Here is a 258,988-nt window from a genome sequence, read left to right on the forward strand (position 1 = left end):
AGGGACTTTGTTTGCATCGTGATAACAAAATCTTCAAGAAAAATTAGACTCCACTAACAAGCTAGCCATCTGAGCACTAGTATGGGCAACCAATAGATTCAAACACTGGCTGTCAGTGCAAATTTTTACGATTGCTATGGATCATCAGGCCCTACTGTCCGCTTCAGGGACGAAAAGGGCCCACGAAGATTGCCTGTCAAGCTTGAATAGGTGGGCAGATCCTTTTTTTGCCTTTCCAGTTTAAAATCACACTTTTACCCGGAATAGATACAGGTATCATATATTACGTTTTTAGGACCCGTCAGGCGAACTTTTGGACAAAACAGACTTGACAAAAAATTGTAGTCGGATCGATTAGTTGGTTTTACGAAGCGCTAGCCCGGGTTGACCTCCATACACCGAAAATCCTTATCATAGAATTCCATACATCAAGTGTGTCGAAAAATGCTTGTCATACATTTTTCATACAATTTCTAAAAATGGTTGAAAACTGGTATAAACTTATTTCTGTGGCTGTTTGATTCTAATAAAAACAGTCTGGTGATAAAAAACTGAGGTTTTCGTTTTTTGAAAAAACTGCTTATCATACAATTCCCATATATGGAAATTGTATGACTGGCATTTTTTTGATGGCGTTACAAAAAATTTTTTCAAGTTATTTTGAAAATTTGGCCCAAAAAAATTTTCAACCGCAAATCGAATTTCGTACGCAAACAAACATTTTTCGAAAATTTTTTTTTGCATGCAAAATTAATATTTTGTGTGCATAACGTAGTCTTAGATACGATAAAATTGTCTTTTATTTTCTTTTAACTTGAATTTTTTTTTCAAAAACGCTGAAAATTCCTATTTCTTTTGTATGGGGTGTTAATGTATGCCTTGATTAATGTCTGATAGTTTGAAAATTCAAAAATTTAAAATAATCACCTTAAAAATTTTTGTCAAAAACTAAAATTTGTTGCTTTTTTATATCAATTGTGAAAGACAGCCGAACTCAGGTCGTTTTCTATGCATTATAAATGCAAAGACCGTCCAACCTTTGGTGCTTTGAGTAACCAAGGTCTTTGTCACTTGTGTTCGGCTGCAAACACAACGTAAAATTTTTCAGAAATAAATTTAGAAAGAAAAAATCAAACTTTTTGCTTAATGGAAAAACATCTATCATACAATTTTCATTTATGGAAAAATGTTTATTATAGAGATTTCATACAATGTTCTGTACGTATGGCATTGTATGGAATTGTATGACAAGAAGTTTCTCATACATGGGAATTGTATGATAAGGAGTTTCGGTCATCCCGGGAACTGAGCGAAGCTCAAAATACGGTCGCTGCTTGTTTTTCACTAATTACGAAATAATAAATGTTACAAAATGTTATCTCGTGCGAGTTAATGCTTTTTGTCATTTTTTGGTCTCCTTTTGATCATTTGTTGTTCCACACAGGAATCAATTGAGAATCAGTTTGTTTAGCGGAACGGCTCAATCCATTTCTCGACAAGGAATATGTCCCTGAAAAATTAAGTGCAAAATGTTTTTTCGGGAAGAAAAAAAATTAAAAAAAGACTCCTGTGGGGTTGATGTATTTTCATGCAAAAGAGCTGAACAAAATTTGGAGTCTGGTTTAGGGTTGCTGATGTTGTCTTTGGGGACTACAACATCGATATCAAAAAACCTATTTTTCTGGTATAATAAAGAACTCCACTCCGCTGGTATGAAGCATATGGGGCCTTAGCATGAAAGCATATCACAATCTTATCTTGTGAAATACTGTTGTGAATTCAAAATACTAAAGAATTTCGAATTGTTTGATTATCATTGTTACTCTACTTATTTGTTTTGACACAAAATGTAGAAGCTTGCGCATTGTTCTGCGAAGTAAACTTACCAATAATATTTTTGCAGTTTCCGTATAACTAAATAGATACAAGACTGCTCGTATCAGGGCGAAGCCCTGAATATTCCGACTGCCTTTTAAGTTTTATGGAACAGTAATAACTTTAAAAAATTAATTGAAATAAAATAAAATGAAAAAAATTTTTGAATTTGATTTTTTTAAATCATCCCCCCACACGCCATATAAAGTACAAAAGGATAGATTTCGCTCCTTGTAACAAATCAGTTATGGCAAATAAGCTTCTTTCAACCAATTTGGAACGATTTCTAAGGCGGATTAACTCTCCGCTTACGCGTTAATAACGCGAAATATATCCCGCGTTAATTGTCCCAAATTAGCCAAAATGGCAATCTTTAAACCCCCATAACTTTACGAAAAATAATCACAGGTGAAATATCTTTTCAAATTTGAGCTTAGAACAACAATACCTTTCGAAAGGTTAAAAAATTCCGTCAAAAAAGGCTAGTTAAAAAGTCGAAATTTGTCTGAAGAAAAAAAACCCACCCCGAGCACAAATACTCCGTTACTTTCGTATCGAAAGTCGAAACAATAAACTAAGCATCATAAATCGAAGTAAAATTATGCTGTATTAACTTGTGTGAAACCAATTGAATATCTCAAAAACTTAAGTTCGATCGTGGGAATTGTATATGGATCTAAATGGAACCCCTGAGCGAACTGCTCTGTTGATTTGAAAAAATTGAAAATCAAATAGGTACTTTTATATTTTATGGTCAATAATCAAGAGAGGATCAATAAACAAATGCTATTTATCTGTCCGTAATTCCCAGTTGAATTAGAATAGTGAACAAAAAAATGGAATTTGGTTCAAACTGTTTTTTCGCACTTATAAGTCTGTAATTCTCATCAAAAGAGTTGTCATCTCTGAGCGTAAGTGTTTTAATAAATTGTTTTTTCCCAGGACGCTCTAACAATGCTTATTGTTCCGACTTTTGATACGAAAGTAACGGAATATTTGTGCTCGGGGTGGGTTTTTTTTTCTTCAGACAAATTTCGACTTTTTAACTAGCCATTTTTGAAGGAATTTTTTATATCATTCAAAAGGTTTTGTTGTTCTGAGCTCATATTTGAAGAGATATTTCACCTGTGATTTTTTTTCGTAAAGTTATGGGGGTTTGAAATTGGCCAATTTGGGAGAATTAACGCGCGATATATTTCGCGCTATTAACGCGTAAGCGGAGAGTTAATCCGTCTTAAAATCGTTCCAAATTGGTTGAAAGAAGCTTATTTGCCATAATTGATTGGTTACAAGAAGCTAAATCTATCTTTTTGTACTTTAAATGGCGTGTGGGGGGATGATTTTTATCAAAAATTTCAAATTTCAAAATTTTTTTTAATTTTATTACATTTAATTTTTTAATGTTATTACTGCTACATAAAACCTTAAAAGGCAGTCGGAACATTTAGGGCTTCGCCCTGATACGAGCAATCTTGTTTTGTATGCTTCAGAGGGTCACGCGTTAAAGGCTGCTTGTTCGATGAGTCACCTAACCGACTTTTATCGGTCGGACACGGCTTGCTGATCCAATACCTTCAAAAAACATTGAATCTTGACTGTTTTTTTTTTCATCGTATACAGAGCGAGTTTGATTCCTAATTTTGCTGTAAGGTTTTAATCTAGTTCAATTTTAAAGTCTAGTTCACTTCACTTCTGAACACCCTGTCTATGCTGAGTTTTCATTCTATGATGGCACTCTTCAGGCGCGCTGCTTACTTGATGAGTCACGTCAGGAATGGTTTTTCAGTCTTAAGCCTTCATTAGTTTTTGTATTAGGCTGATGGTTAATCTGAAGCTGAAAAATAAGTGCTTGTTTTGTTCTTGTTCCTTTTAATTTGAAGTTAGTTATTAAAAAAGGTTTGTTCCTTTTTTTGGGCTGAGGGGACTTTTTTGGCTTTGCGCGTGCGATAAGTTGCCCAACTCGCTTTCTTCGGGCAAGCTTCGCCATTCGAGTGGTCTCACGAAACATTGAAACTCTTGTTTGTTTTTTTATCATATTTACGGTGCTGCATCTTAACGCTTCATAGTTTTTCCCTCTATTCAATTTATGCCTGCTCAATTGTTTTTAAACATGTGCTGACAACGAAAAATTGTGTGCATTCACACAATTTATTGGTGCAAAAGGACACACCTTTTTTTCTACCCATTTATATGATTTTTCATGTAGTTGTGCACGATTTGTATCGTATGTTTGACACGATAAAATATGTTTATTTTACACGACGGAGTTTTTTTTATATCATTCGAAAGGTATTGTTGTCCTGAGCTCAAATTTGAAAAGATATTTCACCTGTGATTATTTTTCGTAAAGTTATGGGGGTTTGAAGATTGCCATTTTGGCCAATTTGGGGCAATTAACGCGGGATATATTTCGCGCTTTTAACGCGTAAGCGGAGAGTTAATCCGCCTTAGAAATTGTTCCAAATTGGTTGAAAGAAGCTTATTTGCCATAATTGATTTGTTACAAGGAGCGAAATCTATTCTTTTGTACTTTATATGGCGTGTGGGGGGATAATTTTTATTTAAAAAATTCAAATTTTAGAAAAAAATTTTTTTCTTTTTTGTTTTATTTCAATAAATTTTTTATATTATTACTGCTCCATAAACCTTAAAAGGCAGTCGGAACATTCAGGGCTTCGCCCTGATACGAGCAGTCGTGTTAAACTTTCTAATCAAAGTTTCTCAAGATCTCAAAACCCTCACGCTCTGCAATCGATTCACTTATTGCCGATATTAATTTGATTTCATTCAGACGGCGGACACAAAATTAACTGTTCGAAGATATGTTCTTTCTTGTAATTTTTTTAAACACTGAATGCGGACAACACCCTTCCTTGTTGGAGTGTGCTTGGAACAACTGTGCAAAAATCTCTGCTTCCCTGTCGTGAGTATAATCGATAAAGAAGCTAGCGATTGCCTTTTTGGTTCCGCCGGTGATGACGGGTCGAGTTTTCTGAATCAAGTGTTATCATTGGACCAATCAATGCGGTAATTTGAAAGTTGACATCGAAGAAAACTGTGCATCTCGAATTTTGAGCAGTGTGGTGGATGCATTCTAAGACGATATTGACGAACTGCCGGTTGTTGGCCATGTAAAAGGTTTGGTGATCATTACTTAATGGGCGATACGGAAACGGGACAAGAAATCACGCTTTTTTCATCCGATTCTAGAACCGTGATTGCGGCAGGTGCCTTGACTGGAGGGGTTGGCTTGGTTATGGTTTCCATAGAAGTCACAGGAGCCGCAGAAGGATTTTTATGACGGAGTTTATTCTCTAGCTGACTCAAAATCAAACCACGGCTACATCGATGCAGTTAGTAATAAAGCTTTGTCTCTGAAACAGAAACTGAAGGATGCGTCCCCTTAAATGGGAGATGACAACAAAAACGACTGAAAAGAAAATGGTCATCCGAAGAAATGAACAGCACTTTGCAACATAATTATGAACTACACCCAGAGATAAAAAATAAACGGAGTTTATTACGTATTTCTTACCTTATATTTGAATGTGACAGTCTTCAAACGATTCATAGATAAATGCATGAAATTTTTGCAAAAATGAAGAATACATATTGATATCTCTTTTATAAAATAGAAGATGTTTTCTGAAAACAATGAAACTTTGTTTGAAACACTCAAAACCAGTAGGTTATTATGCGCTTTTCAAATAGAGAGAATCGAGAGCACAAACATGGGTCCAGTAAATCGAAACATAGGTCGAGCAGCGTCGAAACATACCCATTTTTGGTCGAAAAAAGTCAAAATATTTCTACGGGCGTCAAACAAATAACTTTTAAATAAATGAAAATTTAATTAACTAAAAAGCGGCAGAGGCTGATTATGGCGCACAGCAACTATATAGACAAGAAACTTTCGCTGCAAACTTTTGTGAACAGACAAAACGGATAAACTAAAACAAAAAAAATTAACATTTTCGTCTCATAAACAACTTCTGCACACACTTTCTCATCCGTCAAAAAAATGCGCAGCAAGCAACCATCAGCAATCAGTCCCTACTTGCCTCTGACTACTTACATTTTTTCGCTTGTTACTAAATGTCACCTTATACGAGTTGTCGCCTTTTTTGTATAAAGTCTCAATTGTCGATTTCGCCCATTTGTCGATTTCAATAAACTGATTTCAATAAACAAATGGTTTTGGACTTCACTCTGCCAATTAGCAAAGCAGCTGATTATTGGTCCGACTTTTGATTAAAAAGTAACGCATTATTTGTGCTCGGGTGAGTTTTTTTTCAGACTTTTTTCGAACTTTGAACGTGCCTTTTTGACGGAATTTTTTTAATATCATTTGAAAGATATTGTTGTCCTGAGCTTGAATTTGAAAAGATATTTCACCTGTGATCATTTTTTGTATAATTGTAGTGGTTTAAAGATGGCCATTTTGGCCAGTTTGGGATAATTAATGCGCGATATATTTCGCGCTATATTTCAAACAAATAAACTTTTAAATAAATGAAAACCTAATTAACTAAAAAGCTGCAGAGGCTGATTATGGCACACAGCAACTATATAGACAAGAAACTTTCGCTGCAAACTTTTGTGAACAGACAAAACGAATAAACTAAAACAAAAAAAAATAAACATTTCCGTCTCATAAACAACTTCTGCACACACTTTCTCATCCGTCAAAAAAATGCGCAGCAAGCATCGATCAGCAATCGGTCCCTACTTGCCTCTGACTACTTACATTTTTTTGCTTGTTACTAAATGTCACCTTATACGAGTTGTCGCTTTTTTTTGTATAAAGTCTCAATTGTCGATTTCAGCAATTTATGATAGCGCAAAAAGATGTGGCAGTCGACGGAGAAACTGGTTGATCAAAATTGTTTTTTGTATCATGAAAGTTATAATAAAATACGGACTTCACTCCGCCAATTAGCAAAGCAGCTGATTATTGGTCCGACTTTTGATTAAAAAGTACCGCATTATTTGTGCTCGGTTGAGTTTTTTTTCAGACTTTGTTCGAATTTTGAACGTGCTTTTTTGACAAAATTTTATAAAATCATTTGAAAGATATTGTTGTCCTGAGCTTAAATTTGAAAAGATATTTCACCTGTGATCATTTTTCGTTGTGGGGGTTTAAAGATGGCCATTTTGGCCAGTTTGGGATAAATAATGCGCGATATTTTTTGCGCTATAAACGCGTAAGCGGAGATTTTATCGGTGTTAGAAATCGTTTCAAATTGGTTGAAAGAAGCTTATTTGCCATAATTAATTTGTTATAAGAAGCAAAATCTATTTTTTTGTACTTTATATGGCGTGTGGGGGGATGATTTTCTTTAAAAAAAATTTCAAATGATTTTAGAAAAAAAATTCATTTATTTTATTACATTTAATTTTTTTATCTTATTACTGCTCCATAAACCTTAAAAGGCAGACGGAACATTCAGGTCTTCGCCCTGATACGAGCAGTCCTGTTTTATTTTGATAGAAAAAAAAACAGATCACGTGGTTTTTTTATAGAACTCCTTGTTTTCTAGAAACATGAAATAGAATGTAGGAAGACATAATAGGTAGGTCTTTGATGAGATCATTTTTGTTTCGTTTTTTTTTGGGTTGCAGGAGAAATCCACATTGTATTAAGTAACCCATCATTACAGGCGCCATAATTTCAGTGCGTGCGAATTGCTCAGCTGTTGTAATTTTGCTTCTCAAAAATAGCGAGCTTTATTAGTCCGGATATACCAAAAACAAAACGGTTGTAAGTGATCAATTTTAAAAGGACAGCTTTTTGGATTCGGTAGCAGATTCACAGCAATCAATCAGATTTAGCTAAAAACAATGATAATTTTTTTCTTAAACTATTTGAGTTTGCTTTTAGTAATTTTCACAGCTGTTGATTAATTCGCACACATCCATGGTTTTAAGTGTAATTTTTTGAAGAAATATTTGTTGTGAGAAGAGGCTTTTAAAAACGCATGATAAACGTGTTATACAGCGATTGATCTGGAGTTTTGCGTCGTCGTTCTTTGATCCATTGGTTTGGTTGCTCCTGACATATTTAAAAAAATGATCTTCAAAGACAAATAGCCAAAGATTGATCAAATTTGGAACCATCTTTTACCGAATGTTTCATCAAATGGTTGATGTCTTTAAAGGACTTTTATATGAAATTCAGACTGTTTTCAAGAGTACGATAATTAGAATCGTACTTTTAGCGAAATTATAATTAATTATAAGCGCTGTTTTTAGATTATTAAACTCTTCTAATTCATTATAATGATAACATTTTTGGTGACAGTTTATTAAATTATAATCAGTATAATTGATTAAAATTTTTCCGAAAATCTTTTATAATCTATTATATTATATTATAATCCCTTTTTCTATCAAAATATTATCTCACAAAAAATCAATTATGATGGTTTATAATTTAGCTAGTCTGCATGAAAACACAGTAAAAACCAAATTTTAAGTCAAATTTTAAAAATCAAATTTTGAAAATCAAAAATCTTAAGTTTAAGCTAAAGGCAGGGATGGATCTAGGATTTTCTCGAGGGGGGATTTTCAAATATTTTTCAAAAATTTTGTCGAACTTAATTTTAGATCGGCCAAGATACTGTTTTTGTCAAATTTTCTGCGCCGCAGGCAAAATTCTGAAAAAAAAACAGACAAAAAAGGCGTTTATAATAATAATTTTGACCAAGAAATTGCGTTTTTTTGGCGCGCGCTCCCCCCTCAAAATTAGTATATGTTGGCGCGAAAAGCGGCTATGGAAAATTTTTAGGCTCAGTCAACAAAAAAGGATATCTCAAGATAAGTCAAAGGGGGGAATCTTTGGGTCGGCAGGGGGTCAAATTCGGAAGAGAAAACGTCTGCAAAACCCCTCCCGCCCCACCCTAAATCGGCCCCTGGCATAAGTCCAAAATTACAGTTTCGTTTAGTTCGGTAACCAACTGAAAAGCACAAAAAACAAAAAAAACGAAATGAGGCGATGACGTTTGTTGAATAATAATGGATTAAATCCGTTATTGTTCCGACTTTCGAAACGAAAGTAACGGAATAATTGTGCTCGGGTGGGTTTTTTTCTCCAGACAAATTTCGACTTTTTAACTAGCCATTTTTGACGGAATTGTTTTTATATCATTCGAAAGCTATTGTTGTCTTGAGATCAAATTTGAAAAGATATTTCACCTGTGATCATTTTTCGTAAAGTTATGGGGGTTTAAAGATTGCCATTTTGTCCAATTTATTTCGCGCTATCAATTTAATATTGTTCCAAATTGGTTGAAAGAAGCTTATTTGCCATAAATGATTTGTTACAAGGAGCAAAATCTATCTTTTTGTACTTTGTATGGCGTGTGGGGGATGATTTTCATTAAAAAATTTCAAATTTTAGAAAAAAAAATTTTTAATTTTATTTCATTACATTTAATTTTTTGCTGTTATTACTGCTCCATAAAACCTTAATAGGCAGTCGGAACATTCAGGGCTTCGCCCTGATACGAGCAGTCTTGTAATGGTTTATAACTCAATAAAATTCACAAAATACTCGATTATAATCGATTGTAATCAATTAACATGATTTTTTGTTTTGAAAAATAGTAACATTATAATCCAGTTTTAATCAATTATAATCAATTTTTTTTGAAATTTATGGAGACTGACAATAAAAATCCATTATCTATTGTTTTCTCTTTTTACTGAGTGCGGTTTTTTTCCCAACTCTCGGCTCAATGACATTACCAAGTAACTATTTCACAAAATCCGTGAGCTTGATACATGTTGTGACAGTAGCATGAGGATTGTTGAGCAAATCGCGTGCACAACTTAACAGTTTTCACAAAACCGAAAACTGATTCATCGCTGACAAAGCTGGTGCTGCGTCGATAGAGACTCTCTCATTTCAACGCTCAATGTACTCTCCTTGTCCCATATCATGAAGATGAAAATGTAAAAACAGTTACCACACAGATACTTGACGTTTTATGTAGACTAATAAAACAGTTGACCAACAGTGGTTGAATTCGAATGACAAGCAGCCAGTCACTTAAATCAGCTTCAATTACAAAATTGACTGATACCGGCACGCATGACGTTTCTTCGGACGCTTCCCAAGTAAAGCAGCTGAGTTGAAGAATGATTGTTCCGACTTTTGAAACAAAAGTAACGGAACATATGTGCTTGGGTGGTTTTTTTTTCTTCAGACAGATTGCGACCTTTTAACTAGCCATTTTTGACGGATTTTTTTAATATCATTCAAACGGTATTGTTGACCTGAGCTTAAATTTGAAAAATTATTTCACCTGTGATCCTTTTTTGCAAAATTACTTGGTTTTAAAGAATGCCATTTCGGTCAATTTGGGGCAATTAACGCACGATATAGTTCGCTCCATAAACGCCGGATATTTTATCCGCCTTAGAAATCTTTCCAAGTTGGTTGAAAAAAACTTGATTGATTTTTTACTAGGAACTAATTCTGTCACTTTATACTATACATGGCGTGTGGTAGATGATAATCATAAAACAATTCAAAATAAAAAAAAAAACATTTTTTTTATTACAATTAACTTTTTCATGTTATTAATGCTCCATAGACATTAAAAGGCAGTCGGAATATTCAGGGATTTGCCCTGATACAGGCAGTCTTGTTTCTTTTCCTAATTGAAGGCTGCAAATGGGAGCGTCTCCTTATTTCCTGGATACTAGTGGTTGATCATTTAAATCAAACCAAGATTTGTTAGAAAATTAGCTTGAAGAGACCTTCTGGTGATGTTGGTACCCGCACCGAGCTCCCATGGATTCTAATCGATCGATTATAATGGATTCCCGAGAAAAAAATATTCCAATATAATCCATTACAGATGTATAATTCAAACCATGAAATTGATTATATTGCCATTATAATCGATTATAATCCATTATTTTTGGCACTTAATTCGATTATTTTTGCAGAAATTTTGCAAATTTTGCAGAAAAATTGCAAAATATATGCTATGTCTTTTACTAAATGCGAATGACTCAACATCACTCCCTCAAGGTTTTTATATCTCCCCCAACTAAAGCGGGGGGGATAAAATTAGGGGTGTCAATCATAAGCCCCTCCTGAAAGTCTACTAATAAATAAACCAACCCGTGTTCAATCATAAAGGGGGGGGGGGGACGGCGGTTGTGGTAAACTGGCATGGATGGAGGGGGTATATTGACATTTAAAAAATTTAGGATTATAACCGATTTTAATGGACTATAATCGATTATTTTATAATTTTATAGATACTGTTCATAATATGACAATATAAACGATTATGACCCATGGGCGTTCGGTGCGGGTAATTGCCTGGCGATTTTTTCCAGTTTCAAGATCGATATTTTATCTAAAAGCTCTCCAATTGTTGTTTCAAGGGGAGCCTTTTAGTTACTTCTAAAGGTTGAAGCACGCCGTTGCATTCAAGTTAAGACTAGTAACATCTCAAAAACAATTTGATTACAAATTTAGATATCACGGACCCGCATGAACTGAAAAATGCTGAGAGTTCCTTACGTTTGAAAATGCTCATTGCCAGCAATTCTATCTAATCTATTGAAAAGAAAGTTTCATAATCCACCTTCTTAGGTCTATCTGGCATCGTCTGTTCAATTGACAGCATCAGCCGCTTGGTTGAACCCGGTTTTTTTTAGGAGAAGCTTTCATTAGACAAGAAGCGATCAGTTGTATTTGGCGCTTACAATCCTTACGTGAGATGCACTTCGATTGCTTCATTATGAGTTGGACTACTTGCGTGTTCAGTGGCTAGTTCAAAGTATGCTGTGATTCAATTGCGATAGTTCTTGAGACTGCTTGAAGGCCAAATGCATTCAATTCAGGAAACGTTATTAAGGCAACAACGGTCATTTCGATGATGGCGGACTTACAAGTTAGGCGACTGGCTCAACAGCAAACAAAAGTAAACTTGATTTTCAAGTACCGGCGAGGATTATTTCAGTCCATTTAATGTATTATTTCGAATAAACACCGAAACACGATGGAGTTATTATATATCTGTCTCACCACATTGGCATTGCATATAAACCTCGTTCAGTTGCTGGACGCTTGACGTGTTCATGGGCGTCAATCAATTTATTTTTCTCTGCGGTACTCAGCAACCATCTGGTCGGACAACATAACTTATTCGTCGGTGCTGTTGTAGGTCTAATCCGAATCAATGACATTTCAGAAATCCATTTTTCTTTTTAATTTAAGTCGTGAAACTCACAAATAATTTTTTTTTTCACAAAATAAATCCGATTTGAAAGTAATTTTAAAATGATTACTTTTTGAACCAAGGATAAACAAAAAGAGAAAAAAAATTGCAGTCATAGGAAAAAGTCATAGTAAGTTTTTTCAACAAGTTCTGATCATTTTTATTATCAATTTCAAAGGTCATTCGAAACCATTTCTGGCTAATGCTAAATCAGAGGATTGAAAACCAAAGCTGATGAAGAAATAAAAAAAACATTTGAAGATTGTATTAAATTAAACATTTCTATTAAATTAAACAAGTTTGTATGTATGTTATAAGTGATTGATCAAAGCAAGCAATCTCATTTACCGATAAAAAATACTTAGATATTATACAAAGTTTGTAAAAATTTTTATTTTTGGTGAAGAGCTGTGAAGATTTCAATTACTTTTCTCGAAGTCTCGAATGCTGCTATATTCTTTAGTTTCTGTAATACCAACAAACTTGAATAAAAAAAATTCAAATCTCTTGTTATTAGTGATTTTTTTAATTGATAAATATCGCGTCCAGACAATTCTGCCAAAGACAATTCAGCCGATTTGAAATTTAGACAATTCAGCCAAAAGTATGCAGACAATTCAGCCAGAGACAATTTAGCCAACAAAAGTGACCGCCGCAGTCGCGTGAACGTGTTGCGAGCTTGCCAACAGAGGGTAGATCTCTACACAAAAATTAGAGCCGGTTATTGTCGCGAAACGGCGACGCACGCCTAGCGCGCTTACCAACGACCGTAAACCGAGAAATATCTCCAATTCCGATTTTTTCTTTTGAATCTAGCGTTTTGTAAAACTGGCTGAATCGTCTGTATACTTTTGACTGAATTGTCTGAATTTCAAATTGGCTGAATTGTCTCTGGCCGAGTCTTCTGTGCGCCATAAAAATATTCTATTCATTTCAACATTAATTATTTTTTTTTCAAACATCCTTATTCCTTTTCCTTCAACGTAGATTGTATTTGTTAAAACAACAGCGATTTTCAATTCCAAATTTTCATGATTGGAAAACAAATTGTCGTTTGCGCAAAACGCACCTGAATTTCAAAAAAAAAGATGTAATAATTTAGGCTTCTTGTTTTGGATAAAAAAGTTTATATCAAATTAAACTTCTATTGTTGATTATAAAAAAATGTATAGTTATTTGAAATTCAGTTGTTAAGCGATTTTTTTAACATTTAAAATTTTATCAAGGAACAAAACAACTGTCATTACAAATTTCAATTTTGACAGATAATCACATAGACTGTTGTAAATTAAAAAACGGCCATTTTAAAATGAAGTTTAATGTGAGTTTTTACGTTCTGTGGATAAACATTTCGATTAGTATGGCTAACGTAGTTAACAGATTTGGCCTTTTCCACAAAATTCTCAACGTTTTACCGTCGTCAGAGCTTATTTTTCTGCAGATAAAAGGAATCAGGGGAATCTGTTTTTGTTAACGGCCCAAAATGAAAACGTTCTTTATCTTTAACTGGACAAAATCAGATCAAACTAAGCCACAATCATTTCAATGAATCAGGGGCGGATTTAGGGGGGGGGGCCGGGGGCGGACGCCTTCCTCCTTAGGGATTCGACTTCTTGCCGACCCAAAGGGTCCCCCCTTTGGTACTTTTTAAGAAATCCATTTTTTGCCGGCCGACCTTCGGCGCCAATATATACTTACTTTGAGGGGGAGCGCGCGCTAAAAAAACGCGATTTTTTTGTCAACATTTTTCAAAAAGTGCCTAAAAGAGCTCGGAAAATCAATTTGGTCGACCTAAAAAAGTGCTTTAAAAGAGCTCGGAAAATCAATTTGGTCGACCTAAAAAAAAAGGTTGTCAAAATTTTCGGAAAATTTTTGAAAATCAGCCCCCCTCAAAAAAATCCTAGATCCGCCCCTGCAATGAATAATACGAGTTATTAGAATAAATTTTTCAAGAACAAAATTAGCTCTATAGCTAAATATAAAAAGTTTTTGGATGTTTTTTTTTCATTTTGGGCATCAACCAGGGAAGTAATTTGCCTCAAAAAATGCATGTTGGATCGAATGTGTATGAGTGTTACACATGAAAATGGTAAATGCGTTTTGTATACATCTGATCCCCGAACCCTGTTGAACTCAAGCTCAGTTATACAATCAACGAATAAGCGATTCCAATTCCGGGCAGTACGCGAGGAGATACAAGTGCCATTTTTTGTCGGACGGGTTGAAACCTTCTCGGAAACTGCTATTCAAAAGTGCGGAGTCGAGCAAAAAATCACAGGTTTGATCACAACATCTGGTCCATTACATTGTTTTTTTTTCAACTAACATGTTTTCAATCAATAACAAGATAATGGTATGTCTTTTTGCAATAATAAAACAATAAATACATTTCTAAAACCATTTTTTTTCACATCGTTACAATGAGCTTCAAGGGACAATTATATAGACTTTTTCAGTTTTTTTGTTAATGCATAAAAACTACTCAAATTATTGAATATTTTGATTACAATTATTGCTGAAAACTTCAATTTGGTTTTAAACTTGTTTTCAAGACGCTAATTCATTTTTTTAGTGATTTTGCTAAAGTGTTGCATTTCAATTTTCTTGTTGTTGGTGTGTTTTTCAATTGGCGAAATGTACAACTTATTTTTTTCTGACTCTCAATGTTCGGAGTGGTCGGAATGGGATTTTAAGTATGATTCACCCTGTGAAGACGACGCGAAGTTTTCCATGCAAAGAAATCATAGCAAAAATTGCACCATTCCACTTTTCGGAGGCATAGGGAATCAGTGTCAAATCGAACATCAGTTGAAGTACGCAAACATTTTAGAAATTGCCGAGACTTTTCAAGAGGCAGAGGGAAAATGCAATCAAGTCGGCCAGCAACTTTTCACTTGGTTATTCTGGTTTTACGGAGGCCTCATAAAATGGAGCTGTTCTCAGTTTCACTGGACTGGGTTCGAAGCACAAGCTTCTTCTGCAGAGTATTATGACCCGGAAAGGGGCCAATAGATTTTCAAGAATTGCAGGTATTACTTTCCGAGAGCGACGTTTTTTTAATGACATAAATTGTATTTTTCTTCAATGTTTATGTAATGTATATTTTAACATATTTTAACATATTTTACTTTTAATGCATAAAAAATACTCGAATTATAGAGTATTTTGATTACATTTTTTGTCACTAAGCCCATGGCAAAATGAAGGCCGCTCTGAACAACCATATCGTTTTTAAGCACTCTTTGGGACACAGACAAGCCGCAAAGCCCTCCAGTACCTTATGTGGTCGTGAACGGTGGAGGAGATTACGATGGTAAACACGACATTACAAGCATAACTGCTAAGATGGTCTGCGATGAGTGGAAAACAACTCAGATTATTTGCAGTAAGTGCAGGAAACTAAAGTCCAAAGCACCGCAAAACTATGACAGTCACAAAGAATTCAGTACTCATAAAATCATAAACATTTTTTAAAAAGTAATTGGTTGACCGCTCGATACATCGGCCACCAAAAAAGCCTCTAGTGGGTTTTTTACCTTCCCTTTTTTCCTTTTGCTGGAAAAAATATGATATAAAGAACATCAAAAAGCGATAAATTTCAAATAAAAAAGATTGCAACCAAAATTAATTCCAGTTTTTCTTGAAACTTTTTAACGTTATTAAGCTCAGGGGCGGAGCCAGGATTTTCGCGAATGAGGGGGGGGGATTTTCAAAAGTTTTCGAAAAGTTTTGTCGAACTTTTTTTTAGGTCGTCCAAATTGATTTTTACATCTCTCTCAAAGCGCTAAAAAGTCCTTGTTTTGGCCTAATTTTCAGCGCCGCAGGCAAAATTTTGAAAAAATAGCCCAAAAAGGCGTTTTAAAGCACTCCTCCCTCAAAACTAGTATACATTGGCGCCAAAGGCACCTTTAGAAAAATTTTAGGTTCCGTTAACAAAAATGGATATCTCAAAAATGTACAAAGGGGGACCCTTCGGGTCGGCAGGGGCTCGAATGCCTGAGGGGCAGCGTCCGCCCCGCCCCTCCTAAATCCGCATCTGATTAGGCTGGTTTTCTCCGAACATTGAAAAGTAAAAGATAAAAGATAAAATGTATTATGTAAATGATTAAGTGGTTTGAGAAAACTTCATCAGCAAGACACAGTTTTCATTTTTTTATTCTACCGCTCCCCCTTCCCCAACTGCGTGTTTATCTATTGCATCTAATTGTTGAGCAGCTTAACGTGCAAGTTGTAAAGGCATTTTAACCAAAACTTATCTTTATATATAACCTCGTAAAGTCAGTATTCAAACAACCAAAACTTGTCAACTTACTTTTGCTTCAACTCAAGCCTTTGAGATGTCAGGACGGCGGTGTTGAGTTTTGTCAACATCTTGTAATGGAATGCGAAGACACAGATGACCATTTCGAATGCACCAAATCTCAAGAAGGCGCCCACTTCTATGCAGATCAACAATTTAGATGCAGGAGTATGATAACTTCATTTTTCTTTTCGTTTCGCAAAACATTGAATTCTCAACCCGGGGCGCGGTTGAACCCAAAAGAGTTGAACCCGGTTGAACCTAAATAGCGGTTGAACCCAGAAGAGTTGAACCCGGTTGAACCTAAATTGCGGTTGAACCCAAAAGAGTTGAACCCGGTCGAACCTAAATTGCGGTTGAACCAGAAAGAGTTGAACCTGGTTGAACCCAAATTGAGGTTGAACCCTAAATAGTTCAATCACACATAACCCCTAGCTGAGTCATCTTAATTTGATTAAGCCCTTCAATTGGGACATAATTAAGATTAAGCTTCTAGTTGTCAGTTTTATACTTCTAGTTGTCAGAGTCTAGTTAAAAGAAGTGATTTGGTAAAATCATCAAAATCGCAACAAGGCTGCTCGCATATCAGGGCAAAACAGTGTAGTATTGTGCCATTCCTCCGGATTGGCATAGTCGAACCTGCTGCTGCACTAGAAAAATGACGATAAAGGCCTTAGTGATCAATTATTAGTAAAAAGGAGGGTCGGAATAATCTGGATTTTTTAATTTTCGAAAATTCGATTCTCAGCGGTCTATTTCTGAGAAATGCAGATACGGCTATATTTGGCAGAAAAGACGATTAAATTACACACAACCGGAGATACAGGACGAAAAACTGTCGATAGAAAAACACGAGAGTAACGAGACGTCTTATCGTGGTAACAAGACACGATAAGACACTTAGCAGAAAGAGATCTCACAAAAGGAGACTTCAGTGGAACATCCGGAGCGGAACAGTAACCTCCCGTGCCACGAAATTAAGGAGACAACGACGTTATTCCCAGGGAAGTACGAAATTGGAGGCCCGGTGCGCGGAGACTGATATATGCAGAGAGACTGTGATAAACGCATATTTGTAGCTGTTTTAATGCCCTGAACATTTGTTGTTTAGTATTTCGGAACCAATGTTGTTTAGTATTTCGGAGCATGAGTGGCTGAAAAGAAGAAAGGGTAAATCCGTTTCCAATGGATTTAGTATAAAATTGTCATTAAAAACATTGTAAAATAGGATATTCGAGACGTGTTTCTAATGGTAATCATGTAGTCTGGGGATCCGAGACCCAGCTAAGTGGTTATCTTTTCATGCAAACGAAAGCTGATCAAAAGTCTTTCGACTGATGGCCTAAAAATGGTTACTTTTATTTAGTCCTAAACAGACCAGAAAATCAAATGGCTAGGTCGAGACGGTGAAAAACGGGTAGAACTTAGGTAACCGACGCCGGTCAGTAGTCAATAGGTGCTTTTTCTACGCTCCGTCTTTATGTAGTATTATGACGAATGTTACGTATGGTGCCAATTGTATTCTGCAGTGAGTCGATGTGACGTGGACAAAAGTGATTTCATACATTTTGTAAACTCTGTTCGATAGCACTGTACCATTTTGATGAATACGGTCTGTCCGGGGAGTATGTGACATTCGACCAGAATTGCGCCAAAATGCATTGCGACTTCGAAATTTTTTTGTAACAGTAGACTTAGAAGATTGGCAGTTTTAGCTAATTAACTGTAGCAATCGAACAATTTAACGAAACGGGAATGGTCAATTTGGCTTGACATAAAAAAGTTTAAAAATTCGTTCTGAAATATAGACACGTCACCACCTTGAAAATTCGCTACAACTGAAAAAGAAAAAAAAATCGAAACGACGATTGTCGCAAATAGATAAAGATGGCGACTTTTTCGTGAAGACGCAGCAATATTGACGACTGAAGTTACAATAGAATCGGGAGGACTTTACCAGCCTTCCGGAAGGACAATAAAACCGCTCATCGACTGGATTCCAGAATCCGAAAGGGTCTCGGGGAGGAGACTGTATCTCTATTTTAATAACTTTTAGCTTCCTGGAATGTCCTGAGTTGAATTTAATTAACATTGAAATCATTTTGAGATTATGAGAAGCTAGGGAAAGGGTTGATCAACCTCCGATTGATATGATGATTTTATCTTCTGAACCAAAACAATAGTAATGTAATAAATAAGTAATAGGCCTCTTTTTAGGAGTGACCTCGTAGTCTGGGGATATTGAGACCCAGCCATGAGCTCATTATTTTTCCATGTCACTAAGTTAATCTGAGCGTTCTGGCCGATAGTCCAAAACAGTAACGATTTTGTCGACACGATGTTAGAAGGACCACACAAACAACTGGCTGTGGTAGAGATGGTTGAAAGCATGTAGAGCTGTGTTTAGACGCTAGCAAGTTGTTTTACAACCTAGCTTTGTTTTCCGTCGATATGTACTTCCGTGCGAATGTTACAGGCTTTGAAAGAAGAGGTCATCTCGAACCGTTTGCCTGCTACTATGAAAAACTTGGGTGATAGGAATATATGTGTAACATTCACCCGGAAGTACATATCGACGGAAATTATAGCTAGGTTCTAAAACGACTGGCTAGCGTCTAAACACAGCTCTACATGCTTTCACCGTCTCTTCCAAAGCCAGTTCTTTTGGTGGTCTTTCTAACATCGGGTCGACAAAACGTCACTACTTTCCGGCTTCGACCAGAACGCTCAATTTTCCTTAATTATATGCAAAAATAGTGAGCTCATGGCTGGGTTTCAGTATCCCCATACCACGAGGTCACTCCTAAAAACAGGGCTTACTTATTTTTTACATTAAGAATGTTTTTGTTTAGTAGATAAAAATCATCATCTCCATCGAAGATGGATCAACCTCTTCCCTCAACTTCTAGCTTCTCATGATCTGAAAATGAATTTAGATGTTAATTGAACTCAACTCAGGACATCTCCAGGAAGCTAAAAATTTATGTAATACACTTTGAGTTCTCCTCCCGAGACCCCTCCGGATTCTGGAATCCGGGGAAATAACATCCTTATTTCTTTCAGGAAGGCTGGACACGTCGTCTCAACACCCTTCCTTGTTCTCGGGATTCGCGTTGTAACGATTGTAGCGGCACAATCGTTACAACTCGGAATGGTCTTCGTAAAGTTTTCTTCGATCTCGATCACAATTTCTGTTCACTGCTTTTCTTCACGAGTTCTGTTGTTGTTCTGTCTGAAACTAACTGTTGTTTTGTGTTTTCACTGTTTCAGTTGGCGCGAAATCTCGACGTTGTCACGTGTCTTTCTTTTTGAACGAATTTTTAAAAATTAACATGAAAGTCCAAATGAACCCTTCCGTGTTCGTCAAAATGATCGATTAAGACCACTAATTCGTTAAAACCGTTAATTTTCCCACTCCGATGTCACAATAAAATTTCGAATTCCGACTTTGCATTTTTGTACATTCCGGTCGAATGTCACAGTGTATTTTAGACAAAACCCAAGCAAACCATATCTGAAATTACAGAAACTACAAATTGAGATACTGATTAACACCCGGGGCACGTAGTTTCTTTCAGCAGTGAAACTACCTCGCAATACAGGTTGGAAACGCTGGAAATGTACTCGGCACTATAAGTGATTAAACAATTTTTGAGATTTTTTTTTATTTGTAGAACCAAGGGATTGGAAGCTCATCCTAGTATAAGTATCTGATAGACGCGTTGACTCATATTAGGTTAATATTTGTGCCAGTCGGTCATATTTGGAAGTTTGGCTTTGAGAAATGCGAGAAAAATGATTTTGGGGTGAAATGGAATTTTTCAAAAATTCGAATTGAGCATGTCATGCTCAATTTCTCGCGACAACTGAAAATCTCAGAAATATAAGATCAGAACAACCAAACTACAATCGTGGGAAAGTGGTCGGAAAAAGCAGCGGGAAATTTCTATTCGCAATTTCCAGAGATAATATCACACTAGAGTAGAGCTGTTTTATCCTAAAACAGAAGGAAGAGCAATCGCGAACAAAAAAGAAACAAATTAGAAGTAGACCAGAGTGAACATTCGGTGGAAAGGTGGACAGCCGAAGTCTCCCAATGGTCCAGCCCCAAAAACCTAATTCTCACGTCAAAACTCATTTCTCAAGCTGGAACTAATTGATTTAAAACTTCTCGAGTCAAACTTAATTCTATTTATGCTAGAGTTGCTGGTTAATTTAGTTACTCGAATTCTAGAGTGTGCCGGTATGTAAGTACCCAATTTAATTTTCTTGAGTGTGTTTTATACTTGTCATCTTGAGGTAGGGAGAGTTTTAGGTTGATCTATCTGAAATGGATCAAAGTTCCACTGTCTAATAAAAAGTAACTGTACGGACTGTTCCGACCCTGTTTTTAACGGCGTTCGCGTGTTTTGGGTATTTTGAGACCTAAGTATGAGGACGTTCTTATTTTCTAGAGTGGGGGTGTATTTTGGTAGGGGCATTTAAGCTGTAACGAGGGTTTTAGTCTCATGTCGCAAGTGAACCGAATTGGCTCCGACCATTTGAGATAGAAAAACACAAGAGATAGTGTTCCTGACTCTTGAGCCAATGGTTATAGGGCCTATTTTTCTTTAACCTCATTTGTGACCTAAGTAGGCGACTGTTACATAGTGTTTTTATGGCGCTCCTGGGTGTTTTTACGACATCATGACTACGGAGTCGAACCCACTTGACACAGCTCCGGGCTACATGCCCATTCTAGAGTACCGGTGGTAGGTTCAGCGGGAACGTGTAAACCTTCCGGTTGTACCGTGATAGCTTTTTAAAGAAAACTCGAAAACTTTCGTGTTAAGCTCTCTGAACGAGGCCTAGCTAACCGAGTAGGGGGGGTAACTAGGCGGACAAAAAAAAGGAGCAAAAAGACAAAAAGCGAAACAAAAATCGAAAAAGAATAGAAAAAGGAACAAAAACATAAAAGAGAAAATAGAACGGTGGTTTGATAACAGATTAGTTGGATCAAACCTAATATTAATTAAAATAGTATACCCATTCGATTTTCATAAGACCGATCGTTTCGATCAAATCAGCAATTTTATACAGGTGCCTGTGTGTGGGGCGTTGTTAAGGGTTTTCAGATAGCTTGCAGCTTCACTGGACCACTAGGAGACTTGACTGGAAAAGATGACCAGCGAAGTAGGAAAGTCGTTCACAGGAAGGGGACCCGACAAGTACTGGACACGCCAAGGAGAGAACCAGCACGGAATCAGAACAAACAGAGTACGACACACAGGGGTGTTCTGTTTGGTCAATCGGGTATCGTTAAAATCCACATTACCTTATAGAGATAAGGGTAAAATTGGATAAGCGGAACCCCACTGTTTTGAGGAACGTTTTTACTTGAGCAGAGCTTGGAAACAGGTTCTACAGTTTTCTCTCAAGAGGTTTAGCACCCATCGCGCTTAAGGTAATTTTCGGCTTAAGAGGGGGGCTAAATAGGGGGGCGGATAGAAGGGGGCTGGTTAAATTAGAGGTTGGCGGTTGCAGATTGTAAAAAGGGGGACACATTATAGTAACTAATCAATCGATCTCGTCGATTTAGTTAAATTAGTAAGCCCAGAATCTGGGAAGATTCATCTTTAGACCCAGAACAAGAGTTGCAGCGCAAGGATATTCAAATTTAAGATCGAACTAAGATAGGTACCCTGGTCGGATCGGGTGGGGGGATCGGAAATGGACAGTTTTTGAAACCCGGAAGGAGAATACCCCATTAGAACGTTAATAAGGGCAAGGAAAACGCGTGACAATCAGTTACCAGACATTTTTTTTCACGAAAGGACGACATTGGTCACCTTTGAGTTTTAGATGGTTTCATCTTTCTGTTTTTTATCTTTTTCTTGCGTTTGCTGGAATAAATTTATCGGTTTTAGACAAATAGGTGACCACAAGACACCTGCTAACTAGTTGAGTTTCGACTTGCATCGGAGTAATAGAGGGAGGTAATTACAGGAGGGCAAGTAAAAAAAACTTTTGGTCAGTAAGGCTGGGTTTTGCGGAAATTTTTATTCCAGAGCTCAAGTGGTGGTACCGGGAATAGTGATCTAAGGGTCCCAATACCGAAGAAGAAGAGATCCGATTGTCCCAACACTAGGATAAAGAGGTCTTGGGACAGTGCGAAGTGTCCCAACACTTGAGTAGGGGGGTCTTGGGACAGTGCGAGGTGTCGCAGCACTTGAGTGGTAGGTCTTGGGACAGTGCGAGGAGGTCTTGGGACACTGCGAAGTGTCCCAACACTTGAGCGAGGAGGTCTTGGGACAGTGCGAAGTGACCCAACACTTGAGTGGGGGGCCTTGTGACAGTGCGAAAAGTCCCAACACTTGAGTGGTAGGTCTTGGGACGGTGCGAGGAGGTCTTGGGACAGTGCGAGAAGGTCTTGGGACAGCGCGAAGTGTCCCAACACTTGAGTGGTAGGTCTTGGGACAGTGCAAATTTTCCGAACACTTGAGTAGGAGGACTTGGGACAGTGCGAAGTGTCCCAACACTTGAGTGGTAGGTCTTGGGACAGTGCGAGAAGATCTTGGGACAGCGCGAAGTGTCCCAACACTTGAGTGGTAGGGCTTGGGACAGTGCGATGTGTCCCAACACTTGAGCAAGAGGTCTTGGGACAGTGCGAAGTGTCCAAACACTTGAGTAAGAGGTCTTGGGACATTGCGAAGTGTCCCAAAACTTGAGTCGAAGGCCTTGGGACAGTGTGAAGTGTCCCAACACTTGGTCGAAGGGTCTTGGGACAGTGCGAGGTGTCCCAACACTGGAGTGTGAGGTCTTGGGACAGTACCAGGTGTCCCAACACTAGGTCTTGGGACATTACGAAGTGTCCCAAGACTAGAAGAAAAGATCTTGGGACAGTGTGAAGTGTACCAACACTTGGTCGAAGGGTCTTGGGACAGTGCGAGGTGTCCCAACACTGGAGTGTGAGGTCTTGGGACAGTACCAGGTGTCCCAACACTAGCTCCTGGGACAGTACGACGTGTCCCATTACTAGCACGAAAGGTCTTGGGATAGTGTGAAGTGTCCCAACACTCGAGTTAAAGCACAAAGACTCAGTCAGAACAATCAAAAAAGCAGCCAAAATTCCACTCTATTGAGATTACGACTGGAATAATTTTTTTTCCTTAAAAGAGTTGGGACAGTGCGAGGAGGTCTTGGGACAGTGCGAAGTGTCCCAACACTTGAACGAGGAGGTCTTGGGACGGTGCGAAGTGTCCCAACACTTGAGTGGGGGGTCTTGTGCCAGTGCGAAGTGTCCCAACACTTGAGTAAGAGGTCTTGGGACAGTGCGAAGTGGTAGGTCTTGGGAAAGTGCGAGAAAACCTTGGGACAGCGTGAAGTGTCCCAACACTTGAGTGGTATGTCTTGGGACAGTGCGAGAAGGTCTTGGGACAGCGCGAAGTGTGCCAACACTTGAGTGGTAGGTCTTGGGACAGTGCGAAGTGTTCCAACACTTGAGTAAGAGGTCTTGGGACAGTGCGAAGTGTCCCAACACTTGAGTGGTAGGTCTTGGGACAGTCCGAGTAGATCATGGGACAGCGCGAAGTGTCCCAACACTTGAGTGGTAGGTCTTGGGACAGTGCGATGTGTCCCAACACTTGAGCAAGAGGTCTTGGGACAGTGCGAAGTGTCCCAACACTTGAGTAAGAGGTCTTGGGACATTGCGAAGTGTCCCAACACTTGAGTCGAAGGCCTTGGGACAGTGTGAAGTGTCCCAACACTTGGTCGAAGGGTCTTGGGATAGTGCGAGGTGTCCCAACACTGGAGTGTGAGGTCTTGGGAAAGTACCAGGTGTCCCAACACTAGGTCTTGGGACATTACGAAGTGTCCCAATACTAGGAGAAAAGATCTTGGGACAGTGTGAAGTGTACCAACACTTGGTCGAAGGGTCTTGGGACAGTGCGAGGTGTCCCAACACTGGAGTGTGAGGTCTTGGGACAGTACCAGGTGTCCCAACACTAGCTCCTGGGACAGTACGACGTGTCCCAACACTAGCACGAAAGGTCTTGGGATAGTGTGAAGTGTCCCAACACTCGAGTTAAAGCACAAAGACTCAGTCAGAACAATCAAAAAAGCAGCCAAAAGTCCACTCTATTAATATTACGACTGGAATAATTTTCTTTCCTTAAAAGAGTTGGGACAGTGCGAGGAGGTCTTGGGACAGTGCGAAGTGTCCCAACACTTGAACGAGGAGGTCTTGGGACGGTGCGAAGTGTCCCAACACTTGAGTGGGGGGTCTTGTGCCAGTGCGAAGTGTCCCAACACTTGAGTAAGAGGTCTTGGGACAGTGCGAAGTGTCCCAACACTTGAGTAAGAGGTCTTGGGACATTGCGAAGTGTCCCAACACTTGAGTCGAAGGCCTTGGGACAGTGTGAAGTGTCCCAACACTTGGTCGAAGGGTCTTGGGATAGTGCGAGGTGTCCCAACACTGGAGTGTGAGGTCTTGGGAAAGTACCAGGTGTCCCAACACTAGGTCTTGGGACATTACGAAGTGTCCCAATACTAGGAGAAAAGATCTTGGGACAGTGTGAAGTGTACCAACACTTGGTCGAAGGGTCTTGGGACAGTGCGAGGTGTCCCAACACTGGAGTGTGAGGTCTTGGGACAGTACCAGGTGTCCCAACACTAGCTCCTGGGACAGTACGACGTGTCCCAACACTAGCACGAAAGGTCTTGGGATAGTGTGAAGTGTCCCAACACTCGAGTTAAAGCACAAAGACTCAGTCAGAACAATCAAAAAAGCAGCCAAAAGTCCACTCTATTAATATTACGACTGGAATAATTTTTTTTCCTTAAAAGAGTTGGGACAGTGCGAGGAGGTCTTGGGACAGTGCGAAGTGTCCCAACACTTGAACGAGGAGGTCTTGGGACGGTGCGAAGTGTCCCAACACTTGAGTGGGGGGTCTTGTGCCAGTGCGAAGTGTCCCAACACTTGAGTAAGAGGTCTTGGGACAGTGCGAAGTGTCCCAACACTTGAGTAAGAGGTCTTGGGACAGTGCGAAGTGGTAGGTCTTGGGAAAGTGCGAGAAAGTCTTGGGACAGCGTGAAGTGTCCCAACACTTGAGTGGTATGTCTTGGGACAGTGCGAGAAGGTCTTGGGACAGCGCGAAGTGTGCCAACACTTGAGTGGTAGGTCTTGGGACAGTGCGAAGTGTTCCAACACTTGAGTAAGAGGTCTTGGGACAGTGCGAAGTGTCCCAACACTTGAGTGGTAGGTCTTGGAACAGTGCGAGTAGATCATGGGACAGCGCGAAGTGTCCCAACACTTGAGTGGTAGGTCTTGGGACAGTGCGATGTGTCCCAACACTTGAGCAAGAGGTCTTGGGACAGTGCGAAGTGTCCCAACACTTGAGTAAGAGGTCTTGTGACATTGCGAAGTGTCCCAACACTTGAGTCGAAGGCCTTGGGACAGTGTGAAGTGTCCCAACACTTGGTCGAAGGGTATTGGGATAGTGCGAGGTGTCCCAACACTGGAGTGTGAGGTCTTGGGAAAGTACCAGGTGTCCCAACACTAGGTCTTGGGACATTACGAAGTGTCCCAATACTAGGAGAAAAGATCTTGGGACAGTGTGAAGTGTACCAACACTTGGTCGAAGGGTCTTGGGACAGTGCGAGGTGTCCCAACACTGGAGTGTGAGGTCTTGGGACAGTACCACGTGTCCCAACACTAGCTCTTGGGACAGAACGACGTGTCCCAACACTAGGACGAAAGGTCTTGGGATAGTGTGAAGTGTCCCAACACTTGAGTTAAAGCACAAAAACTCAGTCAGAACAATCAAAAAAGCAGCCAAAAGTCCACTCTATTAAGATTACGACTGGAATAATTTTTTTTCTTTAAAGAGTTGGGACAGTGCGAGGAGGTCTTGGGACAGTGCGAAGTGTCCCAACACTTGAGCGAGGAGGTCTTGGGACGGTGCGAAGCGTCCCAACACTTGAGTGGGGGGTCTTGTGACAGTGCGAAGTGTCCCAACACTTGAGTAAGAGGTCTTGGGACAGTGCGAAGTGTCCCAACACTTGAGTAAGAGGTCTTGGGACAGTGCGAAGTGGTAGGTCTTGGGAAAGTGCGAGAAAGTCTTGGGACAGCGTGAAGTGTCCCAACACTTGAGTGGTATGTCTTGGGACAGTGCGAGAAGGTCTTGGGACAGCGCGAAGTGTGCCAACACTTGAGTAAGAGGTCTTGGGACAGTGCGAAGTGTTCCAACACTTGAGTAAGAGGTCTTGGGACAGTGCGAAGTGTCCCAACATTTGAGTAGGAGGTCTTGAGACAGTGCAAAGTGTCCCAACACTTAAGTGGTAGATCTTGGGACAGTGCGAGAAGGTCTTGGGACAGCGCGAAGTGTCCCAACACTTGAGTGGTAGGTCTTGGGACAGTACCAGGTGTCCCAACACTAGGTCTTGGGACATTACGAAGTGTCCCAAGACTAGAAGAAAAGATCTTGGGACAGTGTGAAGTGTCCCAACACTTGGTCGAAGGGTCTTGGGACAGTGCGAGGTGTCCCAACACTGTAGTGTGAGGTCTTGGGACAGTACCAGGTGTCCCAACACTATGTCTTGGGACATTACGAAGTGTCCCAACACTAGGAAGAAAGATCTTGGGACAATGTGAAGTGTCCCAAAACTTGGTCAAAGGGTCTTGGGACAGTGCGAGGTGTCCCAACACTGGAGTGTGAGGTCTTGGGACAGTACCAGGTGTCCCAACACTAGGTCTTGGGACATTACGAAGTGTCCCAATACTAGGAGAAAAGATCTTGGGACAAGGTGAAGTGTCCCAACACTTGGTCGAAGGGTCTTGGGACAGTGCGAGGTGTCCCAACACTGTAGTGTGAGGTCTTGGGACAGTACCAGGTGTCCCAACACTATGTCTTGGGACATTACGAAGTGTCCCAACACTAGGAAGAAAGATCTTGGGACAATGTGAAGTGTCCCAAAACTTGGTCAAAGGGTCTTGGGACAGTGCGAGGTGTCCCAACACTGGAGTGTGAGGTCTTGGGACAGTACCAGGTGTCCCAACACTAGGTCTTGGGACATTACGAAGTGTCCCAATACTAGGAGAAAAGATCTTGGGACAGTGTGAAGTGTACCAACACTAGGACGAAAGGTCTTGGGATAGTGTGAAGTGTCCCAACACTTGAGTTAAAGCACAAAGACTCAGTCCGAACAATCAAAAAAGCAGCCAAAAGTCCACTCTATTAAGATTACGACTGGAATACTTTTTTTTCTTAGGAGAGTTGGGACAGTGCGACGAGGTCTTGGGACAGTGCGAAGTGTCCCAACACTTGAGCGAGGAGGTCTTGGGACGGTGCGAAGCGTCCCAACACTTGAGTGGGGTGTCTTGTGACAGTGCGAAGTGTCCCAACACTTGAGTAAGAGGTATTGGGACAGTGCGAAGTGTCCCAACACTTGAGTAAGAGGTCTTGGGACAGTGCGAAGTGTCCCAACACTTGAGTAGGAGGTCTTGGGACAATGCAAAGTGTCCCAACACTTAAGTGGTAGATCTTGGGACAGTGCGAGAAGGTCTTGGGACAGCGCGAAGTGTCCCAACACTTGAGTGGTAGGTCTTGGGACAGTTCGAAGTGTTCCAACACTTGAGTAAGAGGTCTTGGGACAGTGTGAAGTGTCCCAACACTTGAATAAGAGGTCTTGGGACAGTGCGAAGTGTCCCAAAACTTGAGTCGTAGTTCTTGGGACAGTGTGAAGTGTCCCAACACTTGGTCGAAGGGTCTTGGGACAGTGCGAGGTATCCCAACACTGGAGTGTGAGGTCTTGGGACAGTACCAGGTGTCCCAACACTATGTCTTGGGACATTACGAAGTGTCCCAACACTAGGAGAAAGATCTTGGGACAATGTGAAGTGTCCCAACACTTGGTCAAAGGGTCTTGGGACAGTGCGAGGTGTCCCAAAACTGGAGTGCGAGGCCTTGGGACAGTACCAGGTGTCCCAACACCAGGTCTTGGGACAGTACGACGTGTCCCAACACTAGGACGAAAGGTCTTGGGATAGTGTGAAGTGTTCCAACACTTGATTTAAAGCACAAAGACTCATTCACAACAATCAAAAAAGCAGCCAAAAGTCCACTCTATTAAGATTACGACTCGAATGATTTTTTTTCTCGAGAGAGTTAGGAAAACTTTTAAGATTTTTTTCCTTAGAATATAAACTTGTAAATATTAAAATTGTAAATTAAGAAAATTGTAAATAAAGATCATGAGGCAAAGTAGGGTACCGATAGCAGACAAAAAGGTACTAGAGTCAAAGAAAAATCATAACCCGTCGCAAAGGGGAGCGACACTATCGGATCCGAAAGTAATGAGAAGAACTTTTCAGTGAGCATGGTCAACACAGGAAGCGCAAAGGAAAATAAGTCAAAAGTAAGCGCTACGGTACCTGCTATAGAAATCGATCTTGAGACACCAGATCAGAGTGTTGATGAGGTGGAAAGATAAACTACGGAATCAACACCAATGCCGAATGCAGAAGAACAAGAAAAGAAGACGATACTGTAGAGGATACAACAAGCAACACGCCGGAAACGATAAAAGATGATTCTCAAACAAAAGCAACGTTGTTCACAGAGAAGATTGCAATGATGGTCGGAATGAAACCAAAAGAGAAGGAGGAGGTAGTTACAACGACCGAGAAATGCAAAACATTTGGAACAGTTCTGCAACAACAACAGAGACCAATCAAAACGATGAGCAGATCGAACCTGGGGCAACAGCTAACCATGGGGCAACAGCTAACCATGAAAAGACAGTTTCACTTGAGCTGGGCGACTTGATGGCAAAGTTGGAGTTAATCGACAAAAAAATGAAGTGCAGTGAAGAGGATCGACAAATGCTAAAAAAGGAAATACGATATAACAAGAAGGAGAACCTAGACAATTGTTTCAACCTTGCGAGGGCGACGGAAGAAAAACTAGAGCAGATGTCAGACAAGGTAGATACTACCGACAAAGAGCGAGAGAAAAATATCAAAAAGGACATGCAAGAAATGAAGCAACGGTAGGACACTGTGAACACGAGAATAGACACAATGAGCAAAGACCAAGCTGAAAGTTCATGTGCCAAACTGGATGCTCTCTTGAGAAACTCTACAGCACAATACAAGCTGGTAACAGATCGAACGCAAGGCAACAGAGTCGATTTTATAGAACCACAACGGAACAAACGGGAGTCCACACCGTTACCCCGGAGAGCAGCGAGCATAGGGTCAGGGGGCCAAGACAATTATGAAGGGTGGAACCTCAAACTCGACAAAGGGGCCTTGGACTCCACAACGAGCACTAATGTAGGACCCGATGCCATGACGCGGGCTAACACCTGGGAAATGATGAATAGGACACTGGAAGCGTTCGCTACAAGGAACACTGACTCGAGTGAAAGAGGAGGTGGCAAATCCAGGAAAACCTTCAAGAAACCAAAAGAGTTTACAGATGACTCAGATGGATGAATCGACACATGGGTAGAAGTCATGAGGCTACACTTGGAGCAATACAACTTGAATGACGAAAGGCAGGCCTAACGGCAATACTGAGCAACCTAGAGGGCACAGCGTTAAAATTTAAAGTTGAAAAGAAGGAAGAGGAACGTGATACTGCGGACAAGATCCTCGAGATATTGTTGAACCGATTCGGATCAGGAATGAAGGGCCACCAAGCTATGATGATGTTTGAAAAAAGAAGACAGAGGGACGATGAATCGAACGATCGATTCCTGGATGATCTTGAGAGCATCGCCTCGAAATTCATCGATTGGTTAAAAAGTGACGACTTAAGAACAATATTGGCAACGTACTATAAATTTTCAAAGGATAATGCACCAACTCCGGAAGAGATGAGACAAAAGTCGAGGGAGTTCATATTGATGAAACCGAATATGTTCACGTACTCAGAGAACAGGAACATGCAAGGGGGAAGTCAACCACAAAGCTCGTCGTGGTAGAAGCCTAGAGATGATATGGACAAACGTAGGTCATGCGCATACTGCGGAACAGCGGATCATCATGTAGCGGATTGCACGACATACAAGAAAGGCATGCAGAGTCTGGGATATGCGCCGGATGAAGAGGATATGAACCACACGGAGGAGCATGAGTTCTATAGTGGCTTAATCATCAAGATAGGTGCGAGGTGCTTTTTCTGCAATCAAGAAGGCCATTTCAGGATGGACTGTCCGTTGTTTTGGGAGGCGGTGAAGAGCCAAAATTACCCCAAACACAAGCTAGCAGTGGCTGCGGTACAGAACACGAGGAATAGGCAAGCCAAATTTGACATGAAAAACACGGAGGCACCGAGTGCAGAACTATCGACAAAAACAGTGAAAGCTGTAACGCAAGTCAAAAAGGCCATAGAAGCTGAAGCCAGGAATTCTCTGGGAATAAACTATGAGAAAGCAGCTGCGGAGGCTATCAATAAAGTGAAACAAGACTTGGCGACGGAAGAGATCGAGCAACGACTGATGCAGGAAATTGAAAGGCAGAAGTTGAATGAGACATTATGCAGGACGGTTCCAGTGCCAGAGTCCAAAGAGGGCACGACAAGGAGTGGAAATTGCAATACTCTAAAAATGGTGACGGGAAAACCATTCGGCATAACAAAATTTGGAGCCAAATAATGTCGATAATTACAGTGGGAGGTCAAGAAGTAACGAGAAATTTGAGTGAACCGAGCAATCAGACGATAATGCACGTTGATGTGTACGAAGATTACTTAAGTACAATAAGTCCGCAGACAACTTCTAGAGCCCTGAGGGCACTACTCACAAGGGGTGGCAGCAAGTCAGTACGCGTCGAAAATAGGTACACGGCAGCCTATGGTCCACATGAGGTGATGTTAAACATAGACGGAATAAACTTCTACACAAAGACTATGATAACATGTGACGAAGACCTCGCCGGACAGATCTACGTGGGTAAAGAAGAACTGAAAATGAGATCGATTGGACACTGCGCCATGTTGGAAGAAGATGCAATGCAAATCGGAACGGAAGCAGAGGTATCAGCACACGTACTTGACATAAGCGGCAAGAAGACTCAATTGCGCGGGTTACTGGACACGGGAGCGGTCTTGAGCGTTATACCAATCAAAACTTGGAGTGAATGGGCTTCGACAAAGGCGATTTGATAGACTCGAGAATACGGCTGTCAGCTGCAAATAAAGGGGCACTGCGGGTACTTGGCAGGACACCAATACTAGCCCTAAACTTCGGGGAACGCAACCTGTGGATGAGCTTTCTTGTGGTAGAGAACCTAGATGAGTCCGACCAACTCATTTTAGGCAGAGACTTCATAAGAAGTTTCGAGGTAATAGTTGATCTAAACAATGCCATGTTCAGGGTTCGGAACCCGGAAAGGAAGTACATAATTAAACCGGTAAGTTTAATAAAGGCGAATGAGAATAAAGCACCGGTGTTCTTGAGTAGGAGGGTAAGGCTGAAAGCGAACGAAGCGGCAATTGTAAGCTTGCGGATGAAAAATTATAATGAACAAAGTGACAACAAGCAAGTTTGCATAATCCCAAATCCAAATAGTCAAAGTGCTGCTATTTTAGGAAGATCCTGCTCGATAACCAAGAGCGGCCTCTGCGTCAGTGTCTTGTTGAAAACTCTTGGTATACCCATCACAATCCATAGGGGAGGAAATTGGGATACGCTCTACCCGTGAAAACTCGATATGAATTGACTGAAAATGCAAAAGAGAATGAAGTTCTTGATTGTCCCAATCATAGGGAAAAGATTTGTATCTTTACCAGAAAAAGGGCACTTGAGGGGCAAGGTGACGGACAAACAGCTCGAAGCCATCAGGGACGTACTAGAGCGGAATGAGGACGTTTTTTCGAAACATAAGGCAGACATTGGATGTTGTAATTTTGTTGAACACGAGATAGAGCTTGAAGAGTCGGCGGTACCGCACAGGCAGGGGACGAGGCGTATGAGCCCTAACAAATCGGATGCATGTAGGAAAGAGATAGAAACTTTAGTAGAGTATGATATGATAGAACCATCCAAATCACCGTGGGCGTGTGGATTAGTGATGGCTACGAAGAAAGGCGACCAACCGAGGGTTTGTTGTGACTTTTGATATCTGAACTGCGTCACGGTGAAGGATGACTATCCCATACCTAGAATTGATGAGAGCCTCTCGAAGTTAGGGGACGCAAAATTCTTTACAACTCTTGATTTAGGATCAGCTTTTTGGCAGGTTCCACTGAGGAAGCAAGGTAGGGACAAAAGAGGGTTTGCTTGTGAGCTGGGGCTGTTTCAATGGAAAAAGATGCCCTATGGTCTTTGCAACGCCACGGCTACGTTTCAACGATTGGTGGCACACGCACTGGTAGGTGTAACGAAGAAATACGGCAACTTGCTGATGTGCTACGTGGACGACGTGGTAATAGCGACACCTACACTAGACGACCACATCGAGCGACTAGACTAGGTGTTGGCCTGCATGAAGAGATTGGGACTAAAATGCAAAACATCAACGTGCGAGATACTCAAGGACTCGATTAAATACCTGGGGAGGATGGTTGATAGACTTGGCATTAGACCAGACCCAGATGCAGTAGAAGCGGTTCTGACCTGGAAATCACCAAAAATGGAACATCAACTGATGAGGTTCTTGCGTTTTGCGAATTATTACAGGGAATTCATTAAGGGCTATGCGGACATAGTGTACCCGATGCAACAACTCATGAGTCACATAGGCAGGAAATTCACGTGGAACAAAATGCAGCAGAAAAGTCATTCCAAAGAATAAAGATGGAGTTGTGTGAAGCACCGGTGCTAGGTATGCCAACGGAAAAAGGAATGTACGTGCGGAACACGGATGCTTCGGTAGTAGCGATTTCTGGCATTCTCCATCAAGAGCAGGAATGGAACGGGTAGATAGTCTTGAGACCGATAGCATACGGGAGTAAAGTCTTGAGTGATACGGAGATGAAATACGGGCGCCTAAAGCTGAGATATTTGCGGTAGTTACCTTTGTCGAAAAATACAGGGCATACCTAGGTAGCGAGCCATTCAAATTACGGGTCGACAATAGAGCACTCAGCTGGCTGAAAACGTACTCAAGGGATCAGAGCTACATTGGGAGATGTATAGTTTGCCTGGATGGATACAACATGATAATTGAACACAGGACAAAGGAAAAACATCAAAATGCCGATAGCTTGAGTAAGAAGACGGAGTTCTACGAGAGACAGGAGCAGAAAGAGGCAGATAGGCCAGATATCAAAGATGGCGTCTCCTTCATGGATAAGTAAAAGTACGATAGCCTTCCACTCTCGAGGTGGCTCGACAAGTCTGGTAAACCTATAGAAGGTCATCCCGAGTTACCAGAGGAGCGTCCAGAGAAAACAATTTTGAAAAGAAACCGAAGGATGCCAATGGAGGTAATGACTCAAGTCGAAAATAGTGAGGGAAACACTCAAGGCAAAAGGCTATGATCTCAATCAAGTAGAAACTAGAAGAGCAGAGATAGGCGAAGACTTGAGGAAATTACTTGAGAAACTGGCAGACAATAAACCGGTAGTCCGGAAAAAAGACGAAGTTGAACCAGAAGTCACGATATTGGGAAGAAATGATGCAGATGTTAGTGAAGACTCCTTGAAAGAAAAACAACCTGGCGGAAAAGAAGTTGTGCAGTCATTAGTTGAAAAAATCCCTGAAGAGATACTAAAGTGGACTATGGTGAGAAAGAAAAAAATGGCATTTAGGGAGGAGGCTGAACACCTTGGATTGGGTCAAGAGTCCGGGGAGTGGTCCACTGCAGAAGAAGATGCTCAAGAGGAGAGATTTTCCGGGGAGTGCGAAGAATGGGATGAAGACTCAGAGCAGAGAAGAGCAACGATGACCAAGATAGTCTATGCATGAGCCAAGATAGTCTATGCAGAAGATGAGGCAACGCGACAGGGAGCTACAAACTGACCCATTGTCAGGAACGTACAATTTGGATCAGCAGCAGGTGTGCGGAGGTGAAGAACCTGAGAAAATTGCAGTAACAAGGAAACCATTCAGGGAGCTATCGTGCAATTCAAATGTCAGAACAAACCTGGTGCCAGAAGATGACAGGAAAATCTTGAGGAGGATAGTTTGCGTCAAGCTGAAAGACGACATCCACAGTCCCGGAGAATTGAAAGGTCAGATTATGGCATTGAAGGAACACATCAAGGCGAGATACAGGCTATCGGATCTGATACGAGCCCAGAAGAATGACAAGATGACGAGCAACCTCTCCAAATGGATCCGGACGGGAGTCAAAGAGAAAGAGGATCTGGAGGAAGACAGCTACAAGATCTTGAGCCAGTTCTGCAAGGAGAGAAAAAATTTAATCTATCACAGAGCTGATGGGGTGGTAGCATGCAAGAGAAAGGACGAGGAGAAGATACTACACAAGAATAACCTCATCATACTACCAGAGTTGTACCAGACTGAAGTGTTATTCAGATCGCACGATCAAATGGGACATCAGGGGACAGACAAGGTGCAACAGAGAATACTACACAGGTATGATTGGCCGGGGTTAATGAAGGCTTGCGAGAGATGGGTGAACGCATGCCTGGCATGCTTACAAGTGAAAGATCCAAGGAAGATGAAGTTCCCATCAAGTCCATAGAAAGCTCGGAGTTTAACGAGGTCGTGCAGATAGACCATCAGAAGATCTGCATGACAGAATGGGGATACAACCAAATATTGGTCACAATAGACCACTTTACGAAGTTGGCGGAAGCGGTGCCATGTCACACAGCCTCAGCGGAGGAGAATTGTGACCACTTCATAACACATTGGATATCACGATATGGTTGTCCGATGACATTCCAGTCGGACAACAGGAAAGCCTTCGTGGGTGACCTGACAAAAGAATTGATGAGGAGATCGCACATTGCTCAAGCACACTCAACGACTTACCAGCCTCAGACTAACGCGTTAGTGGAGAGACAGAACAGAACGTTGGTAAACATGCTGAGGGTGTATTGCTCCAGATACATGACAGACTGGGATAAATATCTGCCGCAAGAGGTAGGGGCGCACAACAGCACGCAACACTCAACAACAGGAATCAGGCTCTTCATGATGTTGACGGGCAGGGAGAGAGCAATGCCCCTAACAATCTTTTATCCGGAATACCAAGGGAAAAAAGCGTCGCCTCAGGCTTATGTGAAAGAAGCTGTCAAAAGACAACAGGAACTAAACGAGCTCTGCAGGAGGAATAAGGCGCAAGCACAAATGAGGCAGCAAAAAAGTACGAAGAGAAAATACATCAGGCGAAACCGTATAAGGTGGGACAATATGTGTGGGTGCTCCAGAACCTTTTACCTCCAAAGGGGACAAAGAAATTACTAACGAAATGGCGAGGACCGTTCATGATAACGGAAGTACACCAACAGGGACGGTTTTACCGCTTGAGTACGGGTGGCAGCGCATTATGAAAATCTGAAACCTCATGTCCCATATCCGGAAAACTGGTGCGTACCGCAGAATATGGAGGGACTCGAGTACCTATTGGTAGAGCCAGCATGCGAAGTGAACGAAAAAGGCACCAGATAAACGAATGATGGCAACGAAGGCTTGAGCATAGATGATAACGAAAAGATAGATGCAGACTCAAATGCGGAATACTTTCCAGAGGAAGACTGGAATGATCCAGTGCAGAACGAGGTGCCAAAGTGGACAGAACCAGACTTGCCGAGAACAGCAGGAACAGGGAGTGGCAATCGCAAGCGGACAGGCATGAGATACAACAGGTACGGGGATGACTTCTTGATTGACTAGATACAACCTGATGAGTTAGGCGAAGAGTTACTGAGCGTGGGCAAACTGGTAGCCGATGATGAATGGGAAATCATCAACGACAGCGAACAATACCCGCAAGAGGACTACTCCACACCACAACAAGAAAATGATCTGGAGCAGAGCGAGATAGAAAGGAGGGAAAACATAAACTTGAGGATACTGGAATGGATGCGTGACCTCAAGAACGAAGAAGATGAAGTGCAAAGCGTCCAGAAGTTCGACTTGTCAGTGGGAAAGCACTTGAAAATGAAAAACCCGCTCTCCGGCTGGACAGCAACTGACAGGCCGCTTGAGGTACCGCCAGAAATTTTAGACTCAGCATCATCCGTGGGGATGTCGATAAATATTTTTGTCTGGGAAATGTGGGTAGGACTTACCCACACCGAAAGTTTGATGATAAAGAAGCTCAGAGAGAAGTGAGAGAGGCCAACGGGCTGGAATTGGATAAGAAGGAGGCTGAGCCTACCATAGGGCAAAATTTAAAGACAAATCTGAAATACCCAATGAATATCCGGAGAACATCCTGATCACGGACAGCGACTTCATCTTGTCAGACAGGACAAGCGCGATCTGCATACTGGCGGACATGAGCTTCAAATCGAAACTAGAGGCCGACTTGAAGAGAGAATATCAGAATGTTGAGTTCCTATTTAGGCAGAGGCCAGGGTTGGTAGGAATGGCTGCGCCTACTCCCTCAGTTTCACAAGTTCCGGGCAAATATATGTGCTTCTTGGTAACAAGGGTCAATGAAAGGAACACGATAGACCCCGAAAACGTGATATTCGAGGCTGAGGGAATTCATGGTCGAAATAGGGATAATGGAGGTCTCAATGCCGGTCTATGACCCAAACAGGGGCAAGTTGAACCCTAGGGAATTATACGCCATCCTACACGTGGTCTTTGCAGAAACGGAGATAACGGTACATCTGCACAAGAAGTACTATTTGAGTATCGCCTGAGTTTCGGGCGGACATGGAGGTCTCGAACTGGGTCAAAGGGGCGCAAAGCAAGTATATGGATTTTAACGCATTTGGCATGACAATTAATTTTTAGAAGAATCAACGGTGTTAAAACATGAAATGAATCTGCATGCTAATTAGAATTTCTAATTGAAATATTTTAGTGAAGTAGTTGGTGGGATAATGTTTTAAACACAAAAAATGAGGGATGGCTTAGGTTAGGAACAGAACATCTTGGTCTAAAAATGGGTTTTATTTTCAGATTGATTTGTAAGATTGAACTGACACCCAAGCCACACTCACTCAACGAAAAGAAAGAGATCTTGAGCAAGTTCTCTATCAGCAGTCTCAGACGGTATTCAAGTTTAACTGACAAGGTATTCTCAAGTTTAACTGGTAAGGTTTTCTCAAGTTGGTGACGATGGCGGATCGCTTCTGGAAGTCCATGCCAGCAGCGCTCAAGAGGCCCACTTTCGACGAACTTCGTAAGCGCATGAGGGATCTCGACTACACCCAAGTCGATGAGAGGTTGGCTGGTAATGTTGAATGCCATCCTACAGTTAGAAGCGCAGGGTGAATGCAGGGAATCAGCAACGGAAGCAGTGTTGATGGTCCGCCACACCTCGGAGGGGATATCCAACCAGGAGCAGACTAGATGGCGATCCTGGAACGTGGATGGAGGTGTGAAGGGATTCGACTTGGCAAGAAATCCCGGATTGAACAATACTACAGAATATAGTGCGGGAGAGTTCCCACTTCCCACCAGACCGCCAGTGGGATTCGCAGCCCAATCCTCGAGCAGGCCATTGTCTATGATACGTCTCAGCAGACGGAGGAAGCATACTCGGACCTCAGTAACTTAAAAAGGGAACTTGAAAGGGCACAGAGGGAAAGAAACAAAGCGAATCTTGACAGGGATGGTGCGAAACTGGGGAGGGATCAGGCAAACCTGGAAAGAGATCAAGTGATCCTCGAGAGGGATCAAGCGAGGCGTGATCTCAACATGATTAGGGCAGAGTATCAACAAGAACAGAAGGTACGCGAGAACGAGGCGAACTGTGAGCAGCTGAAGTCAGAGATTGAAAAAATTGAGAGGAGAGAACGAGAGTTCGCGAGGCAGAAAGAAAAGGGAATGGGGACCGCGGAACAAGCAGCCATAGGTTCGAGACCAGAGTCGCGAGTGGAGGTGGATGAAGTTCCTAGGTCCAGTGGACGATTCAATTTGGACCGAGTGGCTCAGGAGCCCATGAACGAGGGACTGGAAGTCTGGATACCACCCGAGCCGGTTCCTTCCGTGTGCGGTCTGGAGGCGCAACCAATACGGCCATTGAACTCCGAGTTCAACCCCTAGCAGTAGCCAAATCAGTGGAAGTTCATCACGTCTTAAGGAGCTACACGATAGGTTACAGTTGAGAACCCGTGACGATTCGACACGAGAAGAGCGACCTCCCACCTGGAGGGACCACCCAGTCAGGAGTGTGATAATCGCGAGCTACAAGAAGAACACAGATGGTGCATATCACAGGCACAACCGCATGGACTGGACCACGGCGCAACGGGCGAGAGCGAGAAGGGATTGCTTCCATGACGCGTCTTGGGCTGAATATTACGCACAGCCAAGATTACCAGAGGGTGCGGTCCACTTAATCATAGGGGACAGCCTGATACGAGTGCTGACCCGAATCCAGTCGCATTGGCAGGTTGGAGTCTTGAGTTTCTCTAGAGCTGCAACACCTCAGATGATGGCGTCACTAGAGATGTTGGACATGGTGAAGATGTACACGGTCATTCTGATGACGAGGCTGCACGAGAAAATGAGCTGCATTCTTGAGGAGCTGAGGATTTATCTGGATCCCGCGATACTCACAATTTGCATGGTCCCATACAATATGAAAACCGACCAGCACGCGAGAGAAATGAATGAGAAGGTGCGCAACATCAATGAGATAATCAGACAGATACAACAGAGGACCGTGCTCCTTGTTAGACTGTTGGACGTGGCAGACATGATGGAGCGATCTTTTCAAGATGATGCGTCTTCGGATGGCATTCATTTTGATAGGCCCAAGGGCTTGGAGTGGCTGAATGGTGTCTTCCAGAGGCACATAAACATGCTAGAGTCGGACCTGCTGGAAACGGCCCAGTTCACCTTCGGTCCAAGCCCGATAACCCTTTCTTCGCCACTAGACCCCTATCTAGCCGCCTAGGAGCGAGAGTCGACTCGAGAGACAGCTCAAGGAGCAGCCGGACCAGATAACCGGGATCCACACCGATGGAAGCCGAAGAGGCAGAGTCATCCACACCCCAAAAATCGGTGGTATCTTCAATGGTGGTGGTGGACAACAAGAGGGTGGCTAGACCGGCAGAGACGAGCAGAGCGCGATATCTAGAGAGGGTAAAAGAGTTGGATCTCGAGGATCTGGAATGCAGGCAGGAATTGGCAGAGGTCCTGGGACTCAAGAACGTGTCACACGAGGACTTGAGTCGACATCAATGTGTGGATTAGTTGAAGGCCCACGAGACGCACTTCTCAAGAGCGAGGACAATGGAGACAGCAGACCTGACTGGGATCCCGCTGAAGTCGATAATGGGACTCAAGCAGTTGGGGAGTCCAGGACTCATAGTGGAACCTCCCAAAAATTGAACAAGCATAGCCCGATTCAGGGTGGCAATTCCCGCACAGTTTAGAGTGGTGGAAAAGCTGCTTGAACCGAAAGACATGGGGCTCCCAGATGCCGCATACGAGGGCTCAAAGCTAGTCGATGAGCCGAGATATGGGAAATCCTGCGGAAACTCCTAGTTGGCCAAGACGTTGGCAGTATATGATCGATCGAACCCAAGAGCTGCAAGGGTAATCATCGTCGCGGGTTCAGATTTAGAGGGGACGTCCCCAAAGCTATTTTGACCGGAAATCTTAGTGTATTTGCTGTCCGGTGCGGAGTTGAACCAGATGCTGACTCTGGTGGTGGCGATTAAGTCAGAGATGCCTTGCGAGCCGGAGCTGCTGCTATTTGCAGGAACGAACGACCACTTGCATGCGGCAGGGCTTCTGGAGCAACTGAAAGGCGACGCACCAACGCCCAAGGAGATCTGGGAAGCTATTCAGACATTTTTCGCTGCGATGAATGAGGTGCAAGAATCTGTGGTTTCTCGATTCGGATCCTAGACAAGAGTGGCAATCACAACGTCCCCGGGCTACGCGAGTATGTCGCCTGCTTTGCAGTTCGTGTACGCTATCTTGATCCTGATAGCGGAAGGGAACGCGTGGCGGGTACTGATGGCTGCTCCCAATCGCGGGCTGGAGCCGAAAAACTTGAGACTTCTTAAGTCGGAGTTGGCAGCGGCATGAGCGGATGTGTCTCATGCCTTGAGAGGGTTCTACGAGTTGGCAGACATTCTCATTGTATTGGATGAGGTCCTCTTACTCAAGTTTTCGAATCTCGCTCGGCAGTTGAAATTCAATCCGGAAATAAGGGTAAATCACCCGATAATAGGCCACTTGACAGCCAGCCTGCGGTTCCGAGGCATTGATTTGATGATCATGAGCTCCACCAGCAACGCGAGGTGACCGAGCAATGAAAGAAGAACGTGGCTGCGGCCGAAAAACAATTGGAATCGATGGGATATCGTCTGACGCAGGACAGAGGCAGTTGCCGTTCCTGACCCCAAGGCTTGAGAACGCCACGGATAAGACACGGGAGAGTGCTCCACCTCTCATCAAGCAGATATGGGAGTTTCTTGAGGGGTAGCTGGAAGTGGCAGAGAGCAAGGACATGACGGTAGAAAGATTCATCACAGCGGTAAATGAAGTCACCATTGGAGGATTCTCGAGGGGAAAATGCAAAGGACGAGCTGGGAACTAGGAAGAATCTCGAGATTTTGAGTTTCTTGAGCCCTTGTTGGGAAAAGAGGTACATAGCCAGAGTGTTCTATGCGAAGGACACCATCTTCGAAGCGTTCGTGCAGGAATTGTTGAATATGCCCATGAACCTCTTGCTAAGCCCTGTACTTTTCCGGCGTACATGTTCAGTAGGGGTGTGGAAACACTTCGAATTGACGGGTACTTAACGCTAGTACTCTTGACCCACGGGGAACTGGTGGCATTTCATCTACCCCTGTCGATGGGGAAGACTCACCCAAGTGTAGAAACTTACTCGTACAAGTGCACTGCCGGACCAAAGACGTTGCTGGTGGAGTATCACTTGATGCAAAATCGATACCTGACTGGCGAAGAAAAGAATCCTAAGACAAATGAAGAACTGAAGGAGGCGAATGCAGGCATGCCTCTATTGACTGACCTGTGTTTGGCCATGAGATCTGACCCACTAGGGATGATCAGGGCGCTGGGCGAGGTCGTGACCTGCATCTATGGGCCGGCGGTGACATACGCTTTTCCCAATCCGCTCGTGGCGGCATACCGGAACTCAGTGGTACATATGAGCTTGATAAATGTGCTAGACGGGACAGCGCTGAACTGGTGCAGGCAGGAGGAGCTGAGGGCACGGATGAGCGACACAGTACTCTTCGGGAAAATCAAGGATCCCGAGTAAGTAGTGTTCAATTTCCGGGAACAATTGCAGTGCAGAATGGGGGGTGGAACGTGAAGGTCCCATTGAGGCTTATCCCAAGTTCTGGAATTTGAATCCTTTAGCAGCGGACAAGCAAGAGATCTTGAGAATCCCGGCGTGGAAAGGGAGCTTTGAGCTGGAAAAAAAGAGTTGAAGCCCACCACTGTCCCTGAATTCCCGATTGTCAGAAGGATGACCCTGGGGATGAATAGCCCGCTGGTAGTCCCATCCCTGCACGCAAGAGCTACTGTGGAGAAACAGCAAAAGGAGTTCAAGGCCGATTGGGATCCCTTGTTTATCGGATACTCAGCAGCGGTTTATTTCCACACGTGTGATATCAAGATAAACTCATGGACGACGCAAGCGAAAAAGATGAGAGGTTCAATGCCTCCGAAGTTCGAGGTTCGGGATATCTTGAGGACGCTCGATCAAGCTGACCTGGAGAATATGAGGGAACAATGATCTTGCAGGAGGGACACATTGCTCTAAAAGACGAGATGAGGTTCGCCACGAGGAAGTACCGAGCGCCCTACGGACTGGATCAGCTACAGATGAAGCAAGAGGCAAAGGAGAAGGATGCAGCAGGCCCCTTATAGGTAGTCCTCAGCGAATACAAGAAGTTGGACACGGCGAAACCCTCGCCCTTATCAGTAGGCACCCCTGGAGACAGAAGAAGCAACCCCGTAGAGGATAGGTTCAAGGACGCACTTGAGAAAGGGTGGGCTGAGTCAGAGGTTGGAGAGAGTATGGATGAGACTCTCAGTGAAGCGGAAGAAGAAATGGAGGTGGGAAACACGCCAGACCAGGGTCCAGCTGAAAGGGACTTCACTACGCATGAACTGTTGCAAGACTTGAGTGGAGACGATAGGGCAAACACGGTCACACCACCCCTGGGATCCCCTCGTGAAGACTTGGAATTGCCCCTGACAAGCGAAACCTCCAATATGGGGATGATACTCTTGAGTGCCAAAGAAAGCAAGAGGAATGTTTTCGAGGGCAACAAATGGATGTTTCTGAACACTCTGGACGAGAAGACGTGGCGAGAATTCTTGAGTGAGTTTGACCAGAGAGTGAAGAGCGAGATTGCGCTGGAGGACTTCAAAGAAGAGTTGTGGAACACGGTGGTGAAAATCGGGGAACCTGTCTTGATGGGTACTCGACTGGACGAAGAGGCGAGAAAGGCGTTTCTGAGCAAGATGATCAAGCTGAGGGAAACAGAGCAGAAGACGCATGTAATGACAGCTCTACTCTGAACCAAAAAACTAATGATAAAATAATTAAGGTTGAAAAGGTTAAGACTAGTAAAATGATTAAAGATATTAATATCCTTAAGGCTCGAGAAGGGGGAAGGCAAGATTTGGAAAGGCCGGATCGGGACAAAGAAGTCGAATCAGTGATGATAGTGGCAACGCCCCCAAGTAGAGGTATAAGGTCTCGGAAGAGGAAAAGGGAGACAGAAGAGTTGAGTTGTCCCTCGGCGGACGCAGTCTCTGAAAAGGATCGGAAGGAGATGGCTCCCATGATTTTAGCGCGATGGAAGACAGCGGCCTACAAGGGCAGCTCCGCACCGAGGAAGCTGGCCGAGGTGATGAAGGAGATGGAGGTCTCGACGAGCTCGGTATCGGAAGAAGACTACAGACCTCAAAAAGGGGTTCAACGAGTGGACAAACGTGGGAGGTGGACGTTGGCAAAGAAAGGCTCTCGATCGAGCACCAGGCTACTGGGAAACAGGTGGCCAGTGATCCTCTTGAGAAAAACGCGACGAGGAATACCGCTCAACCTTGTTGGATGGCTCTGGAGACCATGAAGGAACTGGAAGACTGCCTAAAGAAACTCGACCGTGGAGTGTCCCGCAAGCGTCGCAATTGGGCCACCCAACAAAAAGCCGAGATTAGAGTTAGAAGTGGAGACCAGCTGAAACGAACTTGGCAAAACTTGCTGCGGGGATACTTCGAAGAGGCGATGAAAACACCCTCGTCAGCGTTGCCAATGATGGCAAATCCCTTCGTCAGAACAGCGGGACAGCTGATGTTTGCATGGAGCTTGGTGGGAATAGAGCTGGAGGTAGTGACCTCACACGATAAATTGAAGCTGGGCAACAAGAGTCTAGAGGTTTATCTTACGCTGGTGCAGCATATTGACAGGGATAATTCCTGTTTGAGCCTAGCGAGGAGAAAAGATGCCACTTGTTTCTTGAGGTGGATAATGTCCGTGATGACCAACAGTACCATCCAAGCGTGTCAACAGACGGTGATGGGAAGTAAAACTATGAAGAGAACGTGTACCAGAGCACTGGAATCGAGAAGGAAGAAGAATCAAGGCAGTCTCTAGAGAATCACGGGAAACTTGACGAAATACGAAGATTCCACAACAAGAAAATCGAAGAGGGACATGACGTGCATCGTAATTTAGCCTCGGCTGAAGATAACTCGAGATCCAACAAACGGGAAGAATATCACTATGTATCTTTCATGAGTTTTGGGGATAGCATACAACCCTTTCGTGGATTCAGAGGCCTGAAGCCCTCACAGGAATTATGAAGTGACGGAGCTGTTGAAGTTTTGGACAAAGAAGATTATCGAGTTTGATCCAGTGGAGAGGGAAAAACTGAGCCTAGGCTTGATACTTGAGAAGGTGCCAGAGGTGATTAGCGTTCTGCGCTCGAACAAGAGGGTAGAATTGAAAATAGGAAATGGAAACGGCATTCTGATCACGAACTTAGGAATGGTTTGGATGTTACTGAGGACTTCCTGGTGCCCACATTACCATGCAAGCTTGATTGGAGTACAAACGGAGCGAGTGAGACTGGCATCAACGAAGTAGTTGGCGGGATAATGTTTCAAACACAAGGATAAAACGAAAGGGGCTTGAGTGTGAACTCGGATGAAATCTGAAGTCACGGAAAAGAATTTTTAAAGAAAGTATTGTTATTAATATGCTATATATATTATATAAATCAAAATGCTGCATGACAATTTTCTGATTGGATAAGACAAAATTTTTTTTAATCATTAGCTTGCAAAGCGGAAATTTAGGGTGATGGTGTATGCAGATTTTGATTGCTGTTTAGCGATAGTGGGAAAATTTTACATGATTGTGAATTTTGGGGTGTAGATAAAGTTAAATCTGCTGCAAAATTCTGTAAATGACCACTGGCACTGTATCTTGAGCAACTTTCAACATTCTGGGGATTCATTGGAAGACGGCGTCACGCGATGAGGTCATCGATCTTGAGTCCGGGGAGTATGAGCCAGTCGGTCATATTTGGAAGTTTGACCTTGAACAATGCGACCAACAAGATTTTGGGGTGAGGTGGAATTTTTCAAAAATTCGAATTGAGCATGTCATGCGCAACTTTCTCGCGACAACTGAAAATCTCAGAAATATAAGATCAGAACAATCCAAATACAATCGCGGGAAAGTGGTCGAAAAAAGCAGCGGGAAATTGCTATTCGCAATTTCCAGATATAATATCACACTAGAGTAGAGCTGTCTTATCCTGAAATAGAAGGCAGAACGATTGCGAACAAAGAAGATATAAATTAGAAGTGGACCAGAGTGAACCTTCGGTGGAAAGGTGGACAGCCGAAGTCTCCCAAAGGTCCAGCCCGAAAAGTCGCTCCTCAAGTTAAAACTCATTCTCCCAAGCTGGAACTTATTAGTTTCAAACTTCTCGAGTTAAACTTAATTCCTTTTATGGCGTTCGTGTATTTTGGGTATTTTGAGACCTAAGTATGGGACGTTCTTATCTTCTAGAGTGGGGGGTATTTTGGTAGTGGCCTTTAGTCTCATGTCGCAAGTGAACCGAATTGGCTCCGACCGTTCGAGGTAGAAAAACACAAGAGATAGTGTCCCTGACTCTTGAGCAAATGTTTATAGGGCCTATTTTTCTTTAACCTCATATGTGACCTAAGTAGGCGACTGTTACAATTTGCGAGTTTCTTCAAACTCAGGTTTATTCTGTGCATTTGTTAGTTTTCTCAATATAACTGGCTAGATTCCCGTTCCTCTCACTCGTCACGACGTTTATTCACGGTAGACATAACTCCTTCCTAATTTATGAACCTAGGACCTATCAGGGTTACTTCAGTAGTCCTTCATCAACCACGCATTCAAAAAACCATTGCAATTTCAGTGAGGTATGATGAAGGACTACTGCAGGTGCCATGATTGTTTCTGACCTTCTGATTTATGTGCTCAGCTAGATTACGGGAGCGGATGTTTGGTCCCCCAGAGACTGTTATATGTTGAAGGACTGCAGTAAACTAACTTTTTAGCTACTCTGATGCCATAGAACTTTGAATTAACACCGGTATTATTTGATATTTTAGAATATGAGTAGCTAGGAAGAGGAAAGGGTCAATCCATCGCCAATGGATTTAATGTAGAACTGTCACCAGAAACATATTAAAGTAGGGTATTCGAGCCGTGTTTTTAATAGCAATCACGTAGTCTGAGGATCCGAGACTCAGCTATGTGGTTGTGTTTGCGTGTGAACGAAAGCTGATCAAAAGTCGTTTGACTGATGGCCTAAAAATAGTAACTTTTTACTTAGCCCTAAACAGACCAGAAAATCAACTGGCAAGGTCGAGACGGTGAAAAACGAGTAGGATTAAGGTAACTGGCGCCTGCCAGTCGTTAATAGGTACTTTTTCTACGCTCCGTCGCTGTGTAGTATTTGGGCGAATGTTACATAGACGTTTTTATGGCGCTCCTGGGTGGCCTGTCAAAGGCATAAGACCATCATGATCAGCAAGTGTTTCAGCGACGAACCCTCCGCTCCGGGCGTATGCCCAAGTTTGAGGCCTTAATGACCGTTATTGTACTAGAGGGAAGGTGCGTACCCTCCGCCTAGTACTATTTAGCTTTTTAACCTAGTTAACACCGAAAATTCCGGGGGCCGGTTTTTTAGGTGGGAAGTCATGAGCCCGCTTATCCCAAGGTCCCGGGACCAAAAACAATTAAAGAGAAAGCGTAAAACCAAACAAAAATAGTGTATAACTAAGAAAAAGCCAAAAACAAATTTATTTGAAAACAAAAAAGTACAAAAAACAGTAAAAAATCCGAAAAAGAGAAAAAAACAAAAAAAAACATAAAGTGACAGTTTATATGTTATTTCCGGACGAGATGTGATCTGACCTTCCCATTTGTTGTTGTTTCAGATTGATTTATATCATTTCTGATAGAAAGATTGTGTGTTTTGGTGACGGGTTGGGTACCCTCCCTTGAGTGTAATGTGAGTATTTAAGCACGTTAATGGTGATTTTGCCGGTGACCGGAGGGTAGAGTGGCAAGCTGACCGACGTGTTCCACACTCAACAGGGACATCAGGGACAACATACACAACGACTGTTGGGTATCGTTGAAACAATTTTAGTATCGTTCGGGTACTATTTCATTAAAACTTAAGTGGTGGGGGGCACGATTGGCGCTGTCCGATTGTACCCTCCGTCGATCACAAATTTCCGAGTTCTACCCTCCGTCGATTGTACCCTCCGTCGATTGGCGCGGTCGATTGTACCCTCCGTCGATCACAAATTTCACAAAAGGGTCTTAATTCGGGTATTTTGGTGCAAAGGAGGGTATAGTAATATTCATTAACGACTGCTAATAGATTATTGTCCTTACTATATATTACTTATCTCCTATTTAGACCCGAGAAACACCCAAATTTTGTCGTGAATTACTGATTTTCGACCAAACTATAGACCCCCAAAATTTTGGATATCCGCGCTTTTCTGAACAGCAAAAAGCTTTTGCACAGGGAGTTACTACGTAGTTCGATCCCTCTAACTAAAGAAACCCCACTGAAAAAGACTTAGTAGAAGTTAGCGAAAACAAAAATTTTTCGATCAAAATTTTGATAATTTTCTGAATTTTGTCAATCTGTTTCGGGGATCGAGTTTTTGAGTTTTTAGAGTTAGAGCAATAAAAATTTTTGTGTTAGCAGCGTGCTAGCATAACGTGCTCGGTTACTAGAGAAGTTTTTGAGTAACCCTCCGACTAGCTCCGTGGATAGAGCTAACGGCTTAGAGATTGGAAAAGGAAGGAATCGGAGGGTCCAAATTTGATAGTTATTGGCCAAATTTTTGTCTCCAAACCAATTTTGGTCCGGTTTTTTGCATTATTCCAGTGCCGTACAGGGCTACTACGCTCGTTTCAATAATTTTTAGGCACTTTCAATAGGAATTGCGGAAAAAGTTTCTCAGAACCTATATAGGTGGTGAAAAAAGGCCATTTGGACAAACACTTTTCGGCGATTTCTCAAAGACTAGCCAACCGATCGGGATAACTTTGGTACCATAAGTCGACGTTTTGGACCACTTTTGCGGACCCTAACCGTTTTTGGGTTTATAATTTCGGAAAAGAAAATTTTTTCTAGAATTTGTTGGTTCGGAGGGTCCAAATTAGAGGTAACCCTCCGAGCGGCAGAAAATATTATCAAAACACCTTTTTATCCTGCTGGGAAGGTTGACCGTGTCAACCAACCTGGTTTTAAGTAAGTTACACCGCATTCGGAGGCTTTATTGCGGTAAGTTAACCCTTTTTCCTGATTTTTGCGGAACCATCCGGAGTAACCCTCCGGAGTGACTTAAGCCCTTTAGCAACCCTCCTTAGTGGAGATTTTCCACGGGGCTCTCCGAAGAAGTTAAAACAATCCCCCAGAGGGCTTTTAGCTTGTTTTGACGCTTTTTGAAGCTAGTGGAAGACCCTTCTAAATGAGGTTAAAAAATTTTGAAAGTTTTGGAAGAACCCTCCGAGGTAACCCTCCGGAGCATATTAAGCCTCTAATATACCCTCCTTAGTGAGTTAAGGGGGACCCTCCGAAGTCTCTTGGGTAACTAAGGTACCCTCCTAAGTAACCCTCCGGAGTAGGCTAAGTGTCTTAACAACCCTCCGAAGTAACCCTCCGGAGTGACTTAAACCTCTTAACAACCCTCCTTGTTAGAAACTTGAGGAAACCTTCTGTGGCAATTTGGGAAACGGAAAATATCCATTTAATTAAGATCATATTAAGATATTAGGCGTGCTTATTAGGATCATAGGAGTCCATTTTGACCTGGAAATTCGTGATCAACTTTGGATTCTAGATCGGGTGTATCAGAAGTACCCGAACCAAAATTTTTTTATGATCAGATTTTCGGTGTAGGTGATTCCTACCCTCATGGTGATTGGATTTTTTTTATTGTGATTTTGGTTGTGTGGTTGCCTTGAGCTACCTAATAGGAAAGTTCGGGCAATCCGGGAACAAATAAAAGAAGACCTCGGTGAGTGTATTAGGCAGATACACACTCACTTGAGAAGAAAAGTTGTTCCCTGCTCTCGTGCACTTGGAGCGTTCCGGGTGTGGGGGAGCTTTTTCATAGACTTTAGAAATTTTCGATCAGAGGTTGCCTTGAGCTACTTAGTAGGACAGCTCGGGCAATCGCAGGGCACCTAAAAGAAGACCTCGGTGGGTGTATTAGGCAAATACACACTCACAGGGCTTCGTTCTTTCGGATCGTTCCGATTGAGGGAAGTCTTTTTCTTTAAGACTAAGTTTTATTGATCTGTTTCTGAATCATCACTGCTTTTTACCAAAGATTGTTTGATTTTAACGAAGCAGTGACCTGATAAGAGTGTGGCGGTAAAATGATACTGACGAAAGGTCACTGTCACCTGTAGGATATTCTTATCTGATTATTAATTGTGTTTTGTGTATTGATTAAATCTTGTGAAAATTTTGTGATACTGCTATAATATACAACGGGGTTGGTTTAGCACTGTAGCAATACCAAGTAGGCCCTAGGTGTAACTTTAGCTGAGTCACTAGTATTGTCATTAAGAAATCTAAGAGACATTTTGATACTAACGGAATTGAGTAGGCAGCGTTAGGTAATTTAACTTGATCCTGTTTTGTTTGCGGTACGTGCGCATCGCCATTAAATTATACGAATATTGTTATTTGTTACAAAGTATGCAGCGTAGGGACTCGTTAGGATCGACTACTAAGATTCCCAGGCTGAACAAGGGAAGTACGCGAAAATTTAAAACTAGGCGCAGCCAATCTTCGTTTAGCAGCGCTTCCGACGTGTTTGCTGAAACAGAATCGACTAAAGGTCAAGTTGATTTTTTAGTGAGCAAAATGAAACTAAGGAGCGAGAAAAACCTCGATGGCGATCAAGGGCGGAGCGCCGAGGCCGGGCCCGCGAGCGAAACGCTTGTGGGCCCCTTTGACGAAGGAGAACGGACGCTTATTCGACCCGACTTTGAGCCGAGCGAGGAACTCGAGCGGGAGGAAGTTGAGAGGACGGAGGAGACCTCGGAGCGTTCCGAGGTCGAGCCGCGAGAGGAAGTGTTATTCGGGGGAATGTCCAAATCGGAGACCAAGAGTCATAGGTGGAGAAGAGAATCTTCACATCCAGCTAATACCCACTCATCTCTGGCCAAGCAGAGCAACAACGCGATGATGTCGAGTATAAGCCCAACCGGGCCCAACCGAGTGAAGAACAACCGGGTTCCAAGGCCAAGAAAAGCTGGAAGTCTTTGTACGATGAGCGCATGGCGTCACTACGAATTGAAGGTTTGTCTTCCAGTTATGACCACCCGGAGATAACCCATCCGGATGTGAACTTCACACCGTGCCCAAGGAACGACATGAGCAGGAAGGCGTCGTCCGCCTCGCCGACCAGGCCCATGTCAGATGGTATAACGATGGGAGCGTCATCAACGTTCGACAGATTGATGACGTCGATGAGCAAGCAAAAAGGCGGTGCGTCATCAAGTACCAGGCTGCAGCCGCAGTTGACCTCATCTTCTCTGGGGCTAACCCCGCCATTGGGGGCAACTGGCGATATAAGTGACAAGTTTGCCGGCGTAATGAATGGTCTGGATGAACTGAGACGGGACATGACTAAGAGAATAGATCAAGTTGACGAGAGAGCTCACTAGGGTCGAGAGAATTTGAGAGACGAACTAACGCACGTGAAGTCGCAGGCGAGGGTTGATCAGGCTCAATTGATTCGCAACATCGATTAATGCCTGGCGGAGAGCCTGGCACAGGCAAACAGGCAAACAAGGAGTCAGAGGAAAGAGAGGCTAGGATGACAAGACAGATCGAGCGATTGTTGAATGATCATGATAATACCTACGCCCATACGATGTCTAGCCTGGAAAAAAAGGTTAGATGCCAAATCTGACTGAATGATGCGGAAGCTTGACGCGATCTTAAATGGGAGCAATTGGGAGGAGTGTTCCAACCCAAGGGAGCGCTCACGCCATGCGAGTGATGGAGATGGTACGGGCAGCTATGCCAGGGCCCAGCAAAGTTCGAGAACGAACTACGAACCTAGGAATAGGTAGCGGCCAAGGGCAGCCCCGTCGAGGCCTGGCTGGACGAATCCGGTCCCGCCGGAGGCAGATGCTACTCCGGAGACAAGGTTGCCAACTGTGCCACAAGTCAGTTCAGTGCCAGATCTGACTACAGTCTCACAGGACACGACGATGTATGCCTCGATGTTTGAGCCTCTGAATATATCTCTCGAGACATTCATCACTAAGCTCTCGAAGTCAACCGAGAGAGGAGAGAGGTCAAGAAGGACACTGAAAAGCCGAAGTCGCTGCATTGATACTTGGATAGAAGTCATGAAGCTGCACTTTGAGGAAGAGAGTCTCTCCAAGAAACAATAGTGCAGCGCGCTAACAAGCAACCTGGAGGGTACTGCACTAAATTGTGTAATGACGAAAAGAGCCAATGAGAGAGACAGCGCTCGCAAGATATTCGACATCTTGCTGAATCGTTTCGGCTCTGGAGTACAAGGGCACCAGGCTATGGTGAAGTTCGAAAAGAGGCGTCAAAGAGATGACGAATCCATAGACAAATTTTTGGACGACCTTGAATTGCTTAGGAGGAGAAACAATCCCGATGAGAAAATATCCGAGCGAAACTTGGCGATTGCTTCGAAGTTCATGGACGGAGTAAAGAGTGAGGAGTTGAAAACGATGTTGGCCACACACTTCACCCTGTCATTTGACCAGGTACCCACGCCCGATGATTTGCGCATGAAGTCACGCGAATATTTACTCATAAAACCGGGGGCGCAAAACCGTTACAGCAATTATGGTAACTACAGCGGGACAAACACTGGTGCGAACTCCAGTTGGTACAAACCTCGCGATGACATGGATAAGAGGAGGTCGTGTGCGAATTGTGGTTCGATGGACCATCACGTTTCCGCGTGTTCTGCATACAAACAGAACATGAAGGCAATAGGATACTTTCTCGACGACGTTGACGCGACCGACGAGGATCACGAAGAGTACGTCAGAGGGCTCAACATGAAATATAGTCCGAGGTGCTTCTTCTGTAATTTGGAAGGACACTTCAAGTCGGATTTTACTCAGTTTTGGGATGCAGTGGCGGACGCGAAACATCCCCGCCACGAAGAGGCGCTTTCGGGTGTCAAGGCCAGACACTGCCTGACGAGGTGGTAGCCTCGAACCTGGAGGCAGAGTCGGCTAGCCCGCTCAAGGTGGATTGCGGTCTGGCGGCAAGGACAGCGTTGCAAAATGTCAAACAGGAGCTAGCCACCAAAGAAGTGGAGCAATGGGTAAGGTCGGAACTGGAGAGCACAGATCTTCGGGAAAATTTTATTATTCTGGGTAAGACGACGGAAAAAGAAAACAAAGAGGAACCCAGGAAGCAGGGACTAAAACTGAACGTTATAACTAATAGAAGTTTCGGCATGACGAAGGAAGGGACGAAGATAATGTCCATTATCTCAGTCGCAGGACACCAGGTGGTCAAGAACTTGAGTGAACCATCCGAGATTACACTAGCCCACCTGGACATTTATGCAGGCTACCTGAGGGAGAAAGATCCCAAGCTGGACTCCAGGGCAGTGCGAGCGCTACTCGCGACAGGTGGTCCGAGGTTGATGAGAGTGGATGGACATTACATCGAGGTCCATGGCCCATATCCAATTCTGATGAATGTAGACGGCATCAACATTTACACGAAAGCTCACGTAACTGATGCGAAAAATCAGGTAGGCCGGATATACATTGGCCAAGAAGAGCTGAAGGTGCGACGAATCGGACACAATGCCATGCTTGAACAGGATGCGGCCCACATAGGTTGCGAAGCCGATCTGGCAGCACATGTGCTAGATGTGCAGGGCAGACAACTTTCAGTGAAAGGACTGTTAGACACGGGTGCAGTGGTCAGTGTCATGCCAGTCAAAACCTGGACTGACATGGGCTTTGACAGGTCGGATCTGATACCGACAAACATAAGACTGGCAGCTGCCAACCAGGGAGCGATCTATGTGACTGGACGAACCCCGATCATTTCACTGCAGCTTCGAGGAAGACATCTTTGGATGAGCTTCCTAGTAGTGGAGAATTTGGACGAATCCGATCAGTTCATCTTAGGGAGGGACTTTGTACGCAACTTTGATGTCACGATCGATCTCAATGACGGGTTGATTATGATCAAGGATCCTGAGAGAAAGTATGAAAAGAAACCCCTTAATAAGATCTTAATTAACCAGGCCAAGGTGCCAATTTTTCTGGATTGAAACCAAACCAAGCCGTAATAGCGACGTTTAGGATGAGAAACTTGAATGAACTCAGCAATGACAGACAGGTGTGTCTGGTACCAAATCCAAACAGTAAAAGCTCGGCTATTTTAGGAAGAAGCTTCTCACTCACTCAGAGTGGACTGTGTGTGAGTGTGTTGTTGAACACAGAAGCAACAACAGTGACAATACAGAGGGGAAAGAAACTTGGCTATGCTTTGCCTCTGAACACAGACTTTCAGAGTCTGGAGAACTTGAAAAAGTTTGATGTAACTAAATGTCCCTTGCATGCGAACCAAGAATGTATATCGAGGAGAGTAAATGAATTGAAATCTTCTAGGAAATTGTTTTCAATGAAGTCAGAAACAGATGATGTGTTGTCTAGTTGTTCCAACACTTCCGAGAGGCCGATAGAAACAGAGGTAGCAGCGAAAAAACCGGTCCTACCTGAGATAGAACATTTGAAGGGTAAAATATCAGACAAGGAACTAGATTCGCTCAGGGCGGTGCTAAGTCGGAACGCAGACGTTTGTTCGAAACATAAAGCCGACATAGGTTGCTGTAATTTTGTAGAACACGAGGTTGAGATAGAAGAGGGCTCGTTACCTCATAGGGAAGGGGCGAGAAGAATGACCCCTCACAAGTCAGAAGCGTGCAGGAAGGAAATCGAGATGTTAATGGAGTATGACATGATCGAGCCGTCGAAGTCTCCGTGGGCTTGTGGCGTGGTCATGGCGAAAAAGAAAGGGGCAACTCAGGTTTTGTTGTGATTTCCGTTATCTGAACGCAGTGACTATAAAGGACGCATACCCGATTCCCCGCATCGATGAGAGCCTATCCAAGCTGGGAGACGCGAAGTTCTTCACGACGTTAGATTTGGGCTCTGCGTTCTGGCAAGTGCCACTCCGAAAGCAAGATCGTGAAAAAACAGACTTCGCGTGCGAGCTGGAATTGTTCCAGTGGAAGAGGATGCCGTTCGGATTGTGCAGCGCGACGGCCACATTCCAGCGATTGATGGCCCAGGCACTCACGAGCGTGACTAAGAAATACGGGAATCTCATCATGTGTTATGTCGATGATGTCGTGATTGCAACACCAACCTTAGAGGACCACATAGAGAGGTTGGATGAGGTGTTTACTTGCATGAAGCAGGCGGGCCTGAAATGTAAACCCTCTAAGTGTGAAATCCTCAGAGACTCCATAAAGTATCTGGGCCGCCTGGTGGATAAGCATGGAGTGAGACCAGATCCTGAAGCGGTCGAAGCAGTATTGACCTGGAAGGCACCTAAAACAGATACACAAATAATGAGTTTTTTGGGATTTGCTAATTATTATCGAGAGTTCATCAAGGGGTATGCTGACAAAATATACCTCATGCTGAGGTTGATGAGAAACAAGGGCAAAAAGTTCACTTGGACTGATGAGGCACAAGTTTCATTTGAGAACATCAAACGTGAACTTTGCGAGGCACCGGTCCTCGGCATGCCAACAGAGAAGGGGATGTTCGTGCTGGACACGGATGCATCGGTGGTTGCGATATCGGGCATACTTCGCCAGGAGCAGGAGTGGAACGGGAGAACGGTTTTCCGTCCGATAGCCTACGGGAGTAAGGTCCTGAGTGATACTGAGATGAAGTACGGCGCACCAAAAGTGGAGATGTTCGCGGTGATCACTTTCGTGGAAAAACACAGGGCCTACTTGGGGAGTGCTCCCTTCAAGTTACGTGTGGATAATCGTGCCCTTGCCTGGCTGAAAACCTATTCGATGGACCAAAGTTATATTGGTCGTTGGATCGTGCGCCTAGATGGATACCACATGATCATAGAGCACCTTACCCGTGATAAGCACCAGAACGCAGATAGCCTCAGTAAAAAGACAGAATTCTATGAGCGCCTCGAGGAGAAGCAGGCTAACCAATCGGAAATCAAAGACGGGATTTCATTTCTGGACAAGGAAACCTACGATAACTGCCACTTATTAGGTGGTTAGACAAATCAGGGCATCCTATACCTGGACACCCTGACCTTCCAGTGGAGACGGCCGCGGCGATAAAGGTTTTAGCCAGGGGCGAGTCCGTTCCGCTGGATCTGCTAGTCCGATCCAATTTGGTACAGCAAGAACTTACCAGGCTGGGTATAAACAGCATAGCTCTATTGAACAGGACGGTGAACGTGGCAGGGAAGTGTATAGGCATGATCGTGAGTGGATGGAGACCATGCAGCGGTTGACTGTCACTGAGAGAACAGAGAAGAGGCCAGTGTCCATTCGCAGCCGAGGTGTTGAACGGGATTGCAGGTCGATAGTCAACCAGCTGGTGAGCTCAATGCCGAAGGAGGTCTTGTTGAGAACTTCGTTCACTGAACATGGGACACTGAATCAGACCCATGCCACTGAAGAAGTCAGGGTCAAGTCGAGATCTAGCTTCACGAGGAAAGTGCATTTCACGGATGCAAGAGAAGAATACGAGCCGAGCTCAGATTGTTCGTCCGGGGACGAGACAATGTCCGGGGAGTCTGATACCTTCGAGCCCGTCAAGGACGACTTGTCCGAGGAGTCTGACACCTTTGAGCCCGAACAGGACGACTTGTCCGAGGAGAGGTTGTATAGACAACTGAGGGATAGAATGTTGTCCGATGAGTCGGATTCGAGGCAACCGAGGGACACAGTTTTGTCCGGGGAGTCGAGAAACATCTCAGACAACTTGGAATATGATGTTGGGGAATCAGTCGGCTCAAGTGATGACTCGAGGCCCCAGTCCTGGGACAACACATCTGAAACAACTTCCAATTCCGATATATCGGAGATCGCGATCCACTCCTTGTTGGTAGACTGGAAGCAGCGCAGGCTGGACCGAGAAATGCATCAGGATCCAGACAGGGACAGGTACACCTCAGATGAAGAGGGCACTGTGATAGACAATGCCGCGGATGAGCTCGAGCTGATAGCAGTTTTCGAAACGCCCCACCAGATTACTACCACACGGTACAGTTGTCCATACTAATCTGGAGCCATCCGTTCAGGAAGCAACACCCTTGAAGAAGATATGGTGTGTTAAGTTGATGGACGATGCTCATGCTCCGGAAATAATGAGTGGGCAAATGAACGTGGTAAAGACGTATTTGAAAGCCAGGTAAAGGCTGTCGGATCTCCTAAGAGCTCAACGAAATGATAGAATGACGAGCAGTCTGAAGAGATCGATCGAGAATGGAGCACCTGACAAGGGAGACTTGGAAGAAGACAGCTACAAGATCTTGAAGGAATTCTACCTGAAGAGAAAAGACTTGTTGTACCTGAACAAGGACGGAATCGTAGCCTGTAAACGTAAAGAGGAGGACAAGGTCCTTTATAAATACAATTCGATAGTGTTACCACAGTTGTACCAGACCGAATTGCTCTTTCGTTCACATGATCAGATGGGCAATCAAGGCGTGGACAAAGTGTACAACAGGATACAGAAACGATTCGAATGACCGGGATTGAAAAAGGCTTGTGAGAAGTGGATCGCCCCATGCCTATCATGTCAACAGGCGAAGGATCCCAGGAAACTAAGGTTCCCCCTACAGTCAAGAGAGTCGTCGGGATTCAACGAAGTGGTGCAAATTGATCATCAGAAGATCTGCATGACAGCAACGGGCTATAATCAGGTGCTGGTAATGATCGACCATTTTACGAAATATGCGGAGGCAGCACTCTGCATGACAGCATCGGCGGAAGAGACATGCGATCATTTGATAAATGTGTGGATAGCGAGGCATGGCTGCCCCATCACATTCCAATCGCACAATGGCAAAGCATTCGTGGGTGATCTCACGAAGGAGTTAATGAAAAGGTCGCAGGTAGCGCAGGCCCACTCGACCACTTATCACCCGCAAACGAATGGCCTAGTCGAGAGGCAAAATCGCACACTGGTATCCATGCTGAGAGTCTATTGCTCACGCTACATGGATGACTGGGACAAGCACTTGCCGCAAGTGATGGGTGCTTACAACAGCACGGAGCATTCCACCACGGGAATAAGTCCGCACATGATGCTAACGGGTCACGAAAAAGCGCTTCCGTTGACGTTTTTCTACCCTGAATATGAGGGGAAGAGAACAGCACCGCAAACGTACGTGCGGGATCTCATTAGAAGACAACAGGACCTCAATGACTTATGCAGGAGGAACACGCAACAGGCGCAAATTAGACAAAAAAGGAGGTTTGATAAAAGGACAGCCGATGCAAAAGCCTTCTCAGTTGGCGACTACGTCTGGGTGTTCTAGGAAGTGGTTCCACCAAAAGGAACCAAGAAATTATTAAAGAAATGGCGTGGTCCATTTCAGATAACAGAGGTCACCAAGGAGGTCGTTTTTATCGATTGAGCACTGGAAGAGCAGCTCATTACGAAAACATCAAACCACACAATGCCTCGTCAGAGGACTGGTGCATCCCAGCGGACATGCAAGAGGGAGACTATTTGATAGTGGATCCTGCTTGTGAGGTGAATGAAAGGGTTACTCGCGAAAAAAACGACGGGAATGAGGTGGTGGACGATTGCGACCTACTACTGGATCTGGAGTTGACCGAGCGAGTAGAGGTGGACGATGAAACTCTACCTTATGCCGAGGAAGACTGGGACTGCCCGGAACAAATCGAAATTGACAAAGGAATACAGCCTGACTTTCCTCTCACCATGGAAACAAGCCAGAGCAAGAGAGGAAAAAACAAGAAGAAATACAATCCGTACGGTGAGGATTTCGTCGTAGACAGGATAGTTGTAAGTGATATGATGGACTCGCTGGTAGGACTGGACGAAGTGGCGGTGCTAGAAGAAATCGACTTGGTGAAAGACATGGATCAGGACTGGATCGACGATTGATCAGAACCGGAAGTGGAGTTCGAACCAGAAGCAAAACAGACTCATGAGCAAGAACTAACGAACTTGCGGGTGCTCGAATGGCTCCATGATCTGCCGACAGATTCAAAAGAGACAATCCTGACGATTCAGGACGTCGATAAAGACGGCATCAAATACGTCAGTCATGACAATACCGAGACCAACTGGGTCGCCCCAGATGGTCCTCTACGTATTCCACAATCCAACCTCAATCTGCTAGACTTTGGGCGATCGACGGGGACGTCGATGGATATTTTTGTCCGGGGAGTGGGGGTAGGACTCACCCACACCAAAAATCTGATCATAAAAAAATTGAAATCGGCAAGAGAAACCGGAGAACTAGAGACAGAGGGCGAGAACGCTAAAAAACCACCTTTTGGACGAATTTTTGAATCTCATTTTGACCTACCGAGCCATTATCCAAACAATATCGTCATAACGGACAGCGATTTTATACTCACGGAACGCACATGCGCTATAGCCATAACCGCGGACGTAAGCTCTAAAACAGCACTAGCGGCTGATTTCAAAAGAGAGTATAAGAACATCGAGTTTTTATGGAAACAGAGGCCGGGTGTGGGAGGGATGATAGCGCTGCCCCCTGTTGCATCACAGATACCAGGGAAATAATTGTGTTTCCTGGTTACCAAGGCCACTGATAGGCAACACGTAGATCCAGAGAGCTTGGTATTGGCCTTGACTCGACTTAGGGATTTTCTGGTTGAGAGAGGAGTGACCTCTCTCTCGTTACCAGTATATGATCCTAATAGGGAAAAACTACATCCGAGAGAGTTGTACGCCCTTGTACATGTGATATTTTCAGAAACTGACATAGAGGTTTACTTGCATAAAAAATACTATCTGAGCATATGCTAGGAACTGCATTCGGCGATAATTGGTTTTTATTAAATTCACTTGATAGGAATTAGGGATAAGTTTTATATTAGGAAGTTTAGGTTAGCTATTAGGGATTATGTTCGTATGTGTTAGTGTAGGTGTGTGATGTTTATGTGTTATGTTATTGTTATGATGTGTTTTATGTTTTGTGTCATAAAAGACCTAGAATACTCCAGTTAGTCAAGGTGACAGCGCTCATTTGTGCTGACTTGGCAAAGATGCAGGTGGACAATCCGCCTTGGTGCTAAGTTTTTAAATCAGAAATGAGAAGAGAATTTCAATGAAGAGTTTTAAAGATTGTTTTTTTAGCACTTGTTTTTTAGATCTTGATTGATCAGAAATTGTTTATTGAATTCATTGAATCAAACGAGCCGGAAGAAACTACACGACAACAAGAATCAACACGATAAGAAATGGGTGACACAAATGAACTAATGGAATTCCTCTCAGCGAGTCTAGGAGCGACTCTATACGAGATCTATTAGCGGCTGATTGATTGTGACTTTACACGAGAAGACCCGGGGCTGGCGATGTTTGTGGTCGCGCTCAATGCGTTAGGACGAGAGGGTCGAGGGAATCGCCCTACAGAAGTGGTGTTGATGTTGGCCTTCGGTGAGTCCGGGACCGCCGAGAGAGGTCGAAACCGACTGATGAGATGGCGGCGTGGAGAAATGTCTGGCCACGACCTGGCTCGTGAGCCAGGACTGGGTGAACAGAGGGACCACCGGCTAGGTGAGATGCCCTTGCCGATCCAACCTGCGCAGCCGCTCATCGGAGCGAAAAGACAACGTGATGGGCCAGGCCCGTCACATTCAGTCGACTCTCCAACAGCTGCTCCTCCTCCGAAGAGAGTGAGGGTGAGCGAAATAGAGATACAGACGTCGGAGACGATTGAGACGTTGGAGAAGAAAGAGAGAGATCAGAGCAAGCTGTGTGCCAAATTTCAGGAGTATAGGGCGATAGCTCGAGAAAGAGACGAATGGAAAAAGAAGTACGAGGATCTGTAGGTGGCCTACAAGGAGGATGAAATAAAGCACCTGAAGGAGCTGTATATGGCAAAGGTGAGCCAAGTGTCAAAGGAGGTTCTGGCGACGATGAAGTCCTCGGAGGGATCCAGGGACACACGCCCCAAGACAAGAGTACAGGAGCTGTGTGCACCGAGAGGGTCCGAGGCTCCTCAGCAGACACAAAAGTCTGCTCCCAATCAGAGGAACACAATACCAGACCCTTCTGACACCTATCTCGCTCCTCAGTTCCAAGAATCATTCAACCAAGTGGCCAGAGCAACAATGGATGAGATTAACAGAACCACTGGGCGGACATTGGGTAGGGTCGTCCCTTCCCAACGTGGTGATCATTCATCCAATAGTTCGGAGCGAGCACCCCGCACGGTAGCGTCCTCGGGGACTGCACATGGCGGAACCTCTCAAAATTCTCGCGTGGTAGACATTAGAAAGAATCTTATGGCACGTCACCAGTTCACGCAAGTGGCTGCGGAGCATCCTCGAGCCTGCCTGAATGACATGAGCTGGAACCCCGCTACGAGCGACCAGGTAATTCCCCCAGGGAATCGCCACTTGATCATAGGAGACAGTTTGGTGAGAGATCTGAATGAGATCTTCGTCCATGGTCAGACTACCGCTCTGTCCTTTGGAGGAGCCTCAGTGGCTCAGGTCATCAGGATGATGGATTTCCAGAGCGAAGATTACCTGGACACGCTGGTGATAATGCTGGGAACCAACGACGTCTCGAGAGCCCCAGTGACTCCGGAGAGTAAATGGGAGCCTCTATTGGTCTGCCTCCTGAACGAACTAAAGGAGAAGTACAGGCCTAGGCTTGTGGTGCTGTGCACGATACCACAGAACCCGATGGTGGGCACCTTAATGGCAGATTTTATGAATGGCCACGTGACCCGGTGGAACGAAATGACCCGCAGTCTGGTGAGAAACAACCCTGGCGAGCTGCGACTTCTGGATCTCGAGAACATGTTGTGCATGATTGATCACATCGCGCTCACCAGAGATGGGATACATTTCAACACTCAACAAGGGAGACACTAGATCAATGACGTATTTCAGACGCAGTTGAGGGAAGTTGAGCAGGAGTCGAGGGCGGCCAGTTCTCTGGCTTGGACCAGTTCGACCGGAGGAGGTAGAATAAGGGGAAGCGTGCCCGAATCCCTTGTCAACCGCCTAGGGCCCCTCGCAACGGAGACGGCTACAGCTGCACCCATCGCTCCGAGCTCAAACGTAAGAGAGAGGCTAGGGACTGCTCCTCCTCCCAGAACACAACCGCTGGAAAGCCGACTTGGGAGATCGGTTGATCAGAACAGGAAAAACTCCCAGACCGTGTCTAGGAGGAATGACCCGCCCGCTACGGCAAACCCTGCTTCAGCAGCAGGACCGTCGACAAGCGCCGTGCAGGTGGAGGGAGTTGAACCAAGCAGCGTGCTGCTTTGGAACCGTCCAGACCCTAGTCATTGGGGACAGTACAAGACGGACATGTCAACGAAGTTGAACATGAATACCTTGAAGTGTCGGGAGGACGCAAAGAGAATGATCGGCGGAGAAGGGCCCACAGTGTCGCGACTATATCGAATACCAGGCGTGGATTGGCTGCTAGCAGAGCAGGGGCAGTTCAGCTCCACGACTACGCTCCAGCACGCAGACCTGAATGGATTGCATCAGGACAATACCCTTGGACCTCTGAATAACCGATCTCTTACGGACGTCCGCCAGAGAGCCAGGGAACTGACGCCACCTGCTCGTAAGGGCAAGTTTCAGACAGATAGCAAGCCTAACAACAAACATCACAAGATGTACAGGCAGTTTGCTAAACCACCCGGTCAGACGCCTGGCGAATATTCAAGAGACTACCCCCGAGCGACCACGGTGGATGGGGATGACAGGAGATACGGGGAACTGAAGGCCCCAGTCGGAGACGGCCTGTTTGCCGCCTATGATCTCTTGGATATGAAAGCTGCCAAGTACCTGATAGTGGCGAGTTCGGACTATCTCTACACGCCCCGTTCTCTCTTTTGGCCCGACGCGATTTTCTTGACGGCGCCTAAATTGGACTGGGGACAGTCAATAGGCATGATGATAAGTGTGCGAAGGGTGGTCAGCATGGAGCCGCAGGTGATAGTGGTTGCAGGCTCGAATGATCATCTGCAAAGCAGGGGTTTGTTGTCCCATCTGACGGATGGGTCGATCCCGAGCAATGACGTCATAGGAGAGGCAATAATGACATTGCTCTCGGCGATGGCTGAGGTAGAAACAGCAGCAAAACAACGTTTCACTCAAAATGTAGTGAAGGTGGTCTTTGTGTTGTCACCAGGGTACGCTGCATTGCCAGAACCCCTTCAGTTTGTGTACACAATGGTCACAACGATAGCAGAGGGACGGTTCAACGTAATAATTCCTGCCCCGAACAGAGTGGTGGACCCCAACAATTATTACCCATCCCGATCTGAGCTTCCTGCCGTTTGGGCTGACATTTCCAATGCCATACAGGGACTCAAAGATTGTAGCACAACTCGGTTGGTGTTAGATGAGGTTCTGGGGTTCGAGCTGTCCAACTTCGCCAGGTTGCTGAAGTTAAGACAGGGTAGATGACGATCGTCTGTTAGTACAACAGATGGCTGACAATCGCTGGTTCAGACAGATGGATCACGCAGAGAATGAGCAGGGAAGGACAGTCAGGAAAAACATGACGTCAGCGGAAGAAGATCTCATGGCAATGGCTTTGCGCACGAAGCCGCACAACAACTTATGGTTGTACTTGTCACCAAGACTGTGTACCTTGGGAGAGGACGCGTTCGAGCATGCACCGGTAGTGATCAAAGAGATACACGCGTATCTGAAGAACTTGTTTGATGACCGGGAGTTAGCCGGGGGTATGATGTTGCAATTGATGCAGGATGTGAACACGATGTCGTTGGACAAGTTCCAAGCTGACGTACTGGCCACGAAGGCACAATATGAACAATCAGATGCTATCTTGGGTGGAATGGGAGTGGGATGGACGCCATCCTTCCTGTCGACGTGCTATCCGAGGGCATCTCGGAACTTGATCGCGAGCATCGTCAAGGATATCAGGAAGCTGCCGATTGGCCTGATATTAGCCCTGTACGTGACATTTGGCCATGAGAATTTCGTGAAGGGACCTGCGAATCTCTTCACCCAAGCGTTGGCAGATTTGAGATTGGATGGACTCCTGACTCTGATTGCCATGACCTATGGTCGGCTGGGTGATTTGCTTGTGCTGTTGCGTTACCCCGAACAACTCCAGGGAACAAGTCGTGAGTTCAACGCGCAGTTGGAAACCGCCTCGCTCAGGAAAATGAAAGACTGGAGGACTCTCCTGCTCCAATATCTCTTGCAACAGAACAGAAATGTCACGGGAGAAGATAAGGTGGTAGCGACGGATGCGGGTGAGTGCAAACAGTATTGTGGCATGCCCTTGCTGACAGATTTGGCGGTCATGATGCGGAACGATCCGTTGGCTCTGATTCACGGACTGTGGGAATTCGTCACGGTGGTGTATGGACCGGTGATGTCTTTCGCATTCCCGACGTGCAAGTCAAGGCATACAGGAGTTCTGTGTTGTATGTCAACCTGGTCTCAGTCGTAGATTGTTCCGTGCTGAATTGGGTAGAGCAGAGGGAGCTGAGAGGGCTGGCCAGCGACGATAGGCTATTCGGAAGAATAGCGGAGCCGGGTTGGGTGTTGGTGGATTTCAACAACAACTTCAAGTGCCGAATGGGCCGCGAAGACCTTTCCCATATACAGTTTAACCCGAAGCTTTGGAATCTGAGACCAGTAGTGAAAGATTCAGGAGCAGCAATGAGAGTCCCACTTTTGCCAGAGGCCTACGCACACGTGAAAGAGAACCAGCAAGCGTGGCTTTGCGGGTCCAGGCCGCTGCCGGACCAATGCCCCCCGATACCCACCGATAAGGAGGTTGTTGTTGGGAGTCACATCTCCCGTCATTGCCCCTCGCATCGGAGCAGCTCGTGATGCAGAGAGGAGAGTGCTGAAGTGGAGTGAAGGGATGGAGCCGCGCTTCATCATTTGGAACGTTGCAGCCGCGCACACACTTGACTTCACATTTTCTGATGCTTGGAGCAGGAAAAAGATCAAAGCACCACCTTCCAGGAGACCAGAGGTCTCGGCTGAGGTGTGGAATGAGGTGTATGCCCCCACAGATGACTTATCAAGACTGAGGTGGTCAGGAGAGGTGAAAGTAGTGATGCTGGAAGTAGCAAAAGAGTGCAGAGGAGGCTCATACATAACGATAGAGGACCTGGCACCACATGGCGAGGAGTCGGTAGAATTCCTGGTGAATGATGAGTTGTTCTATCACGCAGGAGACCTGACCGTACCGGCGCGGCCGGACTCGGGCATAGACACACGACAAGTCCTTCAGGACCTAAGCCGAAACCTGATGCGGATGACGATGAGTTGATGGATCAGGACGATGACGACATCGGGGGAAAGACAGAAAAGCCGGGTGAGACGGATCTAGGAGCGTTGGAGAGAGACTTGCTGGAGTACCGGTTTAGTGAAGACGACGACGGGGAAGTCGATGGGAGTCTGTTGCTGATGACGCCATCGTCTTTCGTGTCCCCTACAAAGGAGGCGTCGGCCGACTTATCCCCGATGGACCCAATAAGTCAGGCGAGAGAGTGCCGAAATAGGGATCCACAAAGATTGCTCCATGAGTCACCAAGGAGGAGAAAGATTGAAGAGTCAATGAGGGTATCCTTCCTGATTACGCTACCGGAAGAGGAATGTGAGAGATACCAAAGTGAACTAGAAAGCAAGACAGGGGCTATCTGGAACCGAGTGAACTTCATGGAAAGGTCATGGGACGTGATACGAAGATACGGGACGCAGTCCATAATGAAGGTGGGATTGAACCAACCCATTATGCGTGAGGTCCTGGAGAAAATAATGAACTCCATAGAGTCTGATGTTCTGACCAAGTCAGTTACAGAGGACAGTGCCGATGATCAGCAGGTCACGAAGAACTTACCCGTCAGACGAGCCAAAAAAGGGCTGAAGCGGCTGAGAGGGAAGACAGGAAGTCGAGCCGTGAACCAGAGAGTGGTGAAGTCAAAAGCCAGTGCAGTGGTGGCCTCTTTGACGAGCGCAGGTCGTTCAGGCGAGAGCGGGCAAGGAGATGGTGCGACGCTGACCGTGGGAGAAAAAGAGAACCTGATACCCCCTATGCTCTTGGCAGGTCTGACCACAACAGCCACGAAATCAAAGAAGACTGCACGAACCCTAGCAGACACTAAGCTAGAGATGGATATCATCAGTCAGTGTGGATCTGGAGGACTTGATGATTACAGGCCCTCGCGAACCAACATGGCCCGGATGAAACTGGAGGGACAACTCGACGTGGTCGAGTACAGTCGAGTCACTGTGCCGGAATCGGTCCACATGGGAGATCCAGCAGGGGGTTATGTGGACATGTTGAAGGCGAGGAACTCCGCGAGAGGGCACCTGAAGGCTTGGAGCGAGAAGCGAGCCATGCAGGAATATCTGAAAGGGCTTACGGAGAGTTCTAACCTACATCGGAAAGAATACGGCACGGTAATGTCCTCGGATGCGAACGAAATCGGGATGGAAAAACTACTGGAAATCTCTTGGAGGGCGGCCCTCCAAAGATACTTTGACGAGACGATGCATGCGCCTGCGACGGTGGCAGCATACCTGGCTCATCCGTGCACGAGAAGTGACCTGCAAGTACGGTTGGCTTGGTGCTTGATGGGCATCAAGAAGGCGGAATATGACGCCAATAATGATTTGAAATCAAAGGAACAGGAGCTGGAGCTGATGGAAGCCCTACGAGCGTTGATTTCAAAAGACGATTCTGCGATAGCCTGGGCTAAGCGTAAGGATGCCCTTTGCTTTGTAAGGTTCCTGTTTTGGGAGAATGCATAAAGATCATTCGGCAAAAGGGAGTTGATTGCGAAAGAAACTTCCTTAGGGCACTCCTGGAACTATATCAGGATATGCCGTTGGTTGTACCAAATAGGGAGTCGAACGACATGGAGAGCTATCGCAAGTTGGAAGAAGTGAGAAGGTGTTCCAACAAAGGATTGAAAGTGAGCCGGGAGTTGATTGAAACAGCCAGGGGACGGAAAGACTTTGCAACACTAGGGAAAATGAAGTCGTTCCAATATGTGTCTGGCATACCGGGGATGGCGTATAATCCCTTCGTGAATGAAGAAGCCAGGGAAGCGTACTTCGACTATGAGCAAGTCATAGTGCTCAATTTCTGGGTCGAACGGATTAAGGAAACTGGATTGCTGGTGGTGGAACAACCCAAGCTGGGAATTATTTTAGAAGAACGAGTGGTCGAACCCTCGGTTCCCGAGCTGAAGCGGCAAGTGAGTTTTGGTTGTGGTTCTTGGGACGGTCCCTTGAAAACCAGCTTAGTAACCATGTGGGAACTCATGAAGCCTTCTTGGTGTCCCCATCCTAACGCCGGTTTAATCTGGGACATGACGGCGGATATCACGTTAGACCTGGATGATGACGTGAGTCTACATGATCTGGCCATGATACACCATCTGCTGGCCATGAGGATGACGAAGCGGAAGAGCAACCCATCCACGGAGCCATCCGAGGAAAGTCCATCGAGCAATTATTTGAGGCAAGGCACCTGTTTAGCTCAACATAGTGGGATGGAAGGACATGTTTGCAACTTGGGACACTGCCTGATTACGCTGAGCGAGCAGCATCGACAACTGGCACTATTGTACGGAAGATTGAGCATGTCGGGTAAGAGTGGCATGGAGTTGGTCGCAGACTGTCATGGGGTGACGGATGTAAACTTGACCACTGCCTTGGGATTTTGTAGCATGACGAGCTCGATAGAATCGCTGGAGCGCCTGGAGCTTGCCCATGAGCTAGTGACGTCCTTCAGCGTGGAAATATTCCCTGGAGCACTGCAGACAGAGCAGAAGATTGGAGGCTGGCGAGAAGCTCTTGAAAATGAAATGAATCTGAAGGATAGTGAGGCCTATCATAGCCCTACTGGTTCAAAATATCTGGTGGGTTCAAGCTATCTGGTTCATTTCATTGGTTCAAGATATCTGGTGGGTTCATTGCAATAGTAGGTATCCTACACACATGATGGTGATGGATGCGAGGACGCAGCAGGTGTTGATTGACCAACTTTTCTCTGTGCCAAAGTGCGTGAGGTTGGCCAGAATGTCGGAGAGGTCATATGATTTGTTGGCGAAGATCTTTTGGGCAGTCCCGAAGAGATCTGAAAGACGTGGTGGGTGAAGAGTTCATGAGGTTGAACGAAGGTATTGTGAGCGAGTTCCAGAAGCAGAAAGCGAGTGGAGCGTTACCCACTGAATTCCCCACCATAGAAGAGAAAGACGATTTGCACAGAATTATGATGGAGGTGGAACCGTTGCTGGGAGCCTCAGGGTATCGGACCCGAAGGAACATATTGAGGACCCATGGGGAGTATCCTTGCCACTGCTTGGCGCAGACGTTATGGTACCCCAAACGCGGGAATCTGATGCTAGTATGGGACGTGGAGGAGTTGTACTCTACGGGGTTGCCCGATCAGAATCAACAGGTGTCAATCGTGGTGGTTAGTGCCATGCTGGCAGTGAGGTGGTTGGAGGCTAACGCGGACGCAAGTGAACAGGAGACGGCCGTGCCGACTCCTGAGCAGCTGAGCAACGTAAAGATGAGCCGCAAATTGGATCTTTTCAGAACCACCTGCAAGGTTCTGAGAATACCCAAAGCCATTGAAAGAATATGGTCAAGGCAAAGGTTAATGCCTTGGTTCCGTGCAGTGATGACGTCATGGATGTATGAACGCGCGAAGCGTCACATGTCGAGGAACACAGAAGCCTATCAATCTTTCCAGCTAGATATAGGACCGGGAGCCTATAAGAGAGCATTCCTGACGCACAGAAACGCGGTCACCACGGCGGTGAAGCGAGTAGCTGGAGCGCCTTGTGTAACTGAAGATGAGAAGAAAGAGGTCTTAAGAGCTGACCTTGAACGAAATGTGAGCCTGTGGCTTCACAACAGCTTTTGCAGGAACCGGGAGCAAAAGGTGAATGTGGACGTGCTACCTTGTTGCAAACCGAGGCTGTTAGAACAGGAGAGTTGGGGCACGGCCCAAAACTCCATGGACATGTTGGAAAAAGTCCTAGAGGACAGTGAAGCTGAAGATCAGGATGGAGAAGCAATGGAATGAAGATGATGGAACGAAGAGGATAAGTGAAGACGTGAACAAGAAAGGAAGAGAAGGAGAAAAAACTTGATTGTCTTTGTGTGTTAAAACTTGAACTACTCAACCAAGTTTGATTATTGAACTTGCTAAACTTTTTGTTTTGATCTAGTTTGGTCAGACCAAACTTTGAAAGTTGTTGCAAGTGTTAAAATTGTTGATTTTAGTTATGACTGTTTATATCTTATATGGAGAACATAGGTGAGTATATTTACCTATTTAAACACGACTGATGTTTTTAACCTGTCTAAGACACGTGATCACTGTGTGGCGACCTGGTAAGTTTGGGTAGACTCGCTCGGAAAGGGTGAGTAACTCAATAACTTTCCTAGCCACAGAGTTTCTTAGTTTTAATATCAAATAGGACCGCATAAATAACTGATTATACTTGGTGAGCGACGTTAAGTTAATTTTAACGGGTGCGTGACCCTGCCACGTCCGAAATTTTTAATCAGCAAGAGCGAAAAAAAGTTTTTATGGCAAGTGACGTAAGTAGTCAGAAAATAAATTTTATCTAGGACACTCCTCATGGTGCAAATTTTGTGAAAATGTTGGAAGGCAGTGAGATGTAGTACGATGCCCTTTGTGACACGTAGTGAGTTGAGGTGGAGTAGATAAATTTCATTTTCTTATGCGATTTGTAAGATTGATTATAGAGAACTGGAACACTACTTGACGATAACCCGGTGTTATGCGATCAATAGGGACATTGATGGGGACTTGTCCGGGGAGTATGTGCCATTCTGCCGGATTGGCATAGCGCAACCTTCCGGCGGGACAGAAAAAGACGACTAAAGGCCTTAGTAACAAAAAAGTGCTGCGAAGGAGGGTCGAAATATTCCGGAAGTTTAAATTTTTAAAATTTCGATTGACGGGCAAGTATTTCTCAGAAATACAAAAAGACGGGCATTTTGACGAAAAGGAACGAAAAAACAGAACAACGACAAATATAGTGAAAAACAGTCGCACGAGAAAACGAGAAAAACGAAGCCTCTTATCGTGGCAATCACACACGATAAGACCGATAGCAGAGAGAAACAGGGAGAAAGGAGGCTTCAGTGGGGAAGGAATATTCCGCGGAACCCTCCCGTGCCACAAATTGGGAGAAATAACAACGTTGTCTCGAGAAGATTACGGGATCGGAGGCTTGGTCCCCCAGAGACTGTTATATGTTGAAGGACTGAAGTAAACTAACTTTTTAGCTACTCTGATGCCATAGAACTTTGAATTAACACCGGTATTATTTGATATTTTAGAATATGAGTAGCTAGGAAGAGGAAAGGGTCAATCCATCTCCAATGGATTTAATGTAGATCTGTCACCAAAAACCAGGCATTTCGGGTTCGGGTTCGGGTTTTCGGGTATCGGGTCGGGTTTTCGGGTTTTGAGACAAATTTCGGGTTTCGGGTTCAACAAATTTTCGGGTTCGGGTTCGGGTTCGGGTATTCAATTATTCGGTTTCGACAAAAACTTTCCCAATTTTTCTTTTGTTTGAGGTTTTTTACTTTTTTAATTTTTATTTCTATTTCATTTCTGAACGCGATTGCATTGTACGATGAAGGAAGAGTGGCGGATATTTGAAACCAAAAATCCAAAGTTGAAAGACAAGTTTCTGTGCGGTTTCATTGACAAGAAGAAAACAGAAGCGCGGAAGTGCGTTCGTTGCAAAAGTGTATTTTCATGTAAAAAGAGCAATACGTCAGCTCTTGAAAGGCACATTAGCAGCTGCACTTCCACTGAGTCGGAAGATGTAAATCAAATTTCCATAAGAAAATTTCTGAACTCGAATACTGAAAAGTTTACTTTCCATTCCCAATTCGTATATCTTGACAATGTGTCAGTAACAAAAGTTAGCAGTTCCCCTCGCTTCAAGAAACTGTTTCAAAAGTCTGGCCTAGCTGTACCAACTTATGATGATCTCAATCGGACACTTAATGCCAAATACTTCGAGCGCATAGATCTCATTAAGAAATTACTAGAGGGGAAAGAGAAGTTAGTCTTGGCTCTAGACAAATGGACGAACAATCATCACGAAAAATTTATTGGTGTCTATGTGTATCAAAAAGGCAAGAGCATTTTTCTTGGATTAATTAATTACGATTTTTCATGTGGCGCAAAGGAGATGAAAAAATATACAAAAGATAGTGATTCAGAATGAAGATAGCAACAACGAGAACGACACCGACGAGGCCGATGAAGACTTTGACACATTGAGTACCCGTAGCATCGAACCGTTTGATTTTTCCAATTTTGTGAATGAAATACGACAAGCTGTAAAAGACATCCGCACACCCAACAATAATGCAACCTTCATGTTTATGCAAAAACAGTTCCAGAAATCAGAACTAGATGTTGTCCTTGACAACGAAACACGATGGAACTCCACTTATTTGATGCTAGAACGTTTTCTCAAACTTCGCGGGTCAGTGGAAAAGTTTTACCACGAACGACGTTTTGATTGGCAACATTTAGACTGTTTAGTTAAGGTGTTGAAACCATTTTACGAAGTAACACTAGAGCTGCAAAAGAAAGAAATACCGAAGGACTTTGACTTCTATCTCAAGACCGTTGAATATGTGCGAACATTTGTCGAACGTGAAAGTGGTTTGGAGATGGTCCGTGATGACATGTTACAACTACTTGACAAATGGTGTGGTTCCAAAAACGCAGTTGTCCAGGCGTTTAACAAACGCGGTAAATTATACAAGCGGTTGGCGAAAGAAATTGATGACAATATTGAAAACTTGCAACAGACCGAGCATACTTATGCAACGCCAACTTCTTTCAAAGACTTCTTACAACTTGAAAGGGCAGTTGGACCAAAAGAGGAACAAATGCGAAGAACATTGAGACAAATTCCCGCAACAAATTCTGACATTGAGAGAGCGTTCAGTTATGCAAAGTACTTGAAGAAGGATATTCAATCGCGACTTAAGACGGAGAATTTTACACGCAACGTGTTCTTGAAACTCACCGAGGAATGCGTTTAATACGTACTTGTACGTTCCCATTTCATAATAATACAGCTTTTTATTTCCGTTGAACTTTTTTGTTTTCTATATACATTCCCATTTTAATACACATTTATTGCATAAATATTGTTTTTACAGCTATTTTTATTGTTCACTGTAAGAGAAAGTTACACTCTAAAAACGCATCAAATTTATTGCGTCAACGTTCATACCATTTAATCTACCTGAAAATCGGGCATGTCGGGTATCGGGTCGGGTAATCGGGTTTTGAGATCTTTTTCGGGTTTCGGGTTTGAAATGAATGTCGGGTTCGGGTTCGGGTTTGAAGAAACCGTCGGGTTCGGGTTCGGGTTTTAGCTTATCGGGTAATCGGGTTTCGGGTTTGAAAAATGTCGGGTCCCGAAATGCCTGCCAAAAACATATTAAAATAGGGTATTCGAGCCGTGTTTTTAATAGCAATCACGTAGTCTGAGGATCCGAGACTCAGCTATGTGGTTGTGTTCGCATGGAAACGAAAGCTGATCAAAAGTCGTTTGACTGATGGCCTAAAAATAGTAACTTTTTAGTTAGCGCTAAACAGACCAGAAAATCAACTGGCAAGGTCGAGACGATGAAAAACGAGTAGGATTAAGGTTACTGACGCCTGCCAGTCGTTAATAGGTACTTATTCTACGCTCCGTCGCTGTGTAGTATTTTGGCGAATGTTACATTACCGTTCAGACCTTCTGATTTACAGTTCAAGTGGCCGCAAAACCTGTTTTGTAATCTGGATACTTTTTACAATCCTTTCTTCTCTTACAGCAGTATTGTTGAGCTGTCCAAAGCAAGCTTTTTTGTCTCATCTTTTGTCTTCTGAATTTTCAAGATTTTTTGACTGGCTAAAAAAGATTTTGATTGAAAAGGATTTCAACACTTGTCATCTTCTTTTATCATTATCACTTCCATATCTAGAAAATTCCAAGGATTTTGACTGGAATACGTGATGAAGGGACTCCTGACTGTAACCTCGGTTACTATGATACTTTTGACCTTCTGATTACTCTGAAAAAAAGGCTAAAATGAGGAACGTGAACAAGTGTAGTTGTTGCAATGCAAATGTAGAATAAAACAAGTATAGATGCATATAAAATAAGCTCAGTTGGCCGAGTGGCCTAAGCTACCATAACGCCGATTATATAGGTTAACAGTTGACGTAGGTTCGAGTCCCCCACCTGCCCATGTATTAATATACTAAAAACGGGGGTTACATCCTATTTTAACTGTTTTTGGTTCTAATTCGGTTCAGCCTTGATTAAGGTTGACCGTCAAAAAGAGCAATTTGTCTCAAGGACATTACCGACCGGTTCTTGTGGCTAGCTTGCGCCGATTTGTACCAAAAACTGACAGATGATAAAAATGTTATATGATGTTTTTGATCGATAGAGAATGCCGAAATTTATCTATTTGCCTGAGTTATTTACCGAAAAATATCTCTTATTAATGTAACGAATTTGGATCAGTTTTGGAGATTAGCGAGCATATTTTGGCGCCCCACGTTACCCAAGCAATTAAAACTAGTCGCGATTTGGTTTCCTTACTAAAATTGGGAGGATTTAATTTGACTAAATTTGTCAGTAATGCTGATGAAATCACTTCAGCAATGAACCCCGAGGAATCCGAAACCTCATCTTCACCCATCAAGGAAATATGTAACGGTGCCGAACAATCATCACACGTCTTAGGTCTTAAGTGGGACCATGTGAAAGACACATTGGTTGTTAGCAGAGGCGTGGATCGTCCTCTCGATAAAGCAATAACTCAACGAACCGTCTTGAGTTTCGTCTCTTCTGTGTTTGACCCTGTTGGGTTAGTAGCTCCATACACAGTTAGGGCCCGTCTTTTACTGAAAGATATTTGGAAAATCAGTGGTCAAAGTTGGGACGACGAATTGCCAGAAGACATAAGAGATAAGTTTCTCGAGTGGCACTCCGGTCTCCCTCTCTTAGGGCTATTGACTATTCCCCGTTGTTACTTCACAGAGCCTGTTGATCAAATTGAGCTCCACATGTTCGGTGATAGCTCGCAGGACGTTTTCTGTGCTGTTGGATTTTGTGGCGTTATGTACAAGGATTTCACATGGTCCCACTTAAGACCTAAGACTATTAGTTATAGTGGCGTTATGTACAAGGATGCACTGGCCACCTTGCAACGGAAGTTTGGGCAACCACATGCCATTGTTGGTGCGCATCTTGATAAGCTGAATACTTTTCCTCCACTTAAGATGCACAATTCGGAAAATGTCATTAGTTTCTCCTCTGCCATATCTGGCCTCGTAGCAGTTTTCAAATCATTGTCTTTCAACGATGATCTAAAGAGTGTTAACCTGTTAAACCAAGCTGTTAGTAAACTTCCGCCTAACCTCAAGGAGGCTTGGTCAATGCATACTGTTAGACATAATTGGCAGCGACCAACACTCTTAGACTTTAACAACTGGTTGAAAGAAAAGGCCGAGGGGCATGAAAGATTACGTTTACTCAACTCTAAGGCAAAAAACGAGGAACCGGTTAAACCAAAAACAACCAAAGTTTTTGCAGCCAATAGCCAGGTAACTAGTAAGGCTCAGGATAAGTCTAAGTTTCCGCCGTGCGTTTTGTGTAAGGGTAGTCATGCATTGTGGAATTGTGCTGTTTTTAAGGAAAAGAATGCTACTCAGCGAGCAAAATACGTAGCTGAACAGAAACTTTGCTTCGCTTGCCTCAATGGCAATCATAGTTTCCGGCAATGTTCTAGAGCAAAAAAGTGCCCGAAGCCAGAATGTGATAGCACACATAATGTCTTGCTCCATGGAGCCGAAAGAATATTTCCTCGGAAGGAAAATTCAAATGTCTCGAATAAGGCTGGAACAAACAAATCCAAGGAGAATACAAACACTTCCACCCATGCCGCTGTTAGTGATGTACATGACATTGAATCTTCTAAAGGGTTGTTGCCAATTGCAACACTTGTTGTATCCTCGGATGTAACCAGTCTCCTGACGTTGGTTCTTTGTGATAGTGCATCGACTCACTCCTGGGTATCTTCGTCACTCGTAAACCGTCTCGGCTTAGAAGGGGAGCCCGTTAACTTGTCAATTAGTGGTTTCAATTCGACCACCGTTGTTGAGACTCAGAGGGTCAAGTTTACAGTTTCCTCCGAGCCGAATAATAGTGATTTCGTATTTTCTCTCTGTGCCTATGTTAAAGACAGTATTCGGATTGGTTCCGAATTAATCAATATTGCTGATTTGCAGAATAAATATCCACAATTAGCACCTATTAAGCCCATTCAATATACTTATGAGGACGTTGAAGTTATTATCGGACAAGACTACTACCACGCCGTTAGACCCATTGAGTTCATCTTGGGAGATGATAAAAACTCACCGTGTTCCGTTCGCCTACCGATAGGTTGGGTCTTAAGTGGTCCGTTGCCGCCGTCCGGTAATTCTACTTCTTCGTGTTTCAAGTGTGTTGTTGAAGATTCTTCTCTGACCGACCAGATAAAATCCTGGTACGAGTTGGAATCGTATGGTGCTTTCAAACAAGTCGATGCCCGTTCCGCCGTGGATAAACATGCTTTATCCATCCTCAATTCTGAAACCGTTCACAATGGTGAAAGATACATTGTGCCTATGCTTTGGATTGATAGTAATGTCAGTCTACCAAACAATTATTACTCGTCACTCGCCCAATTTAATTCATTGGAGAGAAGGTTAAGTAAAGACCCTGAGCTGCGCGAAAGATACGCAGAAACAATTAGAGAGGACATTAGGAAAGGCTATGTCGTTACCGTCGAACCGCATGATCCACGTAAGCGTTCCGATCGCGAGTGGTATCTTCCGCACCATCCCGTCGTAAATCCGAATAAGCCGGGTAAGGTGCGCCGAGTCCTTAATGGGGCTTCTAAGTTTCACGGCACATCCTTAAATAAGTCCTTATTGGTGGGTCCTGACCTACTCCAAAATTTAATTTTCGTGCTTTTGCGATTCCGTCAACACAAGTACGCCGTCTCCGCGGATATAGAGGGTATGTTCCTCCAGGTAGGAGTCCTTGCCCGCGATCAAATTTCGCTCCGTTTTTTGTGGCGGGAGGATACCACTTCCGATGTGGTAGTTCATCAGTACACTCGCCATATATTCGGCGCACGGGATTCGCCTGCGTGCGCCAATTTCGCGTTGCGAAAAACAGCAACTGATAATATGTCCACATACCCTGAGGCCGCCTCAGTCGTAAATGAAAAATTTTACATGGACGATTACTTGGATTCGTTCGAGAACGTTACCCAAGCAATTAAAACTAGTCGCGATTTGGTTTCCTTACTAAAATTGGGAGGATTTAATTTGACTAAATTTGTCAGTAATGCTGATGAAATCACTTCAGCAATGAACCCCGAGGAATCCGAAACCTCATCTTCACCCATCAAGGAAATATGTAACGGTGCCGAACAATCATCACACGTCTTAGGTCTTAAGTGGGACCATGTGAAAGACACATTGGTTGTTAGCAGAGGCGTGGATCGTCCTCTCGATAAAGCAATAACTCAACGAACCGTCTTGAGTTTCGTCTCTTCTGTGTTTGACCCTGTTGGGTTAGTAGCTCCATACACAGTTAGGGCCCGTCTTTTACTGAAAGATATTTGGAAAATCAGTGGTCAAAGTTGGGACGACGAATTGCCAGAAGACTTAAGAGATAAGTTTCTCGAGTGGCACTCCGGTCTCCCTCTCTTAGGGCTATTGACTATTCCCCGTTGTTACTTCACAGAGCCTGTTGATCAAATTGAGCTCCACATGTTCGGTGATAGCTCGCAGGACGTTTTCTGTGCTGTTGGATTTTTGCGTGCGCGACTCGCGAGCTCGCATAAAACTCAAATATCCTTCATCTTTGGTAAAGCTCGCGTTGCGCCCATGAAAGCGCTATCGATACCGAAGCTAGAGCTTCAAGCTGCTCTGCTCGCCACACGACTAAAAGATGATATACTGACCGCCCTTACCGTCTCTATTAATCATGTCTTTATGTGGACAGATAGTACAACAGTTTTGCAGTGGCTAAACTCCACTGAAAAATTACCTGTATTCGTCGCTAATCGTGTCGGCGAAATCCTCGAGTCGACCACTATTGATGAGTGGCACCATGTTCTGAGCGGCGATAATCCAGCTGATACCGGTACGCGGGGGATTTCTTCGGAAGCCCTCAAGGATAGCAGCTGGGTTATTGGTCCGAGCATTCTCAGGACTACTGATTGGCCGTTTATACCCGACGAACGTGTAATCAATAAAATTCGTTTGAAGGGTCCTTCTTGTGATGTTGATAATTGCTTGGAGACATCATCTTCCTTCGTCACCGATGTCACATCAATCAAACATCCCGAACACGGGTTCAATTGGGAAAGGTTCAGTTCCTTTACAAGATATAAACGAGTAGTCGCTTTTATGTTGAGGGTGTTGCCTTCACATAAGCATTTTCGTGGTAAAGACTTACGAATCACCGACCCTACTGAACTTGATATTGCAGAAAGCAAACTGATTCATCTTGCTCAGATGGAATCCTTTCCCGTTGAGTTAAAAACACTCACCGCTGGCAAACCTATTAAGAATAGTAGTAAAATTGCCACATACTCGCCATTTATCGGTCCCGCTGGAATCATTCGTTCCACCGGACGGATTGTGCGCTTAGTGGATACCGAGTTTGATACTAAGCACCCAATAATACTCGACGCCCGACATACCTTAGTTCGTTTGTTGGCCCGCAGCCTCCACCATAAGCATTTTCATCAAGGATTAGATTACATGCGCTCCGTTTTAAATATGAAATATGCAATACTTGGGTTGCGTCGACTACTTCGGTCTATCGAAAATCAATGTGTGACATGCCGTAAGCGCAAAGCAAGCACCATCCAGCCAATTATGTCCGATTTACCTGTCGAACGTCTCGGATATAAGCAACCACCCTTCAATCATACGGGTGTGGATTACTTTGGACCGCTTTACGTTCCGGTTCGCAGAAGCACGGAAAAAAGATGGGGATTCCTTTTTACTTGCCTCACCACCAGGGCTGTACACCTTGAGATTGTACCATCTCTGGACACCAGTTCGTGTGTCATGGGCATTGAACGTTTCGTTGCGCGCCGTGGTACGCCAAGCACAATCTGGTCGGATAATGGCACGAACTTCGTTGGTGCGGAAAAGGAATTACTTGCCTGCATCAAGAGCTGGAATGGCATGGCTCCGACCATTTTTGCACACAAAGGTGTTACTTGGAAATTTAACCCGCCAGGCGCACCCCATCATGGCGGCTCCTGGGAACGCCTCGTCCGAAGCGTGAAGCGCGTGCTGTACGATATCCTAGGCAGTAGGCGAGTCACTGAAGAGGTGTTAGGAACAACACTCTGCTTAGTTGAACAGGCTTTGAATTCGAGGCCAATCACTCCCGTTAGTACCGATTCACGTGAGTTAGAAGCGTTAACCCCAAACCATTTTTTGCTTGGACAACATGCCACAAGCTTTCCTTCGCTTTTACCCGGGGAGCACTTCGATCACAAGAAAAGGTACGTGCGAGCGCAGTCATATGCTAACGCGATTTGGTCTCGTTGGCTTCGAGAATATGTTCCCTCGCTGAATAAGCGTGTCAAGTGGCACACTCATTCTGACTTCACTCTTAAAACAGGCGATCTCGTGTGGGTGATTGAGCCCGATAGTCCGCGTGGGTACTACCCTCTCGCCCGAATCGTCAAGCTAAACTACGGACAGGACGGTTGCGCCCGATCCGCCCTTGTCAGGACCGCAACCCGTGAAGTCACGCGGCCGACCGTTAAGCTCGCTCCGGTTCTTCCTTCTTCAGGGGGGGAGGATGTTGCAATGCAAATGTAGAATAAAACAAGTGTAGATGCATATAAAATAAGCTCAGTTGGCCGAGTGGCCTAAGCTACCATAACGCCGATTATATAGGTTAACAGTTGACGTAGGTTCGAGTCCCCCACCTGCCCATGTATTAATATACTAAAAACGGGGGTTACATCCTATTTTAACTGTTTTTGGTTCTAATTCGGTTCAGCCTTGATTAAGGTTGACCGTCAAAAAGAGCAATTTGTCTCAAGGACATTACCGACCGGTTCTTGTGGCTAGCTTGCGCCGATTTGTACCAAAAACTGACAGATGATAAAAATGTTATATGATGTTTTTGATCGATAGAGAATGCCGAAATTTATCTATTTGCCTGAGTTATTTACCGAAAAATATCTCTTATTAATTTAACGAATTTGGATCAGTTTTGGAGATTAGCGAGCATAGTAGTAACTTCGGTCGCCATATTAATTTTTGACCTTTTGATTTACTGGGATGATGAATTCCCATTTGTACCAACGTTCATTTGTACCAAAAGGAAAAGTCGGTCCCATTTGTACCGAAATTATTCAACTCGATTTCTGATTGGTCGAATTGTGAGCCAACGGTTTATTACATTAGTGTTCTGCTATTCAAATAGAAGAAAACTAAACAGCAGAATAGTGACCGCCGCAGTCGCGCCAACGTGTTGCGAGCTTGCCAACAGAGGGATGGACTCTATACAAAAGTTAGAGCCAGTTATTGCCGCGCCGCGGCGAAGCGCGCGTAGCACGCCCACCGGCGACCTTAAACCAAGAGCTCAAAATAGTCGGCTTAGTAGTCTTTGGCCAATTGAATTTTTTTTTGGTGATAACGCGATTGATTTTTTGTTTTGGTACAAATGGGACTGATTCATCATTTTGATACTTGTTAATACCCACGTACTGGGATATTTTTGATTAACTGTTATGTTGATTTGGTTTTTTGGGGCAACATGATGGTGTGATTTCAGATATTTGTGTCCTTGTTGCTTCAGTTATGGGAAAATCCTACGAAAATTATATGTCCAAAAAGGATTTCCATCCGACAAACTTGGATAATTTGAAACGAAAATGGATGGCTGAACAGCGACACGATGAATCGAAGCGAAAAGAAGAAGAAATGCGAAAGCAATACGAAAAAGAGCAAGAGATTTACAACAACAAGGTTTTAATGGGAAATGAAAAGGCAAAGCTGGGTTTGAATTTTATGTACGAGCCGCCTCCAGGGGCCAAAAAGGATGAAACAGAAATGGAAAAAGAGCAGGAGTTCAAGTTTGAATGGCAAAAGGTTGCGCCGCGTGAGAGCTATGTGAAAAATTCAGACTGGGTAAACGATCAACCTTTTGGTATTTGTGTACGCAACGTTAAATGCATGAAATGCAAACAATGGGGTCATATCAATACTGACAGAGAGTGCCCAATGTATCAGAAAAGTTTGGAAATGACACCTGAGGCAGTCAAAGGTTTGGATACTTCTCAACTGCAGACGTTAATGGCGGAGGAGGGTTATAGACTGAAACAATCGGCATCCGAAAAGGCACCTGATCGAAATTTTGTTATTGCCGATAAGAAGTCAGAGCAGGAAGAAATGAAGAGAATGCTGACCCAATTATCGAACAAGCAAAAATTGAAGCTACTGAAGAAACTGGGATTGTCAGATGGTTCATCAAGTGAAAAGAAAGAGAAGAAGTCCAAAAAAAGTAAAAAGTCAGAATCTTCGTCATCTAAGTCTGAGAGGAAGAAATCTCACAAAAGGGAAGAGAAGCTCAAAAGAAAGGAAAAAAGACAACGATCTAGAAGTAGATCTGAAGGGAAAATCAGAGATCGTAAAAAGCAGAGACATGACTCTTCAAGCTCTGAATGATGTTATTTAGGATATCGATTTTTTCGTTGAATTAGTTAGACTTAATTCAAAAACTTGTGGACCGATTTTTGCATATACATGTGCAATTGCATCTTTAGTCTTTAATGTAGCAGATGTTACGAAGTTTCTGAAAGTTTCTAACGACGACGTTCGACGAATTTTAAAATAAGTCATTCCGTTCCAAGAAAAAAATGAAAGAAAAAGAGAAAGAACACAGATCAAGCTTGAGCAATCCAGTATAATCATACCAGAGGACTAAAATAAATCAAGACAAGAAGGCAGTCAATTATTTTGTTGTCATCTTATGCTTTCCTTATAAATTTCAGTCAAAAGTTTCTCACCGTCATTATCTGCCCTTTGAATTGAATATCAGTTTCAACAGCAATAGATTTTTTGAGGCAAAAAAAGTTGTGCCTCGAGAAATTCTTCCATGACCTTATTTCACTTGCGAGAACAAATGTACCTGTAATGGAGAACTAGACTTTTTTTCTCGTAAACAACTTTTCTTAGAGCTCTGTAAAAAGTTGAACTTGCTTTATTATTGGACCTTAACAACTTTCAAGTTCTCAGGAAGAATGGGCGTAAAAATTTCGAGTTACAAATTTTATAGCTCAAATTTTTCTGACAAGACTCTGTTTTCGGCTCAGCTGACGCTCGGTAAATGATTCTGAATGCTCATTCATTGGCGGTAAATGTGTTTCTTGTCATGTTTTCCTCAAATTGATCATCATTCGAGTCAAATGCCTGGACTTTTTTGATTGTTTATTGTTCTTGGACTTTTTGATGGCAATAGCTTTCTAAATCAAGCTTATAGGTTTCTGAAAGTTTTAAGTATAAATAGTCAGGGCGGGTTAAGGAGGGTGGGGGGCTGGGTCGGTGGTGACTTTTTGCAGTGCATTTGGCAGAATATTTTGGAATTTCTGGAACTTTTGCAGTTCCAAATTGAAAAAGTTCTACTTTTGTCAAGAACTTTTCGATTATATCTAATAACAGCCACCACCCCGAACCGTGTTCAATGATATTACGATGAACTTAAGGTTACTTTCGCTTAAACTCTTGGTGAAGTTCCGGGTTTTTTTGAATGCTAGGATAATGATCACCTTAATTGATATTTCTCTTGAATCAGGATGTTTTTCTTTAAATTTTAGAGGCGATTAGCTAGCGTTGTCAAAAAAGTTTTCAGATACTTTTTAGAGAAACTACTTACTTCATATTATAGCGTGTTCTTGAGTGAATCACATGCAGCTGCTATTTATTACGGATTTCAATTTTGTGAACGAACTCAATTACTGGTTATTTTTTCCATCTTCTCATAAAATACATAGCATCCGAAACTTTAAGAAAGCGTTTTAATTATGTTTAGGACATAAAAAATTTGTTTTAACGCTTGCGATTAGCAAGCGTTATCAAATCGGAATGTAGACTTTTTTTCGGGTTAACAACTAGTTTAACAAAATGAGTTGAATCACTCATGTTGAATTACATTTGAGTCATAGCTGAATCGCTCAATTTCATGAAAAATCAAGTTTAATTTCTGGGTGGGTACTAGCTACTTCAGGGTAGTTTCAAGGAGGACTTGAAATTAAAAACAAATTTTAAATCAGTTTTTTTGTGGCTCAACTGGTGTCTGCTCAAAGATTGTCGGCCTTGTTTCCGCTTCGTACATTTTTTTCAGTTGCTAATTTGAATTTCAAATGTCTTTCTTGGCATGTTTCCTAGAATTCCTGTTTGATAAAAGAGGTATTCCGAAAGTTTATGGGATTTGGTTTTTCTTTTACTTTTTTGAGACTCTTTGGAGAGTTTTTTATTTTTTTGCAAAAAAAATTAGTTTATTTTTCAAAAACCTTTCTACCGATTTTCACAAAAGTTATCTGTAGAACGACCGCCTACCGTTTTATGTGCCTGTGTACTCCACTGGTCTTTTTTTTGCTTTAGCTTTTTATGGCACTCGGAAAAGTTGAAACTTTGATTTTTTTTGACCGTGTCGTGTGTGAAACTTTCGAGAACTACCCGGCCAAAACTTTTTTTTTGGGTTCAATTGAAATTACAAATTAGGCGAATACCTTCTGCATAAACTTCTACGCCCATTTTTTTTTAAACAAAAAGCTATGATTCTCGAAAATAACATTTTTCTTATTTGACCGTATTTTGGACTTTTCTCGATAACTATCCTGATGAATCTGATATGATAGGTTTAATCGACGGAACAGGCTGTTGAAAGCTTACCTTTTTTTACTGTACTCGAAAATTACCGTGCAATTCTCGGGTTAAGTGTTCAATCGAAACCCAATTTTTTGGAATAATCTGTTTTTTATTTGTCACGACCTGCTTTAAGCAGAAAAAGCTATGGATTTCGGAAAGTTAAGTTTTTGAAATTTGACGGTTTTTTAGAAATTTATCGATTTTTCTTAAAAACTACCTATCATATCTGAGATGAAAATTTGGATAGAGAGAAACGGTTGCGCGAATTTTTCTTGCAGAAGCGGTTACTCCTGATTTTTTTTATAAGGAGAAAGGTTAAATTTTACTGTTATCACATATTTTAGTAAAAAGAACACTACTTTTGGTTCATCTAGTTTATTTTTTCGAAAATTTTCATTTTTGTTCGACATGCTATTTTATGATTGTGTTGCATCGTAAGTGGTGCTAAGCTCAGCTTTGACTCTGTCAAAAATGCGCTGTTTGGAGCAAGACTTCAACAAATGTTTTTGTTAAAGTTTCGGACATGAAAAATTTGGTTTCGAAAATGCGCTGTTTGGAACGTTTTATGATAATCCTGTGTAATTTAAGTGTTGAACAGCGATTGAGGAAGTCCAGAGTTTGGAATCAGCCAGCTCAACGAAGAACTACAGTTTCAATTGCTGTTTTACTTAGTCCGGTTTTCGATTCGTTAGTAAAAGTTATGGCCTAGGTTGGTCTTTTTTACCGCCCGAATTTGTACATCAACGCACGCTCTCGAAGGCAAGTCGATTTTCATTTTGAAAAATCTCAGGATTTGGATTCCCAAAAGATATTACAAAAAAAGTATCGAAAAGGTTTTGTGTGACTTTATTTCTCTTTCGGGTTACTTTTTGTTAGCTAGATGGATGCGAGACTTTTAATTATTTAAGTTTAAAGGAATGTAGTAAAAGGAACTTAGCAAAGGAACTTGAGGTAGATTTATTGTCGTTTTTAAGAAAGTCCTAAAATTTGATCAAGTGATCAAATGTGACTTTTCTCAGTTTGACTTTCTCGTTGTAAGTTCAATTCAAATTACTTTGTGGAAAAAGGAAAATGTGTTATCCAATTATGAAACCGAAAATGGCGCAAAAAAAACGTGGATGTCCGCAAACGTGGTTTCAAATTGTGATTTTTATCCTTGCGATTAGCAAGGGTGTTGCAACTGGGCACCAGACTTTCCCGTCAATAACGTTGTTCACTGGATGGATGACTTCATTGGATGACTCAAATATCAAACTCATCTCCAATCCTGTGATTCCGTCAAGTAACACACATTTTGAGCATATCTGCATTTTAAATGTCTGTTCTATTCGAATTTAGGTTTTAAACTTGGTGTTTTTTCGTTCGTTTTCCTTTTTAGTCTTGAAAGTTTAGGCCTGTTTTGTTTCATGATCGATAAAACTCTGGATAATTTTTTTCTAGTTCTTTCAGTTGCTTTGTTGTTATTTCGTAACCAATTTTACAAACGCAGTTTTATACGGTTCGTGTATCGCAAGATTTCGAGGGACATACCTTTCTGAAAATATCGCATTAAAATATTAAATATCATTTTTCGTAAAGTTTTGAGCTTTAATTGTTGGCATTATGCACTGCTTTTCCCACTTACTATGATGCTCACCGCGTAAACCAGACTTAATTGAAGTGCTCAAATAATCATTCCAAATTAAATTGAGGCAAGTCAGTTGGTCCTAGTAATTTCCCTAGCAGAATTCAAAGTCCTTACGAATTTGCCAATAAAAGCTATAATACTGTTAAATTAACTTAATTCAAATATAGCGTGATTTCATAATACGGAAGTGGATTATTGTCCTCTTGCGATAAATTGGTCTGAAACGCAGAAAAATGCAGACCAAGTTTTTTGATGCAATCCTAATCTTTGCTGAAAGGGATGAATGAATTTACAGGATCTTATTTGAGACTTAATTGTCTTTTTAGCATTGAATTTCATGTGATTTATTAAGTATCTTCGATATGTTTATTATTTTTTTTCTGATAATTTTATTATTAATGTTTTTTCCCTTCGTAGTCTTGGGATTGTAGCAGCGAGGTCCATGTGACGATTTAAATTGTACTTCTCTCAATACCGATTAAATATCAATACTTCGAGATCAAGTTACGGTAGTTCTAGCTTTACTAGTTATCTCAGAAATCAGTTTGTTTATAAATAGATTAATTTTTGGTTAGTCTTTATCATATTTTTTGCGAAAATTAATGAGCCTGAAACGTCTACGCTACAAAAATGTTCAATACCATTTTACTGAATCTGAGTCATAATTTGGAATGCGGCTAAAACTCTTAGTTTGTTTCAGATTTTAACTTCGAATAATTTTAACCATGGATGACAAACTTGACCCGAACACATTTTCAAACTACTCTGCTTTTAATATTCGAAGTCTCCATTTGGATATTGAAGTATGTTTTGATTCTAAAATCTTGAAAATATCTACTGAAACCAAGTTTACTGTGAAACAAGTTGAACCAAAATTGCTCCTTGACACGGAAAAGTTGAATACCAGAACCGTCCACATAAAAGTGCCAGAATCTTCCGACGAGTATGTTGAGGCTGCTTTCGAGCTTCAAGCTGAAACGAGTGTGGGTCAAGCACTGTGCATCGATCTAAGTAAAGTCGGACCTCTTAAACTGGACCAAGAGTTGCTTGTGAAAATAGGTGATGTATTAGATAATGTATCATTTAGTAACTATCGCTTTGGGATTTCAATAGGCAACCTTCATTTTTTTCAAATGCCATTGAATGACAGTAAGCGTTATAATTTTAATTCACCTGTTCGGACAATAAGTTGCATTCGGATATCATTTTCTGTACCTCAATACTTTGTAACGTTGATTGGACCCACTTATATTATAAGCTGTAATACATGCATGTTGGAAAGGTTTCAAAATTTCTCACCCTTAAATGCAATTACGAAAAGGGTTCTAATACATTGCCTGTATTTAGTCTCTGAGACGACAGCTGACGTAACTGCTCTACAGTGGATGGAGAAGGAGGAAACGAGTGGGAAAGAGAAGCCCTATTTGTACACTCAGTGTCAGTCTAGATTCTGTCGATCGCTCTTTCCCTGTCAGGACACACCGGGAGTCAAGTTCCCATACACTGCAAATGTCACTGTGGAGAAAGGTTAGATTAAATTTGATTGTATCAAGTTTAAAAATAAGTACTTACTGGTACAGATTTCAAAATACTTCATTAAGAAATGTCAACAAGACTGCTCGTATAAGGGCGAAGCCCTGAATGTTCCGACCGCCTTTTAATGTTTATGGAGCAGTAATAACATTAAAAAAAATTAATTGAAAAAAAAATGAATTTTTTTTTAAAATTTGATTTTTTTTCAATGAAAATCATTCCCCTACACGCCATATTAAGTACACAAGAATAGATTTCGCTCCTTGTAAGAAATCAATTATGGCAAATAAGCTTCTTTCAACCAATTTGGAGCGATTTCTAAGACGGATTAACTCTCCGCTTACGCGTTAATAGCGCGAAATATATTGCGCGTTAATAGCGCGAAATATATTGCGCGTTCATTGTCCCAAAATGAAACTTTAAGAAAGCGTTTTAATTATGTTTAGGACATAAAAAATTTGTTTTAACGCTTGCGATTAGCAAGCGTTATCAAATCGGAATGTAGACTTTTTTTCGGGTTAACAACTAGTTTAACAAAATGAGTTGAATCACTCATGTTGAATTACATTTGAGTCATAGCTGAATCGCTCAATTTCATGAAAAATCAAGTTTAATTTCTGGGTGGGTACTAGCTACTTCAGGGTAGTTTCAAGGAGGACTTGAAATTAAAAACAAATTTTAAATCAGTTTTTTTGTGGCTCAACTGGTGTCTGCTCAAAGATTGTCGGCCTTGTTTCCGCATCGTACATTTTTTTCAGTTGCTAATTTGAATTTCAAATGTCTTTCTTGGCATGTTTCCTAGAATTCCTGTTTGATAAAAGAGGTATTCCGAAAGTTTATGGGATTTGGTTTTTCTTTTACTTTTTTGAGACTCTTTGGAGAGTTTTTTATTTTTTTGCAAAAAAAATTAGTATATTTTTCAAAAACCTTTCTACCGATTTTCACAAAAGTTATCTGTAGAACGACCGCCTACCGTTTTATGTGCCTGTGTACTCCACTGGTCTTTTTTTTGCTTTAGCTTTTTATGGCACTCGGAAAAGTTGAAACTTTGATTTTTTTTGACCGTGTCGTGGGTGAAACTTTCGAGAACTACCCGGCCAAAACTTTTTTTTTGGGTTCAATTGAAATTACAAATTAGGCGAATACCTTCTGCATAAACTTCTACGCCCATTTTTTTTAAAACAAAAAGCTATGATTCTCGAAAATAACATTTTTCTTATTTGACCGTATTTTGGACTTTTCTCGATAACTATCCTGATGAATCTGATATGATAGGTTTAATCGACGGAACAGGCTGTTGAAAGCTTACCTTTTTTTACTGTACTCGAAAATTACCGTGCAATTCTCGGGTTAAGTGTTCAATCGAAACCCAATTTTTTGGAATAATCTGTTTTTTATTTGTCACGACCTGCTTTAAGCAGAAAAAGCTATGGATTTCGGAAAGTTAAGTTTTTGAAATTTGACGGTTTTTTAGAAATTTATCGATTTTTCTTAAAAACTACCTATCATATCTGAGATGAAAATTTGGATAGAGAGAAACGGTTGCGCGAATTTTTCTTGCAGAAGCGGTTACTCCTGATTTTTTTTATAAGGAGAAAGGTTAAATTTTAAGGAATTTTCTAAATTCTTAAAAATTTTACTGTTATCCTATATTTTAGTAAAAAGAACACTACTTTTGGTTCATCTAGTTTATTTTTTCGAAAATTTTCATTTTTGTTCGACATGCTATTTTATGATTGTGTTGCATCGTAAGTGGTGCTAAGCTCAGCTTCGACTCTGTCAAAAATGCGCTGTTTGGAGCAAGACTTCAACAAATGTTTTTGTTAAAGTTTCGGACATGAAAAATTTGTTTTCGAAAATGCGCTGTTTGGAACGTTTTATGATAATCCTGTGTAATTTAAGTGTTGAACAGCGATTGAGGAAGTCCAGAGTTTGGAATCAGCCAGCTCAACGAAGAACTACAGTTTCAATTGCTGTTTTACTTAGTCCGGTTTTCGATTCGTTAGTAAAAGTTATGGCCTAGGTTGGTCTTTTTTACCGCCCGAATTTGTACATCAACGCACGCTCTCGAAGGCAAGTCGATTTTCATTTTGAAAAATCTCAGGATTTGGATTCCCAAAAGATATTACAAAAAAAGTATCGAAAAGGTTTTGTGTGACTTTATTTCTCTTTCGGGTTACTTTTTGTTAGCTAGATGGATGCGAGACTTTTAATTATTTAAGTTTAAAGGAATGTAGTAAAAGGAACTTAGCAAAGGAACTTGAGGTAGATTTATTGTCGTTTTTAAGAAAGTCCTAAAATTTGATCAAGTGATCAAATGTGACTTTTCTCAGTTTGACTTTCTCGTTGTAAGTTCAATTCAAATTACTTTGTGGAAAAAGGAAAATGTGTTATCCAATTATGAAACCGAAAATGGCGCAAAAAAAACGTGGATGTCCGCAAACGTGGTTTCAAATTGTGATTTTTATCCTTGCGATTAGCAAGGGTGTTGCAACTGGGCACCAGACTTTCCCGTCAATAACGTTGTTCACTGGATGGATGACTTCATTGGATGACTCAAATATCAAACTCATCTCCAATCCTGTGATTCCGTCAAGTAACACACATTTTGAGCATATCTGCATTTTAAATGTCTGTTCTATTCGTATTTAGGTTTTAAACTTGGTGTTTTTTCGTTCGTTTTCCTTTTTAGTCTTGAAAGTTTAGGCCTGTTTTGTTTCATGATCGATAAAACTCTGGATAATTTTTTTCTAGTTCTTTCAGTTGCTTTGTTGTTATTTCGTAACCAATTTTACAAACGCAGTTTTATACGGTTCGTGTATCGCAAGATTTCGAGGGACATACCTTTCTGAAAATATCGCATTAAAATATTAAATATCATTTTTCGTAAAGTTTTGAGCTTTAATTGTTGGCATTATGCACTGCTTTTCCCACTTACTATGATGCTCACCGCGTAAACCAGACTTAATTGAAGTGCTCAAATAATCATTCCAAATTAAATTGAGGCAAGTCAGTTGGTCCTAGTAATTTCCCTAGCAGAATTCAAAGTCCTTACGAATTTGCCAATAAAAGCTATAATACTGTTAAATTAACTTAATTCATATATAGCGTGATTTCATAATACGGAAGTGGATTATTGTCCTCTTGCGATAAATTGGTCTGAAACGCAGAAAAATGCAGACCAAGTTTTTTGATGCAATCCTAATCTTTGCTGAAAGGGATGAATGAATTTACAGGATCTTATTTGAGACTTAATTGTCTTTTTAGCATTGAATTTCATGTGATTTATTAAGTATCTTCGATATGTTTATTATTTTTTTTCTGATAATTTTATTATTAATGTTTTTTCCCTTCGTAGTCTTGGGATTGTAGCAGCGAGGTCCATGTGACGATTTAAATTGTACTTCTCTCAATACCGATTAAATATCAATACTTCGAGATCAAGTTACGGTAGTTCTAGCTTTACTAGTTATCTCAGAAATCAGTTTGTTTATAAATAGATTAATTTTTGGTTAGTCTTTATCATATTTTTTGCGAAAATTAATGAGCCTGAAACGTCTACGCTACAAAAATGTTCAATACCATTTTACTGAATCTGAGTCATAATTTGGAATGCGGCTAAAACTCTTAGTTTGTTTCAGATTTTAACTTCGAATAATTTTAACCATGGATGACAAACTTGACCCGAACACATTTTCAAACTACTCTGCTTTTAATATTCGAAGTCTCCATTTGGATATTGAAGTATGTTTTGATTCTAAAATCTTGAAAATATCTACTGAAACCAAGTTTACTGTGAAACAAGTTGAACCAAAATTGCTCCTTGACACGGAAAAGTTGAATACCAGAACCGTCCACATAAAAGTGCCAGAATCTTCCGACGAGTATGTTGAGGCTGCTTTCGAGCTTCAAGCTGAAACGAGTGTGGGTCAAGCACTGTGCATCGATCTAAGTAAAGTCGGACCTCTTAAAGTGGACCAAGAGTTGCTTGTGAAAATAGGTGATGTATTAGATAATGTATCATTTAGTAACTATCGCTTTGGGATTTCAATAGGCAACCTTCATTTTTTTCAAATGCCATTGAATGACAGTAAGCGTTATAATTTAATTCACCTGTTCGGACAATAAGTTGCATTCGGATATCATTTTCTGTACCTCAATACTTTGTAACGTTGATTGGACCCACTTATATTATAAGCTGTAATACATGCATGTTGGAAAGGTTTCAAAATTTCTCACCCTTAAATGCAATCACGAAAAGGGTTCTAATACATTGCCTGTATTTAGTCTCTGAGACGACAGCTGACGTAACTGCTCTGCAGTGGATGGAGAAGGAGGAAACGAGTGGGAAAGAGAAGCCCTATTTATACACTCAGTGTCAGTCTAGATTCTGTCGATCGCTCTTTCCCTGTCAGGACACACCGGGAGTCAAGTTCCCATACACCGCAAATGTCACTGTGGAGAAAGGTTAGATTAAGTTTGATCTCCAAATTTCAAATCCACACAGTTAAGCATTGGGCAAAAACATGGTTGAAATAATCTTATTTCCGCTTGCTTTGTTGACCCTTCTTAATGAAGTCTTTTTAAATCTGAACCAGTAAGTAATTATTTTAAAACTTGACACAAAATCAATTACTTACTGGTTCAGATTTCAAAAGACTTCATTAAGAAGGGTCAACAAAGCAAGCGGAAATAAGAATATTTCAATCATGCTTTTTCACAATGCTTAACAGTGTGGATTTGAAATTTGTTTTTTTTGGTCAAAACTGTATTTGTAGCCGGCATTAGCTTTTTCCACTTTCCCCTCATATTTCAAAGTTTCTATTTTCAGAGTTATTTTTACATGTAATTATGGCTAAATGCGTGACTTTACGATATAACCTATGAAGAATGGTAAATTTTACTGTCGTTCTAAGGAACGTCTCTTTCATCCAATAGTGGTATAATTCTTGGCCCCATTGTTGGTCAATTAGAATTAGTTTTGATGAATTTTTACCAGATATAAACATGCAGTTCAAAGAGTAAGGGTCCTAAAAAGTTTCTAATAATTTGAAAAGTTTTGTATCGAATGGTTCAAAAATTCGAAGCTAAGTTGTTTTCCCTTTTTGTTTAACAATTTTCCAGCTCTTTGGTGAGTGATGTCTTGCATTTGGAACTTCTTAAGTGAAAAAGTTGAACAAGAAGCTGTTTCGCAGGGCTGGCAGTGGTGATGTCGGCCATCATCGACGGAGAAGGAACTGCGACTGGAGAAAAAATGTGCTACAAGTTCTCCCAGAAGCAACCTATTCCTGCATATCTCTTTGCCATTGCTGTTGGAAATTTAGTCAAGCATGATTTCGGGTGAGTGGTCATATTTCTAATACAGTAAACAGAAAAAGGATACTGTCATGTACTGTCATTTACTATAGATAATTGTTAATAAAATAGAAGCCTTATGGTAGGGTTTTTTGTGGCGTGATTCAAGTATATCCGATGACAATGCCTTAACGCTACAATAAGTGTCAAAAGTAACTTCGGTTGTTATCTATCTATGGATAATCGATCAATAGACTAAATTTAAGTAACTTTTAAGAAGCTTTTTAGAGGCGAGTATTCTTGAGAGTTCCAGTTTTAGAAAATTCCTTTCGTTTTGCAGGCATCGATGCGCTGTATGGACTGAATCGGAAATTCTCGATAAATGTGCTTATGAATTTGCCGATGTCGAAAGTATCCTGCAAATTGCGGAAAGTATTTGCGGGCCATATCAGTGGACGAGATATGATTTCCTGGTGCTGCCTATGACATTTCCTTTTGGAGGAATGGAGAATCCTAATATGACCTTTTTGTCGCCTACTTTACTGGCAGGAGATAGATCTATGGTGTCTGTTTTGGCGCATGAAATTACTCATTCGTGGACTGGCAATCTGGTTACAACCGTCTCATGGGAGCATTTCTGGCTGAACGAAGGCTGGACCAGATTCATTGAGGATAAAATAAAAGCGGTGATGGAAAAAGATGAATCATATCGCAAGTTTCTGTTGAACAAGGAGCAAAAACACCTGAACGATAGTCTCGAAGAGTTTGAAAGGTTGCAGAAACCAGAATTGACAGCATTGGTTCCAAATTTGACCAATCGCGATCCAGAAGATGCTTTCTCAGCAGTGCCTTATGAAAAAGGATGCATGTTGCTAACCTATGTTGAAAGTTTAGTAGGCGGACCTGAAGCTTTTGCGCCGTATATCAAAAACTACGTGGAGACTTTCAAAGATACACCAATCAGGACCAAAGCGTGGCTGGAGCATCTTATAAAGTATTTTCCAGCTAAAGCTGATGTCTTAAAAGCACAACCCTGGGAACAGATTTTTACAAGTCCTGGAAGAAGTGTTGTTACAATTGATTTGGATAATCCGTTGACTGATAAATGCAAAGAAGTCGTTCAAAAATGGACAGAAGCCTCCACTGCTGAAGATTACGATAGAATCGTTGCCGAGTATCCAGACCTGAAAACGTGGAGTCAGGACTTGAAAATTGCAATTTTGGGCTCTTTGAGAGAACATGAATTGATTTGGCCGGAGGAGAAGTTTGAAAAATTGACCGGACAATTTGAACTGAGAGACACGAATAACATTGAACTGCGGACCCCTTGGATAAGGTATTCTAATGTGCATGTTTAACAAACAGCATTTAAGTTAGTGGTTCCAAGAGAATTTTTCTTTTGAGAAAAACTAGTTCGTTAAAATATAAATTCAGAATCGCTGTTGCGCTTCAGTTATACCGGTTATCAAGTTTTACGTTTTTTTTTTTCGAGGGTTTCCGGAAAATTTTTTGATGAAAGTATCGGAATTCCTTTTTTTGCACATTTAAAATTGATCTAACGAAGTGAAGGCGTGTCTGTCGATAGCTTAGTATAAATTACCATTTGTATCTGAAGTGGTTCAGCTGTAAAATTGAAAGAAAAGGTAATGCTCGAAGTAGGTGTGCGGCAGACTACTTATAATGAAGTTTACATGTAGCGAAAATGAGAAGTTGCTACGAAATTTCTCAGATATTTTTTTTCGGTAAAATTTTGCCGCACAAATCATGCGCAATTGATAAACTTTTCACGAAATTTAAGCAGGTCTCTTAAGTGCAACCGTTTCAACTAAATTACTGGAAAATGGTTTCTATTCATAGCATAGAAGTTCTTAATAATTTGAAATCTTCATTTTTTGAGTTGCTTTATGAAGAGATATTTGGTATTTTGAAGAGCTAATTAAATTCAAACCGTTGCAATCGATGTCTCTATATTTCGCTAAATTTAGCTTGGTTCAAACTTATCATTTCTAAAATTGCATCTGTGATCGGAACTTTCTGTTGAAATAACACAACCATATGCTTTTCTGGTAACCTCCTATGTTTTAGAATGGGCCTCAAAAGTGGGATCGATTCCTCCATCGAACCGGCACTAGAACTGGTGAAAACATGCGGGCGAATGAAGTTCCTCCGACCTGTGTACGTGTCGCTCTATGAAAACGAGAGTTCTCGACAGAGGGCGATCGACACTTTCCTGAGTATGCAACAGTACATGAACCCTATTTCCGCTAATAGGGTTGCGATTGACCTAAAACTGAAAAGTGAGCAGGCCTGAAATAAGTATGAGCTAACAACTGTCTTCAACTGAGAATTGATCTTGATTTCTGAACTGATTCGTCGTGTTATCATTACTTCAAGTAAATAGACATATTTTGTAATTGGAATTTTTTTTGCTAAAATTGCTATATGATTTTAATGGTGCTGTATTAATCCAGATCGTTTTTTGTACTTCCATAATTTTACCCCCTGCATTTTCCTGGGGCTATTTGCATTAATTTTTACCAAGCTTTGCTAATAAACTACGTGTTTTTATTCAAAAATCGCTTCGAGTAATCTGATGTCAAACAACTGGGGCGAAAAAATGACTTCAACCGAACAATTTAATAATTTTATTGACAATAAAATCTAATATTGGAAGTTTGTTGAATTTCGGTTGCAAATAAATTACATTCCATCATTGAGCCGAATGTTGTTTAATTGGAGTTAAGTGTTGTGTAGCATAAATTTATACAAACTTGCCCAACTAATAATTTTTGGAAACAAATTTTTCATTGACACTATTTAATGAGGTTCTGTCTACCTTAAAATGTCATTCCCTATCAATTATGAGCATATATGCGTCTTAGGCGCCTATTATTTTTAAAATTTACTTTTTAGTTGGTTGTAAACTTACCAGCTCTGATTTGGTATGATTTCAGTTTTTTATTTATTCTATGAAAGGAAGGCTTAGGAAGAGCAGATGTGTGAATTTAAGGCCCTGAAATGCACATTTCTCCTGTTTCCAAGCCTTCCCTATCTTTGTAGCGATAAGTTTGATTTGATAAAAAAGTTCGAGTGAGGACTTGTCGGCTTTGTTGCCGCTCTGTAAGTTTTTTCCGATTCGTACTGCATACCTTATGGTCTTGGCATGTTTTTTCAAGCTGAACTGTTTTCAAAGCATATCGAAACATGAGCAAATATTGGAATTCAATTTTTGTCGACTAATTCGCCATGTTTTTTTTCGTGCTGTGATTGAAAAAATCTCAATAAATAGTTTTGCTTAGAAATTTCGAAAACTTGTTTCGAAATTTCGTCAACCCGTGCAACAATAGACCGGTACATATTAACGAAAGGTTATCAAAACATGATTCGGGATTGAAAATTGAAGCTGAATCGAGAGGCATGATTGTTTCTACATGGAATTCTACTCCTTTTGTGAAAGTTAAAGATATCGGAGGAAATTTTAAAAGTGTCAAGGTACTATGGAGGAGTTGGAGGGCCTAAGCAACACTGCGGTTAGCAAAGTCAACACTATCAGGTCAGCTAAAACTAATTCGGAAATTTTGTATAGTAAGGTTTTGAAGGACAATATAACACCGGCTAAAAAGCGTTTTCGCTTTCAAGTTTTACCATCGCCAGCATCTATAACTAACGAAGAAATGCAAACTCTGAAAAGTGAATTGGTCAAGCATATGGATGATGATAATACTTTATTGGATTTCATTAAAGGATTCGTGGGCGGTACTATGCAGTCATATGAAACAGTAAACGATGAGTAAAGTACTTTCAACATACAACTTAACTTAACCTTAACTTAACCACTTAATTTATTGCCTTATTTGTTTGTTGGACTTGGGAAACTTAATGGAGGCAAATACTGGGGAAACTGAGAGCGTTTTCTTTCTTAACATAAGATCACTTAGATTACATCATGACCAGCTTTTTGTTTTGGTTGATTCACTCAAGAAAAAATATTTACTTATAGCTTTATGCGAAACATGGTTGACAGAAAATGATTGTTTGGAAATGTTCAGTTGGATGGTTATCAGAAAGGAGTTTTTACAAATAGGGAAAAAGGGGTGGTGGTGTAGCTTTTTTTTGTAAAAACTGTAGTTGAATTTGTTCTTCAAGATCTGAAATCAGATTTGGAATATCTAGCTATAACTATTTGCAGCAATTTAACTAAGTTTAATAATATTTACGTTGTCTACAGACCACCTGATCACACGTGTCTAAAATTTTTGGAAAGTCTGGATACTCTGTTGAATGAACTTCGATTTTTAAAAGGAACACCTATAATCGTGGGAGATTTCAATATTTACATATTTTCGAGTGATAAGAAATCAGAAGTTTACAGTTATAAATTGCTTCTGAAATCTTTTAACTTGGATGTTTTCTTGAGTGAACCAACCAGAGTCACTAAAAATAGTGCAACCTGCATTGATCATTGGATTTCAGGAGATTTTTTCCAGTAACAGTAGTTAAATCAACAATTAGTGACCACTATGCATTGTTTGGTGAATTGCCATTTACTATCGCTAAGGTTGCTAAAACTGTTTCTTATGCCAGAAATATTAAAGTACTGAATCGTGACGACAACGTAATTAAACTACTATTTCTGCTACATATCGAATTGGAAAAATTGATCGTAAATAATTCCGTGAATTTTAAAATTCCGTTTTTAATTCGGTCAACGATCAATGTTTTTGATAGGTTTTGCACTTCTTAATTAGTTGATATCAAAAAATATTGGAAAAAAACTTGGATAACCAAAAATGTTAAAAAACTGTGCAAAAACAGAGATACTGCGCATAAAAGAATGATTACTTTTCCCAATAATGAAACTAAAAGAAAGTTCAAACAATTGAGGAATGAAACCAAAAAAGAAATTGCGATAGAAAAGCGAAAGTTTTATGACAATGAGTTGGGTAACTCTAATGACTCAAAAAGAATGTTTCAAGTTTTTAATAAGTTTTGTGGAAAAAAGAAATTTAGTTCAAATAAGTTAGAGGTGAATGATTAATTTTTTTGTAGCCATTGGACCTCAACTTTCAAAAAAAAATTGGGGATTTCAAATATGTTGATAGAATCTCTCGCAATTGCGAGACTTTTGTTTTCTTACCCACTGACATTGACGAAATGGCAACAGTTATTAAGAATTTTAAAAACAAACATTCGACTGGTCATGAAGGGTTGAGTAATATGATGGTTAAACTTTGTGTACCAGTCATTATGAAGCTCATGGTTGTTTGCTTTAATGAAATGTTCATCGAAGAGACTTTTCCTGATATTTGCAAAATTGCGAACGTAATTGTTTTCTTCAAAAGTGGAAGTGACATTGATTTTAATAGTTACCGGACAATTAGCAAATTTTTTGAAAAACTTATTCACCGACGAATGATAAAATTTTTACAGAAATTCAAAATACTTTGTCCTGAACAATTTGGGTTCAGACCAAAGCACTCATGTGTACATGCAATTACACGGATAACTGAATATATGCGCATAGTTTTGGAGCAAAAAGATTATGGAATGACCTTCTTTCTGGATTTTAAAAAGGCATTTGACACTGTTGACCATGATATTTTAATCATTAATTTAGAAAAATATGGATTTCGTGGAAAAATTTTTAAATTTGCTACAAAACTATTTAACTAACAGGGTACAATATGTGACTGATGGTACCATAAATTCGTCTTTAGAAAAAATAATTTGTGGTGTGCCCCAGGGCTTAGTTTTGGGCCTTTAATGTTTTTGATATAAATCAATGATATTTCAATTTTGAATGAAGTAACTGAAATAAGTCTTTTTGCTGATGACACTGCAATTGTAGGTTCTGGAAAAATACCAATGTTTATAAAAGAAATCAGCAAAGATATCCAGAACTTTAATGACTGATGCAATGTCAACAAGCTATCGATTAATACGGACAAGAGTAAACTAATGGCTTTTGGAAAAGACCTATCGGATTCCAAAATTTCATTTGCTGGCCAGACTATGGAAAATATGGATAGTTTTAAATATTTGGGCATCGAAGTTGACAAAAAACTGAATTTTAATAATCAAACGGAAAAAATTGGCAAAAAAGATGTCGAAATTCACTGGTGTTTTGTACCGAGGAAGATCATGCTTCTCTAAACAGTCATTACTTAAGTTTTACTCGGCATACGTGATTCTGATAATTTCCTATGGCTTCATAGCGTACGGATGATGTACTTCGAAAACAAATTTTGATAAAATTTTCTTGATACAGAAAAAAATTATAAGAACCATTTTTTTCTTCGTAAGTATGATCATGCAGCAAAATGTGTATGAAATGTTCATCAGCCAATTGTTCTGAGGCAATGTTTCAGTTCTTAGATGTGTCCTTCTTGAACTTTTTAAATCTTCAATCAAGAAAAATGGGTAGACTCACGCGCACGGGGTAGTTTAGGATGTTTGTCACTACCTTTAAGAAAAACAAAGTTAGCTCAAAATTCGATGTTCTACAAAACTCTGAAATTTTTCAACTTTTTTGATGTCAAAAGATTTGTTACCCCTCAATCTTAATATTCTGACAAGCAAAAGAAAGATTTTTTCGTCAAACTTAAAAATATATACCTGAATGACAACCGATTGCTTGTTGACATGCTAATAGGATGATTATTTGTGGAATCCAAAGGTGCAACTTTAATAACTCTGTTTTTGCCGTCACTTATTTACCTAGGTTTCCCTCGGGTTACTGCCAGTTGGGCTGTACTGCCCGTACAGTATTTGATGCAGTTTATTAGTTCATTAATGTTCTCTAAACTGTATCGAAATTCAAATTCAAATGGTTAATAATTTTTGCCTAAAAGTTTCATGTGCATATTTAATGATTTAGTTGCGACAGTCTGAAGAAATAAGTAAGAATTGAATTTGTGTTAAGTGAAAAGCTGTAAAAAGTCATTATGATTGTAGTTAAAATATTGGGCACTGGTTGAACAGCAATCTGGGAATCTCCGTAGCGTTAGATGTTATTTGATCATATCTAAATGAACTACCAAACAAATAAATAGCGTGCCTTGTTGCTGAGCAAAAAACAAAAAGTTTCTCGACGACAGTTGTTTTTGTTTTGCATTTCTAAATCAACAGTGCAAAGGGCCTTCAAATAAAACTACACTCCGCAAAAGAAAAGAATGAATTAAGGAACCTGAATTCGCTGTGAAACCCCGTGCGTCAAAATTTCTCCCTATTCTGAGTTATGGGATCAAAGATTATGCGAGTAAAGGACTGAAAGTAAAGAACATTCAAGTTCTGCGTTGTCCAGGACTACTTCGCTGAAGGCAACATGATACGCCTTTAAAAAAAGTGAGAGAAAAAAGATAAAGGGTAGAGACAGTAATAGCTGAATGGCTGGATCTAACTGCTACGATGATTGAATCTTCCTTTTTACGCTTGCGATTAGTGAGCGTTATCAAATTTGAATACAGACTTTTTTCGGGTGAAAAATTGTTTAACAGAACCACTTGTGTCAGTTGGTATCTTGGTTCAGAATGAGTTCAAATTGCTTACATTTTACGGCATACTTGGTCTTGAGGTAACGAATACACGGCTGTTTTCAAGTTCCCCTTTTGATTTTTCTGAAATTCGTAATATAAAAGTCTACTTAAACTGACTTTTGATGTTTACACACCAATGCTTGTGTTATAGTATGAACTACATATTTTTTTCCAACCTAAGTCGCAAATATTGTAGCGACGCTAATTTTGTTGCGGCTAAATGTGTTCATTTTGAAAGTGTTCAGTTTGATCAATAACCAGCTATTAAGTACAGACAATGCTAAGGATATTAAAACAGACTATTTAATTACAAATTTCTGTTTGATAAAAAAAGGTATTATGACAATGTATGGGATCGGTTTTTTTAGACGCTTTGAAAAATTTTCGTTTTCTCAAAAACTGCTCTACCGAATTTCAAAAGAGTGGTACTAATGGCGAGTCCGGCCACTCCCCTGTTTGCCTGCATACTCACTTAGTCTCTTTCTACCCTACCCCACTTTCTGCAGCCTTCGAAAAAATGTTTGGTGGAATTTTTGAACCCATTTTTCTAGATTTTGTTTGTATTTTCACGAAAACGACACACAAAATCTAAGATATTGGGGTTAATGGATAGAACAAGTCAAGTGAACCTCCCCTGTATAAACGGCTGCGCCCAAATTTTGTTACACAAAATGTTATGGCCCTCAAAACATTCAGTTGTCTGAGATTTTAGTTTCAACGGAACGGATGGGTTTTGGAGAGCTCCCCTGCTTTAGTGGTTACGCTCAAAGTTTTTCTATTTCGATTTTTCTCTAAAACTACACTTTCAAATCTAAGTTTTGGTTTCAATGAGTAGAATTGGTTTTGGGAAGCTCCGCTGTATAAATGATTTTGCTTCAATTTTTTTAACACAAAGTTATGACCCTCCGAATAGTACTATTTTCGATTTTTTGACAGTTTTTTCAAAGTTGACTTCTCTCGAAAAGTACCCTCTCAATTCTTAGAATTTGGCTTCCATAAGTAGAAGGGGCTGTGAGAAGCTCTCCTGCAAAAGCGGTTACGACCAGGTTTTTTACACAAAAAGTTATGACCCTCGGACCTCGGAAAAGTCGAATTTTTGACTGTTTCTTAAACGTTTTTGTTTTTCTCAAAAACTACCCTCCCGAATCTGAGATCTTGCTTTCAATGAAGAGAGAAAGGGCTCTCTGTGTAAGCACTCACGTTCAATTTTCCTCACACAAAAAAGTTATGGGCTTTAGAAAAAACAATGTTTTGATTTCTTAACCGTTTTAAATTTTTGACTTCTCGAAAACAACTCAATCTGATATCAAATGTTAAATCAAGGCAACAGGTTGTAAGAAGCCTCCGTGCATAACTGCTTAAAATTTGAGCAAGAAACAGGTTTCTTGGACAAATTCAAAAATATCACACAGGCACCTTCAGCTTTAGCTGGGCCTCTGGTAGTTTTTTTTAGTTTTAAGGTATCAGGGATATGTAGTGTAAAGGTAGGGAAGGAGATCCGCCACAAAATAAGAAGGTGCGAACTTGGGCAGTGTCGGATGTTTTTATGAATTTTTTCGTATACTGGTTAAAATGCGTCCGCTCTATATATTGAGGCATGTTAGTTATTATTTTTTTTTTCAAACTGACGGGTTCTGCTAATGCGTCATAATTGGGTTGCGTCACTTAGCAATTATGTAGACTCATAATTGGCGTGCGTCACTTGAGAAATTTTGTTGACTCAAAGCTTTACTCATTCAGTTTTCAGGTTTTCCCAGTTGCTTTATCGGTGATGTTTTTGCTTGAGTATGAGAAATGCATCTTTGCCTCTGTGTAGTAACGTGTCCTTTTGTTTTCTTGCAGTAAAGAAGAAAAGAATAAATCCATAAGCTAAATTTTGCTTTCAATAATAGAAGTATAAATGGCGCAAAGAAACGTGAATTTCATCCAGTTTCGAAAAGAATCAATTTCATAGAATTTTCTAGAGAACTAGAAAATTTAATTATTGGACCAATTTCTACTGATTGGGTTAGTTGTATGAAAAATTTTTTATTATAGAGAAAATTAAAAGTTTTAAGCGTGATATAATTTTTTCTTGACAATCAAAAGCTGAAAATGATTGAAAATTTTTTTTTGCGATTATTGACTTTTTTAATATCTCACTTGGCTGTTCTTTTTTTTGTCTCATCTGTTATTTTTAAGTCCTTTGATCGTATGTCAATTTTCCCAGTTAAGCCGGACATTTTCGTTCAAAGTTTCGTGAATGACAAAGAGACGAGTCTGATCCAGACAGTGAGCTTAATAGGCAATTATGAAACAAAGTGAGGCAAACAAAGTAGAAGCAACGCACCCAATTAGTTGAAAATGGTTAGCCGAACAACTAACTGTGTCCCACCAGAACGTCTTCATTTTGTTTGTTTAGCTCGCTATTGAGGATACTATCTAGATCAGACCCGTCTCTTTGTCCTTCACCTAAAGTTTATCGCATACTTTGAGGAACATTTTTCTGTCAATTTGAGATATCAATTTCCTGCGCTTATGTGCAAAAGATATTCAATATGCGATGATTTTTGTAAATTTTTGAAGGTTAAGAAGTTGGAATTTGTGAATGTGCCGGGCTTAACCATGCGCAATTTTATTCACTTACGATGATGCTTACTGCGTAAGCCAGACTTATTTGAAAGTGCTCAAATAATCTTTCCAAAACGTATCGAGGCAGGTCAATTGGTCCTTGTTTTTCCCTAGTAGACTAAATATTGAAGGAAATTATTGTTTCATTTTCATGAGTGTCCATTTTTATACAACGGGTTTGCGTATTCTTCACTTGAAGTTTCTGTTGCATCTTGAGCTGATCTGTCACACGATGATCCAAATGAAGTCAAGTGTTCCGGGTGGGCATGAAGAAACACTATCACTCTAAATAACCCCAATTGCAGTATTTTTATTATGATTTGGTATAATGACACCTTACAGAAACTTCCGAAAGCAGACATCACGTGTCTAAAGATGATCTCCCAGACTGGGCTTTTTAGGATGATGCTTTCTAAAAAATTATCTATTTTTCAAACTGGTTCCAAACTGTTTTTTTTAAGATGATTTACAAAAAAAATATTTTGATAAATGTGGACCTATAATAGAAACTATTTATATGGATCAGTATTTATATGATTATTTGTGAATGGATATCCTGTAACATTAACCAATGCTTTAATTTTCGGTTTATTTGGGGAAAAGTTTTTGTCCAAACATCATACTACGAAATTGTGCAAGCAGATTGTTGCTTTGTTCTGGTGCATGACCATGGTGAACTTTCATTCACTCAAGATCATACAATATCAAGTGTGATATTATTTTAAAATCGTTTTAACGGCAATTAACAGAAAAACGTGCTTTAGAAAACTCTTCAAGCCTTCGATTTTTAGGCTTCAGAAACTGCTGCAAAGCTCTTTACGCTTGCGATTAGCAAGCGTCATCAAACCGGAAGATAGTCGTTTTTTCGCGTTAACAACTTTTTTTAACATAATCAATTGTATCTTGGCTTATAATGAATTCAAACTTCAATGCGTTCCCGGCCAACTTAACCTGGAGGTAAAGAACATGCAGGGAATGGCAAAGGTCCTGGGTTCATATCTGCCCAGGACCTTTTTTTTTTCAAACGAAAAATGTTCTGCTTCAAATAAAAATGTCGGTCAATTATTTCTCTGCTTATCTGCTGTGGGCTTAGTCTCAGAGTGGCTTCGTCTTTGCTGCGTGCTTTTTTAATACTGCTTTTAGTGTTTTATTAGTCTTATAGTTTGTAATTTTGTTTACCTTCACTTCGTATTTCCTTCTTTGTTTTTTTTGTTTCGCTTTAAAAAATTCTTGTTACAATCTTGTCTAAGTTGTCACATTTTGGAGTCGTTTTTTTTGCTGCTAGCTTTTTAAATATGGCTTTTAGTGTTTTATATATTCTTATAATTTGTATTTTGTTTACTTTGGTTTCGTATTTCCTTCTGTTTTTTTTTTTGTTTCGCTGAAAAAAATTCTTTGGCCCGAAACATTTCGGCCTATTTTTTATCGGCTTATTGACCTAAATTTGGGTAGTTGCAAGTAAAGTACAATTTTAACACTACTCATCGCATTTTTCAAGCTGGTTGTATGTTTACCAATCGGTCTGTTGATTTTTTTTCGTTAATGAAAATTACTTCCAAATTTAGTGGAAAAATTTTAGTTTTTGCTCAGAAACCTTTTTGAGTTTCAAAGAAAAGGTACCAATTGAAAGACCGCTTACTCATCTGTGAGCCTGCATACTCGCCTAGAGTTTCTTTTTACTTGACCCCTCTGTCTACAGCCTTCGAGAAAGTCTGTGGGGAAATATTTGAGACATATTTCAATTTTTCCGTTTTCTCAAATAACCCCTCTCAAATTTTAGTTTTTAGTTTGAATGAATAAAAAAGTTTTGAAAAGTTCTATACATGAGCCGTTACGCCTAATTCTTGTTTGCACATAAATTTATTGGCCCCGGAATCGTCAAATTTTTGAATTTTGACCGTTATGTGAATCTTTTGACTTCTAGAAAACTAACCTCTCAAATATGCTTTTGTCATTTTATTGGAAATAACGCCCCAGCTCCCCAGCTTCAGTGGCCGGTCACAAGATTTTTTACACAAAAAGTTATCGCCATTTTTTGATTTTTGGAGAGTTTTTTTTAACTGTTTGTATATTCTCGAGAACTACTCTGCCATATCTGAGATTTTTGGTTCAGGTCAAGTAACGGGTTATGGGGAAACTAATTTGTTTATGCGACTATGCCCAAATTTTTCTGACACTAAAACCTATGGCCTCCGAGAATTTTGAATTTATCCACCATGTTTTAAAAAAGTTTTGACTTTTATCGAGAAGTACCCTCCCGAATTTGAGATCTTGGGTTCAATTGAAACAACAGTTTGCGCAAATGTTTTTTGCATAAGCGATTACGCCTTTTTTCACGCAAAAAACTAAGATTCTCGAAAATTATTTTAATTTGTTAACCGTTTATTGGAATTTTCTCGCTAACTATTCTGCCAAATCTGATATCATTGATAAATCGAAACAACATGTAGTTGAAAGTCTACTTTTATAATTAGCTATGCCCAGTTTGTGTAAGAAAAATTTATGGCCCTCAAACAAGTCAAAAATTTGAAACTTCGGTAGTTTTTTGGAAACTTTTTTACTCTACGCGAAAACTACCTTGCCAATTGTCAGGTTGTGTTCAATCGAGAAACCCGGTTTTGGGAATCATATCTGCTTATGTTGGCACAACCTGCTTTTTGCAGAAAAATTGACGGATTTTGGAAGGTCGTTTCTTTGTTTTTTTTTTTTTAGAATTTTGACTGTTTTTTAGAACCTTACTGACTTTTTTTAAATTTACGCAATCAAATCTCTAATGAAAAAATCAATTGAAAGAACCGGTTGCAATAATTGTTCATGCAGAAGGGGCGACTCTTTATTTTTTGTAACCGAAATTGTTATCTTCTTATTTCTTTGTCAAATTGATTATCTCAAAACTTTTTCATTCTTTTCAATAATTTTACTAGAGAAACAACTAAGTTTTTTAGCAAAGTCCAATTTTTGAAATCAAATTTTTCGTGCCGCCTGAGTATAGCAATTTCATTCAATATCAAACACGTACATCAAGGTTTAACTGAGACCCTAGTTGTTTTGTATCGAGATAAAGGAAATTTTTTTCCACCTTTGTTTTTTGTTTATAATGTATCTTTTATAATGTATTTTTGTTTATAATGTATCGTTTATAATGTATCGTATAATGAGTGGTGCGAAACTCTGCTTCGTCTGTGTTCATAAGTTAATTGGTCCAACCAAAAAACAAAGGGCTAATTTTTTTAAAAGTGCGGACTGATTTCTTTTTTGAGCTCGGCTCTTTTCCTTCCATTATTTTGAATTCGATTTGGATTTTTATTGAGCATATCTATTTATTCACGTTCTGCTGAGTCCTTTAAAAAATCTTTTTCTAATTTACCTCTCTTCTGGGAAATCAGGTAGCTCAATTTTCGCACTCTCCTTGATCATATTAATCAGCAGAGATGAATTGTATTCAGAGAAGAGAATTGATTTGGACTGAGCTGTTATCTCCACCAGAAGAACTGGCTCCTGGTTTAGTTTGAGATTCATGTACACGCCAGAGTTCAAAGTTACCAAAACATGCTAAAACGAAAAAAAAACAGTTCTTCAATTACTATATTTATCGATTATTAATTAATTCTTCTTTTAAATCTAATGAGAGTTCCCTCATAAATTGCCCAATAAAAATTCCACCAATGAGATGAATTACTGTTGAGGTTCAGTTTTCGACAGCTAATTTTCTTAAAGTATGTTTTTGTATATTCATCAGCCCTATAGGTCCATAAAAACATGCAATATTTTTTCACCTCTTCTGGAATTTCGAACAACACCTGCAAAGCGTGAACAATCCGTTTGTTCGTCTCGTCTTGTTTATACTCCAGATGGTACGCTGGAATATTAGTTGTAATCTTCACTAATGCCATTAAAACTGATAGTGATTACAACTGTCAACAAACCTATAAACTAGATAATAATAATTTAGTATATCGTGAATCAGTCAATGGAACAAGTTGCTTTGTAAACGTTTTGGCGATATAATACAAACGTTTTTCAGATAAAAAAAGTCCGTTTAATGTTTTGAGCATTTTTTTGCATTTGAGTTATTATTCGAAGATACAATTTTCATTGAGTTAAAATTATATTTGTTGTAGGAATCTAATTGTGTGCAAGAAGTTTATGAATCGGAACCAATATATAGTAACATATGTGAACGGACGAACTCAACCATAGCCATGGTTTAAAAAAACATATAAAAATAGCAAATACGAAGCAGGATAGAACTGGTGGCAGAGATTTTTCTAAAATCACGACTGAATGTGCTCTAATCTGATATTCCTGTTTGATAAAACAGGTGTTATGAAAAGGTATGGGTTTGGTTTTGTAAGCGACATTTTTTAAGACGCTTTCGATGATTTTTTCAATTTTCGCAAAACTTTAAAAATTTTTTTGTCAAAATCTATAAACCGATGTTTTAAAAGAGTAATACAGAAAGAAAGACTAACTTCAACACTAAGTTCAAGCTTACTCCATTAGTATTTTTTTTTACCTCACTCCACTTTCTCCAGCTTTTGGGATTTTCAATGAAGAAAATGCTTGACCCTAATTTGAATAAAACTTTTAGGTTATCTTAAAAACTGCCATACTAAATTTGAGATTAAGTGTTCAATAAAAAAACAGGTAGTGATTTTCTCCACTGCATAAACTGCAACACCATATTATTTTAAGACAAAATGTTAAGACCCTAGAAGTTTTAGAGATTTTGATTGCTTTTGGGAACTCGTTTTTTTGAAAACTACTCTGCCAAAGGAGAGATTGCGGGTTCTTCTAAATAACAGGTGATAGGACTATTCCTTTGATGAACAACAATATTCTATTTTCGAAAGTTTGACCGAATTTGATTTTTTCTCTGAAACTGCGAAAATACCTGAGGTACAGTTTTCAACTAAGAGAGCAAGCTTTGCAAATCTTTTTTGCATTAAGCGCTAGGCTGAAATTATTGAAGGAAGAAAGTTTGCTTTGAAGCTCAGAAAGGGTCAGTTTTTTGACATTTTGATAGCTTTTTGGAAATTTTCTATTTTTTTTAAGAACCACTTCGATAAATTTGAGCTTAAAAGTTTGACCGAAACTACAGGTTGTGCGAACTTCACTATACAAGTGGCTATTCCCAGTTCTTGCGACATAGTTTTATTAGACATTAGTTCTTAATTATAGCCAGGAAAATGTCCCAAAATTTTTTTACTCTATTGAAAACCACCCTCCCGCAACTAAGATTAGATGTTCAACCGAAATAATAGGTATTATGAATGTTCTTTGCATAAGCTGCTAGTCCCTAATTATTGCAGAAAATAAAACACGAGCTTGGAAAAAGTCTTTTTTGTACAAATTTTATTGTTATTGTCTTCTCTTGAAAAGCTTCTCTTGAAAACTACTCTGCCAAATCTGAGATCAATGGTTTAATTGAAAAAACAGATTGTGCAAAAAGTCTCTGCGCAAGCGTCTACTTGCGTCTAGAAAATTAAAATGCAACTTCTATTTCCCGTCACTGTACAATGCCAAATCTCAGATGAAGGGTTCAATTAATCAACCAAGTTTGAATAGACAATTTTGGCGAGGATTGCACTAAAACCTTTTCAAATGGTCAAGATTAGACTCTTGGAACCATTTTTCAGACATCACAAACAACCATCTCATTTCTGAAAGTAAGCAAAAATTGAACAGAGATGTTTCAATCATCTCCCCTGTAAAAGTATTTTTTGTTTGTATTTTTGATAGGGAGTCAATCAAGGACGTAAAAGTCCATTTTAAAACGCTTTGAAGAAGTTTGAAAATTACGGATAACTTTTCGCATCAGTATATTTTCTTTGAGAAAATTATCAGACAAATAACTTAAGCTTTTAACGGGCCTAGTATCACTCGACCTATGCCAATGAATTTTTTGCAGTACCCGATTTTGAGGAGGAAAAAAACATTTAAAAAATAAAAAACATTCGAATCCATACTTCTTCACCAATTTCAGCGGTCGCATTTTATTTGCATTCAGGTTTTTTACATTTACAGTCATGAGAAAAATCAGTTTTTAGTTTCAACCAGCGTTTTATTCTATTTTCATTTAGTGGTGTGACGTTTTAACCATTTTAAGTCTTTCAAAAGAACCTAACTGGATCAATCCACAAGCGGAAGTATTTGTCCAATCAATTACAGCACATTGTACAATTGTTCTATTTGTTGTGAAAATATCCGGGAAAACTTAGACTGCCGTCAAAAAACAGCTGATTTAATATTGAGCATTTCCACGCTGATGATTAAAAATAGTCGAAAAAAACTCCATCAAAAAAGCCTACTTTTATAATTAGCTATGCCCAGTTTGTGTAAGAAAAATTTATGGCCCTCAAACAAGTCAAAAATTTGAAACTTCGGCAGTTTTTTGGAAACTTTTTTACTCTACGCGAAAACTACCTTGCCAATTGTCAGGTTGTGTTCAATCGAGAAACCCGGTTTTGGGAATCATATCTGCTTATGTTGGCACAACCTGCTTTTTGCAGAAAAATTGACGGATTTTGGAAGGTCGTTTCTTTGTTTTTTTTTTTTACAATTTTGACTGTTTTTTAGAACCTTACTGACTTTTTTAAATTTACGCAATCAAATCTCTAATGAAAAAATCAATTGAAAGAACCGGTTGCAATAATTGTTCATGCAGAAGGGGCGACTCTTTATTTTTTGTAACCGAAATTGTTATCTTCTTATTTCTTTGTAAAATTGATTATCTCAAAACTTTTTCATTCTTTTCAATAATTTTACTAGAGAAACAACTAAGTTTTTTTTAGCAAAGTCCAATTTTTGAAATCAAATTTTTCGTGCCGCCTGAGTATAGCAATTTCAATCAATATCAAACACGTACATCAAGGTTTAACTGAGACCCTAGTTGTTTTGTATCGAGATAAAGGAAATTTTTTTCCACCTTTGTTTTTTGTTTATAATGTATCTTTTATAATGTATTTTTGTTTATAATGTATCGTTTATAATGTATCGTATAATGAGTGGTGCAAAACTCTGCTTCGTCTGTGTTCATAAGTTAATTGGTCCAACCAAAAAACAAAGGGCTAATTTTTTTAAAAGTGCGGACTGATTTCTTTTTTGAGCTCGGCTCTTTTCCTTCCATTATTTTGAATTCGATTTGGATTTTTATTGAGCATATCTATTTATTCACGTTCTGCTGAGTCCTTTAAAAAATCTTTTTCTAATTTACCTCTCTTCTGGGAAATCAGGTAGCTCAATTTTCGCACTCTCCTTGATCATATTAATCAGCAGAGATGAATTGTATTCAGAGAAGAGAATTGATTTGGACTGAGCTGTTATCTCCACCAGAAGAACTGGCTCCTGGTTTAGTTTGAGATTCATGTACACGCCAGAGTTCAAAGTTACCAAAACATGCTAAAACGAAAAAAAAAACAGTTCTTCAATTACTATATTTATCGATTATTAATTAATTCTTCTTTTAAATCTAATGAGAGTTCCCTCATAAATTGCCCAATAAAAATTCCACCAATGAGATGAATTACTGTTGAGGTTCAGTTTTCGACAGCTAATTTTCTTAAAGTATGTTTTTGTATATTCATCAGCCCTATAGGTCCATAAAAACATGCAATATTTTTTCACCTCTTCTGGAATTTCGAACAACACCTGCAAAGCGTGAACAATCCGTTTGTTCGTCTCGTCTTGTTTATACTCCAGATGGTACGCTGGAATATTAGTTGTAATCTTCACTAATGCCATTAAAACTGATAGTGATTACAACTGTCAACAAACCTATAAACTAGATAATAATAATTTAGTATATCGTGAATCAGTCAATGGAACAAGTTGCTTTGTAAACGTTTTGGCGATATAATACAAACGTTTTTCAGATAAAAAAAGTCCGTTTAATGTTTTGAGCATTTTTTTTGCATTTGAGTTATTATTCGAAGATACAATTTTCATTGAGTTAAAATTATATTTGTTGTAGGAATCTAATTGTGTGCAAGAAGTTTATGAATCGGAACCAATATATAGTAACATATGTGAACGGACGAACTCAACCATAGCCATGGTTTTAAAAAACATATAAAAATAGCAAATACGAAGCAGGATAGAACTGGTGGCAGAGATTTTTCTAAAATCACGACTGAATGTGCTCTAATCTGATATTCCTGTTTGATAAAACAGGTGTTATGAAAAGGTATGGGTTTGGTTTTGTAAGCGACATTTTTTAAGACGCTTTCGATGATTTTTTCAATTTTCGCAAAACTTTAAATTTTTTTTTGTCAAAATCTATAAACCGATGTTTTAAAAGAGTAATACAGAAAGAAAGACTAACTTCAACACTAAGTTCAAGCTTACTCCATTAGTATTTTTTTTTACCTCACTCCACTTTCTCCAGCTTTTGGGATTTTCAATGAAGAAAATGCTTGACCCTAATTTGAATAAAACTTTTAGGTTATCTTAAAAACTGCCATACTAAATTTGAGATTAAGTGTTCAATAAAAAAACAGGTAGTGATTTTCTCCACTGCATAAACTGCAACACCATATTATTTTAAGACAAAATGTTAAGACCCTAGAAGTTTTAGAGATTTTGATTGCTTTTGGGAACTCGTTTTTTTGAAAACTACTCTGCCAAAGGAGAGATTGCGGGTTCTTCTAAATAACAGGTGATAGGACTATTCCTTTGATGAACAACAATATTCTATTTTCGAAAGTTTGACCGAATTTGATTTTTTCTCTGAAACTGCGAAAATACCTGAGGTGCAGTTTTTAACTAAGAGAGCAAGCTTTGCAAATCTTTTTTGCATTAAGCGCTAGGCTGAAATTATTGAAGGAAGAAAGTTTGCTTTGAAGCTCAGAAAGGGTCAGTTTTTTGACATTTTGATAGCTTTTTGGAAATTTTCTATTTTTTTAAGAACCACTTCGATAAATTTGAGGTTAAAAGTTTGACCGAAACTACAGGTTGTGCGAACTTCACTATACAAGTGGCTATTCCCAGTTCTTGCGACATAGTTTTATTAGACATTAGTTCTTAATTATAGCCAGGAAAATGTCCCAAAATTTTTTTTACTCTATTGAAAACCACCCTCCCGCAACTAAGATTAGATGTTCAACCGAAATAATAGGTATTATGAATGTTCTTTGCATAAGCTGCTAGTCCCTAATTATTGCAGAAAATAAAACACGAGCTTGGAAAAAGTCTTTTTTGTACAAATTTTATTGTTATTGTCTTCTCTTGAAAAGCTTCTCTTGAAAACTACTCTGCCAAATCTGAGATCAATGGTTTAATTGAAAAAACAGATTGTGCAAAAAGTCTCTGCGCAAGCGTCTACTTGCGTCTAGAAAATTAAAATGCAACTTCTATTTCCCGTCACTGTACAATGCCAAATCTCAGATGAAGGGTTCAATTAATCAACCAAGTTTGAATAGACAATTTTGGCGAGGATTGCACTAAAACCTTTTCAAATGGTCAAGATTAGACTCTTGGAACCATTTTTCAGACATCACAAACAACCATCTCATTTCTGAAAGTAAGCAAAAATTGAACAGAGATGTTTCAATCATCTCCCCTGTAAAAGTATTTTTTGTTTGTATTTTTGATAGGGAGTCAATCAAGGACGTAAAAGTCCATTTTAAAACGCTTTGAAGAAGTTTGAAAATTACGGATAACTTTTCGCATCAGTATATTTTCTTTGAGAAAATTATCAGACAAATAACTTAAGCTTTTAACGGGCCTAGTATCACTCGACCTATGCCAATGAATTTTTTGTAGTACCCGATTTTGAGGAGGAAAAAACATTTAAAAAATAAAAAACATTCGAATCCATACTTCTTCACCAATTTCAGCGGTCGCATTTTATTTGCATTCAGGTTTTTTACATTTACAGTCATGAGAAAAATCAGTTTTTAGTTTCAACCAGCGTTTTATTCTATTTTCATTTAGTGGTGTGACGTTTTAACCATTTTAAGTCTTTCAAAAGAACCTAACTGGATCAATCCACAAGCGGAAGTATTTGTCCAATCAATTACAGCACATTGTACAATTGTTCTATTTGTTGTGAAAATATCCGGGAAAACTTAGACTGCCGTCAACAGCTGATTTAATATTGAGCATTTCCACGCTGATGATTAAAAATAGTCGAAAAAAACTCCATCAAAAATTTGGTAACTATACACAATTATGATGAAAAAATTGATAACTGTACACAAGTCTGATAAAAAAATAAATATTAAGTTGCTGGTATACACGCCGAAGACAATCAAATGTCTCTTTAGTCAAAAACAGGAAAACAAGTTCTTTGAATCCGCGCCAAGTATCTTTTTCAGTCCTTTGTCCGCCTTTTTGCTGTTTTGAAAAAGTCAAGATCATTGTATTCCGAAGAAAAATTGGAATGAAAAAACTCAAAACTTTTTGTTCCTTCAACGACCGTGTTTGCACTACAAAAATTTTTATTAATTGGAACACGCTTGACCGGCCAAACTACACTGTCGTAGCAAATGTTTCTATTTTACAATCCAGTAAACCCGGATAAAAAAGTTCATGTTCTTTGTTTTTAAAACTGATCTCAGCATATCTTCCATTTCCGGAGACAGCATCAAAAACGCAAATAAATTCATCGTTCATTGCATGTGGAAAACAAAGTTCTTTTTCTTGTGACGATACTATTGGCCGTTTAAAATTCATAATTTTTAACGAAAAATGGTCACAGTATTTAAATTAATTTACGCAAAAGTTGTTGGGACAATTCAGATGTAGTAATTTAGATAGCTCTCTAAATCTTCAACGGGAACTAACATCATCTTTTGGAAATTTTGCTGCCTTTATTTTCTTCAGTTTCGGGCACATTTCATTGCAATGGAGATATAAAACAATTTTTTTTGAACAGTCGGGAAAAAAGATGTATTAAAATCAAATTAAAATCAATTTCGTTGAGAAATTCAAACAAGTAAGACCCTACTTGACTTATCTACTTGAGAATTATGGCAAAAGCTCGACAACAAGAACAAAGCAGAGTTTTTTTAACTTCAGTGAAGATTTTTTTTTCTCAAAAACAAACTAAAATAATTTTCCATTTTTTCAATCCTTTTTCTTCACTTTTTCATGTTGACATATTTTATTGCAGCTTAGAGCCTCGAAAGTAATTTTAAAAAGGTTGTCATAAATTGAATTTCATTGAAAAGTAGAGTGAGGGGAACTGAGAAGAGCCTGTTCGAGTTAACTACAAAATCATTGTTCAGCTGTTTCCACTAACTTCGTCAGCGTATAAATATTTAGCCGCCGATCTTATGGAACGTGAAAACAAGCAAAAAAACGACACAGGCAGTTCTGGTTGAATATTACAAGTACAAGTTTGGTAGTTTTCGGAATCGGCAGTGAGATCGCAAAATTTGGAGTCTCACGTTTTCCCATCTGCGCCACGGGCCATTGAAACTTTTCTAACACTAGACACAAATGAAGCAGCTAAGGTTGCTAACAAATTTGCTATGCAGAACACTGCCACCAAATGTAATGAACAATAGAGCTATTTGCGGCATTGCAACTCCGACCAGTAGCTAAGGAACCTCATAATCTTCCCTCTGTGCCATGGTCTATTTCTACAAAGCGTGATTACAGCAAATGAGCACTTTTATTTACGTGGTGGTATGGAAAAAAGTAGAGTCACATAACACACTTCTCGGGCTAGCGCGCTGGTAATGAACAACACTTTTTTCAAAACACGCCGAATGAGTAAAAATTGGATCAGTAAGTTATTAATCCAATGGGAAATCTAAAAATTAAAATCCACGTTTAATCTAAATGTCTTGAACACTTTCCATGTTCTTTATTAGATTAGGTTAATTGTCTCGATTAAGGATCATGAACTGAACTTTGAAACCAAAAGCGGCAAAAAGTCTTACTTATACTGATGCAATTTCAGACTTTACTGAAGCATGACTTTTTCTAAAGCATAGCTTAACCTCATTTGCCCTTTTTTATTGATGGCTTGAGGGGTCTTTATTAGATACTGCACTCGTCTAGTAGCAAAAAAGTGTATCCTCCCAAACAGATAATTTCTTTGTTGATGGTGGTAGCTATAAAGTAAAAAATTCGGATCAAATATTCATGAATGCTAGTTGCATCAAAAAGGTAATCAAATTCCTTGCCACTGAACAGGCCCTTTCAATGATCAAGCACTGCCAAAAATGTGGAGAAAAATGAACTCCAAGGCAGCGGGGAAAACGGTTTATCTGATGTTAACATCATCTCAATTAATAAGTATGCTAAGTTAAGTTATATTCGCAGACGTCGCTAAGCAGAACCGTTAACTTCGCATACTTATTAATTGAGATGATGTTAAGATCAGATAAACCGTTTTCCCCGCTGCCTTGGAGTACCATTTTCTCCTTAAATTTTTTCAAGCTTCCAAAAACAGCAAAAATTGACTGGTTCGATAGAAGTAATTATTACCTTTATCCAAACTCTCATAGTTTGCTGTTTTTGAAAGCTTAGAACTCATCATTTTTTAAAATTTCTCGGAAAAACAGCGAAATACAATGATGAATTGATGTATCAACATTTCGATGCATGGATTGACACTTACATAGCTTCATACAATAAACAGAACCCGCTGTATATAAAACAGTAATTTCACTCCTGACTTGCCAAAATCCATGTATTTAATTTAAATGACATTTAAAGCAGCAAAGTTTCGAGCATGGAGCATATAACTTATCACAACATAGCCAAAAAAAGTAGAATAATAATCATTTCATGCCGAAATCGATATAATCGGGTAATTTATTCGGGCATTTATGGCATCGCAATTATCATAAAACCTTTTTAAAACTAACTTCATTTAGATGACTCAATACTAATACATTTTATTTGTTCATCTTCCAGTGAAGCGTTAGTTTTAAAAGTAAGAATCAACAAGAAAATTGTACAAAATTAAAAATGAATCAAGCTTTGCAACATATAATAAATACTCTGCTAAACTAAGTATTTTTCACTGATTCTATTGAAAAAAAAACTTATTGCTGGGGTTGAAAATTTGCATAACTTATATCGGAAAATCTTGACATAACATTTCATTGCAAAAGTAGCTCGAGTTTTTGAAAGTTTCTTTTTATCGCTAAAACTTCTCGCTCCTTTGCTATTGGATCTTTGGAGCCTTTTTCTTTTTGTTGACAAAGTAGACTTTTGGCTTTTTAGTTTTTGTACCAGATTCTTCCGTAAAAAATTTCCGTTTTCCACAAGTTTCTCGATTCAAAAAATGTGTTTAAATTAGTCCATTTTTTCCAGATCGTGTCTTTTGTTTATTTGCACTGCTTCTTCATTCGATCTTCTCGACTGGTTTCGAGGCGAGTATTTGTGAGAATGCATTCTTGACTGCCGGGGGCATTTTGTCTAGGGTCGCCTGAATCTTGGGCTCTACTCCCGCGTAAGCGTCATTCATCGCCTGCTTCACTTTCTTCACCAATTCGCCCACCATTTGATCCACGAAGTGCTAGAAAAAAAGAAATTTGAAAAAAGTTGAATATATCACTAATAAGAAACCAAGTTGTTGTTAATGTTTTTAGCCCCACATTTATTTTTAGCTCCGGATAGCAGCTCTTAATTTGAAACTAGAAATTAAATTCTGAAATAAATCTTAATTATTACCACTATAATATCAAGAAAGAAAAAATTTGATTATAATTTACAAAACTAATTTAAAAAACCCTTCTTGAAAAAATAAACAAAAGGGCAATTAGCTGAATATCGGGTGCGCATAGAAAAGTTGAAATTGAAAAATATTTCGAAAAACAATTAATAGCAACAGTCAAAATTAATTTGCGCTTTTTAAGCATACCAATATACAGACGAAACCATGAAAAACCAAATTCTTCTTATATGCGATAATTACATCTCGCACCTTGTTTTTTCTCAAAGTGGATCTTTTGAATTGTTTACTTTTGATTGTTTATCGAACTTTTTTGCTTTTTGGTTACCTTCAACCCATCTGAAGTTACCATACAATACACGTACCTGATTCTTCTCATACAGGACTGGAACTGTGAACAGACCAACCCAGGCTGAAACAATTTAAGACAGTTCACACTTTCAGTTTCATGTACTATTACAAATCAATGTTTTTACAGAAGCCTTAAATGTGATCGATTTCATCTTCGCTACAAAATTGATAGTGAATGTTTTTAATACAAATGGTTCCATCTTTTTAACCCACTGTGACAATAAGAAACTTTAATGCTACAAGCTGGAAGTTGTGACAGTGCTTATTACGTGAACGATGTAAGCGAAGCGAAATATCAGATGAGGGATTTTTGATACGAGTGGCTCCCTAATCTAACAGCCATGATGACTGATTGGTTGGTTGGTTACTCACTGAGCATAACTAGACTGAGTGCATTGAAGCATGCTCCGATGTAAGTCAGCAGCCACATCATCACTCCGAACTGAAACAAAGAAACAGACAAACTAAATCAAAAACCATCTGTGGAAATTCAGGTTAAGTTTATTTACAAAAAGCTGGGCTGTTTTTACTTATCCCCCAAAATTAAATCCCTATAAATGACTAAGTCATCGTAATACGTAAATGGTCCACGTATTCTTAAGAGCATTTCAAGGTGATTTTTAAAAAGCTTAGAAATTCCATTCAGTTATACAATAAAGTGTCTACATACTTTAGCTGAGTCGAGTATGTTCTCGATGAGTATGATTGCCCTGGCCCTGATCACGAATCGATTGAAGGGATCACACAGAGGCTCCAGTAGAGAGGAGAGTCTAGCCGGCTTCACAGTCAAGTCCAGCTCCAACAGGGCCCTAAATTCACACAGACTGTACTACTTTTCAATTAGCGTTTGAGCGTTTCACCGTGCAGCTCCTTCTTTGACAGTTTTTTTTTGTTCTGCGCGTCTCAATTAAAAGGTTGGTGGTTCGGAGCCGAACATGATCCCAGATCATTAGTAGAGGGTGATTCAATTTACAGCTGAGAAAAATAAACAAAAACTTCATGTTTTTCCTCATCATGGTACAGCAGCGGATCGTCATCAGGATTTTCAATTCTTTAAAACGGTCTCCAAACTTATGTAGAAAGCATTTACATAACTTTAACATATAGAGGTTGGCTAATTCAACTTACCGCCGGAAAAACCATGGATATTAAATACGAAGCCAGAAAATCTGTGCCAGAAAATAAACGTCCTACAGTAATATAATATAGACAAGACTACTCATTATTTTTGGGTCACAAGAAATTCGTAATGACAGAATCATTCTTATTTATAGACATCGATGACCAATAATAGATGTAGCTGGTTGTATTACCCGAGCCTTTCATGTATTTTAACTCCTTAAAACGGTATCGATTCGCCTTCGGATTTAGTTCAGCATCAAACGTCGGAGTTCATCTAATTTTAACCTAATATCGATTTTAAACTCAAACACATGCCCACATCATGATACTATATTTAGAGGCTTTTACGCATCTTTTTTGCATTCAATTCTCCTCAGAACAAGTCACGTGATTTAATACCATTTCAGCACAACGTGCCGCCATTTTTACTCTATCCTCTTTTCTGATTGGCTTCCATTCACGCGGTTGATTCCTTAGACAGGCGGTCATGTGATTTTGAAGAAATAACCTGGCGGATGGTAAATGGAATTAGACTTTGCTTTGCAAGGTAAGGCAAAGTGGCTGCAAAGTTATTAATTCATTTTTCCATGAAAAAAGTGTGAAAATATCAGATAAGTTTCAATGCAGAAATAGATTTAACGACTTCATTTCCAAAATTGCATTTTTTCTCAAATGCAAATTTGGAAATGTTCACTTCAGAAATGTTCATTTCAGTTATGATCAAATTCATAAATGATTACCGAGGTTCAGAATTCTTTTCCCTGATTTTCCGACAAGCAAGAAAACTGAGAGAGAACGCAAACAACTTTAGGGTCAATTTCAAGCAGAAATTACCAAATGAAAACTGGTTACATTCCATTTAACTTAGAAAAAAAACATCAAACCCAGTCTGCTTTTATACCAATTGGCTCATTGCACTAAGCGCCTTATTTTCTATTACTCCCAAAATTGGGAGTCTTAAAAATCTGCTTCAATATTCTCTCTCGCTGAACAAATAACTAAAAGGTGTACATAATACATGAAAACATTATACCAATTCCATCACAGATGCAGGAAGAAATGTGAATTGTAAAACTGAAAGAGGAAATACGTGACCGATTGTTCACGGAGCTAAGGGCCAACAAGTGTCCCCTTTCTTATCATAAAACGGGAAGTTAAGCATGAAAAATGCAATGGAAAATAATAGGAAGTGAAGAAAAAAATTCTCATGTAGATAGAGCAAATTAGAAACATGGAGCGGGACAACAAAATTAATTGACGCATGGGATCAACCGTACAATTCCCCCCTAAGTGACCTACCGTGGAATGCCCTCCCCAAGCATGTATTAAATCTGAAAATTGATTTTGTATAAAATATGCATTTCAAAAATCGCGCATATAAAAATGGTTTCAACCTTTTTTGATGCGGGATTGAACTTGTATTGCTGGTAATTGCTTAGAATGATTTTTCAATCAAATCAATTTTTTGTTTTGTTTTTTGTAAGTTGCTGAATTTTTAATGAATATAGGCTATTCTCAAAGTTAGTCATGAAAAATCCATATTTTCCCCTGATTTGATTTGGCGGGGGGGGGGGGGGGGGGGGATTTACGGTTGATTTCTTGAAAAGACATTGGGGTTCAACCTTCTTGTCATTTTAGCTTTAAATTTCACAAAACAATGTTAAAAGGACGACTCTTGAAAATTGCCGAACTAATGGAAAGCTTCTGTTAAAATTAAAACAAAATTATTTTCATTAAATGAATATTTTTCGCAGTATGTTGCTGTAAATATGCCGTCTTGTCTAGTACCAAAGCCTAAGTTACTAAGCCTGGAAGGATTAATAACTCACCCAGTAGTATGCGTTTGAATCTTCTAAACACTAGCAAGCAATATACCGGATTGATAGAGCATGCTATCAAGCCATTGAGCAAAAATGAAAATTTCTAAACTTACAATTACAAAAATTTTAGAGTTTGATTTCATAAATTTGTTTCGTATGAAGCAATACAATCTCCGGCGTGAAATAAGTTTTCAAAAACATTAATCGAGCGGAAAATAAGGTGAAAAAACTTAAGTAACCTCCCGTTGAGCCGAATACAGATATGTCATGAAAAACTGAAGCGCTTGTCACAAAATTCTAAAATGTTCATCCTTTTGTTGTTAATTCCGAGGAATGGAGGTGCAAAAACTATGCTTCCCTTCAAACGACACACATATATGTCTGGAAGCCGAAACAACTTAGGCCGAACAAAGCTTTTAAACGAAAAAAATAAGAAGTCAGGGCTAGTAGTTTTAAATCATAACACTTGCAACTACAATAAAAATTGAATACAGTACAAAAATCTTGCGTTTGACATTTAGGCAACTGCGAGACAATTTGAATTTCTTATTAACTGATTCAAGTGATTCTGTTAACAAAATATTAACCTGAATAAAGCTTGTAATCACAAGCGTACAAAATGGTCAAAAACTAGATTTACCAATCTTTTCAAATATTTGTCTTAAAATATATTGAAAAAATCATTTCAGAAAAAGTGCCTATTATGAACGGAACAAATCATACGAAGCGGTAAAAAGGCAGTCTAGACTTGAAAATACACCCATGGAGCTTAATTTTTTGCTCATCAAACGACGCAATATGAGGCCACTAAGCCCATATATTATAACGCTTGCTGATCGCAAGCGCAATAAGACGAAACCGTTTATGCCGAACGAAAATAACATAAAACTAAATGATACAACATTGGAGCTGACTTTTCAATAACATAAACCTATCAAACAGACAATTAGAGGCCAGCTAAAGCTGGAAATACCTGTTGGATAACTTTTGAATTTTTTGTATTGATGCGGAAGGACAAGGGTAATTTCAAAAACAGACCTATAGCAAAGAAAAGTAAGTCCCAATTTAATGACTTCAAAACCTATTAATTTCATCAACTAATTAAGTTTTCTTATAAAAATTGAAGCGATACAAGATCTTGTTAGGTTGACAGATACTTGAAATGTTGCTCATTACACTTGGTTGGGAATTTTCGAGAGAAGTCAAGTTTCAAAATTGGACTTTTCCGAGGGTCATAACTTTGTGTAAAAAAAGTTGGACCTAACCGCTTTTACAGTGGAGCTCTCCAAACCTCGTTCTTCACACTGAAATCAATATCTCAGATTCGGGGAGGGGTAGTGTTTGAGAAAAAAAAGTTTCAAAAAAACAGTCAAAAGTCGACTTTTCCGAGGGTCATTTTTTTGGTGTAAAAATTAGGGTTTAGCCTCTAACGCAGGAAATCTTCTCACAACATGTCCCTTCGATTGAAACTAAAATCTCACATTTGGAAGAGTAGTTTGAGATAAATCAAAAAGTTTCAAAAAAACGGTAAAATCGAAATATTGACTTTTCTGAGGGCCATAAATTTTTTATATTTAAAAAAATTGGGCGTAACCGCTTGTGCACGGGAGCTTCCGACAACTTGTTCTATCCGTTGAACCCAAAATCTCAGATTTGGGAGCGCCGTTTTCGACAAAATATGAAAAAATTCAAAAACTTGGGTCAAAAATTCCCCCCCACACTTTTTCGAAGGCTGTTGAAAGCATTTAAGGTAAAAATAGACTAGAGGATTATGCAGGCACACAGTGGAGTGGGCGTACTTTCCATTGGTTTCAATTTTTTTGAAAATCGGCAGAGTAGTTTTCCAGAAAAACTAAACTTTAAAAAAAAGTGAAAAATTTTTCTAAAGCCTCTAAAAAAAATTTAAATAAAATATAAAAAAAATTAAAAAATTGTTCACATTCATTTTCATAAAACCTGAAAAAAAATAAAATCTGAAAAAAATCATAGCGACCGATATCAGAGTCTCCACTACGTTCATCGACTCTTAACAAGATCTGAAAAACTGCCATTTTTATTTTGGTAAAGGGTGACTGAATTAGGTAAAAAGCTTTAAAACATTAGAAGTAATAAGAGCTAAAATATCCTAGTCCAAAATTTCGTCCTATTTTTGTTAACCTTGCGCCGTGGGGTGTGAATTACGTTGTCACTGTGAGTTTAATTTCCCCAAATCCATCAATTTAGCTGACTGTGGCTAACTTGTCGCAAAATTTATTGTTAATCGCTAGCTTGCTCTTTGTACCCGATTCAGTTTGTAGAATTTTTTCTCTCCAAACTTGATATAATATATGCGAATATCTATTATACCTGAGAAGGTCAGACAAACTATTAGCTGTTGAACTGCATATGAGTCTTTAACCCCTATTAAAACTAACAAATGGTTCATTCAGCTACTTAAATTTTGCAGCTTCTCCTTAGAAACACTATGTCGCTGCTATATTATCATTGTTTCGTCACAACAACCACTACGTTCCTAAAAATGTACGCAAAAGCCAATTTTCAGACAAAATTCAAGTCTCAAGCTGGCCTGAATATTCGAAGTTGCAAGCAAAATGTGTTCAAAACCGGCAGTGTTCTTTTTTTATTAATTCAGTTTTTCCGAACTTTTTCCAACTTATTTTAATGCAAGTGATTATTAATAATACCTGAGAGGGTGTGAGTCTTTGCCGGCATTGGGATTGTTAGTGGCGGCTGTTGACTTGGATATGGATCCGTGTATGCGTCTGTAGACAGTGAATGCGGCCGAGAGAGCTAGGAGGAGGAGGGTGCTGTAGGCCACTATGCTGATTAGGGAGAAGGAGGCGAAGCAGACCAGGAGGGCGAACACTGACAGTGACAGCACTGCTGTCTTCTTGGGGCTCTCCCAGAACACCAGCTGCACAACTGCAAACAGACCAAATTGTGTTATTCGTGAGCTCTAAAGTGGGTTCTGTGAACTGCGCTCTAAAAGCCGTAAGCTGGAGAGCGTATTTAACGAATCAACCAATGTGAAAGGTTTATATTCTACCGTAACACCAGCTGCACAACTGGAAATGACAAAAACCATAAAATTTGAATTTTCAAAAACGAACATATTACAAATTTTTTCGTAGAAAAATTTTACAATTTCGTTTGAGGCGGTCAAAATGCACAAGGCAAGCCGAGTGATGCCTCAGTCTAACGTTCTTTCTAACATAGATTTTAACAACGTAATATAAGCTAAATCATAATCTAGTAATTTAAGAAACACCGGTATCTAAACGCCATGAGCTCAAGAGCGGAGTTAACGAGCCAACCATTGTTGAGGGAATTTATTTTATCGGAACACCAGCTGGTTAAAAGAACGAAACCAGACAAGCTAACCTTAACACACTAGGGCCGAGCTCATTTTTTTTATTCATTCAAATGAAACGCAAATATTATTAGACCCTTAAAAACACTCACAAACACACTTTAGCATCTTCAAGCCGTAGTCTTAATTACCTAGTTTCAAAATGAGTCATCTCCTAATTCTACCTTTAAACATCCTACAGCTTCCTTTAAGAAATTCAAAGCATGATATTTTAAATAGCAGTATACCAAGCTAGCACTACGCTCTACTTTGAATTAAATTACGACAAGATACGGATTATCTCTATTGATTTTTTCATCTCTTTGCCTTCTTTCTTTTCACTGCTCCGAAGAAAACCCATACAGTTAGTTGGTAAATGAATATATAATGCATGTAGTTAAAAATGAAGTTAACTAAAGCATTGCGCATTAAAAACCAAGAGCTCAAAAATCGTACGATTGAAAACAACCAATCTTTAAATACATGCTTAACTTATATGGCGCCAAGCAATTAAGCTACATAAATGCTTTTCAAGTACCAGAGCCCAAAATTAAAAAAAAAATGCCACAACTTAATGTATACTATGTGGCAGGCGCGGATCTAGAAATTTCTCGAGGAAGGGGGGAAATAAAATTTTGCCGACCTTTTTTTAGGTTGACTAAATTGATTTTTTGAGCTCTCCCCAACTACTATAAGGACCCTATTTTGATCAATTTTTCTGCGCCGCAGGCGAATTTCTGAAAAAAGGCCCAAATAGACGTTTTTAGGCACTTTTTGGAAAATTTCGACCAAAAAATCGCGTTATTTCGGCGCGCGCTCCCCCCTCAAAACTAGTACAGATTGGCGCCAAAGGTCAATCAGCCAAAAAATGGATATCTGAAAATAGTACAAAGGGGTATCTCTGAAAATAGTCCGCCCTCCTCCCAAATCCGCATCCGCTACTGCTATGTGGGTTTGAACATCCATTAACAAATTACCCATTTTTGAAATTTCATCAGTTATCACGATGCATAGATGAACTAAAAATTTCTAATGAACCCAATGCATTAAAAATATCCAAGCGACCGCCTAATATATCATCAGGGGATCACAATGACATTTTATTAGACCCATAATTTATCACTACTCTTTAAGCGAACTTCATTCGAGCGGTCACATTTTACTGCAAGAAACCCATCGCGATCCAATTCCCAGGTGATTTATGTTAGAAGGGTGGGCGGAATTTACAAGACATAACCGAGCACGCTTTAATGACAAAGGGGATACACTTCAAAATTAGCTATGCGGTTGATATTTTACGAGTAATTTTTCGTATTAAATAGGAAACTTATAAGCAAAACAACACATCATATACAAAGTAAAGAGGAAATACACATTTTGTATTTTTTCATTATATCGAAACTTGTCAGGGCAAAAAATTACCTCGTCTATAAGAATCTGCTGAACATTATATTTCTTTGCCCCCAAAAAATGCTAAATATTGTATACTTTCTTATTAACTCTAACAGCAACAGGAAAAGCCATCGAATTTCATTTGGAAAAAATTTCAATTTCTTTTGATCCACACAAAAAAAACCTAGAAAACAACTACCCAGGGGAAATAAAAACGGGTTATGTTTTTGAATGGATACGAATACAGGTATTGTTTTTATCGTTTTTAAGAGTGTAAAAGCCAATAATGATTAGCCCAGAGGGATCAAGCGGTCAGCGTTCGAATCTCAAAATGTCCAGCCATCTGGACTTTATTAAAATGTTCCATAAAATTCCCTTTGAAGGTCAGGCAAAAACATGTTCAGTATTATAACTAATAAAAAGAAAATTATTTTCATTTCAAATACTTCGTCGGAGAGAAAAAGTCCAGCTTTCAAGTTCGATCCAAGTTGCCAACAATTAGTTCTATATTATAATCCAACAAGGCTGCTTGTACCAATGCGAAGCCTTGAAGGTTCCGATTGACTTTTGAGATCTATGGAGCAGTTATTGCATGAAAAAATTTAATGAAATAATAATGAAAACAAAACTTGAGATTTTTTGTGAAAAATCATCCCCCCGCACGCCATTTAAAGTACTAAGTGATAGATTTAGCTCCTAGTAACAAATCAATTATGGCAAATAAACTACTTTCTTCAAGCAATTTGGAACGATTTCTAAGACGGATTAAATCTCCGCTTACGCGTTAGTAGCGCGAAATATATCGCGGGTTAATTGTCCCAAATTGGCCAAAATGGCAATTTTTAAACCCCCATAACTTTAACAAAATGATCACAGGTGAAATATCTTTTCAAATTTAAGCTTGGGACAACAGAAACTTTTGAATGATATTATTCGTCAAAAATTTTTTTTTCATTGTTTCTTCATTTTATCCCCCACACGCTATGTAAAAAAACTAAGGGTAAATTTAACGTCCCGTATTGAGATAATAGGATTAAATTGTTGGCCTCAATTAAATTTGGAACGCTTTAATTCGCTTCTTACGCGTGTTATAAGTAAGGAATATATCGCACTTTAATTATCCCAAATTGGCCAAATTAGCAATTTTCAAACGCCAGTAACTTTACGAAAGATCACAGGTGAAATATCTTTTTAATTTTGAGCTTAGGATAACAAAATCTCTCAGATGGTATAAAAAATTTGTCAAATACGCTTAGTTAACAAGTCGAAAATTGACTGCATAAAAAAAACAACACCAAACGTCAGTATTCCTCACTTTCTTCCAAAAATTCAAATGACATCAGGCGACAAAAATTGGCAAACGAGTCGTTTGGCTGTTTTTTTTTCTTAAAAAGAGTGACTTATCACAAAACCTGAACATTATAACTTATTCTCATATAAAAAGAAAATGTGCTAGAGAAATTGCCCTAATGCAAACTGCCCTAGAGGAAAACAAATTAAATTCTAGAATACTATATTTATCCAACCTCGCCAAAAGTAAGTAAGTCGACTATGGAGCAACTGAAACCAGAAATTTGGAATAAATTATCCTATTTTTTGAAATTTAAAACAAAACAGTTGTAGTTAAACTGCGATGACACATGCATGAAAGATAATTTTAAGTTCTTCCACCATAAAGCTAATTGCGTAAACAACAGAGAGTATGTAAGGTTTAATCAAATTCATATGACAAAAAAACAGTCTTTCAAATCTCAAGATAACATTGCTCACCACGCTTAAGACAACTCACTTCGGTGATGCAATTAAAAAATGACAACGGTTTTTGTTCTTACTGGTGATTCTGAAAACATTATTAACTCAAAATACGGAAAATAATTTAAGAAATGTTTCCAACTTTGCTTATTGAAAGGGTTAGAATCAGCTCCACTTCCCGAAGTTTGAATTTAAAGATTCCCAAATTATTTTTTTTAAATCAGCACGTTTTGCAAATTGTTAAAACTCAGGTCGCCTGAAGAAGAGAGACTAATTAAAAATCTGTATACTTACAATCAAGGCTGCATCCGTTGAACCAGTCTCGGGGACCTAAACATAAAGAAAAACAATATAATTCGAGTTAACCGAGGTAAGAAGCCGACATGAAATTGAGATGAAAGCTAGCAAAAAAACGTCCTTGATTTCGTTTTGAAAACCCACTGAAAATTTTGCACATGGTGCGATGAGAGAACTACACGGAAACGTAGAAAAAATATACTTTGGCAGATTTGACAACACTTGTCTTCAGGGCGCATTTAGGTTTTCCTTGTGGGGTCAGGTCAATTAAAAAAAAATTGAAAATTTTATCCTTTTATTTAGATTTTCCGAGCGCTCTCAGAACACTATAAAAAGCGTTTTTTGTAGACAAAAAATGCGCCGCAGATAAATTTGTGAGAAAAAGGTCAATAAGGCCGTTTTTAGGCATTTTTTGGAAACTTTCGGCCGCAAAATTGCGTTATTTCGGTCCGCGGGTCAAAGGCGCCTTTAGAGTAACTTACAAAATGGATGACAAATAAAAACACACAGGGTTACCCCCCCCCCCCTCAAAGCGCCCCTGTTTGTCTTCGAAAAAAAATCAATCGGGTAGCGTTAATTTACTATGAGTATTTTAGCACCTTTTTGGAATCAAACTTTCACAATTCAAAAGACCGCAAAAATTTTTTCTTCTTCATTTTTATAGAAAAATTGTTTTTCAATTAGCTTTTTTTTAGCATGGCTGTCGAATATACCGAATACCAAGTTTTGTGTTCAGCTACTTTTATTACACCAAGTCGAAAAAAATGACACTTATTTGGAAAAACTTATTTGTATTTTTTAAGACTATGGTCGGAACATTCTGTTCTACTTGCACAGTAACCGGCTATCCTTGTTTTGGTTTGTATCTGATCAGAGGTGGATCTAGGATTTTGCAGAGAGGGGTTTTTAGTTCGACCAAAGCGATTTGCCAAGGTCTCTGAAAACACTATAAGAGGCATATTTTGTGAAATTTAACAAAAAATGGACCAAAAAGGTCGTTTATAGATGTTTTGGGAACACTTTAACCAAAACATAGCCAATCTAAGATTGGAAAAGAGTAATGAACGCAAGTAAACATAAGGAAAACACTGACTTTCTCAAAAAATCCCAGCTGTCGAATTTCAAAGAAAAAACAGATGCCCTTTAAGCTCTTTGAATTTCTAGAATAATTTATGATTGGCGCTTTTTTGCTAACATGAACCCAACTTGAGAAAACTGGATCAATAAGTAAAGTTTTTATTCCGCTGGGAAATCTTAAAAATAAATTCCACTTTCGAAACTAGCAATAGTTCACGTTTTTCGCATTATTTCCACATTCGTATTTGGAGAGTGATTTTTAGGTCACTTTCAGCAGATGAATTTCAATTGAACTCAAAAAGCGCATTATACCAAAGTGCATCAATATTTTAAGACTTTTTCCTGAAAAAATCAGCAAGACTTATAAAACAGTCTTCACTGCGTTCATTACTTAAAAAGAGATGCGTTTCTTTAGCACGAGCTGTACCCACATCATCTGTAAACACGTTCATTTATACTGTAGAGATAAATGAGATCAAAACTTATGTGAGCCTGAATGTCCACACTTAAAACATACGTTTAGTCTATAACCTCGAAGACAGAAAACATAGAAAACGCAGAAACTTTAGCAATTAAATGTACCTTGAGAAACTAATATTTTGGTCTGCTGATTTCCATTCAACGCAACTTGTTCCATTGTTGCGATACCGCCAGTTAAGAAACTAATGAAGGTTATTGCTTAGATGATAATAAGGAAATTTTTTTAAAACACTTTACACGAGCTATAAAATAAGTAAAATAGAATAATTTTCAATGCCTTGTACAATCTTAAAGGTACAAGAATTTTATAAATAGAACTTCATTAACACAATTGTTAGTTAACTTCGAACAATTTTAATAACTGCAAAATCTGTTATAAACAAACTACACAGCCGGGGAACCTTATCAAATATCAAGCCAATATTCTGAGCTTAAGTTGTAATAAATAACTCTACCACTGGTTAAGTAGCTTGAACATTGGGAACTGTACCTAGTTTGGCCAAAAACAGGCTAAAATCGCCAGCTGGATTAGTCAATTTAGAGCTACGTTTAACGTCTGGCAGAGAAACTTCTATTATATTTGAAATCACTTTCAGGGCAGACGCCGAACATGTGCAAGATAATTTCATTGGGGTTGCTATCATAACGAAGAAACCGAAATACCGGCAATCGGAGCACAAAAAAGCGCAACAAACGTTTTTTCTTCTCAAACCAACTTTGAGCATAAAAATCTTCTAGTATCCCCTGAAGAGTTTCAGACTTCCAGTCGATCTTACAGAAGCATTCTGCACCGCTTCAAACTACTTTTTCGCTCTCTGGTTTTTATCGGCTAACTTACTTAAGTGACATTATTAAATCATTGCTTAATTCAGGAAAAGTAGTTCAAAACTGCAGGCTAGGCTAAGGAAACTGGTCCGATAAATCTCGAACACGGGGATTAAATATATACAAAGATCAGAAAGCGCGTGAACAACAAACAAGTTCAGAATGGTCTTAGTCTCTTCCAGTGGACATAACATAAGTCAAAGTGCAACATTCAAATATTGAACCTTTCGCGTCAAAGTTAATATTCTCAGAAACTCGCAACTAGCTGCAAATCTACTTGCACACTTTGGGGAAAGGGTACTCACAGAAAGAACAAAGCATTGATATTCACCAGCCGAAATAAATTTTATTCAAGAACTGAACCTGATAACATTCATTTTGTGAATTGAATGACAATTTTTTGATGGCACAACAAGAAAATTTGTATTGCTAGTTGCGTTATTTATGTTCAATATGGGTTGTTCATCTCACCAAGCAAAACGGTCGACAGAATTTACCTTACACCTGAAATCTTCTGATTGCGACTGCTTAGGTCTACTGAAAATCTAACCATACCCTGAAGGTACAAATGGGAGGGCTCAGACTTCATGTTGGCTTAGTACATTATCAAGTGGTCTAAATTAGATAATAACAAAAACAAGGCATTTTACCCGTCAGTTAAAACTAATAAATATTGGCTAAAGTATTAAGACACGTGACATTTCGATCGGACAACTTAATGGTCACAAATAATATACCCTTGTTTTGAACACTTAAATAATTATCGCTATTCATGTGTTTTTATTACAAGCAAAGAACGAGGATGAAGATGGGTCATTCGTAGCAGAAAATGAGAAAAGACATTCAAAAAGCAACTAGCGTGTAATATATCTTCGGTTCTTCGAATTTTTAACAACTCATAAAAAAACCTCATAGAAAACCTTCATCGAAAATAAGATCCTTATTGTAAATCCTGCATCCTTTGATTGTACCGTAGCAGCACATAATTACAAGGTTGGTAGTTTTGAATTTTGCAAAGTTTTTTATTCATAAAATGTTGTTAAGTTTTATATAAATTAGTTCTTTGAAAAAATTAAAACGAACCAAGAAACGTCACATTTCGGAAACTTAAAACATTTCGGAAACTTAAAACTCGCATTTTGAAGCAAGATTTGCAACTCATGAGAGTACTATCACAAAACCTAACTACAGGGTTACGAATTTCAAAATAAGAAACTTCAAACTTAAGTTTTCTAAAAAAAAACTTCGAAATCTATCTCAAAAAGCTTAGAGACTTGAGCAGTCATATTTGGAGGCAAGATTCGCAACTCTTGAGTACCCTCACAGTTTCCAACTACAGGATTGAGATCTTCAAATTTTTGATTTTTTTAAAATCTAAGTTTCATAAAAAACCGTCAAATCTCGAAACCTACAAGGATTTGAGAAGTGAAATTTGGACGAAAGATTCGCAACCCCTGAGAGGAGGGCTTTGAGAGCCCACTAAATAAAAAAAAATGGAACTTCAAATTTTGATTTTAAAAAAATCAAGTTTTTTTTAAATAGCATAAAACGTGATATCTGAAAAACTACAGCAATTTGAGCAGCCATATTTGGAGGCAAGATTCGCAAACCCTGAGAACACCCTGACAGCCCCCAAATACAGGGTTGAGAATTTCAAATTTTAGGAAGTTTTTAAAAATTAGTTTTCTAGAAATTTTTGAAAAATCTCGAAAATTGCCATATCTCGTAACCTAAAAGGATTTGGTTATTCATATATAGAGGCAAAAATCGCAACAGCCGGAGAAACCCTGACAGCATCCCACTATTGGGTTGCTAATTTCATGCAAAAATATTACGTTGAAAAAGCTTAACATGGCGAGATAGTGAAGCCCGCATTTAAGTATATAATAGATATAACGATTTCTGGAATAACAACAATTTCAAGTTTAAAAACCCTCAACTGCTATAAAAGCATACCAAGCAATAATAAGCATTTGGTGAAAAAAGGTCAATTCAGCCTAACCTTTTCTAGAAGGGTCGATTTTAATTAAATCCTCGGTTGCGCCAAAAAGCGAAGATTTGACGGTATTTTCTCCCTCTTCAACGTCACCGGATTCTTTAACAGGGGAAGCATTAACAGGCAAATCTTCGTTACTCTCTGTCATTTTGTTGACTAATTCGTAGCCATTGTCTTCTTCGCTCATATCAACTGAAAAAAAAAATTCCATGTCTTACCATCATTCAAGAATAGACGCACATCAGTCCTTTGGTCGACAAACCAGAAAAACTTAACATTGAAGGTACATTTAAGGAACTAAGATAATCTTCGCGCTGTTCAGGAGCGCTATCCTTTGTATACGGGTGTGCGGATCACTGTGTAAGACGCAATTCATAGAAATACTAGAAATGTGCCAGTCGGTCATATTCTGAAGTTTGACCTTGATTTTGGGGAAAGTCATTGTGAAAAATTCGAATCGACCATGTCATGCTCAAAAATATCGCGGCAACTGAAAAAAGAAATCAATAAAATCAGAAGACTCGAAAAATATTTGCGGGAAAACTGATCCAAAATAGTATTAGAGTAAAATTGCTCTTCGCAATTTTACTGAAATAACCAATTCGAGTACAGATAACGACGAGAATTGTGATTGCAAAACAACAACAAATTGCAGAAGTAGCATAGACCGTTCCGAGTTCCAACTATTTTGTCCCTACAATAGTTGCAAGGCCGTTGCGAACAACGGTGAAGGGTGGAAGACAGCCTTCCGGAAGGAAGATAAGGGTCTTATTTCCCCGGATTCGAGAATCCGGAGGGGTCTCGGGACTGGAACTTTTCTCATCTTACACAAACTTTTAGCTTACCTATTATGTCCTGACTTGAATTTGATTAACATCTGAATTCATTCTGCTAAGATGAGAAACTAGGAATTGGGGGGAAAGGGTTGATCCATCTTCGATGGAGATGATGATTTTTATCTACTGAACAAAAACAATAATAATTCAATAAATAGTAGTAGCTCTGTTTTTGGGAGTGGTCTTGTGGTCTGTGGGTTTTGGGACCCGGCCATGAGCTCGCTGTTTCTGCATGTAATCTAGTTAATTTGAGTGTTTTGACTGAAGCCGAAAGCAGTAACGTTTTTGTCGACCCGATGTTAGAAAGACCACCGAAAGTACTGGCTTGGTGGAGACGGTGAAAAGCATGTGGAGCTCTGTTTAGACGTTGGCCAGTCGTCTTAGAACCTAGCTTTAGTTTCCGTCGATATGTATCTTCCGGGCGAATGTTACATAGATGTTTTTATGGCGCTCCTGGGTGTTATTCTTTTTTAACATCATGACCGGCAGAACCGTTAACGAGCACTCCTCGCCGAGCGGATGCTCACATTAACGCCCTTAATAGGTCAAAACTGCCAGGGCGGAATGGTAGTTCGAAACGCGGAAGCCTTCCAAATTACCGTTAATAGCTTTTTAACATAGTTAAAACCAAAAATTCACGAACCAGGAAGGGTGGGGGGATCGGCCATTCCCTCGTTCCCTGAGAGTTTTGTGACCAAAAACATTTAAAGATATATATAAAACCAAACAAAAAGTAGTATAATACCCAAGAAAAACAAAAAACATCAAAAAATAACCGAAAAAACCAAAAACAGTAAAAAAAAAAGTAAGAAATCAGTAGAAATCATCCTCCCAGACATGATGTGATCCGCCCCTCCCGTTTGTTGTTGATGGATATATTGTTGTTACAGGCCTTTATATCAGTCAGGAATGTTACGATCAATTTTGTGACCCGTTTGTGAGGCTTGTACTGTAGGGTTATTTGAGCATTTATGCACGTTAATGATAAATTGCGCTCAATCCGGAAGGGTCAGCTGATTTGCGCTCAATTCGGAAGGGTCTTGGGAGAAGACTGATCCGGCAAGCAGTATAAGGAGCAACAAGAAGGGCTCAACGACAACAACAATCGACTCTTGGGTATCGTTAACAAGTTTTGTATCCCTTTTGGTACAAAAAATTAAGATAGTAATCTGTGGGGGGCTCGACAGTGCTGCACTGTAGTGACCCTTCATCGAACTGCGAATATCCGAGTTAATCACCTTAATTCGGATAATAAACAAACCCGGAGGGGTATAGTATTACTATTATTATTACTTATATAGCCTATATTAATACTCCTATACCGTTTTTCAGAGAGCAGACCGGTTTTTAGGGTCAAAATAGCGATATTTTGATCCCCCCACAAATCGCGATTTTTGAGCTATCGATATTTTTTTTGAAATGGAAAAAAGCGCTAAATTAGTGTGTTACATCGTAACTGCACTACTATAACAGATAGAATCGGTTAAGTTTAGTTCGGAAGTGGTTGGAACTATTTTGGAACCAAAAACCAAATTTTCGGGATTTTTGAGAAAACGGAACACTATAAATTCAGAAAATTTTTTGAAATTTTTGAATTAGGACAGTAAAAAAAGTTGTTCGGACAACGTCCACTAGCGAACCGACAAGTTTTAAAACCCGCTTCCCGAAAGCCTTCCGGGTTGCAGAGAAACCGAACTTAACGTGTTTGATTTGATGGATTCATCAATCCGGAGGGGTACAGGTAGCATAGTTTTTCGCAATTTTTTTTTCAACTAAAGTGTTTTAGATCGGGTCTTTTGCATTGAACTAGAAGATTATAGGCCTTCTGAGCTCGGATCAATATTTTTAGGTCGAAAAGAATAGAATTGCGGAAAAAGTTAGGCGGAACCTACAAGAGAGAGAAATTTTTTGACTTTAGAAAAAAGACGTTTTGGTTAATAACTTTGGAACTACTGGACAGATCCAGTTGATCTTGGTACCAATAGATCAGAAATTAGCTGAGCTTACTGATAGGGACAAAAGTTTTTCAAAAAAGTAAGCGTGAAAATTTTTTGAGATTGTTTTTAGCAAACTCACTAATTTGGGAGGGTAGACCCTTCACGTTTTATAAATTTTTTTTAGGAAAGCCCTTACTCCCCTACCAAAAGGTAATAACGGTTGAATGAAGTAATTTTAGGCTGTTCTAGATGAAAAGGGAAGGCTAAAGGCACAAGAAAACCTTAATCGAGCCGAAGTTAGGCTAGCGATAAGACCCTTCATTGTTAGCGTGAATTGTCAAATAAGAGGCTAAACTTCAATCCGGAAGGGTCTAGGAAAGCGTTACATACCCTTCCTAGTTAATTTAAAAAGTATAATAGCATCGGAGAATGTATCCGGAGGGGTATAGGTTGAAAAAAGGAAATCTCCGAAAAGCTACTTTTACAAAACCGGAGAGGGCTCCCAATCCGGAGGGGTCCAAAATTTCTTCAAATTCGGAGGGGTCCCAATTCGGAGGGGTCTTGTTTTCACAAAACCGGAGGGGTCCCAATCCGGAGGGGTCTTATATTTGCTAACTCAGAAGGGTCCCAATTCGGAGGAGTGTAAATTTTGCCAATCCGGAAGGGTCCTATTTTGCCAATCCGGAAGGGTCCTATTTTTGCCGATTCGGAGGGCTATTATTTTATTAAAGGACTTAGGTAAACAGAAGAAAGGTTACAGTGAGAGGTATTGGGTTATTAGCAGACAGGCTAGGAATCAGTGACTGCACTGGTAACTTGCCTTTCAATAAAAACCAGACCAAAACAAAACAGGTCCGAACTCGGATAATCGCGACACTAAGTCTAAAAAAAAAGAGCGTAATTCATTGGTGTGGATTGAAACCCAATACGTTTTTGTGAAAGTGACTGCCCTGAGGATTTAAGTAGGTCTAGCTCGGGCAGTCCGACGGTAGATAGGTAACACAGTACTCGGTGGGTGCAATAGACGCCCACTTGATAAAATAACTGCCTTCAAAGTTTTGTCTGTTTGGTGCAGCACCAAGCAGGGAAAGCTTTTTCTTTAAAAGACAAGTTCGACTATTGTACTGCGACCGACTAAAAGTACAATACACATACGTTTTTTTATAGAGGTATTCATATTCTGTCATTAAATATAATTTTTTGTTTTTGATGATAAAATCAACGTAATTTGTGCTTGATTGGATAGTGAGTACACTATCTTTCAAATTGACTGATATCATCATATTGTGCTTGTACTCAAATCTTACGAATAATCGGTTAGTGTGAACAATTTATATACGAGCTGTACTCTGATAATATACAGGGATTCGTGGTCACTATTTAATAGAATCTTGTGAAATTTATTGTGTTTTGTCATTATTTTTGATAGTCAAACTATAAGGTCACTAGCAATCGAATTGAGTGTTTAGGCATTAAGAATTGACAAATTGAGTATGAGTCTAGACAAGTCAAGGATACCTAAACGAGGTAATAGCTCTAGGAATTTCAAACCTAGAAAGCAAAGAAAAACAATGACCGACCCTTCTGTGGATCGGATCAAACGAGCCCAGACCGACAAAGGGGAGACGGTTTCAGGCAGAATGGTTGAAACGAGGAGTCAGAAGTACTCAGAAGAGCGAAAAGAAATGTTAGAAGTGGAGGTCAATACGGACCAGGCCATGAATGACAACCAGGAAGTACATGGATTGGAAGGGAGAGGCAGAAGACTGGCGAGTGAATCTACTCCGGTAGAACAAGGCCATGATTTTGCCACTTCCACCGGGACATTGGACCGAGAGGAGATGTCGGAACTGTCCGACATCTCAACTGAAATAGTGGGAACTAGAAGACCCCCAACAGACAACACTATGATGGCAGGCCGGACTGAGAAACAGACAACGTCCTCATCGTTCACCTTAGGAAACATCTTTCCATTCACCATGGGAGGGGGCACAGGAAATGAAGGACATAGCAAATAACTTGTCGCGAATGACAAGAGAAGCGGAACAGAGAGAGTTACGCATAAGAGACGACATGGAGAATTTAAGAATTCAGCAAGAGCAGTCTCTTGAGACTCTTGACACAAAGATAGACGCGATGACGGAGAGGCGAACTCAGGCTATCATGGATAGGTTGGACGGGCTACTAGGCAGCAAGAGGGGACAAAAAGAAGGGGAACCGAACTCGGGAGGTCCCAGCAGGGAGCCGAAAGTGAACTTCAATGACCATCAAAGGAGGAGGACATATGGATCCACTAGAGGTAGGGGCAGTTCATCAGGCTATGCCACAAGGGATCAAAGAACATGGGAGATGCTACGGCAATGGCCACAGCCTTTGAACCTCTAAACAGGTCTTTAGAGACATTCCTTACAAGGTTATCCAAAACCAATGAACGCAGTGAGAAGTCCAGAAGAGTCTTTAAGAAACCAAGATGCTACAAAGACGAATCTGATGGCTGTATTGATACCTGGATAGAGGTAATGAAACTGCATTTCGAGGAAGAGGACTTGTCGGAAAGACAAGAATGCAGTGCACTCACCAGTAACTTGGAAGGGACAGCCCTGAACTGTGTCATGGCCAAGAAGCAATATCAGCGTGACACAGCCGAGAAAATCTTCGAAATCTTGTTAAACCGTTTTGGATCAGGGGTGCAGGGGCACCAAGCAATGATGCGCTTCAAGAAACGGAGGCAACAAGAAGATGAAACGATAGACAAGTTTCTAGATGACTTGGAAATGCTGAGAAGACGCAGCCAAACGGATGAGTCGAACCGAAGGATGAACCTGGCAGTAGCCTCAAAATTCATCGGTGGTGTGAAGAATGATGAACTTCGAACAATGCTAGCAACACATTACACACCAATATCAACCAATGCGCCAACACCAGAGGAGTTGAGGCTCAAGTCAAAAGAATATCTTTTGTTGAAACCTCCTTCGAGATCTGGATACTATAAGAACAATTATGGCAATTTTAACAACGGACCAGCAAACCAAGGGAACAACTGGTACAAACCGAGGGATGATATAGACAAGAGACAACTGTGCCCATTGCAGTTCAACGGACCATCATGTTTCAGCATGCCCAACTTACAAACCAGGCATGAAAGCAATAGGCTTTAGCCTCGAGGACGAAGATGCGTCAGAAGTTGACCATGAGGATTTCATGAGAGGAGTAATTGCGAAGTTCGGCCCGAGGTGTTTCTTTTGCAACTTGGAAGGTCATTTTAAATCAGATTGTCCGCAATTCTGGGACGCAAGGGCAGACATCAAGCATACAAGGCATGAGGAGGCTTTATCAGGAGTGAAAGCCAGCAAGGCTCGCCTGTTGAGTGAAGCGGAGGCGCGCAGAAAAGACAAACCACAAGAGCTGGCGACGAAGAAAATGCAAGCGGTAACTGAAGAGACACGTGAACCGGAACCAGTGACTGCGGCCGATGACTTCAAGATTGATTATAAGGGCAGCCGCGAGGGATGCTCTAAATAGAGTGCAGCAGGAACTGGTGACGAAAGAGATCGAACAAAAAGTGAAACTCGAACTGGAGAATGAAAAACTGCAGGAGCAACTGAACACCTTCGAAGCAACGGAGGTCGAGGAGACTAAAGCACCAAGCAGTTTGAGAATGAAACTTAATGTGATCTCCGGTCAGAGGTTCGGCACGGTGCCACAAGGAAGCAAGATACAGTCGATAATTTCAATGGCTGGACACCAGGTAATCAGAAATCTGAGTGAACCATCCGAGTTCACTTTGATGCATTTGGACACATATGCAGACTATCTGAGGCAGGTGGAGCCACGCACTGAATCGAGAGCTGTGCGAGCACTACTAACAACGGGTGGCCCTCGCACAAAGAAACTTCATGGACGCTACCTGGAGGTCTATGGACCGTATCAAGTGATGCTGAACGTGGATGGAATCAGTATCTACACTAGGACTTATGTAACAACAGACAGTGACCAAATAGGGCAGATCTATTTGGGTGAGGAGGAACTCAAAGTCCACAGGATAGGCCATGACGCCATGATGGAACAAGATGCAGTACACATTGGGTATGAAGCAGATGTGACCGCACATCTGCTCGACACCAACGGAACGAAAATCGGAGTCACAGGGCTTCTGGACACAGGAGCGGTAGTGAGTGTGATGCCGATAAAAACTTGGGAAAGAATTGGCTTCACGAGGGAAGATCTAATTCCAACGAATCTCCGACTGGCCGCCGCCAATCGAGGAGCGATCTACGTAGCCGGAAGAACACCAATATTGGTCCTCCACATGGGAGGAGGGGATCTTTGGATGAGCTTCCTGGTGGTAGAAAATTTGGACGACGCCGAACAATTCATCTTGGGCAGAGATTTTGTCAGGAACTTCGACGTGATGATTGACTTGAACAACGGTCTGATACAGATTAGGAACCCGGACCGGAAGTATGTTAAGAAACCGATTAATAGAATAATCACAGACAAAAACATGGTGCCAACTTTTTTAGATAGAAAAGTGAAATTACAGCTAGGACAGGCTGTGGTGGCAATTTTTAGAATGAGAAAATTAAATTCGTTAAGCGATAGTAAACAGGTTTGTTTAGTACCGAATCCAAATAGTCAGAGTTCGGTGATTTTAGGCCGGAGCTTCTCGGTAACGCGAAACGGACTGTGTGTCAGTGTGTTATTGAACACACTGGACACCACGGTTCCAATCCAGCGTGGAAATAAGCTTGGTTACGCTTTGCCGATGAGGACCGACTATGAGGAGACACAAAACTTGAAAGAACATAGTGCGAAAGACTGTCCTTATCATGCCAATAAAGATAAAATTTTACAGAGGATTAGTGAATTAAAACCTATTCAAAAGTTGTTTTCAATAAAATCCGAAACGGACGACGGCTTATCGAGCTGCTCGAATTTTCCGGAACGCCCCTCGTCATATGAACTAGAATCTGACAAACCGGAATATTGCATCAGGAGCAAGAATGGATTGGAGGAACGGTTCTCCGTCCCATTGCATACGGCAGCAAAGTCTTAAGTGACACTGAGATGAAATATGACGCACCAAAAGCAGAAATGTTTGCAGTAGTCAAATTTGTAGAAAAATTCCGCGCATACTCGGGGAGCGCTCCCTTTAAGTTACGCGTAGACAACAGAGCGTTATCCTGGTTGAAGACCTACTCGATGGATCAGAGTTATATTGGTAGAGGGATAGTAAGATTGGATGGTTACCATATGATAATCGAACACAGGATGCGTGATAAACACCAGAATGCTGACAACCTCAGCAAAAAAACTGAGTTCTATGAAAGATTGGAGCAGAAGCAAGCCAATCAGGCAGAAATAAACGAAGGATTTTCGTTTCTGGACAAAGAAACTTATGAAGCGCTTCTTTTAACGAGATGGTTGGTTAAGTCTGGACATCCAATTCCAGGGCATCCTGAGTTACCTGTAAAGAAAGCAGCCGAGATAAAGATCCTATCCAAGGAGGACCCGGTCCCCTTGGATCTGTTGCTGCGCTCAAACCTGGTCCAGCAAGAACTCTCTCGCATGAACATAAACAGCCTCTCATTGTTGGATAAAACGGTGCAGGTCACACCGCAAGTGATGCGGATGCTGGGTGGATTGTTAGAAAGAGAAGTGACCAGAGATGACCCCGAGTGGACAGCAGCAGTGGCTTCACTAACAATCAGGGAGAAGGTGAAGATCATGCCGTCCAGACGACAACACGAAGAGAACGAGAGGGATTGTAGGACAATAGTTCAGCAACTAGTATCCTCAATACCACACGAGGTTTTAACCAGTACTTCTTACGGACGAAAAGAACAGGGAAGCAGTACGCGAAGGAAAACCGTTACCTTGGTGGACCAGGATAAAGAAGGTGAGAAGGTAGAACAAAACCTGCTGCAAGTTAGTTTGTACGGGGAGACGAAAGATGAGAAGAGCCAGCGAGTACAAGATCAACACCCGGAACAAGAAAATTTGTCCGGGGAGTCTGAGATAGATGAAAAAATTCCTGATGAGAAACAGGACCTGGAGAACAAGGTTTTGTCCGGGAAGTTCAGATGGATGCGAAGAAGGCACAGACATGATCTGGATTAGCGTGCAGACTCCATCACAACCTCTTCAACAGTTGACAATTCCCGAAACTCAGGAATTGACACCTATTCAGACAGGAACTCGAGCTCGGGATCAGAACTGTCAGAACTAGCGATCCGCACACTACTAGTGGAAACTCGTGCAAGGGATCTGGACAGAGAGGTGTACCAGGATTCTGACAGTGATCGCTACCTGATACCAAGCGAAAGAGTCCTTGACAACGCAGCGGATGATTTGGAGACAATAGCGGTATCGAAACGTTCGATAAGTCTGTTGCCACAAAAAGAGGTAGTCAGGACTGATCTTCAGCCGTTCAAGCAAGAAACATAGCCACTGGCGAAGATTTGGTGCGTTAAGATGGAAGAAGACACACACCAGCCCAACGAGCTGAATATTCAGATGAGGGTCATGAAGACGTACTTGAAGGCGAGATACAGACTCTCGGATCTTCTAAGGGCGCAGAGAAATGATCGCATGACAAGCAACCTGAAAAGGTGGATCGAGAATGGTTCTCCGGATGAAGGGGACCTCGAGGAAGACAGTTACCGTATCCTGAGACAGTACTTCATGCAGAAGGAGGGAAGGTTATATTTGAACAAGGACGGGATTGTGGCTTGCAAGAGAAGAGAAGAAGACAGAGTCCTATACAAGTATAACGCGATAGTGATGCCGCAACTCTATCAGACAGAACTATTATTCAGGTCGCAAGATCAGATGGGCCATCAGGGGATCGACAAAGTATATCAGAGGATCCTGAAGCGCTTCGAGTGGCCTGGAATGAAAAAGGCAAGCGAGAAGTGGGTAACAGCATGTCTGTCATGCCAACAGGTCAAGGATTCAAGGAAGTTGCGATTTCCTTTACAATCAATCGAGTCGTCTGAATTCAACCAGGTGGTGCAGATAGATCATCAAAAGATATGCATGACAGACAGTGGTTGTAATCAGGTGTTGGTCATGATAGATCATTTCACGAAGTATGCAGAGGCCGTGCCCTGCATAACTGCCTCGGCGGAAGAGACATGCGACCACCTGATCAATACGTGGATAGCGAGACATGGTTTTTTGATGACGTTTCAATCGGACAATGGAACAGCTTTCGTAGGAGAGCTTACAAAAGAGCTTATGAGACGCTCACAGGTTACTCAGGCTCACTCCACGGCATACCACCCCCAGACGAATGGCTTAGTGGAAAGACAGAATAGGACGTTAGTGTCGATGCTGATAGTACATTGTTCCAGGTACATGACCGACTGGGACAGATTTTTTCCACAGGTGATTGGAGCCTATAATAGCACGCAACACTCCACCACTGGAGTTAGTCTACACATGATGCTGACTGGACACGAGAAGTCTTTACCCTTAACCTTCTTCTACCCAGAGTATGAGGGGAAGAAAACGTCTCCACAGGTCTACGTGGGGGATGTGATCAGACGTCAACCGGAGTTGAACGATTTATGTAGACGAAATACTCAGCAAGCACAGGCAAGGCAGAGGAAAAAATTCTACAAGAAAGCAGCTGGTGCAAAAGCTTACAAGGTGGGAGATTACGTATGGGTATTTCAAAACGTTATACCACCGAAAGGAACGAAAAAGCTCCTAAAAAATTGGAAAGGGCCCTTCATGATTACGGAAGTGCATCAGAAGGGACGCTTTTACAGACTGAGTACTGGCCGAGCCGCTCATTACCAAAACATTAAGCCACACAATCCATCGACAGAAGACTGGTGTATACCTGCAGACATGGAAGAAGGGATTATCTAACGATGGATCCTGCTTGTGAGGTCAACGAGAAGGGCACCAGGGAGAAGAACGATGGAAACGAAGTCGTGGAGGAAGGAACGAATACACCGCTGGACCTGGATCCAAACGAGGTGATCGAAGCGGACGATGAAACCTTACCCTATGCAGAGGAGGATTGGCAGGTGGTGGTTCACGATGCAGACTCGTCAGAGTGACGGGACAAGACCCAGAAAGAAATATAACCCTTACGGTGACGACTTTGTAGTGGATAGGATAGATCTGAAGAAGATAGTGGAAGAAGTAGTGGGTCTAGAAGAAATAACTGTGTCACAAGACATTGACATAGTCGATGATCACGATGATGAGTGGGTCGACGACCGGTCGAAACCAGAGGTAGAATTCGACGACGAGCAACAGCAGTCACATGAACAAGACTTGACGAACCTGCGTGTCTTAGAATGGCTGAACGAAGTGACGTCGGACCCAGAGGAGACCAGTGTCACGATTCAAGTAGTAGATCGTGAAAGCATAAAATACTTGAAGACCGATCGCGATGATCCTTCCTGGGCTGCTCAGGAAGGGCGATCACTCGTTCCGGCCTCCAATGTTGATTTGATACCCGGTATGCGATCGACGGGGACGTCGATGGATATTTTTGTCCGGGGAGTGGGGGTAGGACTTACCCACACTGAAAACTTGATAATAAAAAAGTTAAGAGTAGCAAGAGCAACAGGAGACTTAGAAGCAGAAACAGGCGAAGAACCTAAGAAACCTGACATAGGGAGGGTAGTTGAGTCATATGTTAACTTACCGAATGAATATTCAAGTAACATAATACTAACAGACAGTGATTTTATACTCACAAAAAGAAAATGTGCGATAGCAATCACAGCAGACATGAGTTTTAGGACAGCGTTAGCGGCAGATTTTAAGAGAGAATATAAAAACATAGAGTTCCTATGGAAGCAAAGACTAGGGATAGGGGGCGTAGCGGCCTTACCTCCGGCGGCGTCACAGATACCGGGAAAATACCTATGCTTCTCGGTAACGAGGGCGACGGAGAAGCAGCACGTGGACCCAGAGAACCTAGTCTTGTCCTTGACGAGATTGAGGGACTTCCTCGTAGAAATGGACGTGAAGGAGCTTTCGCTTCCAGTGTACGACCCGAACAGAGGACGACTGCACCCTCGAGAACTGAACGCGCTGGTACACGTGATATTCTCTGATACTAATATACAAGTATATTTACATAAGAAGTATTACTTAAGTATAGGCTGAGTGACGGGCGTGAGGGTATTAAGCTAAAGACTAAGTTGTATGTAATGTGTGATCTGCGTGTTATGTTATGTTATGTGTTATGTTATTAAGATCTTGGGTAAGAAGGGGTTAGTGACGATGAACAACTGAATGACGATCTTAGGAATAGACCCAAAGTTTGGACTGTCCAATCTTAGGTCGATTTCCAAAATTTAAGAGACTGATTGATTTTATTAAATTTTAGTAGAAAAATCTTTTTACCTGACTGTTTTTAAGTAAATTTTAACGATATCCGTTAAGGTGAAACTGACAAGTGTGATATTCGTGACTTCTTTTCTAGATCCTGCTTGATTGTTTAATTGCTCACTTGAGTCAAAACTTTGAAATCAAATCAATTCAAATCGAATCTGAAGAACAGTATGGAGAATTTCAATTGGGATGAATTGATGGACCTGGCAAAGGCATATGTAGGACCGATGATAGATGCGATCTATCGTCGGCTAATGGATCGAGACTTCGCTCTGGAGGACCCAGAGGTAGTCATGTTGCTGACCGCCCTGATCAACATCTTGGGGCATGACAACCGTGGGGACCGCCCCACGGAAGTCCTATTGATTGCAGCATATGGAGAGAGGGGAGTACTAGACCGCCCGAACATGAGAGTGATGAGGTGGAGAAACGGGGCTCTCTCAGGGATTGACTTGGCGAATGAGCCTGGATTGGGAAGTTCTAGGTTTTACTAACCAGGAGAAATGCCTATGCCCTCCAAGCCCAAACCTGGGCTGACGAGAATGCATCAGGAGATGAACAGCGAGGCTGCCTCGTCTGGTTCACCACTGAGAGCAGCTGTGCCACCAAAGAGGGTGAAAGTAGAACAAAAGGTTCAGACGAATCAAACCATGCAAGATCTGGATGGGATAAAAGACGAACTGGAAAGGACGAAGAGGGAGCCGGACAAGATGACCAAAACTATGCTCAGTACGGAGGAAGATAGGGACATATGGAAGAGATTGTTCGAAGACTGCAACAAAAAGCAGGGTCAAGAAATTGAGCGCTTGAGGCAGGACTACAAGGAGCGATCGGAACGGATGGCGTTGACAACGGCCGTGGAGAAGGTGATACCTGCAAGGAGTATTCCTCGTGGGCAGTCCCCGATGCAGCTCTTGACGCCTCGAGAAATGAGTCAGACAACGGAGACACGGCTTCCGACAGCAACAGATCGAGTGACAACCCCGGACCCTAGTGACACTTTGGGTGACCCCGTCGTGGAACAAACGGTGAGGAAGCTGACAGAGACAGCTGGACGACTGGTCGCCAACAAGAATGCGCCAGGTTCCGGGGTGACTGCAACCTATGGGACGATCGACGACACGGGCAGAGTACGACTCTCCCAGACCGTGATCAGACAGGGAATAAGTGACGTGACGCCACTAATGGGGAGCTCGAAGGCCCTAGAGAGAAGAATACAGAAGATGCCAGCGAAGAAAGTGTCTCGTGTAATAGACGTACAAAAGAACAATCAATTGAGATATAACTTCACGGGAGTTCCGGAGACAGATCCGAGAGATTGCTTCAATCGAGCGACTTGGAATTCGGCAGTAAACCTGCAACAACCGCCACTGGGGACATCACATCTGATACTGGGAGACAGCTTGGTCAGAGTACTATCGAATTTGAGGACCTCTTGGGTCACCACGGTGATGGCCTTCGGAGGCGCGACTATAGTCCAGTTATATCGAATGGTGGAGCTAATGAATCAAGGTAGGATCCCCAATGTGATGATCCTGGTTGGGACGAATGACATCTCTAGAGGTTCGGATGAGCAGGAAGCACTATGGGTATCAATGATGGTGTGCTTATTTACTACTCTCTGGCAGAAATTCAACTGCGCGGTACTGACCGTTTGCACTGTGCCAATGAACACAAGGAGCTTGACAGCAGCAGGGAGAAGGCACAACGAAGAATTCGTCAGGTGGAATAACATCTTGAGGAATCTCGCAAGTCGGAACGCCGGATGAATAATCCTCATGGACATCGAACATGAGTTGAGAGCTATGGATCAGGCTAGACTGACCACGGACGACATCCACTTCGATAGTATAGAAGGACAGGCTTGGTTGAATCGAGTTTTCCAAGAGCGGTTGGATGAGTTAGAAGCAGAACTCTTTGACACAGGAGTGCTGAAGGAGGAAGGAACATCGAGTGACACGGTGATTACCACCTTTGTGCCTCCTAGCCTGGAAACTCGCTTGGGGACGGTCCCGGCTGTCACGAACTACAGACAACAGAGCTCCAGCGAACCAGGTCAAAGGACAGACGTTCAGGATTGATTGGGAGAAGCGCTGGTGAGGAGGACCATTCATCCTAGGAGAAGAATAGGGCCAGTCAACCCAATGGAAGAGGCAACTGGCACGTCCAGATCAGACACGAGATCGGAGACGACAAGTACCAGTCGAGAGGAGAGACGCCCGAATAGAGGCTCATTGATGTGGTCAAGACCCATACCGTCTCTCTGGCATATGTACAAGGATGAACTAATGAAGCTGGATCTCCAGAGGGTGAGCTTCATCGAGGACGCCAGGAGGATGCTGAATGGAGCGAGGCTATCCGTCAGTAGACTGTACTCGATAACAGGCGTAGACTGGTTAAAAGCCGCTGGCATAAATTTCAGCTCCACGACGGCCTTGAGGTTTGCTGACCTAGAGGGACTGCCCTCTAATAACACGATGGGACCAGTCAACGCAAGACCATTGCAGGACGTGAGGTTGAATCATGATGAAGGGAACCGAGAAGAGAGACCTGGAAGATTTTTGGTGACAAGGGCGCCGATCGGACAACATGTGAATATGTTCAGGCAGTTGAGCTCACCCGAAGGTCATGTGAAAGATAGAATATAACCAAAACAAGTCGGTCAAGATGGTGACGTCCAAAGGTACGGCGAATTGAAAGCGATAAAGAAAGATGAGACCATCTTTGCCGCGTACGACAAAGCAGAAATGAGGAAGGCCAATATTATGATAGCAGCGAATTCAGATTTCGTGTACCCTTCTAAGTCTCTGTTTTGGCCGGATGTCATAATGTTGGCAGCGGTCGACCTGGACCTACTGCAAGCCGTATCTCTGGCCATAGGGTTACGAAGACAGACGGACATGAACTCAGTCACGATCGTGTTTGCTGGCATCAGTGACCACTTAGACAGTAGAGGTTTTCTGAGCCGACTCAGAGATCCTGCAATGGCAGAAAATGCAGTGTGGCCAGCGATAAAGGATATCCTGGAGTCAATGGGTGAAGTGGTGGATGCGACGAAGGAGGGGTCGTTCAATAAGGTGACACCGAGAGTAGTATTCGCGCTATCTCCGGGGTATGCATGTCTCCCGAATGGATTGAAATTCGTGTATGCGATCGTGACCTTGCTTTCGAAAGAGAAATTTGATGCAATCATATCAGCCCCAAATCGCATGATAGAGATGGAGAACCTGAGACCACTCTGCGGTGTGTTCAGATATCTCGAACGCGATGAGAGGATTCAAGGACCATGCGCTGCACATGTTAGTGTTGGATGAGGTGCTGGGGTTGGATTTGTCCAACTTCAGTCGACAGCTCAAACTTAAACCGGGAATAGAAGACGACCATCGAGTAGTCACAGCGATGTCAAACGACTTATGGTTCCGAGCAATGGAAGTAACAGGTGAAAGCGCGAGAAGGAAGAATTCACAGGAGACTAGAGCTCATTTGGAGGCGATGGTTTTGAGAACCAAACCGGAAGCCAATCAATGGTTACATCTAAGTCCTCGAGTAGCGGCATTGGGTGCAGATGCTTTTGAGCAAGGCCCTATAACGATGAAGAAAATTCATGCCTTCTTGTTAAAGGAGGTAAACCTAGCGAAAATGCTGAAGAAAAGACGGCTGAGTTTGTGAACAGAATGTGCCAGATTACCTTGGAAACCTAAGTGAAGGGGGGAAGAAGGCTTTGAACGAACAGATAGCATGCTGGAAGGGCTGGGAGGCGGATGGACTGCGTCCTTCTTGGCGAAAGTTTACCCGAAAGTCTCTCATTACTTGATAAAGGAATTCCTCCAAGAGGTAGTGGAAATATCGACTGTGGAGCTACTAGCTTTGTCCGTGACGTTTATAGCTGAGAGTTTCGTGAAGGGACCGGCCGTACTGCTCACCGAAGGAATTCAGAACCTGCGGTTAGATGGACTTCTAACGTTGATTCCGATCACTCACGGAAACTTGGGAGGAGTAATAAAACTGACACGTTGTCCAGAGCAGATGAAGGAAAGGGTGAGAAAATTGGACATGAAGAAAGCCACGGACTCGTGGAATAAGATAAGAGACCTGAGACACACTCTTATCCAACATGCCCCTACTAACCGATCTGTGCTTGGGAATGAGGACTGATCCCTTAGCGTTGATCAGAGGAGCTACGGAGTTTGTGACAGTGATCTATGGACCAGCAGTCACATTTGCGTTCCCTGATGTCAAGGTGGAGGCGTACAGGAGGTCGGTGCTGCACCTGAACCTCATTTCAGCAGTGGACGGTAGTGCGCTGAACTGGTGTGAGCAGCACGTGTTGCGGGAGCTCATGGGCGAAGATCTGTTATTTGCGAAGATATCAGAGCCGGAAATGATGGTAATCAATTTTGACGATCACTTCCGTGATTGCATGGGAGAAGTAGAAAGAGGACACATCGAGGTGTTTCCGAAGCTTTTGAATCTGAGACCCTATGATAAAACGTATGGTGAGATAACCAGAGTGCCTCTCCTCACTGCAGCATATCACAAAGTGAGAGAAGAGACGAAGGATTGGGGTGATTACGAGAAGCTGCCGGAAAAAATCCCCGAATTCCCTCTGATAAGAAGGATGTTGCTCGGAGCAGTCACCGTGGTACAAAATCCTAGGTTGAGAGCATTTGAAACCAATGAAAGGAGAATAGGGAATTTCGTGGGAACGATGGATCCATACTTTGTGGGGAGAAATGCCGCCGTGTTACAATACACACGATTTGCCTATACGGATTAAGCGACGAGAAGGTGAATAAGCAACGCCGCGACTCCCAAGCCTGGAAGATTTGATGAGGAATGGGCGGGATTAGGCTTAGCGCCTATGAAGATGAGAGGCAGGACCGAACTGTCTGAGGCCTCCTTGATCCTGACTAGTGTGAAACCGGAATTGAAAGTAGGAGGAACATTGCAGGCGAGAACCTTCTTAGCACCCTTCGGCTGCGAGGAAATCAAAGTGGTCCATGGAGAAGAGGAAGATGGATCAGCTGGCACACTGATCATACCGAAATTTCCGAAAGGGGCCGACAATGAAAAGCAAGGGCCCTCAAGCTCGAAGAAGGATATGTCAGAAGGAGATGACGGACAGGGAGGAAGCCGCCGTCATGAGGAAGAACCCTTGCAGCAAGATGCAAGTCAAGCTGGTGGGTAAGACGACAGGGCATCGACAGGAGGAGTATCCAGCCTGGATTTCAATATCTTCAGTGATCTTGAGAAAGACGCGGATACGTTGGAGACGACTGAGCAAGCGGATGAATGCATTTAGGCACTGAAGCCTGCGTCAGCCTTAATGGAAATAAAACGGAATTTGCCGGAGAGCAGCTCTCCTGGCAATTCGAGAAATAACGAACAAAGAATCCTCATGGAATCACCTAGAAGAAGAAGAATAGAGGGCTCAGCCAGAGTACCTTTCTTGGGAACGTTGCCCGAAGAAGAGTGAGAAGTACATCATTGAGACCATGAAAGTAGGACGGGATGCAGATTGGACAGAGTGGCGTTCATGGAGGAAGTCTGAACAGTGGTTCAGAGCTATGGGACACAGTCCATTTTGAAAACAGGTCTCAACCGACAATTGATGCGGGAAGTCCTTGATAAACTTGATGAGTGTGAAGGGAGATTGAGTGAGTTGTTGATTGACTCAGCCACTGATGAAAGTGAAGCGAACTCTCCCATCAAGATGACACCGCAGGATGGTAAAGAAGAGGTGGTGTATCTGTCAAGAACCAGCAGGGGAACGATGCGATCGAAATTGGTGATTGATAAGATCAATGAGATGAAGATGAAGTTAGGCAGCAAGGTGATGCCGAGGAGAGTAGGAAAGACGAAGGTGGATTCGGAGATATCTATGAAAGCTGTCAATTCAGCGAAACGAAAACGAGTCAAAGAAGCCATGGACATGGGACAGGGTGATGACCGATTGCCTGGCACTGGCAGAATGTTGACTGACGTAGCGATGGTGCAACACATTCTCATGGCAGGATTAAAATCAGCCAAATACAAGACCAAGAGAAGTGACCGCACTCTGACTTGAGCAACGTTAGAAATGGAGATACTCGGCCAATGTGGAGAGAGTAACCCTACAAAATTTCAAACCGTCTCCCATGAACCATGGAAACGGAAGCGTCGCAGGACAGATATCCCAGTGGAATATAACCGACTCACAGTGTCGGAAACTGTATTGATTGATGAGCGCGCCGGAGATGATGTAATACAGAAACTCGGCCAGAGGACACTTAATTGCTCTGGAAAACTAAAGTGCTATAGAGGGTTATTTCGAGACAATGGCACGAACAGAATGTTAACCGATGTAGCGATGGTGCCACCCATTCTCATGGCAGGAATAAAGTCAACAGGTTACAAATCCAGAAGGAGTGACCGCACTCTGACTGGAGCAACCTTAGAAATGGAAATACTTAGCCAATGTGGAGAAAGCACGATGAAAGACTTTAAACCACCTCCCATGAACCACGGAAAAGGAAGTGTCGCAGGACAACTAGTACCAGTGGAATATAACCGACTGACAGTGTCGGAGACTGTGTCAATAGATGAACCTGCCGGTGGATACATGGAGATGTTACAATACCGAAACGCGGCTAGAGGGTATGTGAAGACGATATGGCCATGCAAGGTTATCTAAAGAAGATGTTGCGAGGCACCACCCTCAAGCAGAAGGCGTATGGAACTTTAGCGTCATCCGAGATGCAGGCGGAAACGATCGAGCAGTTAGTGAGCCTTCCATGGAAAGCAGTGGTGTTGAAGTACTTCGAAGAGGAAATGAGGACTGCGCCGAGAATACACGCTCTCATGGCAGTACCCTACGTAAGAACCGAATTACAACTGAGGTTCGCGTAGTGCATGATGGGATTAACTCGCGGGGAATATGACTCAGAAGAAAGGAAAAGGTCAAAAGAAGAGAAAGTTTTCCTTATGACGAGCCTGAGGGATCTGATAACCCAAGAGGGAGCAGCAGTAGCGTGCGCAAAGCGGAGAGATGCTCTCTGTTTCATTCGATTCCTGATAGAGCCGATTTCAGTACCAGCATTGAACACCTGTGTCAAGATGCTGAGGGAGGGCGATGAACGAGCAAAAGCCTTACTATTGCTAGCACTGCTGGAAATGCATCAAAGCAAGCCGATGAGGGTGAATATGAAAGAACCTGAGGAGTTAGAGCCCATGAGAAAGATAGACGAGATCAGGAGATTTTCAAACTAGGAGCTGAGACTCACTAAAGAATATATGGGGGCACTACCGAAATCCAGTGAGTACTGTGAACCGATCAAGAAGAAGTCATACAGCTGCGTGTCCGGAACCATAGGGATAGCGTACAACCCTTTCCTGAGTGAAGACATACGCGATTGCTTCTTCGATTACGAGCAGGCAGTGTTGCTAAGATTCTGCACGTCGAGAATTGTAAGAATTAGGAGCGCTAATAATCCACAGACCAAATTGGGACTGGTCTTGGAAGAAGAGGTGACTGCACCTTCCGTACCAAAATCCGACAGTAGAGTGGAGTTTGGGTTGGGATTCTCAGATGAACTACTGAGAACGAGCTTGATGGTAGTGTGGGAACTGATGAGACCATCATGGTGTCCTAGTCCCAATGCTGACTCGATATTACGGGCGACACAAGACGTGCAGGGGGAATTGAACGCAGATTGTAACCTGCGTGACCTGAATATCCTATATAATGTGATGATAACAGCCTCTAGGAGCAACGGGGAAGACAAAGTGGAGTTGCCGGACTGGGGACCAGAAGACTGGGTTAAACCTGGTAGCTGTCTGGCGGAAGTCTGTGGACTAGAAGGTCACGTGTGTGGAGGTCTGGATTGTGTGAAAACCCAAGATAGACAACACAAGCAATTGACGATATTGTTTGGGAATGTCGTGATGAAAGCAAGAACGGAAACGGAGCTGATCTCAGATTGCCATGGAGGAACCGAGGTGAATCTAGTTACTGCACTAGGATTCTACAGCATGTTTGGTTCTCTAGAGTCACTATTGAATCTAGAACAGAAACATGAGATGGTCACAGCCATCAGTGTAGAAGTGTTCCTAGGAGTTCTGCAAACTGAGCAAAAATACATAGGAAAATGGAGGGAAGCGATCGAGACGGAAATTAACATCAGACATAGTGAGTCTTTTTGTAGACCATCAGGAGCACGATATTTGGTGCGATCGACATTGGCTCCAATGTGCAAGAGCAGATACCCGGTACATTTCGTAGCTGTGGATGTAAAGAGTACACGAGAACGATCGTGGATCAAGCCTTCTCAGTGCCAAAGTGTGTGAGACTAACGAGAATGTCCAAAAATCTTACGAGTTGCTATGTAAAATGTTCTCAGCGGTTCCAGAGAGGACAAAAGAGGAGTTGGAATTGATACTGGGAAGGAAGTTCATGGGATATGTGAGTGGGAACTTCAGTGACTTTGAAAGACAGAAACAGAGAGGATCAACCGTTACAGATTACAATACAGTAGACGAGAATGATGAAGTCCACCGAGTGATGATGGAAGTGGAAGCATTACTGGAAGCTTCGGGAAAACGTAATTGGAGGAGCATCATGTTGACACATGACGAGTTTCCTTGCCACTGCTTGCTGCAGACCTGGTGGTATCACAAGCGTAGTAACCTGGTGTTGATCTGGGACTCTGGAGAGCTGCTCTCCATGGGTTTACCAGACTCATCACGGCCCATAACGATAGTGATAGTGGGAGTTATGATGGCGATACGATGGCTGGAGGCTCATGTGAGAGAGAACAATAGACAGGAGGCACCAACGAGAGAACAGTTGCAGATATTGGATTGTCTAAAAGATTTAGATCTTTTTGAGACGATGTGCAAGATTCTATACATTCCGATGGAAGTGAAAAAGATATGGGCGAGAAGACGATTGATGCCATGGTTCAGAGCTAACATGACTGCATGGTTGTACGAATATGCCAAAAAGCATATGTCAAAGCACGGCAGAGTGTACAGTGGATATCAGCTGGACATTTGAGCAGGAGCTTTCAAGCGAGCTTTCGTGACTCATCGGAATGCAGTGACCACCGCTGTAAAAAGAATTTCCAGGACGAGTGAAAGGAGAAGGAAGAGATCTAACGTGGATCCCCTACCTTGTTGCAAACAGAGGGTAGAAGAGCAAAACTGTTGGAGGACTGCTTCCAACAGCGTCAGGATAGCTAACGATGTATTGCAAGACACAGAAACTGAGAGTGCAGAGTCAGTGTCACAGGAGGAAGAGATGGAACATTGACAAACGGTCGAAAGAACAAGAGGCAAAAAAGAAGGAAAATTAGAAGAATTTAGAAGTTTTAGAACTTCTAAACGACGAAAGAAGAAGAAAAAAACGGAGTGACGAAGAAGAAGAAAACCAAAACTCGAATTGTTTTATGTGTGTGAAAGAACTCAAGTGAGAAGCTAAGCAACCATGTTGTAATTGAAAACTGAAACATTTAGATCAGATTTGAACATTAAAGAATTTGTTGCATTTATAAATTTGCATTTTGTTTTTAGTTTGTGGCTTTAGAGACACTTACTTACTATTTATTTAGAAAGGCTTGAGTAAAGAGTATATTTAAATATTCCAGCCTGCATGACTCTTTTTAATCAACTAGGAGAACTGATCACTTTGTGGTGATATGAAAGGCTTGGGTAGTCTTTCGAAGAGGGAGGTTGTTTCATTGTTCTTTCTAACCCCAGAGTTTCTTAGTTTTAATATTCAGGACAATAACAAGCAAGATTTCCGAAGGGAAGGAGCATAGTAGGATAGTTTTAGCTTGTTGGTTGGCAGGTCTGTCCAACAAAACCAACATATTTCAAAAATCTAGGAGAAAAAGTTTTAATCAGGGCATTGACAATGGAAGTCAGAAAAGATGTTTTTATCTTAGGTCATATCCTCAATGTGCAGATTAATGAAGAAATTTGAAGGCTATAGTGATGTAGTATGATGCCATTTATATTCTGCAGTGAGTCGATATGACGCGTATAAAAGTATTTACAAATTTACAAATTTACAACGCGTAGTTTACAAATTTCTTGCATTTTGTAAATTCCGTTCGATGACACTGTACCTATTTTACGAACATTGCGAGATTCAATGAGGACATTGGCCGGACTGTCCGGGGAGTATGTGACATTCGACCAGAATGGACCAAAATGCAGATTCAACAGATTCGAAATTTTAGCAGCTAATCTTCCGAATTGACGGTTTTAAGAGATTAACAACATTATTGGGACGATTAGTCAAACGGTGAAGATCAAGATAGTCTGGTATTTTGAAATTTTAAAAATTCGAATCATGACGTCATATTTCTGAGAAACGTCAGAAACGGCCATTTTGGCAGAAAACCGGAATAAAAACACAACAGCATTAGTTGCGATAGCGATAACGACGAGAATTGTGATTGGAAAACAACAACAGATTGCAGAAGTAGCAGAAACCGTTCCGAGTTGCAACTATTGTGTCGCTACAATAGTTGCAAGGCCGTTGCGAACAATGGTGAATGGTGGAAGACAGCCTTCCGGAAGGAAGATAAGGGTCTTATTTCCCCGGATTCGAGAAATCGGAGGGGTCTTGGGACTGGAACTTTTATCATCTTATACAAACTGTTAGCTTCCCTATTAAGTCCTGAATTGAATTTAATTAACATCTGAATTCAATCTGCTAAGATGAGAAGCTAGGAGTTGGGGGAAAGGGTTGATCCATCTTCGATGGAGATGGTGATTTTTATCTACTGAACAAAAACAATAATAATTCAATAAATAGTAGTAGCCCTGTTTTTGGGAGTGGCCTCGTGGTCTGGGGGTACTGGGACCCGGCCATGAGCTCGCTATTTCTGCATGTAATCTAGTTAATTTGAGTGTTTTGACTGAAGCCGAAAGCAGTAAAGTTTTTGTCGACCCGATGTTAGAAAGACCACCGAAAGTACTGGCTTGGTGGAGACGGTGAAAAGCATGTGGAGCTCTGTTTAGACGTTGGCCAGTCGTCTTAGAACCTAGCTTTACTTTCCGTCGATATGTATCTTCCGGGCGAATGTACTGAAATAACCAATTCGAGTACAGATGTCCTGTTCCCGACAGAGAACTGTAACAGTCGCCTACTTCGGTCACACATGAGGTTCAAGAAAAACAGGCCCAATAACCATTGGCTCAAGAGTCAGGGACACTATCTCTTGTGTTTTTCCACCTCGAACGGTCGGAGCCAATTCGGTTCGCTTGCGACATGAGACCAAAAACCCGTTACAGCTTAAAAGCCACTACCAAAATACCCCCACTCTAGAAAATAAGAACGTCCTCATACTTAGGTCTTAAAATACCCAAAATACACGAACGCCGTTAAAAACAGGGTCGGAACAATCCGCACAGTTACTTTTACTTTTTATTAGACAGTGGAACTTTGATCCATTTCAGATGGATCAACCTAAAACTCTCCTTACCTCAATATAACAATCATAAAACGTACTCAAGAAAACTAAATTGGGTACTTACATACCAGCACACTCAAGAATTGGAGTAACTAAATTAATCAGCAACTCTAGCATTAAAGGGAATTAAGTTCTAACTCAAGAAGTTTGTAATTAACGAATTCCAGCAAAGGAAATGAGTTTTGACTCGAGAATTGAGTTTTGGGATTGGACCATTGGGATACCCCAGCAGTCCACCTTTCCTCTGAGGTTTCACTCTGGTTCAACTCGAATAACTGTATTCTTCTTCTGTAATCTTTCCTTCTCCTATTTCAGGATACGACGGCTCTACTCGTGTTTGTTTTGTATCTGGAAATTGCGAATAGCAATTTCCAGCTGCTTTTTTCAAGTAATTTTCCGCGTTTTTTTATCGATTGCTCTGATCTTCTTTTTCTGAGATTTTTATTTTTCGCGAGAAAGTTGAGCAACAGGCTCAACTCGAATTTTTGAAAAATTAAATTTCCTCCCAAAATTACGTAGTTCGTATTCCTGAAGGTCAAACTTCCAAATATGACCGACTGGCACATACTCCCCGGACTCAAGATCGATGTCCTCATTGCGTGTTGCCGCCTGCCAGTGAGTCCCCAGAAAACCGAGTGTTGCTCAAGATACAGTGCCAGTGGTCATTTACAGAAGTTTGCAGCAGACTTAAGTTTATCTACTTCGCAAAAATCACCACTATATAAAATTGTCACACTATTGCTGAACAGCAATCAAAATTTTTATATACCTGCAACTTAAATATCCGCTTTTGAAGCTTGTGATTAAAATTTCTTTTGTCCCATCCAATCAGGAAATTGTCATGCAACATTTTGATTTATATAATAACTATTGTATATTAATAACAATACTTTGTTTCGTTAAAATTTCTTTTTCGTGACCTCGGATTTCATCCGAGTTCTCACTCGAGCCCCTTCCTTTCCCTCTCAAGACTCAAGAAACCCACATTGAGCTCACTGCTCACTTCGTATTCCTAGCCTTCGAAGTGCTAGGACCTGATGAATTTGAAACTGTGATCTGCTTTAGTAGCGCCTCCTCACTATCGGAGCTGATCACAATTTCTTCCCATGCTCTCAATTGTTCAAAGGATCGCATCCACTCCTTCTGCTCCTGCAACTTCGTTGCCTGATTCGGTAAACCTTTCGTTTTCAATTCTCTGTTCAAGCAAAAGAAATTGTGCAGGCTCAAGCTCACGTTCTTCGCCAAGTCTTTCTCCAGTATCGACTATCTTGCTTTGGTATTATCTATAGACACCCTACCGACTCTTTTCCAACCTGTTGTGATCGCATTTCGATGGGTCAGCAGAGGTCTCTTGAAGGCTTCCGGACCTATGTCCGCCAGGAACTGTCGATGTTCCTTTTGGTATTTCTGCATGTGATCCTTCGTCGCTATGTACAACCAAGATGTCAACGTCGCTCGAAATCACGGAAAAAACCTTATGCGGCTCCATACGTGCCTGACTTCCATTGGTATGGCGAATACCTTGCATACAATGTCAAACAACTCAAGTGTCCTGCTGTAATCTATAGCGTATATCGATTCCGCCGTTGGTGTCTTCGACTCCCTATACTTCGTTACATTTTCTTCGATCCATCGTAACGCCAACATCGTACTTACTACCAAGATGGTCACCTTCTGCTGATGATCGGGTAACCCGATTGACCAAATTTCTTCTACATCCCACACTAAACAAAGGTTTGTATGCTCCGGGTACCACACTGTCTGTGCCAAGCAGTGGCATGGGCATTCCCCATGTGTAATTTCTATGCTTCGGAGATTGCGTTCTCCCGAGGCTTCCAACAGAGCCTCCAGTTCCATCAATTTCTCTTGCATCATATCATCCTCCTCCGGCGCTGGGACACTATTCATCGGCTTACCCTTGGCATTCTGTCTCTCAAAATCACTCCTGTTTTCGTCTCCTAAGCTCAAGAGTTCTTCTCCCCAGATCTCACTCAAGTCATCTCTTTGTGCCCCTGGCACCGTTCCCAGGATCTTCCTCAACAGTCTGTGTGAATGATGCGACATTCGAGCCAGCCGTACGCACTTGGGTACCAGGAAGGCCTTATCCACTAGTATCCTTTGACTGGATACTTCCACCATTGCCATGTGCAATGGATAAGGGCTCCCAGACACGTTGGCCATTACTGATCCCACCAAGGACTTTGCATTTACAGGCAGGCCACCAGCTTCGCTCACTGGAAATCCCATCTCCGCCTCTAGACCAATTTTCCATCCTCTGATATGTTTCTGGGTAGTTTGCAACGCCTCTGGCCACGACTCCACGCTCAACACCGTCACCAAATGGTGTTCAGACTCCAGCATCTCCAGTGATTGCAGACTACACATTCTAGAGAAGAACCCCATCGCCGTTGCTATATTCACTGTAGCGTTCGTATAGCACTCAGCCATTATCTGCCCCTCGCTCTTCACTCTTTCTGTTATGTCACCAAACCAAGTGACTAGGTCTTTTCCCATAAAAGATTGTTTTCTGACACATGATCGTCCATCACAGGTGTGCCCTCCGCCTCCGCACGTCAAGTCAAGACAGCTACCAGGTTCCAACTTCTTTACTGATCCCAGCTTACTCGTTGCTTCGCCCGACTCTTCACTCTGTGGTAGGATCAATTTGTGAATCACGTCCAACGTTCCCAGATCCTCATCTTTTGTTGGTGTTAGCCTCACTTGTTCCGTGACATCTTCAATCAAGCTCGCATGGGGATTTTGACACCAGGAAGGTCTCAGCATTTTCCAAACCGTTCCCAAATTCGTAGTCATCCTGCCATTTCCATTCCCCATCCTCAATTCTACTCTTTTGCTCGAGCGCGGCACGCTTATCACCCTTGGTGTCGCCTCAAGTAGCAGGCCTAGATTCGGTTTCTCCCTTTCCATTGAATCGATTACGATTATCTTCTCCGTCCAAAATTTCAAGAGCTCCGCCACCTCGTGATTCCTGTAAGCGCTCGCGGCTTCTGAATTCAAGAAAGGAATGTACGCTTTTCCCATCACTCCAGACACGTATTGATACTCTCCCTTTTTATTGGGTCTCGCGTAACACTCAAACAAGGCTAAGTTGCGACGCACATCATGCCCCTCTTCAAACTTCTTGTTGTGGAATCTTCGTAACTCATCAAGTTTTCCATGACTCTCTAGGAATTGCCTCGAGTCATCGTCCTTCTCGATCCCCGTACTCTGGTACACGTTCAGTATGACGGTGGAGACTCTTCTCTCCATGGTTTTGCTCCCCATGGCCTTCTGATGACACGCTTGAACGGTGCTATTGGTCATTACGGACATTATCCACCTCAAGAAACAAGTGGCATCTTTTCTTCTCACCAGACTCAGACCGGAGTTGTCTCTCGCGACGTGTTGTACCAGCATCTGATAGACTTCTAATTTTTTATTGCCCAATTTCAATTTGTCACAAGAAGTCAAGACCTCCAATTCTATTCCCACTAGGCTCCACGCGAACATCAGTTGTCCCGCGGTTCTGACGAAGGGATTCGCCATCAGAGGCAATGCTGATGAAGGTGTTCTCATCGCCTCCTCAAAATAATCCCGCAACAGGCTCTGCCAAGTTCGCTTAAGCTGACTTCCCAGTTCCAACTTGTTGACTTCGGCTTTCTGTTGAGTAGCCCAATTGCGACGCTTGCGGGACACCCCTTGATCAAGCTTCTTCAGACAATCCTCCAATTCCTTCATCGTCTCTAGGGCCACCCACCAAGGTCGAGCCTTATTCCTTGTCGCATTCTTCTCAAGAGGGTCGTTGGACACTTGTTTGCCAATAGCTTGATGTTCGCTCGAGATCCATTCTCTGCCCACTTCCACTTCCCAGATTTGTCCATTCGTCGAACCATTTCTCGAGCCTGCCTTCTGAGGTTTGAAGTCTTCCTCCGTTACCAGACTTGTCGAGACCTCTATCTCTTTCACTATTTCGGCTAGCCTCCTTGGTTCGGAGCTCCTCTTGTAGGCTGCCGTCTTCCACCGAGCTAAGATCATGGTGGCAGTCTCCCTCAAGTTCTTCTCCGAGACAGCATCCACCGACGGGCTGCTCAACTCCTCCATCTCCCGCTTACGCTTTCGAGACTTCATACCTTTGCTTGGGGATGTCGTCACTATCATCAAAGATTCGATCTCTCCGTCCCGGTCTGACCCTTCCAACTCTTGCCTCCCCCTGCTCGACCCTTAAGGATATTGGTACTCTTAATCATATTTTTAGTCTTAATCTTATCCTCCCCTTCAACTTTAATTATTTTATCATCCGTCTTTTTCTTCAGAGTAGAGCCGTCTTTACATTCATCATCTTTGGTATCCTGTCGCGTCTCCCTCAACTTGACCATCCTGCTCAGCAACTCTTTTCTTGCCTTTTCATCCAGTCCGCTGCCCATCAACACCGGTTCCCCAAACTTGACCACCGTGTTCCACAGTTCTTCCTTGAAGTTATCTAGCGTGGTCTCGCTCTTCGTCTAATGATTAAATTCACTCAAGAAATTCCACCAAGCCTTCTCATCCAGAGTCCCCAGAAACATACTCTTGTTCCTTTCAAACGTATTCTTTTGCCTCTCTTCTGCACTCAAGAGTATCATCCCCATGTTGGAATTCTCGCTTGTCAATGGTAGTTCCAGATTCTTACGAGGTGATGAAGTCAGAGGTGGCGTGGCAGTGTCCGCCCAATCGTTTCCGCTCAGGTCCTGCAGTAGCTCCTGGGCGGTGAAAACCACCTCAGCTGGTTTCGGCTCAGGTGTATTCCCCACTTCCATTTCCACTCCTGTTTCACTGAGAGTTTCGTCCATGCTCTCTTCTCCCGACTCGGCTTGCCTCCTCTCGAGTATCTTCCTAAATCGGTCTTCTACGGGGCCGCTTCTCGTGTCCCCAGGAGGGCCCACTGATAGGGGTGAGGGTGTCGCGGGGTCTTGCTTCTTACATTCCGTCAGAGCCACATATAACAAGCCTGCCGCATCCAACTCTCTCCCTTCTTGCCTCATTTCCACCTGTTCCAATCCGTAAGGCGCCCGATACTTCCTTGTGGCAAATTTCATCTCGTCCTTCAGCGCGATGTCCTTTCATCTCGTCCTTCTTCTACGATCATCCTGCCATCATCCCATATCGATGATGCGTTCTCCAAGCTCGCCTGATCGAGCGTTCTCAAGATCTCCCGCACCTCGAATTTTGGAGGCATTGAGCCTCTCATTTTCTTTGCTTGAGTCTTCCATGAGTTTATCTTGATATCGCAGGTGTGGAAATAGACCGCCGCCGTATATCCAATGAACAAGGGGTCCCAGCCATTGGTGAGCTCCACTTGCTGTCTCTCTACCGTAGCTCTTGCGAACAGGGATGGGACTACCAGGGAGCTATTCATCCCCAGGGTCATTCTCCTGACTGTTGGAAACTCAGGAATGGTTGCGGGTAAGATTTCCTTCTCTAGTGTCGCCTCCAGCTCCTTTTTTACTAACTCGAAGTTCTTTTTCCACGCGGGGTTTCTCAGGATCTCTTGTCCTTTCGCCGTCAGGTGATTCAGGTTCCAAAACTTGGTCTCAATGGGGCCTTCACGTTTTCCCCCCGTCCTGCGCTGCAGTTGCACCCGAAAATTAAACACCACCAACTCGGGATCTTTCACCTTCCCGAAGAGCACTGTATTACTCATCCGTACCCTGAGCACCTCTTGTTGACACCAGTTCATCGCCGTCCCACCCAACACGCTTATTAAGCTAACGTGCACTACTAAATGGCGGTATGCAGCCACTAGAGGGTCGGGAAAGGCATATCTTGTATTTAAGAAAGTCGCGACTTGTATTTACGGCCACCGCTGGTCCGTAAATACAAGTCACGACCTCCTCTAGTCCCCTGATCATTCCCACTGGGTCAAATCTCATTGCGAGACATAGATCAGCGAGCAGAGGGATACCACTATTCGCCTCCCTCCATTCGTCTTTGGATTCTTCTCTTCGCCGGCCATTTGTCGGTTTTGTATCAGAAGATACTCCACCAGTAACGTCTTCAGTCCCGCCGCGCACTTGTACGAGTAAGTGTCTATACTCGAGTGGGTCTTTCCCATCGACAGGGGTTCCCCATATTTCATCAACCGATGAAATGACGCCAATTCGCCATGAGTCAGGAGCACCAGTGCCAGATACCCATCAATCCGAAGTGTCTCTACACCCCGACTGAACATGTACGCTGGACCCATATTAAACAGGTACTCCGGGTATACTAAGTATAGGGCTAGCAAGAGGCTTATGGGCATGCTCAACAGTTCTTGTACAAAGGCCCCGAAAATGGTCTCTTTTGCACAAAACACTCCAGCCATGTCTTTCTTCTCCCAAGATGGACTCAAGAATTTCAGGATCTCGTGATCTTTCCTCGTCCTCAGCTCACCTTTTGCATATTCCCTCCAGAATCCTCCAATGGTGACCTCGTTCGCTGCCGTGACGAACCTAGCCACCGTCATCTCCCTACTCTCGGCTTCCTCCAATTGTTCCTCAAGAAATTCCCAGATCTGCTTCACGAGAGCTGGGGCACTCTCCCTTGTCTTGTCAGTAGCATTCTCTAGTCTTGGTGTTAGAAACGGCCACCTGCCTCTCTCTTGTATTAGTCGATACACCTTCGACTCCAGTTGCTTTTCAGTCGCAGCCACACTCTTCCTTCCGTTGCTTGGTCCGCTCGATTTTCTCGTGGAGCTCGTGATGGTCACGTCCATGCCTCGGAACCATAAGCTGGCTTTCAGGTGACTTATTGGGTGGTCATCCCCTATTGTCGGACTGAACTTCCGCTGCCTGGCGAGATTCGAGATCGCAAGTAAGAGGACCTCATCCAGTACAATGAGCATGTCTGCCAATTCATAATTCCCCTCAATGCATGGGACACGTCCGCCCACGCCGCCGCCAGTTCTGACTTCCGAAGTCTCAAGTTCGTGGGTTCCAGTTCTCGATTGGTAGCTGCCATCAGGATCCGCCATGCGTTCTTTTCGGCTATTAGAATCAAAATAGCATACACAAACTGCAGAGTCTCGCTCTTCGTCTAATGATTAAATTCACTCAAGAAATTCCGCCAAGCCTTCTCATCCAGAGTCCCCAGAAACATACTCTTGTTCCTTTCAAACGTATTCTTTTGCCTCTCTTCTGCACTCAAGAGTATCATCCCCATGTTGGAATTCTCGCTTGTCAATGGTAGTTCCAGGTTCTTACGAGGTGATGAAGTCAGAGGTGGCGTGGCAGTGTCCGCCCAATCGTTTCCGCTCAGGTCCTGCAGTAGCTCCTGGGCGGTGAAATCCACCTCAGCTGGTTTCGGCTCAGGTGTATTCCCCACTTCCATTTCCACTCCTGTTTCACTGAGAGTTTCGTCCATGCTCTCTTCTCCCGACTCGGCTTGCCTCCTCTCAAGTATCTTCCTAAATCGGTCTTCTACTGGGCCGCTTCTCGTGTCCCCAGGAGGGCCCACTGATAGGGGTGAGGGTGTCGCGGGGTCTTGCTTCTTACATTCCGTCAGAGCCACATATAACAAGCCTGCCGCATCCAGCTCTCTCCCTTCTTGCCTCATTTCCACCTGTTCCAATCCGTAAGGCGCCCGATACTTCCTTGTGGCAAATTTCATCTCGTCCTTCAGCGCGATGTCCTTTCATCTCGTCCTTCTTCTACGATCATCCTGCCATCATCCCATATCGATGATGCGTTCTCCAAGCTCGCCTGATCGAGCGTTCTCAAGATCTCCCGCACCTCGAATTTTGGAGGCATTGAGCCTCTCATTTTCTTTGCTTGAGTCTTCCATGAGTTTATCTTGATATCGCAGGTGTGGAAATAGACCGCCGCCGTATATCCAATGAACAAGGGGTCCCAGCCATTGGTGAGCTCCACTTGCTGTCTCTCTACCGTAGCTCTTGCGAACAGGGATGGGACTACCACGGAGCTATTCATCCCCAGGGTCATTCTCCTGACTGTTGGAAACTCAGGAATGGTTGCGGGTAAGATTTTCTTCTCTAGTGTCGCCTCCAGCTCCTTTTTTACTAACTCGAAGTTCTTTTTCCACGCGGGGTTTCTCAGGATCTCTTGTCCTTTCGCCGTCAGTCGATTCAGGTTCCAAAACTTGGTCTCAATGGGGCCTTCACGTTTTCCCCCCGTCCTGCGCTGCAGTTGCACCCGGAAATTAAACACCACCAACTCGGGATCTTTCACCTTCCCGAAGAGCACAGTATTACTCATCCGTACCCTGAGCACCTCTTGTTGACACCAGTTCATCGCCGTCCCACCCAACACGCTTATTAAGCTAACGTGCACTACTAAATGGCGGTATGCAGCCACTAGAGGGTCGGGAAAGGCATATCTTGTATTTAAGAAAGTCGCGACTTGTATTTACGGCCACCGCTGGTCCGTAAATACAAGTCACGACCTCCTCTAGTCCCCTGATCATTCCCACTGGGTCAAATCTCATTGCGAGACATAGTACGGCGAGCAGAGGGATACCACTATTCGCCTCCCTCCATTCGTCTTTGGATTCTTCTCTTCGCCGGCCATTTGTCGGTTTTGTATCAGAAGATACTCCACCAGTAACGTCTTCAGTCCCGCCGCGCACTTGTACGAGTAAGTGTCTATACTCGAGTGGGTCTTTCCCATCGACAGGGATTCCCCATATTTCATCAACCGATGAAATGACGCCAATTCGCCATGAGTCAGGAGCACCAGTGCCAGATACCCATCAATCCGAAGTGTCTCTACACCCCGACTGAACATGTACGCTGGACCCATATTAAACAGGTACTCCGGGTATACTAAGTATAGGGCTAGCAAGAGGCTTATGGGCATGCTCAACAGTTCTTGTACAAAGGCCCCGAAAATGGTCTCTTTTGCACAAAACACTCCAGCCATGTCTTTCTTCTCCCAAGATGGACTCAAGAATTTCAGGATCTCGTGATCTTTCCTCGTCCTCAGCTCACCTTTTGCATATTCCCTCCAGAATCCTCCAATGGTGACCTCGTTCGCTGCCGTGACGAACCTAGCCACCGTCATCTCCCTACTCTCGGCTTCCTCCAATTGTTCCTCAAGAAATTCCCAGATCTGCTTCACGAGAGCTGGGGCACTCTCCCTTGTCTTGTCAGTAGCATTCTCTAGTCTTGGTGTTAGAAACGGCCACCTGCCTCTCTCTTGTATTAGTCGATACACCTTCGACTCCAGTTGCTTTTCAGTCGCAGCCACACTCTTCCTTCCGTTGCTTGGTCCGCTCGATTTTCTCGTGGAGCTCGTGATGGTCACGTCCATGCCTCGGAACCATAAGCTGGCTTTCAGGTGACTTATTGGGTGGTCATCCCCTATTGTCGGACTGAACTTCCGCTGCCTGGCGAGATTCGAGATCTCAAGTAAGAGGACCTCATCCAGTACAATGAGCATGTCTGCCAATTCATAATTCCCCTCAATGCATGGGACACGTCCGCCCACGCCGCCGCCAGTTCTGACTTCCGAAGTCTCAAGTTCGTGGGTTCCAGTTCTCGATTGGTAGCTGCCATCAGGATCCGCCATGCGTTCCTTTCGGCTATTAGAATCAAAATAGCATACACAAACTGCAGAGCAGGGGGCATGGTCGCGTATCCGGGGGACGTCGTGAATACCACTTTCGTCTTGGGTCCAAATCTAGAACTGAAGTTTTCCTATACCTCGTTCATCGCGGCAAACAACGTCTGGATAGCCTCCCAGATTTTCTTGGGCGTAGGCTCATCCCCTTTCAGCTACTCTAGAAGCCCAGCCGCATGCAGGTGATTGTTCATTCCCGCGAACAGCAGCAGCTCTGGTTCGCAGGGCATCTCTGACTTTAACGCCTCTCTCAAGGTCAACATCTGCCTCAATTCTGCACCTGGCAGCGAGTATACCAGAGTTTTTGGCCAGAACAACTTGGGAGACGCTCCTTCGAAGTCCGATCCCGTCACGATGATCACTCTCGCGGCTGCTGGATCCGCTCTATCATATACTGCCAGTGTCTTGACCAATTGAGCATTGCCACAGGGTTTCCCATATCTTGGGTCGTCTGCCAATTTCGCACCCTCGTAAGCGGCGTCTGGCAGTTCCATCTCTTTTGGATCCAGTAGCTTGTCTACCACCCTCAACTGCGCAGGAGTTGTCAATCTGATTCTGGCGATACTTGTTCTGTGCTTAGGGGGCTCCACTATGAGTCCCGGACTCCCCAGCAACTTGAGAGGACGGTAATTTATCGGTCCCATGACTGATCTCATGGGAATCCCAGTCAGATCAGCCGTCTCCATCATTCTAGCTCTTGAGAAATGCGTTTCGTGGGCCTTTAGCCAGTTTACGCACTGGTGCAGACTCAAACCCTCGTGTGACACTTGCTTGAGCCCCAGGACCTCTGCCAACTCCTGTCTGCACTCCAGATCCTCCAGGTCTTACTCCTTTACTTTCTCCAGATATCGGGTCCGGCTTGCCTCCGCTGGCTTCTCCACTCTTTTGTTCTCTACCACTACCACAGAGGACACCACTGAATTTTGGGGCGTTGATGACTCCGCTTCCTCGGCTTCCATTGGCGTGGAACTCGGTAATCTAGTCCGGCTGCTCCTCGAGCTGTGTCTTGAGTCAACTCCCGCTCCCACGCGACTGGACAGGGATCTTGTGGCAAGGAAAGGGGGATTTGGGGGTGGACCGAATGTGAATCGGGCCGTCTCAAGCAGGTCTGCCTCCAACTCACTTATGTGCCTCTGGAAGACGTCGTTCAACCACTCCACACCGCTAGGTCTGTCGAAATGGATTCCATCTGAGGACTCATCCTCAAGGAAAGATCGCTCCATCTGTTCGGCTACATCCAGCAATCTGACGGGAAGGACACTCCTTTGATTTATCTGCCTGATTTATCTTTAGAGCATCTTGTCTTCTTAAAAACCCTTCCTTCTGGACTTTTCATTTTGTTCATTGGTTCTAGATAACCTCGTTAGGAATATTTCCAAGGACCTATTCAGAGGTTCAAAGGCTGTGGCCATTGATGTCGCGTCATTGAATGCCCTGCTTGATTATCATTGCCCCCTGGTAGGGGCTCTGGATTTTCAATCCTGTCCGAATCGCTGGGATGACTTCTTCCTTGATTCGCAGGAAACCAGTTCCTGGAATCGCATCAATCAGTCGCATGTGTGTCTTGCGTCGGTCGTTCGTTTGAGGTTGGTCTGTTGCCAGTCGAACTTCCTGTGATGTTTGGGCCCCGTGGCCTATTGTCCCCTGTGGCATAGCTGGATGAACTGCCCCTTCCTCTAGTGGATCGATATGTCTTTCTATTGGGTTGTTCATTGAAGTTCACTCTCGGCTCCCTGCGGGGTTCTCCTGAGTTTGGTTCCTCATTTTTCGATCCTTTCCTGCTTCCTAATAGCCCATCTAACCTGTCCATAATAACCTGAGTTCGCATCATCGCGTCTATCTTCGTGTCAAGAGTCCCAAGAGTCTGCTCTTATTGAATTCTCAACTTATCCATGTCATCTCTCAACCGTAACTCTCTCTGCTCAGCTTCACTCGTCATTCGCGAAAAGTTTTTTGGCAAGTGTTCATCTGTTTGCTCCTTCAAGCGTTTTTGGCTTCTTCTAACTTCTTGTCTGTTGCGGTTGATCTTTTACCACAGTTTTTCTCTCTCGACCTAGACTGCCCTTTCTAGTTCACTCATTCTTAAGGACATCTGTTCATTCTGTGATCATATGCTGCCCACTATGTTGGTCAAGGCTTCTTCGATTAATGCTCCGTTGTCCACTAATGGCGTCACAAGTGGCGTGTCACCCTGTCGCTTCCAGGTACCTTGGTGCTGGTCGAGACACGGGTCTTGATTCTCTGCCTCGACGTCTCTTCATGATCCACTCCTGGATCCGCAAGTGGGTTACATAGCCCTATTCTTCCCAGTTCGCGTCTCCGAATTCGTCATGGTCACAAAGTCTCCTGACTAGCCTGATCCGTTTGTGGTCCGTTTGTTATTGTCCTCACCAAACCAAATTGCTCCATGGTCCCAGCCTCCTTATCGGTGAATGCGTCATTCTCCTGAGTCGAGCTATTGAGGCTGATTTGAGATTCAAAGTCATCTTGCCCATCAACGTCCTCTTCTCCTTCCTGGGTTTCTGCTTCATCGCCTGTACCCGTTCCCATGGTAAAAGGAAAGAAGTTTCACATACTGTTCTTCACTTTTTCTGAAAACGAGGAGGACGTTGCCGGTTTATCCGTCACGCCATGCATCATGGTGTTGTCTATGGGTGATCTTGTGGTCGCCACATTTTCAGTAGAGATGTGGGACAGTTCCGACATCTCTTCTTGGTCTAGAGTCCCGGTGGAAGTGGCAAAATCTTGGCCTTGTTCTACCGGAGTAGATTCACTCGCCAATCTTCTGTTTCCTCTCCCTTCCGGTCCATGTCCGTCCCGGTTCTCATCCATGGCAGGTTCTGGATGGACCTCTACTTCTAGCTTTGCCTTATGGCCTTCTGAGGTCTTTTGACTCCTGGTTTTAACCATTCCGCCTGAAACTTACTTCCCTTTGTTGGTCCGGGTTCGTGCAATCCTTTCCACAAAAGGTTCGCTCATTTCCTTTCTTTCTTTCTCTGGTATGAATTTCCTAGAGTTTTCACTTATTTTAGGTATCCTTGACTTGTCTAGACTCATTTTTAATTTATCACTTCTTACTGCTTACACACTCAATTTGATTGCTAGTGTCCTTTCTGTTTGACTACTGATAATATATTATCAACACAACACAATATAATCCAAAAGTTTCACTTAAATAGTGACCACGAATCCTTGTATGTTATCAAAGTCCAGCGTGTATACAATTTTTTGACAATGATCGATTAATAGTTGTAAGATATGAAGCTAGCACTGTCTGATGATATCAATATAATTAAAAAATAGTGTGCTAAATACCCAATCAAGAGCAGATATTATCGAATTAAAACCAGAAATGAAGGAAAATAAAAATATTTTCATTGAAAAACTTATGTGTTTTGTATTTTAGTCAGTCGCAAAACAACAGTCGAAATTGTCTCTAAAAATCCAGTGTGGTGAAGAACTTGGCGTCACCCAATTTCAAGAGGCTCTCGTCTATTCGCGGTATCGGGTACGCATCTTTTATGGTCACTGCGTTCAGGTAACGAAAGTCGCTACAGAACCTAAGTTGCCCCCTTTCTTCTTGACCATGACTACCCCTCAATCCCAAGGCCATTTCGAGGGTTCTTTCATGTCATATTTGAGCAACATTTCAATTTCCGCTTGCACGCTTCCAATTTATGAGGCTTCATTCGCCTTGCGCCTTCCCTATGAGGAATGGCGCCTTCCTCTGATTCTATATCTTGTTCGATAAAATTGCAGCAACCGATGTCCGCCTTATGTTTTAAAAAAACATCCGCATTCCGATTTAAAACCGCCCTTAATGATTCAAAATCTCCCTCACCTATTTTCCTTCTCAAGTGTTCTATCTCCAGCAAAACCGGTTTGTCGGATTCTAGTTCATATGACGAGGGGCGTTCCGGAAATTTGGAACGGCTCGACAATTCTCGTTAAAGTTTTATCTTTATCAGAATGATTAGGGCAGTCTTTCACATCATATCTCTTCACGTTTTGTGTCTTTTCATAGTCGATTTCAATCGGCAAAGCGTAACCAAGTTTCTTTCGAGGCTAGATCGTAACCGTGGTGTCCAGCGTATCAACAACACACTGGCACACAGCCCGTTTTGTGTTACTGAAAAGCTCCTGCCAAAAATTACTGAATTTTGGCTATTTGGGTTCGGTACCAAACAAACCTGTTTACTATCACTTAGCGAATTTAAATTTTTTATCCCAAAAATTGCTATTACAGTTTGTCCAGGCTGTAGTTTTACCTTTCTATAAAAAAATGGTACCTTGTTTTCATCTGTTATTATTCTATTAGCTTGTTTCTTAAGATACTTCCAGTCCAGGTTTCTAATCCTTACTAGGCCGCTGTTCAAGTCAACCATCACATCGATATTCCGGACAAAATCACGGCCCAAGATGAATTGGTCTGAGTTGTCTAAGTTATCAACCACCAGGAAGCTCAACCAAAGAATGCGTCCTCCCATGTGAAGGACAGTTATTGGTGTCCTTCCGGTCACGTAGATTGCTCCGCGGTTGGCGGCCGCCAATCTGAGTTTCGTTGGAATTAGATCTTCCCTGGTGAAGCCCATTCTTTCCCAAGTTTTTATTGGCATGACGCTTGCCACTGCTCATGTATCCAGTAGTCCTGTTACTCCAATTTTCTTCCCAATGGTATCTAGCTGATGTGCATCACATCTGCCTCGTACCCTATGTGTACTGCATCTTGCTCCATCATGGCATCCTGGCCGAGTCCCAAGAGTCTGCTCTTATTGAATTCTCAAATTATCCATGTAATCTCTCAACCGTAATTCTCTCTTTCTCTCTCTGCTCAGCTTCCCTCGTCATTCGCGACAATTTTTTTTGTCAAATGTTCATCTGTTCTCTCCTTCAAGCGTTTTTCGCCTCTTCTAACTTCTTGTCTGTTGCGGTTGATCTCTTCCCACAGGTTTTCTCTGTCGACCTAGGCTGCCCTTTCTAGTTCACTCATTCTTAAGGACATTTGTTCATTCTGTTCTCCTATGCTGCCCACTATGTTGGTCAAGACTTCTTCGAATGATGCTCCGTTGTCCACTAATGGCGTCACAAGTGGCGGTGTCACCCTGTCGCTTCCAGGTATCTTGGTGCTGGTCGAGACACGGGTCTTGATTCTCTGCCTCGACGTCTCTTCATGATCCACTCCTGGATCTGCAGATGGGTTACATAGCCCTGTGTTTCTGTTCTTCCCAGTTCGCATCTCCGAGTTCGTCATGGTCACAAAGTCTCCTGACTGCTCTGATCCATTTTTGGTCTTGCTTATTGTCCTGACTACACCAAATTGGTCCATGGAGCCAGTATCTCTATCGGTGTATGCGTCATTCTCCTGAGTAGAACTATTGAGGCTGTTTTGAGATCCGCAGTCATCTGGCTCGTCATCGTCCTTTTCTTTTTCCTGGGTTTCTGCTTCGTCGCCTGTACTCGTTCCCGTTAAAAGGAAAGAAGTTTCCAATAGTGTTCTTCACTCTTTCTGAAAACGAGGAGGACGTTGCCGGTTTATCCGTCACGCCATGCATCATGGTGTTGTCTATGGGTGATATTGTGGTCGCCATATTTTCAGTAGAGATGTGGGACCACTCCGACATCTCTTCTCCGTCTAGATTCCCGGTGGATGTGGCAAAATCTTGGCCTTGTTCTACCGGAGTAGATTCACTCGCCAATCTTCTGTTTCCTCTCCCTTCCGGTCCATGTCCGTCCCGGTTCTCATCCATGGCAGGTTCTGGATGGACCTCTACTTCTAGCTTTGCCTTATGGCCTTCTGAGGTCTTTTGACTCCTGGTTTTAATCATTCCGCCTGTTGGTCCTTACTTCCCTTTGTTGGTCCGGAATCGTGCGATCCTTTCCACAAAAGGTTCGCTCATTGCCTTTCTTTGTTTCTCTGGTATGAATTTCCTAGAGCTATCACTTAGTTAAGGTATCCTTGTTTTATCTAGACTCATTTTCAATGTATCACTTCTTACTGCTTATACACTCAATTCGATTGCTAGTGTCCTTTTTGTTTGACTACTGATAATATAATATTAACACAACACAATATATTCCAAAAGTTTCACTTAAATAGTGACCACGAATCCTTGTATGTTATCACAGTCCAGCGTGTATACAATTTATTCACAATGATCGATTATTAGTTGTAAGATATGAAGCTAGTACTGTCTGATGATATCAATATAATTAAAAAATAGTGTGCTCAATACCCAATCAAGAGCAGATATTATCGAATTAAAACCAGAAATGAAGGAAAATAAAAAATTTTCAATGAAAAACGTATGTTTTTTGTATTTTAGTCAGTCGCAATACAATAGTCGAATTTGTTTCTAAAGAAAGAGCTTCCCTGTTTGGTGCCGAACCAAACAGACAAAACTTTTAGGCAGTATTTTTCTCAAGTGAGCGTCTGATGCACTAACCGACTCCTGTGTTACCTATCTGCCTTCAGATTGCCGAGCTAGACCTCCTAAAATCCTCAAGGCAGTCACTTTTCCAAAAACCGATTTGGATTTCAATTTACACAATTCAGTTACAAGCTTTTTTTCAGTTTAAACTTAGTGTCGCGAATATCCGAGTTTAGACCTGTTTCGATTTGGTCTGGTCTTTTATAAAAGGCAATTTACCAGTGCAGTCACTGGTTCCTAGCCTGTCTCTTGATAACTTAATACCTTCCGCTATTTTCTTTTCTTTTGTCTACTTAAGTCATGGCAAAAAAAAGACCCTTCCGAAATGGCAAAATAGGACCCCTCCGGATTTGCAAAAAAAGGACACCTCCGGATTGGCAAATTTGAGACCCCTCCGGATTGGCACAGTTAGGACCCTTCCGCATTTGCAAAAAAAGGACTCCTCCGGGTGGCAAAATTGGGACCCCTCCGGATTGGGACCCACCCGGCTTGAAAAAATAGCTTTTTCTGGACTTTTAAAATTTTCAACCGATACCCGTCCGGATACGTTCTCCGATGCTCTTATGATGTAGGAACTAACTAGGAAGGGTGATTTTTCCGTCCCTAGATCTTTCAGGATGGAGCTAAGCCTCTTACTTGCTATTCTACTCAACTGTGAAGGGTCTTGTAACTAGCCTAGTTTCGACTCGATTATTATTTTCTGGGTTCCTTAGCCCTCCTTTTTCGTTTAAAACAGCGTACAATTGCCTTAGTCAACCCTTACTACCCTTTGGTAGGGATATAAGGGCTTTCCAAAAATTATTTTTTACAAAACGTGAAGAGTCTACCTTCACAAGTTATTAATTTTGCTTAAAAAAATCTTAAAAAATGTTCACGCTTACTTTTTCGAATAATTGAAAGTTCTATGAGTAAGCACACCTGTTTTCCGATCTAATGGTACTAAGATCAGTTGGATTTGTTCAGTTTTTCCAAAGTTATTAATCAAAACGACTTTCTTCTAAAGTCAAAATATTTCCTCTTTTATAGGTTCCACCTAACTTTTTTTCGCAAGTTTTATCTTTTCTAACTAAATGTTATTGATCCGAGCTCAGAAGGCTTATACTCTTCTTGTTCAATGCAAAATAATCAATCTAAAACGTTCCAGTTGAAAAAATTTGCCAAAACAGTGCTATTTGGTTCCTTCCGGATTGATGAAACTACTAAATCAAACTCGTTAAGTTCGATTTCAGTGTAACCGGGAAGATTATTGGCAAACGGGTTTTGAAACCTGCCGAATCACTAGCGAACATAAATCGAACAAAAAAATTTTACTATCCTCATTCGAAAATTTCAAAAAATTTTCTTGTGTTGTAGCGTTTCGTTTTTTCAAAAATGAAGGAAATTCGGTTTTGGTACCCAAGTAACTCCAATCACTTATGAACTAAACAGTGGGGGTATCAAAACATCGCTAGTTTGACTCTAAAAAACGGTCTGCTTACTATGTTTTTCATTAAAAGACTGTATAGGATATTAATATAGACTGTATAAATCGTAATACTATTAAAATTTTACCCTCTGGGTTTGTTCAATACTCGAATTAAGGTGCCTAACTCGAAAAATCGCAATTCGGTGAAGGGTCACTACGGTGTTGTCACTGTTGAACCCCCCACATATTAATATATTACTTTTTGTACGAAATGGGACACAAAACTTGTTAACGATACCCAACAGTCGATTGTTGTTGTCCTTATGCCCCTTCTTTCGCTCCTTGCACTCTTTGCCGAATCAGTCTTCTTCTCTAATCCCGAGACAATTCCGGATTGAGTGCAAGATAGCATTACGTGATTAAATACTCAAATAACCCTATAGTACAAGCACCACAAATGGGCCACAAATTTGATCGTAACCATCCTGACTGATATAAATGCCTGTAACAACAATATATCTCACAACAACAAACAGGAGGGTCGGATTACATCTCGTCTGGGGAAATGATTTCTACTGATTTTATACTTTTTACTGTTTTTGTTTTTTTTCTCCCTTTTTTTATGTTTTTTGTTTTTTCTTAGGTACTATACTATTTTTTGTTTGATTTCCTGTATATCTTTAAATGTTTTTGGTCACAAACCTGTCAGGGAACGACGGGATGGCCAATCCCCCTATCCTTCCTGGTACGTGAGTTTTCGGTCTTAACTAGGTTAAAAAGCTATTCACGGGAACCCTTTCCCTCAACTTCTAGTTTCTCACTATCTGAGAACAAATTTTGATGTTATTAATTCAATCCAGGACATCTTCAGGAAGCTAAAAGTTTGTAACAAAAAAGTTTAAGTTCTCTCCCGAGACTCCTCCGGATTCTAGAGTCCGGAAAAACAACGTCCTTATTTCTTTCCAGAAGGCTGAACACGTCGTCCCAACACCCTTCCTTGTTCTCGTGAATTGCCTCGTAACGATTGTAACTGCACAATCTTTATAACTCTGAATAGTCTTCCAAAAAAAACTTAAACTGCTATTCCAAGTTTTATTGTTCACCTCGTCTATTTCGACGATTGTGGTTGTTCTTTCTGCGAAACTTGTTGTTGTTGTGTTTCGCCGTTTCCGTTGGTGCGAAATATCAAGGTAGTGACGTGTCTTTATGTCGAAACGAAACTTTAAAAATTAACTTGAAACTCCAAATTAACCCCTCCGAGTTCGTCAAAATGAACGATTAAGACCTCTAATTTGTTAAAACTGTCAACATTCCGACTCCGATGTTACAATAAAATTTCGAAATCGAACTTGCATTTTGACACATTCTGGACGAATATCACATCCTTTATTTTTCTGTGATTTTTTTTGTTCAGTTATAAAGTTTCAATTTGGGATTTTTTTTGTTTCTGACATGTCAGTTTTTGAAGTTTAGCCATGTTATACATTGCTTATAATTTTTGTGTTAATTACCGGCTCCTGAATTCATTGCATGAGTTGATTTCCGGGCTCTCCCTTCAAAGATATAAAGCCTATAGTGTGAGAAGCTTCTGAGTGATGGCTATTTGGTCTATAATCTCTGACTTCAGCTCAGCAGTACCGCTTACCTCCTTATTACCTTCTAACCAAAGTTGCCCTACTGGAGAGTCCTATTTGCGGTGTTCCTCGACCCTCTTGGCTAATTGTTAGACTGTCTGGCCGATACAGGTGGAGTTACATTTAAAATTTCACACCACTTTGGATCTCAGTTCACGAGCGATGAAAGTTTTGAGGGTTGACAAGCATATTTTTAATTTTCTTGTCGCAAAAATTATTTGTGCCACGGATATTTACCAAACCTTTGCAATTAACAGTTGAGATGGATTGCCTCGATATTACATTGCCCAAAGGGGGTAATTTCTATGACCATTTATCTTTTGTCGATCCTGATGTCGTCACCTTCCAAATTTTTTTCCCTCAAGGATCTTGTAAAGAGTTTCAAACACTACCCTGTCCGATCAAATTTTCGGATTTTGATATTCAATCCATTGTTTCCGCTTTTTCCAATTCCCGGTCGTCGAAATTTTTTCTGAAAACCCTATGCACCGTCTCTTCAATAACATTTCTTTCCTATTGCAAAGGTGCGCAGCCTCTTAACTTCAGAATGGTGCCTGTAGCAGTGGGTTTTTGGTTCCGTAATGTTACCACACCTTAAGTGGTACCAACCCAAACAAGCTTCACATTTTACCCCTTAGTTCGATATGTCACCTTTTCTGAGATCCAGGGCAGACTTCCTTGTTATCTTCATTGAATACAGTCACATTTGGTACGTCTTTCAATAAGGTAAATTCGTGTTCTTCGAGCCACAAATTGGCCAGTTTTACTGCAAGTGAGCCGCCCATTACTAATTCGTTTTTTTTGTTCATACCACAAACCATTGCATTTAAAGTGAACCTTACTCACTGCCAAATTTAGTAGCTTTTCCATAAGTTTGCATTAGACATTAGTGTATAAACTCTTTACATCAAGGGAGATCAGAGTGAAATTCTGTTTTCTCTATGATATCCCTGGCCATTTGAGCGATCGTTTCTATGTTCAAAGTGTTTGCCATTGCCTTAAAGGACGGGACGAGGTGATGTGCTTTGTTTGTGCCTTTTTTCTGATCCATACACCCTAGCCGGCTGCGCCATCATTGATCTTAACCTATTATACATCGCTTCACTAATCTCGTCCTTCTTTTTCATTGCGAGAAATTTTTTGTGTATGTCTTTTTCAATTTTTATGATCAAAGCTGTCTGTCAGATTCTTCCTCTTACTAAATTGTTCTGCCTGTAATAAATCTTTCAGTTTCTTCTCATATGTCTCCTTATTCATTACACAAAAACTCACCCCCTTATCACACGGCACTGCCAGAAGAACATTCTCCTTCAAATACTTTCTGACTTTTTCAGCAACTTAGTCAGAGGGAGTCTGTTTAAAATTTTTAGCATATCTCTTTGGAGATGCTTTATTCTCACTTAATTTTTCACCGAGTGTTCTATTTAACTTCAGTTCAGACAAAACACTATCACGAAAAGAGTTTTATTGAATTTGTCCCTCACTGCATGTTTTCGGCCAAAGTTTACGACTTCACGCACCCACTGCGGCAAAATCAAATTATCTAAGATTCTGACTGAACTATCATTCAAATTTTTAATGGTCTACTCTGTCTTTCGGAAACTATTTCAAGCTTTTTTTTTGGTTTCGGCTTATCAGATTATTGAGATTACACTTTGCTTGCAGGTTCAGTTAGAATATTACCGAAGGCCAGCACTTTTGATCTTCACCCCTTCTCACTACCTCTCTTGCAACCGCCAGGTTACCTGATGCCTTAACCCTATCCGGATTTGTGTGGTCTGGCTTACCTCTGATCTCAGAAGTCTCAACTGAAAACTGTACACCGCTTGATCCGAAAAAAATCCTTCACTTATATTCTTTACGTAATTCTAATTTTAGAGTCGCGCCAATATGTGAGTACTTGAAATGTTTTCTTGATTGTATTTTACACAGTCATGTTGGAATAAGGCAGGTTTTAGGTTGATCCATATGAAACGGATCAAAGGTCCACCGTACAAAAAACTAATAGCTTACTTGAACTTCCAACCCTGTTTTTAACGTCGTTCGCTTGTTTTAGGTATTTAGAGACCTAGCCATGGGGACGTTCTTATTTCTAGACTGGGGGTATCCTGGTAGTGGCCATTAGGCTGTTACACAATTTTATAGTCCCAGGTCCTAAGCTAACCGAATTGGCTCCGATAGAATGAGTTTTAAAAACACAAGAGGTAGTTATCCTGAACCTTGAGCCAATGGTTATCGGCCCTATTTCTCTTAACCTCATATTTGACGTAAGCGAAGAACTGTTCTATAAGGTTTCTATGGCGCTCCTGTTTGTTTTACGACATCAAGACTACCGGATTGACCCCATTTGACGTAGCTCTTGGCTACATGCTCATTCAAGAATACCGGTTATTGATCTACCTATTATACTAGCACAGTTACGATGTAATTTACAAATTTTGTGCTTTTTTCCGTATCAAAAAACATGGATATCTCAAAAATTGCGATTTGTGGGGGTATCAAAATATTGCTATTTTGACTCTAAAATTTGGTCTGCTTACTGTGTTTTTCACTGAAAAACTGTATAGGAGTATCAATATAAGCTGTATAAATAGTATTACTATTAAAATTTTACCCCTCCGGGTTTGTTCAATACTCGAATTATGGTGCTTAACTCGGAAAATCGCAATTTGGTGAAGGGTCACTACAGTGCAGTCACTGTCGAGCCCCCCACAGATTAATTTCATAACTTTTGTACCAAAAGGAATGCAAAACTTGTTAACAATACCCAACAGTCGATTGTTGTTGTCCTTGTGCCCCTTCTTGTCGCTCCTTGCACTATTTGCCGGATCAGTCTTCTTCTCTAATCCCGAGATCCTTCCGGATTGAGTGCAAGTTAGCATTAACGTGACTAAATACTCAAATAACCCTACAGTACAAGCACCACAAACGGGCCACAAATTTGATCGTAACCATCCTGACTGATATAAATGCCTGTAACAACACTATATCTCACGACAACAAACGGGAGGGTCGGATCACAACTCGTCTGGGTAATGATTTCGACTGATTTTTTTTACTTTTAACTCTTTTTGGTTTTTTTTTTTGGTTATTTTTTAAGTTTTTTGTTTTTTTTCTATATACTACTTTTTGTTTGATTTCCTGTATATTTTAAAATAATTTTGGTCACAAACCTGTCAGGGAACGACGGGATGGCCAATCCCCCCACTCTTCCTGGTACGTGAGTTTCCGGTCTTAACTAGGTTAAAAAGCTATTCACGGGAATCCGGAAGGCTTCCGCGTTCCGAACTACCCTTCCGCCCCGGTGGTTAGGGCGTTGTTTTGAGCATCCGTTCGGCGCGGAGTGCGCGTTAACGGTTCTGCCGGTAATGATGTTTAAAAACGACAACACCCAGGCTCGCCATAAAAACATCTATGTAACATTTGCCCGGGAGTACAAATCGACGGAAAATAAAAGTAGGTTCTAAAACGACTGGCTAGCATCTAAACACAGCTTCAATGCTTTTCACCGTCTCTGCAAAAGCCAGTTCTTTTGGCGGTTTTTCTAACATCGGGTCGACAAAAACGTTACTGTTTCCCGCTTCGATCAGAACGCTCTTATTAACTTCATTGTATGCAAAATAGTGAGCTCATGGCTGGGTTTCAGTATCCCCAGACCACGAGGTCACTCCTAAAAACAGGGCTACTACTTATTTATTATATTATTTTTGTTTTTGTTCAGTAGATAAAAATCATCATCTCCATCGAAGATGGATCAACCCTTTCCCTCAACTCCTAGCTTCTCACGATCTGAAAACGAATTTTGATGTTATTATTTCAAATCAGGACATCTTCAGGAAGCTAAAAGTTTGTAACATTAAAGTTTAATATCTCTCCCGAGACTCCTCCGGATTCTGGAGTCCGGAGAAACAACGTCCTTATTTCTTTCCGGAAGGTTGAACACGTCGTCCCAGCACCCTTCCTGGTTCTCGTGAATTGCCTCGTAACGGTTGTAACTGCACAATCGTTACAACTCTGAATGGTCTCTCAACAAAAATTTCAACTGCTATTCCAATTTTTATTGTTCACCTCGTCTATTCCGACGATTATAGTTGTTCTTTCTGCAAAACTTGTTGTTGTTGTTGTGTTTCGCCGTTTCAATTTGTGCGAAATATCAAGGTAGTGACGTGTCATTTTGTCGAAACGAAACTTTAAAAATTAACTTGAAACTCCAAATTAACCCCTCCGAATTCGTCAAAATGAACAATTAAGACCTCCAATTTGTCAATCTTCCCACTCCGATGTTACAATAAAATTTCGAAATCGAACTTGCATTTTGACACATTCTGGTCGAAAATCACATCCTTTAATTTTCTGTGATTTTTATCGTTCAGTTATCAAGTTTCGATTTGGGAAATTTTTTGTTTCTGACATGTCAGTTTTTGAAGTTTAGCCATGTTATACACTGATTATAGCTTTTGTGTTAATTACTGGCTCCTGAATTCATTGCATGAGTTGATTCCCGGGCTCTCCCTTCAAAGATATAAAGCCTATAGTGTGAGTAGCTTCTGAGTGTTGACTGTTTGGTCTATAATCTTTGACTTCAGCTCAGCAGTACCGCTTACCTCCTTATTACCTTCTATCAAAAGTTGCCCTACTGGGGAGTCCTACTTGCGGTGTTCCTCGACCCTCGTGGCTAAATGTTGGACTGTCTGGCCGACACAGGTGGAGTTACATTTAAACTTCACACCACTTTGGATCTCAGTTCACGAGCGATGGAAGTTTTGAGGGATGGCAAGCATATTTTTAATTTTCTTGTCCCAAAAATTGTTTTGTGCCACGGATATTTGCCAAACCTTTGCAACTAACAGTTGAGATGGATTGCCTCGATATTGCATTGCAAAAAGGGGGGTGATTTTTACGACTTTTTTTCTTTTCTCGATTCTGATGCCGTCACCTTCAAATTTTTCTTTCCCTCAATGATCTTGTGAAGAGTTTCAAACACTACCCTGTCCGACCATTTTTTCGGTTTTTGATATTCAATCCATTGTTTCCAATTTTTCCAATACCCGGTCGAATTTTTTTCTTAAAACCCTATGGACCGTCCCTTCAATAGCATTTTTTCCTATTGCAAAGGTGCGCAGCCTCTAAAATTCAGAATGGTGCCGGTATCAGTTTTTTTCTGTTCCGTAAAGTTGACACATCTTAAGTGGTACCAACTCAAACAAGCTTCACACTTTACCCCAGAGTTCGATATGTCACCTTTTTCTGAGATCCAGGGCAGACTTCCTTGTTATCTTCATTGAATACAGTCACATTTGGTACGTCTTTCAATAATGTAAATTCGTGTTCTTCGAGCCACAAATTGGCCAGTTTTACTGCAAGTGAGGCGCCCATTACTAATTCGTTTTTTTTTGTTCATACCACAAACCATTGCATTTAAAGTGAACCTTACTCACTGCCAAATTTAGTAGCTTTTCCATAAGTTTGCATTAGACATTAGTGTATAAACTCTTTACATCAAGGGAGATCAGAGTGAAATTCTGTTTTCTCTATGATATCCCTGGCCATTTGAGCGATCGTTTCTATGTTCAAAGTGTTTGCCATTGCCTTAAAGGACGGGACGAGGTGATGTGCTTTGTTTGTGCCTTTTTTCTGATCCATACACCCTAGCCGGCTGCGCCATCATTGATCTTAACCTATTATACATCGCTTCACTAATCTCGTCCTTCTTTTTCATTGCGAGAAATTTTTTGTGTATGTCTTTTTCAATTTTTATGATCAAAGCTGTCTGTCAGATTCTTCCTCTTACTAAATTGTTCTGCCTGTAATAAATCTTTCAGTTTCTTCTCATATGTCTCCTTATTCATTACACAAAAACTCACCCCCTTATCACACGGCACTGCCAGAAGAACATTCTCCTTCAAATACTTTCTGACTTTTTCAGCAACTTAGTCAGAGGGAGTCTGTTTAAATTTTTAGCATATCTCTTTGGAGATGCTTTATTCTCACTTAATTTTTCACCGGGTGTTCTATTTAACTTCAGTTCAGACAAAACACTATCACGAAAAGAATTTTATTGAATTTGTCCCGTACTGCATGTTTTCGGCCAAAGTTTACGACTTCACGCACCCACTGCGGCAAAATCAATTTATCTAAGATTCTAACTGAACTATCATTCAAATTTTTAATGGTCTACTCTGTCTTTCGGAAACTATTTCAAGCTATTTTTTGGTTTCGACTTATCAGATTATTGAGATTACACTTTGCTTGCAGGTTCAGTTAGAATATTACCGAAGGCCAGCACTTTTGATCTTCACCCCTTCTCACTACCTCTCTTGCAACCGCCAGGTTACCTGATGCCTTAACCCTATCCGGATTTGTGTGGTCTGGCTTACCTCAGATCTCAGGAGTCTCAACTGAAAACTGTACACCGCTTGATCCGAAAAAAATCCTTCACTTATATTCTTTACTTAATTCTAATTTTAGAGTCGCGCCAATATGTGAGTACTTGAAATGTTTTCTTGATTGTATTTTACACAGTCATGTTGGAATAAGGCAGGTTTTAGGTTGATCCATCTGAAATGGATCAAAAGTCCACCGTCCGAAAAAACTAATAGTTTACTTGTACCCTGTTTTTAACGGCGTTCGCGTGTTTTAGGTATTTAGAGACCTAGCCATTGCGACGTTCTTATTTCTAGAGTGGGGCTATCCTGGTAGTGGCCATTAAGCTGTTACACGATTTTGTAGTCCCATGTCTTAAGTGAACCGAATTGGCTCCGATAGAATGAGGTTTAAAATTACAAGAGGTAGATATCCTGACCCTTGAGCCAATGGTTATAGGGCCTATTTCTCTTAACCTCATTTTTGACGTACGCCAACGACTGTTCTATAGTGTTTTTATGGCGCTCCTGGTTGTTTTGCGACATCAGGACTACCAGATTGAACCCATTTGCGTAGCTCTGGGCTACATGCTCATTCAAGAATACCGGTGGTACGGTCCAACTGGAACGTGTCCACCTTCTGATCGTGCGGTGATTTATTTTTAGGTAAACTTGTGAAATTTCCTCGTTGCGCTTTCGAATACGAGACTTAGCTAACCAAGTATGGGGGTCACAAGAGAAACAAAAAACGGGTAAAAGACATAAAGCGAAACTAAAACAAAAAAGGAGTAGAAATTAAAAGAAAAACCTGAAAAAAGGTCGAACATGGACCGTGACTTTGATTTCCAGCTTGGATGGATCGGGGTTTTCTGATAAATTGATTGTAAACTCAAAGTTTTTTACAATAAGACCGACAGTTTTGACCAAAATTGCAGTATTAAGCAGGTGTCCGAACGTTCAGGGCTTTCAGATAGCCTTGCATCCTTGGATAACTACTGCGATACTTCACTGGAAAAGGTGACCAGTTGGACAGTGCAGGGGTTCATAGGGTTGAAGTCCTGGTAACCAAGAAAGGAAACTACTGGGAAGAGGCTTCCAGTAGTGTGACCAGTCCAGTGTGACTACTGCAGGAGAGAACCGTAGTGTGCTGTTTGTTCAAACGGGTATCGTTGACATCCATTTTATAATGTAGGAGATTGATACAAAAGTGAATGAACGGCACCCCACAGTTTTTATTTGAGGAAACTTTTTTACTTGGGCAGATCTTGGAAACAGGTTCTCGAGTTTAGCTCCCATCGCGCTTAAGTCGGGTGCTAGATAGGGAGGGCAGACGGGCTGCTTAAATTAAAGGGCGGTGGTTGGAAATTGTGAAAAGGGGGGCATATTAATGTAACCATACAATCAGCATTGTCGGTTTGGTTACATTATATTAAGCTGAGTCCAGACTGACCTCAGTAAAGACTGAAAACAAGAGGTGGAACGCGAGGGTACCCAATAATAATCTCAAGACGAAGTAGGTTTTCTGGTCGGATTGGTTGGGGGGATCGGAAATAGTTATTTTTATTAGAGACCAATAAGTTAAAGACCCCAGATGAACGATAGTGGGAGGAATAACGCGCGACAACCAGGTACCAGACAAATCTTTTTTGGAACCACGGTTTTGTCAAGTTTAATTTTCGAGACAGTCAGACTAACTCTTAAATGATTTTTAATAACAACCTAGTAAAGGAAACCCAATCTGACTTCTCAATTGCAATGGATTTAGTGTAGGCAGGAGATTTTAGAGAACGGTCCAGGAAATCTAGAACAACTGCCCAACACTACGTCTACATAAATCCTGCGAAGCTAATTTAACTGCCCAACACTACGTCTAATGGAGTCCTGGTAAGGCAAATCAGCGGCCCAACACTGGTTTGCTGGAGTGTTGGGAAGGTAAATCAACGACCCAACACTGGTTTGCTGGAGTGTTGGTAAGGCAAATCAACGGCCAAACTGGTTTGCGGGAGTGTTCGGAAGGCATTTCATCTGCCCAACGCTCGAGTCTTGGGAAGAAAAATTAACTGCCCAACACGTGGAGTCTTGGGAAGACAAATCAACTGCACAATATTTGAGTCCTGGGAAGATCAAACAACTGTCCAAAGTTTGAGTCCTGAGAAGGTAAATCAAGTGCCCAACACTTGAGTCTTGGAAAGGCGAATCAACTGCCCAACATGTGGAGTCTTGGAAAGACAAATCAGATGCCCAACACTTGAATCCTGGGAAGGCAAATCAACTGCCCAACACTTGAGTCCTGGGAACTCAAATTAAGTGCCCAACACATGGAGTCTTGGGAAGGCAAATCAACTGCCCAACACTTGAGTCCTGAGAAGGTAAATCAACTGCCCAACACTTGAGTCCTGGGAAGGCGAATCAATTGCCCAACACTTGGAGCCTTGGGCAGGTAAATCAACTGCCCAACACTTGATTCCTGGGAAGGCAAATCAACTGCCCAACACTTGAGTCCTGGGAAGGCAAATTAAGTGCCCAACTTATGGAGTTTTGGGAAGGCAAATAAACTGCCCAACTTTTGAGTCCTGGGAAGGTAAAAAAACAAAAAACACTTGAGTCCTCGGAAGGTAATTCAACTGCCAAACACTTGAGTCCTGGGAAAGCAAATTATTTGCCCAACATTTGAAGTCTTGAGAAGGCAAATCAACTGCCCAAAAATTGAGTCCTAGGAAAGCAAATCAATTGCCCAACACTTGAGTCCTGGAAAGGCAAATTAACTGCCCAACACTTGGAATCCTGGGAAGGTAAATCAAATGCCCAACACTTCAATCACGAAAAGATAAATCAACTGCCCAACACTTGAGTCATGTGAAGGCGAATCAATTGCCCAACACTTGAGTCCTGAGAAGGTAAATCAACTGCCCAACACTTGAGTCCTGGAAAGGCAAATCAATCACATTTGGTACGTCTTTCAATAAGGTAAATTCGTGTTCTTCGAGCCACAAATTGGCCAGTTTTACTGCAAGTGAGCCGCCCATTACTAATTCGTTTTTTTTGTTCATACCACAAACCATTGCATTTAAAGTGAACCTTACTCACTGCCAAATTTAGTAGCTTTTCCATAAGTTTGCATTAGACATTAGTGTATAAACTCTTTACATCAAGGGAGATCAGAGTGAAATTCTGTTTTCTCTATGATATCCCTGGCCATTTGAGCGATCGTTTCTATGTTCAAAGTGTTTGCCATTGCCTTAAAGGACGGGACGAGGTGATGTGCTTTGTTTGTGCCTTTTTTCTGATCCATACACCCTAGCCGGCTGCGCCATCATTGATCTTAACCTATTATACATCGCTTCACTAATCTCGTCCTTCTTTTTCATTGCGAGAAATTTTTTGTGTATGTCTTTTTCAATTTTTATGATCAAAGCTGTCTGTCAGATTCTTCCTCTTACTAAATTGTTCTGCCTGTAATAAATCTTTCAGTTTCTTCTCATATGTCTCCTTATTCATTACACAAAAACTCACCCCCTTATCACACGGCACTGCCAGAAGAACATTCTCCTTCAAATACTTTCTGACTTTTTCAGCAACTTAGTCAGAGGGAGTCTGTTTAAAATTTTTAGCATATCTCTTTGGAGATGCTTTATTCTCACTTAATTTTTCACCGAGTGTTCTATTTAACTTCAGTTCAGACAAAACACTATCACGAAAAGAGTTTTATTGAATTTGTCCCGCACTGCATGTTTTCGGCCAAAGTTTACGACTTCACGCACCCACTGCGGCAAAATCAAATTATCTAAGATTCTGACTGAACTATCATTCAAATTTTTAATGGTCTACTCTGTCTTTCGGAAACTATTTCAAGCTTTTTTTTTGGTTTCGGCTTATCAGATTATTGAGATTACACTTTGCTTGCAGGTTCAGTTAGAATATTACCGAAGGCCAGCACTTTTGATCTTCACCCCTTCTCACTACCTCTCTTGCAACCGCCAGGTTACCTGATGCCTTAACCCTATCCGGATTTGTGTGGTCTGGCTTACCTCTGATCTCAGAAGTCTCAACTGAAAACTGTACACCGCTTGATCCGAAAAAAATCCTTCACTTATATTCTTTACGTAATTCTAATTTTAGAGTCGCGCCAATATGTGAGTACTTGAAATGTTTTCTTGATTGTATTTTACACAGTCATGTTGGAATAAGGCAGGTTTTAGGTTGATCCATATGAAACGGATCAAAGGTCCACCGTACAAAAAACTAATAGCTTACTTGAACTTCCAACCCTGTTTTTAACGTCGTTCGCTTGTTTTAGGTATTTAGAGACCTAGCCATGGGGACGTTCTTATTTCTAGACTGGGGGTATCCTGGTAGTGGCCATTAGGCTGTTACACAATTTTATAGTCCCAGGTCCTAAGCTAACCGAATTGGCTCCGATAGAATGAGTTTTAAAAACACAAGAGGTAGTTATCCTGAACCTTGAGCCAATGGTTATCGGCCCTATTTCTCTTAACCTCATATTTGACGTAAGCGAAGAACTGTTCTATAAGGTTTCTATGGCGCTCCTGTTTGTTTTACGACATCAAGACTACCGGATTGACCCCATTTGACGTAGCTCTTGGCTACATGCTCATTCAAGAATACCGGTTATTGATCTACCTATTATACTAGCACAGTTACGATGTAATTTACAAATTTTGTGCTTTTTTCCGTATCAAAAAACATGGATATCTCAAAAATTGCGATTTGTGGGGGTATCAAAATATCGCTATTTTGACTCTAAAATTTGGTCTGCTTACTGTGTTTTTCACTGAAAAACTGTATAGGAGTATCAATATAAGCTGTATAAATAGTATTACTATTAAAATTTTACCCCTCCGGGTTTGTTCAATACTCGAATTATGGTGCTTAACTCGGAAAATCGCAATTTGGTGAAGGGTCACTACAGTGCAGTCACTGTCGAGCCCCCCACAGATTAATTTCATAACTTTTGTACCAAAAGGAATGCAAAACTTGTTAACAATACCCAACAGTCGATTGTTGTTGTCCTTGTGCCCCTTCTTGTCGCTCCTTGCACTATTTGCCGGATCAGTCTTCTTCTCTAATCCCGAGATCCTTCCGGATTGAGTGCAAGTTAGCATTAACGTGACTAAATACTCAAATAACCCTACAGTACAAGCACCACAAACGGGCCACAAATTTGATCGTAACCATCCTGACTGATATAAATGCCTGTAACAACACTATATCTCACGACAACAAACGGGAGGGTCGGATCACAACTCGTCTGGGTAATGATTTCGACTGATTTTTTTTACTTTTAACTCTTTTTGGTTTTTTTTTTGGTTATTTTTTAAGTTTTTTGTTTTTTTCTATATACTACTTTTTGTTTGATTTCCTGTATATTTTAAAATAATTTTGGTCACAAACCTGTCAGGGAACGACGGGATGGCCAATCCCCCCACTCTTCCTGGTACGTGAGTTTCCGGTCTTAACTAGGTTAAAAAGCTATTCACGGGAATCCGGAAGGCTTCCGCGTTCCGAACTACCCTTCCGCCCCGGTGGTTAGGGCGTTGTTTTGAGCATCCGTTCGGCGCGGAGTGCGCGTTAACGGTTCTGCCGGTAATGATGTTTAAAAACGACAACACCCAGGCTCGCCATAAAAACATCTATGTAACATTTGCCCGGGAGTACAAATCGACGGAAAATAAAAGTAGGTTCTAAAACGACTGGCTAGCATCTAAACACAGCTTCAATGCTTTTCACCGTCTCTGCAAAAGCCAGTTCTTTTGGCGGTTTTTCTAACATCGGGTCGACAAAAACGTTACTGTTTCCCGCTTCGATCAGAACGCTCTTATTAACTTCATTGTATGCAAAATAGTGAGCTCATGGCTGGGTTTCAGTATCCCCAGACCACGAGGTCACTCCTAAAAACAGGGCTACTACTTATTTATTATATTATTTTTGTTTTTGTTCAGTAGATAAAAATCATCATCTCCATCGAAGATGGATCAACCCTTTCCCTCAACTCCTAGCTTCTCACGATCTGAAAACGAATTTTGATGTTATTATTTCAAATCAGGACATCTTCAGGAAGCTAAAAGTTTGTAACATTAAAGTTTAATATCTCTCCCGAGACTCCTCCGGATTCTGGAGTCCGGAGAAACAACGTCCTTATTTCTTTCCGGAAGGTTGAACACGTCGTCCCAGCACCCTTCCTGGTTCTCGTGAATTGCCTCGTAACGGTTGTAACTGCACAATCGTTACAACTCTGAATGGTCTCTCAACAAAAATTTCAACTGCTATTCCAATTTTTATTGTTCACCTCGTCTATTCCGACGATTATAGTTGTTCTTTCTGCAAAACTTGTTGTTGTTGTTGTGTTTCGCCGTTTCAATTTGTGCGAAATATCAAGGTAGTGACGTGTCATTTTGTCGAAACGAAACTTTAAAAATTAACTTGAAACTCCAAATTAACCCCTCCGAATTCGTCAAAATGAACAATTAAGACCTCCAATTTGTCAATCTTCCCACTCCGATGTTACAATAAAATTTCGAAATCGAACTTGCATTTTGACACATTCTGGTCGAAAATCACATCCTTTAATTTTCTGTGATTTTTATCGTTCAGTTATCAAGTTTCGATTTGGGAAGTTTTTTGTTTCTGACATGTCAGTTTTTGAAGTTTAGCCATGTTATACACTGATTATAGCTTTTGTGTTAATTACTGGCTCCTGAATTCATTGCATGAGTTGATTCCCGGGCTCTCCCTTCAAAGATATAAAGCCTATAGTGTGAGTAGCTTCTGAGTGTTGACTGTTTGGTCTATAATCTTTGACTTCAGCTCAGCACTACCGCTTACCTCCTTATTACCTTCTATCAAAAGTTGCCCTACTGGGGAGTCCTACTTGCGGTGTTCCTCGACCCTCGTGGCTAAATGTTGGACTGTCTGGCCGACACAGGTGGAGTTACATTTAAACTTCACACCACTTTGGATCTCAGTTCACGAGCGATGGAAGTTTTGAGGGATGGCAAGCATATTTTTAATTTTCTTGTCCCAAAAATTGTTTTGTGCCACGGATATTTGCCAAACCTTTGCAACTAACAGTTGAGATGGATTGCCTCGATATTGCATTGCAAAAAGGGGGGTGATTTTTACGACTTTTTTTCTTTTCTCGATTCTGATGCCGTCACCTTCAAATTTTTCTTTCCCTCAATGATCTTGTGAAGAGTTTCAAACACTACCCTGTCCGACCATTTTTTCGGTTTTTGATATTCAATCCATTGTTTCCAATTTTTCCAATACCCGGTCGAATTTTTTTTTTAAAACCCTATGGACCGTCCCTTCAATAGCATTTTTTCCTATTGCAAAGGTGCGCAGCCTCTAAAATTCAGAATGGTGCCGGTATCAGTTTTTTTCTGTTCCGTAAAGTTGACACATCTTAAGTGGTACCAACTCAAACAAGCTTCACACTTTACCCCAGAGTTCGATATGTCACCTTTTTCTGAGATCCAGGGCAGACTTCCTTGTTATCTTCATTGAATACAGTCACATTTGGTACGTCTTTCAATAATGTAAATTCGTGTTCTTCGAGCCACAAATTGGCCAGTTTTACTGCAAGTGAGGCGCCCATTACTAATTCGTTTTTTTTGTTCATACCACAAACCATTGCATTTAAAGTGAACCTTACTCACTGCCAAATTTAGTAGCTTTTCCATAAGTTTGCATTAGACATTAGTGTATAAACTCTTTACATCAAGGGAGATCAGAGTGAAATTCTGTTTTCTCTATGATATCCCTGGCCATTTGAGCGATCGTTTCTATGTTCAAAGTGTTTGCCATTGCCTTAAAGGACGGGACGAGGTGATGTGCTTTGTTTGTGCCTTTTTTCTGATCCATACACCCTAGCCGGCTGCGCCATCATTGATCTTAACCTATTATACATCGCTTCACTAATCTCGTCCTTCTTTTTCATTGCGAGAAATTTTTTGTGTATGTCTTTTTCAATTTTTATGATCAAAGCTGTCTGTCAGATTCTTCCTCTTACTAAATTGTTCTGCCTGTAATAAATCTTTCAGTTTCTTCTCATATGTCTCCTTATTCATTACACAAAAACTCACCCCCTTATCACACGGCACTGCCAGAAGAACATTCTCCTTCAAATACTTTCTGACTTTTTCAGCAACTTAGTCAGAGGGAGTCTGTTTAAATTTTTAGCATATCTCTTTGGAGATGCTTTATTCTCACTTAATTTTTCACCGGGTGTTCTATTTAACTTCAGTTCAGACAAAACACTATCACGAAAAGAATTTTATTGAATTTGTCCCGTACTGCATGTTTTCGGCCAAAGTTTACGACTTCACGCACCCACTGCGGCAAAATCAATTTATCTAAGATTCTAACTGAACTATCATTCAAATTTTTAATGGTCTACTCTGTCTTTCGGAAACTATTTCAAGCTTTTTTTTGGTTTCGACTTATCAGATTATTGAGATTACACTTTGCTTGCAGGTTCAGTTAGAATATTACCGAAGGCCAGCACTTTTGATCTTCACCCCTTCTCACTACCTCTCTTGCAACCGCCAGGTTACCTGATGCCTTAACCCTATCCGGATTTGTGTGGTCTGGCTTACCTCAGATCTCAGGAGTCTCAACTGAAAACTGTACACCGCTTGATCCGAAAAAAATCCTTCACTTATATTCTTTACTTAATTCTAATTTTAGAGTCGCGCCAATATGTGAGTACTTGAAATGTTTTCTTGATTGTATTTTACACAGTCATGTTGGAATAAGGCAGGTTTTAGGTTGATCCATCTGAAATGGATCAAAAGTCCACCGTCCGAAAAAACTAATAGTTTACTTGTACCCTGTTTTTAACGGCGTTCGCGTGTTTTAGGTATTTAGAGACCTAGCCATTGCGACGTTCTTATTTCTAGAGTGGGGCTATCCTGGTAGTGGCCATTAAGCTGTTACACGATTTTGTAGTCCCATGTCTTAAGTGAACCGAATTGGCTCCGATAGAATGAGGTTTAAAATTACAAGAGGTAGATATCCTGACCCTTGAGCCAATGGTTATAGGGCCTATTTCTCTTAACCTCATTTTTGACGTACGCCAACGACTGTTCTATAGTGTTTTTATGGCGCTCCTGGTTGTTTTGCGACATCAGGACTACCAGATTGAACCCATTTGCGTAGCTCTGGGCTACATGCTCATTCAAGAATACCGGTGGTACGGTCCAACTGGAACGTGTCCACCTTCTGATCGTGCGGTGATTTATTTTTAGGTAAACTTGTGAAATTTCCTCGTTGCGCTTTCGAATACGAGACTTAGCTAACCAAGTATGGGGGTCACAAGAGAAACAAAAAACGGGTAAAAGACATAAAGCGAAACTAAAACAAAAAAGGAGTAGAAATTAAAAGAAAAACCTGAAAAAAGGTCGAACATGGACCGTGACTTTGATTTCCAGCTTGGATGGATCGGGGTTTTCTGATAAATTGATTGTAAACTCAAAGTTTTTTACAATAAGACCGACAGTTTTGACCAAAATTGCAGTATTAAGCAGGTGTCCGAACGTTCAGGGCTTTCAGATAGCCTTGCATCCTTGGATAACTACTGCGATACTTCACTGGAAAAGGTGACCAGTTGGACAGTGCAGGGGTTCATAGGGTTGAAGTCCTGGTAACCAAGAAAGGAAACTACTGGGAAGAGGCTTCCAGTAGTGTGACCAGTCCAGTGTGACTACTGCAGGAGAGAACCGTAGTGTGCTGTTTGTTCAAACGGGTATCGTTGACATCCATTTTATAATGTAGGAGATTGATACAAAAGTGAATGAACGGCACCCCACAGTTTTTATTTGAGGAAACTTTTTTACTTGGGCAGATCTTGGAAACAGGTTCTCGAGTTTAGCTCCCATCGCGCTTAAGTCGGGTGCTAGATAGGGAGGGCAGACGGGCTGCTTAAATTAAAGGGCGGTGGTTGGAAATTGTGAAAAGGGGGGCATATTAATGTAACCATACAATCAGCATTGTCGGTTTGGTTACATTATATTAAGCTGAGTCCAGACTGACCTCAGTAAAGACTGAAAACAAGAGGTGGAACGCGAGGGTACCCAATAATAATCTCAAGACGAAGTAGGTTTTCTGGTCGGATTGGTTGGGGGGATCGGAAATAGTTATTTTTATTAGAGACCAATAAGTTAAAGACCCCAGATGAACGATAGTGGGAGGAATAACGCGCGACAACCAGGTACCAGACAAATCTTTTTTGGAACCACGGTTTTGTCAAGTTTAATTTTCGAGACAGTCAGACTAACTTTTAAATGATTTTTAATAACAACCTAGTAAAGGAAACCCAATCTGACTTCTCAATTGCAATGGATTTAGTGTAGGCAGGAGATTTTAGAGAACGGTCCAGGAAATCTAGAACAACTGCCCAACACTACGTCTACATAAATCCTGCGAAGCTAATTTAACTGCCCAACACTACGTCTAATGGAGTCCTGGTAAGGCAAATCAGCGGCCCAACACTGGTTTGCTGGAGTGTTGGGAAGGTAAATCAACGACCCAACACTGGTTTGCTGGAGTGTTGGTAAGGCAAATCAACGGCCAAACTGGTTTGCGGGAGTGTTCGGAAGGCATTTCATCTGCCCAACGCTCGAGTCTTGGGAAGAAAAATTAACTGCCCAACACGTGGAGTCTTGGGAAGACAAATCAACTGCACAATATTTGAGTCCTGGGAAGATCAAACAACTGTCCAAAGTTTGAGTCCTGAGAAGGTAAATCAAGTGCCCAACACTTGAGTCTTGGAAAGGCGAATCAACTGCCCAACATGTGGAGTCTTGGGAAGACAAATCAGATGCCCAACACTTGAATCCTGGGAAGGCAAATCAACTGCCCAACACTTGAGTCCTGGGAACTCAAATTAAGTGCCCAACACATGGAGTCTTGGGAAGGCAAATCAACTGCCCAACACTTGAGTCCTGAGAAGGTAAATCAACTGCCCAACACTTGAGTCCTGGGAAGGCGAATCAATTGCCCAACACTTGGAGCCTTGGGCAGGTAAATCAACTGCCCAACACTTGATTCCTGGGAAGGCAAATCAACTGCCCAACACTTGAGTCCTGGGAAGGCAAATTAAGTGCCCAACTTATGGAGTTTTGGGAAGGCAAATAAACTGCCCAACTTTTGAGTCCTGGGAAGGTAAAAAAACAAAAAACACTTGAGTCCTCGGAAGGTAATTCAACTGCCAAACACTTGAGTCCTGGGAAAGCAAATTATTTGCCCAACATTTGAAGTCTTGAGAAGGCAAATCAACTGCCCAAAAATTGAGTCCTAGGAAAGCAAATCAATTGCCCAACACTTGAGTCCTGGAAAGGCAAATTAACTGCCCAACACTTGGAATCCTGGGAAGGTAAATCAAATGCCCAACACTTCAATCACGAAAAGATAAATCAACTGCCCAACACTTGAGTCATGTGAAGGCGAATCAATTGCCCAACACTTGAGTCCTGAGAAGGTAAATCAACTGCCCAACACTTGAGTCCTGGAAAGGCAAATCAATTGCCCAACACTTGGAGCCTTGGGAAGGTAAATCAACTGCCCAACACTTGAGTCCTGGGAAGGCAAGTCAACTGCCCAACACTTGAGTCCTGGGAAGGCAAATTAAGTGCCCAACTTATGGAGTTCTGGGAAGGCAAATAAACTGCCCAACTTTTGAGTCCTGGGAAGGTAAAACAACAAAAAACACTTGAGTCCTCGGAAGGTAATTCAACTGCCAAACACTTGAGTCATGTGAAGGCGAATCAACTGCCCAACACTTGAGTCCTGAGAAGGTAAATCAACTGCCCAACACTTGAGTCCTGGGAAGGCGAATCAATTGCCCAACACTTGGAGCCTTGGGCAGGTAAATCAACTGCCCAACACTTGATTCCTGGGAAGGCAAATCAACTGCCCAACACTTGAGTCCTGGGAAGGCAAATTAAGTGCCCAACTTATGGAGTTTTGGGAAGGCAAATAAACTGCCCAAAAATTGAGTCCTGGGAAAGCAAATCAATTGCCCAACACTTGAGTCCTGGAAAGGCAAATTAACTGCCCAACACTTGGAATCCTGGGAAGGTAAATCAAATGCCCAACACTTCAATCACGAAAAGATAAATCAACTGCCCAACACTTGAGTCATGTGAAGGCGAATCAACTGCCCAACACTTGAGTCCTGAGAAGGTAAATCAACTGCCCAACACTTGAGTCCTGGAAAGGCAAATCAATTGCCCAACACTTGGAGCCTTGGGAAGGTAAATCAACTGCCCAACACTTGAGTCCTGGTAAGGCGAATTAAGTGCCCAACTTATGGAGTCTCCGGAAGGCAAATCAACTGCCCAACACTTGAGTCCTGGGAAGGTAAAACAACTAAAAAGACTTGAGTCCTCGGAAGGTAAATCAACTGCCCAACACTTGAGTCCTGGGAAGGCAAATTAACTGCCCAACACTTGGAGCCTTGGGCAGGTAAATCAACTGCCCAACACTTGAATCCTGGGAAGGCAAATCAACTGCCCAACACTTGAGTCCTGGTAAGGCGAATTAAGTGCCCAACTTATGGAGTCTCCGGAAGGCAAATCAACTGCCCAACACTTGAGTCCTGGGAAGGTAAAACAACTAAAAAGACTTGAGTCCTCGGAAGGTAAATCAACTGCCCAACACTTGAGTCCTGGGAAGGCAAATTAACTGCCCAACACTTGGAGCCTTGGGCAGGTAAATCAACTGCCCAACACTTGAATCCTGGGAAGGCAAATCAACTGCCCAACACTTGAGTCCTGGGAAGGCAAATTAAGTGCCCAACTTATGGAGTTTTGGGAAGGCAATTAAACTGCCCAACTTTTGAGTCCTGGGAAGGTAAAACAACAAAAAACACTTGAGTCCTCGGAAGGTAATTCAACTGCCAAACACTTGAGTCCTGGGAAAGCAAATTAACTGCCCAACATTTGAAGTCTTGAGAAGGCAAATCAACTGCCCAAAAATTGAGTCCTGGGAAAGCAAATCAATTGCCCAACACTTGAGTCCTGGAAAGGCAAATTAACTGCCCAACACTTGGAATCCTGGGAAGGTAAAACAAATGCCCAACAATTCAATCACGAAAAGATAAATCAACTGCCCAACACTTGAGTCATGTGAAGGCGAATCAACTGCCCAACACTCGAGTCCTGAGAAGGTAAATCAACTGGCCAACACTTGAGTCCTGGGAAGGCAAATTAACTGCCCAACACTTGGAGCCTTGGGCAGGTAAATCAACTGCCCAACACTTGAATCCTGGGAAGGCAAATCAACTGCCCAACACTTGAGTCCTGGGAAGGCAAATTAAGTGCCCAATTTATGGAGTTTTGGGAAGGCAAATAAACTGCCCAACTTTTGAGTCCTGGGAAGGTAAAACAACAAAAAACACTTGAGTCCTCGGAAGGTAAATCAACTGCCCAACACTTGAATCCTGGGAAGGCAAATCAACTGCCCAACACTTGAGTCCTGGGAACTCAAATTAAGTGCCCAACACATGGAGTCTTGGGAAGTCAAATCAACTGCCCAACACTTGAGACCTGAGAAGGTAAATCAACTGCCCAACACTTGAGTCCTGGGAAGGCGAATCAATTGCCCAACACTTGGAGCCTTGGGCAGGTAAATCAACTGCCCAACACTTGATTCCTGGGAAGGCAAATCAACTGCCCAACACTTGAGTCCTGGGAAGGCAAATTAAGTGCCCAACTTATGGAGTTTTGGGAAGGCAATTAAACTGCCCAACTTTTGAGTCCTGGGAAGGTAAAACAACAAAAAACACTTGAGTCCTCGGAAGGTAATTCAACTGCCAAACACTTGAGTCCTGGGAAAGCAAATTAACTGCCCAACATTTGAAGTCTTGAGAAGGCAAATCAACTGCCCAAAAATTGAGTCCTGGGAAAGCAAATCAATTGCCCAACACTTGAGTCCTGGAAAGGCAAATTAACTGCCCAACACTTGGAATCCTGGGAAGGTAAAACAAATGCCCAACAATTCAATCACGAAAAGATAAATCAACTGCCCAACACTTGAGTCATGTGAAGGCGAATCAACTGCCCAACACTCGAGTCCTGAGAAGGTAAATCAACTGGCCAACACTTGAGTCCTGGAAAGGCAAATCAATTGCCCAACACTTGGAGCCTTGGGAAGGTAAATCAACTGCCCAACACTTGAGTCCTGGGAAGACAAGTCAACTGCCCAACACTTGAGTCCTGGTAAAGCAAATTAAGTGCCCAACTTATTGAGTCTCCGGAAGGCAAATCAACTGCCCAACACTTGAGTCCTGGGAAGGTAAAACAACTAAAAAGACTTGAGTCCTCGGAAGGTAAATCAACTGCCCAACACTTGAGTCCTGGGAAGGCAAATTAACTGCCCAACATTTGGAGTCTTGAGAAGGTAAATCAACTGCCATAAATTGAGTACTGGGAAAGCAAATCAATTGCCCAACACTTGAGTCCTGGAAAGGCAAATTAACTGCCCAACACTTGGAATCCTGGGAAGGTAAAACAAATGCCCAACAATTCAATCACGAAAAGATAAATCAACTGCCCAACACTTGAGTCATGTGAAGGCGAATCAACTGCCCAACACTCGAGTCCTGAGAAGGTAAATCAACTGGCCAACACTTGAGTCCTGGAAAGGCAAATCAATTGCCCAACACTTGGAGCCTTGGGAAGGTAAATCAACTGCCCAACACTTGAGTCCTGGGAAGACAAGTCAACTGCCCAACACTTGAGTCCTGGTAAAGCAAATTAAGTGCCCAACTTATTGAGTCTCCGGAAGGCAAATCAACTGCCCAACACTTGAGTCCTGGGAAGGTAAAACAACTAAAAAGACTTGAGTCCTCGGAAGGCAAATCAACTGCCCAACACTTGAGTCCTGGGAAGGTAAAACAACTAAAAAGACTTGAGTCCTCGGAAGGTAATTCAACTGCCAAACACTTGAGTCCTGGGAAAGCAAATTAACTGCCCAACATTTGAAGTCTTGAGAAGGCAAATCAACTGCCCAAAAATTGAGTCCTGGGAAAGCAAATCAATTGCCCAACACTTGAGTCCTGGAAAGGCAAATTAACTGCCCAACACTTGGAATCCTGGGAAGGTAAAACAAATGCCCAACAATTCAATCACGAAAAGATAAATCAACTGCCCAACACTTGAGTCATGTGAAGGCGAATCAACTGCCCAACACTCGAGTCCTGAGAAGGTAAATCAACTGGCCAACACTTGAGTCCTGGAAAGGCAAATCAATTGCCCAACACTTGGAGCCTTGGGAAGGTAAATCAACTGCCCAACACTTGAGTCCTGGGAAGACAAGTCAACTGCCCAACACTTGAGTCCTGGTAAAGCAAATTAAGTGCCCAACTTATTGAGTCTCCGGAAGGCAAATCAACTGCCCAACACTTGAGTCCTGGGAAGGTAAAACAACTAAAAAGACTTGAGTCCTCGGAAGGTAAATCAACTGCACAACACTTGAGTCCTGGGAAGGCAAATTAACTGCCCAACACTTGGAGCCTTGGGCAGGTAAATCAACTGCCCAATACTTGAGTCCTGGGAAGGAAAATCAACTGCCCAACACTTGAGTCATGGGAAGGCAAATTAAGTGCCCAATTTATGGAGTTTTGGGAAGGCAAAAAAACTGCCCAACTTTTGAGTCCTGGGAAGGTAAAACAACAAAAAACACTTGAGTCCTCGGAAGGTAATTCAACTGCCAAACACTTGAGTCCTGGGTAAGCAAATTAACTGCCCAACATTTGAAGTCTTGAGAAGGCAAATCAACTGCCCAAAAGTTGAGTCCTGGGAAAGCAAATCAATTGCCCAACACTTGAGTCCTGGAAAGGCAAATTAACTGCCCAACACTTGGAATCCTGGGAAGGTAAAACAAATGCCCAACACTTCAGTCCCGAAAAAATAAATCAACTGCCCAACACTTGAGTCATGGGAAGGCGAATCAACTGCCCAACACTTGAGTCCTGAGAAGGTAAATCAACTGCCCAACACTTGAGTCCTGGAATGGCAAATTAATTGCCCAACACTTGGAGCCTTGGGAAGGTAAATCAACTGCCCAACACTTGAGTCCTGGGAAGGCAAGTCAACTGCCCAACACTTGAGTCCGGGTAAGGCAAATTAAGTGCCCAACTTATGGAGTCTCCGGAAGGCAAATCAACTGCCCAACACTTGAGTCCTGGCAAGGTAAAACAACTAAAAAGACTTGAGTCTTCGGAAGGTAAATCAACTGCCCAACACTTGAGTCCTGGGAAGGCAAATTAACTGCCCAACATTTGGAGTCTTGAGAAGGCAAATCAACTGCCATAAATTGAGTACTGGGAAAGCAAATCAACTGCCCAACACTTGAGTCCTGGGAAGGCAAATTAACTGCCCAACACATGGAATCCTGGCAAGGTAAAGCAAATGCCCAACACTTGAATCCTGGGAAGGTAAATCATCTGCCCAACACTTGAGTCTTGGGAAGGCGGATCAACTGCCCAACACTTTAGTCCTGGGAAGGCAAATTAACTGTCCAACATTTGGAGTCTTGAGAAGGCAAATCAACTGCCTATAAATTGAGTCCTGGGAAAGCAAATCAACTGCCCAACTCTTAAGTCCTGGGAAGGCAAATTCACTGCCCAACACTTGGAATCCTGGGAAGGTAAAACAAATGCCCAACACTTAAGTCCTGGGAAGGTAAATCATCTGCCCAAAACTTGACCCTGAGAAGGCAAATCAACTGCCCAACGCTTAAAAACTTTAAGTATTGGGAAACTAAGACATGTGCCCGACACAAGAGAAACGAAATCTTTAAAATAACTGCCCAAGAGCAAGGGAAACAAATCTTGAGATACACAAAAAACTACACGGCACCTGGGCTTCTGGGGTCCTTGAAATTCAATTAAGAAATCCAAAGTTATACAATTTGGATAAGAACAATCTGAAAAACCACAAGGTAATCTATGAGTGTTAAGTAGATATTCAACTGAAAATTGTTTTAAAAGGATTATAAATTCAACAAGAGTTTTAGACTTTTTATGATTTTTTTATTTACTATTCTTACCTGTATATAGCAGAAAGTGTAATTAAACCAAAATTGTAAATACATAACACGTAGAGGACAAGAGTATCGTTACCAGAAAAAGGCAGAGTCGCAAAGGCAAAAAGTCCAATAGGGCAGCCAAGACAGACACCGGTAACAGCGATACCACGACTAAAGAGGAAATGTATATCAGTTAACATGCTGAACACTCGAAGCAACAAAGAGAAGAAAGAGGTGAAGAACACAACTGAAGCTCACGGAACGAAGGAGTGCATCTGTCGCAAAAATGGATATAGAGACACCTAAGGGGCCAGAAGCTAAGGGGACAGAATCCAAGGGTACGCTGGAGATAAACTATCGGAAAGCAGCAGCGGATGCAATAAATAAAGTGAAACAAGATTTGGCAACAAATGAAATCGAACAAAGGCTCAAACAGGAAATAGAAAACAGCAAAGAGATGAGCCGTTTTCAGCAGAAAGAGTCGAACCAGAGATAAGCGAAAATCTGAAGATCAGAGGCGACTGCAAATTCTTGAAAATGGAGACTGGAAAACCTTTCGGGATCACGAAGAGAGGAGCGAGAATAATGTCAATAATCACCGTAGGTGTCCACAAAGTAATGAGGAATCTGAGCGAACCAGTGACCAACTACTAATGCACATAGAAGTATGTGCGGACTATTTGCGAACCATCCGAAAACTTCTTCGAGAGCGATCAGAGCTTTACTGACGAAAGGCGGTGCAAAATCGATAAGAATAGACAGCAGATACACCGAGGTCAATGGTCCACACGAGTTCATGCTAAACATCTATTCAAAAAGGATATTAACATCCAATGATGACCTGGTCGGCAAGTCCTGGGAAGGCAAGTCAACTGCCCAACACTTGAGTCCGGGTAAGGCAAATTAAGTGCCCAACTTATGGAGTCTCCGGAAGGCAAATCAACTGCCCAACACTTGAGTCCTGGGAAGGTAAAACAACTAAAAAGACTTGAGTCTTCGGAAGGTAAATCAACTGCCCAACACTTGAGTCATGGGAAGGCAAATTAACTGCCCAACATTTGGAGTCTTGAGAAGGCAAATCAACTGCCATAAATTGAGTACTGGGAAAGCAAATCAACTGCCCAACACTTGAGTCCTGGGAAGGCAAATTAACTGCCCAACACATGGAATCCTGGCAAGGTAAAGCAAATGCCCAACACTTGAATCCCGGGAAGGTAAATCATCTGCCCAACACTTGAGTCTTGGGAAGGCGGATCAACTGCCCAACACTTTAGTCCTGGGAAGGCAAATTAACTGCCCAACATTTGGAGTCTTGAGAAGGCAAATCAACTGCCCATAAATTGAGTCCTGGGAAAGCAAATCAACTGCCCAACTCTTAAGTCCTGGGAAGGCAAATTCACTGCCCAACACTTGGAATCCTGGGAAGGTAAAACAAATGCCCAACACTTAAGTCCTGGGAAGGTAAATCATCTGCCCAAAACTTGACCCTGAGAAGGCAAATCAACTGCCCAACGCTTAAAAACTTTAAGTATTGGGAAACTAAGACATGTGCCCGACACAAGAGAAACGAAATCTTTAAAATAACTGCCCAAGAGCAAGGGAAACAAATCTTGAGATACACAAAAAACTACACGGCACCTGGGCTTCTGGGGTCCTTGAAATTCAATTAAGAAATCCAAAGTTATACAATTTGGATAAGAACAATCTGAAAAACCACAAGGTAATCTATGAGTGTTAAGTAGATATTCAACTGAAAATTGTTTTAAAAGGATTATAAATTCAACAAGAGTTTTAGACTTTTTATGATTTTTTTATTTACTATTCTTACCTGTATATAGCAGAAAGTGTAATTAAACCAAAATTGTAAATACATAACACGTAGAGGACAAGAGTATCGTTACCAGAAAAAGGCAGAGTCGCAAAGGCAAAAAGTCCAATAGGGCAGCCAAGACAGACACCGGTAACAGCGATACCACGACTAAAGAGGAAATGTATATCAGTTAACATGCTGAACACTCGAAGCAACAAAGAGAAGAAAGAGGTGAAGAACACAACTGAAGCTCACGGAACGAAGGAGTGCATCTGTCGCAAAAATGGATATAGAGACACCTAAGGGGGCAGAAGCTAAGGGGACAGAATCCAAGGGTACGCTGGAGATAAACTATCGGAAAGCAGCAGCGGATGCAATAAATAAAGTGAAACAAGATTTGGCAACAAATGAAATCGAACAAAGGCTCAAACAGGAAATAGAAAACAGCAAAGAGATGAGCCGTTTTCAGCAGAAAGAGTCGAACCAGAGATAAGCGAAAATCTGAAGATCAGAGGCGACTGCAAATTCTTGAAAATGGAGACTGGAAAACCTTTCGGGATCACGAAGAGAGGAGCGAGAATAATGTCAATAATCACCGTAGGTGTCCACAAAGTAATGAGGAATCTGAGCGAACCAGTGACCAACTACTAATGCACATAGAAGTATGTGCGGACTATTTGCGAACCATCCGAAAACTTCTTCGAGAGCGATCAGAGCTTTACTGACGAAAGGCGGTGCAAAATCGATAAGAATAGACAGCAGATACACCGAGGTCAATGGTCCACACGAGTTCATGCTAAACATCTATTCAAAAAGGATATTAACATCCAATGATGACCTGGTCGGCCAAATCTCCGTGGGTCGAGAGCAACTCAAAGTGAGATGGATTGGAGATTGCGCAGGCTTGAGGAAGACGCTCTGCATTTGGGAACAGAAGCAGACGTAACCGCACATGTACTGGGTATAAATGGTAAAAAGACGCCTTTAAAGGGACTTCTAGACACGGGAGGTATCCTGAGCGTGATACCAATAGAAACTTGGAGACGGATGGGACATGACAAAGATGACATGATAGACTCCAGAATCCGATTGTCAGCAGCAAACAAAGGGCGTTAAAGGTCCTTGGCAGAACACCAAATTAATAGCCATAAACTTTGGGGAACGCAATTTATGGATGAGCGTCTTTGTAGTGGAAAAATTAGATGAATCGGATCAATTCATTTTAGGCAGGGATTTTATCAGGAACATTGACGTAACTACTGATCTTGCAATGCGATGTTCGGAGTTCAAAACGGAAAGGAAGAACATAGTAAAACCGATAAATTTTTTATGAAAAAAAGTGCAAAGTTCCTTGAATAGGAGGGTGAGTTTGAAAGCTAATGAGGATGCATTAATTGTAAGTTTGAGAATGAAAAACTACAACGAACTCAGTGATAATAAACAGGTTTGTGTAGTTTTAAATCCAAATAGCCAAAGTGCTGTTATTTTAGGAAGATCATTCTCGATCACCAAGAGTGGCCTCAGTGTCTTGTTGAATGACAATCACAACCCAGAGAGAGAGAGGAAATTGGGGTACGCGTTGCCGGTGAAAACTAGACTGAAAATGTTAAAAATGAAATGACTGAAAATGTTAAAACATATGAAGTTCTTGATTGTCCGAATCAAATGGACAGGATTTGTATCTTGAGTAGGTTGAAGCGAATAAAAATTTCGTCGGGTGTCATCAATTCACTTAAAGTCAGAGACAAACAATGGACTGTCGAGCTGTTCGAATGCTCCTAAAAGACCCACACCAGAGGAATTTGAAATGGATTAACAGTTATTACCAGAAATTGAACATTTAAGTGAATTGGAAACGGCTTAACCGTTATTACCAGAAATTAAACATTAAGGAGAAAGATAACGGACAAAAAGATCGAAGCCATCAAGGACGTGTTAGATATGAATCAAGATGTTTTATCGAGACACAAGGCGGATATTGGGTGTTGTAATTTTGTTGAAGATTATATAGAATTAGAGGAGTCTGCAGTACCGCACAAGGAGGGGCGAGGCGCATGACCCCACACAAATCGGTGGCATGCAGGAAAGAAATAGAAATTGTACTAGATTTTGACATGAATAAACCATCCCATCCAAATCACCGTGGGCGTGTGGAATGGTGATGACCAAAAAGAAAGAATATCAACTGAGATTTTGTTGTGAATTTCAATATCTGAAACCGTCACGATGAATGATGCTTTTCCCAATGCGAAGATAGACGAGAGGCTTTCGAAATTGGGGGATGCTAATTTTTTTTCTACGATTCTTGATCTGGGATCGGCTTTTGGCAGGTAAAGCCTAGAAAACAAGATAGAGAGAAAACGGGATTTGTCTGTGAGCTGGGACTGTTCCTATGGAAGAGGATGCTTTCGGCCTATGCAATGCGACAGCCACATTCCAGAGACTGATGTCACAAGCACTGACAAGAGTATAAAAGAAATAGAGAAACTTGGTAATCACATCGAGCGATTGGACAAAGTGTTCGCATTTACAAAAAGGGCAGGATTGAACAACGCAGCAGAAGATGCCCCCGGATATCGAACATCGAGGGCATGAAATAGAACTGGATGAGTCGGCGGTACCACAAAGGGGTGGGACGAGGCGCATGACCCCACAAAAATCGGACCCATATAGAAACAAGTAGAAACGTTACTAGAGTATGAGCTGGTAGAACCATCCAGATCACCGTGGGCGTAGGGAGTAGTGATGGCCAAAAAGAAAGAATATCAACTGAGTTTTTGTTGTGAATTTTAATATCTGAACTCCGTCACGATGAAGGATGCCTTTCCCATACCAAAGATAGATGAGAGGCTTTCAAAATTGAGGAATGCTAACTTTTTTTACGATTCTTGATCTGAGATCGGCTTTTGAAGGTACCGCTTAAAAAACAAGATATAGAGAAAACGGAATTTGTTTGTGAGCTGGGACTGTTCCGATGGAAGAGGATGCCTTTCGGCCTATGGAATGCGACAGCCAGATTCCAGAGACTGATGTCACAAGCACTGACAAAAGTAATAAAAAAGTATGGAAACTTGGTAATCACGTCGAGCAATTGGACGAAGTGTTCGCATTTACAAAAAGGGCAGGATTGAAATGCAAGCCTTCGAAATGCTAGTTTTTAAAATACTCGATGAAACAACTCGGAAGGATGGTGGACAAGCATGGAATCAGAGCAAATCAAGACGCTGTAGAAGAAGTCCTGAATTAAAATTAACCAACGACTGAACATCAGTTAATTAGTTTTCTTGGTTTCGCAAACTACTAGAGATAACTCACCAAAGATTACTCAGACAAGGCATAGCCGATGCAACAACTCATGAGACACAAGGGCAAGAAATTTATGTGGAGCAACGCAGCAGAAGAGTCTTTTCAGTGAATAAAAAGATAGTTGTGTGAGGCGCCAGTAGTGGGTATGCCGATAGAGAAAGGCATGTACGTCCTAAATTCCGACGCTTCAGTGGTCGCAGTTTCTGGCAAACTCCCTCAAGATCAAGAAAGGAACGGCAAGACCGTCATGAGACCAATTGGATACGGGAGCAAAGTCCAGAGCGACATGGAGATGAAAACTGGGGCGCCCAAAGCAAATATTTTTGCGGTGGTCACCTTCGTAGAGAAATACCGAGATATCTAGGCAGCGAGCCGTTCAAACTACGATTTGATCACAGAGATGTCTCCTGGCTGCAAACTTACCCCAATGTATTAAAGTTACATTGGAAGATGCCTGGTAGGAGTAGTTGGTTCCAACATGATAATTGAGCACAGAACAAGGGATAAGCATCAGAATGCAGACCACTTGAGAAAGCAAACCGATTTTTACGAGAGGCAAGAGCTGAAGGAAGCTGACAGTTCTGAAAAAAGATAGATTCTCATTCATGGACAAGGTAATCTATGACCAACTTTCACTCACAAGATGGCTCGATAAGTCAGGGAAGCCGATCGAGGATCATCCTGAATTACCAACTGAACACCGGGAGACAACTGTCCTAGGGAGACAACTGGGAATGCCAGTGGAACTCCTGCTCAAGTCGAAGATAGTCAGAGAAACGTTGAAGGCGAAAGATTATGACCTACAGGAAGTAAAAAACGGGAGAGTAGCAGTAAGACAAGCTTTGATGAGGTTGCTTCAGAAACTGGCTGACAACAAGCCCGTGGACATGAATGAGAAGACTAATGAACCAGAACTCACGATAATGAGGAGGACCAAAGAAATCCCAAGCGGAAAAAGTTAGTTGGAAGAGAGAGATATAGAGAGAGTTGAGGGGATGCTAACGTTAGTCGAGAAAATGCCAGATGAGATACTCATGCAGAAAACACTGAGGAAGAAAAAAAAGTCTTTCAAGGAGAAGGCCGAAGAGCTCAGAGAAGAGTCCGGGTAGTGGATAGTGAATGCGGAAGAGAGTGAAGAAGAGAATTTGTCCGGGAGCCAGAAAAAGTGGACGAGAACTCTACGGGAAGTGAAGACGAGCAATACACCTATGCCTGATACTAGCAGAAGCAAATAGGAGAAACCAGGATAGAGAAATGCATACGAACCCATCGTCTGGAACGTACCGTTTAGACAGTGAAGATGCAAATGGAGGTGAAAAACTAGAGATGATAGCGGTATCAACGAAACCCTTCAGGGAGTTGTCATGCAATTCGAACATAAGGACGAATCTAGATCCCGAAAGCAACAGGAAGATCAAGATAGTGTGTGTCAAACTGAGAGATAATGAGGTCATGTAGATAGACCACCAAAAAATCTGGATTACAGAAACCGGATATAATCAGATACTGGTAGTCATATACCACTTCACGAAACTGACGGAAGCCGTATCATGTCAAGCGGCCTCAGCGGAAGAAACAATGATCACTTGATTACGCACTGGATCTCGAGATACGCATGTCCCATGACTTTTCAGTCAGACAACGGGATGGCCTTCATCGGGGATCTGACGAAAGTGTTGATGAAGAGATACCACATCGCTCAAGTACACTGGACTGGTGGAGAGGCAAAATAGGACACTAGTGAATATGCTCAGGCTATACTGCTCCAGTTATTTGACAGATTGTGACAAATACTTGCCGCAAGAAGTGGGAGCATACAACAGCACGCAACACTCGACAACGGAGATCATTCCATTCATGATGCTGGATGCTGACAGGGTTCTCTTCTGGCCAGAATACGAGGGGCAAAAGACTTCACCCTAAGCTTGCGTGAGGTAGGCGACGAAGAGACAACAAGAGTGGAGTGATCTGTGTAGACGGAACACAGCTCAAGCACAGATGAGACAACGCAAAAAATACGGTGAGAAAATACTTTAAGCAAAACTGTACTCTGTGGGACAATATATCTGATAGTGGAACCGGATGTGAGGTCAGCGAGAGTGGCACCAGAGAGAAGAACGATGGAACCGAGAACACAATTATGGATGAAAGTAAAAAGATAGAAGTCCACTCGAATGATGTTTCATTTGCAGAGGATAGGAATGAACCACAGCAGAATGAAGTGCCAGAGTGGATAGACCCAGACAAGCCTCCGACCATAGAGACAAGGAGACGCGGGCGCGAAAAGACAAGCATGAAAGATAACTGATATATTGATGACTTCTTGATTGATAAAATATAACCAAATGAGATGAAGACAGATTTGGTGAGCATGGGTGACTTGATCCCGGAAAATTAGTGGTAGATCATTGAGGGTAATCCGGATTTCTGGCAGAAGGATCATAATATACCAGAACCAGAGATGGTTCTAGAACAGTGCGAAACAGAAAAGAGGAAGCACGAAAATTTCAGGATTCTAGAATGGATGTATGACCTGCCAGCGGGCAAAAATGAGGGACAAAGTAAGCAACAAGTCGACATATCTTCAGCTAAAAACGTGAAAGAGAGAAATACATTGTTTGGCTGGATAGCTTTGGACCGACCACTAGACATACCGCCAGATAACTCAAGCGCGGCACCATCGACGGGGACGTCGATAAACATTCTTGTCGGGGGAGTGGGGGTAGGACTTACCCACACCAAAAATTTAATGAGAAAAAACTCGGGGAATCAAGAGAAACCCGTGGACTGCAAGTGGATCAAGAGAAAGCTGAACCCACTATTGGAATAATTTTCTAGACCAAATTTGATACCCCGAATGAATACTCGGAGAATATCTTGAGCCCAGACAGTTATTTCATCGTATTTGACAGGATCAGTTCGATCTGCATAATAGCAGATATGAGCTTAAAGGCCAGGCTAGAGGCGAATTTCGAAAGAGAACATCAAAAAGTGGAGTACTTGTTCAAAGAAAGACCGGGATTGACCGGCCTGGCGGCGTTCCCACCATCAGTTCTTCAGTTCCCAGGCAAGTACTTGTATTTTTCGGTGACGAAAGTCAGTGAAAAAAGTGTGGTGGATCCTGAATAGATGGTACTGACTTGGACGCGCCTAAAGGACTTTCTGGTGGAAAGGGGATTGAAGGAAGTCTCAATACCAGTTTACGATCCGAACAGAATCAAAATTGAATCCCCAAGAGTTGTATGTGGTCTTGCACGTGGTCTTCGTAAAAATGGAAATAACAGTAAAAATACAAAAGAAATATTACCTGAGCACTGCTTGATTCTCGAGTGGGTACAAGCGTCTTGAGTTGGGGCTGGAATCTCGAGTGCACACAGCTTCCTTGAGTTAAGGGCATTGTACATCGTATAAGATTAAATTTTGAATTTGTGGAACGACAGTCATGCTGAACTACTAATACAAATCGCACAATGCTGAAATATCAAGGATTCTGTAGCATTTTAAACTTATTTGAACATTTTGAAATGGTGCACGCAAATATGATGTTTTGCTCACTGGAGCAAGCAATGGACTGATTAACGAAAAAATCATTTAATCGAAACCGTTTTAAAATTTTTTTAGGAAACTTGTGAATCGGATTACAGCGGTAGTAAGAAATGGACACGTTTATATTTTGTTTTAATTTCAGATTGAATTTGAATAGTAATCAAGAGAAATCAGGCGGATACGATTGAAACTGAAGGACAAGAGAATCAGTGGGAATCTAGTAGTTCACGCTGCGCAACGGTACTTTCTTCAGTGATAAACTGGTACGGTATCTTCTTGAGTATAATATGGAGGGGTATCTTAGTGAGTGGTAAACTGGTACAGTATTTTGTTGAGAATAATCTGGTACGGTATCTTCTTGAGTATTGAGTAATCTTCAGCAATGGCTGATCGCGTTTGGAAATCTATGCCAGCGCCACACTTGATAAGTTATACAGACATCTGAGGGATATAGACCATTCCCTGGTGGACGAGAGGATGGCGGTGATGCTGAGTGCCATCTTGCTGCTGGAGTCGCAAGGAGAAGGCAGGGAGTCAGCAATGAAAGCTGTGCTGATGGTGGGATATACGTCGGATGGAATATCAAACCAGGAACAGACTATATGGCTGTCATGGAGCACCGACGGAGGCTTCAGAGGATCTGATGACTTGGCGGCAAAACCTGGCTTGAGCAATACCACGGAATATGGTAATGGCGAGTTTCCTTTCCGGACCAGACAAGACTGAATACCGAAGTCCAGCAGCAAACACGCGTCAATAATACGAGCTCAACAGATGGAGAAGGCATACCCGGACGTCAACAAATTGAGGAGAGAGTTGGAGAAGAGCCAGAAAGACCGGGATCAAGCCACTCTGGATAGGGACAAAACTATTCTGGACAGAGACCATGCCACTTTGGACAAGTACAAAGCTATACTTGAGATGGATATGATGAAGGCCGAGTTGGAACAAACCCGGAAGGTGCAAGAGACTACGGTGAGCCGTGACCAGCTGAAGTCGGAATTTGATGGATTGCAAAGGCGACAGCCGGAGGTGGGGAGAAGCAAGGATCAGAAGGATCGGAGGACGCCAATTGAACCCCTGATGGCTCGATCCAGACCGGAGTCGAAGATGGAGGTAGATGAGGTACTCAGGGCGAGCGGTCGTTCTAACCTCGATAGGGTGGCTCAAGAACAGATGAGCAAAAATCTGGAGACGTGGACTTCTGGAACCCACTCTGTCTTTTAGGGATCTCGAATTCAGCCCGATGAAACCGCTGAGGTAGGATGCGGCTTTACCTGGCCTGACGCCGAGCTCGACTGGTGGTAGCCAGGTCAGTTCCGGAACTTCGCTTCTCAAGGAGCTGAAAGAGAAGTTGCAGTCAAGAACCCCCCAAAAACCCTGCGTCGAAAGGAGAGCCGCACACCTGGATAAAGCAACCGGTGAGAAGCGGCCTTAACTCAAACTACAAGAAAAATACTGAAGGAAAATATCACTGACACGACAAAGATGAGTGGCCGAGTGCCAAATGCGACAGGAGTACGGCCTTCAATGGTGCACCCTGGGTGAAGTACTACATGAAGCCCAGGATAACCGAGGGTGAGGTTCACTTGATAATATGGGACAGTCTTGTCAGAGTTCTGACGAGGATCCGAGCGCTCTTGCAAGTGGAAAACTTGAATGATTCTGGCGCGGCGATGCCCCAGATGCTAGCTTCACTGTTGATGCTGGAGGTGAGAAAAATACATACGGTCACCATGATTTCTAGAAGCGAGACGAGGAAGATGATGAGGCAAGGATCTACTTGGACCCTACAAAAAATACAATCTGCGTGGTACCATACAATTTGATGAAGGACGAGAATGGGATGAACATAAATGAAAGCGTGCGTCAGATCAATGGCGTTATCCGAGAGGTCCAGATGAACAGTATCATAACCTTGAAGTTGATTGATGTTGCACAGATGATGGAGGAGTCTTTACCGGATGGCTGTTCCTCTGATGGCATCCATTTTGTTCGACCTAAAGGCATGGAATAGTTGAATAAAGTCTTCTACAGGCTCGTCAACATTCTAGAGTCGGATTTGCTAGAGATGGGCCAAATTACTTTTGGTACACCTCCGAGGCCTCCTCTTTTCCGTGTCAGGCCGGTAGAGGATAGGTTGGGACACAGGATTGATTCTAGAGATAGTTCAGCGAGCAACAGGAGCTAGCAACCGGGTTCGACATCCCTGGAAAAGGACATGAGGGAGTCCTCAACGCCGCAGAGCTAAGTCTTGTCGTCAGTTGTGATGGTGGAGAAAAGTAATGGGAATGAGCCCTTGGCGGAAGGCCCCGAGGAGGCAAGCAGGGCCATTTACCTAGAAAGAGTGAAGAAACTGAACTAATTTTTTTTCGGCAGAAGCTGTTGTGGAGGCATTACGTCACGTTTCTCTCCAAGTCTTCCTTCAACATCTCTTCTCTTTCTTTCCCGTCATATTCATTTTTCCTAGAAGTCCTCTTCACTGCGGTGGTTACTGCTTTCTGATTAGTTACAAAAGCCCGTTTGAAATCTCCTGCTCTAATGTCCAGCTGATACGCACTGTACACCCGGCTGTGCTTAGACATATGCTTCTTGTCATACTCGTACAACCATGCAGTCATGTTGGCTCTGAACCATGGCATCAGTAGTCTTCTGGCCCATATCTTTTTCACTTCCATCGGATTGTTCAAGATTTTGCACGTTGTCTCGAAAAATATAATTTTTTTAGACAATCCAATTCCTGCAATTGCTCTTTCGTAGGCGTTTTTTGTCAATTGTTCTCTCTTACATGAGCTTCCAGCCATCGTATCGCCATCATAGCTCCCACTATCACTATCGTTATGGGCTGCTGTGATGAATCTGGTGGGAGTAGATATCCATGGAGTAGATATCCACAGTCCCAGATCAACACCAGATTACTACGCCCGGGATACCACCATGTTTGTAGCAAGCAATGGCAGTGGAACGCATCATGTGTCGACATGATGCTCTTCTCATTACGCTTTCCCGAAGCTTCCAGTAGTGGTAACACTTCCATCATCACCCGGTGCACTTCATCATTCTCATCTACTGACTTGTAATCTGTGACTGTTGATCCTTTTTGCTTCTGTCTTTCGAATTCACTGAAGTTCCCACTGGCAGATCCCATGAACTTTTTTTTACCAGTATCGATTCCTATTCTTCTTTGGTTCTCTCTGGAACTGCTGATAACATTTTGCACAATAAATTGTACGATTTTTCTGATAATCTTGCTAGTTTTATGCATTTTGGCACTGAGAAGGCTTGATCCACGATCGTTCTCGTACTTTTCACATCCACCGCTACGAAATGCACTGGGTACCTGCTTTTGCACATCGGAGCTAATATTGACCCCACTAAATATCGCGCTCCCGTCGGTCTACGATTTGTTCCACTGTGCCGGATGTTCATTTTCGCCTCGATCGCTTCTCTCCACTTTCCAATATACTTCTGCTCGGTTTGCAAAACTCCCGGAAGCACTCCTACACTGATGGTCGTGACAACCTCATGCTTCTGTTCTAGGTTCAATAGTGACTCTAAAGAACCAAACAAGCTGTAGAATCCTAGTGCAGTCACTAGATTCACCTCGGTTCCTCCATGGCAATCTGCAAACAATTCCGTTTCCGTTTTCGCCTTCATCACAATGTTCCCAAACAATATCATCAATTGCTTGTGTTGTTTTTCCATGGTCTTTACGCAATCCAGACCTCCACAGATGTAACCCTCCAGCCCACAGACATCCACCAGACAGCTACCAGGCTTAACCCAGTCCTCTGGTCCCCAGCCAGGTAACTCTACTTTGTCTTCTTCGTTGCTCATCATCAAATTGTAAATGATGTTCAAGTCACGCAAGTTACAGTCCGAATTCCTTTCCCTCTGCACGTCTTGTGTTGCACGCAATATCAAATCAGCGTTAGGACTCGGACACCAAGATGGTTTCATCAGTTCCAACACCATCATTAGACTCGTTCTTAGCAGTCCGTTTGAGAATCCCAATCCAAATTCCACTCGGTTGTCAGATTTTGACACTGAAGGTGCAGTCACTTTTTCGACCAACACAAGTCCCAGCTTAGTCTGCTGATTAGCAGCGCTTCTTTTCGTTGCAATTCTTGACGTCCAGAATTTTAGCATCACTGCTTGCTCATTATCAAAGAAGCAATCGCGTATGTCTTCATTTACGAAAGGGTTGTACGCCATCCCTACGATTCCGGATACGTTACTGTATGATTTCTTCCTGATCGGTCCACAGTATTCACTGAACTTCGGCAGTGCTCCCATAGATTCTCTTGTGAGCCTCAACTCCTTGTTAGAGAATCTCCTTATTTCGTCAATCTTTTTCATCAGTTCCAGCTCCAAAGGGTCCTTCATGTTCTCTTGCATCGGCTTACTCTGATGGTAATCTATGACTATGTCCAAAAGTGCTAGTAAGAGCAAAGCTTTCGCTCGTTCATCGCCTTCTCTTAGCATCTTGAAACAAGTGTTCAATGCTGGCACTGATATTTTGTTCTATCATGAATCGAATGAAACAGAGAGCGTCTCTCCGCTTCACGCACGCTACTGCCGCTCCTTCTTGGGTTATCATATCTCTCATACTCGTCATTAAGAACACCTTCTCTCCCTTCGATCTTTTTCTTTCTTCCGAATCATATTCCCCGCGTGTCAGTCCAGTCATGCACCAAGTGAACCTCAGTTGTAATTCTGTTCTCACATAGAGTATCGCTATCAGAGCGTGTATCTTCGGAGTGGTTATCATTTCTTCTTCGAAGTACCGAAACACTACTGCTATCCACGGTAGGGTCACCAACTGCTCTATCGTTTCCGTGAGCATTTCAGACGATACCAGAGTCCCGTACGCCTACTGCTTCAGGGTTGTGCCTTGCATCATTGTCTTGAAATAACCCTCTGTAGCACATTAGTTTTCCAGAGCAATTAAGTGTCCTCTGGCCGAGTTTCTGTATTCCATCATCTCCATGTATTCACCGGCGGGGTCATCAATCAATACAGTTTCCGACACTGTGAGTCGGTTATATTCCACTGGGATATCTGTCCTGCGACGCTTCCGTTTCCATGGTTCATGGGAGGCGGTTTGAAATCTTGTAGGGTACTCTCTCCACATTGGCCGAGTATCTCCATTTCTAACGTTGCTCCAGTCAGAGTGCGGTCACTTCTCTTGGTCTTGTATTTGGCTGATTTTAATCCTGCCATGAGAATGTGTGGCACCATCGCTTCGTCAGTCAACATTCTGACAGTGCCAGGCAATCGGTCATCACCCTGTCCCATGTCCATGAGTTCTTCGACGAGTTTTCTTTTGGCTGAGTTGACAGCTTTTATCGAGATTTCTGAATACACTTTTGTTTTTCCAGCATTCCTTAATTTCACTTTGCCGCCAAGTATCATTTTCATTTCATTGATCTTGTCAATCATCATCTTTGATCGCATCGTTCCCTTTCGGGTTCTTGACAGATATACTACTTCTTCCATGTCTTCTTGCGGCGTCGTCCTTATAGAAGAGTTTGCCTCTCTTTCGTCAGTGGCCAAGTCAATCAATAACTCGCTCATTCTCTTTTCACATTCTTTGAGTTTGTCAAGGACTTCCCGCATTAGTGGTCTGTTGAGACCTATTTTCAGAATTGAATGATTACCATAGCTCTGAACTACTGTCCAGACCTCTTCCATGAAGTCAACTCTGTCCATACTGCATCCCGTCCTATTTTCGTGGTCTTTATGATGCACTTCCCACTCTTCTTTGGGCAACTTTTCTATTAAATGTACTCTGGCTGTGCCTTCTATTCTTCTTCTCCTCGGTGATTCCATCAAGAGTTTCTTTTCGGCATTTTTAGAATTGCTCAGAGAGCTGCTCTCCGGCAAGTTCCGGTTCATTTCCATGAAGTTTAACTGATGTTCCAGCGTGGAAGTTCCCTTCTTTGCTGGCTCAGTCATTGCTTCTAACGTGTCTGTGCCGTTTTCAAAGTCGCTGAGGAAGTTGAAGTCCAGGCTGGACATCCCTCCCTTCTGTCGAAGCCTTATCGTCCTCTTTCTCAGCCTGATCGGGATCCTGTTGCATAGGTTCTTCCGTTCGACGGCTTCTTCCCTGCCCATCGTCTCGTCTTGGGTTCTTTCCTGAACATGAGGTCCCTTGCTCTTCATCCCTTACTCCATCTGGTAATTTCGGTACAACTAGTCTGCCAGCTGACTGATCTTCCTCCTTTCCGTGCACTACCTTGACTTCTTCACAGCCGAAGGGTGCTAGCATGGTTCTAGTCTGTAACGTTCCGCCCACCGTTTACTCTTGTTTTACACTCGTCAAGATTAGAGAGGCTTCTTGCATGTCCGCTTTGCCTCTCATGACTGTTGGCGCCAGATTCAGTTTCGCTCATTCCTCGTCAAATCGTCCAGACTTCGGAGTCGCTGCATTGTTCATTCGTCGTTCTTTGATCCGTATAAGCAAACTGCGTATACTGCAGCACCGCAGCGTTTCTGCCCACGAAGCACGGGTCCATCATCTCCGAAAGCTTCGCTACCCTCCTTTCATCAGTTTCAAAGGCTCTCAACCTAGGTGTTTGTACTACGGAGTCTGCTCCGAGCAACATCCTTCTAATCAAGGGGAATTAAGGGATGTTGTCTAGCAGTTTATTGTAGTCACCCCAGCCTTTCGTTTCTTCTTTCATTTTCTGATATGCTGCAGTCAGTCGAGGAATCCTTGTAAATTCGCCGTTTGTCTTATCGTACGACCTTAGATTCCAGAGCTTCGGGAATACTTCGATCTGCCCTCTGTCCCCTTCTCACATCCTGTCACGGAAGTGGTCATCAAAGATTATGACGGTCATCTCCGGCTCTGATGTCTTAGCGAATAACAAGTCGTCACTCATTATCTCTCGTAGTGCGTGCTGTTCACACCAGTTAAGTGCACTTCTGTCCACCGCTGGTATTGGGTGTAGGTGCAACACCGACCTCCTATACGCCTCCACCATAACGTCAGGGAACGCAAACGTGACTGCCGGACCGTATATCACTGTCACGAACTCCGTGGCTCCTCTGATCAATGAATGCTAAGGGATCGGTACTCATAGCCAAGCTCAAGTCAATTAGCAGGGGCATGCCAGCATGACGTCGCACGTCTCTCTCCTTCAGAATCGTTTCATCCTCTCCAGTTCCAAAGCGATTCTGCTGCAGGAGGTATTGGATAAGAGTATGTCGGCTGGAACATATCTCTTATCTTGGTCCAGGAATCCGTGGGTCGCTTCACGTCGAGTCTCCTCACGTTCTCCCTCATCTGCTCCGGGTAGCGTGTCAGATTCATCAATCCTCGCAAGTTCCCGTGCGTTATCGCAATTAATGTTAAACGTCCATCTAGTCGCAATTTCTGCACTCCTACGGTGATCAGTATCACTCGTCTTCTCACGAAGTTCTCTGCTCCAAACGTCACGGAGAGGGCTAGTAGTTCAACGATCGATACTTCTACGACTGCTTGGAGGAATTTTTTTATCAGGTATCAACAAAGCGACGAGGAAAACTTTTGCCAAGAAGGACGCGGTCCATCCGACTCCTAACCCTTCCAGCATGCTGTCAGTCCGGTCAAAGCCTTCTTCTCCCCTTACTTTCTTTGTGCAGAAAGCTTCCAGGGTAAATTGTTACACTCTGGATACAAACTCGGCTGACTTCTCTTCAGCATTTTCGGCCAGACTTACCTCTTTCACCAGGTAGGCATGGATTTTCCTGATCATCACTGGCCCTCGCTCGAAAGCGTCCGTGCCCATTGTGGCTACTCGAGGGGTCAAGTGCAGCCACTTGTTAGCCTCTGGTTTCGTTCTCAAAACCGTCGCTTCCAAGTGAGCTCTCGACTCCTTGGCATTCTTCCTCCTTCCTCCTTTCTCTTTTATTTCCAATCCTCGGAACCATAAGTAGTTAGACATGGCTACAATTACTCGATGGTCATCGTCAGTTCCTGGTTTCAGCTTAAGTTGTCGGCTGAAGCTGGACAGTTCCAACCCCAGTACTTCGTCTAACACTAACATGTGTAGTGAGTGGTCTTTAAATCCTCGAATCGCATACGAAATGTCAGACCACACCGCAGGTAATTCTACCCTAAGTGGTCTTAGGTTCTCCATCTCTATTTCGCGATTTGGGGGCAGATATGACCGCATCATATCTCCCTTCCGAGAGCAACGCAACCATCGCATATACACTTTTCAGTCCATCCGGGAGATGTGCATATCCCGGAGACAGTGCATACACAGCTCTCGGTGCTATTTTGGGGAATGCACCTTCTTTCAGCCACTACTTCACCTTCTTTCAGCCACTTCGTCCACTACTTCACCCATCGATTCGAGGATATCCTTTATCGCTGGCCATACTGCGTCTTCTGCCGATGTAGGGTCTCTGAGTCTGCTCAGGAAACCCGTACTGTGTAGATGGTCGTTTATGCCGGCAAATACTATCGTGATCGGGTTCATTTCCGTCTGCCTTTGTACCCCGATTGCCAATGACTGCATTAGGTCCAGGTCGACCGCTGCCAACATTATAACGACAGGCCAAAACGGAGACTTGGATGTATGTACGAAGTCTGAGTTCGCAACTATCAGAATCTCTGCTTTTCTCATTTCTGCTTTGTCATACGCTGCAAAGATGGTCTCGTATTTCCTAATCGTCTTCATCCCACCATATCTCTGAACATCGCCTTCTTGAGTCACCTGCTTCGGGTACGCTCTATCTTCTACGTACCTGGGGGTGCTCGTATTTGCTTCCGTTGTCCTAGTTTTCAAGAATCTTCCGGGCCAGTCTTCTCGATTTCCTTCACTATGGTTCAGTTTCACATCTTGCAAAGGTCTTGCATTTACTGGACCCATTGTATTGTTTCAGGAGAGTCCCTCTAAACCAGCGAAGTCAAGGCCGTCTTGGAGCCGAGTTTTATGCTAGCTGCTATCAACCAGTCCACGCCTGCGATTGAGTACAGTCCGTTGACGGATAATCTCGCTCCATTTAAAATCTTTATGACTTCTGCTGCAAACCTTACCGTCTGAAAGTTCAATTTCACCTCGTCTATTTCGACGATTTTAGTTGTTTTCTCTGCGAAACTTGTCGGCTGGTACTCGTTGTCTCTAATCTAGTCTCTGATTTAGTCTCTTACCTCGTTTCCGGTCTCGAGGTACTTGTTGTCTCCGTAGTCGGATTGACAGGTCCTAATCTTCGCCTTGGATGAATGGTTCTTCTTACTGGCGCTTCTCCCAATCGGTCCTGTACATTCGTCATTTGCCTTGCCTTGCCTGTAGGTCACGGCTGGGACCGTTCCCAGGCGTGTTTCTAGGTGAGCGGCAAAAAGGTTGAGATTGGCGGCTTGTTCGTTGTTTCTTCTTTCTTTAGCACTCCGTGTCGAAGAGCTCGACCTCCATTTCATCCAGTCGCTCCTGGAAGACTCGGTTCACCCAGGCTTGTCCTTCGAAACTATCAAAGTGGATCCCATCGGTGGTTAGTCTGGCCTGATCCATAGCTCTTAGCTCGTGTTCAATGTCCATAAGGATCATCCGTCCAGCATTCCGACTCGCCAGATATCTCAGTACGTTGCTCCTCCTGATTACTCCATCGTTATGCCTCCTTTCTGTCAATGTCAACGTTTCCGTGCTCATTGAAGCGGTGCAGACGGTCAGTACCTCGCACTTGAATTTCTGCCAGATAGTAGTGAAAATCCACACCATCTTCGGTTCCCATTGTGCCTCTTCCTCATCTGAGCATCTTCCTCATCTGAGCCTCTGTTCGTCCTTATTAGGATCATTATGTTAGGGAACTTCACTGGGTTCATTAGCTCCACCATTCGAAATAGCTGGGCTATCGTTGCACTTCCAAATGCCATCAACGTGGTGATCCAAGATGTTCTCAGGTTTTGGAGAACTCTCACCAAACTGTCACCCAGTATCAAATGAAAAGTCCCAAGCGGCAGTTGTTGCATGTTTATCGCCGGACTCCAAGTCGATCGATTAAAGCAGGCTCGCGGATCAGCCTCCGGAACTATTGTGAAGTTATTCTTCACCTGGTTGTTCTTCCGCACGTCAAACACTCGGGACACTTTCTTCATTGGCGTTTCTCTCATTTTCCTCTCAGGGGTTCTAGATGTCTTCACTGGTAACGTGACACTGTCAACTCCCGTTTTCCTTATCGTTTCTCGGGAGAGTTCCACTCTTCCCGTGTCTTCTGTTCTTCCATAGGGTGCAGTCACCCCGGAACCTGGCGCATTCCTATTAGCGACTAGTCGTCCAGCTGTTTCTATCAACTTGCGCACTGTCTGCTCCACGACTGGGTCACCTAGGGTATCACTTGTGTCCGGGATTGTTACTTTCCCTGTCCTAGTCGGGGGCTGCAATTCCGTTGTCTGACTTAGTTCGCGAGGCGTCAGGAGCTCCATCGGAGACTGCCCACGTGGAACTTTCCTTGCAGGTATCACTTTTTCCACTGTTGTCGTCAACGCCAGCCGTTCCAATCGGTCTTTAGAATCTTGCCTGAAGCGTTCTATTCTTCAGCCTGCTTCTAGGTACAATCGTCAAATAGTTTCTTCCACACATCCCTGTCTTCTTCTACACTGATCATAGTCTTCGTCACTTGATCTAGCTCCCTTCTGGTCTTCTCCAATTCTTCTATCGTTCCGTTGAGGTCTTGCATCATTTCGTTCGTCTGAACTGCTTCTTCTACTTTCGCCCTCTTTGGTGACACAGCTGCTCTCAGTTGTGAACTAGACGAGGCAGCCTCGCTGTTCATCTCAAACCGAAGTTGTCCATCTCGTTAAACTCGGTTTGATTATGAGTTTGTGTCAATTGAAATTTGATGAGTGATAAAATGATCAATCAGGATCTAGAAAAGAGGTCACGAATCTCAAATTTGTCAGCGTCACTCTATTTTTGTACTAAAATTTATTTAAAACAGTCAGATAAAAATAATTTGATCTTAAAATATCTTAAAAAGTTTATTGCTAAAATTTTGAAATTCGACCTAAGAAAGGACAGTCCAAACTTTGGATCTATTCCTAAGATCGTCATTCGATTATTCATGGTCACTAATTTTTTCTTACCCAGGGTTTTAATAACATAACACAAAGCACACATATCACACACAACTCACATATTATGACACCTTCCTGCATACCTAGACACCTAGACTCAAATAACTTTTCTTATGTAAGTGTACTTGTATTTTAGTATCAGAAAAGATTATGTGTATCAGTGCATACAGCTCCCGTGGATGCAGTCGTCCTCGGTTCGGGTCGTATATTGGAAGCGAGAGTTCCTTTACCTCCCTCTCCACAAGGAAGTCTCTCAGTCTGGTCAAGGACAAGACCAAGTTTTCCGGGTCTACAAGCCGCTTCTCCGTCGCCCCCGTCACCAAGAAGCCTAAATACTCTCCCGGTATCTGCGACGCCGCCTGAGGCAAAGCTGCTACGCCTCCTACTCCTGGTCTTTGTTTCCAAAGGAATTCTTTGTTTTTATATTCTCTCTTAAAATCTGCTGCTAACGCTGTCCTAAAACTCATATCCGCTGTGATCGCTATCGCACATGTTCTATTTGTTAGTATAAAGTCGCTGTCTGTCAATATTATGCTACTTGAGTACTCATTTGGCAAGTTAAAATATGACTCAACTACTCTCCCAATATCAGGTTTCTTAGGGTCCTCGCCTGTTTCTGCTTCTAGATCACCTCTCTCTCTTGCTATTCTTAATTTTTTTATTCGTAATTTTTCAGTGTGGGCAAGTCCTACGCCCACTCCCCGGACAAAAATATCCAACAACGTCGATTGCATACCGGATATTAAATCGGGGTTGGATGTAGGAATGAGTAATTGCCCTTCCTGGGCAGCCCAGGAAGGATCATCCCATTCAGTTTTTATTAATTTTATGCTCTCTCGGTCTACATCTTGAATCGTGACTCTGGTCTCAATCGGGTCCGACGTCATTTCGTTCAGCCATTTCAAGACACGCAGATTTGTCAATTCTTGTTCGTAAGATTGCTGTTGCTCGTCGTCGAATTCTACCTCGGCTTTAGACCGGTCATCGATCTACTCCTTGTCGCGGTCGTCGACTATGTCGATGTCTTGCGACACAGTTATATTTTCTAGACCCACCACTTCTTCCACTAACTTCTCCAGATCTATTCTGTCATTCCCGAAGTCATCTCCCTAAGGATTGTAGTTCATCGTGAGCCTTTTCATGTCACTCTGTCGAGTCTGTATCGTAAACGGAAGATCTGGTTCCAAATTCTTGGGGACCTCCATCTGTTCGGGGTCTTGCCACTCCTCCTCTGCGTAGGGTAAGGTTTCTTCATCTGCTTCAATCGCCTCGTTGGGATCCAGATCCAGTGGTGGACTCGATACTTCCTCTACGAACTCATTACCATCATCATTTCCCCTGGTACCCTTCTCATTGACCTCACAGGCAGGGTCCATCATCAGATAATCCCCTTCTTCCATGTCTGCAGGTATACACCAGTCTTCCGTCGACGGGTTGTGTGGCTTAATGTTTTCGTAGTGAGCGACTCGGCTGGCACTCAGCCTATAAAAACGTCCCTCCTTGTGCACTTCTGTAATCATGAAAGGTCCCTTCCACTTCTTTAGGAGCTTTTTCGCTCCTTTCGGTGGTATAAAGGCTTGAAATACCCATACGTAGTCTCCTACCGAGTAAGTTTTTGCACCAGCTGCTTTTTTATCGAACCTTTTCCTCTGCCTTGCCTGTGCCTGCTGAGTGTTCCTTCTACACAAGTCGTTTAATTCTTGTTGACGTCTAATCACATCCCTTACGTAGACTTGTGGTGATGTTTTCTTCCCTACATACTCTGGTTAAAAGGAAGTCAAGGGCAAAGACTTCTCGTAACCGGTTAACATCATATGTGGACTAACTCCGGTGGTGGAGTGTTGCGTGCTGTTGTAAGCTCCCATCACCTGTGGAAGGTATCTGTCCCACTCGGTCATCTACCTGGAACAATATACCCTCAGCACCGACACCAACGTCCGATTTTGCCTTTCCACTAAGCCATTCGTCTGTGGTTGGTATGTCCTGGAGTGAGCCTGAGCCACCTGAGAGCGTCTCATGAGCTCCTTCGTAAGTTCTCCCACGTAAGCTGTTCCGTTATCCGATTAGAACGTCATCGGACAACCATGTCTCGCTATCCACGTATTGATTAGATGATCGCACGTCTCTTCTGCTGAGGCAGTTATGCAGGGCACGGCCTCTGCATTCTTCGTGAAGTGGTCTATCATGACGATTTGTCGGATTCTAGTTCATATGAAGAGGGGCGTTCCAGAAAATTGGAACAGCTCGACAGGCCGTCATCCGTTTCGGATTTCATTGAAAACAGTTTTTTAATAGATTTAAATTTATCAATTCTCTTTGAAGTTTTATCTTTATCAGAATGATTCGGCCAGTCTTTCACATCATATCTTTTCAAGTTTTGTGTCTCCTCATAGTCGGTTTTCATCGGCAAAGCGTAACCAAATTTCTTTCCACGCTAGATCGTAACCGTGGTGTACAGCGTATCAACAACACACTGAAACACAGCCCGTTTCGTGTTACTGAAAAGCTCCTGCCCGAAATTACTGAACTTTGACTATTTGGGTTCGGTACCAAACAAACCTGTTTACTATCACTTAGCGAATTTAAATTTTTTATCCCAAAAATTGCTATTACAGTTTGTCCAGGCTGTAGCTTTACCTTTCTATCTAAAAAAATGGTACCTTGTTTTCATCTGTTATTATTCTATTAGCTGGCTTCTTAAGATACTTCCAGTCCGGGTTTCTAATCCTTACTAGGCCGCTGTTCAAGTCAACCATCACATCGATATTCCGGACAAAATCACGGCCCAAGATGAATTGGTCTGAGTTGTCTAAGTTATCAACCACCAGGAAGCTCAACCAAAGATTGCGTCCTCCCATATGAAGGACCATTATTGGTGTCCTTCCGACCACGTAGATTGCTCCGCGGTTGGCGGCCGCCAATCTGAGTTTCGTTGGAATTAAATCTTTTTTTTTTCCTCGTGAAGCCCATTCTTTCCCAAGTCTTTATTGGCATGACGCTTTTCACTGCTCCTGTATCCAGTAGTCCTGTTACTCCAATTTTCTTCATATTGGTATCTAGCAGATGTGCATCACATCTGCCTCGTACCCTATGTGTACTGCATCTTGCTCCATCATGGCATCGTGGCCGATTCTACGGACCTTAAACTCTTCCTGACCCAAATAGATCTGCCCTATTTGGTCACTATCTGTTGTGACCTAGGTCCTAGTGTAGATACTTATTCCGTCAACGTTCAACATCACTTGATAAGGTCCAGAGACTTTCGAGTAGCGCCCTCGAGGAGTGTCTTTGGGTGTTCGGGTGCCACCCGTTGTCAACAACGCTCGCACAGCCCTCGACTCAGTGCGTGGCTCTACCTGTCTCAGATAATCTGCATATGTGTCTAAATGCATCATAGTGAACTCTGACTGTTCACTTAGGTTCCTGATCACCTGATGTAGAGCAACTGAAAATATTGACTGTATTCTGCTTCCTTTTGGCGCCAACGTCTGGCTAGAGATCACTTTTAGTTTCATGCTTAGTTTGCTTGGTGCTGTCGTGTCTTCAACTTCTGATGCCTCGAAGGCGTTTAGCGTTTCCTGAAATTTCTCATTCTCTAGTTCGAGCTTCACCTTTTGTTCGATCTCTTTCGTCACCATATCTTGCTGGACTCTGTTTAGAGAATTTCTGGCGGCTGCCCTATAGTCGGTCTTGAAGTCATCTGCCGCAGTCACCGGTTCCGTTTCACGAATCTCTTCCGTTACTGCCTGCATCTTCTTTGTTGCCAGCTCCTGCAATTTTTCCTTTCTGTGTGCCTCCGCTTCACTCAACAGGCGAGCCTTGCTGGCTTTCACAACCGATAAAGCTTCCTCATGCCTTGGATGCTTGATGTCTGCCACAGCATCCCAAAATTGTGGACAATTCGATTTAAAATGACATTCCAACTTACAAAAGAAACATCTTGGGCCAAAATTCGCAATCACTCCTCTCATGAAATCTTCATGGTTGACCTCTGACGCATCTTCATCCTCGAGTCTAAAGCCTATTGCTTTCATGCCCTGTTTAAAGGTTGGCCATGCTGACTGACACATGTTGTTCCGTCGAACTGCAATTTGCACAAGAGCGTCTCTTGTCCATATCGTCCCTTGGTTTGTACCAGTTGTTACCTTGGTTTGCCGGTACATTGATAAAAGTGCCATAATCGTTTTTTTTAATATCCAGATATCGATGGAGGCTTCAGTAAAAGATTTTCTTTTGACTTGGGTCTCAACTCCTCTGGTTTTGACGCATTGGTTGAAAGTGGTATCTAATGTGTCGCTAACATCGTTCGAAGCTCATCATTTTTCACACCATTGATGAATTTTGAGGCTACTGCCAGGTTCATCGTTCTGTTCGACTCATCTGGTTGGCTACGCATTCTCAGCATCTCCAAATTGTCTAGAAACTTTTCTATTGTCTCGTCTTCACGTTGCCTCCGTTTCTCGAAGCGCATCATTGCTTGGTGTCCTTGCACCCCTGAGCCAAAACGATATAACGAGATTTCAAAGATTTTCTTAGCAGTGTCCCGCTGGTATTGTTTTTAGCCATCCTACATTTTAGGGCTGTCCCTTCCACAAGTCATCCTCTTCAAAATGCAGTTTCATTACCTCTATCCAGGTATCAATACAGCCATCAGATTCATCTTTTTAGCATCTTGGTTTCTTAAAAAACTTCTGGAATTTTCATTTTGTTCATTGGTTCTAGATAACCTCGTTAGGAATGTTTCCAATGACCTGTTCAGAGGTTCAAAGGCTGTGGCCATTGATGTCGCGTCCCTTGAATGCCCCGCTTGATTATCTTTGCCCCCTGGTAGGGGCTCTGGATTTTCACTCCTGTCCGAATCGCTGGGATGACTTCTTCCTTGATTCGCAGGAAACCAGTTCCTGGAATCACATCTCTCAGTCGCAAGTGTGTCTTGCGTCGGTCGTTTGTTTGAGGTGGTTCTATTGCCAGTCGAACTTCCTGTGATGTTTGGGCCCCGTGGCCTATTGTCCCCTGTGGCATAGCTGGATGAACTGCCCCTTCCTCTAGTGGATCGATATATCTTTCTATTGGGTTGTTCATTGAAGTTCACTCTCGGCTCCCAGCCGGGTTCTCCTGAGTTTGGTTCCTCATTCTTCGATCCTTTCCTGCTTCCTAGTAGCCCATCTAACCTGTTGTTAATAGCCTGAGTTCGCATCTCCATCATCGCGTCTATCTTCGTGTCAAGAGTCCCAAGAGTCTGCTCTTATGGAATTCTCAACCGTAGCTCTCTCTGCTCAGTTTTTTGCCAAGTGTTCATCTGTTCTCTTCTTCAAGCGCTTCTTCTAACTTCTTGTCTGTTGCGGTTGATCTCTTCCCACAGGTTTTCTCTCTCGACCTAAACTGCACTTTCCAGTTCACTCATTCTTAAGGGCATCTGTTCATTCTGTTCTCCTATGCTGCCCAGTTTGTTGGTAAAGGCTTCTTCGATTGATGCTCCGTTGTCCACTAATGGCGTCACAAGTGGCGGTGTCACACTGTCGCTTCCAGGTACCTTGTTGCTGGTCGAGACACGTGTCTTGATTCTCTGCCTCGACCTCTCTTCACGATCCACTCCTGGATCTGCAGGTGGGTTACATAGCCCTGTGTTACTGTTCTTCACAGTTCGCATCTCCGAATTCGTCATGGTCACAAAGTCTCCTGACTGCTCTGATCCGTTTTTGGTCTTGCTTATTGTCCTGACTACATCAAATTGGTCCATGGAGCCAGTCTCTCTATCGGTGTATGCGTCAATCTCCTGAGTAGAACTATTGAGGCTGTTTTGAGATCCGCAGTCATCTGGCTCGTCATCGTCCTCCTCTTTTTTCCTGGGTTTCTGCTTCGTCGCCTGTACTCGTTCCCATGGTAAAAGGAAAGAAATTTCCCATAGTGTTCTTCACTATTTCTGAAAACGAGGAGAACGTTGCCGGTTATCCGTCACGCCATGCATCATGGTGTTGTCTATGGGTGATCTTGTGGTCGCCACATTTTCAGTAGAGATGTGGGACAGTTCCGACATCTCTTCTTGGTCTAGAGTCCCGGTGGAAGTGGCAAAACCTTGGCCTTGTTCTACCGGAGTAGATTCACTCGCCAATCTTCTTTTTCCTCTCCCTTCCGGACCATGTCCGTCCCGGTTCTCATCCATGGCAGGTTCTGGATGGACCTCTACTTCTAACTTTGCCTTATGACCTTCTGAGGTCTTTTGACTCCTGCTTTCAACCATTCCGCCTGAAATTTACTTCCATTTGTTGGTCCGGGTTTGTGCAATCCTTTCCACAAAAGGTTCGCTCATTGCCTTTCTTTGTTTCTCTGGTATGAATTTCCTAGAGCTATCACTTAGTTTAGGTATCCTTGACTTGTCTAGACTCATTTTCAATTTATCACTTCTTACTTCTTATACACTCAATTCGATTGCTAGTGTCCTTTTTGTTTGACTACTGATAATATAATATTAACACAACACAATATATTTGAAAAGTTTCACTTAAATAGTGACCACGAGCCCTTGTATGTTATCACAGTCCAGCGTGTATACAATTTCTTCACAATGATCGATTATTAGTTGTAAGATATGAAGCTAGCACTGTCTGATGATATCGATATAATTAAAAAATAGTGTGCTCAATCCGAATCAAGAGCAGATATTATCGAATTAAAACTAAAAATGAAGGAAAATAAAAATATTTTCAATGAACACCGTATGTGTTTTGTATTTTAGTCAGTCGCAATACAATAGTCGAAATTGTCTCTAAAGAAACAGCTTCCCTGTTTGGTGCCAAACCAAACAGACAAAACGTTTAGGCAGTAATTTTCTCATGTGAGCGTCTGATGCACCCATCGAGTCCTGTGTTAACTATCTGCCTTCGGATTGCGAGCTAGACCTCCTAAAATCCTCAAGGCAGTCACTTTTCCAAAAACCGATTTGGATTTTGATTTACACAATTCAGTTACAAATTTTTTTCAATTTAGACTTAGTGTCGCGATTATCCGAGTTTAGACCTGTTTTGTTTTGGTCTAGTCTTTTATAAAAGGCAAGTTACCAGTGCAGTCACTAGTTCCTAGCCTGTCTCTTGATAACCTAATACTTTCACTATTTTCTTTTCTTTTGTCTTCTTAAGTCATGATAAAAATAGGACCCTTCCGAATTGGCAAAAATAGGACCCCTCCGGATTGGCAAAAACAGGGCACCTCCGGATTGGCAAAACTGGGACCCTTCCGGATTGGCAAAAATAGGAACCCTCCAGATTAGCAAAACAAAAATCCCCTCCAGATTTGCAAAAAAGGACACCTCCGGATTGGCAAAACTGGGACCCCTCCAGATTGGCACAGTTAGGGCTTCTCCGCATTTGCAAAAATAGGACCCCTCCGTGAGGCGAAATTGGGACCCCTCCGGATTGGGACCCATCCGGGATTGTAAAAGTAGCTTTTTCGGGACTTATAAAATTTCGGGACTTTTATCCGATGCTCTTATGATGTAGGAACTAACTAGGAAGGATGTATTTTCCGTCCCTAGACCCTTCAGGATCGAAGATAAGCCTCTTAATTTGCTATTCTACTCAACTATGAAGGGTCCTGTAACTAGCCTAGTTTCGACTCGACTCTGGTTTTCTGGGTTCCTTAGCCCTCCCTTTTTCTTTAAAACAGCGTACAATTGCCTTAGTCAACCGTTACTACCCTTTGGTATCGGTATAAGAGCTTTCCAAAATTTATTTTTTAGAAAACGTGAAGTGTCTACCTTCACAAGTTAGTAATTTTGCTAAAAAATCATAAAAAATTTTCACGCTTACTTTTTCAAATAATTGAAGGTTATTTGAGTAAGCACACCTGTTTTCCAATCTAATGGTACTAAGATCGGTTGGATTTCTCCAGTTGTTCCAAAGTTATTAATCAAAACGTTTTTCTCCTAAAGTCAAAAAATTTCTCTTTTATAGGTTCCGCCTAACTTTTTTTCGCAAGTTTTATCTTTTCGAACTAAAAATTATTGATCCGAGCTCAGAAGGCTTATACTCTTCTATTTCAAGCAAAAGACCCGATCTAAAACGCTCCAGCTGAAAAAAATTGCCAAAACAGTGCTTTTTGTTTCCTTCCGGATTGATGAAGCTTCTAGTTCAATGCAAAAGACCCGATCTAAAATGTTTCAGTTGAAAAAATTTGCCAAAAACAATGCTAATTGGTTCCTTCCGGGTTGATGAAACTACTAAATCAAACACGTTAAGTTCGATTTCACTGTAACCCGGAAGATTATTGGCAAACGGGTTTTAAAACCTGCCGAATCACTAGCGAACATTAATCGAACAACAAGTTTTACTGTCCTAACTCAAAAATTTTCAAAAATTTTTTCTTATGTTGTAGCGTTTAGTTTTTTCAAAAATGAAGAAACTTCGGTTTTGGTACCCAATTAATTCCAACCACTTCTGAACTAAACTCAACCAGTTCTACCAATATACTAGTACAATTACGATGTAACTTACTAATTTTTTGCTTTTTTCGATTCCAAAAAATATCGATATCTCAAAAATTCGGGTATCAAAACATCGCTATTTTGACTCTAAAAACCGGTCTGCTTACAATGTTTTTCACTAAAAAACTGTATAGGATATTAATATAGGCTGTATAAATAGTAAGGTTATTAAAATTCTACACTCCGTGTTTCTTCAATACTCGAATTAAGGTGTTTAACTCGGAAAATTGCCATTCGGTGAAGGGTCACTACGGTGCAGTCACTGTCGACCCCCCACATATTAACATATTACTTTTTGTGCCAAAGGGGATGCAAAACTTGTTAACGATACCCAACATTCGTTTGTTGTTGTCCTTGTTCTCCTTCTTGTCGCTCCTTGCACTCTTTGCTGGATGAGTTTTCTTCTCTAATCCCGAGACCCTTCAATATTGAGTGCAAGTTACCATTAACGTGCTTAAATACTCAAATAACCCTACAGTACAAGCACCACAAATGGGCCACAAATTTGGTCGTCACCCACCTGACTGATATAAATGCCTGTAACAACAATATATCTCACAACAACAAACGGGAGGGTCGGATCACATCTCGTCTGGGGAAATGATTTCTACTGATTTTATACTTTTTACTGTTTTTTTTACAGTTGTATTTTTTATGTTTTTCGTTTTTTCGTAGGTACTATACTACTTTTTGTTTGATTTCCTGTATATATTTAAATGTTTTGGTTACAAATTTGTCAGGGAACGACGGGAGGGCCCATCCCCTATCCGTTCTGGTACGTGAATTTTCGGTCTTAACTAGGTTAAAAGGCTATTCACGGGAATCCGGAAGGCTTCCGTGTTCCGAACTACCCTTCCGCCCCGGTGGTTAGGGCGTTTTTTCGAGCATCCGCTCGGCTCGGAGTGCTCGTTAACAAATCTGGCGGTAATGATATTTAAGAAAATAACACCCAGGCTCGTCATAAAAACATCTATTTAACATTCGCCCGGAAAAAACTATCGAGGGAAAATAAAGATAGGTTCTAAAACGAATGGCTAGCGTCTAAACACAGCTTTACATGCTTTTCACCGTCTCTGCCAAAGCTAGTGTTCTTTTTTTATGGTTTTTCTAACATCGGGTCGACAAAAACGTTACTGTTTCCGGCTTTGATCAGAACTCTCTAATTAACTTCATTATATGCCTAATGGTGAGCTCATAGCTGGGTCTCAGTATCCCCAGACCACGAGGTCACTCCTAAAAACAGGGCTACTACATATTTATTATATTGAAAATTGTTTTTCTTCAGTAGATAAAAATCATCATCTCCATCGAAGATGAATCAACCCTTTACCTAAACTCCTAGCTTCTGACGATCTGAAAGCGAATTTGGATGTTATTACTTCAATTCAAGACATCTTCAGGAAGCTAAAAGTTTGTTACAATAAAGTTTAAGTTCTCTCCCGAGACTCCTCCGGATTCTGGAGTACGGAGAAACAACGTTCTTATTTTTTTCCGGAAGGCTGAACACGTCGTCCCAACACCCTTCCTCGTTCTCGTGAATCGCCTCGTAACGATTGTAACTGCACAATCTTTACAACTCTGAAAGGTCTTCCAACAAAAACTTCAACTGCTATTCCAATTTTTATTGTTCACCTCGTCTATTTCGACGATTTTAGTTGTTCTCTCTGCGAAACTTGTTATTGTTGTGTTTCGCCGTTTCAGTTGGTGCGAAATATCAAGGTAGTGACGTGTCTTTATTTCGAAACGAAACTTTAAAAATTAACTTGAAACTCCAAATTAACCCCTCCGAATTCGTCAAAATGAACAATTAAGACCTCAATTTGTTAAAACCAACCATCTTCCCACTCCGATGTTACAATAAAATTTCGAAATTGAACTTGCATTTTGACACATTCTGGTCGAATATCACATCCTTTAATTTTCTGTGTTTTTTTTCGTTCAGTTATAAAGTTTCGATTTGGGAATTTTTTTGTGTCTGACATGTCAGTTTTTGAAGTTTAGCCATGTTATACATTGATTATGATTTTTGTGTTAATTACCGGCTCCTGAATTTTTTGCATGGGTTGATTCCCGGGCTCTCCCTTCAAAGATAAAAAGCCTAAAGTGTGAGTAGCTTCTGAGTGTTGGCTGTTTGGTCTATAACCTCTAACTTCAGCTCAGCAGTACCGCTTACCTCTTTGTTACCTTCTAACAAAAGTTGCCCTACTGGGGAGTCCTATTTGCGGTGTTCCTCGACCTTCGTGGCCAAATGTTTGACTGTCTGGCCGACACAGGTGGAGTTACATTTAAACTTTCACACCACTTTGGATCTCAGTTCACGAGCGATGGAAGTTTTGAGGGTTAAAAAGCACATTTTTAATTTTCTTGTCGCAAAAATTATTTGTGCCACGGATTTTTTACAAACCTTTGCAACTAACAGTTGAGATGGGTTGCCTCGTTATTGCATTGCAAAAAGGGGGGTGAGTTCTACGACCATTTATCTTTTCTCGATTCTGATGCCTTCACCTTCAAATTTTTCTTTCCCTCAATGATCTTGTTAAGAGTTTCAAACCTACCCTGTCCGATCAATTTTTCGGATTCTGATATTCAATCCATTGTTTTCGCTTATTCCAATGCCCGGTCGTCGAAATTTTTCTGAAAACCCTATGGACCGTCCCTTCAATAACATTTCTTTCCTATTGCAAAGGTGCGCAGCTTTTTATGCTTTTTATGGTTTTTTTGTTTCAAGCTTTTTTTTTCAGCTTTTTATTTCATCTTTTTTTATTTCAAGCTTTTTATGGTTTCGACTTATCAGGTTATTGAGACTACACTTGCTTGCGGGTTCATTTAGAATATTACCGAAGGCCAGCACTTCTGATCTTTACCCCTTCTCACTACCTCTCTTGCCACCGCCAGGTTACCTGATGCCTTAACCCTATCCGGACTTGTCTGGTCTGGCTTACCTCAGATCTCAGGAGTCTCAACTGAAAACTGTACACCGCTTGTTCCGAAAAAAAATCCTTCACTTATATTCTTTACTTAATTCTAATTTTAGAGTCGCGCCAATATGTGAGTACTTGAAATGTTTTCTTGATTGTATTTTACACAGTCATGTTGGAATAAGGCGGGTTTTAGGTTGATCCATCTGAAATGGATCAAAAGTACACCGTCTAAAAAAACTAATAGTTTACTTGAATTTCCAACTCTGTTTTCATCGGCGTTCGCTTGTTTTAGGTATTTAGAGACCTAGCCATGGGGACGTTCTTATTTCTAGAGTGGAGGTATCCTGGTCGTGGCCATTAAGCTGTTACACGATTTTGTAGTCCCATGTCTTGAGCGAACCGAATTGGCTCCGATAGAATGAGGTTTAAAAACACAAGAGGTAGTTGTCCTGACCCTTGAGCCAGTGGTTATAGGGCCTATTTCTCTTAACCTCATTTTTGACGTAAGCGAATGACTGTTCTATAGTGTTTTTATGGCGCTGCTGGTTGTTTTACGACATCGGGACTACCAGATTGAATACATTTGGCGTAGCTCTGGGCTACATGCTCATTCAAGAATACGGGTGGTACGGTTCAACTGGAATGTGTCCACCTTCTGGTCGTGCGGTGATTTGTTTTTAGGTAAACTTGTGAAATTTCCTCGTTGCGTTTTCGAATACGAGGCTTAGCTTACCAAGTATGGGGGTCACTAGAGAAACAAAAAACGGGTAAAAGACATAAAGCGAAACTAAAACAAAAAAGGAGAAGAAATTAAAAGAAAAACATGAAAAAAGTCGAACATAGACAGCGACTTTGATTTCCAGCTTGGATGGATCGGGCTTTTCTGATAAATTGATTGTAAACTCAAATTTTTTCACAATAAGACCGATAGTTTCGATCAAAATTTCAGTATTAAGCAGGTGCCCGAATATGCAGGGCTTTCAGATAGCCTTGCAACCTTGGATAACTACTGCGATACTTCACTGGAAAAGGTGACCAGTTGGACAGTGCAGGGGTTCATAGGGCTGAAGTCCTGGGAACTAAGAAAGGAAACTACTGGGAAGAGGCTTCCAGTAGTGTGACCAGTCCAGTGCGACTACTGGAGGAGAGAACCGTAGTGTGCATTTTGGTCAAACGGGTATCGTTTACATCCATTTTAAACTGTAGGAGATTGATAAAAAAGTGAATGAACGGCACCCCACAGTTTTTATTTGAGGAAACTTTTTTACTTGGGCAGATCTTGGAAACAGGTTCTCGAGTTTAGCACCCATCGCGCTTAAGTGGGGTGCTAGATAGGGAGGGCAGACGGGCTGCTTAAGTTAAAGGGCGGTGGTTGGAAATTGTGAAAAGGGGGCCATATTGGAAAAGGGGGCCATGTCTCAACTGAAAACTTTACACCGCTTGATCCGAAAAAAAAATCCTTCACTTAAATTCTTTACTTAATTCTAACTTTAGAGTCGCGCCAATATGTGAGTACTTGAAATGTTTTCTTGTTTGTATTTTACACAGTGATGTTGGAATAAGGCGGTTTTTAGATTGATCCATATGAAATGGATCAAAGGTACACCGTCTAAAAAAACTAATAGTTTACTTGAATTTCCAACTCTGTTTTCATCGGCGTTCGCTTGTTTTAGGTATTTAGAGACCTAGCCATGGGGACGTTCTTATTTCTAGACTGGGGGTATCCTGGTAGTGGCCATTAGGCTGTTACACAATTTTATAGTCACAGGTCCTAAGCTAACCGAATTGGCTCCGATAGAATGAGTTTTAAAAACACAAGAGGTAGTTATCCTGAACCTTGAGCCAATGGTTATCGGCCCTATTTCTCTTAACCTCATATTTGACGTAAGCGAACGACTATAAGGTTTCTATGGCGCTCCTGTTTGTTTTACGACATCAAGACTACCGAATTGACCCCATTTGACGTAGCTCTTGGCTACATGCTCATTCAAGAATACCGGTTATTAATCTACCTATTATACTAGCACAGTTACGATGTAATTTACAAATTTTGTGCTTTTTTCCGTATCAAAAAACATGGATATCTCAAAAATTGCGATTTGTGGGGGTATCAAAATATCGCTATTTTGACTCTAAAATTTGGTCTGCTTACTGTGTTTTTCACTGAAAAACTGTATAGGAGTATCAATATAAGCTGTATAAATAGTAATACTAACCTCATATTTGACGTAAGCGAACGAGTGTTCTATAAGATTTCTATGGCGCTCCTGATTGTTTTACGACATCAGGACTACTGGATTGACCCCATTTGACGTAGCTCTTGGCTAGATGCTCATTCAAGAATATCGGTTATTAATCAAAACGTCTTCCTTCTAAAGTCAAAAAATGTTCTCTCTTATAGATTCTGTCCAACTTTTTTTCGCCCTAGATAAGTTTATCTTTTCGATCTAAAAGTTATTGATCCGAGCTCAGAAGGCTTATACTTTTCTAGTTCAATGCAAAAGACCCGATCTAAAATGTTTCAGTTGAAAAAATTTGCCAAAAACAATGCTACTTGGTTCCTTCCGGGTTGATGAAACTACTAAATCAAACACGTTAAGTTCGATTTCACTGTAACCCGGAAGATTATTGGCAAACGGGTTTTAAAAGCTGCCGAATCACTAGCGAACAATAATCGAACAACAATTTTTACTGTCCTAACTAAAAAACTTCAAAAAGTTTTCGCGTGTTGTAGCGTTTCATTTTTCAAAAATGAAGAAAATTCGGTTTTGGTACCCAATTGATTCCAACCACTTCTTAACTAAGCTCAACCGTTTCTAGCTATTATAGTAGTACAATTACGATGGAACTTACTAATTTTGTGCTTTTTCCGTTCCAAAAAATATGGATATCTCAAAAATCGCAATTTGTGGGGGTATCAAAATATCGCTTGATCTGCTTACTGTCTTTTTCACTGAAAAACTGTATAGGACTATCAATATAAGCTGTATTAATAGTAATACTATTAAAATTTTACCCTCCGGGTTTGTTCAATACTCGAATTATGGTGCATAACTCGGAAAATCGCAATTTGGTGAAGGGTTACTACAGTGCAGTCACTGTCGAGCCCCCACAGATTAATATCTTACTTTTTGTACCAAAAGGGATGCAAAACTTGTTAACGATACCCAACAGCCGATTGTTGTTGTCCTTGTGCCCCTTCTTGTTGCTCCTTGCACTCTTTGCCGGATCAGCCTTCTCTCTAATCCCGAGACCCTTCCGGATTGAGCGCAAATTAGCATTAACGTGCTTAAATACTCAAGCAACCAGAACAAGCACCCCAAACGGGCCACAAATTTGATCGTAACCATCCTGACTGATATAAATGCCTGTAACAACACTATATCTCGCAACAACAAACGGGAGGGTCGGATCAAATCTCGTCTGGGGAAATTATTTCTACTGATTTTATACTTTTTACTGTTTTTCTTACAGTTATTTTTTTATGTTTTTTGTTTTTTCTTAGGTACTATACTAATTTTTGTTTGATTTCCTGTATATCTTTAAATGTTTTGGTCACAAACCTGTCAGGGAACGACGGGAGGGCCAAACCCCCTATTCTTTTTGGTACGTGAATTTTCGGTCTTAACTAGGTTAAAAGGCTATTCACGGGAATCCGGAAGGCTTCCGCGTTCCGAACTACCCTTCCGCCCCGGTGGTTAGAGCGTTGTTTTCAGCATCCGTTCGGCGCGGAGTGCGCGTTAGCGGTTCTGCCGGTGATGAAGTTTAAAAAAAATAACACCCAGGCTCTCCATAAAAACATCTACGTAACATTCGCCCGGGAATACAAATCGACCGAAAATAAACTTAGGTTCTAAAACGACTGGCTAGCGTCTAAACACAGCTTTTTATGCTTTTCACCGTCTCTGCAAAAGCCAGTTCTTTTGGTGGTTTTTCTAACATCGGGTCAACAAAAACGTTACTGTTTCCGGCTTCGATCAGAACGCTCTAATTAGCTTCATTATATCCAAAATAGTGAGCTCAAGGCTGGGTCTCAGTATCCCCAGACCACGAGATCACTCCTAAAAACAGGGCTACTACTTATTTATTATATTATTTTTGTTTTTGTTCAGTAGATAAAAATCATCATCTCCATCGAAGATGGATCAACCCTTCAAAGATGTAAAGCCTATAGTGTGAGTAGCTTCTGAGTGTTGGCTGTTTGGTCTTTAATCGCCGACTTCAGCTCAGCAGTACCGCTTACCTCATTATTACCTTCTAACAAAAGTTGCCCTACTGGTGAGTCCTATTTGCGGTGTTCCTCGACCCTCGTGGCTAAATGTTGGACTGTCCGGCCGACACAGGTGGAGTTACATTTAAACTTTCACACCACTTTGGATCTCAGTTCACGAGCGATGGAAGTTTTGAGGGTTGACAAGCATATTTTTAATTTTCTTGTCGCAAAAATTATTTGTGCCACGGATATTTACCAAACCTTTGCAACTAACAGTTGAGATGGATTGCCTTAATGTTGCATTGCAAAAAGGGGGTGATGTTTACTACCATTTATCTTTTCGCGATTCTGATGCCGTCACCTTCAAATTTTCCCTCAATGATCTTGTTAAGAATTTCAAACACTACCCTGTCCTATCAATTTTTCGGATTTCGATACTCAATCCATTGTTTCCGATAGTTTCAATACCCGGTCGAAATTTTATTCTGAGAATCCTATGGACCGTCCCTTCAATAAAATTGCTTGCCTATTGCAAAGGTGCGCAGCCTCTAAAGTTCAGAAGGATGCCATTGTCAGTGGGTTTTTGGTTCCGTAATGTTACCACACCTTAAGTGGCACCAACTCAAACAAGCTTCACACTTTACTCTTTGGTTCGATATGTCACCTTTTTCTGAGATCCAGGGCAGACTTCCTTGTTATCTTCATTGAATACAGTCAATTTTGGTACTTTTTTCAATAATGTAAATTTGCATTCTTTGAGCCACATTTTGGCCAGTTTTACTGCAAGTGAGGCGCCCATTACTAATTCATTTTTTTTGTACATAACACTAACCATTGCATTTAAAGTTAACCTTAATCACTGCCAAATTTGGTAGTTTTTCCATAATTTTGCATTAGACATTAGTGTTTAAATTCCTTAGATCAAGGGAGATCAAAGTTCAATTCTGATTTTTCTAGATCTCCCTGGCCATTTGAGCGTTCGTGTTTATGTTTGCTCCTCAATTTTATCAAAGTACTTGCCATTGCTTTAAAGGACGGGACGATGTGGTGTGCTTTGTTTGTGCCTTTTTTCTGATCCATACATCCTAGCCGGCTGCGCCATCGTTGATCTTAACTTAATATACATCGCTTCACTAATCTCGTCCTTCTCTTTCAAGGCGAGAAATTTTTTGTGTATGTCTTTTTCATTCTTTATGCTCAAAGCTGTCTGTCAGATTCTTCCTCTTACTAAATTGTTCTGCCTGTAATAAATCTTTCAGTCTCTTCTCATATGTCTCCTCATTCAATACACAAAAATCCACCCCCTATCAAACGGCACTGCCAGAAGACCATTCTCCTTCAAATACTTTCTGACTTTTTCAGCACCTTAGTCAGAGGGGGTCTGTTTAACCTTTTTAGCATATTTCATTGTAGATGCTTTATTCTGATTTCATTTCTCTCCGGATGTTCTATTTAACTTCAGCTCAGACAAAACACTATCAGGAAGTAATTTTCATTGAAATTGGCTCGTACTGCATGTTTTGGGCCAAAACTTACAAATTCCCGCACCCACTGCGGCAAAATCAACTCATCTAAGATTCTGACTGACCTATCATTCAAACTTTTAATACAATCCTTTTAATTTACTCTGTCTTTCGGAAAGTATTTCAAGCTTTTTATGGTTTCGACTTATCAGGTTATTGAGACTACACTTGCTTGCAGGTTCATTTAGAATATTACCAAAGGCCAGAACTTCTGATCTTTACCCCTTCTCACTACCTCTCTTGCAACCGCCAGGTTACCTGATGCCTTAACCCTATCCGGATTTGTGTGGTCTGGCTTACCTCAGATCTCAGGAGTCTCAACTGAAAACTGTACACCGCTTGATCCGAAAAAAAATCCTTCACTTATATTCTTTACATAATTCTAATTTTAGAGTCGCGCCAATATGTGAGTACTTGAAATGTTTTCTTGATTGTATTTTTCACAGTCATGTTGGAATAAGGCAGGTTTTAGGTTGATCCATCTGAAATGGATCAAAAGTCCACCGTCCGAAAAAACTAATAATTTACTTGTACCCTGTTTTTAACGGCGTTCGCTTGTTTTAGGTATTTAGAGACCTAGCCATTGGAACGTTCTTATTTGTAGAGTGGGGGTATCCTGGTCGTGGCCATTAAGCTGTTACACAATTTTGCAGTCTCATTTCGTAAGCGAACCGAATTGGCTCCGATAGAATGAGGTTTAAAAACACAAGAGGTAGTTATCCTGACCCTTGAGCCAGTGGTTATAGGGCCTATTTCTCTTAACCTCATTTTTGACGTAAGCGAACGACTGTTCTATAGTGTTTTTACGGCACTCCTGGTTGTTTTACGACATCAAGACTACCAGATTGCACCCATCGCGCTTAAGTGGGGTGCTAGATAGGGAGGGCAGACGGGCTGGTTAAGTTAAAGGGCGGTGGTTGGAAATGGTGAAAAGGGGGCCGTATTACTGTAACCATACAATCAGCATTGTCGGTTTTGGTACATCATATTAAGCTGAGACCAGACTGACCCCAGTAAAGACTGAAAACAAGAGTTGGAACGCGAGGGTACCCAATAATAATCTCAAGACAAGTAGGTGTTCTGGTCGGATTGGTTGGGGGGATCAAAAATAGTTATTTTTATTAGAGACCAATAAATTAAAGACCCCAGATGAACGATAGTGGGAGGAATAACGCGCGACAATCATGTACCAGACAAATCTTTTTTGGAACCACGGTTTTGTCAAGTTTAATTTTCGAGACACTCAGACTAACTCTTGAATGATTTTCAATAACAACCTAGTAAAGGAAACCCAATCTGATTTCTCAATTGCAATGGATCTAGGGTAGGCAGGAGATTTTAGAGAAAGGTCCAGGAAAACTAGAACAACTGCCCAACACTACGTCTACATAAATCCTGGGAAGCTAATTCAACTGCCCAACACTACGTCTAATGGAGTCCTGGTAAGGCAAATCAGCGGCCCAACACTGGTTTGCTGGAGTGTTGGGAAGGTAAATCAACGACCCAACACTGGTTTGCTGGAGTGTTGGGAAGGCAAATCAACGGCCAAACACTAGTTTGCTGGAGTGTTCGAAAGGCATTTCAACTGCCCAACGCTTGAGTCCTGGGAAGACAAATTAACTGCCCAACACTTGAGTCCGTGTCGGGCAAACTAACAGCCCAACACGTGGAGTCTTGGGAAGACAAATCAACTGCACAACATTTGAGTCCTGGGAAGATCAAACAACTGTTCAACACTTCAGTCCTGAGAAGGTAAATCAACTGCCCAACACTTGAGTCTTGGGAAGGCGAGTCAACTGCCCAACACGAGGAGTCTTGGGAAGACAAATCAACTGCCCAACACTTGAGTCCTGGGAAGGCAAATTAAGGGCCCAACACATGGAGTCTTGGGAAGACAAATCAACTGCCCAACAGTTGAGTCCTGAGAAGGCAAATCAACTGCCCAACACTTGAGTCCTGGGAAGGCGAATTAATTGCCCAACACTTGGAGCCTTGGGAAGGTAAATCAACTGCTCAACACTTGAGTCCTGAGAAGGCAAATCAACTGCCCAACACTTGAGTTCTGGGAAGGCAAATTAAGAGCTCAACACATGGAGTCTTGGGAAGGCAAATCAACTGCCCAACTTTTGAGTCCTGGGAAGGTAAAACAACAAAAAACACTTGAGTCCTCGGAAGGTAAATCAACTACCAAAAACTTGAGTCCTGGGAAGGCAAATTAACTGCCCAACATTTGGAGTCTTGAGAAGGCAAATAAAACCTCCAACACTTGCTTCCTGGGAAGGCAAGTCAACTGCGCAACACTTGAGTCCCGGGAAGGCAAATTAAGAGCTCAACACATGGAGTCTTGGGAAGGCAAATCAACTGCCCAACTTTTGAGTCCTGGGAAGGTAAAACAACAAAAAACACTTGAGTCCTGAGAAGGTAAATCAACTGCCCAACACTTAAGTCCTGGGAAGGCGAATCAATTGCCCAACACTTGGAGCCTTGGGAAGGTAAATCAACTGCCTAGCACTTGAGTCCTGGGAAGGCAAATCAACTGCCCAAATTTTGAGTCCTGGGAAGGTAAAACAACAAAAAACACTTGAGTCCTCGGAAGGTAAATCAACTGCCAAAAACTTGAGCCCTGGGAAGGCAAATTAACTGCCCAACATTTGGAGTCTTGAGAAGGCAAATCAACTGCCCAAAAATTGAGTCCCGGGAAAGCAAATCAATCGCCCAACACTTGAGTCATGGGAAGGCAAATTAACTGCCCAACACATGGAGTCTTGGGAAGGCAAATCAACTGCCAACACTTGAGTCCTGAGAAGGTAAATCAACTGCCCAACACTTAAGTCCTGGGAAGGCGAATCAATTGCCCAACACTTGGAGCCTTGGGAAGGTAAATCAACTGCCCAGCACTTGAGTCCTGGGAAGGCAAAGCAACTGCCCAACACTTGAGTCCTGGGAAGTTAAATGAAGTGCCCAACTTATGGAGTCTTGGGAAGGCAAATCAACTGCCCAATTTTTGAGTCCTGGGATGGTAAAACAACAAAAAACACTTGAGTCCTTGGAAGGTAAATCAACTGCCAAAAACTTGAGCCCTTGGAAGGCAAATTAACTGCCCAACATTTGGAGTCTTGAGAAGGCAAATCAACTGCCCAAAAATTGAGTCCCGGGAAAGCAAATCAATCGCCCAACACTTGAGTCCTGGGAAGGCAAATTAACTGCCCAACACTTGGATCCCTGGGAAGGTAAAACAAATGCCCAACATTTCAGTCCTGAAAAGGTGAATCAACTGCCCAACACTTGAGTCCTGGGAAGGCGAATCAACTGCCCAACACTTGGAGCCTTGGGAAGGCAAATCAAACCTCCAACACTTGGGTCCTGGGAAGGCAAGTCAACTGCCCAACACTTGAGTCCCGGGAAGGCAAATTAAGTGCTCAACACATGGAGTCTTGGGAAGGCGAATCAACTGCCCAACACTTGAGTCCTGAGAAGGTAAATCAACTGCCCAACACTTGAGTCCTGGGAAGGCGAATCAATCGCCCAACACTTGTATCCTTGGGAAGGTAAATCAACTGCCCAACACCTGAGTCCTGGGAAGGCAAATCAACTGCCCAACACTTGAGTCCTGGGAAGGCAAAATAAGTACCCAACTTATGGAGTCCTGGGAAGGCGAATCAACTGCTCAACACTTGGAGCCTTGGGAAGGCAAACCAAACCCTCAACACTTGGGTCCTGGGAAGGCAAGTCAACTGCCCAACACTCGAGTACAGGGAATGCAAATTAACTGCCCAACATTTTGAGTCTTGAGAAGGAAAATCAACTGCCCATAAATTGAGTCCTGGGAAAGCAAATCAACTGCCTAACACTTGAGTCCTGGGAAGGCAAATTAACTGCCCAACACTTGGAATCCTGGGAAGGTAAACAAATGCCCAACACTTGAGTCCTGGGAAGGTAAATCAACTGCCCAACATTTGGCCTTGAGAAGGCAAATCAACTGCCCATTGCTTGAAAACTTGAGTATTGGGAAACTAAGACATGTGCCCGACACAAGAGAAACTGAATCTTCAAAATAACTGCCCAAGAGCAAGGAAAACAAATCTTGAGAGACACAAAAAACTACACGGCACCTGGGCTTCTGGGGGTCCTGGAAATTCAATTAAAAATTCCATTTTAAACAATTTGGATAAGAACAAAAAAAAACACAAGGTAATCTAAGTTTTAACTCAGTGTGAGTAGATATTCAACTGAAAATTGTTTTACAAGGATTATAAATTTAACAAGAGTATCAGACTTTTATGATTTTTTTATTTACTATTACTTCCTGCATATAGCAGAAAGTGTAATCAAACCAAAATTGTAAATAAATAACATGTAGAGGACAAGAGTATCGTTACCAGAAAAAGGTAGCCAAGACAGATACCCGTAACAACGATACCAAGACTAAAGAGGAAATATATATCAGTTAACATGCTGAACACTCAAAGCAACAGAGAGAAGAAAGAGGTGAAGAACAGTAGTGAAGCTCACGGAACGAAAGAGTGCATCTGTCGCAAAAATGGATGTAGAGACACCTAAGGGGGAAGAAGCTAACGGGGCAGAAGCCAAGTGTACGCTGGAGATAAACTATCGGAAAGCAGCAGCGGATGCAATAAATTAAGTGAAACAAGATTTGGCAACAAATGAAATCGAACAAAGGCTCAAACAGGAAATAGAAAAACAGCAAAGAAATGAGCCGTTTTCAGCAGAAAGAGCCGACCCAGAGATAAGCGAAAATCTGAAGATCAGAGGCGACTGCAAATCCTTAAAAATGGAGACTGGAAAACCTTTCGGGATCACGAAGAGATGAGCGAGAACCATGTCAATAATCACCGTAGGTGTCCACAAAGTAATGAGGAATCTGAGCGAACCAGTGAACAAAAACTAATGCACATAGACGTATGTGCGGACTATTTGCGAACCATCAGTCTGAAAGCTTCTTCGAGAGCGATCAGAGCAATACTGACGAAAGGCGGTGGAAAATCGATAAATTAGACAGCAGATACACCGAGGTCAATGGTCCACCCGAGGTCATGCTAAACATCTATTCAAAGAGGATGATAACGTCCAATGGTGACCTGGTTGGCCAAATCTCCGTGGGTCGAGAGGAACTCAAAGTGAGATCGATTGGACATTGCGCAAGGCTTGAGGAAGGCGCTATGCATTTGGGAAGAGAAGCAGACGTGTCCGCACATGTACTGGATATAAAAGGTAAAAAGACGCCTTTAGAGGGACTAATAGACACGGGAGGTATCTTGAGCGTGATAACAATAGAAACTTGGAGACGGATGGGACTTGACAAAGATGACATGATAGACTCCAGAATCCGATTTTCAGCAGCAAACAAATGGCGTTAAAGGTCCTTGGCAGAACACCAATTTATTAGCCATAAACTTTGGGGAACGCAATCTGTGAATGAGCGTCTTTGTAGTGGAAAATCTAGATGAATCAGATCAATTAATTTTAGGCAGGGGTTTTATCAGGAACATTGACGTAACTGTTGATCTTGCAATGCGATGTTCGGATTTCGAATCGAAAGGAAGTACATAATAAAACCGTTAAATGTTCTAATGAAAAAAAAAGTGCAAAGTTCCTTGAATAGGAGGGTGAGTTTGAAAGCTAATGAGGCTGCAATAATTGTAAGTTTGAGAATGAAAAACTACAACGAACTCAGTGATAATAAACAGGTTTGTGTAGTACTAAATCCAAATAGCCAAAGTGCTGTAATTTTAGGAAGATCATTCTCGATCACCAAGAGTGGCCTCAGTGTCTTGTTGAATGACAATCACAACCCAGAGAGGGAGGAAATTGGGGTACGCGTTGCCGGTGAAAACTAGATATGAAATGACTGAAAATGTTAAAAATATGAAGTTCTTGATTGTCTGAATCATATGGACAAGATTTGTATCTTGAGTAGGTTGAGGCGAATAAACATTTCGTCGGGTGTCATCAATTCACTAGAAGTCAGCGACAAACAATGGACTGTCAAGCTGTTCGAATGATCCTTAAAAACCCACAACAGAGGAATTGGAAATGGATAAACAGTTATTACCAGAAATTGAACATTAAAGTGAATTGGAATTGGCTAAACCGTTATTACCAGAAATTAAACATTAAGGAGAAAGATAACGGACAAAAAGCTCGAAGCCATCAAGGACGTGTTAGATATGAATTTAGATGTTTTATCGAGACACAAGGCGGATATTGGGTGTTGTAATTTTGTTGAAGATGATATAGAATTAGAGGAGTCTGTGGTACCGCACAAGGAGGGGCGAGGCGCATGACCCCACACAAATCGGTGGCATGCAGGAAAGAAAAAGAAATTGTACTAGCTTTTGACATGGATAAACCATCCAAATCACCGTGGGCGTGTGGAATGGTGATGGCCAAAAAGAAAGAATATCAACTGAGATTTTGTTGTGAATTTCAATATCTGAACTCCGTCACGATGATTGATGCTTTTCCCAACGCGAAGATAGATGAGAGGCTTTCGAAATTGAGGGATGCTATTTTTTTTCTGCGATTCTTGATCTGGGATCGGCTTTTGGCAGGTACCGCCTAGAAAACAAGATAAAGAGAAAACGGGATTTGTTTGTGACCCGGGACTGTTCCGATGGAAGAGGATGCTTTCGGCCTATGCAATGCGACAGTCACATTCCAGAGACTGATGTTACAAGCACTGACAAGAGTAATAAAGAAATAGAGAAACTTGGTAATCACATCGAGCGATTGGACGAAGTGTTCACATTTACAAAAAGGGCAGGATTGAACAACGCAGCAGAAGATGCCCCGGATATCGAATATCGGGGGCATGAAATAGAACTGGATGAGTCGGCGGTACCACAAAGGGGTGGGACGAGGCGCATGACCCCACAAAAATCGGACGCATATAGAAAACAAGTAGAAACGTTACTAGAGCATGAGCTGGTAGAACCATCCAGATCACCGTGGGCGTGTGGAATGGTGATGGCCAAAAAGAAAGAATATCAACTGAGATTTTGTTGTGAATTTCAATATCTGAACTCCGTCACGATGATTGATGCTTTTCCCAACGCGAAGATAGACGAGAGGCTTTCAAAATTGGGGAATGCTAACTTTTTTTACGATACTTGATCTGAGACGGCTTTTGAAAGCACCGCTTGAAAAACAAGATAGAGAGAAAACGGGATTTGTTTGTGAGCTGGGACTGTTCCGATGGAGGAGGATGCGTTTCGGCCTATGCAATGCGACAGCCACATTCCAGAGACTGATGTCACAAGCACTGACAAGAGTAATAAAGAAATATGGAAACTTGGTAATCACGTCGAGCGATTGGACGAAGTGTTCTCATTTACAAAAAGGGCAGGATTGAAATGCAAGCCTTCGAAATGCGAGTTTTTAGAATACTCGAAGAAACATTTCGGAAGGATGGTGGACAAGGATGGCATCAGACCAGATCAAGACGCTGTAGAAGCAGTCCTGAATTAAATTTAATCAACGACTGAACATCAGTTAAAGAGCTTTCTTGGTTTTGCAAACTACTAAAGATTACTCACCAAAGATTAGTCAGACAAGGTATACCCGATGCAACAACTCATGAGACATAAGGGCAAGAAATTTATGTGGAACATCGCAGCAGAAGAGTCTTTTCAGTGAATAAAAAGATAGTTGTGTGAGGCTCCAGTAGTGGGTATGGCGATAGAGAAAGGCATGTACGTCCTAGATACCGACGCTTCAGTGGTCGCAGTTTCTGGCAAACTCCCTCAAGATCAAGAAAGGAACGACAAGACCGTCATGAGACCAATAGGATACGGGAACAAAGTTCAGAGCGACACGGAGATGAAAAATGGGGCGCCCAAAGCAAATATGTTTGCGGTGGTCACCTTTAAAGAGAAATACAAGGATATCTAGGCAGCGAGCCGTTCAAACTACAATTTGATCACAGAGATGTCTCCTGGCTGCAAACGTACCCCAATGTTTTAAAGTTACATCGGAAGATGGATAGTAGGAGTATATGGTTACAACATGATAATTGAGCACAGGACAAGGGATAACCATCAAAATGCAGACCAGTTGAGAAAGAAAACCGAACTTTACGAGAGGCAAGAGCTGAAGGAAGCTGACAGTTCTGAAAAAAAAGATCGATTCTCATTCATAGACAAGGTAATCTATGACAATTTTTCACTCACGAGATGGCTCGATAAATCAGTGAAGCCGATCGGGGATCATCCTGAATTACCAACTGAACACCGGGAGACAATTATCCTAGGGAGACAACCGGGAATACCAGTGGAACTCCTGCTCAAGTCGATGATAGTCAGAGAAACGTTGAAGGCGAAAGATTATGACCAGGGGGAAGTAAAGAACGGGAGATTAGCAGTAAGACAAGCTTTGATGAGATTGCTTCAGAAACTGGCTGACAACAAGCCCGTGGACATGAATGAGAAGACTAATGAACCAGAACTCACGATAATGAGGAGGAGTAAAGAAGTCCCGCGCGAAAAAAGTTAGTTGGAAGATAGAGATCTAGAGAGTTAAGAATGGGTGCTGACGTTAGTCGAGAAAATCCCAGATGGGATACTCATGCAGAAAACACTGAGAAAGAAAAAAAAAGTCTTTCAAGGAGGAGGCCGAAGAGCTCAGAGAAGATCAAGAGTCCGGGTAGTGGATAGTGAATGCGGAAGAGAGTGAAGAAGAGAATTTGTCCGGGGAGCCAGAAGAAGTGGACGAGAACTCTACGGGAAGTGAAGACGAGCAATACAGCCTATGCATGATACTAGCAGAAGCAAAGAGGAGAAACCAGGATAGAGAAATACATACGAACCACTCGTCTGGAACGTACAGTTTAGACAGTGACGATGCAATTGGAGGAGAAAAACTAGAGATAATAGCGGTATCAAGGAAACCCTTCAGGTATCAAGGAACAAAAGGACGAATATAGAGCCCGAAAGCAACAGGGAGATCTCGAGCAAGAAAGCGTGTGTCAAACTGAGAGATGATATCCACAACCCGGGAGCATTGACAGGGCAAATAATGGCCTTGAACGAGCACGTGAAGGCAACGTACAGGCTATCAGACTTGATTCGGGCACAGAAAAATGAGAAAATGACCATCCATCTCTCCAAATGGATCAAAACAAGGGAGAAAGAGAAAGGGCGGTCTGGAAGAAGATAGCTATAAGATCCTGAGCCAGTTCAACAAGGAATGGAAGCGGCTAATTTTTTTACACTGCGTATGGCGTGGTGGCTTGCAAGAGAAGAGATGAAGAAAGAATACTGCACAAACACCACCTCGTCATACTACCGCAGCTTTTTCAGCCAGAAGTGCTGTTCAGGTCACATGATCAAATGGGACTTAAGGGAAAAGATAAAGTACAACAAAGAACGCTGTATCGTTTGATTCGCCTACAACGAGGAAAGCGTGCAAGAGATGGGTCAATGCATGTTTTTCATACCTGCAATTGAAGGAACCGAGGAAAATGGAATTCCTACTCAAATCGCTGAAAAAATTGAAAACTAATGAGGTCGTGTAGATAGACCACCGAAAAATCTGGATTACAGAAACCGGATATAATCAGAGACAAGTAGTCATAGACCACTTCAAGAAACTGACGGAAGATTTATTGTGTCAAGCGGCCTCAGCGGAAGAAACAATGATCACTTGATTACGCACTGGATCTCGAGATACGCATGTCCCATGACTTTTCAATCAGACAACGGGATGGCCTTCATCGGGGATCTGACGAAAGTTTTGATGAAGAGATCCCACATCGCTCAAGTACACTGGGCTGGCGGAGGGGCGAAATAGGACGATAGTGAATATGCTCAGGCTATACTGCTCGAGTTATATGACAGATTGGGACAAATACTTGCTGCAAGTAGTGGGAGCATACAACATCACGCAACACTCGACAACGGGGATCATTCCATTCATGATGCTGGATGCTGACAAGGTTCTCTTCTGGCCAGAATACGAGGGGCAAAAGACTTCAACCTAAGCCTGCGTGAGGTAGGCGATGAAGAGATAACAAGAGTGGAGTGATCTGTGTATACGGAACACAGCTCAAGCACAGATGAGACAACGCAAAAACTACGGTGAGAAAAGACTACAAACAAAGCTGTACTCTGTGGGGCAGTATGTCTGGGTGTTTGAGAACGGCATACCTCCAAAAAGAACAGGGAAGTTATGGAAGAAATGGAGAGGGTAGTTCATGATGACAAGGGTACATCAGCAGGGTCAGTTCTACCGCCTGAGCACAGGATGAGCCGCGGACTATGAAAATCTGAAGTCTCATGTCCCGTCACCGGAGAATTAGTGCGTGCCTCAAAACACGGAAAGCCTAGAATATCTGATAGTGGAACTGGATGTGAGGTCAGCGAGAGTGGCACCAGAGAGAAGAACGATGGAAACGAGAACACAAGCATGGATGACAATGAAAAGATAGAAGTCCACTCGAATGATGTTTCATTTGCAGAAGAGGATAGGAATGAACCAGAGCAGAATGAAGTGCCCGAGTGGATAGAGCCAGACAAGCCTCCGACCATAGAGACAAGGCGACGCGGGCGCGAAAAGACCAGCATGGAAGACAACAAATATTATGATGACTTCTTGATTGATAAAATATAACCAAATGAGATGAAGACAGATTTGGTGAGCATGGGTGACTTGATCCCGGAAAATTAGTGGTAGATCATTGAGGGTAATGCGGATTTCTGGCAGAAAGATCACAATATACCAGAACGAGAGATGATTCTAGAACAGAGCAAACAGAAAAAAGGGAGCACGAAAGTTTCAGGGTTCTAGAATGGATGTATGACCTGCCAGCGGGCGAAAATGAGGGACAGAGTAGGCAACAGGTCGACATATCTTCAGCCAAAAACGTGAAGAGAGAAAACCATTGGCTGGATAGCTTCGGACCGGTTACTAGACATACCGCCAGATAACTCAAGCGCGGCACCATCGACGGGGACGTCGATAAAAATTCTTGTCGGGGGAGTGGGGGTAGGACTTACCCACACCGAAAATTTAATAAGAAAAAACTCAGCGAAACAAGGGAAACCCGTGGACTGCAAGTGGATCAAGAGAAAGCTGAACCCACTATTGGAATAATTTCTAGACCAAATTTGATACCCCGAATGAATACTCGGAAAACATCTTGATCCCGGACAGCGATTTCATCGTATCTGACAGGACCAGTTCAATCTGCAAAATAGCAGATATGAGCATAAAGACCAGGCTAGAGGCGGATGTCGAAAGAGAATATCAAAATGTGGAGTACTTGCTCAAAGAAAGACCGGGGTTGGCGGGCCTGGCGGCGTTCCCATCATCAGTTTTTCAGGTGCCAGGCAAGTACTTGTTTTTTTCGGAGACGAAAGTCAGTGAAAAGTGTGCGGTGGATCCTGAAAATGTGGTACTGACGTGGACGCGCCTAAAGAACTTTCTGGTGGAAAGGGGATAGAAGGAAGTCTCAATACCAGTTTACGATCCGAATAGAATCAAAATTGAATCCCCAAGAGTTGTAAGTGGTCTTGCACGTGGTCTTCCTAAAAAAGAAAATAACAAACAAATACAAAAGAAATATTACCTGAGAATTGTTTGATTCTCGAGTGGGTACAAGCGTCTTGAGTTGGGGCTGGAATCTCGAGTGCACACAGCTTCCTTGAGATAAGGGCATTGTACATCGTATAAGATTAAGTTTTGAATTTTTGGAACGACAGTCATGCTGAACAACTAATACAAATCGCACAATGCTGAAATATAAAAGAGTCTGCAGCATTTTACACTTATTTGAACATTTTGAGATGGTGCACGCAAATATGATGTTTTGCTCTTTGGAGCAAGCAATGGACTGATTAACAAAATATCATTTAATCAAAACCGTTTTAAAAATTTTGTGAGAAACTTCTGAATGGGATTACAGCGGTGGTAAGAAATGGACACGTTTATGTTTTGTTTTATTTTCAGTTTGAATTTGATTAATAGTCAGGAGAAATCAGGCGGATACGATTGAAACTGACGGACAAGAGAATCAATGGGAATCTAGTAGTTCACGCTGCGCAACGGTACTTTATTCAGTGATAAACTGGTACGGTATCCTCTTGAGTCTAATAGGGTACGGTATCTTCGTGAGTGATAAACTGGTACAGTATCTTCTTGAGAATAACCTGGTACGGTATCTTCTTGAGAATTGAGTAATCTTCAGCAATGGCCGATCGCGTTTGGAAATCTGTGCCAGCGGGACTGAAGAAGCCCACATCTGAGGGATATGGACCATTCCCTGGTGGACGAGAGGATGGCGGTGATGCTGAGTGCCATCTTGCTGCTGGAGTCGCAAGGAGAAGGTAGGGAGTCAGCAATGAAAGCTGTGCTGATGGTGGGATATACGTCGCATGGAATATCAAACCAGGAACAGACTAAATGGCTGTCAGGGAGCACCGACGGAGGCTGCAGAGGATCTGACTTGGCGACAAAACCTGGCTTGAGCAATAACACGGAAAATGGTACTGGCGAGTTTCCCTTCCCGACCAGACAAGCCTGAATACCGGAGTTCAGCAGCAAACCCGCGTCAACAATACGAGCTCAACAGATGGAGAAGGCATACCCGGACGTCAAGAAACTGAGGAGAGAGTTGGAGAAGAGCCATAAAGACCGGTATCAAGCCACTCTGGATAGGGACAAAGCTATTCTGGACAGAGACCATGCGACTTTGGACAAGTACAAAGCTATACTTGAGATGGATATGTTGAAGGCCGAGTTGAAACAAACCCGGAAGATGCAAGAGACTATGGTGAGCCGTGACCAGCTGAAGTCGGAGTTTGATGGATTGCAAAGGCGACAGCCGGAGGTGGTGAGAAGCAAGGATCGGAAGGCGAGGACGCCAATTGAACCCCTGATGGCTCGATCCAGACCGGAGTCGAAAATGGAGGTAGATGAGGTACCCAATGCGAGCGGTCGTTCTAACCTCGATAGAGTGGCTCAAGAACAGATGAGCAAAAATCTGGAGACGGGAACCCACTCTGTCCTTGAGAGATCTCGAATTGAGCCTGATGAAACCGCTGAGGTAGGATGCGGCATTTCCTGGCCTGACGCCCAGCTCGACTGGTGGTAGCCAGGTCAGTGCCGGAACTTCGCTTCTCAAGGAGCTGAAAGAGAGTTTGCAGTCAAGAACCCCCCAAAAACCCTGCGTCGAAAGGAGAGCCGCACACCTGGAAAAAGAAACCGGTGAGAAGCGGCATTAACTCAAACTACAAGAAGAATACTGAAGGAAAATATCACTGACACGACAACGAAGAGTGGCCGAGTGCCAAATGCAAGAGGAGTACGGCCTTCAATGGTGCACCCTGGATGGAGTACTACACGAAGCCCAGGATAACCGAGCGTGAGGTTCACTTGATAAAATGGGACAGTCTTGTCAGAGTTCTGATGAGGATCCGAGCGCACTTGCAAGTGGAAATCTTGAATTTTTCAGGTGCGTTGATGCCCCAAATACTAGCTTCACTGTTGATGCTGGAGGTGAGAAAAATACATACGGTCACCATGATTTCTAGAAGCAAGGCGAGGAAGATGATGAGGCAAGGATCTACTTGGACTCAACAAAAAATACAATCTGCGTGGTACCATACAAAATGATGAAGGACGAGAATGGGATGAACATAAATGAAAGCGTGCGTCAGATCAATGGCGTTATCCGAGAGGTCCAGATGAACAGTATCCTGACCTTGAAGTTGATTGATGTTGCACAGATGATGGAGGACTCCTCACCGGATGGCTGTTCCTCTGATGGCATCCATTTTGTTCGACCTAAAGGCGTGGAATAGTTGAAAAAAGTCTTCTACAGGCTTGTCAACTTTCTAGAGTCGGATTTGCTAGAGATGGGCAGAATTAATTTTGGTACACCTCCGAGGCCTCCTCTTTTTTCGTGTCAGGCCGGTGGAGGATATGTTGTGACACAGGATCGATTCTAGAGATAGTTCAGCGAACAATATGAGCTAGCAACCGGGTTCGACATCCCTGGAAAAGGACAGGAGGTAGTCCTCAACGCCGCAGAGCTCAGTCTTGTCGTCAGTTGTGATAGTGGAGAAAAGTAATGAGAATAAGCCCTTGGCGGAAGGCCCGGGGGAGGCAATCAGAGCCATTTACCTAGAAAGAGTGAAGAAACTGGACTGAGAAAAGATTATAGAGCTCAAGAGCTTTTCCCATGAGGACCTGATCAGTCACTATAGTGTGGACTGGCTGAAGGCGCATGAGGCGCCTTTTTTTCTAGAAAAGACCCTGGAGACGGCGGATCTGGGGGTTATCCCCAGGAGATCGATCTTTGGTCCTGTCAACTATCGACACCATAAGGAGCTGGGGAGTCCAGGCATTTTCGCGGAGCCACCAAAACACCGCACGGGCATTGCTAGAATCAGAGTGGCAATACCGGCGCAATTGCGAGCAGCAGAAAAGCTTCTTGATCCAGGATAGGCGAACATGCCACCTGCTCTTCAATTTTGGTACCCGGTGTTGGTCCTGATAGCAGAAGGCAGCGGACTGCGCATGCTGATGGCTGCTCCGGACCGGGAACTAGAACCAAAAAAACTTGAGACTTTTGAAATGGGAAATGGCAGCGGATTGAGAGCTTTTTACGAACTGGCAGATTTCTTGACTGTGTTGGATGAAGTGTCGTGTTTGAAGATTTCAAATCTAGCCAGACAACTCAAGTTCAAGCCAGAGATAGCGGACGACCACCATGTGATCAGCCACTTGACCCGGAGCTTATGGTTCTGGAGCATTTTTGTAGGCTCCACAAGAAGCTCGAGGCGACTCATAAACGATAGGAGGAACAAGGCGCAAGCAGAGAAGCAACTGGAGTCAATGGTATATCGTCTAACGCAAGAGAGAGGAAGATGACAATTCCTGACACCTAGGCTAGAAAGTGTGACCGACAAGACGAAAGATACGGCACACCCGTTGATAAAGCAGGTATGGGATTGATTCAGATCCATCTTGAGCAAACTGAGAAGAAGCAATTGAAACTACCATGCCTCAGGAAACTACCATGCCTCGGGAAACCACCATGCCTTAGCGAATGAAACTACCATGCCTCGGGAAACTCGGGAACAAGGAAGGCTTGCGAAATCCTGGGATTGTTGAGCCCGTATTGGGAAAAGATATTCTCCGCGGGCAATACGCTCGTCGACACGTTCATTCAGGACCTCTTGCGGGCCTGTGTCTGGTATTATATCGGCTGTTTCCGAGATCCCCATTTAATATGGGCTCAACTTGTATGTTCAGAAGGGGTGTGGAGACCCTCACGGTTGATGAATACTTGAAAATGACTCTCTTGATGCATGTGCATTTGGCGGTGTTCCACTGTCTGGTGAAATATGTGGGCATCCAAGTCCTGAGACATACTCTTACAAATCTGCTGCAGGATTGAAAACGCTTCTGGTAGAAGACCCCACGATGTAAAATCGACACTTTACAGGGAAGAAGCGAACCCGAAGACCAGAGAACAAGTGAAGGGAGTGAACAGGGGCATGCCTCTCCTCGCGGACGTGTGCTTGGCGATACGATCGGATCCTCTGGGAGCAGTCAAAAGACTGCGAGAAGTGGTGACCTGCATCTATGGATCGGCACTTAGCTATGCTTTCCCTGACCACCTGATAACGGCGTAACGCCACTCGGTAGTGCACGTGAGCTTGATCGGTATTCTGAATGGGACGGCACTGAACTAGTGCAAACAAAAACACTTGAGAACCCAGATGTGCGAGACGGAGTTGTTTGGGAAAGTCAAGAATTCCGAGTTAATGGTGTTGAATTTCAGATTGTAGCCACAATGCAGGATGGGCGGAAAAATAGAGGAACATATCGAGGAGTACCCGAACTTCTAGAGCTTGAACTCACTTGAGAAACAAGCCAGAAAAGTCTTGAGGATACCGACCTGGACGGAAGCCTTTAACCTGATAAGAAAGGAGCTAGAGATGATTTTAGAGCGGAATGTGCTGCCAGCCACTCCCCGAGATTTTCCCACTGTGTGGGGCATGACTTTAGGGAGAAAAAACCTGATGCTGTTGCCGTCAGTGCAAGCCAGAGAGGTTTTAGAGCAACAGCAAAGGGTATTCACACAAGGCTTGGATCCCCTGTTTGTTGGGTACTCTGCAGTCGCGTGTTTCCACTCGAGCGAGATAAAGATGAGCCATGCAACCGGACGGGCTGAACTGGAGATGGAAAAAACTCTCAGTGAACCCGACGAAGAAATGGACTCGGGAACGACCCCGAATGTATGGAGTAGCACATGAGAGTTACACTCCTGATACTACGCGAGAATTGCTCCAGGATTTGAGTGGTGAAGAATGGGAAGATACAGCGACGCCACCTTTGAGATCTCCCCGAAATAATTAGGCTGAGTTACAGCTTGGGGTCAACCAGTGGACTTGGGTATGGTGTTCTTAGGGAGCGATGGCAAGGAGAAGAATAACTTTGAGGGAAAAAACATTGTTCTAGAATACTCTGGATCAGGAAGGATGGCAAAATTTTTTGATGGATTTCAATCAGAAGGTGGAACAAAAACTGGATCACGAAGAGTTCAAGGAGGAACTGTGGGATAAGTGATGAAATTTGGAGAGTATATCTTGATGAGAACTGGACTGGACAAGGAGGCAAGAGAGGAATTGCTTAACAAGCTGTTCCATATCCGGGAAACGAGGCCGATTACCGAACCGAAGTCTTGTAAAAGCAGCTATTCTCTGAAAAAGAGACTTGAAATTAAAAAATTAAGACCAAATGAGTAATAAGTTAAACCGATTATTATAGCTTTAAAATATTACTATACCTAAGGCTAGAGAGTGAAAAAAGGTGCTTGTGGTGAAGGAACAGGGGAAGCAAGAGTCGGGAGAAGAGGATCAGGAAAAGCAAGCGGCTTCGGTGATGATTGTGTCTACACCTCGAACTAGGAATCAAGGTCAAGAACGAGGAGGCGAGAGATGGAGGAAGGGAGTCCTTCAGCGGAGGTGGTCTCGGAGGCGAACCTGCAGGAAACACCTCCGATGGTTTTGGCAAGATGGAAGACTGCAGCTTACAAGGACAACCCGACATCTAGGAAACTAGTGGAGGTGAAGGTCGAGATGGAGACTGCACCTGGTCCAGTGGCAGAAAAGAAGAGGAGTTTAAGCCACAGAGAGTGAAGATAAAGAGATAATCCACCAGTGGGCAAATATGGGAGGTGAATGTTGGCAAAGAATGGGTCTCGAGTCAACACCACAGCATCGGACAACAAATAAAAAAAATGATCCTCTTGAGAAGGGTCTCACGAGGAATACTGCTCGTTTCTGGTGGATAGGTTTGGATACCATGAAAGAACTAGAAAAATGTCCAAAATAGCTGGACCGCGGAGTGCTCAGAAAGTGTCGAAGTTGGACCACGCAGCAGAAAGCAAAATTGAATAAGTTGGAGTTAAGGAGCCAGCTAAAGCGAACGTGGGAGAAATTACTGTGAGAGTACTTCAAAAATGAGACGAGGGCACACTCATCTGCCTAACATCTGATGGAGAATCTCTTCACAAGGACTGAGGGTGAGTTGTTGTTCTCGTGCTGCTTGGCTGGAGTTGCATTCGAAGATCTGACCTCATGTGACAAACTGAAGTTTGCGACAAAGACCTAAATGTGTACCGGATGATGAAGAAGTATGTTGCTCGAGATGCTTCTGGTTGAGTCGTTCCAGGAGAAAGGACGCCACTTTTTTTATTAAGATGGACCATGTCAGTGATCCCTGGCGCAGTGATCCAAGCTTGCCAGCAGAAGGCGACGAAGAATAGGGCTTTGGAGAACAGGGATTCGAGCATTATCCTAAACGTGTACCAGAATGCCGGGTCTGAGAAGCACAATGATTCCAGGCAATCTTTTGAGAACCATGCGAAGATTGATGAAATCCGTTGGTTCTCGAGTAAGAAACTCGACAGTAGCCATGGTGTGAACCGAGCAATGATTGGAGGAGAATTTGAAGCTTTTGAAACTGGGAGAGAATGAGTACGTCTCGGGCGTCATATGGATGTCATACAACCCCTTCTTGAGCGTAGAAGCAGGAGATGCTTAAATGAGTTTTGAAGTCACGCAATTGTTGAAATTTTGGACGGAAAAGATCATTGAGACGACGGAAAGGGAAAAGCCGATTCTGTGCTAACTTCTTGAGAATGGACCCGAGGTTATCTGTGTGCCACGATCAGAGAAAACAGTGGAATTGAGGTTAGGTTGAGGTTAATGCACTGTTGACAAGCTTGGGGACAGCCTGGAAGTTATTGAGACCTTCTCAATGGACGCATCTTGAAGCAAGTTTGAATGAAGAGATCACGGAGCGATTAAGCTTGTCACCAGAGAAAGATGAGGATCTGGAGAACTTGAATGTGATACACAAGCTGATTTGGCCTCATCGGGAAGAAATTAAGGAGAAAGCGCACAAATCTAGAGACAATAAACCAAAGGAATGGAGCCTGGAACTTGCCTCAACCTGGCAACCGGAGGTGGAGGACATTCTTGTGATGATTGATCTTTCTTGAGATATGGCCGCGTGGTTTGGTGACAAAACAGAAAATGCGAAAAGTGAGGCGCCGGCTACAGATGTCAATGGTGGAACCGTCTAGCCAGAGAGTGATGATTGATTTGGCCTTCTCGGTGCGTAAGTGCATACAGCTGGCAAGAATGTTACATCACTCGTACCAGATGCTAAGGAAAATGTGGGGAGCAGAGCTGGCAAGAATGTTACATCACTCGTACCAGATGCTAAGGAAAATGTGGGGAGCAGTACTAGGACCCAGGATAGAGGACTTGAGTGACACCTGGGGAGAGGAGATCTTGAGTGTGAAAGGAAGAATTCTAGTGATTTTGAGAAGCAGAGCACGAGGGGTAAAGCACTAAATAACGCCACCGCTGTAGACGAGAACAACTCAATACACTCGAAAATGATGACGTTCGAACATTTGCTCGAGGCTTCAGGGGAGCGCAATCTCCAGAGTTTTAACTTGACATATGGAGACAATCCATGCCATTGTTTAGCACAGACTGTGTGGTATCCAGAGAAGTCCAACCTCTGCTTGATATGGGATGGGGAGAAAATTGGGGCAATAGGGTTGCCAGATCAACAACAAAAAGTGATGTGGTGAGCTCGATGATGGCACTGCGATGGGTTGAAGGGAACGTGATGAATGACCGAGAGTCGTAAGCACCGACTGTGGAGGCGATACATGCAACTGATTATAGCAGGAGGCTTGCGTTTTTAGAGACTGCCTGCAAGGTGTTCGCCGTACCAATGGAAGTGAAGCGTGAATGGAGCCGCACACGGTTTTTTTTTTGGTTGAGGGCGACGTTGACTTCTTGGCTGTTTGTCTTGACGAAAAATCACATGAAGAAGAGTCAAAGGGAGTATCGTCAGTTTCTGGCAGAAATAGAGCCGGAGGTTTTCAGGTGGCTGCTGCCTACTCAACGCAATGGGCTAACCACGGGATGGAAGAAGGTTGGTAAGGTATCTAGAGATAATACAAAAGCGAGGCAGTCGATACTGGAGGAATATCTAGCGAAGAACGCGAGCTTGAGCTTGCATCACTCCTTTTGTCTGAACAGAGATGCCAAGGTGAAGAAGTTGCAGAATCGTGCCAAAAGATTGCTAGAACAGAGAGAGTGGATGCGAGCCTCAGTTCAGATGACGAAGAACAATTGACAAGGCAGATCACGGTGTTGAGTGCATCTTGCCCTAGTACTTCAAAAGCAATGGTGACGAGTTAGGTCGGGTACTCCATGTGGATTCTTGAGTCTTGAGCAGGGAAAGAAATTTTTGCTTGAGTGTGAACTCACATGAAAACTCGGGAAACAAAAACGAAATTTTAAACTACAAGTTATTTTTTTATCTTATATACCATAGTTAAATATATATATGAAAATTTTGCATGGCAAATTACTGGCTGGGTCGAACAAAACTTTTTCAAAAAATAATGGCCGATGAAGCTGAACCAAGAGTGCAGTTGGATGAAGATTTTGATAGCTGTTAAGCTTTAGAATGAAACTTCATATGACTGTGATTTTCGGGGACGTAGATAAAGATGAGTCTGCTGCAAACTTCTGTAAATGACCACTGCTTCTTTGGGGGCTGGACAGTGGGCAGAATGTTGACTTGGTCATTTGTATCTATTAAGTTATTTTTGTATGAATCTTTTATGTATCTATGAATGATTCTATGTGTGTATATGTAAGAAAGTGTATATGTAAGTATGTATCTATGTTTGTTTGTATGTATCCATGTATTTATGTTTCTAATAGTGTATTCAGGTAAGCATGTATCTATGTATGTATCTCTATGTATTTGGATAAATCTAAGCATGTTTCTATGTATGTATGAAAGTGAATGTACAAGTGTATGTATTTGTATAAAAAAAGTATGTGTATGTGTAAGTACATAAGATATACGACACTGGGATGGGGGGTTGATCCCTACAGGGTTCATTGGATATGATCCCTATGTAAATATTTATTCCTAATGATCCCTTTGTAAAATTTGTTCTCTAATGATGCCTATATATAGTTTCCATAGCTAACGATCCCTGTGTAAAATTTTCTCCAAAAATTTTTTCACACAAAAGTTTCCAGAATTTTTTTTTCACTTTTTTCCTTTTTTTTTCAATCTTTGTATAACAGATGACCCCTATGTATAACCAATGATCCCTATGTATAACCAGTGATCCCTAGGTGTAACCAATGATTCCTATGTAAATTTATTGATCCCTATGTATAGCCAATGATATCTTTGTATAACCAATGGTCCTCATTGTAACCAATAACTAAGGATACTTATGTATATCAAATGATCGCTGAGTATAACTTATGACCCAGTGTAAAAAAAAGTAAATCCTATGAATCACTAATGATATCACGTATAACCAATGATTTCTATACTTAACCAATAATCCCTATGTACATCTAAAGATCCCTAGTTGAAATTAATGATCATTTGGTGTACCTAATGGTCACTATGCTTAATCAAACATCCATTTATTTAACCAATAATCCCGAAGTATAAGTTATGATCCAAAGATATACAAATTGAGCATTCCTAAGTGTCATATGATGCCAATGATAAAGGAGAGAGAAACAGATAAGGGATAGAGACAGAGTAGAGAGAGAGAGAGCGCGCGGAAAAAAGATAAAGAGTAAGAGAGGCCGAGAGAGCAAGAAAGAAGAGAAAGAGAGAGAGAGAGAGAGAGGGAGGGAGAGGAAAAAAGAAAGAAAGAAAGCGAGAGAGAGAGAGAGAGAGAGAGAGAGGTAGATAGATAGATAGATAGATAGATAGATAGATAGATATATAGATAGATAGATAGATATATAGATAGATAGATAGATATATAGATAGATACACAGACAGAAAAGGAAGATAGAAGAAATAGAGAGAGCGAGAGAGAGAGAGAGAGAGAGAGAGAGAGTAGAGAGAGAGAGAGAGAGAGAGAGAGAGAGAGGAGAGAGAGAGAGAGAGAGAGAGAGAGAGAGAGAAGTAATAGATAGAAAGAGAGAGAGAGAGAGAGAGAGTGAGAGAGAAAGAAAGAGATAGAAACAGAGAAGAGAGAGAAAGAGATAGATAGATAGATAGATAGATAGATAGATTGATAGATAGAGAGGAGAGAGAGAGAGAGAGGAAAGGGATAAAGAGGGAGAAAAAGAAAGAGAGATAGAGATAGAGAGATGGAGAGAGAGAGAGAGAGAAAGAAAGAAGAAAAGAGAGAGAGAGAGAGAAAAGAGAAAGAAAGGGAGAAGAGAGAGAAAGAGTGAAAGAGATAGATAGATATATAGATAGATAGATAGATAGATAGATAGATAGATAGATGGATAGGGAAATAGAAGAGAGAGAGAGAGAGAGAGAGAGAGAGAGAGAAGAGAGAGAAGAGTTAAAGAGAGAGGGAGGAAAGAGAGAAGTGATAGAGAGAGGGAGAGAGAGAGAGAAAAAAAAGAAGGAGAGAGATACAGAGAAGAGAGAGAAAGAGTGATATAGATAGATAGAAAGACAGACAGACAGATAGAAGGAGAGAGAGAGCGAAGAGAGAAGAAAGATGAAGAGAGAGAGAGAGAGAGAAAAAAGAGAGATATATAGAGAAAGAGAGAGAGAGAGAGAGGGGGAGAGAAATTTTGTTCGAAACAGTCTACATATTTTCTTTTTCTCCCAAGAGATCCATTTGTACCAAGTGGTCTGAAGCTGAACGTTCAAGGGCAATAGCCCTAATTGTTCTTTTGGGTAGGATGAAAACATACTCAGTTGTTTCACAGAAGGAAATTTTTTAGGCCGTTGTGGAAGCCGGTAATGCATTTCATTTAAGTTTCAATGATCCAGAGATAGCTAGCTAGATAGATAGATGCCTAGATACATCAATATCCAGACAGAACGAGCCTTAGAGTGAGAGAGATACAATATAATGCAGAGAGACAAAATAAAATTTGGGGTTATTTCTACTCAAAAAATTTCAACTTGGAATGAATTAGTATAAAGTTTCACATTATGATATTTTTGAGAAAAATTAATTTACTTAGAAGTTGTTTCATGCAAAACTTCTGATTGAGATCTTTCTCTCTATCTCTCCTTTTCTCTCTCTCTCTCTCTCTCTCTCTCTCTCTCTCTCTCTCTTTCCTCCCTCTCTCTGTATTAGGTGTGTATACATTAAAAGCATGCATGTAGGTAGGTCCAAATCTAATCTTTTCTTTGTGTCTTCTATATAATTTTTTTATTTTGTTCGTAATTTTTTAAGTATGTATTAATGTATCTATAAACGTTTTTACGTAAAATTCTTTATTTGGTTACTCTTTTACATGTACTCTTTGGAAGCAATTAAGGAAACATGACTCTAACTGGTTCTAAATTTAAGTCAATTTTGATCAAAGTTCTGCTCCTAATTGTTCCAGAACAATCTAGAATACTTTACCAGATACTGTTGATGATCAATTTTATAAGTTTTTTTTTCTGTGTATCATTACAAAATGTGTGTGATTTATTTCTTATGTTTAACCATATTTGTAAAAACAATTGTAAAATTGTATGTTTATACGTAATTAATGTTGTAACAATGTGGTCCCAGAAACAATTTCAGACGCGAAACCATAATCAGAAGTCAGACTGTATTTCAAACTCATTGTACTATTGGTCTTTAATTTTCTGGGTTATTTTATCATTCTTTGAAAGAACCAGTTTTTGTGAATCTTCATGTTTTAGTCCATGTATGTAGAGATAAATGCATTTGTGTATGTTTGCATTGTCTGTGGATATAAATTGTATGTTGCTTTTTAAATGTTTTCTTGTACGTTTCGTAGTGTGCCTTCTTGTTTATATCGTTAACGAACTAATTGAAGACATATACTTGTAATTGGATATAACTTAACAAAATCAAAGTAATTTTTGTCACTCTTTGTATGAATGCACCAATTTCGTGTCGAACACATTTTATATTTGTTTATTGGGTTTGTGTTGTATTATTTTTTGTATATTTGTATGTGCTTGAATAGTTGTGAAAAGTACTCACTTAGGTTTTTTGTATGTTTGTATCCAAAAAAAATCAAGGTTGTATTTTGTTATTAGCTTAAACATCAAACATGCAATTTACTACTTTAATTACAGATATGACTAGAACTCAAACTCAATTTAGTTTTTTTGGTGGTTTGTCTGGGAAAAAATGTGGAAACTTCTCTAAAAACTGTAAACGAACAACACAGTACAGGTAATTCTTTTGTATGAAAGTATTTATTCACGTATTTGTAAATAGTGATGTGTTTGAAAGTATGTAATGTGGGTATATATATATATATATATATATATATATATATATATATATATATATATATATATGTGTGTGTGTGTGTTTTTATAATTACTGAGATTTCGTTTACTTTTTTGATTGTAATTTTTTGTAAGCTTACTTATTCTTCTTTATAAGTGTTCAAACAACCTTTTTAGAAGCTCATTTACCATATACAGTTAAAATTACAACCATAAACCACACTCTGTTATTTTTCAAAGCTTTTGGTTAAAACCATCAAGAGTATTTCACAAGATACTTTACATGAACAACACTTGTGGCAAGTACTTTAAAGGTACGTTTGTCTTGTTTTTTGTGTTTTTAACGGTAGTTATTCTGTTATGCTTAACATGACAACTTGAAACGTATAGCTGCTTGTTGAAAGTTAGCTTATGTTTGAATTCTAAAATGATTTTGTACCTGGTTTGTCTAGAATAATGTGAAATGTAGCACTAGAAATTATGCATTTGAAAGCAAATGTGTGTGTGCTTTAAAATGAATTTTATTTGTGTTTTCTTGTGTAAATATTCATGTGCAGAAGTTTGTATCATCTAAGTTTGTCTGTTTAGAAGCGTAATAAAAATTAAATTATAACGATAACCCTAATCATTCTAATTTTGATTCCAGATTTATCAAGTATTTCTAGAAAAAGTCACTGAATTAGTTTATGTGCGACTCGTGTAATACATGCTGCATGCATGCTCCTCTGAACTAGTTATTCTTTTTGTACTAGAGCATCAAGACCGTAAAACGTCTTGTTTGCGAGGTAAAACTTCGCGCCTTTTCCAAAATAAGCATTTTTTCTAAGAGATCTAATATTTGGCTTCTTCGTTTTTTCCGTTCTCTGAACTAACCTTAACTTACTCATAAGTTTCAAATTGTCGATAACTTTGTAAAGGTTAATTTTTTTCGTTGTATTGCTTTTTGTTATTTTATCAAATATTTGAAAATTTTTGCTGTTTGAAACCAATAGTTACAAAAAGTTATGAGACTAGATATTAAACTGCGATTCAAGTGTCACAACGAAGCAGCCCAAAACGCAAAAGAGACTTCAAGTTTTTCACATATGCTCCAAGTAGAGCAGAGATTGTTCCACCCTGGTCAATTTTTTCTCTTTGGGTGCAGTTGAGGTTTCTCGTCATCTGTTTTTGAGTGTCCGCTGACTGCATCAAAGACTTACTGGAGGCGAAGAAACAGAAGTCCAAAAATCTGCAAAGGGAGTAAAAGGAAGCGGAGTTGGTGACTCCATTCCCAAGGTCGACTCTCGCCACTCGATTTCCTGAAGAGATCCAAGTTGATTCTGCGATAGAGTAACGCACTCACAAACCCTTGAACAGCACTTGTCACAGAGAGATGAGTAAATCCAGCATTTCGATTAAAATTAGTTTGGCTGTATCTGCTGAATCGGTAAAATAATTTCCGTTGGTAAAAAGACAATTCTTCACTTATAAATTTTCAAACCAAATTTTGTTTGATTTAGGAATTTAATTGGAACAATTTTATCATCTATATTGATCCAATCATCCTTTTTTTGGTTTCAATTGTTGTCTTTTGATAAATATAAAATATCCGTGACAAGTTTCGTATCAAAAAAATTGTGCGTTCGTAAAGGGAATCAATTAAGTTTTTTAAAAGGTTTTTAAAATTCACAAGCATAAAATACCGGACAGAAAATACTTGAGTGAAACGGATTGAGATAAAAACGATATGAATCAGATGCGTGTTTGCAGGCGTGTTGCTTCTGTGTTAAATGCCAAGAATTACAAAAAAATAGCTTTTATGATTTGTCTAAACTTTGATCCTATTAACTAGTGTACATACAAGTTTGACTTTAAACAAATTTGAGCCACTATTGAAAGACTATGATTTTTTTCACATGTATATCTGGTCTTCAGCGGCTAATTTATTATGTAGGTATTCATTTCCATCTGTTGAACTTAATTTTCTGATTATATATAGATAACAGTTACACAAATTCAAAAAGATTCCAAATTGAAACTCTTTACAATTCAACCTGATACAAAGTAGCGGGCTTTGGTTATTTGCTGAGAAAAATATGATCTTAGGCGACGCTGTGTCTGATATATCAGAGACTGATAAGCAAATCATTCAACTACAATTGAATATATGTAAATATGTACGTGTCTAATACTTTCGTGAGAGTAAATATGCATTAGTTATTGTTTTTAGATATATGTGTATATATCTTCAGAAGTACAACAATAGTTAGCAGAATAGTTACAACTCAACCTACCTTTGAATCCAGAATCGTTAGGAACATCTTGAATAATCTTTTATGTAGAGTATCTGTACTATAAGCAAACCGAGTAATACATCAAAACTTAATAACAAATTTAAAATTCTATTATCTAATTCTATTGTGAGCGGCTTGTGATCGAAATTACACAAAAAAGTCAGATTTGTGAAAAACATTTCAGTTTGAAGTTTAGTTGTTTTTAATATTTAGATAGATCTAGTGGGATGCTTACAAATTTGAATGTGTTTTTATATAATAAATTGTAGTACGGACAAAATGATTTCTCAATTTCTAAACCGTTGAAACTGTAATCATTTAGTGTACATTAGTTGCTGAAAATTTTTTTCTCGGATGTAATTTTGCTGTTGATCTGTTAATATGAAATTTGAATGCATTAAACAGTTATTAATTAATAAATACTGTGCTGAACTGACCAATTTTCTAATGTAATGCCTACTCATAAAATTGGATTTTGAAGTTTGAATTCAATAATTTGGTTGTAATTTTAAAACAATTTTCTAGCCAACGACATTTCAAGTTTTTTCACAGGCGTGCTGGAAGATTTGTTTTTCTCCCTTGCGACAATCTTGATTTTGGTCCAATCGACCAGATAAGATTTGGGAGCACAAAATTGAATTGGTTCTTAAGATATAAGTTTAAACTCGTATATTTTTGCGTATTAAAACACAATGAAATAAGAAAAAAATGAGATTCGGGCTTAATTTGATTTGCATTCAAAGTGATTTAAAAATCAATTCATTTTTGAAAAAAAAAGCGCCCACTTTTTGACGATATGCGTAACATGCCTTCCACAAGAATTTTGACGAGTAATTGTTTTTTTTCTTAAACTTTTGGAGTGTCTGGATAGTCTGACCAGTAAGTTGAATCTTTTGAGTGCTCTGTGGGTATCAAAATTTCAAGTAATTGGTGAAATTCGTAGGCAAAGAAAACAATTAGCTCGGATATATTCTAGTTACAAGTTATGCCCAAAATCACCACGTACATAGCACTGTAAATTACCCTGACAGATTTCAAGCCGTC

At 41.8% G+C, this 258,988-nt stretch overlaps 4 protein-coding genes across 6 annotated transcripts; 2 read left to right on the forward strand and 2 right to left on the reverse strand.

Moving 5' to 3' along the window:
* The first annotated feature begins 79,182 nt into the window (after positions 1-79,182).
* On the forward strand, positions 79,183-80,456 carry LOC134853040 (corepressor interacting with RBPJ 1-like). The gene has a single exon (XM_063868967.1). The coding sequence runs from the start codon at positions 79,205-79,207 to the stop codon at positions 80,069-80,071; it is 867 nt and encodes a 288-aa protein (XP_063725037.1). The 5' UTR covers positions 79,183-79,204; the 3' UTR covers positions 80,072-80,456.
* A 4,122-nt stretch (positions 80,457-84,578) lies between these two features.
* Positions 84,579-93,528, forward strand: LOC134853369 (leukotriene A-4 hydrolase-like). 2 transcript variants are annotated; one of them, XM_063869350.1, is made up of 5 exons: positions 84,579-84,959; positions 85,248-85,427; positions 90,629-90,773; positions 91,069-92,064; positions 92,814-93,528. In XM_063869350.1, exons 1-5 carry the CDS (start codon positions 84,626-84,628, stop codon positions 93,037-93,039), a joined length of 1,881 nt encoding a protein of 626 aa, XP_063725420.1. In that variant the 5' UTR covers positions 84,579-84,625; the 3' UTR covers positions 93,040-93,528. The 2 variants fall into 2 exon arrangements, with proteins under 2 accessions (XP_063725420.1, XP_063725419.1); XM_063869349.1 differs by lacking the exons at positions 84,579-84,959; positions 85,248-85,427 and adding exons at positions 88,769-89,433; positions 89,721-89,900.
* Positions 93,529-100,406: 6,878 nt separating this feature from the next.
* LOC134853371 (uncharacterized) lies at positions 100,407-104,977 on the reverse strand. Its single transcript, XM_063869351.1, has 3 exons — positions 104,650-104,977; positions 104,241-104,425; positions 100,407-101,158 (listed from the first exon to the last, which is right to left on the reverse strand). The coding sequence occupies exons 1-3, from the start codon at positions 104,764-104,766 to the stop codon at positions 101,023-101,025; spliced, it is 438 nt and encodes a 145-aa protein (XP_063725421.1). The 5' UTR covers positions 104,767-104,977; the 3' UTR covers positions 100,407-101,022.
* An 8,410-nt stretch (positions 104,978-113,387) lies between these two features.
* On the reverse strand, positions 113,388-242,930 carry LOC134853372 (reticulon-1-A-like). Of its 2 annotated transcripts, XM_063869352.1 has the most exons (8): positions 242,920-242,930; positions 128,974-129,161; positions 124,587-124,622; positions 120,484-120,721; positions 115,528-115,666; positions 115,230-115,299; positions 114,872-114,918; positions 113,388-114,350 (listed from the first exon to the last, which is right to left on the reverse strand). In XM_063869352.1, exons 2-8 carry the CDS (start codon positions 129,152-129,154, stop codon positions 114,177-114,179), a joined length of 885 nt encoding a protein of 294 aa, XP_063725422.1. In that variant the 5' UTR covers positions 129,155-129,161; positions 242,920-242,930; the 3' UTR covers positions 113,388-114,176. The 2 variants fall into 2 exon arrangements, with proteins under 2 accessions (XP_063725422.1, XP_063725423.1); XM_063869353.1 differs by lacking the exons at positions 128,974-129,161; positions 242,920-242,930 and adding an exon at positions 126,249-126,691.
* Between the last annotated feature and the right edge of the window lie 16,058 nt (positions 242,931-258,988).

This window comes from Symsagittifera roscoffensis, chromosome 8 (assembly GCF_963678635.1).
Source record: "Symsagittifera roscoffensis chromosome 8, txSymRosc1.1, whole genome shotgun sequence".
NCBI lineage: Eukaryota > Metazoa > Xenacoelomorpha > Acoela > Convolutidae > Symsagittifera > Symsagittifera roscoffensis.

What these genes read in the sequence shown, in the direction of transcription:
- LOC134853040 (XM_063868967.1), top strand. Translation starts at nt 79,205, where the DNA reads ATGGGAAAATCCTACGAAAATTATATGTCCAAAAAGGATTTCCATCCG.
- LOC134853371 (XM_063869351.1), bottom strand. Translation starts at nt 104,766, where the DNA reads ATGGCATTAGTGAAGATTACAACTAATATTCCAGCGTACCATCTGGAG. An exon ending in TGTTCGAAATTCCAGAAGAG is followed by an intron (nt 104,426 to 104,649) that starts GTGAAAAAATAT and finishes TTTTCGTTTTAG; the next exon opens with CATGTTTTGGTAACTTTGAA. An exon ending in CCTGATTTCCCAGAAGAGAG is followed by an intron (nt 101,159 to 104,240) that starts GTAAATTAGAAA and finishes GGGGTTATTTAG; the next exon opens with AGTGATAGTGTTTCTTCATG.
- LOC134853372 (XM_063869352.1), bottom strand. Translation starts at nt 129,154, where the DNA reads ATGAGCGAAGAAGACAATGGCTACGAATTAGTCAACAAAATGACAGAG. An exon ending in CAACGGATGCAGCCTTGATT is followed by an intron (nt 120,722 to 124,586) that starts GTAAGTATACAG and finishes GTCTGTTTGCAG; the next exon opens with TTGTGCAGCTGGTGTTCTGG. An exon ending in ACTCAGTCTAGTTATGCTCA is followed by an intron (nt 114,919 to 115,229) that starts GTGAGTAACCAA and finishes AAATTGTTTCAG; the next exon opens with CCTGGGTTGGTCTGTTCACA.
- LOC134853369 (XM_063869350.1), top strand. Translation starts at nt 84,626, where the DNA reads ATGGATGACAAACTTGACCCGAACACATTTTCAAACTACTCTGCTTTT. An exon ending in AGAGTTGCTTGTGAAAATAG is followed by an intron (nt 84,960 to 85,247) that starts GTGATGTATTAG and finishes GCCTGTATTTAG; the next exon opens with TCTCTGAGACGACAGCTGAC. An exon ending in AAATGTCACTGTGGAGAAAG is followed by an intron (nt 85,428 to 90,628) that starts GTTAGATTAAAT and finishes GCTGTTTCGCAG; the next exon opens with GGCTGGCAGTGGTGATGTCG.